This window comes from Perna viridis, chromosome 5 (assembly GCF_037379345.1).
Source record: "Perna viridis isolate PV_CMFRI_1.1 ecotype Kerala chromosome 5, ASM3737934v1, whole genome shotgun sequence".
Lineage (NCBI taxonomy): Eukaryota > Metazoa > Mollusca > Bivalvia > Mytilida > Mytilidae > Perna > Perna viridis.
In genome coordinates, this window is record NC_142449.1 from 2,318,614 (window position 1) to 2,538,641 (window position 220,028).

Sequence of the window (220,028 nt, forward strand, 5' to 3'; positions counted from 1 at the left end):
TCGTTCGTGCTCCACACATCGACTGAACTATTAGTTGTTCCCATGGTATTTTGTATGGCGAACGAATATTTCCCAGTTCTAGAGACGGTGATGACCAGAATATGCCCATGTACATCAACTATCTCTCCGTGCTGTAGTAATGGAATTACTCTATCCTTGTTTACCATGTTGACAACTAGTTCAATCCCGTCCCTGAACAACTTTGTTGAATCAAACGAGGGAAATGAATAGAAAGTAGTCATGATCTTATACTCATCTCTGGTATTGTTAACTATAGTATGACCATTTAAAATAGGAACATCTGAAACAAGATATATTTATATTTATAAAATTGATTTAGTCTCGCATAAACAAAGGCTGCCATAAAATATTAGACGAAATTGGCAGGCAAAATATGTAAAAAAAAATGATGAAAAAGGCACTCCTACAACAGAACATTACCTAGAACTTCCAGTGAGGTTGAAGCTTCGCTGACCTCTGTGCCGTTCGTGTAAGTTACATTATTTCCTACGACACACTTGTACGTTCCAGCATCTTGATAGTTGCAGTTTGACACTACCAGCTGAGACATGATACCATTGTTGTTTCCATCGAGTCCTCGTACCAGAACTTTGCCTAATGAATGAACCCATTTATGAAAGGTTACTTTGGTAGGATTGCCATCAGCTTGACAATGTAAGGTGATAGTCTCTGATTTTCTGCATTCATATTTCTTGGGCAATTTTATCAGCGGTGGGTCTGAAAGGCAATTATTTTGTTTAATGATAATATAATAAATAGAAAAACATAAGACCTTTGTCGCTTTTCTTTTAAAATTTTGTGAGAATCTGTTCAATTATCATTAAATAATCATGTTCTGTCTTTTTGTCCTGACCCATATCTCCCATTGGACAGTAGAGGAAAGCTGTTTTTCTTAATTATATGACAATTATATGACAATTAAGTGGGACATCTTTGATCTTCTAATTTCCTGATACTCTAGCTAGTGAAAGTTTCACCTGTCTTATCATAGAATTTACGACCTAATATGGTTCATTGTTGAAGCTGATCTGCTTACAAGAACAGTGCTTGAACAGGATAGTATTGCTTGTTGGTTATGGCTACAGTGGTTACCATATTGACCTTATTGACTGCTTTGTCAACAGTTTTCATTATAATGACCACAAATGTTCTTCTTTCATCGGACGTATATAATTTCGGCGGGTGCACTCGAGTTAACTGCTGGTTTTAGTGGGATTCGTGCTGCAGACTGGCACAGTGCATGATGGGAGTACATTTTATTTTATTTGTGATGTACATGACCTATTTATGGTCTCGGTTGAGTTTTCCGATTGATTTTCCTTGTTTGATAAGAGAATTTTATAAGTAACAAAAGGACATTAATTAATGCGCTTTATTATTTTCATTCTTGACTTTCCGTTGTTTCTTTATAGAATCAGATCTTTTATTTTTTTGAAATTATCTTCGATTTTCTTTAATATGACGATTACATTATTTGTGTTATGATCAGATACATCATCCATGAACTAGGTGTTAAAGTTGTTTTCTTTGTTAAAATATATTATCAGCACTCCAGATAAGAATGATACAAAATGTAATTTATGGTTGGAAAGCCTAGATATTTTTATTTTTGATATTTTGTTTAAAATGTTATAGTAAACATAAATTAATATGTGGCTTTTCATATAAAACTTGTTCTTATGAGATAAAAATTATACAGAATGAACTGTAAGATTCATAATAAAGGGAGATAACTATGTAAATGACACTAAAATACAAATAAACTGACGGATTTTCAATGTGGATTATCTTAAGAGCAGACGAATTGGAGTGAATGATTATATATTTCATCACAAAGACCTATTAATAACAAAACTAAAAATATGTAGCCTTTTTTTTTTGGAGTTTGTCACAAATTACAGAATTTGTATGATTCTTACAAAGACTACTACATTATAACTTACGCCTTGGATTTAGTCTGATATCAGTCTCGTAGTTTTTGATCCCATCTTTGACTATACAGCTGTAATTATTATACTTGTCGGTAATGTCGACTGTAAACGATAGTTCGTTGTTCATTGCCTTATACTTTTTGTTAGGTATAATGTTCGTTTGGTTCACACTCCATGCGTACGTCGTGTTGATGTCAACGTCTTCAAACTTACAGTGAAGACTGACTTTTTGTCCTACTTTCTGTACATTGGGATTAGTTGTTATAGCCGGATTTGGTTCTGATTCCGAACCTGTCGGTAAAAGATTAAACGGGTTAAAGCATGCCTGACAGATTGAATGGTGCTTGTGATTTTGTCTTTTTCAATGCGAGGTTCCTATATATACGGCAAAAATAAAATGCAATAATAGTGCTGCTTCCAGCTACCAACGGCAGGGAAATTATTTTAATTTTCCAAAATATTTTACATAAAGTAGCCTCAGTTAATTGGAAACAATCTCGACTTTAAGCATGCTTTAACCAAAATGTCCATAAAATGTTTAAGATAGGCACCACACAATAGGGGAGGTATGGTTGCAGAAGTCAGACATATCTTTTGACATAACTTAAAATGTATGTGCCATTCTTAAAAGAATGATGAGACACTGTCGTGATGTATACAATATAACTTCAGAATTAAATATAAAAATATGATTAATTGTTCTTTTCCTCTTTCGTCTACCCCGAACTTGACTTTTTATGACAAAAACAGAGGACGCTTACCCTAACGGTACATCTGGTCCATGCTCCCACTTTTTTGTCCGAGTTGCTCATTCACTTCTGTTATTATTTTGGTTATTTTGTGTTCCTTGTTGTAATTATTTGTTTTCCTTGTCTGGTCTTTGTCCATGGATTGCCTTCTATTGAATTTAACTACAGACATCTATTGCATATAAGTAATTGGTAGTTACCATGATGATCATGTTGTTTTACGACCTTAAATAACCTTACTGGTTTCTCACGGTCGGTGTTGGTGGTTTTTGTAACCAACGTAGATAGCGAAGTCCAGCCTTCAGGATGCCTGAACAAAGAACTCGGTCAGAGTATGTCACTAGCGTTGCGCTGCTTTGGTTATTTTATGTTCTTTGTTTAATGTGTCTGTTTTCTATGTCTGGTTTTTGTCCCTGAATTACATTCTTTTGATTTCCGCTAGTTCCCTTGACTACTCTCTCCCAACCATCTTTGACTTATGTCAACCGAAGAGTGGGTTAGTTACCAATTGTAACAATTCTCTTAATATAGTGCAATTTTTAATTATAAACTTTTCATTGGACATATCGACCACACACATAAAAAGGATGGCAAATGAATAAAGAACAAATTTGAAAACATGCCCTTTAATTTCTAATCAAAGCATGGCCTTTATTTCCTTATGGAATTTTCGCTAGTCGGCTTATCAAGTGCATGGCATTTCATATATCAGTACTAAGATTATTCGTTTTTATATTTTGCTATTTTAGAAACACTTTAGAGGGTAGGAGTAGCGTAACTAGAATTCTAAAAAGGCCGAGCGAACAACGCAAGTCTATTTTTTCGGTAGAATTTGTGAAAATTAATATTCAAGTAAAATTAAGGGGGGCATACACCAGTCATGCCTTTCCTTGAATCCTTGAAAGTAAACGTCTCAGAAAGTGAAAGCAATACGGGCAGACCATGCATGAATACAACAAAGAGTAATCAAGGGAACCAAGGTTATAGCGGTAATCAAAAGAATGTAGAATGTAATCCAGGAGCAAAAACCAGACATGGAAAACAGACATACACAACAAAGAACATAAAGTAACTATAATCATACATACAAAGTAACAAAAGCAAATGAGCAAAGAAAAAAATCATATAATGAAAAAATGCAACTAACCTGTAATTAAATTTATAATATAACATCCAAATAAGACAAACTTTAGTTCAACCATCTTACTTTATTTATGAATATGAAAAAATTCTTAATCCGAAACTAGTTGCACGAGAACGGGGAAGTCCATTTTGTACAGGTAAAAAGTACAGATGACAGGCGTTAATGAGTAAATAGTTCGGTACTATTTAAAAACGAAACAGTGTTTTGTCCTGTTGAATAAGGAAACATTTCTTCTTTTTGCATCAGTTCAATTTTTGTTGTTCATTTGTTCTTTTCAAAGTCCATGCATCCGAAGTCTTTTTGTTGACAGGGCACCCCTGAAAGTAATCGATTTTTTTTTACAAAACAACTAGGATGTTGAAAACATCAATCAACAAATCTGGATTTCTTGGCTATTTTTGTTTTCTTGATCTTTTTTATTAGACCATTCCTTTGCAAAAATGTACAAGGATAGTCAATTGCTCTCTCGGCACATATGTATGCGGTGTCATTCATTGAAGCAATTAAATTAAAATTTGACCTATCAATTGTCACATTTAGTCACTGCATGTTGGCAGTGATTAATATGTCTGCTTTTATTTAAATTGTGTGAGAAGTAATTTTCGCAAATTGTAGAACTGAGCATTGCTTTTGAAGGAAAATGAAATGTGGGGTTATTTTTAAAGATGCTTGTAAATGTAAATACCTGTCCATTGCCATAAGATAAAGCATTAAGATAATCCATTAGGCATATATACTCTAAGTGACCCGGTACAATTTTTAAAAACTTCCTAGGTATTTATAGATTGAGAATTGACCGGTTTGTCAATTAATAATTAGGCCTACTATCTTTACATTGATACATGGTATGCTGCTATATCACAAGTCAATGGAAAGATAAATCAATGTAGTTTTTTTAATAACATACTTTTAAAATTGAAAAGTGGTAAAGTTTTTTGCTATTTTGCATTAATTAGAGGAGGGGTCAAAGATTAATCGATCCCAATACACTTTGACAAGTAATTTCAGTGAAATCGTTTATTGTAGCTATTGGGAACAAGTAACATGTAAAGATCACACGTATAGAATTTCAAAAATCGTACTGAAGTCATCACTACAGAAGTTTTATGGTCGTCATCACGATTTCGTTGATCGTACAGTGTATCCATCTGCACCATGAAAACTGATTTGTTTAACGTGTCGTAGTTTTCCTTTCCTCTTTCGTCTACCCCGTACTTGATTTTTGATGAACAACTCGGCGTGCGTTTCTTGAAAAGCAGAAGACGCTTACCCTACCGGTGCACCTGGTCCATGCTCCCTGCTCCCAGTTTTAGGGGAGTCCGATTTTCTCATTTTATTTGTTAATTTGTATGTATTATTTTATTTACTTTATATTCTTTGTTGTGTTTATCTGTTTTCCATATCTGTTTTTTTTTTTTTTTGTTTCTGGATTACATTCTTTTTTATCTTGTGGCAATTAAAATTTGTCGACCATATTGTCCTTTAGTACATTGGCTGAGATAATTTCCCGGTCAACCCCCATTCATCAACTAAAATATGATTTTCAGGTACCCTTATACCTCTTACTTACGAATGTTTTTGTGGCCAAAAAATAAACTGAAGCATTTTTTTTTTGTATTTTTGGCTACTCTTTATACCTCGTTGATGGAACAAAAATCGATGTTTTAGGTCTTTTGATTCTACGAACCTCTCCATTATACAGAATGAAGTAAACGGATAAATGTATGTTCCAACATGTAGCCCAATATCTCAGCTTTGAAATGAAAAAATGTAGCCCAACCCCGCCGAAAAATCGCTTAAATTGACATATTTTTCAATGTCAAAACCGTCTAGAATATTAATGCTTTAGTAGAAAATGGCTTACTTTGTATTTTCTGTTTAGTATTATCACAATTTATACTTGCTCAACTAAAACGTCTCAAATTTGGTATCACTCGATAGATAATTTAATTTTCTATATAAATATAAACCACGGAAACCTAATTTTCAAAAATATTAAAAATATTACCCCTACCACTAGAAAACTGACCTCACTATCAAACAGAATTATCATTCGCAGCATATTAACACCATAAAACTCATGTTTTAGGCATTCGTAATTAATATAATAATGTTCCCAATATATCTAATCAATTTAGGCGCTTAGATTTTCTTTTTGGGGTAACAGTTATTATAAAATAGGAAAATGGGAATTTTCAGAATTTTAGAATTTCTTCTATATCACCCGGTATTTCCCTTTTTCAGAATACCGTAGTTTAATCAAGCTTTTGTGTGACAGACATATTGAACACATCGGTATTTAAAACACTAGAACACAACTTTTCAATTTGGGTTCATATTGAGGTACTTTTTCCATGGGTGGGGTGACAATTTTTCAACTATTTAGACTTTAGAAAAGTTTAGATATTTATTACTCGGACTAGTTAGAAAGCTTAGACTCTATATAATTGTATTTGAATAACAAAAGCTTGTTTGAAGTATAGTATTTGAAAGAAATTGCCAATTATATGTGAAATTGAAGAAAATATGAAATTCCGGAAATTCCCCTTTCCTTTTTTACGGAAAACTCAATATTGTCACATTGAAACTGAAAAATACAGTAATAAATTCTTCGGGCCTTTGCCATCTTCTTGCCGGATTCACAGGAAATGAATGATTTTCCCACACGATTTTTGGTAAGAGTATCCTATTAACATGGTTCCGTAACCGTCTAGCCCTCCAATTGCAACCAAAACGGGGCATGTTGTTTGATTTGCTCTCGACCCTGATGGAACTGGTAGGTATTCTTGTTCCTCGTCGTCTGACAGTCTTTCTAACATCGTCGATTTCTGTTTGACATATTTATTTCCCTTCCTTCTTGATTTTACTTTCGCTTCCAACTTTTTTCAACTTCTTTTCTCCTCTCATTCGTAATCCTCATCAGAACCTTCAATAACTCTCCTGACGAACAGTGGTATTGCCTCACCTCTCCTCGATCTGCTCGTCTGACCGTGTGTCCTGATGGTCTGGAATTGATGATGGTCGAATTCCATCCTGACTCCGGTCTTTTCTCTCCTGGCCTTCACACTCCATTATACACTTTCTGCGCTCTTTCCTCCACTGACATACTCTATCACTTCCCTCTTACAAGGGAGATAGTGTTGTTTTTATCTACGATAACTTCTTTATACCCTTACAAGATATAGCTGCGGGGTCTGGCATCGGGGGCAAAGGTATAATGGCATTGTCACGGCTAGCTTCTCTGTAATATCGACGCAACGGCCATGAAACCAGTCTAAACAGCGATCACATTCAATCATGAAGCTTCTGTCATCTGGTTGCTGACATATGCAATAAACGGTTTCCATCTGTCTACCCTCTATATCTTCTCCATTTTCCAGCAAAGTCATGTAACCATGACGGAATTGTTCTATCACTGCATTTCTTTAATCTGTCGTGATTCGTTATCACTGTCCTTCGCACCGGTCGTATCTTTCTATCACAAAGCCAGGTCTCCTCCATGGTAGGTCTAATTTATTGGTTCTTCAGTTCAGGTGAGCAGTATCCAACATGTATACATAATCTCCACGTATATATTCAACTTGTTTCATGTTGGTATTGTATTCTCTTTTCATCATTTCTTGACTCGTCTGTAATTGTTGTTTCTCTTAACTGTGTCACATGCTCTTTTTCACAGTCGAACGTCTCTTCTACAATTAGTTTAAAGGCTAAATCTGCTGGTAGATTAATCTCACGTCCAAGGATCATTTTGTTATGCGTCTTGCCAGTGTTTCTCTATATTAACCGATGATCTGAAGGCACATGCCATCGGCGGTAGAAAGTCATCCAAATCTTTCTGCGACTGCTGTTGTCGCTGTCACTTCTGTTGTTTGAGACGGTAAAAGAACAATTTCACACCAATTGGTTAATTGGTCGACCATTACTAAGATGTTTGCGTTCCCGCTAGTTGTTTCCGGTAGTGGCCCTAAAAAATCAAGGGGAACCCTTTCCATCGGTGATCCCGAGTAATATTTGGTCATGGTTGCCTTGTCTTTCCTAGATGGCTACTTTAATCTCTCACAGATGGTATTTGGCCTTTATTCTTTCACCGATTCGTGCTGTACCCTGGTGTCCGGTACAAATCAGGTCATGATTCATTGCTGCAACTTCCGCCATATACTTCTTGGGTACTACTAACCTATGTACGTTCTTTCTAGAGATGTTCCTTAGTACTCCTTCATCATTAAGGTAAAAATATTAACAAAGTACTTTTTTGCAGCTGGACTTGCCAATGCTACCATATCTTCAGGTGAATCTTCCTTTATTTTCAACCAAAACAAGATCAAAACCAAATCTCGGTCTTCTTGTTAAACTTCTACTAAGTTCTTTGAGTTGTAACTAAATATAAAGCTGTCTGATACAATATCATCTTTCAACTGTTCTACTGATTGCCTACGTCGAGTTTCTCTCAGTTCAATTGAGTTGGAACCACTTCCTTAGGTTGTGTCATAGCGTTCTGTCTTCTAGTGGTTACCGACATGCCTCTGGATATTTCTATGTATCTATCAGTGGTTGGCTCTTCTGAATCAGTACTGATGGTTGACATTTGAAATAGAGTATGTAAGGCTTCTGGGTTCCATATTGGTTTTCTTGTTAGATCAAACCTTTCCTCCAACTTTGATATTTCTTCTTCCTCAGATATCGATGACAAGGTGGTGTTACTCCTTCTACGATGATTAAGACGTAGTTCTCGAACAAGTCCCTCCGTTTGCATCGAGTCAACTATCTGCAAGGATGATTTAAGCTGATTAATCAGCATACTATGGAGTGTCTGCAGTGTACCACCAACTTGTATAGATAGGTCATGTACTTGTACCACTACTTCTAGAATCTTTGTCCTCACGACTGTACATTCCTGTTGCATTTCTTGTCTGTAATATCATTTAGCATCCGGATAATTGATGACATTCTGTGCTAGTTGTTGACATATCTTGCACTTCTGAACCGCCATGTCAATTTCATCAGCTTGGCGTTGCAACTTCTCCAACTGTTTTACCAGTTGGTGCCGATCTTTCTAATTCAAAGGCTCAGACAATGTACATGTCTCATAGCCCCTGTACCAAGAGGTATCATACCGTCGATTGCTTTAGAAAAAATTTCCCAACTACAATGAATCTTTGTACGTTGAGTACAACCGGTGCAAGGATATCCTTTGGGGGCGAAATGGATGGAAGGGTACTTCCTGGTTGGTATCGTAGATGCTTGATTCCACTCCTGTGTACAATGTCAATTGTTGACCTTGTACATCTCGGGAATTCATCAGCCATCTCAGAGTGTTGTGGTCTGTTCTCGTCGTGCAGTACTTTCGCTGGGCAGTTCACATTAAAAAACTTCTATATGCTACTACCCGCTCTCGTCCGTTCTGTCCGAAGCACCGGTGTCGATGATAAATTGATCGTCTTTGTTGGGTAGGGTTAGGACTGGCGCTGTTCGTAAGGTATGCCTTAGCTGCTCAAACGCCATTTGCTGGTCGACACCCCATTTCCAGGGCCTTTTTGTCAATTCTGTCAGTGGTGCTGCTATCTTTGACAGATCTTTAATGATAATTCACAAAACCTACGAACTGTTTTACTTGTTTACATTCTTTGATGGTTTCCATTTTTTATCGTCTTGATGAAATCGTCACCAGTGACATTCCATTTGTATCAACTTGACGTCCTAAAAACGTGGTCTTTCTTGCACTTAATTCACACTGGTTTTAACTTTATACCATATATCCAAAATCTGTCAAATACCTGTCGTGGATTGGTTTGACCGTCCCTGTATCTATGGCATGTTCTTTTTGAATTGTGTTTAGAATCTTGGGACTTTTATCCAAACACTCTTGCACTGGAAGTTCTTGCACTTTAGGACTATGTCACCCAATTCTGTGGCACAGCTTGACTATCCAATTACCGCATTTCTTCTGATGGTATGATGACTATTCGTAGTAATCCAAATACATATGGTTGGGTTTTCTGTCTGGTAATAACATCTTGGGATCATCAGTGGCGTTTGGTATGTTGTATTGATTCTTCGATGTATGTATCTAGATTGCTTTCTCTCAACGTGTACCACTAAATTGGCCGGTACGACATTCCTCTTTGGTATGAAAACTTTGGCCACTGATGGAATTTTGTACTCTGCACCATAATACATCACAATACTGTCAGTCCCAATTTGCAGTGTCTTTCTCTTTAGATCGATAACTGCCTGGTGTTTTTTTTTTCAGGAAACCTAAACCTAAAAGCATTTTATCCTCAATACGAGCAATATATACTTCTGCTAGATACAATCTTCAACAGTAGTGGACCATCTATGATCATGTCCATCTGCATACCTCTGCCTGCTGCATACATGAGAGTGTTCCTCAATATGGGATGTTTTTCTTTCAAAGCATTAAAAATTCTATCAGAAATCATAGTTACTTCCGCCGCTGTGTCGATTACTGCTAGAATTGGGCATTGGTTACATTTCACTGGTATTCTCATCATTGATACAACAGATGTTTTCAGAATTGTGAACGTTCTGCCAATACCATTGACTAACTGTAGTCTTGGATCAGTGGTGCCCTCTGGTGTTGTGTCTTCGACTTCCCCGGTCTTATGGGTGGAGTCGGGTGTTACATCATCGTTCAGTTGAACTAAATCCTCCGCTACGGTTGGTCGGGTGTCATCTTTCCCCAGTACCACCTCTTTTTCTTTGTCTGTTTTAGCAGATGTTGGTTTCCCTGGTAATAACAATGCACAGTTCAGCACTATATAAATCAGCTGGTTCGTCTTTGATGACTGTTCCAGCACGTTGATGTTTTGCATTGATGTATATACGATGATTTGATTATTTAATAAGGAACCATCACTGGGTTGCGTTATACTACTTTCATCAAAGGACATTAAGTTGGCATCTTTCTTCCTTTTTTCTTGTTTTTAGGACTCTCTGTGACCCTAGAACACATTGTCATGTCCCCTTGGTGTCCTGGTTCACATACTTGACTTCCAACCCATTGAAGTTCTTTTTGGGTTCTGGAATCATCCTTTCTATTCATCTATTTTGGTCAGATTTTAAAGTTGGACGAACATTTTATTTTCGGATCGGACTAACGTCCCTTTGACAGAATAACATGTTTCAAGGCTTTTCTTGATCTTTTGGATGCACCTGTGATCTACGGGGTCCTCGTCCATCCCGTCTTTGTCTCCTGTCATAGATGGATTTCCTATACCATCTCGCAATGTGTCCATAGCCATCACAGTTAAAGATGTGAATAAATACCACCAAATTTCCGATAGTTTATCAACATTTTAATCAACAAGATCATTCAATCCTCTCTATGAAAGTTCGTATCTTAGAGAAAAAAAAATTACCATCCTACGAACAGTCCCGTTCTAAGTAAAAACTATCGTAGGGAAAGAGAGGAGTACTGGATATGCAGACTAGGTACTGCAATACCTTATCGACGCAATGACAACATCAAAAGTATAGGAAAGAGTAATCAAGGAAACCAAGTTTATAGTGATAATCAAAAGAATGCAATCCAGGGACAAAGACATGGAAAACAGACATACACAACAAAGAACATAAAGTAACTAAAATCATACATACAAAGTAACAAAAGTAAATGAGCAACTCGGACTCCACTTAAAACTGGGAGCATGGACCAAATGCAGCGGTAGGATAAGCGTTCTCTGCTTTTCTAGAAACACCACCGAGTTGCTCGTAAAATGTCAAGTCCGGGGTAGACAAACGAGGAAAGGAAAACTATGAACCGTTGAATAAATCAGTTTCCAAGATGCAGATGAATACACCATAACGATCCACGAGTTCATGATGACGACCATAAAACTTCTGTAGTGATGACTTCAACCTTGTAGCAAAATAACCCTGTTCCAGAAGCCTATTTGTTAGAGTTCTAGCGCGATACAAAAAGTCTGCGTAGTTTCGGCAAGCTCTGGTATAACGTATGAGTTGTGATATGAACACTCCATACGCAGGTGCTGAAGGGATGTTGCCACAGATGAAAGGAAAGTTGACAATTTTGAATGAAAAGTCATCACGTTTGTCGTAAAGTTTGGTCAATAGTTTTCCTTTACCATCGATTTCTAAGTGTAGGTCAAGATATGAGGCTGACTTCACAGTGTCTGTAGTATCCTTTATCTTAAGTTCTTTGGGGTAGATGCGATGTATCAAATCCTCGAAATTAGGATTGTTTAAAGATAATACGTCATCTATATAGCGGAAACCAAGATTAAAGGATCTAGCCAAACAATATTCTTTCTTTCGGATCAGATCAGCTATAAAGTCAGCCTTATAAGAGTGAAGGAATAGGTCAGCCAGTAAAGGAGCACAATTTGTTCCCATTGAAGTGCCGACCGTTTGTTGAAAAACAAGTCCACCACACTGGACAAATATGTTGTCGATTACCAGAATTTTGTAAACATCTTCCTCTGTATATTTGGAAGATGATTTGAAATTATTTCTTACAAAGTATGAGGAATCTCTACCCAGAACTGTATATTTGTATCTAGGTGTACCATCTTTTTGGGAAAAATAACGATGTATAATGTTTTTAAGTCGAGATTTTTTACTGAGTATTGGGAATTGAAGTATACAGTGTTGAAAAATCATAGGTTTTAATGCTATTATATTCAGATAATAGTCTTGAACTCCAAAAGATCTTTCAAAATTTTCAGGATCCACACTGAATTAAAACCACTACGGGAGTAACAAGTGTTGTGGTAGTACTGCAGACCTTTGACAGTTGTGAGTATAGAAGTTAAAGGTTTTGAAAGAGGTTTGGAGGTACATTTTGCAGATCCAGCTATGAAACGTTGTTTGTATGGATTCTTGTGGAGTTTGGGAATCCAGTACATAGACGGTAAATCACAATCATCGACATTGGATGTAAAACATCTGATAATAAATATTGGATGTAAAACATTTTGCAGACAAAAACAATGTTGTTTCGTGCTTTCTCTGCTGGTACGACAACATTTTTTACGTCTACCTCTGATAATAAACATTGGACGTACAACATTCTGCAGACAAAAACAATGTTGTTTCGTGCTTTCTCTGCTGGTACGACAACATTTTCTATGTCTACCTCTGATAATAAACATTGGATGTAAAACATTTTGCAGACAAAAACAATGTTGTTTTGTGCTTTGTCTGCTGGTACGACAACATGCTTGTCATGTATAGTAGACAATTTTTTGCCACATCGGGGTCTTTGAAAACCGATGTAGCCTTGGCATTCATCGGCCTACTTAAAACTTTCATTCGTTTCAAAATTAAAGACCTCACGGCCTTTAACGACTCTGACAGAGAATCAATGTCTTCTTCTTCTAGTTTTATCCATTTTCTTGCATAGTCCTCGACTGCATCTATAAGAACTTTAAAGTTAGAATTCCAATTTATGAAGCGTGGTTCACGGTACTTGGGACCTTTAGAAAGGATATTACGCAGAGATTCGTTTTCGATGATGGTTAAATCTCCCGTAACGACGTGACCAGAAGGACCATATTTGAATGGAGAGTTTTTGCAAGAACTGTCTGGTGGTTTAAATCATAAATCTGTGCTATTCTCTTTTGGTCTCTCTACCAAGGACGATGACTGTGACTCACAGCAGTCAGTATAGAAGTTAAATGTTTTGAAAGAGGTTTGGTGGTACATTTTGCAGATCCAGCTATGTAACGTAGTTTGATTGAATTCTTGTGGAGTTTAGGAATCCAGTACATAGACGGTAAATCACAGTCATCGTCCTTGGTAGAGAGACCAAAAGAGATCGTTCCTCGGTTCATCATTCCCTTATTCGATTGATGTAGACATATCCCGATCTCAAATGACTAAAAGACAAACGAAAAATAAAAGCAGGAAAAAACTAAAACAAATATGAGCAACAGTGATCGTTACTTTGGCAGGATTACCATCAGCTTGACAACGTAAGGTGATAGTCTTTGATTTTCTGCATTCCTACTACTTTGTAATAAACCATGTTTGAATACTAGATGTATGTTATGGACCATTTGATAGAACACAAACACAGAACAAACACACAATAAAGCATATGGATTCTAAATCTTGTGAAATACATATTGTTTTATTTGAAAGTTCGTAAATGATAAAATAAGTAGAAAAAATAAAACACACAATTTAAAATAAAGGACACAGAAACATAAAACATGAAAATATGATAGTGGGTTTCTCCTCATCTCATTTTAACTGTAGGTTTATATATTCTGGCAAATCATTTTCGTTTTCGGGAACCCCTGAAAGCAGATATTTAAATACATGTAATTAGCCATACATTGTTATATGGGTAGGATAACACAAAATCCAATTACATATGCCAATGAAGAAGTATTATGTTAAAATATAATGTATCACCTCAAAAGGTCTACGAAATCAATGTCATATCGACCAATATGGTGTCAGTTCTAACCACGAGGACAGAGTTAAAGACTTTTTTTTGTATTCTATACCTTGCATAACATGGTGACAAATTGTGCACCAATTATTGCGGACCTCTTTCTGGATTGTTACGAAAGAATAGTCAAGGGAACCAAGGTTCTAGTGGAATCAAAAGAAAGTAATCCAGTTACAAAGACCAAAAATGGAAAACAGACATACACAACAAAGAGCATTAAGTAATTAAAATAATACATACGAAGTAAAAAAAGCAAATGAGCAACTTAGACCCCATTAAAACCTGGGAGCATGGACCAGGTGCACTGAAATCAATAATGGTAAACTTAGTACTAAAATTTAAGATAATAGAGATTATATTTAATTCCTTATTGTCAACTATACATTTTAAGATGATGACGTCATATGATGTATTTTTCAACTCATTATCAAATATGCATTTGTAAACGATTAATACGTGCGTTATCTCCAACCCTGTATTTTATGCACTGCGATTTTATGGTAGTATTCTTCACAAAGCACGGAAAGCTCAATACTCACCCAATAAATTGATTTAGCAGTTAAATGTAGTTATGATAGTGTTGTCAAACCGTTAAAGATAGCTTTATTTGGTATTAACATTGATTCGCTTATAGGGTCTTTACATAGAAACTAACACACTATATTTTAAATCAGTTTTCGGCATGACACAAGTTGTGTCATTATTGTATGACTTGTGATGGGCGTGGTTCTCAATCCCGCATGGGAATAATGAATAATTGGGATTGATATTACATCCGATTTATAGTCTCACGTATTGAGTAAATAGCTATTTTGAAAAAAAAAAACATTACTGATTAAACCATTGTGGAAAAACATGGCATCTATCTAAAGTTATGTTTTATATACGATGAGGATATAACTTTATAAACTTTTGTAGGTTTAAACTTGTATGGAGCAGGTATGTCAAAAACAAACCCCGACGCTTTTTGTGCCTGTCCCAAGTCAGAAATTTCTGGCCTCTGTATGTATTCTTTCGTTTCATTCATTTTAATTTTGTGTTGCTGGAGTATATAGGGGAAACTATTTTGCTGTATATGTGTATAATGTTGTTAGGGGACCAGCAGAGACCTGCCCTGTGGTGTGAGGGTTTCCTCGTCTTTCATGAAAACCAAAGGGTGGCCTGGAGCTGACATTAGTGCTGTTGTTCACCATATCCATAATCGTTATATAAATCATTATTTTTGTTCTTAGAAAACAAGCAGACGCTGCCCCAGAGCATGCCCTACAGTGAATTCTAATCTATGCTCCCGGTTCTTACTGGAGTCGGGCTTGATTATTTACTGGATTCGTTTTCAGTGCGTTTAGTTTGTTTTTCTCTGCCTTAGTCGTCTTCTATCTTCTTACTTTCAATTAGTGGTCTTAACTATGAGAAACCTTTATTTCTCTTTGACAAGAAGGTCATTCAGAAGATTCTTTTCTTAAAAATTGGTCTGTAGTATCATTAAGCATATCTAAATCATAAAGAGATACTGATTACTACGTGTTTCTATTACTTCAACTCATTATTTCATTCCAAAAAAAAGACAAAGTATTATATCTGCATTAAATGGGTGTGATCAAATACCTTTTGAAGAATTCATCATAACATACTCCCCACCAACATGTGAACAATTTGCTGCTTTGGACTGGGCATCATCGTATGTGTTGTAGTGATTCTTTACATGCTCGGTGATCTTCTTGTTACTGTTATTTTTGTTAGCAGTAGTTTTCTTCGTTTTACTTTTTTTCTGGGTCTTGTCATTATGTCTTGTCTTTGGTGGACTTTCGATAGAAACTGTGACTTCAGATGCGTTTGCTTTGTTTCTCCTTTCCGGTAATATAGGGGTAGCTGTGACATTGCTATAAGATTCCCCTTCATGTTGCGAGTTAATGCTGTAATGATCAGCACTTGTCGTGTATATGTTATCTTCTGTGATATACTGATCAGATGATGTCAATGTATCGCACCTGTTAAAATTGTGTGGTTAATCAAAGTTCATATTAAGTAACGTTTCTGGTTAAAAAACATTATTAATTTTCATTAGCTAAAAAGATTTAACTAAAAATTTAGCTAAAAGAATTGATTTACCACTAGTATTCTTCGTAAAAATTAATATGGATTAGTAAGGTATTCATATTTTTCGAATATAGTGAATTAGGATTGGTTACTTTATTAATTTTTAAATATGATGATATATGTATAAAACATACCTTGTTCCGTGTCTTGACATCCTAAATCTGAAAAATGCTGAAAAAGTAAAAAGAAAATACCAAACCTGTGCACATTTGAGAGTATAAAATTGCATTCTCCTAAATATGGGACGGTTTTAAACAATCTGCCTGAATAGTGAAGAGGCAAACAAAATGTTCAAACTGGAAACGGCATAAAATTTCCACTAACTTACATTTTGACTTTCTGCTTTCTTTCTCCAGCGTGTCGTATCTATATCTTCTAGATTTAACAGCAACTTCTTCGTAACCTTCTTGCACATGTTGAACATTATTTCTGAAATTTCAATAACTTCACATTATTTGTTCTGTACTCCGGCTTTAAAGACATATACATTTATCAGGATGTCGTTAAGGCCGTCCGTTATACTTTTTATATCCCGAACTCCTCCTACAAACCACTGGTTTGATTTTGAAGAAGTTAGTGTAATATGATGTCTTTGTGAACTTGATATTTTGACTTTTGATCTGAATGAATTTTGGGCTTCCATTATTACTTTACAATTATTACTCCGATGACTGGTAGGCCTACATATTGTGTATCTCGATGAATTCGATAAAGTTGTTAGGGAATGATAATTAAGTAATGCCATTGCCTTTTGGTTTATTATGGTAATTAGAAAATAATTAACTAAAATAATTCAATTTATACAGATTGCACATTTACCTTGGCGTGAATTTCTTCATTTGGTCTGAAAAAAAAGAAGAAAAAAATATATTTACCAAGATGGCGCTTACCCTACCGGTTCTCCTGGTCTATACTCCCAGTTTTAGTAGACTCCGAGTTGCTCATTTGCTTTGTTACTTTGTTTGTATTATTTTAGTTACTTTACGTTCTTTGTTTTGTGTGTTTTCCATGTGTGGTCTTTGTCCCTGAATTACAATCCTTTGATTTCCGCTATAATCTTGGTTCCCTTGACTGTTCTTTAACTATCTGTATTTATCATTCCTTTCTTCCTTCTGAAGTAGTGTTGGCAAGAAATGTAAGTAGATGGAAATAGCAAAGAAGAGGGAAATCGATAGAAATTTAGTCATAGGTAGCCATCTTTTAAAGCTGGACATATCCTTCTGCAGAAAAAAGTGCAATCCTATAAACCAGGTTCTGCGAGACATCCGGCAGGATACTGGAATCTAGTTTGACCACAGACTGACATACCCTGAGATAATTCCAATCAACCAATCGGCCAGATTTAATAGTGTGGTAACCAGGAACAGTCGTTGTCTTTGCATCCGCTTGTCAATAAATATTTCATGGTAATTTTAAAATATACATATAGAAAACCATGTATCAAGTCTCAGTTAAAAGAGCATAGAGGATAAGTGTATGTCACCTTGTTTGTGCTTTATAGAATTGTTGATAATTTTATCATCAATCTCATCATATACAACAGTGCCATCTTCCAGAATACTTTTTACTCTAATTAAAAGAGAAAATAATTAAAGATTACAGTATTGTCAGGATAAATGGTTCCTACTTCATACACGTTCAGTTAATAAAGATAGTTAACATCACGGCAAGTTATAATTAATTATTCCTTGACTAGAACCGTCCGGTCAAGTAAATCTTATCGTGACTTTTCTTTTCACCTAGGGTTTTTGAAAAATATAGCTGTTATGTAGATAAGCTAATTCGGTGATATACGGCTTGTGTCGAGACATTTCTCACTATTTTGACTCACTTAAAAGCAAGTGCACATAGAATATTGATGAAACAGTACAACAAACTTACCGTTGACTTTTCACTTCTGTCCTGTTTTTCTTTTCTTTAATGTCTTTGGTGGTTTCTGTATTATATGTTGAAGAACAAAATAGTGCAATGCATGTAAATTCTTATCTAACATTTTGAGGAAAGCAGATCAATATGGTTAATAGTGGTTACTTGTATTAACTTTCGTTGAAGTACAAAAATAGAAAGGCAAAGTATCACTCATTTATTGCAGTAAAGGGAAATTTTGGCACATTTTCGACATTTGAGTCAATGAAAGTATATCAGAACTTGCGGTGTTGCCATAGATGTCACAGCGGTACGAGTTCGAGTCCCGCGGAGGGAATGACCAAAAATTTGCATCGTTGGGAATTTTTCAGACCTTTCTACACGTTTACGTATCTTCCCTGTATCAATTTGATCCGATGGACCAGTGTAGCGAATAGAGTCGTCACATTCTAAGACGTTATATATAAAATTAAATTACCCGACTTCTTTCCACATCGACGTATAACCATCAAGGCTACAGATAAGACCAGGATACATGCAACTAAACCGATGATAACGACGATTACAACCTGGAGCTCAAACCCAAGAGACATGAAGGAACAATCTGATGACTCACCAACAACACCTGTCAATAAACGAAATAAGTTGTCTTTGCTATACATATATATTCTAAAATGCTTTATTCTATGGATTACTTTTTTATATTTGAGGTGATGTAGTTGCATTTATTAAGTGAGCGTCTCAAATGATGAATTTGAGGAATATTAGTTCATGACTACGCCTTTAATCAGGACCATATGCGCATTTTTATGAGATATTATTTTAAACAAGAGGCTCTCGAAGAGCCTGAATCGCTCAACTGGCAAACCATGCCATATTAACTAAGTAAGTAAATGTATCACGCTCTGTTACAATGTTTGGCAAAACATTGCTGAAAAAAGCATATATTGAAGAATGATACAAGTTAAACTGAGTTCCTAAGGCATTGTAAAATATAGGAAATGCCTTCAAAGTGTATTTAGAACCTCTGGAAAATATTTGGGCAGGGATCTCCTTAAGCCCTGTTGTTCCACCGGATCTGAGGGGGCATTAGCCCAGTATACATTTGCAGAAAAAGTACATAAAATGAAATTAAATCATGACTATACAACATTTTCATCAGAACCATTCAACTCAGGAGACCAGGAAAACTCGTTGGAATCCGAAGAACTGGAGAAAATGGTCGCAAAATTGCAACCTAAAACAAAATTCAATACTGCCAGTCAACTCAAAATACTATATTTATCTTATGAGTAGCTTTCGTCTTCATTATTCTTCTACAGTTGAGGAAAAAATAGCATAAAAAGCATTTTTACTCCTCTATTATATTTTGGTAACGACGGCCATTTGTTTCGACCGATGAAAAAAATTGAACCATCAGTTTGTGCAGAATATCCTTGAAAACAACTTTCGTATATGTTTCAGGGGCCATAACTCCAACATCGGGAGACTAATCTTTTGAAAATTGTGGCATAGGTCCTTCTGATGGTAAGCAATATTACCCACTAATTTCTGCTAATTTCAACGGTTTACAATTAGTATGCAAAAAATATATTTTGTCCCCATAATCTATTTTGGTAACAGTGGCCATATTTTTCGACGTTTAAAAAATTTTAAACGATCAGTTTGTGGAGAATAATCTAGCTAAGTTTCATTTGATTTTGATCAGTAGTTTCAGAGAAGAATTTTGAAATAATATAATCAAAAAAAGCCAAAAAATGTCGAAAAAGGGCGATATCTCCAACATGAGTCAACAGATTTTTCACCAAAATTTGACCACAGATAGATCTCATCATGCTGAACACTTTCACCACGTCAAAATCTGTTAAACCTAAGGGTTTTGGAGATATATGCAAAAAACTGCTGTAAGACCCCTAGGTTCTAATTTTAGTATTGGCGGTCATGTTTTTCGACAGATAATAAATGAAACCATGCAATTTTTGCATGATACCCAAAGAAACTATCATGCTAAGTCCATTCAGTAGTTTCAGAGGAAAAGATGTTTGAAAATTTGTTAACGACGACGACGAAGGATGCCAAGTGATGGCATTAACTCACCTGGCCTACGGTTTCATTGACCATTTTCATTATATATTTTTATTTTTTTTTTTTTTTTGGTTTGTTTGTAATTATGACACATTCATTCTCGGTCTTTCAGACACTCGCGAGGACCAGCCCTATGACTGCATGGTTATATAGGAGTACATAGTGAATATTAGTATACTACTTCCTATGGTCAAGACCATACGTATTCGATCCCAATACCCGTATGTCCAGGAACATATATCAAGAACTACGGCTATTTCACTTTTATGCCCATTGTTATCGTTCGTGCTCCACACATCGACTGTACTATTAGTTGTTCCAATGGTATTTTGTACGATGAACGAATATTTCCCAGTTCTAGAGACGGTGATGACCAGAACATGCCCATGGACATCAACTATCTCTCCGTGCTGTAGTAATGGAACTACTCTATCCTTGTTTACCATGTTGACAACTAGTTCAATCCCGTCCCTTAATAACTGTGTTGAAGTAAACGAGGGAAATGAATAGAAAGTAGTCATGATCTTATACTCATCTCTGGTATTGTTAACTATAGTATGACCATTCAAAATTGGAACATCTGAAACAAGACATAGCCATATTTATAAAATTGATTTAGACACGCATAAACAAAGGCTGCTATTAAATATTAGTTTCTATTTAGCCGAAATTGGCAGGCCAAATATGTACAATATGTTTTGAAAAAAAAATGATAAAAAATGCACTCCTATAACAGGACAATACAGTCAGTCACGGACTCTACACACAGAAGTAAGCTTATGGATTCAGTTATAAAATTAAAACATTGTCATATACTTTAACAACTGTTCATATCACAACTCGTACGTTATGCCAAAGCTTGCCGAAACTGTGCAGACTTTTTGTATCGCGCTAGAATTCTAACAAATAGGCTTCTGGAACAGGCTTATTTGAGACAAGATTGAAGTCATCACTACAGACGTTTTATGGTCGTTATCATGAACTCGTGGATCGTTATGGTGTATCCATCTGCGCCATGATAATTGATTTGTTCGACGTGTCATAGTTTTCCTTTCCTCTTTCGTCTACCCCTGACTTGACTTTTGATAAGCAACTCGGCGGGTGTTTCTAGGAAGCAGAGGACGCTTAACCTACCGGTGTACCTGGTCCACGCTCCCAGTTTTTAGTGAAGTCCGAGTTGCTCTATTGCTTTTGTTACTTTGTATGTATGATTTTAGTTACTTTATATTCTTTGTTGTGTATGTCTGTTTTCCATGTCTGGTCTTTGTCCCTGGATTACATTATTTTGATTTTCGCTAGTCTTGTTTCCCTTTATTACTCCTTAACGACATGAAGGTTCCCCATCTACAGAATCCCGAACATTACCTAGAACTTTCAGCGAGGTTGAAGCCTCGCTGACCTTTGTGCCGTTCGTGTATGTTACATTATTTCCAACGACACACTTGTACATTCCAGCATCTTGATAGTTGCAGTTTGACACTACAAGCTCAGACATGATACCATTGTTGTTTCCATCGAGTTCTTGTACCCGTACATTATTTACTGAATGGACCCATTTCTGGAAGGTTACTTTGGTAGGATTGCCATCAGCTTGACAACGTAAGGTGATAGTCTTTGATTTTCTGCATTCATATGTCCTGCGCAATATTATCAGTGGTGGGTCTGAAAGGCGATTATTTTGCTTAATGATAATACAACAAATAAAAAAACATAAGACCTTTGTTACTTATCTTAAAATTGTGTGTGAATCTGTTCAATTATCATTAAATAATCATGTTCTTTTTTCCTGACCCACATCTCCCACTGGACGGTAGAGTAAAGGTGTTTTTCTTAATTTTATGACAAGTGAGGCTTTTTTTATCTTTTAATTTCCTGGTGCTCTAGCTAGCGCAAGTTTTTTTAATCTGTCTTATTAGAATTTACGACCTCATATGGTTCATTGTTGAAGCTCATCTGTTTACATGAACATTGCCGGAACAGGGTAATAATGCTTGTTGGTTATGGCTACAGTGGATCACATATTGACTTTATTGGCTGTTTTGGCAACAGTTTTCATTATGCCAATCACAGACGTTCTTCCTCTTTCATCGGACGTATATAATTTCGGCGGGTGCACTTGAGTTAACCGCTGGTTTTAGCGAGATTCGCGCTGCAGACTGGCACAGTGCCGAATGGGAATACTTTTATTTCCTTTGTGATGAACATGACTTGTACTTCTTTCGTTGCTTATTTATTAACCCGGTTAGGTTTTTCGATTGATTTTCCTTATTTGATAAGAGCATTGTTTAACTAACGAAAGGACATTAATTAATGTGCTGTGCTATTTTCATTTTTTGATTTCCTGTTGTTTCGCTACAGAAAGTGATCTTTTATTTTTTTATGAAATTATCTTCGATCTTCTTAACTATGTCAGTATTAAAATCAAATATAAATTAATATAACGATTCCATTATTTCTGTTGTGATAAGATACACCTGCCATAATATTGTTGTTATTGTTATTTTCTTTGTTAAAGTATATTAGAAGCACTCCAGATAAGAATGGTGCAAAATGTGAATTATGGTTGGAAAGCCTATATACTTTTATTTTTGATATTTTGTTTAAAATGTTATAATAAACAGAAATTAACCTGTGGCTTTTCATATAAACCTTGTTCTTAGGAGATAAAAATTATATAGTATGTACTGCAAAATTCATAATTAAGGGAGATATCTCTGTAAATGACACTAAAATACAATAGAAACTGTTGGATTTTCAATGTTGATTATCACCTAAGACAGATTGGAGTGAACGATTATACCTTTTATCACAAAAAACTAATAAGCAACTTAATAACAAAAGTAAAAATGTGTAGCCTTTTTTTTGAGTTTGTCACAAATTACAGAATTTGTATGATTCTTACAAAGACTACTACATAATTACTTACGCCGTGGATTTAGTCTGATGTCAGTCTCGTAGTTTTTGGTCCCATCGTTGACTTTACAGCTGTACTTATTATACTTGTCGGTAATGTCGACAGTAAACCATAGTGTATCGTTCTCTACCGTGTACCTGTTATTTTTAATGATCGTTTGGTTCACACTCCATGCGTACGTCGTGTTGACGTCAACTTCTTCAAACTTACAGTGAAGACTGACTTTGTATCCTACTGTCTGTACATTGGGATTAGCTATTATAGCCGGACTTGGTTCTGACCCCGAACCTGTTGGTAAAAGATTAAACGGGTTTAAAGCACGACTTACAGACTAACTGGTGCTTGAGATTTCGTCTTTTTCAATGCGAGGTTCTTATATATACGGTAAAAATAAAATGCAGTAATAGTGCTGCTTCCAGCTACCAACGGGTTTCTCGCGGTCGGTGTTGGTGGGTTTTGTAACCAGCCTATGTAGGTGGCGGAGCCCAGCCTTCATGATACCTGAACAAAGAACTCGGTCAGAGTATGTCACTAGCGGCTGGGCTCCTCATTTGACGCCCTGTCATACTCCTTGACCCAAACGTGGGCCGCCTAAGAGTGTTTCATTTACTTTTGTTACTTTGTATGTATTATTTTGGTTTTTTTTTTTTTTTTTTGTTCTTTGTTGTGAGTGTCTTTTTTCTATGTCTGGCTTTTGTCCCTGAATTACATTCTTTTGAGTTCCGTAAAAGCAATGACTATGATTATAGAAGAAGAAATCATATAATGAAAAAATGCAACGAACCTGTGGTTAAATTTATAACACATCCAAATAAGACGAACTTTACTTCAGCCATCTTACTTTCTTTATGAATATGAAGAAATTCTGAAACCGAAACTAATTAAACCAGAAAGGGGAAGTCTATTTTGTACATGTGAAAAGCAAATAAGTTAATGAGTAAATAGTTCGGTACTATTAAAAAACCGAAACAATGTTCTGTCTTGTTGAATGAGGAAACATTTCTTTTTGCATCAGTTCAATTTTGTTTTTGTTGATTTGTTCTTTTACAAGTCCATGCATCCGAAATCTTTTTGTTAACAGGTGCACATGGCAATAAAACCCCTGAAAGTGGTCGATTTTTTTTTACAAAACAACTATGGTGTTGGAAACATCAATCAACAAATCTGATTTTCTTGACTATCTTTTTCTTGATCGTTTTTATTAGACAACTCCTTTGCAAATTATCTACGATAATATTCATTGAAGCAATTTAATTAAAACTAGACCTATCAGTTGTTACATTTAGTCATTGCATGTTGGCAGTTGTTGATAGGTCTGTTTTTATTTAAACTGTGTTAGAAGTAATTCTCGCAAATTGTAGAACAGAACATTGCTTTTGAAAGGAAAATGAAATGTTGGGTTATTTTTAGAGATGCGTGTAAATATGTGAATACTTGTCTATTGCCATAAGATAAGGCATTAAAATAATCCATTAGCCACATATACCCTAGGTGACCCGGTACATTTTTCAAAAAACTTCCTTGATATCTATAAATTGAGAATTGACCAGTTTGGGTCTACTGCAAAGTATAAAACATTTTGATGCACATGTTTAAGACGTTGAAAAGTCAAAACCAAAATATCAAATTTAATCAGATTCAGATCCAGAATCATTAGACTCTCACTATTGAAAATTTTATACCTTGCAGTAAATGTCAATCACATATATGAAAATAGACGTATTATTAACTAAAAATCATAGTCCCATAAATTCCGCGGGGTCAGTGTTTCCCTATATGGCCCATGTAATAAAAGCTTGACTTATTTAATTATTTATAACTTTCAAACTATCTCTTCGTACGACAAGTTATTGTTTTGGTCTCATGTTATTATACAAACTCTTCGAAAACACAAAAGGTCATCCAGTTAACATAATTTATTTATAAATAAATAGGATCGGACAGCAGGCTATGCCTATTCAAGTCTTCTTTATAGATCAAAGTACAATATATAAAAGAGTAATCAAGGGAACCAATATATCAAACAATGCCATTCATGCAACACATTGTTGAAAACAAAATTAATGAGAAAATAATGAAAACAGGGACATTTTATCTTATAAAAGTAGACAATAATATTTTGGGAAAACAGCCTTTCAATATTTTTTTTTTTTTAATAAATGCTTAAATACTTTGATTATCATAATATTTTAAGGTACTTAATAGCAAAGGGAAAAAATGTAGATTTTTTTTACTAGAATCATAACTGCGTAATTTGATTAAGATAAATTGATAGTAGAAATGTAATCATTCTGAGAAAATCTATCCTGAAATTTGTGAAAGAAGAAAATTGAGAAAAATGTCGGATGAAGAATAAGGCGAAAAATAAATAAACGGAACAAAAATGCTTCATAGAATTGAATTATTCATTGAGTCGACCACCTTTTTCGCCACTTTTCACTGTTACTTCTGATCGCTAACGAAGAATTGAACCAAACAAAATTCTGAAATAGTGCAGATAATAATAGTCAAGCAAATTCTTGACACGATGTCATATTTTTTTTGCATGATTTATTGCTATGTAATAGCAAGTTCGAGTTCAAATGTTCCGGTGTTTTTTTTTTTTTTTTTTTTTTACATAATTAGTTGGTATTGTTCCATGTTTTATGGCCATTTTTATCATCTTAATTTAATGTATCTGTTTCCAATAAATATCCACTATTTCCGTATTTTTCAAGTAATTTACTTCGTGATACTTTTTTGAATTTATTGAATGATATCGCCCATATGTGAATTATTTTTGTTAGAACTCCTCTATGACTCGTCTCGTGTATTATTGTTGCTAGATCTGTACTGGATTGCAATATTACGTATGTTGCTGATGGAGCAGGACATGCTTACCCTCCGTAGTCCGAATTTCCTCTGAACCTACAGGCCTTCTCTTTTTTTATTTGAATGAGTAATCAAGGGAACCAAGGTTATAGCGGTAATCAAAAGAATGTAATCCAGGGACAAAGACCAGACATGGAAAACAGACATACACAACAAAGAACATAAAGTAACTAAAATCATACATACACAGTAACAAAAGTAAATGAGCAACTCGGACTCCACTAAAAACTGGGAGCATGAATATTGATAAAACCCGACTTATCACTATCCAAATAAATAAGAATACAAGGAGGGTTGCAGGGTCAGCTATTTTCTCAGTAAGTGTCATCGGGGAAATAAGAAACTGAATTTTAACCCCGTGCGTTGTTGAAGTAAGTGTAACCCTAGCGCAGTATCCTCGGGAGAAAAAAATATCCGGTAAAAAGTAACTAACCCTTTCCAGTTTGTTTAAATTTTACAAATCATGTGTTTCCGGTTTTGATAGCATCTGCCCGCGCATTCTGACCTTTCTGAAATTGTGTGCACTAATTTTGTATATGTGTCCAAGGTAAAACAAGAACGAGCAATAGTTTCGATAAGCTGTTTCCATTTAGCACAAACTCGTATCACTCATAATAGTTTAAATACACCAAATAGGTTACAACAGGTGTAAAACGCAGTGTTGCACTATTTCCTGTTCTTGGCTTTCCCAAAATGGCGAATGTCAAAATAAGGAATCTGATACTACGTTAAAAAAATTAATGTTACCCGATTAATACGTTTCTCCATAATTCGTACGAGTATCAACTAAGTTAAAACATTCGAGCTTAATTAAACCAACTTAAAGCGTTTTATGTGCTGATGCATACCCCGTAACCATAAATAACTATTCAGTGCATTAAGGTTTTAAGATAGATACACCTAAAATCTGGAAACTTGTCTGTTATTGCAATTTATATTTGACTAAAACTGAACTAGTGGATACTCTTAAAGTAAATGAAGGCCATGATGACAAAATGTACGTGTCAGACCTGTCAATATCTGGATGATTCAATCCAACTCAAATTCGTACCATCATATTTGTACCAGATAATATGGTCGATTCGTTCCAAGTTTTTATTTTGTTTTATTAATGAAAGCTTTGCTGTTGATTGATTCATAAGTTATACTATATTATTACTTTATTTTTTGGTATTTTAATACAGAAATCACCATAAATATTATATAGGAACAACCATATATCTGCCTTAATAAAGCTAAACAACAACAAAAACATAAATATGGGATTATCATTAAATAGACTAAATAATACAGAAACAGAAGCAGCGAATACATATTCATTATTAATACCTTTTGATGCGTTTATCAAATGAGCCAGTCTGAAGGTGGCTTTGGTCCAAGCTGGGTGGTGGAAGCTTGTAACCAATTACCACCATTTAGATAGACTTTGTTTTTTAAAGATATGTTAATAAGTTATGTATAATTACAATTATGCTAATGAAATAAAACTTCCTAAAATAAATCCTTGTTTTTAAATGTTCCTGAGATGATACTGATACTAAACATAGATAAGTAAACTAAACACTTTTCTACACATATACTTGAGATCTAAACCTCTGCTTGTAGAAATTTAAGAAGATTCATTAAAATCAGTAGCAAACTTAAATAACAATACATGACAGTAACATACTGAAACGAATTTCATGTTCAGCCGGTGTAGATTACAAATTTTTACAAAGCCCAGAGTCAACGAATCACATAAAAAGGATTGAAATATATATATAATGATAAAACTTAATAAATAAAATGAAATGAAAGACCTGAAAATTTGTTGAAATGAATTTAATACCTCCTTGGAACGAATTGTCTCCAACACATTGGCATGGAACAAATTGACCTGTCTAGCCTTATTAAATTCATGCTTAGTAATACTTGGGACATATAATTATAGTCTGTATTACATGTCCCTGATAATTCCATATAGTGATACAAATTGTGTAATGGTACTAACTTTCTCAAACCCAAATAGTATTTTGCTAAAATATTCATTGAAATGTATGGATATTTATCTTATTTAATAACACATGTTCCTGCTATCCTTCTACTTAAAATACAGGGAGAAATCACTGACATAGTGGTACACAACTCTTTGAGCGGTATTAACTGTAACCCACAATATTTTTTTATTGAAAGAGATACATGTATTCCCAATTTTTTGGGGTTTTTGATCCTTTAAAATACCTAATGTCACCTGTTTATGTTAAGAAATTCTCTGAACAATACAATCGATCAATCAAACAATCAAATATATTTTGGCAACATCAATCATAAAACTATCTATCTGCAGTATACATTTATCAAATAAGTGTGTATTTTAATACTTTTGCCCTAAAAAATAGCAATTATAAAGAACATGAATATAATTCACATTACACTCTGACTGATAATAAATGATTTCATCTTCCTCATTGTTATGTGCCATCAATTGCAAATGTTTTTTTACGGCTGTTTTTTTTAGGATTTCTCAGAAACATTTTTTTACAGAAATTTGGCAAATTATTCCAATCTGCAGTAGAATTATATAAAAGAATATTCTTGCCATAAATATTTGTGCTTTGAACACAAAGGTTCATATGAGTTGTGCTTCTTGTATTAGTATGATTCAGATGAAAACCTTCTGATAAATAACTAGGAGCATTGCCATGAAAAATATTTAAACAAGAACCAACCTCACAACTTCATTTTGTAATACTTGTTGTTTCTTTGCCATCCCCTTCCCAATACTACTATACCAAGATGAACAGGAATAATCAAAGAAGCACTGTATTAATACAGAGTCATTCTTGATCAACAGGCTAGGGTTTGATCCACAGGCTAGGCTTTGGCATTTCTATAGAAAAATTTAAGTCTTGAGTAAACCTTCTTGACAATGTTTGTAATGATGTAATCACTTGTCTACAGATACACCTACATATTTCACATGATAAGTAGATTTTATGACATGACTGTAACATTTAACACAAAAATCTAATATACATACAGTAAGTTTTATCTTCATATGTGAACCAAACAGCATACATGTACATGTACATTCAGTTTTATTCCTAGATGAAGTGAAAGTTTAGCCAATCGGAACAAGTTTTCAAAATATTCCCTAATTAATGAAATATAATTTTTGAATCTTTATAACTTAATGAAATTCCAAAAACGTCTGCATCCAAACAAGTTTACATTCATTGTCTGTACTAATGGACATGTCATTGACATCAGTTAAAAATAGAAATGGACCTAATATGCTACCAATATACCTTCACACTACACAAAAAGTATAGTCCAAATATAATTCCTATTATATCATTTAATACCTCTTTTATAACCAGTAAATATGTTTCTGGCAATTATTCAGTTTAAAAACATCCTATAATTTCTGCAAATAAAATTGAGATCTAGTCTTCAAATAAATCAGGGATTTGAGGGACTCCTTTTTGGCATTGAAAGATGTTTATTAACAACTTTGCATATAGGAATATAAGTCCTACCGTCCTAGTAGTAATGTGCCAAACAGCATAAATTGTGTTAAGCATGTTCCATTTAACACACTTTTCAGTAAAAATTTCCATCTGGACCCAGGCACTTTGAAAGTGGGTGGTGCTAGCCAGGGTTCCTCAGAAAAAAGGTGGTGCTATAACATTATTTACCATTTCTGTCAATTTTACACATAAGATTGACAAATTTTTCAACAAAAAAGGAGGGATGGCAACCCTCTAGATCGGTCTCATTGATAGTTCACGAATACCGGTAATAAACAGGAAGTGTTGAGGGGTGATTTTAACCAAGTGAATCTGGCAGGAAAATTCAATTTGATAATAAGTGTCTAGTTTTGGAAAATCTTATATTCTGAAGCTGAAATTGGTTTTATTTGATTATAATTGTAGGATAAATACTCTGTTTTTGATTGTATTGTAAATGCAAATTAAACTTTGGACAGGTTTAAAAATTTTGAAAAAAGGTGAAATGGAACAAAATTTCTAAATGTGTGTGAAGATGGATAGTTTTAACTTATAGTAAGGATTGACATTCAGGTTAAATACTTATTTGAAAAAAAAAAACAGTCTAAATAATATTTTTTATCTTTTATTTATTTTATATACTGTCAGGATTTTAAATTTCATCCTTAAATCACCACCTGACAAGGGTGAACAGGGTTATAGATAAGATAACTTAAACTATCTAACTATATTGGTTTTCAAATTATTATGATGTGAAAAATACATATAAATCTATTCACATTCATTTACTGTACACTTTCATTCAAAGTACACATGCATGTATCTTATCTTAAAAAAAAATACTAATATTAAAACTTGTAAGATTGATATGCTATTAATCTTGATTTCAGGCCAAAAATAAATGGTGTAATATCCTTGAACCTGCATCTACATATATAATTTTTGGCAACTATGAACAGAAAATTAATAAATGAGCTCTCTGATAAAAATCCAAGTAAAACCTGATCTTTGCTTAATGTAAAATTGCATCTAAAAATTCAAACTATTTCTGCAAGTCGTAAGCAGAATTGTCTTGTAACAGTACAATCATAAAATAAATGCTCAAATGCTTCTTCTTCTATTTTACAAAAACATCATAAGCTAATATCTTACTATGGTATTTAGTTTAAAATGTCTAAGGACAATGTATCTTTCATTTCTAACTTAGTAATAGGTTTTGCCTTGCTCATTCCATACAGTACATCTTTCTAAAATAACTTTTTTGCACAATGTGATATTTCCCCCAACTTTTACTTCTAAAGACTAAAGACTCTATCACCACCATATTTTCGAAGTTCATATAATAAGTGCTGCCAGATGTCATTTAGATTGAGGAGATACCTCTTTACCAATGTCAGTTTCAAGTATACGTTAAAATAGTCTAAATGAACCGTATTTAACCCTCCCTGCAATGTGTCTCCTATAAGTGTGTTACATTTAACCCTGTCTGTTCGCCTATTCCAAATAAAGTTGAAAAATTATGTATTTAGATTATTCAGATGTAACTTTGATAAGTCTGGTAGTGAAGATAATAAATGAACAAGTTTTGGTAATGCTAGAGTCTTGATCAAAGTAATTTTTCCTAATAAACTAAACTTTCTATGTTGCCAGTTATGAATAATGTATGAATGGGAAATGTATGATTAAATTTTTTGAAATTTTATTCATGCTACAATTTTCAAAAGAATCAAAAAGCTTAGTGTTAACAGCACTTTGATTTATTTTAAATTGTAGGTTATGTCCAACAACTTTTAAAAAGACTTTGTAAAAAATCTCAAGAAATTATATGTGGAAGGCATTTGCCTTAAGTGCTAGCAAATCATATATTATGTTCCCTTTTTAATAAAATGGATTAAAAGTTGTAATTTTATTGGTTAAACAGTTCTTGGTTTCGGCAAAGAATGCTTTGTTTTACCATAACAGAAAGTAAGCTTTTTTTATAATGCCAGAAGTGTTCCGGACATAAGGTTCTTTGAAATGTTTTATTTAGCAGGTGTTTTGAGTACATTTCAAAGCTTCAGTAGATAGAGATGTAACATTTTGAATTGACGGAAGTTTCTCAAGTGATCGATATGAAAAAAATTTAGATGGAATTTCTATATATTTTAGAGTCAGCTTTAGTCGCTTAATAATGTTATTTGCTACCACTACCAGAGTGATGTACTACTATGTTGGTAATAAGTCTTGGTATGTGCCTACCTTAATCATTTTATGGCTATTTTGGCTTAAGCACCATTAAAGGTTAGATTGTTTCCCCATTAACTTAATGTAAAATGTTTTTGAAAAATTAAAAAAAATTTGGCTACCTACATTTGCATTGTACCTACTTTTTATTTTATTTTATTTTATTATTTTTTTTTTTTTGCTGGTTAAAGGAAAGAAGAATTTCTTTTGGGGACTTATTTTAAAAAATACAAAATGTGTAATTGGGAGTTACTCTATCAAACTAATTATTGTCCATTTGCTAACTTTTCCGTCAGAATTATCATGAAGCATCTATTGTAAGAAATATTGGATTAACTATGTTAGCTTTGATGGTTTTTCTTTGCATATCCATTTATTACTGGAAGCTTAATGAAAACACTGACCATATTTTTCACTTTTACTTTTCAGAAGTGATGGCCCTTCTTAGAAACAAAAATTTATTGTTTTGGTATCTGTGATAACCAGGAGACAGATTTAACATTCAAAAATATATTTTTTTCAGTGAATTTAAATGAATACATAAAATGGAACCTTCAGGTGATTCTCAGGGAAGTTCTGAGGCTAATTTCCTACAAAAGCATGATGAACCTAACTTGTTAGAAACTGAAGAAGCTGAAACACGCACTTCAAATTATATAAACCAGACAGACGAAGATGCAGAAACTAATCTGGCTGAAGTTGCAAATGAAAAGTCACAGCCATTACAAACAGTCCCCCCTGGAGATACTCCAGGTTCAAACCAGAAATCTAGAAATGATGACCAAGATGAGCAAGAGTCTGTACAGACAGAAACAAATCTAAACACCCCTCAAAAGAAATCAGATGATGATGATGATATGACAGAAGAGGAAGCCCAAGAGATACTTATGAAAGCTCTTCAGAAAATAGTAGGTTTTATGTAAATTAGATTGTATATATACATGTCATACATTACTACATTTTCACCTAATCCACAGTATTTTAAATACTTTTTTTCTATCCTATATAAGAGTCAAATTTAAGTTAATAATAATATTGCCAGAAAACATATATGTACATTTGAAGTTAAATAATTCAAAATTTAATATCTTTACCACTGTTTATTATCCAAAAGTTCATACATACTTAAACAAAATTTGCAAAAGACTAAAAATTGATATTAAAGCAATTTAAAAAAAACAAATACAAATTATATACAAATCAATATAAGGCCAAGCAAACCTAGATGGTAGATCCAACTTTCAAAAATATATGGGGTGGGTGGGAGTATTTATTTTTTTATTCCTTACCAAATATTTGATAGCCTTATTTTAGCTATTTGAAAAATAGATATGCTCTAAATTCATAGCCAAATCAGTTTCAGAGAAAAACATCATTTTAGTGAAAGAAAGATTTATGTGTTAAAGTATCTCAATACTACAAATTGATGTAAACATAATGATTTTGAAAATCCCATCTCAATTTTTATATTTTTGTTGATTTGAGGGGATGAAAATCTACTTAGTAAGTTTATTTTGTCTAAGGACAGAAGGGTGGGTAAACTTTGTTGTGAACTCTCTCGAAAAAAACGTAACCCGAAAAGAATATAAAATGACTGACAGATTAAAAGTAAAAATTACCCAGTTGTGACCAGTCAAAAACAATGTATATTAGTATGTATTTATAAAGACAATAAGGGGATGTAGTAAAATGGTAATAGAATTATTGATTTTTATAGATAAAAATTTACCAATAAAATTCTCCTTATTTGCTATGACCTAATCAAAATATTGATTATTTCTATTTGAAGATACAGATCCATATTTAACTCGGCTACTATCATCAGAAATTTTTAATAGATAATCTTTTTTCACCTAAGAATGTGGACCCTTTCATTCATACAAAAAACGTTTAATAAATTATCATAAATTTGAAGCATTTAAGACATTTCACAGAAATAGATAATTTTTAAGCACCTAAGTGTTTGTATAAATTTAATTTCTGTGAAATTTGAAGCATTTAAGATATTTCACAGAAACAGATAATTATTAAGCACCTAAATATTTGTATAAATTTTACTTTGAAAAAGCCATACATTATGAACAGGTATAAACAGATTCAGGGGAGGATAGAGAGCTCCTAATACTTGAAAAGTTAGGTTGATTATTTGAAAAAAACTGGATATCCCTTAGGCCAGTAAGCAAGTTCCCCTTTTCAAAATGGTTGTGTCTGCCACTGACAGTGCAGACACATTGATGACCTAAACATTTTTGTGATACATTTGGTTAATGTATAATTTTAATCCTTTTCAGAGTCCAAAGATTGGTAAAAATTTTGTTTTGAGATTTGAAGATCCAAGTACAAAGGAAGTGAAGGAGATCTCCTCTGATAAAGGGAAACTTGTACTCGGTCAAAGTCAATTGAGCAAGAATGGTGCTGGTAAATATTCTGTAATAGAAAAATCTTTAATTTAGGTTACAGACTTTATCTATGACTTGGTTGTTTTAAATATACCTGTCCTTGGACAGCTAAGTAATTGTGATATCACACCATGGACAATGCATTACCAACAAGTGATAAACGAAAGTCATTGTTGTTGTATGATTGTGTCTCATTGTCTTGAAAATATGATAAACTGAAAGCCACATTACCAGGTTTTGTACCTTGTTCTCCCTTAACATGGGAGATGTCAAAGAGTTTCTGCAGTGGTTGATACAAAATGCAATGTACTGGTATTTAAATTTTCTGAAGGAGTCAAGAAACTTGAATATAGAAAAGATCAATTTGTTTTATTTAAGCGAACATCATAGTATTTTCGGGCCACTGTATGTATTGTTTTGTTTTCACTTTCAATTTACTTATATCTTACTGGATTATATAGGACTTTTTCACTGTACCTGTGTATGATGTTTTGGGGCCAGCTGCATCCTGCCCTATGGTGTGAGGGTTTCCTTGTCATTCATTGTAGACCAATGGGTCACCTGGCATCCGTTGTTTTCCAATAGCAATTTTTCAAGTATCTTCTGTTCTGAAAATATTGGGCAGAATTCAATGAAAGTTGGTGTAATTGTTCCTTAAAATAGTCTGCAAAAAATCGCTGTTGGAATATTTGATTTATGAAAAAACATGGTTTCAGTTACTGAAAAAAGAACAAAGGTGTCATACAGCAGTTTTTCAAATATTTGCATATCTCCATAACCATTAGGTTTAGACAAATTCTGTCTTTAAAGTGTTTAACAAGATGCACCAGGTTTAATGTGGAACGTAACTAAAGATAATAGTAATGTACATGTATGCGCTATGTATTTGCTATGAATTACACCTATGATTAATGCAATTTACAATTGTGTTTTAGATGATACAACAAGTGTTAAACTTAAAACAGAACCAACAGATGAAGAAGATAGTGTGGAAAACCATGCTGACCTAGCTGACGATAATACAGATAGGCCGACAAAAAACACTAAATCCACCAATAAGAGGAGAAAAATGAATATCTCCCCTATAAAACGAACACCCAGAACATCCACTATTCTGAAAAATTTGGCAAAGCTAGATGAAAAGCAAAACTCTTTAAGTTCTCCTGTATATCATTGTGAACAGTGCCCATCAAAGTTTGGAATTAGGAGCAACCTAAACAAGCATGTGAGAATGAAACATGGGTTAGGATTAGAAATAGCACATGGTTCAGAAGAAAATGACATCCAGGATGTTGAGGAAAATGAAGAAAGTGAAGAAGAAATTGCTGAAAAGGAAACTCAGAACAGCAACAATTTTGCAGCTTCCACCAACAGTACAGTAATTGTTGAATCTCCAACTGTAACTGAACAGAAAAGGGGTAGAGGTCGCCCCCCAAAGAAAAAAACAGTAGAAAAGTATAGTGTTGTGAAATCAGAAAATACCAATGAAGATACACCAAAGAGAGGAAGGGGTCGTCCAAAAAAATCAAGAACATCTTCTGGTACTGAGATTCCTGCAAAAAGAGCAAAAGTAGATGTATCATACTCAGATGCTGATATTTGTTGTTTCATAACGATCCTCAAAGAAGAAGAGGGTTTTGAATGTAAACTGTGCACCACACAGCTAGCTACTCCTGCCATTGCCAAAGATCACATCATTTCTGATCACTGGAGAAACCTACAACAATGTACCAGAACTTTGGACAAGTTTCCTGATGCAACAAGACCCTGTAAGTGGGACAGTTTTATTTATACCACTGATGATACTGGAGTAGAAGAGATCATGCCTACCGAGATCTTCAGCACACCTGGTAGAGCTGGCAGGAAGAGAACACCAAGCGTTAAACTTTTAGAATCTCAAGCTGCAAGTGTTAGAAAGTATGTCTGTAAGGTTTGTCATAAGAAAGGTGCAAGTAAAACCAACATTCTTCAACATATGAAGAAATTTCACTTAGACCTCATTCCTCCTGAAGATGAAGATACCATAGATGAGGAGGCAGAGGGAGAGGGTAGTATTGAGGGGAGTGATAACAATAATATGGATATTGTTTATGACAGCGATAATGATACTGATTACAGACCTTCCCTTCAAATTGATGATGATGATGATGATGATGATGATGATGTGGAACATTTTTCTGAACCAGAAACGAAATCTGCCAAAAGAGGTAGAAAGCCAAAGATCAAAGCTATAAAAACAGAAGATGATGAGGAGGAGGAGGTGGAAACAACAGAACAAGTTACTGCCAAAATCAAAGCTTTAAATGGAGAGACTCAGGATAAAAATGTTGATGGGGATAACAGTATCAAAGAGGAAGGGTCTGCTACTATAACTGAAACTAAGATTATCAAAGCAGAGAAAAAAACAAAATACATCAACAACCGTGCGAGATCAAGAGTGTACAAGAAGGTCCCTTCGTATTACATTTACTGTGACCATGGAGAAGATGACCTTGAGAAAAAGCCTCCACATGATTTGCCATTCTGTAAATCATGTGACCGTTTCAAATGCCTTACATGTACTCTGACATTTAACAAGAGCTCACATGTCAACAGACACATTCGTATAGTACATCAAAAGGAGAAGAAATATGTATGTGATAAATGTGATGCTAGATTTACTACCAATGAATCTCTTCAATACCATAACAAATGGCATATTGGGGTTAAAGATGTAGAATGTCCACATTGCGAGATGAAATTTCTTGTTACAAAAAATCTAAGAAAGCATATTAGAAAACATCATCCAGGTCTTGAACCAGTCAGAAGAAAGAAAAGCAATGTTTGTGAATTCTGTAAATCTCAGTTTACACGAAAAGAACGATTGGAGTATCACATGTTAGAAAAACACCCTGCTAACAACCCAGATAAAGAATGTAGAATATGTGGACAAAAATTTGAAACTGATGAACAATGTTATGAACACTCCAATGCTCATGCAGACTTAAAGAAAATGCCTGTTGCTAAATGCCCACATTGTCCATTGTATTGTTCTTCTAAGAACAACTTAAAGAGACATGTTGATAGAGTACATTTAAATATTAAGAAATATTTATGTACAACATGTGGGAAACGATTCAAAGGACATGATGCATTTATGTATCACATGAAACGCCATGCAGATCCAGATGGCAGAGATTATGAATGCCACATCTGCAAGAAAAAAATAGCTTCAGAGAAAGGATTGGAAATTCATTTACGTATCCATTCAGGCATTAAACCATATGTTTGTGAGACTTGTGGCCGGGGATTTGCACAAAAAGGCAACATGCTATCCCATCAGGCTGTCCATTTTGATGACCGGCCATTTGAATGCACAGAATGCAAGAAAACATTTAAGAAGAAATTTGATCTATTCAAGCACATGAAACGACACAGGATCAAACAGGTTGTAGAAACAGGTGATTTGTCAGTGTTGAAAGGTGCTGGGAAGATTTATGAATGTCCTTTGTCTGGATGTGGTGGCTTGTTCTGCAGTACATCAGATTTAAGGTTACATGTAAGGAAGCATAATAATGAGAGGCCTTATGAATGTGAAATATGCTTCAAAACTTTTGCTGTTAAAAGTCGATTAGTCCGTCATCTGCGGAATGTTCATCTTTTACAGATACCTGAGTGTGACTTGGAACTTATCAAGAGTGCAGAATATGCTGAGAAAATAGAAATGGCAAGGGAAAATTATGAGGAAAGGAAGAAAAAATATCAGACTGTAGTTATACCTCAACCAAGTGGGGAGCAGATTGAGGTACAGATAATGACTGAGGACACTGAAGGGGTGGAGGATCTTCTGGCATTGTCAAATGCCACTGAATTTGCAATGGAGAAACCTAAACAGGATGAGAAAACAGAGAATGAAAGTGAAAAGCAAGGAGAGGAAATACAACTGAAGATTGAGACTGGTGAGGAAGAGGGGTCAAAGGTACAAATCATTAATGTGCAGGAGGATAGCACAGGACAGGTTCAGATACACACTGATGATGATAATATTGTACTGGATCCTGCCATCATACAAACATTACTGAACAGTGGTCAACAAACTATATATTACTATGTTGACCAGTGATTTATTGTTTATTTAAAGGTTGAGTTCACTGTTCTTAAATTTTAAGAGGGTTTTTGGTTAATTCATGAATTTTATTGTTTAAATTAAAGTTACTGTATTGTTTTATTGTATTTAAAGTGAACAGCTACACAACATGAATATCACACTTAGGATATATACTCATATTGTACATTTGGCATTTTGATCCTTTTGTGTATAAACAGTGTTAAGATACACATACATTAAATACTGATAAATTCTTTAGGGCTATTTATTTGATTTTTTTCTCTGTAAATGTATGGCTTTGTCAGTAATTATATGCTCATGTTTTAAGACTTGTATTATGGTATACAAATCTGTCCACCATGTTAACTTGTTGCAACATAACATTTTTTTAAAACTTTACATAAATTTTCATTATGATGTGACTTTTTTATGGAAATTAATTTTCTGTTGGTGGTTTATTGAACTGTAAAACACTTGAAAAGGGGTGTATTTCCTCTTGTTGCATTTCCTCATAAAACACAAAAGTGTCTCCAACTTTAGTGTGTGCAGTGATGGTCTGAAGATCTATATACTTTTAATCTAGTGAATATCCATATTTTTTTATTTTGAGAATCTAAATATTTCTTAAAAATGGGATATTTTTTTTCACATGTCATGCATGTCTTAAAAAATACCTGATCTGAATTTCTTTAAACTTGATTCATCTGTTTATGATATGGTTTTAAGATCTGTATATCTTTGGTTGAAAATTTGATATTTTTTTAACACTCTCTAAAGGAGTGTTAATTCTCATGTGACTGGAAGTTTCAGTTTATTCATTTTATTTGAAGATATATCTTTTAATCACTATTTAAACCTAACTTATTGTTCACTTACATGTAAGTACTGGTCTTTCTAGAATTCAGACAGAAGGTGATTCATGCATGTCAAAAGCCCATTAAACTCACTTTCATTTCTTGTTCAGAAACAGTGACTGGTCACATAACCAGTCGTATATATTCATTTGGTTGTTGCACTTTTGAGATAAAAATTACATAGATTGTACATACACTTGGCACTTTGAAAGAGTTATCTTCTTGATTTTGTTCATTTTGGTTCATTTTAGTGAGAAATAAATGTATGATTTTCTCAAAAGTATAGATCTGAATGTAGAAACTGTAAGGACAATTGTTATGTAAAAATATTGCATCTATAGATTGAAAAAGCATCATTTTTTTTTCCGATGAATTTTTCTTCAACATGAATCACTTTAATTTGGGCTGTGTCTTAATTTTATATGGACTGGTACTTAACAACTCCACTTATGTGCAGGCGTAAGAAAAAATATTTTTTTATCATGAAATATATCCCAAATATGACCATTTAATATTTTCAAAGTTCAACTTCAATTTTAAATAATTTTATCTAGTTCTAATAATTGATTTGGACTTGTATCACTTGGTGTGCATTTATTGAACACACAAAGCATATTTTTGATCAAGAAGGACTGTGACTGAGATACCACTAAAACCTTAAACAATTATCATGTACAGCATGTTCATTTCTCAAATTTAGCTTTTGACATTACCTTCGCTTTTGAACTTTTACACTAAAAACTGACAAATAACATTTTTCCATGAAGGTGCAATACAATGGACTGCTTGTTTCTGACTACGTTGTTTAATACATGAACATAGAAATAATTTTTATCCTTTCTTTAAAGTGTTTATAATGAATGACACCTGTACAGAAAGGTTTTCTGCTGTACAAAAGAAATCTCTAGTCATATTTCTTTATAGTTATCTCATCATTGGTGTAGTAACCAATAAAGTTAACTGACGACCTTAGATTATAATTTATTTTCTAACCAATTGGTCAATTGCAACATATTTAGTTTTCATTGTGTTTTATTTACTTTGTTTCTACTTGTTCATGTGTATCATGTAAAGCTTTGATGTAAACTCATCTGGTTTTTAAAGCACTGAATTGTTTGTTTCAATGTTAAAGAATAAACTATCAAGAACATATAGTGTATGGACTATTGCATTGACTTTAGATGTTAGTCTGATGTGGATCCGGGATTGAAGGTTGGGGGGGAGATTTTATGCTAAAAAATCCCGAATTTACAGAGGGCACGCCAGGTCCCCACATGAGAGTAAAACTGTAATACATGTAATAAGTTCTGGAATAAGAGTTGATGGGAGACGAATTTATCCTTTTATTCTCTTGCACCAAATGGGTACAAGCTTTTAGGTTAATTTTATTTTTTCAGGTGTAGAATTGATGTTATGAAGGAACGCATATTTATTTCTGCATCCTATTCCGTGGAATGTCACATTTCGGCGACATTCAAATACAGTGGAACCCCCATAAACCGGCCCCTCACAAAACCGGATTCCTCTGATTACCTGAGAAATCGGTGAACCGTGTTACCTGTCACTCTGTGTATTGATTATTGATTGACATATTTTACATGTAAACCATTGCCGCCGGACTATTTACCTTATTACGTAAACATGTCATACAGGTGCAAATCGTAATTAAATGTAATTATCAAACATCAAAACATAATAATTAAAACAAATCGGCTTGTAAAGATAATGATTAAAAGGCAATTTAGCTTGCACACACAATGATCGGCGTGGTTTACCACATGTATATTTTTAATTTGTTTTTAAACCCATGAATATCAAACGGTTTTGTAAAAACAATTTTTCCGACCGCGGTGCATTCTTTTGTCTTATGAGTAAATTAAATTAAATTTATGGTTTCATTTCATTTGGCTATAAATTTTGAGTGTTAATAAATTAAAAACATAACTAAATATTTCGTTTTACTTGCTAGTTCAGTTACTGCTAAAATTATTCATTTCATGTTAAAATGTCTAAACCGCCTGCTAAACGTCGCCGCATTGAACTTACTCTTGAAGACAAAATTAATTTGATAAAAGAGTCTGAAAAGTATCCTAAACCATCTCAGAAATCTTTAAGCGAGAAATTCGGCATAGGCAATTCAACAGTTTCCGATATTCTGAAACGCAAGTCTGAGTATCTTGGCAATTTTGAAAATAATGACAATCTTCAGAAGTTCAGATTTGCAACTAAAAGTAAGCATGACAATTTCACATACGAAATGAAGAGGTCTTATCCACTTGGTCTTATCATACTTCGTACATTTAAACGCTGACACAGATATACAGGTATTTCAAGGTCAGTGACCCCCGATATCGATGTATTTATGGTATTCTATAAATAAACTTGTAAAATAACAACAACATGGATATAAATATTTATTCAATGAAACATACATGTATTACACAAAAAAAAACATTTGAAAAGATAAAATGCACTTCACAAACCGTCAACAAGCTTTAAAAATGAAATGAGGGTATTTTGCAGACATAGATTAATCATAGTTGTATACTTCCGGAACCAGTTTCCCGAGCAACAACGTCAATTTCCGGTATCTCTGAAAACCGGCCGATTTCGCAGTCCCAGTGATGGCCGGTTTACAGAGGTTGCACTGTACTAGTACTCAAAAGTGAAAGACAATTACTAAATAAGAATACGAAATATAAAATCATTGGCTCTGTCAAGACTTAAAGCATTGATCAGGTACATTGGTAAAATACGCGTTCGAATTTTGTCGTAGATTTCTCAGCCATATTCGATGCAACTGAAAAAATTAGTAGTGAACAAGGCAAGTGTAATTTAAAATGAGCACCGTATGGTCCGTGCACGTATTAACTGTAAGTAATACCCTTGTGTACCCCTCGGCATCCATACCTCCTTAGTTTGATCTAGTAAGCGAAAAACGAAGTTCCAAAGAAGAGATTGTGGAAAACCATAAATCTGTGCTATCGTCTTTTGGTCTCTCTACCAAGGACGATGATTATGATTTACCGTCTATGTACTGGATTCCTTAACTTCACAAGAATCCATACAAACAACGTTTCATAGCTGGATCTGCAAAATGTACCACCAAACCTATTTCAAAACTTTTAACTTCTATACTCACAACTGTCAAAGAGGGTCTACAGTCCTACCACAACATTTGTTACTCCCGTAGTGGTATTAATTCAATGTGGATCCTGAAAAATTCGAAAGATCTTTTGGAGACAATCAGTTCAAGACTATTATCTGAATATAATAGCATTAAAACCTATGATTTTTCAACACTGTATACTTCTATTCCCCATACTCAGTTAAAATCCCGACTTAAAAACATTATACATCGTTGTTTTTACAAAAAAGATGTACACCTAGATACAAATATATAGTTCTTGGTAGAGATTCCTCATACTTGGTAAGAAATAATTCCAAATCATCTTCCAAATATACAGAGGAAGATGTTTACAAAATGCTGGAATTTTTAATCGACAACATATTTGTCCAGTGTGGTGGACGTGTTTTTCAACAAACGGTCGGCATTTCAATGGGAACAAATTGTGCTCCTTTACTGGCTGACCTATTCCTTCACTCTTATGAGGCTGACTTTATAACTGATCTGATCAGAAAGAAAGAATATCGTTTGGCTAGATCCTTCAATCTCAGTTTCCGCTATATAGATGACGTATCTTTAAACAATCCTAATTTCGGGGATTTGATACATCGCATCTACCCAAAAGAACTTGAGATAAAGGATACTACAGACACTGTGAAGTCAGCCTCATAATATCTTGACCTACACTTAGAAATCGATGGTAAAGGAAAACTATTGACCAAACTTTACGACAAACGTGATGACTTTTCATTCAGAATTGTTAACTTTCCTTTCATCTGTGGCAACATCCCTTCGGCTCCTGCGTATGGAGTGTTCATATCACAACTCATACGTTATGCCAGAGCTTGCCGAAACTACGCAGACTTTTTGTATCGCGCTAGAACTCTAAAGAAATAGGCTTCTGGAACAGGGTTATGTTGCTACAAGATTGAAGTCATCACTACAGAAGTTTTATGGTCGTCATCATGAACTCGTGGATCGTTATGGTGTATCCATCAGCACCATGAAAACTAGGTCATAGTTTTCCTTTCTTCGTTTGTCTACCCCGGACTTGACTTTTTATGAGCAACTCGGCGAGTGTTTCTAGAAAAGCAGAGGATGCTTACCCTACCGGTCCACCTGGTCCATGCTCCCAGTTTTTAGTGGAGTCCGAGTTGCTCATTTACTTTTGTTACTTTGTATGTATGATTTTAGCTACTTTATGTTCTTTGTTGTGAGTGTCTGTTTTCCATGTCTGGTCTTTGTACCTGGATTACATTCTTTTGATTGCCGCTATAACCTTGGTTCCCTTGATTACTCTTTCTTCAACCAATGCACTAGAAATATCCAAGCGACCGAAAAGTTTTTATCACGGTTAGGTGCATGGCTAAAGTTGGTATGTTTGATGCGTCCAGAATGATTGATGTTTTAAACTCGGACACATTTATGCTAGGTATGCTTCCTTCCAAGTCATCTCGGGTTTCTCCAAGACACGGCCCATCTCTCCAAAGTTGCAGCACTGCACATATTTTCCGAGTTTGATTCATTCAAAGTTATTTAAGTTTTTGTCAAATAGAAGCATTTTGCATGAATTAAGAATAAGATCTAAGGTCAACCATTTCGTTTTAGAAATTCAAGTTTTGAACATGTACCCAATCAATTTTTGCCGGTCAAAACTTGAAGCATCGGTTTTTAATATGGCCGATTACCTGTGACAGAATCACCAAATGGTTACTCCTACAACATAAGAGTTGGAATTTCGTTCCTCCAAATTCCAACCAAGTCAGAAAATAGCTTGCCAGACAACCTCTAGCACTGCTGGAATAACCAAAGGGTATGATGGCATTCTTAGAAGTTTGATATTCAGTTTACAAACAACATACTGATAAATAATAGAGGGACCACCCTTAAAAGCCAACAAATTCGGTTCCTCCAAGTAACACTTAACTTTTTTTCTTTTGCAACATTATGTGAGGGTTTTGATCGATTGGGGTCAAGTAAACTGCACAACCAACATTACACACGATACAGTGGCGAATACGAACCTCCGCTTTTGTTGGGAAATGTTTGTTGATTTTGAGCAAATATAAAAGCCTAAACCCCTTTCCAGAATCTCCAGATTCGCGACTGATGTGTCATGTCATGTCTTCCTGGGGGCTTTTGCATTCAGAGAACTAGCATTTTTTAATATCCGATTCAGCGTGTCAGATGTGTATACAGCACGATCTGTTAGGCACATATCATTTTCTTCTACGACATTCTCTATAGAAGACATTGTTGACAACCATAATTTCGTTTTATTCTCTTTTGGCCTCTACTTAAGACAAAGGTTGCTATCTTCAACCCATGTGTAGGCTTCCAAAGTTCCTTAAAAATCCATGCTAACAACGCATCATAACTGGATCTGCAAAATAAACAATACCAGAACTCTTTCCGAACTATGAACTTCCATACCTACTGCAGCCAAGTCATATACATACCACAACATAGTAGTATCAATTGAGTGTGGATCCTGGATTATCGGAGTATAATAGCATCAAGACCTATATGATTTTTTCTACTCTTTATACTACCATTCCCCTTCCCCATGATCAGTTGAAATTTTGTCTAATATTATACGTCGTTGTAACTTCCTCTAATAAAGATGGAAACCTAGATACAAATAAATACGTAGAACTTGACAGTGACTCTTCATACTTTGAAAAAAAAAAAGATTCCAAATCATGTTCTGAATATAGTATATTCTTGACATTTTTAAATTTTCGATCAACAGTATATGTGTCCATTTTTCAACAAACGTTTCGTCTGTAACCAGACTGTTTCGAGGATTTTTTATATCTCATTTGCTCCAAAGAACTTGAGGTAAGGGGTAATACAGACACTATGAAATCGTGGCGTATTTTTAAGACCGATGGAAGAGGAAAACTCGAGACAAAACTATACGACAAACGCTGTGACCTAGTTTCGCATCGTCAACTCTCCTTTCATCTAAGGCAACATATCACTTCAGCGCCTGTGTATGGAGTTATTTTATCACAACTGATACGTTATGCCAAAGATTGCCGAAACTATCTTGGTGCTTAACCTCTTACAATCGGGCTTTGTAAAGTCATCATTACTAAAATTGTACATGGTCGTCATCATGAACTTGTGGATCGTAAGATGTATCAATCAGCACCATGAGAATTGATCTGTTCACCGGGTCAGGTATAACGGTATTATTCATTTCCCGTAGGTGACAATAGTAAAACTTTTGAAAAATTGACCCCTTTAAAACAGAGAAGGGGCCAGAAACTGACTTTTTCCACTCACATCATCATTTCCCTAACTAAAAATGTGAGCAGTCATAACAATACCGTCTCGTTTCTTTAGTATTTTAAATAAGCAGATGATGTTTGGGGTCAAAGTTCCCCCTTTTCTGCAAAAAAAATCATAATATTTATATGAAATGATTTTACAAAAAATATAATGCATTTTTTAAAAAGTATAATAATATTAGAGTCTGGAATCAGTAAAACATTTTGGGTCCGGGGGTATTTACTTAAGTAGGGTACACATAAGGCCAACCTAAAATAATGAGAAATAGTACCGTTCTACTCAGTCACAGTCATCCTCTTTGGTCTACTCGGACATGAAATTCATGCAACTCGGTGGGTATTTTTAGAAAAGCGAGGGATGTTCAGTCTGCCGGTGCACCGGTGACCTGGTTCATGCTTCTAGTTTTCAGTGGAGTCCTGGTTGCTCATTATCATTGGTTCCTATGTGCATGCTATATTGGTTATTTCATATTCTGTATCCGCTTCATGCATATGTCACCGCAATTTCGAATTTTCAAATTTTACGTTTAGATTTTATATTTAGTTCTCTGATTAGGTCAGCTAAAAATCATGCAAAATGTGATTCATGGCTGAAAAGCTACATATTTTTATTTTTGATATTTTGTTTGAATTGCCATAGTAAACAAAATTAACACTTAGTTTTCCATATAACCCGCTTTCTTGGGAGATAAAATTAAATAGATTGCACTGTAGATGTCAAAATTAAGGGAGATAACTCTGTAAATGACACACAACTACAATTGGATTTTCAATGTTGACTGTCTCATAAGAGCAGGCAGATTGGAATGGATAGTTACACATTTCATAATATAGATCCATAAAAAAACTCAATTACAAAAATAAAAATATGTAGCCTTTTTGGAGGTGTATCACATTTTGTCAGATTTTGCATGATTCTTACAAAGACAGCTGATTAAACAAAAATCTCTTAATTGTACTATGTCAATTGTATTTGGTGTGTAGAACACTACAGATCCATATTTCTTTCATGTATGTGCCCCACAGGTTATACAGTCTTTTGACCTAGAAAATTTACGTTACTGAAACATGAATTCGTCACAGTTCCATACATGTATGCAAATAATAATTTATACTCAAGGTATCCGTCCTTGGCAATATATGGCAAACCAAAGTGGACAAAATGCAATATTTTTTTTAATATTAAAAATGGTTTTTTTTTAATATTAGAAATTGATTTGTTAATATAAGAAATTGAATTGTTAATATAAGAAAATGAATTTCTTATATTAAGAAATCATTTTTTGATATCAAAAAATCATTTTCTAATATTAGAATTTCATTGATTTTTTAATATTAGAAAATGATTTTTTGATACTAAAAATCCATTTCTTAATATAAAAATTCATTTTCCTATATTGAAAATTCATTTTCTAATATGAAAATTCAATTTCTAGTATTAAAAAATCAATTTCTAGTATTAAAAAATCAATTTCTAGTATTAAAAAATCAATTTCTTATATTAAAATTATCCGATATTTTAATATTAAAAATGTTTACAAGCGTCAGACTGATAATAAAATTTTAATTTTCCACATCGTATAATATTAAAAAATGATTTTCTGTAATTGAAAAATATTTTTTTTTAAATAATAGAAAATCATTTTTAATATAAGAAAATGAATTTTTAATATTGAAAATTAAAATTAGATTTCTAATATTAGAAAATGAATTTCTAATATTAAAAATTGGTTTTTTTTTATATTAAACAAAATCGTCAGTTTTTTTTTAATATTAAAAACGTTAGTAGAATATTTTATATTAAAATCATTATTTTCTAATATTAGAAATTGATTTTGTAATATTAAAAAATCGTTCTTCTATTTTTTTAAATTAAAAATTGAATTTCTTATATTTCAAAATTAATTTTTAATATTAGAAATAATTTTTTAATATTAAATGATAGGGCCTTTTGTCCACTTTAGCTTGCCATACAAATGGGCATAGTATAAACAGCATTAAATGCAAGCGGACATGTCTGAGAAAACACATAAAACTCAAATGTGGAAACAGAATGATTTAATGATATTTTTGGGATAAACAAAATTCTGGTCCAAATTTTTAAGGGACTGCGATTTTCTATAAAATATAGAATTAGTGATAATGTCACCATCAATCAAGTTTTGAATAGCGGCGTCCGTAAGCGACAGGCGAGACATGTCTTTATAATAATGAACAGTTTATTTATTATTTATTTTGTTCGATTTAAATGCTTTCGTTGGATCATTGTGTGTAATCACAGGTCTAATATACACCAAGGATCCTAGTCTATGTTTAGATTTATTTTTTACGTGTGCCTTCCATTTCTTACTTACAGATGAATGAATCGTTTCGATTAGATCATCGACCAGTGATTACATTAAAGAATGAACTTGTTTGCCTTCTAATATGTATAATTCCCCCAATTAGTGAAAATTGCCGAACCGCAAATATATCCGGAAATATTGTTAAACCGAACAGTGTCTAAATTTACAATATTCCGAACGTTTCCGGTACTCTCACGATTATTTTTCTCGTTTTCGAAAACATTACATTGGACAATTATTCTAAGGTAGATTCTGATTCTGAAGCAAGTCTGTATTAATAATTAACTATTAATATTAACTATTAACCGGTAATATGATTCATAGGAAGTCGTAGGCTTGAAATGTGTATGGCTGTATCTGAATCCGGTCAGGGAGTAAATCTCGCCATTTTCAAGACAGAAGCAATTCTCGCCAATCTGCTCATCAAAGTTTTACTCCTAAATGAAAATCGTTGTATGGTAGCTTATTTAGATCAAATATCAGCAATATGTTTGAGGTTAGGGCAGAGGAGAGGATGGAAAAATGGAGAACTACCCCTTGATCTGTAATCCAAAAAATAAGGCTGTCGTTGGAGGGTAATTTTTATTTTGCTTGGTTACCTCCCTTTGACTGGCAATGCTCTGACTTGGTGCCATCCTAACGTTGGGGTATTGAGGAACTATCTTCAATCTTTGTCTTTATCAACAGGATAACTCTCATGTACTTCGAGTTCTCTAATGTTTAGTATATTGTCTCCCTTGTAAATCCTCACTTGTATTTGTAGGTGGCGCTAAAAGATTAAAAGGTAAAATACAACAAAAGTTACAAAAAATAAAGTCAGTATAAAATCAAAATATAATGTAATTTAACACAGCCGATAAAATGACTTCTTGTTGTGTTGATTCTACTTGAAGAAGTGTGTCAAAATCCATGAATAGGTTTCCAGTGATGAAGTAGATTTCTTGCAATAATTCTTCCATTTGTTCAATGTATTTCTGACTTTGATGAAAGAAATGCTCCGTATCCTGTGTTACTCCGCAAGTCTAACATTCACTGCTTAAAACGAGTTCCAACCTCTAACGATATAAGAGTAAATTCAGTCATGTCACTCTGGCCTGGTAGAGTATGATATGGGAAAGGCAATCGCTTTAAATGTGAATGAAGCATTTAGTAAGTCTTGTTTGAAAATGCCAAAGGAGTTTTTGAAATGTTTTGTCTAGCAGGTGTTTTTACTACATTTTAAAGCTTCAATTGATAGAGACGTTGAGTTTTGCTTTGACGAAAGTTTCTCAAGTGGTCAATAGGATAAATATTTAGATGAATTGCTTTACCTTTATAAAAACCCTGTGTCAGCATTTGCCTTATAGTTTGAATTCCCCTTGACCTTTCAGCTCTCTTTTACTTGGATATTGGTTGGTTTTCTGCAATGCAAGAAGTTGGATTGTTTGCGATACTGTAGAGTAATTCACTTGAAAGGCTTCTTATGACTTCTGGTAAAAATTATGCGTAGTACTTCTTCATAGACATTTTGTTTGATTATGGATTAATTTTCCAGTATCCTGTAACAATATTCAGGACAAATATTTCATTTTTATACCCCTGTCAAAAAAGTTTTGGGGGTACATAGGAATCACTATGTCAGTTTGTCCTTCCATCCATCTGTTTGTCTGTTCATCTGTCCACATTTCTTGTCAGCAAAAGGGATTTTGATGAAATTTTACAGGAAGATTGGACATCATACATGTACAATGTACATGTATGTAGATGTGCATGAAGGAGTATAGTTACTGTCGGAGCACTCAGAAGGGGTGATATTTACATGTTGAAACCTCAAGAGGGCAACTCATAGAAAACAGCTCTAGGGATTTTTATGAAATTATAAAGGAAGGTTGGGCATCATATGTAGATGTGCTTGGAGGAATATAGTTACTGTTGATGCTCTCCAAAGGGAGGTAATCCAATTAAGGGTTTTTACGTATTAAAACCTCACGAGCCAAACTCCTAATTCACTCAAGGGATGTTAGTGCAATTTGACAGTCAAGTTTGGCTTCACATTTAGATGTTCAAGACGGAATAAAGTTACTGTTGAAAGACTCCAAAGGGAGATAATTGTTCATTTGACTGTTTTTTTTATGCAAAACTGTCATTTTCCAGGATAATTTTTCTCTATTGGTATCCAGTCTATTATCATTAAATGAGTAAATAATTTCATGATTAACATTTAACCATTAAAATGTTCAATACTTAATATGTCTCTGCATGGTCATTTTCAGTATGATTAATTCTTTTTGTTGATGCATGGTGTATTAAATTTTATCCATATTTTTTGTTGAGTTGTTTTTAAATGTCCATATCAGTCTTTTCCGTCTTAATTTTAGACAACAAGCCCCTAACCTTAATCTGGAAAGAATTTTATAAAGGATACACAGCCTTGGAAGCACAATTTCTGCAAGCCCACCTCTATTTTTACTGGCATTGGCTGGTGGACAGGTCCCAATTTCAAAGACAATTATTTTTAATATTTTTAGCATCAACCTTAGGTTTATAGAGATGGGTTTTTAAAAAAATTCTCCATTAATTTACTTTAACATAAGATCAAATAATACAACACATTTTTATCAGTAACACTAAAATAAATACCACTGTTTTTTTTGGGTTTTTTTTCTTTACATGTTTTGTTTTGGTACTGATAACACTTTTACTGAACTGTCATCATAAAATAATTATATGAATAAGAATGGTTAAGAAAAACATTTTTCAACCATTTCACTGAGTAGTGAGGACACATTTTTTCAAAATATCAAACTTCATTTTATCAATTTTATGCAGAAATGTTGAACCACTTTTTGGCTGCATTTATTAACATATTGGTAAAAGTATTATAGCTGTGTTTGAACAATTTAATTCAAGGATTAATTAATCCTGATAACTTTTTGATGATCTTTGGTTTACAGTCTGAATACTGTTCACCACATATAAACTTTTTTTGGGACATTTTTTTATAAAATAAAATCCTGAGTACAATAAGGAATACATCAAGTTGTCATAAAAGTTTATACTGGTAATCATATTATTGATATAAGCAGTGGAAACTATTTAATACTGGTGGGAAGTGTTTTAATGTCAAATAATATCCTCCAGAAAAAGTTTGATGTGATATAATATCCATGGGTCAGTATTCCCCCTTAAATTTGATCACTGGGATAAAATTTCACCCAGATATTATTATGTCTTACAAAACAAGTGTCTAAATTATAAAACCATGCTGGACATATGTACAGTAGGAGGTGAAAATTTCTGGTCCAAATGAGATTTCACTGATTTTTGGGGACCAATGTACTTTGCCTAGATTTGATCTTCCAATAATGCTTCCAGAATTGAATTTTTTTTTTTCATTAAGGCCACAGTTTACCTCCTTTACACAGACCTTTGCAATAGATGGAAAAGAATAAACTTTTTAACTTTGGCATAATATATTGTTATTTGAACTTGAAGGAGAAATAAGTTTGAGTTTTTACATGTTCTCATTATTTTAGATTAACTATGATGGAGGAAGAAGAAGAGTTAAACCTGGACATTTCCAATATATTTAAGTCCATACAAACTGCAGTAAGTACAATTAATGTTTTACATAATCAAGTTACAAAGATTAAATACCAGTAGCCTTGGTCACAATTGAAACATTTTAGTGCCATAAAAATTAAAATGAAAGTACGATAGGATGGATACATGAATGGACAATAACAGTATAATGACATGAAATAATGACAATATCACGAGAATAGGTATTTTGTAGATGTCAGAGAGACAACCCCACCGAGATGAAACAAGACTGTGATTAGGCTTAGAATTCAGGTCAAACACAAGATTGTGCTGATAATTTTTTCTGATTTGTTCCAAACTCTTCCATCGTTTTTATTACTAGTCCAGAGTTCGCAAAAATTGCCAGTCCTGTCAGGTAAAATTTGGGTGGGACCAGCATTTCAACCTTTTGTGTTGGTCCCATGACTGACTGTAGTCAAAAAGATTTTGTAAAGTCTGATTACATGGGACCAGCAAATTTTCAGTGGGACTGACAAAACATTTGCCTTTGTCAGTCCTATGTACGAAAAAAGTTTTCGCAAAATCTGCTAGTCAACATACTGTTATTGTATTTATACTTCATTTCTAATCACTTTTAAAATCAAGTTGAATTTTTATATGACATGGTCATTACTTCTTCACTAGGGGGCCATTGATACTACAATAAACAGGTAGTTCATGCCAAAGTGTTACAGTATATACTGTCTGCTATCATATATCATCAATAGATATACTGTCAATGCATTTTGGTTGTTCAAATAGGACAATTGCAGCATATATAGACAATAACAGTGCACTGACTTGACATAAAACTGATTTACAGATGAGGCTAAGAACCGCTAGAACATGCAAGGCTGTGCCAAGCATTTTCACCAGTTCGAGCTGAATATGTTTTTCAAAAGTTTTTGTCAAGTCAGTGCACTGTTATTGTTTTTTGATTGCAACAAAATATTAGACGAATAATGACATTTTAAGCAGGAAAAACATTAAAAGGATAATTAATAGGAAAGAGTGAATAACCAAAATATGATCATGAGTGCAGAAGAACGCCTTGATTTAACGAGTGTGTGGAACTTGTTCCATGCACAAGTTTAATCTTACTGCGTTCTTTTACACTGGAAACATTCAGTAAATCAATAACATTTATTATTCCAAGCAGACAACATCCATGCAACTTCCAAACATTGTGAAATCACAACAGAAAGTTCTATTCAGTCAGTGACCATATATCACTTGTAAATATACAGTCAATGCATTTGGACTGCTCAAATACAGTGGTTGCAGTATAAAATATTATTTTCTCTTTTGATATGCATATTACTATGTATTTATTTTCTTTGAAGTGTGATGGACTGACAGAAAGGGGTCAGGAGTTTTTACTGGTTGCTGCTGATCCAATTAGTCAGAGTTGTATGAAGATTGGTTCAGAGAAAGGGAGACAATTCCTGGATGTCAACTCTGATGTTGTCATTAACTTCTTCTCATATTGTTTTGGTATTAATTTTTTAAGTTTTTATTAAATGTTATATTATATAAGAGCACTGCATCTTACATAAACCTTGTTCAGAGATTGTGGAGTTATAAGACACAAAAAAGCATTGAATTATAGAAGTAATTTTTGTTTTTTTCTACCACAATCTGACATTGTGGAATTCTGTTCAGTTTATTGTTAAATATCAACTATTGTCCAATCCCTTTGCTCCTTTGCAATAAAATATGTTCAGGTAATTTTTTTTATACTACACTACATTACAATATGGCTAATTGATAATTTGATTGACTATGGTAGGTCAGAACTGTAATTTTGATCCATTCCCTTCACTCATATCTTTATTTCTTCTTTACAGAGATTCAATGAACAGTTTTTTTAAAATAATGGTATAAATCGTAACATTATATTTCATACACAGTGGCAACAGTAATATGCTTAGCATGGTAAAGACAATATAAACATTGTGTTTTTTTTTCAGGAGCTCAAGTGATTGGTGATTTTGGCTCTGAACAACCTGTCATTTCAAATGAAGAACAAAATTTACTGACTCAACAAATAAATACAGATGATAACACACAAGTAAACTTAGAATCTAATGCAGCAATTACCATAGAAGCTGCTCCACAAATGAATTTAGAGAATGCTCACGAAGAAAACACACCCAGTGCAACACAAAACCATTATATCAATGCACACGAAATGAAGCTTGGGGATGCACCAGAAGAAAATCTAGGTATAGGGAAGTCCTCAGATATTGTTATTGTTGACAACCAAATGACAGTTAATATTGCATTATCAAGTCAGTCTGAAGCTAGAAATCACCAGTTAGAAACTGATTCTGTCACCACATCTAATGTAGAGCATGGAGAAAGCCAAAGTATTGAACAACAAAATACTGCAAATAATATAATGAATCCTGAGAGTCCAATGTTTAAGTCATCAGAAAACATCAACAATACCATTCCTATAGCTGGTATTACAGAGAAGTCAATAGTTGTCCCTCCAGAAAACATAAATAATATTCAAGCAACATCACAATTAGATGAAGGGACATTACATGTAGACAGTGGTTTGCTAGAGAGTGAAACTACAGTTAAACTCATGGAAGACTGTACAGATATTATTCATGTGGAAACACAGTTTGATAATGTACTCAATGGAACACAAGATAAAAAAATAATTAATAGAAATGCTCAAGATAATCATTTAAACAAAACAGAATCAAATACATCAGAGATAGTTTGTAACAAACATATCAAAAATAAATCTGCATCACCTAGAAAAACTAAAGGAAATTCGAAAAAGACGAAATTAGTCAATGATTTGACAGAGAGTAAAATATCAACAAGTATTTTTATGAAAAGAGATAGAACAGTAACATCAGGTACAGCTGTGGCTACACCTTCTAAACCTACTTGTTCAGTCTGTAAAGCTTCATTCTCCAGAATACATAGTTTGAAGGGGCACCTGTTAATTAAGCATGGGATGGAAGTGACTTTAGAAGAACTACAGAATGGCAGGCATACTACTCAAACAGAGTCCCGAAACAAATCTATGGTGAAAGGGGAAGGACAATTCAGTACAAGTGTAGATCATGACAATATCTCAGATTTCGATGTTGGTGAAGTCTGTCAATCCGATGAAATTGCTCCTGATTCAGTTACGGAAATCAAAACATTAGAGAAAAGAAAATTATTTGAAAGAGATGATAAGAGAGGAGTTAAGAGGTTGAAAACAGACTCCTGTGAGTCTTTTTTAGATGAAGAAGAGACTCCATCTATTCTGGAGGAAAATCATGATGAAAATGTTCCAAAAGATAAAAATAAAAATGTAAAGAAAACAAATGTTTACTGTGATATTTGTGATAAAGTTTTTCAAAAGGAAATAAACTTAACTATTCACAATATTCGATTTCATCCAAGTAGAATCATGATGCAGTTTGGTGTTGACATGTCAGGAAACTCAGTGCCTATAAAACAGGAACCAGGAGACGAAACTGGTGATGAAGTGGGAGAGGAGCTTGGTTCTTTTGAAGAAACTAGTGTAAAACTTGAGGGCTTTTGTGATTCATCTCAGGAAAATAATGATATTTGTACTTTTAATGGGGTAGCTGACCCTTGGTCTAGACTAAATGAAATCAAACAGAATGAAGAAATACAAAAGTTCATGACACTATCTGAAGTTGAAAATGATAAGATCATTATAAACTGTAACGATTGTGACTATGTGTGTGATGAGTTCCATCAGATGCTAGTACATTTAGCCAAAGATCATACAACAATGTCACCTGATGTTGACTTAATGATTAAATGTTTCTATGGTGTCCAGTTTCCTAATAAGAAATGTGACAAGTGTTCTAAGTCATTTTTATCAGTGACAAGTCTTTGGAACCACATTACGAAGTCCCATCCAGAATGTTTGACTGATAGTAGCAAAAGGAAGCTATTACGTGACATGAAGAGTAAATACAAGGCTGATCGTGTAGATACTAGTTATAAATGTAGTGAATGCAATGAAGTGTTCAACAGTATCAGGGCTTTAGACTGTCACATGAAAGTGCATCCATATTTAGGAAGAAGATATCATTGTCCACAATGCTTACAAGCATTTAGTACTAAACCTAATATGATGAGACATTTTAAACAAATTCATCTAGATGAGAAGAAATTTCAGTGTGATGTTTGTGGTAAGTCGTTCAAACAAAAAGCAACCTTGAAATTCCATCGCACTACACATGAAGTTGAAAAGCCCAGATTATTTGAATGTCACATTTGCAACAAGAAGTTGAGGAAAAAAGAGACACTTCAAATTCATCTTCGTCAGCATGAAGGCATCAAACCATATGTCTGTGAAATCTGTGGCATGGCTTTCTCTCAGAATGGAAACAGAAATAAACACAAACAGTTGATTCACAATGATGTAAGAAGTCTGGAATGTGAGAAATGTGGCAAAACATTTAAACTTGGGGAACATCTAAAACGACACATGAAAATGCACTTGATTAGAGAGGATGAACTACCACCAGGTAAATCATATGCCTGTCCAGTAGAAGGATGTGGAGCTAGATATCTTTCATTTGGCCAGTTAAAATACCATCACATGGCAAAACACACTAACGAACGTCCATTCACCTGTGGAACTTGTGGTAAAGGTTTCATTACCAGAGATAAACTTTCAAGACATGAACAGATACATGATGATGGATCAAATGGGTTTGAATGTGAAACTTGCCCTAAAAAGTTTACAGATAAAGAAAGTCTTGTCATGCATACTAAATACCATGAGGTATGTGAAAATGACCAGTTCCAGGTGACTGATAATTATGACACTGTTATAATTCCTCAGGAAAATGGAGCACCAATCAAAGTACAGCTAGCACACTCTGAACCAATCCCAACAGAGACTGTAGATATAACTGAGGCAGCCAATGAGGACCAGACATACTACATCCGTACCACAGGAGAAGAGGATTCTGTGCAGGTAGATGACAACACTATATTGGTAGATCCTGGTGTGTTAGAATCAGTATTGGGGGCTTCATCAGATGATCAGACTGTATATTATTATGTTACTGGCAGTTGATAAGCGTATTTATGATAGTTGTATATCCATTTTGTTATTTAAGCATTCACGGATGGGTATTGATTAATTTTTTTTTCCCTCTTAATAAATGCTGTTTATGATCATGCATCATAGTGTGAATTGTAATTTATTTTTAAAAAAAAATGGTTCATCTTCACAAAACATGGGATTTTTTAGCTCACTTGTCCAATGGCCATGTGAACTATTGCCATTACTTGCTTCCATCGTCGTTGTCCATCGTCTTGGACAGTTTTTCAAAACTTTTCTCCTCTGACACTACTTGACTAATTGCAACCAAATATGGCAAGCCAAAGTGGACAAAAACGAGTATTTTCTAATATTAAAAAATGATTTTTTAATATTACAAATTCATTTTCTAATATTACAAATTAGATTTCTTTTATCACAAAACACTTTTTTAATATTGCAAAATCATTCTTTGATATTAAAAATTGAATTTCTAATATTAAAAAACTATTTTTGAATATTAGAAATTGATTTTTCTAATATTAGAAAATGGATTTGTCGTATTCAATAACGATTTTTTAATATTAGAAAATCATTTTGTAATATTAAAAAATGTGACTGATTTTCCAATATTACAAATTCAATTTGTAATATAACAAAATGTGTGATATTTTATAATGTTACTAAATCAGGCATTTGTAATATTAGAAAATGGATTTGTAATATCAGGAAATGAATTTGTAATATTAGAAAATAAGTGTTTTCTAATATTAAAAAATAATTTTTCAATATTACAAATTCATTTTCTAATATTACAAATTAGATTTCTTTTATCACAAAACACTTTTTTAATATTGCAATATCATTCTTTGATATTAAAAATTGAATTTCTAATATTAAAAAACTATTTTTGAATATTAGAAATTGATTTTTCTAATATTAGAAAATGGATTTGTCGTATTCAATAACGATTTTTTAATATTAGAAAATCATTTTGTAATATTAAAAAATGTGACTGATTTTCCAATATTACAAATTCAATTTGTAATATAACAAAATGTGTGATATTTTATAATGTTACTAAATCAGGCATTTGTAATATTAGAAAATGGATTTGTAATATCAGGAAATGAATTTGTAATATTAGAAAATAAGTGTTTTCTAATATTAAAAAATAATTTTTCAATATTACAAATTCATTTTCTAATATTACAAATTAGATTTCTAATATCACAAAACACTTTTTGTCCCCTTTCGGCAAATGCCGAAGGGGACTTAGGTTTGCACTCCGTCTGTCCGTCAGTCTGTCTGTCAGTCCATCAATCGCACTTGGTTTTCCGGACTTTTTTTTTGTAATGACTCATCCAATTGATTTCATATTTTGTATATAGTCTTTTCATGACAAGTTACAAGTTAAGTTCGTATGACATTATGGTTGAACAATTTTTACAGAATTTATGGTCCTTGGACATAGAAAATTTCATGAAATTTTATGTTTTTCGAACTTGTTTTTGTAATGCTTCATCCAATTGATTTCATATTTGGTATATAGTCTTATCATGACAAGTTATAAGTTAAGTTGGAATGATGTTACGGTTGAATGATTTTTACAGAAGTTGTGTCCCTTGGACATAGAAAATTTCATAAAATTTTATGTTTTCCAGACTTTTCTTTGTAATGCCTCATCCAATTGATTTCATATTTGTTATCTAGTCTTACCATGACAAGTTACAAATTAAATTTAAATATTATTGCGGCAAAATGGTTTTATGGAACTTATGGCCCTTTGACAAAGAAAATTACGTAAAATTTTATGTTTCATCATTTTGCTGCTGTCATTCTAGAGTTATTTGCCTTTTAATTCATAATAACGAAGTTTTTTTTTCAACTTTCCAGGTGAGTGAAAGAGAATGTCTTTATGCTGCTTTCTGTAATGCAAAAATGTTATTATCTAATGTAAAATGAAGCTCAGGTTTGATTTTGATGGAATTTGCTTTTGCTGTTTAAGAGTTATTTTCTCTTGATTGTTAAAAAATAACACCATCCATTGTTAGTTCACATATATAAAAAAAATCACATAAAGGCAATGAGTTCAAAGGCCGAAAGGGGACACAGTATTGCATCAGCAATACTGTCAGAATGCTTGTTTAATATTAAAAATTCAGTTGAATTTCTAATATTGAAAAACGATTTTTTAATATAAGAAATTGATTTTCTAATATTAGAAAATGGATTTGTCCTATTCAGTTGCGATTTTTTAATATTCGAAAATAATTTTGTAATATTAAAAAATGTGACTGATTTTCTAATATTACAAATTCTATTTGTAATATTACAAAATGTGTGATATTTTATAACATTACTAAATCAGGAATTTGTAATATTAAAAAATCTTTTCTAATATTAAAAAAATGATTTTGTAATATTAAAAATTCATTTTCTAATATTACAAAATATTGATTTTTGTCCACTTTGGCTTTCATAACCAAACTTGGTATGAATGTTCCTTCAAATGGGGTATCTTGCATTAAACTGATGTTGGGATTTTTGATCTGTCAAAAAATATGGCAGCTGTTACAAAAAATAGAACATAGGGGACAGACAGTAGTTTTTCACATATATATATCCAAAACCACAAGGTTTAGCCAAATTTTGACTAACCACTTCTAACGTTTCCATTACTTTACATGTTAAACAAGTAATTTCCAATGTTTCACTGTGAATTCCCAGGACAAATGACACCTTAAAGTTGCATACCATTACAAAGCTTGGAAAATAAGGTTTTCAAAATCACTATGCTAATGGTACAATGTCCGTTGAAATTCTTCACAAAATTTCTTTGATAAAAAATACTGAAAATCAACATTTTTACCCTTTCTGCTAACTGACAGCATGGAGACAAATTACTCGCACGCGTAAGCAATATTCATAAAGACATATACACTTTTGTAGTAAATTGCATATATGATTTTAAAGTATACATTCTCAGCTTATTTTGACCACTTTTAATCAGAATACACACAAATAATGCACTTCCAATGCATAGGTCTAGGTTCAGTGTGTTTTTGGTACTACATAGGGGGTGGCCATTTGATCCGGAGGTGGTTACTGAGACCCAGGCGATGTTGGTGATATTGCCCTTTTTTTTATCTTAAGTCTTTCAAAAATCTTTTCCTCTGACACAACTTGACCAATTGGAACCAAACTTGGTATGAATGATCTTTGGGGTATCCAGCATAGAACTGATGTGGGGATTTTTTATCCAACAAAACAATGCCCCCCCCCCCTCCCCCCCTCCCCCATTACTAAAAATAGAACATAGGGGTTAGACGGTAGTTTTTCACATATATCTCCAAAATGGTAAGGTAAAACCAAATTCTGATAATGGATAAATGTGTTCAGCATAATGAGATCTGTCCTCGTTAAAATTATTTTAATCACTGTGAATTCCCAGGACAATTGACACCTTAAAGTTGCATACCATTGCGAAGCTTGGAAAATAAACCTTTAAAAAACATTGTAATGAAACATTCTAATGGTACGGTGTCAGTAGAAATTCTTCACAAAATTTACTTGAATAAAAAAAAATACTGAAAATCAACATTTTTAACATTTTCTGCTAACTGACAGCATGGAGGCAAATTACTCGCACATGAGAACATTCGTACACTTTCGTAGTAAATTACAAATATGATTTTAAAGTACACATTCTCAGTTTTATGTTGACTACTTTTGATCAGAATACACAAATAATGCACTTACAATGCATATTTCTAGGTTCAGTGTGTTTTGGTACATTTGACCTGGAAGTGGTTAGTGAGACCCGACTTCTTGTTAGAGTTATTGCTCTTTAAAGGAAAAAAATATTTTTTAGCAGTTTTTCAGCCAATACTTGAAAACTATAATAGAATGTAACTTTCAGTTGATTAAATGATCCTTATGATAAGTCCTACCAAAGACTTTTTGAGTCAAAATTGTCGGACAACTCCTTGTTAGAAATATAGCCCTTGAAAGGCAAACATTTAGCCAGGTGAGCAATTCAGGCTCCTCGGAGCCTCTTGTTCCTAGCATCTTGATGTTGATTGTGAAAGTGCATTTCAGTATACAGTATGCAACCTTTTGTGTGCTGAATAGTGATAATAACAAGACAAAGAGGTTTAATAGCCTCTTAAAGTAGTTAACTGAATGATGACAAAAATCTGGCTGGATACCATTGAAAAGAATGACAAAATTAGTCTAAATTTGACTATAGCAAATTAATTACAGGATTCAGAAACAAGACTTTGAAGTCTTTAATTCTCATATCAATCCGTCTCCTGAGTACTCAGTATTTGTAAATAAATCTGTCTAGGTTTAAGACAGAGTGGCATACCTTTAGAGAAAAGCTGGATTTTATTTGTGTGGCCTAAACTGTGTATGAAATATGGCTAATAAGACCAGAAAGGCGCATTTTACATTTACTATCTGTCAAAAATGACAACCGTATAAAGAACTATATCAAGAATGCTTGAATGATGTGCCCATTCTTATCCCACTTGTTCATTGTTCGACCTATGCTGTCATACCCAGGTGCGCCCCATGTTGCATTTTTGATCCCATCTAAATGCGGGTAACCAGGACCTGGTTTGTTTCGGAACCCAATGCTGTGTGATTTTATCCAGACATGGTATGTTTCTTGTTTTCAAAATTATCAAATTTGAACGTAATAATCATTCACTCTAATGATGCTGACTTTTAGCTAAACATCGTTTAGCCAGATCCTTTTATTTCAGTTTCTGCTACATAGATGACGTTTTGTTTTAGTAAGGGGATCTTGTACATCGTATCTACCCCAAATATCTTGAGATAATGGACACAACTGACCTTATGAAGCCAGCCTCATATCTTGACCGATGGAAAAGGACGACAAACGCGATGACTTCTTATTCCGTAATATCAACTTTACTGTCATCTGTGGCAACATCCCTGAAGCACCTTCATATCACAGACTCATAAGTTATGCCAGAGCTTGCCGAAACGACGCGGACTTTGTGTACCGTGTTAGGCTTATGAAACGGGCTTGCGTTGCTACCAGACTCAATTTAAGTCATCGCAACTAAAGTTTTATGGTCGTCATCATGAACTCGTGGATCGTTATGTTGCAATATCAGTACACCATGTCCATAAGTTTTTTTTTTTCGTGGAGTCCGAGTTGCTCATTTACTTTTGATTCTATGTATATGTTATTTTGGTTTTGTTCTTTGTTTGTGTGTCTGTTTTCCCTGCTTTGTTTGTGTGTCTGTTTTCCCTGCTTTGTTTGTGTGTCTGTTTTCCCTGCTTTGTCATTGGAATTCCGCTCGAATCGACATTCTCCATTAAAACGTCAATCACTATTTTTTTTTTTTTTTTTTGGGGGGGGGGTTTGGTAGATGAATATATTATCAGTTAAAATATTGGAATTAAAATTTATTTTAGCGAAAACTATCATGGTACTTATTTGTGTCCGAGAAAATAGCTTATGGTTAAAGGTAAAACGTCACACCACTAAAAATTATAAATCAAATAATTCACGTACATACTAAAAAGCGTCCTTGGTATAGAAATTGGGAACGGATCCAGAGGAATGTAGGGGGTTGGTAATCCCTCATTTATTGGAAAACTTGTCATTTTCATTTGTAAAATTGACAAAAAAAAATGGCAAATAATGCCCTAGCATCACCCCTTTTTAGGCATCCTTCAAAGTGTCTGGATCCGCCCCTGGTATCTAACACTTTTCAATTACAAAATCAATGTTTTATTATCTCGAATTAAAAAAAGTCACTAAGTACAACTATAGCATAAAGCTAAATTTACAAGAAATTGTTATTACATTGTTTATTTTCTACTGATTCTAATTACAATAAGGACAGACATGGTTAATATCATCCCTCAGACAGCGAATATTCTGTCATATAGATTTGGCAAACTTTCGATGAAACATTCTATGACATTCATGGTTTACGGTGAATTCGGAAGATATCCAGTTGAAATATGTATAGAACTTTGGGCTGTTTAATACTGAGCAAAATAGTTACTTCCGTCCTTCTGTACGCAACTATTTTCGAAGCATCTTGCAGCATTGTTATGAAACTTTGTGGGATGTTATATAACCACATGGAGATGTGCATACAATCAGGAATTTAAGTTTGGGCAAATATTGTAGAAATGATAACTGATGGACATGGGCAATTTTCAGCAATATTTTGTCTGATGCGTTATCCCCAACTCCTCCTCAACGACTTTGTGGGATGCAATGTAACCACATAGAGATGTGCATATTGTCAGGAATTTAAGTTTGAGAAGATATTGTAGAATTAGTAACTGATGGACTAAAGCGTTTTTCAGCAATATTTGGTCTGATGCGTTGTCTGCAACTTCTCCTCGATGACTTGCACGATTGTTACGAAATTTAATAGGCTGTTATATTATCATATTGGGATATGCGTATTGTCAGGAATTTATGTTTGAATAACAGTTGTAGAAATTAAAACCGTTTTTCAGCAAAACTTAGTCTGATGCGTTGTCCTCAACTCCTCCTTAAGAACTTGCATGATTGTTATGAAATTCAATGGAGTGTTACATTACCATATGGAGATGTGCATATTGTCAGCAGTTAGTCATATTATTCTGTTGTTGTGTTGTCAAAAAAAAGTACTGATTGCTGATTGGTTGTTATAGAAATGGCAACAAATTGAGTATCAAAAGTAGGTAGTCTATCCACCATAAAAAATATTGTGTCCAATATGAATCGTATGTCCACATCGGTTCCCAAATGTACATGGTTCAACAGGCTGCAGGGGGTATTAGTTCCGTCAGGGGCAATGTCTAGTTTTCTACAGTCTGTCAAATTAGAAATAGGAAGATATCATTTGATATGTGCAATCGATTTTAGTTGAATGTGGTAAATCTTGTAGAACGATTTCCAAGAACAATACCATGGTTATGTGGTTCAATTAAACTCACACTTATAGACCATTTTAAACATCAGTGGTTTCGAATATATACAATCCACCACTTATTAATAGTATAAACTCTTGAAGAGGAATTTAGAGTTTGAACAATATTTTAGAATTCTGGTTAGTGAAAATTATGTTATTTTTGCAGATTTATACGTATTTTTTTTTTTTCATTTACACAAAATTAGAATCCTCTGGGTAGTCAATATTTTTTTTTATTTAGTTTGTTTCATATAGAAATCATATGTGAACCTTTTTGCGTTACATTCATTTTTCATGTTTATTTATTTTTTCAATGTATATTTGAGTGTAGTAAGGGGACACTTGTGCAGCATTCCACAGTTAATAATGCCATGTAATTTTAAGTCAGTAGCAAAAGGGAACAATAATGGTGAAAGGCAACAAATGCACCATAGTATAAAACGTTTTAGTAAATACTTACAGAAATACACTTTTATATGGCATTAAGTAAGCTTTGACAGACCCCCGACAACAAAAGTAATAAAATCCACAGTAACATAACGATGGCAATTCTTCAAAATAAACTAAAAAGTCAAATAACGACACGAAGATACACTACGGAAATATTTTTTGTCTTGGAAATTCTAAATTGATTTTGATGTGTTATTTTGTGCCTTTTGAAATAAGTTACAAAGATACACTAAGTCTAGTGTAGCTGATTTAAAATGGTTTCTGATTTCTTGTTTATACTTAATGAAATGGTTTCTGATTTCTTGTTTATACTTATTGAAATGGTTTCTGATTTCTTGTTATACTTAATGAAATGGTTTCAGATTTCTTGTTTATACTTATTGAAATGGTTTCTGATTTCTTGTTTATACTTATTGAAATGGTTTCTGATTTCTTGTTTATACTTATTGAAATTGTTTCTGATTTCTTGTTATACTTATTGAAATGGTTTCTGATTTCTTGTTTATACTTATTGAAATGGTTTCTGATTTCTTGTTTATACTTATTGAAATTGTTTCTGATTTCTTGTTATACTTATTGAAATGGTTTCTGATTTCTTGTTTATACTTATTGAAATGGTTTCTGATTTCTTGTTTATACTTATTGAAATGGTTTCTGATTTCTTGTTATACTTAATGAAATGGTTTCAGATTTCTTGTTTATACTTATTGAAATGGTTTCTGATTTCTTGTTTATACTTATTGAAATGGTTTCTGATTTCTTGTTTATACTTATTGAAATGGTTTCTGATTTCTTGTTTATACTTATTGAAATTGTTTCTGATTTCTTGTTATACTTATTGAAATGGTTTCTGATTTCTTGTTTATACTTATTGAAATGGTTTCTGATTTCTTGTTTATACTTATTGAAATGGTTTCTGATTTCTTGTTATACTTAATGAAATGGTTTCAGATTTCTTGTTTATACTTATTGAAATGGTTTCTGATTTCTTGTTTATACTTATTGAAATGGTTTCTGATTTCTTGTTTATACTTATTGAAATTGTTTCTGATTTCTTGTTATACTTATTGAAATGGTTTCTGATTTCTTGTTTATACTTATTGAAATGGTTTCTGATTTCTTGTTATACTTAATGAAATGGTTTCTGATTTCTTGTTTATACTTATTGAAATGGTTTCTGATTTCTTGTTTATACTTATTGAAATGGTTTCTGATTTCTTGTTTATACTTATTGAAATGGTTTCTGATTTCTTGTTTATACTTATTGAAATTGTTTCTGATTTCTTGTTATACTTAATGAAATGGTTTCTGATTTCTTGTTTATACTTATTGAAATGGTTTCTGATTTCTTGTTTATACTTATTGAAATGGTTTCTGATTTCTTGTTTATACTTATTGAAATGGTTTCTGATTTCTTGTTTATACTTATTGAAATTGTTTCTGATTTCTTGTTATACTTAATGAAATGGTTTCTGATTTCTTGTTTATACTTATTGAAATGGTTTCTGATTTCTTGTTTATACTTATTGAAATGGTTTCTGATTTCTTGTTATACTTAATGAAATGGTTTCTGATTTCTTGTTTATACTTATTGAAATGGTTTCTAATTTCTTGTTTATACTTATTGAAATGGTTTCTGATTTCTTGTTATACTTAATGAAATGGTTTCTGATTTCTTGTTTATACTTATTGAAATGGTTTCTGATTTCTTGTTTATACTTATTGAAATGGTTTCTGATTTCTTGTTATACTTAATGAAATGGTTTCTGATTTCTTGTTTATACTTATTGAAATGGTTTCTGATTTCTTGTTTATACTTATTGAAATGGTTTCTGATTTCTTGTTATACTTAATGAAATGGTTTCTGATTTCTTGTTTATACTTATTGAAATGGTTTCTGATTTCTTGTTTATACTTATTGAAATGGTTTCTGATTTCTTGTTATACTTAATGAAATGGTTTCTGATTTCTTGTTTATACTTATTGAAATGGTTTCTGATTTCTTGTTATACTTAATGAAATGGTTTCTGATTTCTTGTTTATACTTATTGAAATAGTTTCTGATTTCTTGTTTATACTTATTGAAATGGTTTCTGATTTCTTGTTATACTTAATGAAATGGTTTCTGATTTCTTGTTATACTTAATGAAATGGTTTCTGATTTCTTGTTATACTTAATGAATTGTTCTTTTATGATTAGAATTGCATTCTCCATTTATCTTCACAAACTGCTCAATTGTCTAATGAGAGGTACCTTTTAAAAAGCCTAGGAAAAGTCATGAATGATAAAGTCTGTATGTATGTCAGAGTACAGGCTTCTAGGTATTCATTGGCAAAGAGTTATCAGTAGAGTTTAACATCTAGTTCTTTTGGGACTAAAAGCCATGTTCGTGTGCAGGTGATCTACCAGTATGTTATGCGAGTCAATATGTTCAACTTGACTTTTTATGAGCAACTCGGCGGGTGTTTCTAGAAAAGCAGAGGACGCTTACCCTACCGGTGCACCTGGTCCATGCTCCCAGTTTTAAGTGGAGTCCGAGTTGCTCATTTGCTTTTGTTACTTTGTATGTATGATTTTAGTTACTTTGTGTTCTTTGTTGTGCATGTCTGTTTTCCATGTCTGGTCTTTGTCTCTGGATTACATTCTTTTGATTACAGCTATTACCTTGGTTCTCTTGATTACTATTTCAAAAAGTATGTAGCATATAAATATCAGTGAGACAATATACTTACAGTAGTACCGGTATTTGGTCTGATGCAGATATAAGCATTTTCTGCATCTTCTATTGTAACTCTTAAAAATCTGTCATGGGTGGATTACTGTTTTTTTTCAAGTTTAGAACAGGTATTCGCCTCCAGAAAAAAAAATCAATGTTAAAATTACTAATCATTTAAAGCATATAAATGTAGTATTGGATGATTCAATAGTACTTAAATTTCGATTGGCCGCACAAGACTAAAGATACAGAGTGCAAGCATGGACATTTTGAGTGGTCATAGGCTAACACAGAGCTTCCCGACAGATGTTTTAAATAGGACAGGAAGCTACTACAAACAGTAAACAAAACATTACATTTCCAAAACCTGAGATAATTTGGCAACTTTTTCTGGTTTTTATGATGAATGACTTTTTTCTTTGATTGCTAACTTTCTATTAACACTAGTTTTATTTTCTCATTGACAACAACGCCCTCAGTTGTTAACGTCCCATGATCAAAGAGTAGACTCTATGTAAGGTGTCAAACTGTTAAATGTATTGCCGATTAATGTGATCACCTGTTTTGGTACCGCGCTTTTTTGTAGATACATGAATTTGGATGATTGAAATTAGTAAGATTTTTTTTATCGTATTCTCAACGTTTTCAACTATTTCACTTAGTGTATCGATATTTTGAACAAAGCAGCTATATAAATCTTTGAATTGCTGGTTCCGGTTTCCTTGCTCCATAGACGTGTTTGATTGCGGTAATAACTCCAATCAAGTGAATGTAATAAGTTGATTAATGTGTAAAAGGTGTGATAATTAATGTATTGATTAATGACAAGCTGTTAATTAACTATCCATTGACTACCTATCAAACTGTTACTGTTCATTACAAGTATATGACGAGATCAAAGCTTGCTGATTACAGGTGTGAAATGTGCAATAGAGAAACAAGTGTGATATATCTTCCCTGCGGTGCCAAATATACCGAAAACCTATTTAATTGTTCTTTAGTGAGAATTGTTAAAAAAAAAAACCGGCTAGATTTCTTTAAAAAAAAGGGGGGGCAATATTGTAAGAAAAAAAACCGGCAATATTTATGACACAAAAGTAATAAGGTGATTTGTAAGCTAATTCATTCACAGTATGTTTAAATTAGTAATAGCTCTTTTTATTATAACTGTTTGTGCTATTATTATTCTCTCTGGAAGATGGCCGTAAATTTATGTACAAGCAATACTGTTAATTTTACTTTTGGCTTCTAGCAAGACATATAAAAAAAACACTGGAATGTAATACACCATAATTTTGTGAAGTTGTATGACATTACAAATAGCTGATGTATATAATTAGACCCTTGTAGCGGTGTCAAACAGTAGGGGACAGGACTTGCGGGGACAGGGGATAGTGACCGTTACTCCTGTGATTACGGACACACTATGATACCCACCAGAACCGCAACGGAACTTGTTAACGCCATTGTATGGACACTTGTCACTGGTGTTTGACAAGTCAAAGTTAGATGTTGTATGTTATCTCTACAAGAAATCTGGGGTAGTATACTCGGGGATGTTTGTCGTGTCAGGGTGACAGCAAGATAAATAAAATAAATAATAATTACACTGTTTTAATTAAAGACTTGTAGGACATTTCAATGATCATGTATTAAGGTTATCTTTGTAATATCTTGGACCTATTTGTGTGACATGAATTCTACACGTCCGTTTTAGAAATATAGATATATTTTTTTTTCTACGAATTAAACAGACCTATATAGATATTATTGTGTCAACTCAATATGAGTCATTTGAATTCTATCGGATTTTATTGAGCATCATTCAGGAAAACTACTAAATTTATTTTGAAGACTTAGTCAAAATACGCCTCGAGTACCAAAAAAAAAAGCAAAGCTCAAGTAGAAAACCCACTAATTAAATTTTTAAAAATCATGTTTCTTCTTGCATTGATTAATACGAAAAAGCATAACTGAAATATTTACAGTATTTAAGATACTTTAAATACATATGTACATAGATGAGTGTTTAATGAGTTACGTTTTTATCCACTTGTCCGTTATGTACCGTTATCTGTTTCTCTTATCATCCTTTTCAAGTGTGGTTTAAATCTATAATCGGATAGATTTCCACCGAAAATCAAACAACATCAGCCGCTATTGTATTACAGATGTTTGGATTACGAATAGTCAAAATATTTCACCGCAGCATTATTTCGTTTGTTACAGAGGGCATGAGGTATTATCCCCATATAACTGTCTGCCGATTTATATGGTATTTTATTTATCCGTTGTTGTGTATTCCTTCCTAACAAGACATTGTCTAGTTCAATTTTATCAATCCGCTTTTCTATCCCATTGTAAAATTTTATCCGAATGTCTTAGTATTTCTATATCACGTTCATCAAACAATTGCTATGGACTTCTGCCAATAGTCTTTGGTCCATTTAATTAATATTATTTTTTTTGTGTGTGTTTGTTTTAGCAAGGATTATGTGGTAGTCTACTATAAAAATCCATGGCTTTAGAAATAACAGAAAAGGAAACACATGTTGTTTTGATATCATTATTATTTTATTTTTATTTTATTTCATTTTTATTGTTAATTTTGGTTATTGTTATTGTACAGTTATTATTTACGATAAAAAATGGTAAAATGAGTTTAGTTTGTTATTTCATTCTCGAAACTTGTTTGGTACCATTTCATTTTTGTATCTGTAAACCACTGTTCCACAACGGCTTACCAGAATACTGTTTTTTTTTTAACTTTCGAACTTTTCTGAACTTTTTATCAAGATTTAATGAAGGTCTTTTGCGTAACAATAGCCACCATCGTGTGAAGTATTTACAAGACGAAAGTGTGTCATAAACATTTAGAGATAATGTATTCCAGAGAGTTAATGGACATATGATATGGCACTAAACATATTTGATCGGTAACGGTCAGTTGTTGGTCCATTTTTCACTTACATAAAAATGAGGAGGATAAACGATCGTATTAAATATATAAACCGTTACCTATTGTGCCAGTGTCAAATAAAAGACGAGAACTGGGCATCTCACCACGATGCTGGGTATGACAGCTCATCTAAAATGGGTTAAAGTCACCATTTGGGATGGCTTTAATGCTGATATCGGCTTCTGAATAAAATAACACCTAATTATAATTTTGTTTAATTCTTCGGAAATCAAAAGGCTGCAAATAATTACCACAAATTAAGTGTATTTTCGTAGATTGAAACTTTAGAACAGAAGAATAAATCTTGAATTTTCCTTCTTTACTACTTCGTTTGATTTTTCTTGGTTCCATTTTTAATTGTTTTCTTATGTCCGTCCAACATTATATTCTGTCAGGTACTGTGTTGAATAAAACTATACTAGAAATAATTTGAGGTTTCCTTTCTTGTATAGTTATACACTTTATTGATAACGCTCAGACACATAATATGTGTAACATGAGGTCAAACATATATACAAATTATACATGATAGAAAGAACAGCCACACAGCGCACATATTCAAATAATTGACTGATTTTTCTTATAAAAAGAGCTAGTTTTATATAAACATCAATATGACAGTAGGTAAGTAATTTTGTTAATTTATCCATCTCGGATACTGTACATAATAATTAGGAATAAGTTTGCTCCTGAATTCTATTACTACACTATTTTTGCATTTAAATAAAATATGATATTCATCCCCTATTCCATTCTTACACGAAGTACACAATCTTTTTTGTCTTGGCACATTAAATCATCTTCCACTTTCTATTAGGAGATGTAGATTTGACGTACGTAACTTAGTTATCCAAATTCTGCTAGTTTTTGGAAGTCTTATAGGATATTTTTCAAGTGAAAATTCTATTTTAAATGAACTATAATAAAGTTGCCCTCTTAAAGTATTATTTTTGTCATTAAATCACGTTTGTATAAATTGATCTGGTAAAATTTTAATTACATGATTTAAGTCAAACTGAGCATCTTGATTTAAGAACACACATCTCATGAACACACATCTCATGCCAATTTCATTAAATATACATACATTGAATGATTCATCTATTCGAAGCTCTAGGTACTGTTACACTTTAGTTTATACAAGAAAGAATACAATAAACTGCTTAACTTATTTTCATAAGTAATTTCAATTGCTTTCCGTCATCATATATAATAAACAAACTTGTCCTCCGTTGAATTATTTCGGAGAAAAAAAAGTAAATTACCGCAGCAAAGATTTCGTTGACTTCTTATTTGATTATCCTTCTTTTATTTTATGCTTTTAAATGTCATCATAAATTATTTCAATTTTTAACTTATTAATCCACATTTCATCTCTTAAGCCTAAAAGATTTACAAACTTGCAATTTATCGAAATACCCCTTACCACTTTTAACGAAATCAATACTATTTAACTTCTTTTTAAAATAATCTTTTTATTTATTTTTTTTTTATTTACTTGTCACCTAATTTTTGTCGTTGTTGTTGTTGTTTGTTTGTTTTTGTTTTGTTGATTCTTTTTTTTTTTTGCAAGTAAATCAAGTTACTTACACTATATTTTTGGTTTACTCATAAATATATATTAATGTCGATGCAATAACTTTGTATTTGATATGTTTTTTTCCACTATTGTCATAATCAAAAAGTACAAGAAATGGAAGTGTGAAAGTACCCCGTGGAGAAAAGCAACAGGTATTGAAATCAAACTGACCAATCAGAACGCGAGAAATTCGATGCTATTCATTACATCACAGATATACATTGGGTGGACATTGGTCAGTAGTCATAATGATGACTTAAGTAGGGACTATAAGGGTATAATTATACCATCCGTCAGCTAAGTCAAGTAAAATACATGTACACGACGTGACCGTTAATAAAAGAAAATTGTTAGAGTTTTTAACACTTTTAACTGCTAGAGGACTATGACTATCTGAATACTTTGTTAAAACAAGTTTTACGTATAAGAGATAATGGATTCCTGTGTTTTGATCCCAGAACAGTTTAGTTTAGTATTAACATTGCATCCCAATCCAAAGAACATTTTAGAGATGTCTGTAGCTGTCTGGAGCAATACTTATATTCCAACAGGAACAATTTTCCGTCCAGATGAAGGAGTATTCAAACTAGACAAGATTGAAGTCTTCTCTAAACTTCCACAAACTGATGTAAGTATTATTATCTTACTCTATTTGTAACTGTTCATATTATTGGAATGCGTGTTTCATCACACCTTACTACAAAAACAGTTCTTGATTTTTCCGATCGATTTAAACTGAGCAAGAAAACTGACTACGTCAAGCAGGCCTGTATTTGTAAAATAACTTTTTGAAAAAAATTGACAATTAATATAGTCTTCCTTGGAAAACGGACACATCTAGTATTTATAAGTAGATTAATACACTTTCTTAAACCATTCCAATGCATTTTTAAGTTATAGGTTTCTTTAAATTTCATTAAATTTTGATCATATCTTTATGTATTTTACTGAAATCAAATCTTTTAATACGTATATATTTTTTAATCCAAATTGATATTTGTTGTTTTGTGCGTTTATAATCATTAAAAGATTTATTTTATTTTAAAGTCTATTTCTCTTTCTGTATAATTAAATGCAGCTCTGTCTTAAAACCAGACAGAAGCTGATGATTAGTGATTCATAAATTTCTTAATCCCGAATATTTTTTATTGGAAATCCTTCAGTAAGCATCATAGAAACTGTATTAAAAAATAAAAGTGCAAATTGAAGTCGGTAGTCGGAGGTATTAATACTTAAAATTTGGTTAGATTCTACTACAGAAAAGTACGGGAAAATTTCCAGCCAGAATTTTTATACTATAACCAGACAAAAATATTTCACGACATATAGCAGATCAAAGGAAATGGACATTGGAAGAGTTGTTTTAGAACGTAACAATTGTATTTAAACAGTCTGTTCTGAGATGTGATGAATCAACCTGCCTGGTTTTAGAAAGAACCATACTTAATTCACATTGTGTGTAACATGGCTAAAGATGTATGAAATTCAAATTTTGATTGATATAATTTTCAAACCTTAGAGGAGATCGTCATCCACACCTGATCTCTTTATATATTATTTATTATAACAGATTAATCAGTGATAATCCTAATCACTGAGATTCTCTACCATCCTGCTTAGTAAAAACGCCTAAAGTGAAAAACAAAAGAACTTAACACAATCTTGTTGACACTTCATATCACCTCCCACCACTTTCTAAGATGATAATCCTAAAAACCTATCTAGAAAATGCGAGAAAAAGATTTAAAGCTAAGATGACATCTCAAAAACTCTTTTGTCGTGAAGTGTTTAATAAAGAAATCGTGTAGATCGAGGCTGCAAAGTATGAGTTTCCAGTGTTGACATACTTAAGGATATTAAACACCTTTTAGAACTACTAATTCCAATTATGTTTCGTAGATAGGCGATTCATAAAATACTGCCAGATATTGAAAGACGCATGTGAAAAGATAATTAGCAACTTTTTTTAAAGAAAGTTATTCCATGCAAATAGATATTTTCGAACTCGTTTATTCAGTATTTTTTAGTATGTTTATTTTTTTTCTGCATGATGTTTTTTTTCAGTTTCAGATGGCACGAGACAATATGACATGATCTATTGTTAATTCATTTTTTTATTGTATGTTTTTCGTTTTTCTGTTTATTTTACGTCCACTTAACGTTAATGTGGAGATGTAGCACCTCCTACAAAAACACCAATGAAGCTGTGAACTGATACACTATGGACAATAAAACCATTAAAATTCGGCACGGTCTTTGATGGATTCTTTTATTTAATTATTTGTAAATATAATTCTATGATAAATACTAATACAAGTTGCTAAATCCTAAAGTCAACATAACTTCTGAGTGATAATAGCCGCCGACACTTGAAATGATAGAATTAGTCGCATTTATACTAATAGAAAAGGACAGTAAGTAATAATCGAACCGGTAGCGGAAGGTGTAAAGATCCGCCAGCGGCTCGAAATCCTAAGCGATTATTCAAAGTATACAAAATATATAATGTACAAAAGAAGTACTTAATTACCGACCATAAGATAGTTATTTTGATACCAGAAAAATATTATCAAATCACAGCTTTTGGATTACTACAAAGACGGTTTTATCATAACTTACGAAGTCACTTGGGTCTTTAAACCTTGTGATCAAAAGCTGCATATGTAATTGTATTCGCACCGAAACCTTGTAATATGTGTGATGTTTCTATAATAATATAAACATATCATAATTAATATTTCACGCCTTTTGTCTGTATTTACTTACTTAGATCCTTATGATAATTATTCTGCTGATTATCAAAAAACCGATTCATTGAATATTTCGCCGTCGTAGTTCTGATTCGACTAAGACATTTATATTTTTGCACATTGAAATAAATCTTGTTCGTTAATTGTTCATATCGCTTTAGCTTGTTTTCTAATTTTTCAAGGGTAATATGTGCAAATTTGAAATTTTATCGGTCAGATTCTGATCAAAGCCAGAAAGCCACACGAGACATTAATTAGACCTGTTAATGAACTGCCTGGTAGTCAATTATACAATATCTTCGTGTTGAAACATAAATTTGAAGTCATGTTGAGAGGCGTGAAAGGGGCATGACTCCTCACCTCATTCAAATTAAAAATCTTATATCTTGACTTGTACTTTTGTTGTCTGATTAATGAAATTAGATTTGCATCCTTAAATTTTGTGCGTTTCATTTTTTCGACCAAATGCATCACATACGAAGACAACACATTAACTGCTTTCAGAAATCACATTCTACTAACAGAGAAGATCATTTTTAAAGATAGGAAAATACTCCAGATTCCATGAAAAGAAAGTTTTGCGATGTATTCGAATAATTTCCTGATATTTTCTCCGTGAGTCCCCAGATCGCCTCGATAAAATGATATCGCTAACAATAACAGCTCTTATTACAAGAATAACCAGTTAAGGTTTTGAAGTGTTATCGTCATTAAAGATGTTAAAGATAACTAATCATTAATGATATAAGACTTTACAGGCAGCACGAGCCTGGAATTATTCCTATTTTGATATTTCTAAATCTGCTGGGTCTGGTATTTTAACCGACCTGTAAACTTGGCTGGAGATATTACAGTGTAACGGCCAGATGTCATTCGCGTATAAATATGAGCGAAAGTTTTTAATATAACTTTTCGAGATCGACTAGAAATAGATATGTAGCGAATATTACTAAAATGCTATTCAACCATTCCCGGATGTTAAGAATTGAGAAGTGTTATTAAGGTCTTAGTCTTAAATAATGTACTGAAAGTTGGAGCATATGTAACGTGTATTATGTCTGTACTTAAAAATATGTGGATTGGGAGACAAACGACGATTTAAGTTCGTATAACAATGAAACAAATTGATATCGTTTAAGCTAACCCACCTGAGCAACCTGCTTTAATTACTCTCTTGACAGGGCGCACGTGAATGTGCATTCATCTGTCAATAGCGCGTGGCGAATCGGTGATACCAATGCTGCAGACGATCGCTAAAATGTCATCTGATAACAACAGGAATTGATTAGTATCATCGTACAAATTGACCATTAAAATGAAACATTTGAAATCTGTATCAGTGATGTATTACTTTGACCAGTTTGTTAAAGATATGAGAAAAAAGGGGTTACATGAAAAAAGTATCATTAAAAACATAAAACCTTTAAACGAAAACAAATAAAAGGTATTAAGTAGAGAGCTTTGTTTAATATTACTTGATAACTTATTAGTAAACTTATTAACTTCTTCTTGTAGATAAGGTACAAATTTGGTTGCTATGACGAAATATGTGATGTAGAGGACAGAAAAGTTCGACATTGTAACTGGATTCGTTTCTGCAAGTCATCGGGAAATATAAATGATGTGAATTTTCTAGCTGCAAATGTCCAGGATCAACCCGTATATCAAACAATTCGTCCAATCAAGCCAAATGATGAAATCATCGTCTTCTTCGATCATGTAATAGACGAAACCAAAGCAGACGATACCATCGAAGAAATCGACGTTGTTGGCGTAGCAGATGACTGTCGGGAAACAAGTAACATATTTTTTAACATTAATTTCATATTAAGGAATTTTCTTAATTATAGTCCTGTTTTTATACACTACGCAAGGTCAAACCGGTTAAATTTGGTATAGATAATTTAATATCGTAGATAGAAGTTTTTATTAAACCAATTTACTTTTTGTCAGATTTCATTATAATACATGTTTTATTAGGTCTGAAAGAAGAAAACGAAACATCACCAGTCGTCAGTGGTAATTCATCAACAGAACTTTCAAGAGAAGATGGTTACCGAACCAGCCTTAGTGATATAACGAGCTGTGGCGAGGATCAAGAATATCTGGTATGTAATACAGTCACTGGTATAGAAAATTTCTACAATTTATAATGCTACAGCGAAGTATGTTGCGAAAATCAAAGTTTTTTTCACAATATTATCTGTTCAATAATGTTTTTGTTTATATTGCAGGTGAAATCCGAGTCGACGGAAATACCAAGTTCTAGTCACGAGAGTAGTCTGAACTCCAGCAAAGAATCAACATCTAGCAGGAACAATAGTGCTCTACACAAAACAGATTCCACAGAATCGGACATTACCAGTAGTAGTCCAGACTTCACAGAGAAACCAGTTAGACGTAACAGAGAGAGAACATGGCTGCCATGTGAAGTTTGTGGCAAAAGATTTGACCGTCCGTCACTGTTAAAGAGACATATGCGTACTCATACAGGTGAGATAGATGTGCAATCATACATTTTGGAACATTACAGGAAATTACGTCGTCACTTTTTCCAAAATGTGATTATCGATAATTTCAAAACCTTTTGGAGAATTACCTGCATAGACAGTTTTTAATCTTAGTGTGGCAAAGTAATGTTCAATACATGACACGAGTAAAATTTTATGTTTTAGGTGAGAAGCCGCATGCATGTGATGTTTGTGGTAAAGCATTTTCTACTTCCTCCTCCCTAAACACTCATCGAAGGATACACAGTGGAGAGAAACCTCATCAGTGCAAAGTTTGTGGCAAACGGTTCACAGCTTCCTCCAACCTTTATTACCACAGAATGACACACAACAAAGTAAGTTTTTACTGATCACTTTTACAGTATAGTGGTCAAATCTTTGCAGATCCACACTCTGATGTTTAAAGTAACTACCTAAGGAATGTCCTATTCACTTCATGTATGTCTAAACCCTATTTTATTTCAAATATTTTACACGTGCTTACAAATCAAGACTACTAGTGGTAGTGATAAAGATAACAAAGAAATCTTAATACAGATAGACAAAACAATAAGCCAAGGCCATATGCATTTTCTTAAATAACAATTTAAATCTCATAATACAATGCCATTTTCTTCTTGCAGGAGAAGCCACATAAGTGCAATATGTGTTCCAAGTCTTTCCCGACCCCCGGAGATTTAAGAAGTCACATGTATGTCCACAGTGGATCATGGCCATATAAATGTGAAATCTGTAACCGAGGATTCAGTAAACAGACCAACCTAAAGAACCACCTTTTATTACATACAGGTATATATCTCCATAACAATTATTTGGTTCATAGCCTTTATTATTTTTGAAAGTTCGTATAGAAATCAAATGAAATAATTTAAAAATCAAAATAAATCATGTGTTAAGAGTGCTTATAATATCAATAAAGCTATATATTTGAGTTGCTCGATATTTTACTATTAACCCCTGAAACTCCCAACTTGAAATAGTTCTAAGAATGAAGCTCCATCCATTAGTGGTAGATACATGCGTTCATGGTTATTATTTATTTTCCAGGTGATAAACCACATGAATGTGAAGTTTGTGGAAAGAAGTTTGCTCTGCAGTGTAACTTACGGACGCACATGAAAACGCACGATCGTAAGTATACCTACAAAACTTTATGATATCGTATTTCTCTTTTCAAGGTTTGTTTTATCAAAATGCGTTTTTATTTGTAAAAAAAAATGCCCTTCTTAAACATTATTTTTTTATTCCCTTAGAATAACTATCGTCAAATGAAGGAAAGATTTGATATATGATATATTTCAACTAACTTTGAAAAAAATCTCAGACATTTTGAGTTGATAATTTTTACACTGACATTTTTTAATTACAGATGACAACCAGGATGAATGTTTGAAGTGTGGAAAGACCTATACTGTTAGTGATAAGCAGATGTTCACGGGACGTTGCTCGAACTGTTCCTCATCTGACTTCAGTATCTCCCGTCTAACGGAATCAACACCAAAGTGCTACACCAAGTCTATGACAGAATACCACCGTAATTCAATCTCATCGCCTGGGTTTGATAGCTCTTCACCGTTTCCAGCCCAGACGTTTTTTAGCACCCCTACTCACGTCACTGGCTCCCTGTCTCCAATAACTACTTTGAATCCAATGTTTACCGGTCTTGTCCCGGGCTTGACACCAGTATCATCGCGTGCAAACGAGAAAATGAAATTTTATGGACAATATCTGTTGGATGAACACTCTCAGGGTCGTCAGTTGTGGCCGGGAGTTTCAGCGCATGGTTACTGACAGAATAAAAAGTGATTGTTACAAACATGCATTGTGCTGAACATTTCCAAAGTGCCAAAATTTCGTGTGTAAATGTATTTATTTTTTGCTATTTTTACAGTGCACGAACTACACAATATGTAAATAAGTTTTCTGTATATGTAAACTGTAAGGTTCCATTCATTGTCTACTCTACGTCTTTGTCCTATACCCTCTTTCTGAGGTTAGACCCATTCTCCTTTGTCCTATACCCTCTTTTTGAGGTTAGAAACTTTCTCCTTTTTACCTCTATGGTAATACTACTATTTCTTACGTTTCTTTTTTAACCCAACCATAGAATTATGGTTATTATATTTTTGTAAACTTTGTTAAGTTTATTATGTTTGAAGTATCTTGTATTGTTGATAATAAATATTTGATACTTAAGATCTCTTGTGTAATTACTTAATTTAGGTCCATCATGCATGCTGGGAAACTTATGAACTGTGTATAGGAACCCCAAAATGTTAACAGCAGGGTTTATTTAAAGATGATTTTGGTTTTATTTACGTATTTTAAATCTTGAAATCTGTATGTAGGATATTTCCCCCGTGAGGCTGGAAACACCAATAGATTACAAGTAATCAAAACTTATAATTACATGACATAATGTACAAATTATGATGCAACATTTAACAAAAGACTAGAAATTGAAAAAGTGACACATAATAAGAAAAGAAAAATACCTTATGGTAGATCTTGACAGATCAGTTACAAGTTCCCCAGGCTAGATGTTCTTTAGTATATAAGTAACTTACAAAGGTGATAACACAGGTGTCAATTTCCGGTACTGTCCACCTTTCTGGTAATGCAATGTCATCTGTTCATTCCGTAAAATCAGGAACGTTAGACTGTGAAATTGATGGTTCGAAGAAATTAAAACAAATGGTCACAGATATCTTACATAACTGAGTTTATGAGGGAGATAGTTATGAATTTCATTATCGAATATTATGATCATAAATTAAATTCATTTAAAATAAATTACAAGCGATGGATTTCAACCAATCAGAAATATGCAATTCATCCATTTCTTTAATTCATCATACCGATAATCTTGTCTCAGGCTTGACATAGTGCACCTCGTTAAAATGTCCCTCTAGAACGGCAACCAGCCTCTGGAACAATCTGGTACCAGTTTAACGACTCAACTGGGACAAACATTACTATTTATGCTAGCGATAGACGAACATCATGCTTCGAGAAGGCTTAATGAAGCAGAGCGAAAACGATTGTCAAATGATAGTATTTATTTCTAACTTGACACATATGTTGACATTAACAACATCAAGTATATTTGTAATTAGAGTAAATGGCACATTTATTAAACAACCAACAACAAATGTGGCCGTGACTCAAATATTTCAGTCATAAATCCCACAAATTATGCATCATGTACCCTGATTGAATCGAAGTTTTTTGGTAAATAAAACTTGCATTAAATTACATTTTAATTCCACTGCAATCAGGGTTAGAGAAATAACATTACTTGAAAGGTAAATGAAATTTAAACATGCTTAGAAAGACAAACACATATACTGTAGCAATCAGAAACTAATAAATTTGCATAAAAGAGCAACAAAACACCGTCACAGAAGTGTCGGCACATGAGAATGGACACTAAGCAATTTATACCGCAGAAAAATGGCTAAGTTTTATTTCTGTGTACGGGTTATTTTTGTTATTTAGTGTTTTTTGTTTTTTTGTTTTTTATTTTTTGGGTTTTTTTTTTTGTTTTTTTGTTTTTTGGTGTGTAAGAGTAATCAAGGGAACCAACCTTCCAGCGGAAATCAAAAGAATGTAATCCAGGGACAAAGACCAGACGTAGAAAACAGACACACACAACAATGAACATAAAATTACCAAAATAATACATACAAAGTAGCAAAAGTAAATGAGCAACTCGGGACTCCACTAAAAAACTGGGAGTATGGACCAGGTGCACCGATATGGTAAGCGTACTCTGCTTTTCTAGAAAACCCGCGGAGTTGCTTATAAAAAGTCAAGTAGAAAGAGGAAAACAATGTGGAAATCTGAATAGTATTATAAAATCAGTTATATACTTCTTGAGTTACAAATAGATACAAAATAAAATGGCAAAAATGGCAAAGATAAACATGCTAATATAAAATATAAGAAAACATTTGTCATTTTTTTTCTCCATAATAAGTGGTTTACATCATCAAAATTTATTTAAGTACTGTGCTAAGTTTGAATAATATTACATGTAGTTTCAAACTATTTGAGTTACAGATTGACAAATTCTCTGTTGATGACTACTGTTTTGCCCTATATATTCACTATATTGGTGAGTAAGGATATCCTCTACTTTGTGCTATATCAACTGGTCTGATTTTTTTTTATTTTGACCTCTGATTTAATGATACATCATTAGTGGCTGTGACAAATGAGGGGTTGTCACTGATTGACGAGACACGTGTATATACAGTGAAGCAGGGGGTACGGCACATCACATATCCTAAAGTGGCCTCGGAGGACCACCGGGACACCTCACTCACTGTTAACTATGTCATTGAAAAATAGCCAACTTAATTACTCTGATACATGAACAAGTGACTGAAGCTACATTAATAAGCTAAATGAAAACTCGATAGTTCTTTCTTAAAGCGTTATATACTGAATTACGACAGAAAAGGACATTGGTAAATGCTGAATGATCTTCCAACTTGGTAAAAAGCATCAGGTTTTAATATGTTAATAAAATTAGTTAATTGTGGCATTTTTTTTCAATTTTGTCTATATTATACATCTAAGACTATCTGTCTTCATGTGGTTTGCTATACTATTTTTTATCATCTACTTTTTTGGTTCACCGCTGGTCGACGTTTTTTTTTATATATATTTCATCCTGACGTTTTAGTCTGCATTCTGATACATTATTTGACCAATAATGATCCTTGTCCTGACCTTTTTAATTATGTCCATACTCTTTTTTGAGTTTTTTTTTTTTAACCTCATTAGGGTTAAATGATGTTCTATTATACTTCAGAAAAAATCACTTTAAATACAAAATTGTAATTTTTTTTATTATATTGGTACATGTATATGCACGTACATGTGCATTTTTGTTTTAAACATTATGTTGCAACATTCATACCCAATAATAGCAAATGCCATACAAAAGGTTTGCTCGTTTGTCTACAGAAATTTGTGATTTACACCACAAGTTTCATTAGTAAAGTTCGAAAGTTTAAGTCACCTATAGTAATACTTTAACAATTAGTATGTGGGTGTCAAGGGCAGACAAAAAAATGGAACATTTTCCATAGTGGCGACTTTCAAATCAAATTTCAAAGCGACACTCTGTGATAAATGTTTAAAAGGTACAATTAGATGTGTAATCACAATGCATTTTTGTGATTGTTTAGGAACAATATCCACATCTAAACGTTCTTTACTGCAATTGTGATCGATCGGACAGTAAGAGGGAATCCTATTTAACTCTGTATTGACGGGTTTAATTTTTCAGAACGTCTTATCAATTCAGCCCAGAGCTAAGCAACGCCCTTTTAAATTCCTGAACAGTGGAGAGGGAAGTTAATTTCACTTTTCAAAGGGTCATTAATGTTAACTAGCTTCTTTAACCCATTTTTATCTAATTTGAAAAGTCAAGCGTGAGTTCATTATGTTGAATTACCTTTGAAATGTTTTCAAAGCAAAGAAAACTGTTTAAATCAACTCATCTGTCAGACAACATGCTATTCTGCAGACGTTAGGTCACAGGTCAACTGACGTCGAGCGCGTGCATCCAATTATGTAATTCTATTGGTCGATTGTCAACCGGTTGAATTGGGGGTGATCGTTCAATGGATTGGCATCTGCTACAAGGCTCAAAACAACTTGTTTTGTATTCCGTTTCAAGGGTATCATCTCTTTATGTCGATTGAAACCCATCACAAGACACGTGTCTTCTCTTCAGGTTTGTTTATTGGTACCTTTAACCGTCTTATCCCTTACTGATCAGCATAAAGTTTTATGGATAGATCTAGAGTCTACCATAGTAGAATTTGGTTATTAAGGATCATACAACAACAAAAAGTTTGTGTGAGCAACATTTTTCCCGTTCACTTGCTTAGGGAAATGCCAAAGCAATAACTTTTTAAAATTTCTTTTAGACTTACATAGATGTTCTGTTGTTAGAAAATTCCTTACCAGTATTTTTCTTATTCTCTTTGAAAGCAAGATGATCGTCTATGCTGTTTAAAAGGGAAATAGCAAATGATAACGACTAGACAAAATAAAATAGGTAACAATTAACTTGGAATAACTAAATAACACGCACATGAAAACAAAATAAATAAATGAGCAACCTGGGCTCCAATGAACATTAGGAGCATGGACCAGATGCACCGACAAGGAAGGACTCGTGTTTAAAGAAAATACAAGTTCTTTGTACTAATGTAGAGTTTGGTTGTCAGAAATTATCACCATGTAATTATTGGTTAGTCAATGCCTTTATAAAATGAAATGGTTTGTTGTCGACGAGGTAATCTTCTAGTTCTTTTAACCTTATTTACTATAGTATATGCATATAGAGTATATATGTGTTCATAGTTTGAACATTGAAACCGGTTGATAAAATAAAATTGATAGAAATTGCTGGTTAAGTACAATGTGTATTTAGTAATGCATTCAAACATTATCCTTCAGTTACTAGTACAACATTTCAGGATTATTTTGGTCTATGAAGAAATGAGAAAACCCACATTGAGTGCGCACCACATGCGTTGATATTATTTCGAATAAATCTTAAAAAATATCACAATCTTTACAAATTAATTTCAATTCAAAAGTCAATCTTATGACATCGCAAATACATGGTAAATTCACGTCTATATAAGATAATAAAATTAAAATGTCTACCAACTAAAAGAGACGTTACATCAAAAATTAAACTATAAAAAAAAAAACAACAAAAACAATTAAAAAAGATGGCGAATTGACATATAAACGAATGATTTATCATATATATATCATTTGATAATCAAGAGGTGGATCTAGTTTTCTACAGAATCCAGGGGAGAAGCAGATTCTTATGCAGCCAGGTCTTGCTATATAATTTTTCTCCACTCTTTATGGTAAAAATAATATTAACACGCTTGCTGAAGCTGGCGTGTTAAATATGAATATTTGAAACCACTCTGTCTTAAGAAGACTATAAACTGTTTTAGCATAAAAAAAAATCCAGTCTCAAACAATTCAGTACAGATGTTTATTACTACACACGAACATTCTCACACTTGTTTTTGTTTTGTGGCTCTTTGTCCCATAGCCAATGAAAAATAAAAACTTGCAATATAATATTAATGTTATTCGTAATTCCTCATGATAATAACCATTTCGTAAAAGTATACGTTTGATTCAATCCTATAGAGTAATCGCTGAAGGAACCTTTGATTTGCATTATTTTAATTGTTTGCATTGAATTCCTTAAATTATCAGCCCCACAGAGAATAAACTTAGTTTCTACGTCGGCATTCGATACAGAAAATTCCGCCAGTTGGACCTTTCCAATTAACTTTCGTCAACATATTTCAAACGAATTAACATTTGATATTTTTGAGAAAATCTGTATAATTGATTCCATAAATATCTTCAAAGCACAATATCATTAAAAGATCAAAGACCTATTCAAATTATCAGTAATGGTATAACTTGGCGAATTAAATGCATAACCCCGTTCATTCTGAAAAGAACAGAAGTGTCCTGGCTCACAAGTTCACATCTTCTACAAGAATGACTATTATTGAAAATTAATACATCGTTAACATCTAATCAAACTTTGTAGTGGGCTATGTCCAGCTATTATTACCACTTGATTAAAGTGTCCTTTTGTCACCACCGCCGTTATGTAAGGAACGATCTTCCGGACTGACGAAGGCGTCACCAACTCCATAGGAAATTACGTCAACTGTTTGACTTCAAATCCATTATTGTACTCAATTTAGCGAAAAATAAGAATTATAAAGAGATATTTATAATTGGTAATAGATACGAGATTGATTTTACACGGATTATTTGACCACGCACCTGGGTCTCGAACATAAGATTCGAATAAGCGTAACTCACTAGCCTATCGCAAAAACGGCGTTTTTTATTGTGAGATGACTTACACACACAAAAATGAATGTACCAGACATTTGCATAAATTAAAATTACACTGGTCCCTAGTTTAACAGTAATGCATCTCAGGCGAGAACATTGATCAATAGAACACATATATTTTATTACAGTTTATTTGAAATTAATGTGATAGCGTATACTAGAACAAAGAAGCGAAAGTTCACGGATAGATTGTTTGATTGATTATGGTTAAACGTCCTATGACAGATATTTCGTATACCTCAGGGTGAGAACGATTGACCAATTGAACAGATCAGGCTATATACTAGTCCGACACGCTGGGTGTGTTCATATGAGCAACAGTGTACAGGTAGGCGTGCAACTCTAGTCGGATCGACACATCAGTAAAGCACGGAGCAGCGACTTAAATTTTTAAAAAGTATATTTGGAAAAAAATCTCTTGTTAAATAACACTATAACAATAAAGTTGAAAACGATAACACTTTCCGTATATCCGTTACACCCTTCATTTCGAGCATTATAAAGGACATCGTTGCTTCCAGCAGATTTATCGAGTTGATAATTCGACTGTCTTTGTGGATGTAAACCACTAAAATCCTAAAAAAATCTTTCGTGACACATTTTATTCCAAATACATGTATATAAAAAAAAATCTTTACAAGCTAGAATAGTTAACAAGTCAATATAAAAAATCAATTAACTCAGTTGAACCGCATCTTTGAGTAGCGGTAAGTAACGTAGAAACTAAAGATTTTCATATGTTAAAAATTAACCTTAAATATATGCACTGGATGTCAAGTAAAATATATACTTCCAACTACTTCGACTACTTCTATTGTACGACAACTTCTTCCATTGACTACTATTATTAGCATTGATTATTACTATTACTGCTGGCTACCACTCCAGACTACCACTACAACGTCAGATACTACTACTACTACTACTGGCTACCACCAGAGTGCCACTACAACGTCAGATACTACTACTACTACTACTGGCTACCACTTCAGGCTACTACTACAACGTCAGTTACTACTACTACTACTACTACTGGCTACCACTTCAGGCTACTACTACTACAACAACAACAAATTCCACTACTACTGCTACTACTGGCTACCACTTCAGACTACCACTACAACGTCAGATACTACTACTACTACTACTGGCTACCACTTCAGACTATCACTACAACGTCAGATACTACTACTATTACTGCTGGCTACCACTTCAGGCTACTACTACAACAACAACAGATTCCACTACTACTACTACTGCTGGCTACCACTTCAGGCTACCACTACAACAGCAGATACTACTACCTCTACTACTACTGGCTAGTACTTCAGGCTATTACTACAACAGCAGATACTACCACTACTACTGCTGACTTCTATTGCTACTGACTACTACTACGGACCACTACTGACTGCTTCTATAACAACAACAACAACAACTATACTACTACTACTATTACTGACTACTTCTACAACAACAACTACTACTACTGCTATTACTGACTACCTCTACAACAAAAAACTACTACTATTACTGACTACTTCTACAACAACTACTACTACTATTTCTGACTACTTCTACAACAACAACAACTACTACTATTACTGACTACTTCTACAACAACAACAACTACTACTATTTCTGACTACTTCTACAACAACAACTACTACTATTACTGACTACTTTACAACAACAACTACAATTACTGACTACTTCTACAACAACAACTACTACTATTACTGACTACTTCTACAACAACTACTACTATTACTGCTTACTTCAACAACAACTACTATTACTGACTACTTCGACAACAACTACTATTACTGATTACTTCTACAACAACAACTACTGACTACTTCTACAACAACAACTACTACTATTACTGACTACTTCTACAACAACAACTACTATTACTGATTACTTTTACAACAACAACAACTACTACTATTACTGACTACTTCTACAACAACAACTACTACTACTTCTGACTACTTCTACAACAACTACTACTATTACTGACTACTACTACTTCTACTACAATAACTACTACTACAAGGAGCAATAGTATGTTTTATACAAAGACTTTAGGGTAAATCTGTGAGAATTTCAGGTTGAATCGTTATAGAACTAACGGAAGAGCGAAGTGAGGCAAGGCAATTTTTTTTCGTAGACTTGGTGAAAAATCAAGATTACATGCAAAACAAAAGATCTTTTTCCCTATTTTGTGGGGGCGTTTGCCGTGTCCACCCTCTATGAATCGCGCATTGGCTTACAATAAATCACGCATGTCGGTACGAAGATAATATTGAGAAAAGGATAAGAATAAAAATGATCTTACCCCATTCTAAAAATCAACTGCTTATTTCATATGATCGGTCAACCACTTATTTCATTATCTTGAGATAGCTTCTGTCCAATGCCTTTGATATTTGATATATACTAAACAGGAAGTTGATATTAACCAGAAACCAAAACGTATGCCGATTTCATTTGAATTTGATATGTTGAAGCTGAGGTAATTGAGTCAGAAATTCTGAAGAATAAATACAGAACGGACAAGAAAAAAACCTAAAAATTACCATGACTATTCATGAAAAAAAATGTGGATTAGAAAAATTAAAGGGTGCTTGTATCTGGCCCATAATTCTTGAAGGATTTAAGCCCAAAGACAAAAATAAGGCATTATTGAACATTAAATGACACTCCTCCTCTACAGGGGCTTGACACGCAACCCGGCTAGACTATCATATATCAATATACTTATCGAGCTGCATATTTGATAGTGGCAGCAAGCCCATATGCCTTAACGTTGTGTTGTTTTCAATATCCATGGACACATGCTAAATTACAAATGATCACGTAGGAACAATAAATCAAACTCCATCTAAAGAACTTTCACCTTTTTTGGCATTCCAAGAAGAAGAAGAAGAAGAATGATTCATTTGCAATTTGCGTCCCAAATGGAGCTGAACATCAAACAACAAATTAAATTACATCGAGAGGAAAACGGAAAATTAAAACAAGGTAATAAAAAACAAAAATTAATTTCCCTATTCTACGGGAAACACCAAAATTGACTTATGGCTGGCCAGAAGGTAACTCCTACTTTTAACCATATTTAAAACAATCAAGCATAACCCTTACCGATGTTCTAAAATTTCCTAATTCTTAAGATTCCGTCTCTCATATTTCTAAATGCAGATCCAAAACAAACAAAAAAAACTACTTGCAAAACGTATGATATGTTGATTATTTCACCTCAATTTACCTCTAACTGGCAAAACCTATCTTCCAAATTGACTGTTCTACCGAAAATGTCATTACTGTCGTAGTGGCATTAATCATAGGTGGATACTTAAACAATTTTAAAGGTTTACTTGAAAACCTAGAATTCCGCAGATTTTCGGAAATTAGTATTCTCCAAACTTTTGACTTCTCAACACTTTATACTACGTTACCACATGATAAATTGAAAAATGATCAAGGGAACCAATGTTCTAGCGGAAATCAAAAGAATGTAATTCAGGGACAAAGACCAGACATGGAAAACAGAGACACACAACAAAGAACATCAAGTAACTGAAATAATATATACAAAGTAACAAAAGTAAATGAGCAACTCGGACTCCACTAAAACTGGGTACATGGACCAGGTGCACCGGTAGGGTAAGCGTCCTCTGCTTTTCTAGAAAAACCCACCGAGATGTTCATAAAAAGTCAAGTCCGGGTAGACGAAAGAGGAAAGGAAAACTATGACACGTTGAACAAATCAATTTTCATGGTGCATGATAACGACCATAAAACTTCTGTAGTGATGACTTTAATCTTGTAGCAACATAACCCTGTTCCAGAAGCCTACTTGTAAGAAGTCTAGCGCGATACAAAAAGTCTGCGTAGTTACGGCAAGCTATGGCATAACGTATTCATGAGTTGTGATATGAAAACTCCAAACGCAGTTGCTGGAGGGATGTTGCCACAGATGAAAGGAAAGTTGACAATTCTGAATGAAAAGTAATCAAGTTTGTCGTAAAGTTTGGTCAGTTGTTATCCTTTACCATCGATTTCTAAGTGTATGTCAAGATGTGAGGCTGACTTCACAGTGTCTGTAGTATCCTTTATCTCAAGTTCTTTGGAGTAGATGCGATGTATCAAAACCCCGGAACTAGGATTGTTTAAAGATAATACGTCATCTTTATAGCGTCAACCACATTAAACAAATATGTTGCCGATCAAAATTTCCAGCATTTTGTAAATATCATCTTCTGTATATTTGGAAGATGATTTGGAATAATATTTCACAAAGTATGGGGAATCTCTACCAAGAACTATATAATTGTATCTAGATGTACCATTCTTTTTGGAAAAACAACGATGTATAATGTTTTTAAGACGGGATTTAAATGAGTATGGGGAATAGAAGTATACAGTGTTGATAATCATAGGTTTTAATGCTGCTATATTCTGATAATGATCTTGAACGGGTGGTCTCCAGAAGATCTAACGAAATTTTCGGGATCCACATTGAATTAATACCACTACGGGAGCAACAAGTGTTGTAGTAGGACTGGAGACTCTCTTTGAAAGCTATGAGTATAGAAGTAAAAAGTTCTGAAAATGGTTTGGTGGTGCAATTTGCAGATCCAGCTATGTAACGTTGTTTGTATGGATTCTAAATATCGTTTGAAAAGACTTATTCGTAAATCTTTTACGGTTTCGATAAATTATGTTGTTCTTGATTACGAACATCACAGAAGGGCTAAGTGTGTTACACAGAAAAGCAGGTTTGCGATATGCTTGATTTCCTCATTGATAACATAATTGTTACATTGGAGGAGCTATTTTTCAACAGGCAGTTGACATTCTAATGGGCACTTACTGTGCTCCTCTCCTAACCAATTTGTTTTTATATTCATACGAGACTGAATTTCTTCAGAATCTTGTAAAGAATAAAAATATAAAAAAAATGCTAAATCCTTTAATTTTACATACAGATAAACTGATGATATATTGTTCTTTGGTAAATGGTAGCACTAAGATATGTGATAAAAAAGACGACTTAAATTTCAATATCATAAACTTTCCTTACCTGTGCAGCAATATACCTTCATCTCCTGCATATGGTGTTTGCATGTCACAATTGTTTCGCTGCGCTAGAACAAGTACTAACTACTCTGATTTCCTTCAACACCATAAATATTTGCGTAACAGACTCCTGAATCAGGGGTATGAAGAAATACGTCTCAAAAGGTCTTTTACCAAATTCTTTTTTAGATATCAGTCCTTTGTTGAAAAATACTCAGTTTCTTATATAATGAGTAATGATTTTTGTAAATTGTTCCTTGTACTTATGTGATCGCTTATTTACCGATTATGACACAAAAGTATGCAAATGCTATTTATTCACCACTAGTATATTCATGCCGCAATGGAAGAGGGAGGTTTATGGCAAGCCAAAGTGGACAAAAATGCCTATTTATTAATATTTATAAATATATATAAATATTTATAATTCAATTATAAACATTATATTCTGCTAAATGCCTTAACTATAGAATATATAAATCCAATTTCTATTTTAGCAGTGCTTATCAATATCACCATGTGATTTAATAATAGTATTGTAATAGTAATTAATTACCTAATGAAACTGGAAGATTCCAATATTGCTAGATCTGAGAGGTCTTGTAATCTTTGTAATGTTAACGAACTTGGTGATGAGTTTCATAATTCGTTCAAATGCATTTTTTTCAACACTGCTAGGGGTATATGTTTGCCAAGAAATTGTAATATAATCAAAAATAATATTAAGTTTCATAAACTCATGAATTCATCAGATTTGTTTCTACTTACTGGTATGCCAAATTTTGCATTTTTAAAAAAAATTAAAGCTATTTGATAAATATTGAGCCATTTTGTACATCCAGTCATTACATGTATGTCTCAATACCGAAATTTATTGTGCATTTCTTTGTTGCATTGTAAACAATGGCATACCCAAGGCCAAATCAATGCGGAAGCCTCCCGTAGCTTATTAAAAAGGGGAGGGTTAAGTTGCAAGCATGTAGAAGTCTTGACTTCTTGGAATACACTGTAGCTATGCCAATGTTAAATATGTTTACACTTTTGCCAGTTTATTTGTTTATATGTTAACATGTAGTGGGGATCTATAGGGAAAAATAATGTTTGCACACTTGTCTTCTTCAGCTTATTCGTTTACCTAAAATGGTGGGGAAAAAGCAATGAAAATGAAATTTAAACTTTATCTAGTCTTTATAATTCCCCCCCAAAAAAATATAAAAAAGAGGGAGGAAAAAATGAATCACAGTTCTTTAATATTCGAAGAAAGATAACTCTAATTGTTCATCAACAAAAAATTGGGGGAGGCTTAAAACAACTTTAAATGGCCGTAAGTTGATCTGTATTTTATTATATTTTAAGTATCACCTGGAAACGCAACTTTTCAGAGTGTACTATCACATAACACCTCTTTTTTTCGTGTGGTTGGGTTTTAAAAATCAATCACAGGTTTTCTATAGTGGTATGCGGTATATTTTATTACCTCACCGGGCCAAAGGTCATGTGAGCTATTGCCATCACTTGGCGTCAGTCGTCGTCTGTCGTCATCATTAACAATTTTTCAACTCTTCTCTGACACTTGACCAATTGGAACCAAACTTAGTATGAATGTTATTTGGTATATCATGCACAGAACTGATGTGGGGATTTTTGATCCGTCGAAAAACATGGCCGCCGTTACTAAAAATAGAACATAAGGGTCAGATACTCCAGCAATGCTAGAGGTTGTCTGGCAAGCGATTTTCTGACTTGGTGCCATCCTAGTTGGGGTATGGAGGAACGGAATTCCAACCTCTTACGTTGTAGAAGTAAGGGGTCAGACAGTAGTTTTTCTGATATATCTCCAAAAATGTTAGGTTTGGCCAAATTCTGACCAAATAACAGTGTTCAGCATGACGAGATCTATCAGTGGTCAAATTTTCGTTTTAATCTGTTATTAGCCATATTGGAGTTATTGTCCCTTTTTGACGTTTTTTTTTTCTATTTTTAATGTGATTTCTTTCAAAAATCTCCTCTGACACTACTTAACCAATTGGAACCAAACTTGGTATGAATCAGACAGTAGGTTTTTGCAAATAACTTTTAAACTGTTATGTTTAGCCAAATTCCGTCCACTGCTGAAATGATCCTTATTATAAGGCCAACGAAAGTACCTGGTGGGGGGGCGGGTTCAAAATTGTCAGAGAACTCCTTATCAGAGTTATTGCCCTAGTAAGGTGGAAAATGATGTTCTTTTTTACAGTTTTCAGTCAATATCCTGAGAACTCTTGACAGATAGAATGAAACATTCAATTGCTGAAATGATCCTTACAAGGCCTATAAAGTTTGTGCGAATCAAAGTTGCCAGGCGACTCCTTGTTGTTTTTAGCAGTTTTCAGTAATTATCTTAAAAACTATAATGGTAAATGAAACTTTCAATTGATGAAATGATCCTTATAAGTCCTATCAAAATCTTCTACAGTCAGACATCTCTTTTGTTAAAGTTATTGCCCTTGAAAGGAAAAAAAATTAAGCATCTTGTTTAGATCCTTTTACTTATACTCAAGTTATAGCCAGGAAACCAATTATCTACAGTTACTGGACAACATAGATTATGACCATACCATTATACGCTCGCTATATTTCTGTAGTCACGAAGAAACTGAGCACCATTTTAGATTCAAGTGACTTATGTTTAATATACCAGATAATATTGTTAAGATTATGCTCCATAATAAAGTTTTTATCTGGAGTTAATGGGACAACACTTAATATGACAGCAGAGGCTGAACTCTAGACAGTTTAGACAAGTATGGATACTTCAAATACAAAACATCTCTGAATCTGGACTGTGATTAAATATTCGACAGAGTTAGACTTCTGATACAGAATGAATGTGGTTTTAACAAGTCCTAACTAAATACTATTTACTTATAAAAGGCTTATTTTGACTCGTCATGCCTAAATGAATGGCAATTTCTTTTGTTCAATAAAATTCATACAGATAAATTTAATTATACTCAAGGTATTGTCTGGAAACCAAATATTCATGGACAACATTGTTGTAATATTATACAACCATACATTTTTTAGGGTCATATAAAATCAAAATTTTAATTAATGTACTCCTTTAACTGAAGCTGCATATTTTGTGTTTTCTCCATGAATGTTCCTTTAATCTAAAACTCAAGGAGATCCCCAAGTTCATAATCTAATAACACAGAAACTCAAAGCCAATGGAGATCACCAGCTTACGACCTAATAAAAACGCTGAAACTCAACCTCCATGGAGATCACCAAGCTTACAATCTACTCAACACACTGAAACTCAACCTCCATGGAAATCACCAGCTTACGACCTAATAAACACTGAAACTCAACCTCCATGGAGATCACCAAGCTTACAATCTACTAAACACACTGAAACTCAACCTCCAGGGAGATCACCAAGCTTACAATCTACTTAACACACTGAAACTCAACCTTCATGGAGATCACCAGCTTACGACCTAATAAAAACACTGAAACTCAACCTCCATGGATATCACTAAGCTTACAATCTACTAACCACACTGAAACTCAACTTCCATGGAGATCACCAGCTTACAATCGAATCAACACACTGAAACTCAACCTCCATGGAGATCACCAGCTTACAATCTACTAAACACACTGAAACTCAACCTCCATGGAGATCACCAAGCTTACAATCTAATCAACACATTGAAACTCAACCTCCATGGAGATCACCAGCTTACAATCTACTAAATAAACTGAAACTCAACCTCCATGGAAATCACCAAGCTTACAATCTAATCAACACACTGAAACTCAAGTTGATACTCTTCATGTATTACTTATATATAAAATATGACAAAATAATTTACATAAATATATCTAATAAGATTATGTACAATTAGTTTGAGCATTGTAAGCTATTTTAAGCACTGATTTTTTTGTCTTCTTATAAATGAAATTTACATCATAATGCATTAAGTATGTCACACATATTACAAATCTGTAATGATATAAAAATGTTTACAAATCTTTTAAAAAAATCTGCATCATCTGTACATGTAAAATGAATGCCTACATATATTTATTACAACCTTAAAAATAGGTTAAAATGAAAGGGAAACAACCCAATTCAAAAACAACAAGCACCACTATATAAGAAACAAATAATGCAAAGCCTATATAACCTCTGTAAAAGGATGGAAACAGCCCATCAACAACATGCTTAAGCCAAATTTATACATAGCTGACAACCATGTCATCTGTAAGTCAAACCCAAGTTTTAATTAAAAAAGTTGTCTGTCAATACCATTTTAATACAATTGAGCTGAACAGGGTTAAAGTCAATCATGAATTTTAAAACAGCTCCAATAACAGCAATATATAGGCATGTTCCACTAAAACAGATCACATGGGGGGAGGGGGGACAACACTGGAATAAAAACTTGATCCTCTGAAGAGACTGAATCATTTACCTGGAAAATTTGAAATCTTGTAAACATGTCATTTGATCCAGTGGAACAAATGTAAAACATTTCATTCCTTGCACCCAATGAGCCACCTGAGCCCACAAAAAGTGGATCCTTTGTAGAAAGCATAGAGGTCACAACCCTAGTTTTAAATCATTGCCAACTGTGGTTTCAGAGGAGTTGATTTTTGAAAACTTGTTAGACAGTTAAACAAGCAAAACATCTAATAGGAACAAAAGCAGATTATTGGCAGCACTTCCATACATCATTCTGCCAAGTTTGGTAAAAAATTGGTCAAGAGATTTTCATGTAGAGTAAAATGTGAAAACGTTTACTGACAACAGGCGAAGAACACAAAGTGATGACATAAGCTCACTTGCCAGGAGAGCTATAAAAAAAAGTATGACATAACTTTCAAATTGGTACTATAATCAGAATTAATGCACTGGAAATTTTTGGTACAGATCTCTGATAAAAAGTTATGGCATTATTATGGCACTAAAAAGTAATGACAGTATAACCAATTATCCTTCCAGAAGAAAAAAAAAACCTGCCTGGAAATTTCCAAACCTGTGTCATTGATCCAATCAATAAATGTGATTAGAAGACTGGTCTTCTTTATGAATTTGTTATGGTATTTACTTCAAATGAAGTCCTTAAAACTCTCCAAGGCACTTATTACTGGAATATCCCTAAGAAGCTGCAAAAAAAAACCAAATACAGTGGATTTCGACAATTACTTTGGCAAATACTTGGAAGCAAGCAGAGACTGGACTATATGCGTACATTGTTACTACATAAAATACAATACTAATATAATACAATGTACTGGTACAATTAAAAATTGGATACTAAAAGCAAAACAAGTGTTCACTACATATAAAGCCATATTTAAAACATTAAAATAAAGAACTATTTTATCTATTCCACAATAAAAGTGATTAAACAATGTCATGATAATCTTACACTATTAAATATCTACTGAAAATAGATATCAAAATGCAACAACAAAACAGTTTAACATTCAATTATATTGGAATGATCAGAAAAGTTTTTATGGGGAGCCAAATTTAAAAGTTTCTAGATGTCTTATTCAGTATAATGATTTGACAAGTTATTTAGTTACTGTTGGAAACTCTAATAGTCAAATAGTACCAAAAAATTTGAAATTAAATTCAATGAACCAATAAAATTTTGCTGAGTTTAAAAAAAAAAAGAAAAAAAAAAGAAAAAAAAATTATGAACTTCTTAAACTACAATTACTTTCATAGTATAATCTTAATGGCAATTGACTCTAACCATCATAGTACATGCTTGTAGATATTTTGACATTATGTATAAGAACTTGCTACAAATGGAAAATCAACTGGTTATTTTGTGGAAGCAAATATCTGATGATAAATAAATTATTTTACTAAAACACGAAGTCTCAAAAGAATAAAGAATGATTACAATTAATTTAAAGTCACAAAATGTTGCAGGTGTATACAAGTTAAATAAAATGAAGTTTTCTGCAATTTTGATTTTTGTGGAAAAAAATTGTTTTTCAACATTAGAAAAGACTTGTTTGAACCATGTTGGAACTTGTTCAAATGGAGGTTATCATTTAATTAAACAGATAACTCACTGAACACCATGAATAACAGATGCTTTAAATGTTCAGCACAGATCTCACATGTTAAAAAATCTATTGAATATTAAACAAAAAGGAGTCAGATTTTGTCAGTATGATAGTTATAATCCCAATGACTACCTCCCTCTCACATGTCTGGATGGTTAAATCTTTTTGCAGTTAAATTATTTTTAAAAAGCAAAACTAAGTGATCTTTTTTCGTTACTAGGCAAATGAAAGATAATTCACTGAGTAGAAAGTAAAATATATTGAAAATTATTACAATACATTGTACATGAAATAAACCACAATGGTCACCATAATACATGTCACATGTTCATTAGACCAATAATCTCACTACCAACTTTGAATTTGAAACTTCACTATAAAAGACTAACAAGGTAGAGTAAATTTTGTTCCTTGACTGACCTTTCTGAGAGAGAAAAATAAAGAAACAGATATGTCAGAAAACTAAAATACAAAGATATGCCTTATCAATGTTTAATTAAAATGGTGGCATACCAAAAGTTGGTGGATGTCCATGGCTGCCGAATGGTGGAGCTGTAGAATTCATGTTTTGAGTCATTTGTCTTGTATCAAATCCATGATGGTTGTGTCCTAGAATGCTATTTATACTCATTGCATTTGGTAATGGTGGATGAGATCTGTTGTGAGGGTGAAAAAGTGAGCTCCCTTGATGATGTTGTAGTGAATTAGACTCCATGATCCGATGGTTTTCATGGAATTTAATTGGAGAAAAATTAATTGGTGAATCACTTTGTGAAGTATCTGGAAAAATATTCGGAAAACTAAAGTTTGACATGTGAGGAGTAACTGTTACTCCCCCTGAATGTGGAGTTAATGATGGAGCATTTGACATGCTTGGATGCATACTATTCATTCCAAACCCAGCCTGGAAGTTTAACCCAAGTCCATTTTGACCTCTAGATGGAGGTAATATTGAATTGAAAGGTCCACCAAGTTCTGAATTTTTGTTCATTGATGATGCAGAGTTCGATAATGGCCTTGAACTGTGACTTAAAAAGTTTCCAGAAAATAAATGTCCATCAGTTTGAACATTCCGTGATGGTGGTGATAAAGCCTGTGGTGGAAGTCCTAAGAATGGTGTCATTCTGTTAGGATCAAAATATGGATAAGGCATACTCTCCATTTCATATGAAGGCTGTTTAGTTCTCTTTTGAGATGGTTTTGATTTTTTACTATTACCACTACTGCCACCACCTCCAGAACTTGCAGTCTGGGGTCTCTGTGACTTAGACAATGAAGAAGGTGGTTGAACAGCTTGTGGTGGTGTATGTCGATTTGATACTGGTGGGGTAGGCCCACCTCCAGGTGATGGACCACTCATAGCTCTTGTTGACTGGTTTGAATTTGGTTTAGAGTTGGATGACAAAGCATTGGCAGATTTCCTTCCATCATTACTAGGTGGAGTATGACTTAAAGGCTGAGTACCACCAGAGCTATTATGAGATGAATACGGCATGGAATTAGATTCATAGCGATTATAGTTTTGTGATGATGTTGAGTTATACCCTTGTGACTGTCCAGCTTGAAATGGTGGCTCATACGAACTTCTACCTCCCATGCCTTGTCTGTTGTTCTCTGACATGAGAGGAGGATGATGTAATGGTGGCGTGTTGAGAGGGTTTGGAGGGAAAAATGGCTGCATATTGTTAGAAACTGACCTCTCAACAGTATTCATGTTCCTATTCATATCATGTGATTTAGGAGGCACAGAGTGATTCTGGCTCAGATCTTGAATTTGTTTCTGAGTATTTCTAATTTGATCTGATTGAGATTTGTTCCCTAGTGGAGGGGTAGAAGCTGTAATATTTTGAAATACAGGTGTACGTTCACGAGGAGGTTCTCTTTGAGTCTGTTCACGCATAGAACAACTTTCACTACCACCATAAGGAAAAGGCACATTGTTCTGATTCTGTACTGGAGGTATCCGATCATGATTTGATCTCTGTTGAGATTGAACAGAATTTCGATTCACTTGAGAATTCATACTCCTCGTTAAGTCCATGTCAAAATTTGGAAGATTGATGTTATGATATGGCTTAGACGACCCTGGTGAGTGATGATGGCTTGTCTGTGGATATACAGGGTAAGAACTACTTGGAGTATGTGACGTCTGTGGCTGATGAGCTGATGGTGCATTAGATGATGTTACTGATGTTTTAACTGATGACAATGTAAACGTAAAAGCAGTAGTTGTCACAGTTGTTGATGAACATGTTGACATTATCGGAGACACATTCAAACTATCCATAAATGAACCAGATTGAGCAGATGATGATAAGTTCAGACCAATACTTCCCATACTAGCAAAGTTAAAGCCATCAGGACTGGCCTCATGATATGAGGAATGACTGGCAGTGTATTTTATTGTATTTGGTCGATCATTATATTCACTTCGATTACTCCTAGAATTTGACATACTACCATATGAAACGGGCATACTGGAAGCAGTTGTTTTACTCTGAATAGTGCCTGTCTTTTCATACTTACTTGTAGATGGAGTCACTAAATCATTTCTACTTGACTGTACAAAGTTGTCAGCTGAATAGATAGATTTAGTTTTTGAACTATCACTTGACTTTTTGCTCATATCTGTATTTTGTTTCTCTGTAACACTTACATCATGTGGTTTGTCACTTGGCTTGTTTTGTACTGACAAAGAATCTAATGTATTCTTTGGTGACACACTATTTGTTCTATTCTGAGATGATGTTTGTTTTTCACTGGCACTTATCAAAGATGCAAGATCCTGAGAAGAGGATGATGATGTCACTGACGATGTTGTTGTCACCATAGAAACAGTTGTTGTCATAGAAACAGGTGAAATCACAGAATTTGAAGTAGTTACTATTGTATTGTTTTGGCTTCGAGGTTTTGGAGATACAATATGTGGAGACAAAGAGTTAGTGGAGAATCCAAGAATGCTATTCATAGTATCTATATCAGCAGAATCATTAGAAGTATTGCCAGTTGATATGTCCAGTGGTATAATATCACTTTGTGTTAAAATCTCAGAATCAGATTTCTGATTACTACTTATAAGCTCCTCACTTCCAGCTGTAAAGTTACTAGTAACCTCTAAGTTAGGATAATCCATCCTTTTTTCCAGTAAAAATGAATTGTTTGTTTTATCATTCTTAGACCCAGTTTGAGATTTTTCGGTATTCATTTTAACAGAATCTAAAGTTTTCTCTGGGGAACTAAACTCATTAAGAGGATCTTCTTTTGACTTATCAACATCTAAGTTAATTTGAAGATCATCACTAGCAGGTGATAATAATGAATCATCTATTTTGACCTCCTTTTGTTTTTTCTTTTCACTAGATTTTTTGTTTTTGCTTTCTTTCTTGGACTCACTGTTTTTTGATGCACAGTTTGTTTTAGTACTAGACGTATTACTAGTTGATCCACGCAATGGATGGAATCCAAAAAGGGGAGTAGAAAAGTCTTCAACCATTTGTTCTTCTTCCTCCTCAAAATCATACACAGACTTGGTAATGGCAGGTTTAGAACATGTGTCTTTTTCAGATTCATTAGCAGATTTTGATTTAGTTGGAGTATGTTTTCGTTTTTTGGAAACAGGTTCACTGATGTCTATAGTATCTGACTTAGTCTTTTTAGATTTTGTTTTCCTGGCAGTTGGTGAACCTAAGCCTTCAACCTGATCTAAAACAGATGAAATGTCATTTTCACTAAATGTTATTTCTTCAGGTAAATCTTTTGGTTCAGCAATTTCCTCTTGTTTCCCTTTTTTACCACCAGCAGTTTTTCTATTTTTAGCTTTTGGTGTACTTTCAGTTTCCTTTGATGAGTCTTGATTTAGTTCTGACTTTTTACATTTTCTTCCCTTTTTAGCAACAGGTTCATTCACAACAGGTTCAGACTTTTGTTGATTTTCTATCACATTTGTTTCTTGATTTAACAGATTGGTTACAATGTCACCATCACTTGACATCTTTTCAGACTTTTCTTTCTCAGCCTTGTTTTGATCATCAACTTGTTTAATTTGATCTTCTATGAGTTTAGTTACTTCATCCTGTTGGATATCAGGGACCTTATTTTTAGCTGTTTCAGTCCCTTTCTTAGGGGATCTCTTTGATTCATCATCAGCCTCAGTAGCACTAGTATCTATCTGGAGAGGGTTATCTTCATTAGCAGGGTTATAAAAGTTTCCAGGAGAAATCTCTGATGAAAATATTGACTGAGCAGCCTTAGCTAATATATCAGTTGCATCTTGATCAGCCTTTTGTTTTGGCTTTGATTTGGCTTTACTTGGTGCCTTTTTGACAGGTTCTAAAGGCTGAATATCTACACTAGACTCTTCTGTTACTGGCCCATTCAATGTTGGCTTTGGACAAAGTACTGGCACCTTTTTCTTCTGCTTTCCCTTTGCACTACTAGGGGGTGTCTGTTGTGACCCCTGTGAAACAGGTATTGTTGCAGCAGATGGTGGTTGTTGAGTTTGTACAGTGCCTAAGACTTGCATGGTTGTTGGATCTACTAGAATACTTGTAGGCTGTCCATTACAAACCATGTTGATAAGAATGGGAGCAGTACCAGAGAGAGGTTGTGGAGGGTTTGCTTGGGAGGCTGCAGATGTGGTAGGCTTAGGTACCTGTGCTGTGGTTGATACTTGAGATGAACTTGGTGGGAGTAAGACACCTCCTTGAGATGGTTGTAGGACTGGATTTACTGGGTTTGATATTTGAACAACCTGGTCCATAGATGTATTTACTTTGTTTATACTGGAGTTAGGATCCTGTGAGACAGAATCAACTGTCTTATTCTGATTAGGCAAAACTGACTGAGACACTGAAGATGACATAGTGGAAGACTGGGTTGCTATAGAGATCTGTGACCTTGGAGATGATTGGCTACTGACAGAATTAGTTGTCATTAGCAATCCTATTGACTGCTGTACATCCTGTGCTGCTTGGGGTGGATTCTGTTGAATAATCTACAAAACAATACCAAACAAATAAAAAAAACAATCAGAAGTTTTTTTTATATTAACAGTTCAACTAATAAGTACAATTTGTTTTGTTTCAGTTATATTTTATTATGTATTTTCCTTTTATTATACTGATGTTTCCAGTGTGTTTTTCATCCATAATTTACAAAGATTTGAACATTGTTTCCAATTTTTTCATGACAATGTATGTGAAAGGGTTTTATAACTGGAATTTCAACAAAGTCTAAATCTTTCCTTACATTGGAAGTCCCTTTGTCTAAAAAAATAAAATGTCAATAATATGGTCGTTAATTATGTATTGATTTGCAACGGTTTCCATAATATGCACATGTAGCACAATTTAGTTAAGGTTATAATCATGGCCCAATATCAATATACAATTGGTATACAATTAATATCAATTCTGACAATTGTAATATCATTAAAATTGTTCATATAGTAGTATTTATAAATAACAGTAACATCAATTTTGTGGCTTTAGTTCATCAAAATAACATAACAATGGTGCTACAATTATATGTCATTTAACAAAAAAAATACTGCTGAAAATGGAAAATTGTTTTGTTTTTCTGACACATGTACATCAAGAGAACTATGTCCCCACACAACAAACAACTTTCTATTTTCACATTTATGTTAAATTATGTAATAATAAATGTATTAATCAAATTTTTAGTTGCTTCTTGAGTGTGGACACTGTTTACTTGACAGAAAATGACTAAAAATGTACCGCTTTAACAGATTTGGCCTTTTGATGCAAGAATCTTCAGACATTGTTATGTTTCCTCAGTTGTTATGGATTCAATTCTCAAGTCACAATTAATGTTTTAAACACTTGCACATTAATTTTCAGTTGTATTTCAGGCCTCAAGAACCACTTCTAACGTTTCCATTACTTAACATGTTAAAAAAGTAATTTTCAAAGTTTCACTGTGAATTCCCAGAACAAATGACATCTTAAAGTTGCATACAATGTACAATTGCAAAGATTGGAAAGTAAGGCTTTCAAAATCACTATGCTAATGGTACAAGGATTGTAAAAATTCTCTACAAATTTACTTAAGTAAATAATACAGAAAATCCACAATTTTACCTTTTCTGCTACAAAACTGTAGCATGGAGAAAAATTACTCACAAATGTAAACAATATTCATACACCTTTGCAGTTAACTACAAATATGTTTTTAAAGAGTAATCAAGGGAACCAAGGTTATAGCGGTAATCAAAATTAAAATACACATTCTCAGCTTTATTTTGACTACTTTCGATTAGAATACACACAAATAATGCATAGATCTGGATTTAGTGTCTTTTTGTTACTACACAGAGGGGTGGCCATTTGACCCGGAAATGGTAAGTGAGACCTTAGTCTACATTTTGTAGTTATTGCCCCTTCTCCTATATTAAAGAAAATTGAACATACACATGTACATTAAATTATTCAACCATCAAAAACTTTTGTTTTGTTTGCCAAAAAAAAGCAACAAATTTAACACAAATGCATGTTTACATCAGTGTTCTAGGATTCCTTCTTCCTGTTGCCTGGGGCAAGTGAAATTTGGGTCAGGGAAAGGTAGGTACACTTTCCCGTGGCAAGTTCAAAACTTCATATGCTGTAAGGATTTCTTTTGTTAGGAAAGCAGTCATTGACTGGGGGAAAGTTGATTTTATATGGATTTTTCCCAAGGAAACCTCAATTTCTTTCTGAAAAATCCTAGAACACATATCAGTTTCAGTCTTCAAATTTAGCCACAAGTCTGTTGGTCCTGGCCAGTAAAATCAGCTGCCATTGAACTTAATAAATTTTGCTATTCAGAAGCCTGAAGGGCTTGTAGATTTTTTTTTTTTTTGGTTGGTGCATTTTTTTGACACCAGGGAGTAAAAACTTCAAAGTAGATGCCAATAAATTCCTTGCTTCCAGGTAAAAGAAACCTGCTGATGCACTAACAAAGGCTGAAAAATGATACACCACATTAATATATACATTAGTGATGTGATAGACTTCCCATCAAATTCAGAAATGCACATTCTATTGCTAAACAGAAAAAATCTTTCTGTGATTATAATTTCAATTTAAAACTAAGCCTTGCTGAAGATTTGTATAATAGCAAGTTAGCAACTTTTTTTTCAATATTTAGTAGCCAGTGAAATATAAGTCAGACTTGCCATTTTTGAAACTTTACAAGTCTGAATGGCTTGAGCTTTTTTAAAGTTAAGCATGAAGACTGCAGTTTTTAACTTGTCATTTTTTACTCAAAAGGCAAAGATGAATCCACCTAATGTGGCAATAATAGTTGGTCCAAATAAATCTGCCCTGGCTTTTAAAATTCAGGGATTGGGATTACCTAGCGCCATGCACAAAAGTCGCATTTCCTCTTAGAATGGTGCATTGAGTGACTAATGTGTCGCATCATGTGCATGCATTAAGTTTCCATCATTGATGGTGGAGTGTAGTCCACTACTTGTGACAGTAAAAAAGGCATGAACATGTCTTTTAACAATGTTTTTATTAGCTACACGCGGATGTTTTGATCTCCACATTTTCGAGGGGATTTAAAGACTGGGGAATGAAACAGTACTTTGTTGATTTTTTAGATTACATATTCTTGATCGCTTATGCATTTGAAAGAACGATAAACATTGTTTTAAAGAATAAAAATAATTTGATAATATCAGAAAAGCGAGGACTGGCGTCTGATCTGAAATTGAAAATGTGACCAAAGACTTTTTTAAGCTGGACCCAAAACAGAAAAAACTATCTTTTTCAAAATCTAAAAAAATATTAATGATGGTAATTACCAGAATCAAACTGCTATTGTTGTAGAAACTAACTTGGCAGCTGGACACGATTATGAACCCTTTATTGAAAATATTAATAATGGTTGAGTCATATTATCTGGTCTGAAAGTACCCCAAAAAAAATCCAAAATTTGATTGCAGCCAAACAAAAAAATAGACTCTTTCCTATCAATTGTGATAAACTACTTTAATAGCCAAGTTAGGGTCTGACTAGACTAGACAGTACATTAGCATAAAAACTCAAACAACAGAAGAGAAAAATGTTTTGAAGTGACAATTAGTTGACGTGTTAATTTTTAACTCTGAATAAACATTTGATCTGCAGTGTAAATTAAAGTTTGTTTATTCTACATTTGGCCTTCAATATCTATGTCTAGCTGGCCTTAGCTGCTATTCCAAATCTAGACCCATGTGTTCTATTTGAATGACCCATTGAAATTGAAAATGTCCCATTGAATTGAAGGGTAAGGGGCCATAGACCCATTGGCCAAATTTTAATCCCAATCACTGAAAATTTGTGCATCTTTTTATCAATTGTGTGATCAATTTCAGGTGAAATGGACACTGGTATAAAGGGTAGAACCAAAGGAGCTGTGCTATTTTCAAATTTCAAACTAAGATCTGCAGAACTTAATTTCTTTGCAAAAACAGTTTTTCTTATACTTATCAAGTTCATCATCAGTCTTTGCAATGTAAATTTCTGACAACAAGCCAGAGTTAAAAATTTTTTAATGAACAGCAATCACGGGCATGTTAGCCAAATTCTGCATGCCCATCAGCATTTTTAACAGCCACAGCTGTTGGGCTGGTGTCAATATCGAAGACTGCATCATATCTAAATACTATGGAAATTGAATTTCAGCATATACGTGTACATGTAATTTCTCTATGAAAGCATAAAAAAACTAACGCAAATGTGTATATGACTAATAAACTGAATCAGCAAACCAATACCTAGAACACTTCAGGGTTTCCCTTGCCTTTAAAGCATCTTAAAGTCCATCCTTACATTTTTCACTTTAAAGCTATACCTTATATTTTTACAAGTTTCGAACCATTCAATAACTGTAAATATAACAAACCTGCATTGGAGCTGAGGCAACAGGCTGAGGTTGAGGAGGTCTCCATTGGTTTGTTGTAATAAGCTGATTTTGTTGTGATATCATTTGTGGGTTGGTGACAACTGGAACTATCTGACCATTAGGCAGGATTAAGGCTTGTGGTAACTGGCTCTGGTTGGCCATATTATTGACAGGTATAAGGTTACCTGCTTGACTGACTGGTAATATTAGACCTTGTTGGTTCATTGTGGCATTAATTTGTCCTGGAATAATTTGCTGATTCATTTGAAATTGCTGTTGAATCAAACCACCAGCAATGTTTACTTGATTTTGAGGACCAAGTCCTGCCAACTGACCCTGTAAGGCCAAGTTTATTTGTTGTTGTTGGTTTAGTTGTTGCTGATTCAGCTGTTGTTGATTTAATTGTTGTTGTTGATTAAGTTGTTGTTGTTGATTAAGTTGCTGTTGTTGTTGAGGATTTAGACCTTGGTCCATGGGTTGTTCAGGTTTAGGCACCACTTTACTTTGCAACATAGCCGTTGGATCTAGGGGCACATTAGCTATACAGGGAATACCTTGTTCATTAATAAACATGATCTGCTGCTGTGGTTGCATGACAGGATTTGGAAAGCCTGCCTGGCCAGGAAACACATTTCCTGGAAAAGTCTGTTGTCCATTCACAAATGGCATTAATCCAGAATTATTATGAACCATTTGCCCAGTTGCCATGATAGGGTTGTTTGTACTAATGGACTGTGTTGTAACTGTAGTAACAGAACTGCTTTGAGTAACATTGCTAGCAGACACTGAATGGCTAGTCACAACAGCTGTGGAGCCACTAACAAGATTTTGTGATGCTACAGAAGCTAATGTCTGCAATGCTGATGCAGCATGATCATTGGATTGAGTGGCCAAATCCTCAATAGTACTTGCTTGAGAACTACTGCCAGGAGTTATTCCTGACTCCTGCATTGCTCCTTGCAATAAATCAGCACTATTTTGTTCCTTGTCGCTTGAAGGTCCGACATTTGGTCCTTGACCTGGCAAATTACCCTGACCTTGCACAAATGGTTGTGGAAATCCAGCAGGATTTTGAATCACCATTTGATTATTCAACATTTGCATTGGATTCATAATCATGTTTTGGTTGTTTATTTGCATAATATTGGAGGCTGACATTTCCTCTTGCTGTTTCCTTGCATTTTCTAATTGTACACTTATAGTATTACGTTTTCTATTCTTGCCAGATTTCTTGTCTAGATCATGATTATTTATATTGATACTGGATAAGACTGGGCTCGCTGTTTTTTGTGCCCATACTCCTGGAGTCATATCTGTCGACAAACCTGCCAAAAGAAAAAAAAAACACCTATATAAATAAACCATATACCCAGAAAAATTTTGTATATATTGACGTTTGACTACAACATATCAATAGTTTTAATTAAAACATTTTAAAATTTGGGGAACTAAGAAGATAATTTTGTTCAGGAAAGTGAAGTCCACTTTTTCATCGAAGAAAAAAAATGACTGAAAACCTAAACCATTATTAGACATTTGTCTAGGGTTCTGAATTGTCATATCAAAGGTGATACATGCATGCCAAAAATTCACTCTTACTTATACTTTAGAAACAGGTAGAGACCATTTATTAGTCTTACTTCAGAAACAGAGACTACATTACATGTCTCACTTCAAATACAATTACAGACCATATCACCAGTGATAAGTTGTCAATACTAATCATAACTCTTATTATCATAATGCTTGTACTAACCATTACTTCTGATAATATCTACAAATCTATCTTTTTCCAACTTGGTCTTTTCAAGTTCTGTCTTAAGTTTTTGAATTTCTTGTCCTACAGAAACATTAAAATACATAAATGTACATAGAACAGGGATATAACATTAAACATGTAAATTAGCACATGTCAACTGTATAGACTGTAAGATGAAACAACATACTGACATTTTTTTTAAACCACTGCTGTAGTAAGTCATCACTTTACATAGAGAAATGAGATAGTTGGTGACGACACACAGCATGGCTGTCTGAAGCTAAATCATATTCTTTAAGATACAAAATTGATAATCTCTATCTATTCGAGGTGCAAGTCAACTAGAATCCTCATCTTTCTTTTTTTGACCCTAGTTCTAAGTATATTTAAATTAGTGAAATGTGTAGATTTATGGGTAACATTTGGAGAGGTGGTTCACTTTCAGTATGCCATACATTAATGTTCTGTTCCATGGTGAGTGAAAAGTGTGTGATCCATCAAAACTTGGTCAGTTTGCAGGTTTGATCTAAATATTTTAAATAGCTTTTACAACCAGCAAATAGAGATCAATCTTTCTTAGCTTATGCTATAGTTTAGAAACCAGAAAGATGTCTATCAGACTTTAAACCCTTTTCTGCCTAAAAATCCTGAGCAGTTCAGGTAATAACCCCTTAAGTCAATACCATTGTGAGTCCTACAGTAAATTTAATGAAATGCTAGTTATTGGTCACTGATTCCTAAATGGTTAGGACCAAAACCCCTAAAATCAATACCAACATTCCTTATGTGGTATGGTACATGCCAAAAATTAGTTCAGTCTTTTAAAGATAAATAAGTAAAGTGTATAAAATATATATGTCATAGAATTAAAACCTATGATTTGAAATTATAAGACCTATGAGATAAAGTACTCAGGGCAAAAAGTAAAATTAAGTTTGTTTCCCCACCTTCCCATAAAAATTGGCCCTACCATTTTCTGACAAGATTTTTTTTTTCAAGGAACAATTTTCATTTCTTTGTTTATGGTTTTTACAGAATCATATGAACTTTGGAGAAAAATTATTTTCTTTGGGTATAGGGAAAAGAAATTTATTTTAAGTGTAGCCCAAATAATCTGTTCATTCAATGACATACTTAGTATGTCCTCACTCATATCTGTAGCTGTCTGGGCCTGGGCTTTTAACTCAGTGATGTATTCCCATGCCTTTTCCACTATTTCTAAAGTACTCTGAAATATAAAATTTATAAATAAAAAAATCACATGTAATAGTATCAAAGTTATCGCACCAAAGCCAAGTACAATGTATACACAGACAATAATACATGTATGTATGATGATCACAGAGGTAACGGCATCATACCATCTGATAATTAATATTAAATTCTGCATCAATTTCAAGTCCTAATGGACACAATTCAATATTCTAATGAAAGATTATCGTAAAGGCATTCATAACACCCCCTGCTATTGTCTATCCACTTTATATCATTTATTATAATTTTTTTTTCATTAAAAGTAGGAAACAATTTTTCCTACTGGGTTTTTGGTATTTCAGGACAATGCATTGGATTTTGATATGGCATTAAAATTTGCACTTTAAAACTGAATAATGAGTTGACTGAATGGTTCTTGAAACTGTTCTTTAGAACACATATTACATTTTTCAAATATATAACATTGCTAAATTGTTGATTACATACTGATGAACATAGCTGTTACTAATGATCATGTACAGTAGCTTAATGACAATACATGTAAAAAGGGTGACAAAGGTGAAATCAAACTTCTATTCTCAATTATATATGTACTGAGATGACTTTTTGACAAGTCTTTCCGGTTTTTGGTCTCCTGTTAAAGTTCTTTTCATGATCTTGGGTCAGTGTGTTTTGTGTGAGTTAAATGCAAACCCTAACTATACATCAGTTCAATAATGAATTTCCCTAAAACCAGTACAGAATGGTCTTGTTCTGTTTCATTTACAAATAAAGATTTTAAAGGAAAAATACTTTATTTTATAATTTGTCCTTGTTAAAATTTTTAACAAATATGATACAATACAATACTTTCATTAAACCAACCAATTGAAACAAAATAGTTTTTGTAATTTCTGTACACCATTTTTCACATGTTAATGAGTCAAATCTTAACATAACAGGGTTCACGAAACTGGGCAATTCGGGCGAAATAGTCGCCCTGGAATTGCTCACTCCACCTTCAGATGACACCAAAAGTGAAGTGAAGTCACCCTCTCATTTTCAGACATCGCCCATCATCGGGACTGTACTCTGTCTTTTAGTGGTATTTTGACCAGAGTTATCTTTCTTCTGATAACAATTCAAACGAAAATGGCGCCCGTTCGAGAAAATAAATTGTGAAATTTTTGTTTAATCTATCACATTATCGGTTACAAACAAGTATTTTAATCAGCTTTTTGTTTCAAATGTTTAAGACAGGATATGGAATGAACATTCTTCACTTCGGCTTACGATAATTCATGTTATACAATTCACATTTCATTACGAAATATGCAAATTAGTCGTGCAGGTTCTTTGGACTAAAGTTAAATTTATCTCAATTGATAATTCGGTAGAAAACCCAAAGGGTTTCTTTTGATCTTCATGTTTCATAACAGAAAATTTAATTCTCCATTTCGACAGAACATTTCTTAAGCTTGAGATGAATTCGTACCGACCGCTACAATATGTGTCAATAAAGTTACAGTCTTGATTTGTCAGTAATAAATTTTTAACATGATTATTGATACTCTTGGTCAACTTATATCAAGAGACTGGATATTTTGAACAAAAAATCATTATGGATGAAATGGGATCAGAGGAAAAAAAATAAAATCAATAGGACAATACAATACAAGAAGCCTTGCTTTGCTCAATCATATACTAATTATGCTGTAATAAATTTGGTAAGGGGTAGAGGTATAGATTAGAAATTCAATTTCATGAATATAGGATCCAGTCAATCATTCAGTCAGCAGGCTAATTTCATTTTATCCAAAATATTTATTACTTACATGTACATATGTTGCTTAAAGAAAAAGTAACATTTATCTCAATAAAAGAAAATGAATATATGAAAATGCTTGCTTATATTGTGTGCAAGCAAGTAACATATGATATAACACATATGATTTTAAAAAGCATAGTAAATGATGCATGTATGCATCCACTTCTCTCTGTTCATCCCCACTTCTCCCTTGTGTCTCTCTAAAAGAGAAGTCACTTCTCCCTGTTTTTCTCAAGTAACTTGAGCCCTGCATAATAATGTATATGTATGATTTGTTCTGTAAAGGTAAAGGTCCTTAAATTTTACAATATTCTAATAGGAGTAAGGACACAAGTAATCATATATACTAACTCTGCCCATCCTTTCTTTATTACTATCAGTATTGTTATCAGTCGGAGGAGGAAGTAGTTCTCCAATTTTATTGATCCAGAATCTGATCCTGTCCTTTCTTTTCTTCTCTATAGAGTTATGATTCATCCTCTTTCTGGCTCTCTCACTATAAAAACAATATTAGAAAATATTCTTACGTTTTAAATAGAAAAATTTAAAAAATACATAACACTCAAAACACAAAAAAAAGCACTCAGAAGAAGTGAAAAAGTTATCTGTACCATAGTAAAATATTCTGCTTTCCAAAGGATAAATGTGACAAATGTTTCCATATGTTTTGAAAATACCAGAAAAATATGTTTATGACCACCATGAAAAACATGTTTATGACTGACAAATTAATTCATGAAAAACAATCAAATAAAAAATCATAGGTTATATGTTTTCAACTGAATTTTGAAAACATATGATTTCATTTACTTGTAATAGCACAAAAACATATATATTTTTTACCATTCCAGTCTTACACATGTGTTTCCACATGTTGCAATTTTTCCTGTCAATTTGAATTAGATATTATTTATTGGAAGTAAATGTGAATATAATAAAATCAAAAAAAGAAATGTTAAAATCAAGAATGCAATATCAGGATTTGCAAAAGCAGAAATCCATGAAACCATGTGAACTGAAGATTCTACTCCATCACACTAGCATTCAACAAACAAGGTTAAAACCTTAATATGATGAATCAGTGTTCTAGGAGTACACTTTCCAGTCACCCTAGGCAAGTACAATTTTGGTGAAGGAAACTTATTTATATGCTCCACTTTCCCATTAACAAGTTTAAATTTTTTAAAGGATTTGTTACGTTAGAAAAGAAAACTTCAAATGTCGGAAAATTAATCAAACACTGATGAAACATTATTGTTTATTAGTATTTATTAATTTTTCTGTTAACCAGGCTAGTTTCGTGGTCAAATGGAACCTCAAACCCATTGTAACACCTTAATCTTTGCTTACTAGAAAATACCTGAATTTTTTGGTTGAAAACATTGTATTTTCTGTATGAAGTAACTTCCTATTTTTACAAATTTCTAATACTGTACCACAGCTAATCACTTGTATTTCTAAATAACATACTTTGGATCTTCTTCTGGCTGTACATTATAAAGTAGTTGTCCTTGCTCCTCTGTTCCACCATTCATACTAATAATAACATTCTCACTACCTGTGTATCACATAATGAACATCAAAAACATTTTATGATAAAATTATTATTGGTAATCATAACATGTAAAATCTATTCCAGCAAACTTTTATGTGGAGGTATAACGTAAGGTTAGATTGACTAACCACTTCTAATGATTCCATTACTTTACACTTAACATATACAATAATTTTCAGTTTCACTGTGAATTCCCAGGACAAATGACATCTTAAAGTTGCATGCCATTGTGAAGTTTGGAAAGGAATTCTTCACAAAATTTAGTTGAATAAATAGTACTGAAAATCCACATTTTTACCTTTTCTGCTAACTGACAGCATGGAGGCAAATTACTCACACATGAAAACAATATTCATACACTTTTGTAGTAAATTACAAATATGATTTTAAAGTACACATTCTCAGCTTTATGTTGATTACTTTTGATCAGAATACACAAAAATAATGCACTTCCAATGCGTAGATCTAGGTTCAGTGTGTTTTTGGTATTACATAAGGGGTGGCCATTTGACCCGAAAGTGGTTGGTGAGACCTAACAAAGCTTACTTTATGGAAAGTATAACAGTATATAAAAAGATCATGATAATGGAAACAGGGAATGTTTATAAGAGACTACTCTACAAAACTGTAAAAAGCAGTCAAAGGCAGTCCATGGGCCTTCAACTATGAGAAATTTCCAATATGCAGGGTCTTATGTACTATTACAACTGTTAAACAATAAAGGATTCAGTTAAAAAATCAGAGTGGTCAATATTCAGAGTACCATGTGTATGTTTATTTAGTATGGAATGTACACTGCATTACTCTTATCTTATTATCAATTATTTGACAAATGCAACAGGTAAATTAAAGACTGAAGTCTTCAATCATCAAATATTCTATACAACTACTTTTGGCTTGCTTTCAACATCCGAAATGGCACGAATACCATATGCTCTAAAACCAAGTTACTTTTGCTAGAATCTTGGTTCCCTTGATATGACTACTCTTTCGTAACCATGATGACCCAGGGCCTAAGCTAGAGGAAGAAATGAGCAAAAACTTCTCTGTTTGTGCTCACTTCTCCCATTTGCATTTGACAGATAGAGTTTTTGTAATAAATTACAAAGACAGAAATGTCAGTATCGATATTTTTCAAACATAATTTCCTTAAACTTCTCCTTGCCATCAATATCTAGATAAGGCCCAGATGACCTGAATGTTTTTCAATCAAAACAACTGGTTACCAGGAAGGATGGGTAATGTTTTTGTTCCACAAGTTTCTCTCAAATTTTTAGATTACTTAACTGCTTTTACTACAATAAGTTTGGAAATACAACCTGAAAATGTTTAGTATGACCCTTGCCTTGTTGTGTAAAGTGAGCTGTAAAAAAAAAATTGCACATTAAAGTGAATGGAACCCTGGAGCCCCCTTTTTCCAAACCCAGCTTGAACCCAACAAAGTCTCTAGATCTGCCCCTAGTTTAGTCAGGTGCACTGATATATTGAATTTAACAGCCCAATACAACTGTTTTAAACTGATAATTTACAAATAATTATTTTCTATTTCATTTGTTACCAGTTATGTGTAAATTACAATTACACTGTAGCTCATTATTCATATAACTGTGTGTTTAAACAAAATAATCTAATTGGATCTTAGCCAGTGACCAGACTCACTGACGTTGTACATTCCCTGGTGGTACCATTCGTCGTGAGGTACGATATTGGGTTCCTGTCTGCAAAGTTCGCTTTATGCAATAACGCAACACTTTGTAGATGTTGATATAAGCGTTAGTTTGTATTGGTTTAACTTTTAAAAAAAAGCTTAATAATAGCTTGTCTATTGAAAGTTTCTTGAGCATGAATCAAACTGCACCAAGGGACCACATATGACCTAACTACGTTGGTAAAATGTATTTGTAACAAATATTAAGCTGACTACATCTTAATGGGAATATGTTCAGTAAATCTAGCATGATCTCTGTAAATTCATCAATCAGCACTGGGTAATTTTGATGACAGACAGCAACCAGTTTTGTTTATCAGGTCATGTCACCTTTTGTTGATGTTTACAAAATGAGAAGCCATGGCACATTATCTGACATCTTACCACTATGATCTGTCATGTCAGGACTTTAGCATTGTGACTCTGTATGTCGCTTGCTATTTTACTTAATATTTCAACACATATCAACCCATTTTTGTGCAATTACAATACATAAGAAGCCATTTCATTTTGGAAGCCGCCATTTTCAGTCATGACGTCATCCATATGCAGATCAGCCTCTTTCTGACAAGGGATTGCCCTCCATTCATGGAATTTCCTCATAGGATAACTCGTCACATTTACAACTCGGTCCCTAAATTTAAATCTCGACATGTATCGTCTAAGGTCCCATGATGAAGCTGTAGAAATAATTTTGTCGGAAACATGTCCTAACTATGATCATATATACGAAAACAATACTAGTAAGTTAACATTAAAATGAAAATGAGGAAATTGCGCTAATAATTATATAGCAACTTAATTTCAACTGGGACTACAGTAAACAGTTAGTACTATTGTAATATCCAATACAGTATCTTCCCCCAGGAAAAAAATTGATATCAAATTTAATCCGGGGATATTTTATAATAGTTAAATGATTTCCTTGCTTATTAAATTTTTCCATATTATACCTTCTGATGATTAAACATACATGCAGGTATCTGAAAGGATTTTCTTTATGGATACTATAAATAAAAAGTGGGGATTGGTTTTATGTGGAGTAAAAAGAATTAGTGTTATAGGTGTTAACAATTCAGATAGTTTTTGATGTGACATGTTATCCTGGATGCTTTAGATATGAATTAGTATCCAGGATATTTTTAGATATTTAATTTTCATCCCAGGATCCTGGATGTTTTTTCATGGGCTGCCTATAACACAAAGTTTTTCATACAGATATTATTCAGTTAATAAATATCACTGGCAAACCCTTTTTATTGGAAAATTTACAGGGTCTTATCTTGAATGAAAAATGAGCAATAACGTCCTTGTTTATGCTCATTTCTCCCATTTGTCTTTGACAGGGAGAAGTTTTTGCAGTAGATTACATAGACAAAATGTCAATATTGTTATTTTTCAAAAAGAATGTAATAAAACTTCTCCTTGTCATCGATGTCTAGATTAGGCCTTGATATTTGTCATTTTTGTGTCTAAAATTGACCCAAAAAAATGGCAAATAATGTCATAAACCCCCTTTTGGAGGAACCCCGGCTAGCACTCCCCTTTTCAAAGTGTCTGGGTCCGCCTCAGAAAACTACTCATTTTATGGTTACATGATTTTAAAGTATGGATTCTGTTCATTCTATGTGAACTGTACTTAGGTTATTTTTAATGGTGTAGTATGAAATAATATCCTGTGTACAATTATGAATTCTGTTCACTCTATGTGAACTATTTTCAGGATATTATTTAATACTCTAGTATGAAATACTGTCCTGTGTCCAATTAGGAATATCTCTAGTTTTTTTTAATAATAAATTATAGTAGATATCCATCCTGATTCAAGTAGTGGAAACAATTTGATAGGTGTGGGAAATTTTTCATAGGGAAATTATATCCTCTGGAAAAAAATGTCATCCGGATAGTATTTTGTCTTACACCATTAATTCCAGTTTTCAGATAGTATCATACCCCGTATCATACCCTTCATTTTTTTCATGTACACTAGGTATCTTTATTATTAATAACCCCCACCCAGATTAACCTCCACAAGGAAAGCATTACCATATTATTAAACACAACTGAACAAGAAAGCATTAAGTATAAAAAAAATATATAATAAAAATGGCTGAATGATATGAAATAACAAATAACAAGATGGAGTAAACTGAAATTTAATTTGAGTGATGAAAAATGTACTTTCATTATCTGGTAATCAGTCGACCTCTGCAGAAGTTGCACGAGTTATAAATGATTTAAATTTACACAAACGACGCTGGAGTAAATCACAACCAGTGTTGCATGACAAAACGTACCAAATAGTTCATCATCTGTCATTTGTCGCTAAATGCAATAGTGTTAATTCTTGTTAATCACTGCCATGAAAATGGTTCTGTTTAATCACACGGCACAAAGGGGTGTGTTAGTAAGGATCACAGAATAGTGTTCAACATTTCTCGTTAATTGTAGTGACTTTTTGCGCGCGCATAACAGCAGGTAGATGATCAATTTAATTTCAGATAGCAATATGTATGAAACTTTAGAATAGCTCATGCACATAGTCACTAGGTACGAGAAAGCAAGCTAAAGAGTATCTTTTTATATTTAATTGGGTATTGATAATGCTAACCAAAAAAACGACAGTAAACGTTTCAAAACCGGTGGTAACCATATTTCAAGGTGGATTTATACATGCACTTTCCTAGTGAACTCTCTTTAAATATCAGTTAAAATAAAGGCGGGCTTCTGACCAATAAAACTAGAGACAGGGTGACACTCGATCAAAGGTGGATACAAGGGGATCCGAGGCCACCCCTTCATGCTCGAAAAGTTCATATAGAAAAATAATATGAAATCACTGGTACGCCTAACCCCCTTTAGGTCAATCAGCAAGCCATCCTTTTCGGAATTTCTGAATCCTCCAGTCATCTTTTTAGTACCTCATTAAAGTATCTGTTAATTCATGAATAGGGCTTAAGTATCTCTAAAACCTTTTACATAAACAAACCATTAAAAGTAAACTAACAAATAAGTTATAAAGCCAAAATTGATAACACAAATATAAAACATGCTCTCCTTCACCGTCGTCGTCGTAATAATAATGATAATAATGATAATTATAATAATAATAATAATCATCATCATTATCCATCAGAACAACCGTGATTTGTGTGTGTTGCAGTACTAGTTCAGTGAACCAAAAGACTATGTAGGGACATGGTCGTTGTTATAGTGACCGCTAGTTTATACATCATTCTATCTATCTATCTCTGCCCTTTACGCCACTGGCATGTAGGGCAGCAACGAAGTTCCTCCACTCTTGTCCATCATTGGCAAGTTTCTGTAATGTGCCCCAAGTCTTCTTATGTTCTTTGACTTCTGCTTCAATGGTGCGTCTCCAGGTGATCTTTGGGCGTCCTCTCCTGCGTTTTCCCTCAGGTGTCCAGAATAGGGCTGTTTTTGTGTTGTCTTTTGAGTCTTTTCGCAGGGCATGTCCTAACCACTTCCATCTTCGTTTCATAATGATGGTGGCCATGTCTTCTTGTTGGCATCTATTAAGGAGGTCCTGATTACTAATCTTAAGAGGCCAAAATATTCTTAGGATCCTCCTCAGACTCCTGGTGTGAAAGGTTGAGAATTTGTGTTGGTCTAACTCTGTTATCCTCCAGCACTCTGACCCATAAAGCATAGGCAAGACGCAACTGTTATACAGTTTTAGTTTGGTGCGGATAGTGTACTGTCCTGATCTCCAGACAGGTTGCAAGCTATTAAATGCTCCTCTTGCTTTTGAGTCTAAGGTGGGTGTCGCTCTCCGCACCTCCAACAGTTGTAACTATACTACCGAGGTATGTGAATTTATTGGTAAAAGGTAGACATTGTTCGTGCAGTTTGATAGGTGTTGGTGTGTTTACATTAAACATCATAACCTCGGTTTTCTTTTTGTTGATGTTTAGCCCAATTTGTCCTGCAAAATTCTGAAGTTTCTTGGTCTTTTCTTGTATGTGTTGGTGGGTGTGAGAAAGCAAAGCTATGTCATCGGCAAAGTCTAGATCTTCCAAGATGGAGAAGGTATTCCATCTGATGCCTCTTGGTGTATCTTTCGTTGTTTGTCGCATCATCCAATCAATGGCTATGATGAAAAGTGTCGATGACATAACACAGCCTTGACGGACTCCAGTTTTTACATCGAAATACGTGTCGCTGTTGTTTCCGACTCTGCATCTTAAGTTCGTGTAGAAACTTTTGATGACTTCTATAAGTTGTTGTGGTATTCCGTATGATCTAATTATTTTCCATAAACTTTTTCTATGTATGCTATCAAAAGCTTTTTCAAAATCTATAAAGTTAATATAGAGTTGTCTCTGCCATTCAGTGCTCTGCTCAATAATATTGCGTAGCGTGAAAATTTGGTCGATGCAGCCTCTACCTGGTCTAAATCCAGCTTGTTCTTTTCTCAATAGTTCATCTACAGATCTTGCAATTCTTTTGATGACAGCTTTGGCTAGTATCTTACTTGGGATAGAAATCAAAGTAATACCTCGCCAGTTATTACAATCATTTAATGACCCTTTCTTTGGTAATTTTATGATGGTTCCTTTGTTCAACTCATCTGGTACTTTGGTCTTATTCCAGATATCTTGGAAGATGGAATGGAGAATTTTTGCGGATAGGTATGGATCGTTTTTAAAGAGTTCTGCATTGAGATTATCACTACCTGGTGCTTTGCCACTTTTCAGACTTTTGATTGCTGTTATGATTTCAGATATTTCTGGTGGTTCTGTATCTGTGTCAAGCTCTACTTCTGCATCTTTAATTTCCGGTTCTTGAGAAGGTGGTGGCCTGTTAAGTAACTCTTCAAAATGTTCTGTCCACCTTTTTTCTTGAGCGCTTTCTGAGGTTAATATGTTACCCTGTTTGTCTTTGACAGGTAAATTTGGAGATGATCTATTCTTCCCACATATAGTTCTTGTAATTTTGTATAATTTACTCTGTTCTCCTTTCTCTGCTGCTTCTGCATTATTTGCTAGCTCTTCCATAAAATTCCGTTTGTCTGTTCGAACTAGTTTCTTAACTTCTTTTTGTATTGAGCTGTATTCTTGTTGGAGTCTTTCTTTTAGCCGAGGTGATGTGGTCTTATCTCTTTATATATCATTGTCACTAATAAATGAGCGTAAATTCTAAGCAGATTTTGTTTTTGTCAAGGAAGGCTATTTATACCCTGAACTTGACTTAGAGATCGTCGGCAAGTGGGACTCAACCGGAAGTGGATATTGCCACATGGAACTGCCTATATATTCCGCGGTCTGTTCTCTTTACCCTCCCCTTTTCCACCTCGCAAATTTACTTTAGTATATCGCTCCGCCGCCGATCAATATGTGATGCTTTATTTTTCGTAAGAGATGGAAGTATTATGACATCAAAGCTTATGTAATATTTGTTGAATTGCAATATTTATATGATTTTGTGCTTATCTTAAACTGTTTGAATTTTGTCTTAGCGAGCAGGACTATTTTTTCTAATTGACCTGACACAGGTGAAACACGGTACCTCCAATAACCGAAAACAATATAGCGTCGGAAGGACAAGTGACTAATTTCAAGTTACTGACGCCATACTGATTATTACAGACTTTCGTTAGGTATCTAGAAAGTGCTGGAATACTAATAAAAACTTATTTGTAAGTGTATTTAAATAACACAGCGAGCAATTATACCACAAAAACGTGTTTTATTGAGGTTTTCGGTTAACACCGAGGTTTTTGGTTATTCGAGCAATTCACAAGAAGATGTCGGAAGGTTTTTAATGACGGATTTTGTTTACCAGCAATGTACTCTTTGAGTTGTTAGTATATTGTTAATGTCTACCTTTACAAGATGGGTCCTGTAGGTTTGAAAGTGTTAATTGTTTGTTTATTTGCCATTGAAACGCCTGACTACATGTAGCTCTTACAGGGCGTTGAAATAATAAGAGTATGTGGTTGTTCTAACACTGTTTAATCAAGATGCATATCAAGATGAAATTCCCTCGCATGAGGTGCAAATGACTCATCAAATATCAAAACTACATGTAGCTACTTCGCATCTCTGACAAATGTATGTCTACCACTGACAACTTCAAGTCAACACAACCTTCTACAAACTCTAAGATAAGAAATATATGGCTACCGACTAAAAAGAACTCACTAACCTATACAACGGAAATTTCCCTCCAAAACTCAACTACATAAGGGCATCCCTCCTTTTTATGGGAAAATTATTATTTTCATGTGTAAAATTGACAAAAATGGCAAACAATGTTCTAGCACCCCCTTTTTCTGAGGAACCCAAGCTGCCACCCCTCATTTTCAAAGTGTGGATCCGCTTTTGCCAGATGGGTCCTGAAGGTTTGAGAAAGTGTTCTAGTATTTGTAAATTACAGGTATTTTTGTGAACAATTTTGATAAAAAATATTTTTACATATGCTAAGGGTTTTCAAATTGTTCTATATTGTATACACATTGTACTTTTACATACATGTAAATCCTATATATATCATGTGTGTTTGATTTGATCCCAGAAATTTAAAATGCAAGCAATGTTAACATGAATAAACATACAAATGTACATGTAGCAAACAATATGAAGTATTTAAAATATAGAAAATAAAAAATTGAATCATGGAATTATTAAATTAATATGATTTCGAAAGCAGAAACATAAACAATGTCTGTTTCAAAGGTAAGAATGAAAGGCAATGTAATTAAAATTAGATCTTAATTGCTCCCCCTTTTTTCTATGTCACATGAAGTCATGCAACAAAGGAAAAAGGGGGAGCAATTAAAATCTAATCTGAATTAGACTGGGATGAAATGAAGCCATGTGGCATATTTATCACGTTCAGTAGTTGATATATCAAAAAGAGGGATATCTAGTAAAAATTACGTATTTATATGTAGCCAAACAAGCTTTTAGAGTATAGAGTCCCCGCCTATGACATTACTGCTGAAAATTTTCCTAAATAAGTTAAAAACGATTTGATTACATTTTTATTGTATTAGAAATTGCCCCATGCTCAAATTTTCAATCATTATCATTGTGGCTAACCTGTGATTTAAATACCCTTTATCACACCCCTAGACTTATATTGCATACCCATAATCACAAGCCTATACCTATTTTATGTACCCCTAGACCTATATTGCATACTGTACAAATGTGTATCACACCTGTAGACCTATATGGCATACTGTATATCACACCCTTAGACCTACATGTATATCGCATACCCTATATCACACCACTGGACTATATCGCACCTTCAGTCATACATAATATGCACATCATATACTGCATATCACTCCCCTGGACATGCACATATATGGCATACCCTATATCACACCCCTAGACCTGTATGGCATACCATATACCACACCCTTAGACCTACCGGGTATATGGCATACCATATATTACGCCCCTAGATCTATATGGCATACCATATACCACACCCTTAGACCTATATGGCATACCCTATATTGCATCTCTGGACATAAATTGCATTCCCTATATCACACCCCTAGACCTATATTGCATACCTTATATCACACCCTACACAGAACATACTTGAAGTATAATTAAAATATATATTTTGATGAACATGACATGCCAAAATCTGTATCTGATGAGGTATCAATCCTCGACCTATATCACCCCGCGACCATTAGCCCTAAGTGGGTTGACATAAAAGTCTTGCGTTGATACCGCAGGTGATACAGATTTTGGCATGTAATATTCAGTATGGAATGTACATGTGTATTATATCCATATACATGTAAGTCATAATTGATTATCAATATGGTTCTTTTTTAGTGCATTGTCAAGATATACATTTAGAATGCAGATCTTAAAGTTAGATACAGGATTTTCATGACACATGAAGGACACAGTCAATTAGTTTAGAAATTCTAAGTCCATGAAAGTGGATTGAAAATATGATGGATATCAAGGCACCCAAAAGTAGGCCTTTCCTAAGAGCTGATTTTTTAGGAACATTCATACATGTACAATGTATTAGGTAAGTGAAGGTATACATAAGTTTGTTCATATACTTCAAATGTACACAATGATTTAAAATTTTCAGAACTGGTAATAGGTCTACTGTAAACATTGCCAGTGTAGAACAGTTGTCATATGTCTTAGCAAAGTTTGCAGTTTACATTTGTAAGTCTGTGAACAAGAAATTTATACTGAAAACTTAAAAAATACATGTGCATGTACTCTAACTATGGTTACTGGCATATGCAGTATAGTATTAATTAAAGATTTTATACATGAAACTATGATATTTGTAATATAATAATACATGTATCAAATTTGTTATTTACTTTACAGTGTGACATTAATTGCTCGTAAATAAATCAACATACAGGGATGGATCCAAATATTTTGAAATGGGGGGTCCAGACATCATTATAAATCATCAGGTAACTAGAAACCATACATGGGAGAAGCCCTAAAGCAATATCAGTAGTAAACATTCCAATTTTTGTATTTAGAAGTTTTGTCTATTACATGAAATGGCTTTAATTTATTGTTTTAAACTCACCACTTCAAACCACTTTAATGATTTTCCTGGTTATGAGGGGATGTTGTTTTAACAATGACCACCTGTCAGTCAGGTGAAAAGTAACCTATTCTACTCTTACTTATGTTACCTGTTATTAACAGTTAGTGAAACAAAGATGTGCTCATGAAGTGCACTGTACTACATTTTTGTAAAGTTTGTTATGTTTTACTTAAGATAAATTTGAATTATTTTAGAGAAAGATGTGTTTATTTTTTCTTAATTAAGACAGCTGATAGAGATATTTTAAGAATAACATTTCAGAGCACTAAAATATGATATATATTTATTTATTAACTGTTTATAATGTAGGACAGAAATTATAATGCTACAGAAATACTGTTTGCAAAATTTCAATCAACCAGTACTGACTAGGTGGCTTATAAACAGTAAAAACCTGGGACAATGATAACCATGCAACCTCAATTTTTGCCTGATTTTGCACACGACTATATATACATGTAAGAATATTTCTCATCAAGAGGAGGTTTCTGTACTTCCATATGATGTGGCTAAAATACATTTATATTTTCATGCATTTACATATTGCAACATTTTGCAATTATCAAAGGCATTGTTATCATCTTTTCCTTGATTTCTTTTCAGTTGTAATCCCTTTTAAAGTTTCCATAGATGTAGCGAGAAGAAAGCAAAAGCAAAAACTATTTTTGTGCTGTGACACTATGTAGGCATGAAACAAAGTTCATGATTCTCAATGCTGGTACATGTCAACATCTCTTAATAAAAACTACAAATATGAAGTCTGATTTCGTAGCACTTATTTGTTGGCAAAACATAAGAGTTAATTGTATTTTAATATAATAAAAACCAGTGAAACATTCATGCAGAAAAAAAGTAGGAAAGATGGATTTATATTCAAAGTGCATTTTTATAAAGAAAGACAAAATATTTCCTGTATTCATTACATCTCTTCATCCTTGACTTTCCATCTTGATTGGAATATTAAATTGCTAATATATATGAGGTACAACCAAAGTTTTTTTTAGTTTAAAGATTTTTAAACTGCATAGTAGTTTTGATAACAAGAGTTTGTATCCTTGTTTGAATTGAAAAATTCTAGAGAAAGGTAATTATTTATTGTAAAAAAGTGTATAGTTTGACATTTGGGCCTAACCTAGACAACAATAAGGCAAGCTTTAGTAAATTCTGTTTGAAAACTAACAATATTGACATACTTGTTCATTTAATCTATTACAAATCACTGTCAAAGAGAGCACAAACAAGGAGAAGTTTTTTTTTTTTTTTTTTCATTTTTCCCTCTAGATTAGGTCCTTGGTCATACTAGCTCCCTGGATTCATTTCTACTTCATGCATCTCCAACCTGAAATTTCAAAGTGTGGATTTTTTCTTACTTTGAAAATCCATATAATATTGATAGTCAGTGATTCACAGTGGAGATCATATTTTTGAAGAAATGCTGGTATAGATGTAAAGTGTCAAGAATTTTGAGGACATAAAAGTAAACAGCCAGAAATACAAAAAAAAATATAAAAGAAAAGATCCATAAATGCATTAAAAAAATTCATTTCTTTAAACAGATGGTTCTCTTTAAAATGAGTAAGTTTTTTATCGTTTTTTTAGCTTACAATTTGGTTTCATGAATTTTTAGGAGGTCTTCCTCGACTCAGTGCCTCAGCACTTTGATTAACTGATATTCTATCCAAAGTTTTTACAAAAGTTCTAACTATTTTTTTTTCTTTTGACGCATAATTTCAAATGTATTTTCATTTTATGGTTTTCTTTTAATTGTCGTGAACATAGATTTCAAAATAAGAATTGATACACAATTCAAACATTCTTTTGACAAACGCCTTTCGTATATTCAGAGCTGACCGACACGAATCCAAAGAAACTTTTAATTTCAAACAATTCAGAAATAAACAACCGCCAAATATACGACTCGAAGCTGTACACTAGTTTCATAACTCTTACGCCGTGCTCAAACAGGAGTGAAGGGTTTAATAAACAGTTAACTCAATGTAATTATTAATCTGTAATTCAAAAGACTAAAACATGTAATGTGCGCACATAATATGTAAATCATGTAATGTGCACACGTTAGAAAGTGTCGCTAAAGAATAGATAGCCGAAAAAGTACAGGTATTCGCATGGTTGATTTAAAAAAAATTAATAATAGTGGAAGTTGTTAACGTCGTCAACACAGAGACGAATTAAATGTCTGAAGTTCTAGTTCTTGACAGCATTTCTATTGATTGATTCAAAGGAACTGAATGGCGTATCAACAAAATACTGCTAATATATATGTGTGTTCTGACATAGGATCTGTTTAGGTGATGTGGTAAGGTTCTTTAAAATATTAATTTGTTTTATAGTTATTTTCTTAGTATGTATGTAAAATAACAAAGAAAATAAAAGTGTGTAAAATAGAACAGTACACCAACACTCTACACAACGGCGTTAACCCGGTGTATCGGTTATTTAACTTCATGACGATCACATCACCCAGGTTGAATACGTGAATCAATGTCAACCTGTGTACAATATTGAAGTTATCAGATAAAAACAAAAACGTTTAATAAGGAAGTAATTCAAATGATGATGTTGTGAAGTCGGTAAGCTTGTGTTTCTTTCTTGACTATGTGTTCGATCGCCGATTTGCATAATTTGCCATTTGACGGGAAGATAAGCCATATATATATATATAAAGGTCTGAAAAATTCCCAATGATGTTAGAACTGTCAAATTTGCGACAGTTCTAACATCGTCGGGAATTTTTCAGACCTTTCGAAACGTTTACAGATCTTCCCTGTATCAATTTGATCCGATGGAGCAGTGTAGCGAATAGAGGCGTCACATTCTGATATATATAGGTCATTCCTTCTCGTAGGATTAATCTAGGGCTGTAACTTAGTACACGATGTATGGTAGTACGGGACAGTTCATTTAGGTGTTATTATGTAGGACGAAGAGGAATGATCCGGCCACCGAAAGCTATATTTTTATAGCATAGCTGGCCGAGTGGTCTAGGGCGCTGGACTTAGTGCAGGCGGTATTGCCATAGATGTCACAGTGGTACAAGTTCGAGTCCCGCGGAGGGAACGACCAAAAATTTGCATCGCAAATTTGACAGTTCTAACATCGTTGGGAATTTTTCAGACCTTTCTATAAGTTTACTTTATCTTCCCTGTATCAATTTGATCCGATGGAGCAGTGTAGCGAATAGAGTCGTCACATTTTGAGACGTTTATATATATATATATGCTTTATGTCCTATTAAAAAAACTTGTCATGATATTTATGTTGCAAATTTTTAGGTTTTTATTTGGTAATGAGATAGTTTATGTCTTGATAGGTATTTATAGTAAAAATGTCACCATTTTGAAGAATTTCTTTGTTTTATGGTAGGTAATAGGTATTATGCCTGAATTATGAACCATTTTATAAACTAACGTGCCTTATCTTCCGATGATGCAGGTTTATACTAATAAATGTGACCGAAGAGGAATATCGTAAATGTGACATTATATAGCATATGAATTATGAACAGTGCTTAAATATTGAGAAACCATTTAATCATGAAAGCAAAATGTTCAGAACTCTACTAACTGTCCAAATATAATTGTCAATGAGAGTAGATACTATATAATTTGCATTAAACTAGAAAAGCCGTCCCAATAGACCCTTTTGTGGTAAGTTGGTGAGCATGCCCAATACACACTTCCGCGAGGTAGAGCTTGGGTAGAACAAAAGAATTTTCCTCGCGGAAGTGTATATTGAGCATGTTCTCCGCATGCTCATCGACTATCCCATCGTTAGCACAAAAGGGTCTATTTAACTATACGAAATATAGCTTTAACATTAGAAACCTTTTCCAGTTTAAAACCTATGAAAACCAAGAGTTGTCCAGTTCAGAGAATATAATGGTCCAACATAGAAACAAACTCAAAGCATCTTTTATAATTATTTCCTTTAATTCACGAATAGAGTCGAGAAAAAATGCCTATCGTTATAGCAATGATCTACGCCAGCATCTAATTTGAACAGAAATACCTGCTCTAGTTGATCTGTTCTGTCTTATGAAATGTTTATTGACGTTTTATGAATCTTGCATGCTAGAAGATTTATATAAGCTTTAAAAAAATGTGATATTCCTAAGCAGTTATATCTTAATCGTTTGTAAACTGAAACAATTACTCTATCCTCAAACAAAGTTCTGCATATTTGGGAATCAATCTGCCTATCAGTCTGTCTGTCCGTTCTTTCATTTGATCACATATCTTGTAAGTGCAAATTTTATAAATCCTTTGGATTTTTAAAATAACATTTTAAAGGCATGTAAGGCGTCAAATGTAAATGTGCAGGAATAAAGATAATCTTGTGTCTGTAAAGGGGGGTTATTAAGGGCTTTTACATGAAGTAAATCCTTTGGAAACAAGTGTATTATTTTTGTGAGCTTTTATAATTCTATGTTTATATATTTTCAGACTGATACTGAAGGCATGGACGTTGTACTTAACTATGCCGATGAGTATGTGTTGACTCCATACGTCTATCCTACATCTTGGCTAGAAGAAAATCCAATCCGACAGATCATTAGCCTACTTCTGATCACTAATCTGGGAGGATATGCCTTGTACTTCATATTTGCTGCTCTCAGCTACCAATTTATATTTGACAAACGATTGATGAAACACCCGCTTATATTAGAGGTAATTTGACTAGTGCTTTGCTCTTGTAATTGTTTGTTGAAGAAATTCTTATAAGTCTTTTGAATTGTATCAGTTAACAATTACAGAAATGCCAATCTATAGAAGAACGACTTTTTTGGAGGCTGATTCACAGAATTGAAGGAGGGGTTCTTAACTAAATTTTGCTCAGTTTTACCAAAATTTTGCACGAAATTAACAAAATTTTCACACCACCGAACTCGCCACTGACCTTTTATTAAAAAATGAACATCGAGATACTTAAAAAATATATATTGCCAATCGGAATTAGACGAAATAGTACAATTCGAGTTAACTTAATAATGCCAGGGTTGAATGCTTCATTAATATTGGTAGATTTAAATTTTTTAAGTTTTCGTGTGTCATTATGAAGAAATGTCTCTTTTTTCTTGTAGAAAAAATATACAGATTAGCTATATGGCAATCACGAGTTTAAATACGACAAACCCAAGTAAATATGGCAAAACCTCCAAAAATGTATACCTATCAATATACTATAGTAAGTACCAACAGGACAGATATGGTTAAGTTTATCTACATTGATATCTTTCAGAACCAGGTCCGAAAAGAGATTCTGTACACATGTCAATCGGTTCCAATCATGAGTTTGCCTACCATCAGTATTTTCTTCTTAGAGGTCAGAGGTTACAGCAAACTCTATGACAATGTGAGCGATACTAGATTAGGTAAATACAATCCTTACTTTTTTCTGGTATTTACAAAGCATCAACCTTTTCTCTGTATAAGTATAAAAATGTTTGTCTCAAAAAAGCTATGCAAGTTGTACACAATTATGTGAGGATAGTGGCAAATCCTGTAAATTTAATTACTGCATGTCATCTATATAATCTAAGCAGTTTACATGTGTTCCTGTCTGACCGTGTATCAGTTCAAAGTTTCATTGTTTATTGGGCTTTTTTCTCTGAAATCCGATTTAAGACATGTGATTCAGAAATTCCTAAAATCGGAAGACCATGTTAACTTGCATTTTTTTTGCAGCCTGAAATTCTAGGCTCCCTTGCAATTTATAAATTTCAATTCCCATATTTTTTTTCAGATCCACTTATTTTAGGTTTAGGATCAAAATATTTTATGTCACCGTAAGCCAGGGATTTTCTCTACTGTTTCTGAACATTACACAAAATATAGTCCATAGATATATATAATATCTTTTATATCTTTCAGTATACATTTCAAAATCAGTAAATAGGTTTCACGCAATTATTCAGATTTTAATAATTTAATATTATTGCAACAAATGAAATTATTACTCTAGTCTCCGAATCATGTGAAGATTTGAGGGATTTAGCCTTTGAAGAATTTGTCAAGAAACATTCATTGTGTTAAGCATGTTCATTTAACAAGCTTATTTGTCAAATTCTTCGCCATTTCATGAAGTTTTACCAAGTAAAATTGGCGGAAAAATTCAAATAAATAAAAAAGTGTTTGTTTTGGAAAATCTTAAGAACATCTAGAATTTAATTATTTTCATATGCTGAAATTGGTTTTATGTGAGCATAATTACAGTGTAGGAATAAATACTCTTTTAAAATAGTTTTGAATGTAACTGCAAATCAATTTTTTTTTGGCAGGTTTAAAATTTGTGAAAAAAGGTGAACTGAAACAAAATTTATAAGTGTGAGCGAAGTTTGACACTGTTGACTGTTGATCTGTGGATAATATCTTTGAAATTTGAAATTAGTATTCAGATTAATCATTTGAGAAAAAAAAACAATTCTAAATTATATGGGAAATATAAATTTATTATTATTGTTTTTGTGTACATCACATAATCTTTGAAATTGACTGTTTTTCCTATTTTCACAAGGATCAAACGCCTAACAGCTCTTTGATTTTCATTTATATTAGTTTCAAAGACACTACACCAGAATTTTTTTTAGTGCTTAAATTTATTTTATATTTTGGTGTAGGTTGGTTCGGGATTCTGTTCAGTGTTGTTACATTCATACTATTTACGGATATGTTGATTTACTGGATACACCGAGGTCTCCACCATAAACTGATTTATAAATATATTCATAAACCTCATCATAAGTGGAAAGTACCGACGCCGTTTGCCAGTCATGCGTTTCACCCTATCGATGGGTTCCTACAGAGCTGCCCCTATCATATATACCCCTTTCTCTTCCCACTTCACAAGTTTACATACTTGGCTTTATTTGTGTTTGTGAACATTTGGACAGTCTCAATTCACGATGGTGATTATCGTGTACCAGACGCAATCAAACCAATGGTTAATGGCTCCGCTCACCATACGGATCACCATCTGTTCTACAACTTTAATTATGGACAGTTTTTTACACTATGGGACAGAATTGGGAAGACATTTAGATATCCAAGTGCATTTGAAGGAAATGGACCGATGAAAGAAGTCATGAAAGCTGTGAACAATGAAGATATTGGTAAAAATACCAAAAAACCGAAAACTCAGTAGAACATTGTCAAATTATGTTCACAATTTAATTTATTGTCAAGTTGTGCATTGTCAAGTTATGTTCACAAATTAATTTATTGTCAAGTTGTCTGTTTTACTCATGTTCTTGTTAAATCAGTATTTTGATATTGTATGATTAAAATATTTTTTGTGCAATTATTAAATTCAAAATATGGGCATGACTCAGCAATGATGTATTAGGTATTATATATTAGTAACTGAGAATCTCAGATAATTATATGACAAAGAGAGGTTAATTGTAGTTCCTGTTTATTGCTGACCTTTGTAACCTGTGTCCATGAAAGAGCTTGTCTAAGTGAGTGCTAACAACGCTAACAATGAGGAGATATGGTACATCGTATTTATATTTATTCCAATTTGTAGATATCTTCTATTTTTATAAGTTGTCTGATAAAATTTATGAGATATCTTATATACTTTATAAGATATCTTATAACCGAATTTTATAAAGTATAATATAGTATATTAAAATCTATAAGATATCTCAAAAACATTGGTGTTGAAATGGAAAATGGGTGGGACACAATGATAATAAGGTCGATAAATTTTGATTGCCATAAGTTAAAGGGAGGGATGGGCAGGGTCTGGCAATTTAGCTTCATGTGGCAGAGCGCAAAGGTTCATACTCCTATCGAATACCATAGCAGGGTTCTTTAACGTGCGAGGAACGTGGCATCTTGCCCAACACGGTGCACCACTATGATTTGCGGTCAGGTTTTCCGTATTATAGCCTGATAACCCCAGCATGTAACACACCAGGGTTACACCATTCCACCACCTTGGGCACACATCCCAGTTACTTTGTGGGCAGAGCGCCTAGCGACCGGTTAGGTTTCTGAGCACTATGCAGTCGCCTTTTACGACAAGCTTAGCGCTGCTGCAGGCCTATTCTTTTAACATCCGGACCTGCACGGGATTATTTATATAACGACATATTTAATATACTTTCTAATATATCCCATATGTTTTATAAGATATCTTATACACTAGACATTATATAAGATATCTTATAAAAATAGAAGATTGTAAGATATCTACAAATTCGATCTGTCAATGCTGTTTACCCGAGGGACAAAAGAAAAGTCACTTTGAACCAATTCTAGAAATTATTACTGACGATAATACAATAAATGTTCTTCAAACACATTTGATATGCGACTGCAAATTCAAGAAAAAAATATACAAGTATGTACACTATTTCTCAGCTCGACACATCTCTCAATTTGGATTTTAATTAGATATTTATCACAGCATATTAGTTCTTACCATGAATAAATATGGAAAAGTGGTGATATTCTACACAACTTTACAGACACATTTTGAACAAACATGAAAACTAATAAATTTACCAAGATAAATAACAAGAAATACACATGTATGAGGGTAGTGTTTTAATAGGTGCAAGGCATAATACAGATTAAATACATCATATGCCAGACTCGTATTATGTTAAAATTGAATTATTTCCCTTTGCATCAAAATAACTTTTTTCGTTTAGTGGTCTCAGTATCGTATTAATTTTCCCATAGACTTCTATAGTGAAGTGCATATTTTTAGGATTTTTAAAAAAAATATGTAAATTGATTCAATAAAACTTTCACTTATGTAGCATTTCTAAGGACATGTGAAAAAATAATTTCCCGCAAAGAAAATAGGGTGAGTCCACGAAGATCGGACAGAAAAGTAGTCTCAAACTATAAATAGCCATTTTCCCTACTTTCACTTTCGTTTTGCACTCACCAAACCAACCTTTTCAGTGGAACATTTTTATGATATTATGTTAGATTTTCTTTTAAAAAAGTTATACATCTTACAGTGTGATGTTTGCTTTATTTTATAAGTCATTGTTCATATCTTCTGACAAAATATTAGTTTGTAGAGAGGCAAAAAGAAAATGCACTATATTTTTATAGCATCTATGTTTTGACGTACACCTGCTCAGGGATATGCAATACGATACTGGTACCTAGTTACTAGTATATGAATTTCGTTGTCAAAAATAATGTAGACTTTAATATAGAACCTCGTTTATTACAGAAAGTTATTAAACGTCAATAGATACCGATAAGTCAGAACCAAGCTGACGCTACTTAAAAAAAAACCTATTAAACTTAAATTTTTATTTCAAAGCAAGTTTTAATCTCCAATTACTTATTGGATGGGGATATCCCCCCCCCCTCACAAAATAAAAAAAAAACAACAAAAGCAAACAAAACAAAACAGAAATCAATCACAACTTTTGTTCTGGTGAGGTAAAATTCATTTCAGATCGACGTCGCACGGTGATCAAGTGTCCACGAAAACTGCACCAAACCACAAGGGCTTGCTCCCACTATCAAATATGCTGCCCCACTAGTATATAACCTAGAAAAAGGTGATCTCAGTATTGGGGGTGCCTCGCTTCAATCACAGGGGCCTGCTCCCACTATCAAATATGCAGCCCCACTAGTAGGTTATACTAGTGGGGCTGCATATTTGATACTGGGAGCTATTTTCAGAACCCTGTTGTGGTATTCAATAGGAGTAGGAACCTTTGCGCTCCGCCACATGTGGCTGAATTGCCCGACCCTATCCATCCCTCCCTTTTTCTTGTGGCAATCAAAATTTGTCGACCCTATTATCCTTGTGTCCCATCCTTTTTTCATTTCATCATCATCATCATCATCATTTCATATTCATTTTATCATCCCTTTCATGTTCATCGCCTGAATATTGCTGAAGTATTACTGCTCGGGCGTTAAACCCCAACAATCAATCAATCATTGAAAACACGTGGTTGGATTTACCCGAAACTTTGCATGGTTGTTTGTAACAATTATCGGAAGATCAATTTTTTGGTGAATTTTCTATTTTTCTTACTAAAAGTTATTGTATGTTAACGTCTTTCGTAAAATGCTTGGCGATGCGCAGCTAGATAAGACTGCAGAGTATAAACCCAAAACAGCTGTTACATGCATGGAAGCATTGCGTAACCACACCTACCGGTGCACTAGTCCATGTTCTGTTTTAAGTTGAGTACAGGTTGCTCGTTTACTTTCATTTCTTTGTAGGTGTTCTTTTTGTGCGTCTATTTTCCTTGTATAGTCGTTATCCTTTGATTATATTCTTTGGATTACCGTTCGAGTCCCGGTTCCTTTTAAATCAACCCTACATCAACTATGGTTGATACGATTTCATAGCGATTTAAGTTGTATAGGTTTTATAAAATGCTTTCCTTTAGCCCCTTTTATAAGAAGCAAGTGAAACTCCGATTATCAAAAACAAAACAAAACCTTCCTTAAGTGGAATGAAACCCCAATGCACAATTTCGTATAGAGGATCCAAGTAATTAAATATTAGTCTTTGTAAGAATCATGCAAAGTCTGAAAATGTAATAAACACCAAAAAAGCCTACACATTTTTTATTTTTGTAATCAATTGTGTACGAGTGTCATTTACAAACTTATCTCCGTTAATTCTACAGTACTATATAATTTTTTATCTCATAAGAACACGGGTTATATGATTCACCCAATGACAATTTCTGTTAACTATGGCAATTATATAATAAAATAACAAAAATGAAAATATATCGGCTTTTCACCCATGATTTTTAACTGAAGTACTACTTTAAAATTAGGTGGATCTGGTTTTGAGTCCCCTAATGTCTGAATGATTCCCTAAAATCAACCCAATCTTTCCTTTTATGACTTGGCACTTGCGTAATTTTATTTGATAAATTAATTGCTTGTTTCTAGCCCTTAATTCCACAAAAAATCTATTACAACCTACTTTTGTGGTTTGGAACCTTGTTTAAAGTTGTTGAACGAAACCAAGTGTCTATGGACGATAACAGCGTCATACCATCATATGACCAGAATAATTTGCACTGGTATGGAAAGGACGTCTTTTTTGCTTTACTCATTATATCCCGGGAACATCGAGCTTCTCACTTTATGGATTTGTTAGTCATGATCTCAAGATCTATTTGTAAGTTAAAAGCTGCCAGGTGACTGTCTATGATTATTAAGACAGTCAGTAGATTCTGTTGGAGTTAGCTGAATCCCCCCAATAGATCTACTGAGCGTCTAGTTGTAATACTTTACGGGATCTTGTAACATTTTTGTAAGATTTTGCTCATCTATATTGTGGGGAAAATAAATTAATCTTTGTATCAACCTATATTTCTTCGTAGTTTTTTGGAAATCATAGAGGTAACTAGGTAAAATCTATTTTTGTCTTGGTGTCCAGGTCAAATGTATACACTGGCCGGTGTAGTGATTGAACTTTTCAGGTCAAATTGTTTGGAAGTGCAGTTAGTGTGCGTTGTTTCGCTGATAAAGCTTTATTAGTCTCAACCTCATTCTGTAACTATTGTTATCATTAGTGGACTGACTTTCCTTATATGGTCATTTGCATTTTGTTCATCCGAATATTTTCATCAATGGTGAATGTATCTTCGTTTGTATATTGCTGCTACAGTCATTTGGATGAATGGTTTAATCCAATCACGAGTGGTCAGCACAACGCAAAATCGTACAAATACTTCTCTATGAAAATTAATTTTTTGTTTGTTATGATTTATTCTAGGTGGGGACATACCAAAGTCAGATATATATTATACCCTCAACTTTAAGCAACAGGAATGTCGTTCCATTCTTCCATTATCCAGAGGAGCGCCCATTTCTTATCCATAACTGCTACACCACTGAATGCAATTCAATTAGTTTTATCTTTAATATGTTCCTATTGTAAACCTCCTACTGTAGATTTTGATTCAATTCACAAAGTAAAACATGAACTTAGTGAATGAAATAAACTTCAATACATACTCCAATTTTGATCTGAATCAAGTTGGAGGTTAAAAGGTCGATAATATCAAATGAGGAAGGGGTGATTTTAAGTTATGGAGCAGTGCTCTCAGTTTTTCTAGTTTAAATTGAAGATATGTGTGTTAACTAACAGGTCTAGACATGTTATCAGTCTCATTTTTTTTTATTGTATGTAACATATTGAGATATCCATTACCATACACTTTTACTCAAATTGTCATTTAGAAACCAGAAAAATATCTCTCTTAACAACCCCTACCCTGCCATGAAAAAAGTCAATCCCATTCTCTATACACTTAAAAGTCAAGCTATTGTGCCCAAACAAAATATTTAAGACAGATAATGACAAAAACACATTTAACTATACCACTGAAAGTATTAGTGGTACCAAAACTTTAGGTTAACATAAAGCCTAAGTCTAAACATTCAACTAGAATATGAAGAAAGTTAACAAATCATCTTGAGATTGGGAAGTCTTACCATAATGATAAATACAAACCATATTTACAGTGACATTTAATGATCAGTGATTATTTTTTTACATTATTAATGACATTTGCTATTTTCAACAATAACAATTATGCAGTTATCTCCCCTTTTGGCATTTCATGCACAAAATATTAAAAAACTATTTCAATGACTTAGTACTCACATTTTGTCATCGAACTATAAAAACTGGTTAAATAAAATACTGACGAGAGTTAGCCAATGCATACAAACCACAAAATGGTTGTACTGTATCCAGTTATATTATAAACAATGAACCTTTCAGCTCATATCATCAATTTCTGTGATCAAGATAACCTTTTTATCTAAATCAAATGAACCTTAAACTGCAAAAATAAGACTGACAGAAAGAAAATAGAATATAAAAACGTCCTGCATTGTTTTTGTTTACCTCCTTTTAGTTAATGAAATTTTGATCCATAAAAAGTGAATATATGGACTTTACTTTGGGCAAATAAAATGTACTGAATGTTCTTATCTGACAGTGAGAAGAGCACATTCTTTAAAAAAAAAAACAATAATCAAAAATACAAACCAATAAAATCCAATATGTAAATTACAATTAGGCTGAAAACAAAACAAACCTGAATGAAAGACTTTAGAAAAATCATATATGATTAATTTACACAAAAAACCTTTAAAGTGACAGATATAAGAAAGGTCAACACTGTTTGCCTTTTACATAATCAATAGAACCTTAATTACTATTCATATAATACATATTGATAAGAAGTTGATCAACATACCATAAGGAGTCAACTGTGACAACACATAAGTCATCAATTAAATCATAGAAATACACTAGAGAAACTGATGGCTAATAATAAAATGTCCATTCCTTCCATTTTTTTTGGGTTTATATCTCAAGCAAGTTAGTTATAAATAGTTTGGATAGCTTAATGGTAAATTGATAATATCATTACTCAATTATCTTGCATAAGTAGCTTAAAGTAATACATAAATGAAAAATAAGTTAGCAGCATAAAAACCTAGCATGTCACTGTGACCATTGAACATTAGTCATATTGTCTTCTGATTACCATTTTATGTTTATTCAAGATTATAGAAAAAAATGTCCAGAAGTTGGTGGAATGCCAATAACATGCCCTATTTGTCAAATGAAATTTTACATGATCTAAAGCCAAAATGATCGTCTCTACCATTGAAGAACACATTTTTTTAGCACGACAACAAACTTCAATCTTTTTTTTTCAAACAATGAACTTGAATACTATCAACAATATTTTCTCTAGTAATTTCTTAAGATATGATAAAGAATATGCTGTCTGATTGAAACAGAACAAAGAGACCCTGAGAAAGTAAACAAGACCTACAAATATTGATGTATTTTAAAAGTTTTCCCTTAAAATTAACTGTCTTCATGAAGGAAGCAGATAAAATATCTAAAACAAGAAAGAAGACAATAAAATCATCTCTCAGCGATCATTCAATAAATAACATTGACATACTTAAAACAATCTACATGTATACTCAGTTGAATGCTCCCAAAAGGCGTCTTACACCATCAAGGGAAATAACTCATGTCATAGAAGTATATTTACAAGATAAACTCTCATACAGACTAACAACAATACACAAATGTTTTCACCATGACATTATCTGCAACATATGATCATACAGCTTCAGTAGTTAACCAATACAGTTGTAATTTAATTAATTAACTAATTAAATGTGTTATTCTGGCAAGACATAAAGTGAAAATACTGCACTCTGATCTGAAACCTCACCACTTTCCCAAACTGCCAAGTTCAAATGAAATCACGAATTAACTAGAAACACTGTGACCTTGCTGACAAAAAAATAACCCCCCCCCCAATTCAAGTACACCTTGTTCATGTTAAACCCATAAATTTATAATCTAAAACTACAGAAGTAGGATGTTCATGCATACCTGCATATGATAAGGCCAAATAAAAATATTTGTGTGGTTCCAGTCACCTCTTTGAAGAAAATAGGACCAGAAAAATATTTTCACTTTTTTTTTTCAACAACTTGCGAGGTCAGCTTGAAATGTTGCTTAATCCTTACAAAGAAAGCCTAAGTGTTCAATGAAAATATTGATAACAACTGATCACTAAACAATAATAACAAACAGGCAGTGAATTTCAGTTGTCTCCTGCCCACCACTACAAGTGCCCAACCTATGTTGTATAATATTGTGAAATCTGAATCGGATCCAGAGAAGTCAGAAAACAAAAAACTGAATTACCAGAAATGGGTAGGGTTGGTTGGTTTATTGCTTTTATTTTGGCAAAAAAAAAAAGTTACAGAATGGTAGTAAAAACTAGGGTCCGCCAGGCTACTGGAACTACACATACTTTTTTATTTGGGCTATCTTACTTGCCTATACAATTTCTTCAAATTTCATTGAGTGTTAAGGAGTTATAAAAAGGATGATTCACATATACAAAACATTCTTTGTAGGGATATAACTATTGAAATGATTATTAGATGGTTATTCATGTTGAAGTAAGAGCTTGCATAGACTTGAAAGTGTTAGGTTAAAATACAGAACTTAACATTGCTTGCTTTGCATAGTCATGATGAATCTATAGAAGTGTACTTTAAATTGAAATCCATGTAAGCCCTAGAACTAACAATTTGAAAGTGACTGTAATCAAACATAACAGAATATATAAAACTATCAGTTGTCTTCTATGTTTCCCGGATTTCAAAATGTTTGTATATAAATGATGCATTTGAAGCCAGATTGATTGTACAACTACTACTGAACATAAGACCACATTGCTACTCTTGACTCTTGGACAGCACAAGCTTACAGGTTCACACAAATAATGGGGTGTGGTGAACCTATATGGTGAAAGAACTAACATTGCTGCACGTCCTAACAACAACTTAACTATCATTAAAAATAATTCAGTCCGATCTCTCCAGCAAATAAGTTGTCTCTAATAGACTTGTCCTGCGCTACATTCATTGACATGTTCAACCAAGTCCATCAATTAGATCTTTCATTCAATTGTTCTGCAACACAATACAAAACACATGTATGCACATTGATTTGCAGTGAACGAATCCCTCAGAAAGCGCATTTGAACACAAGTTTCCAAACAAAGCTTGGCTCTTTCATAATTAATTTAAATCCTAACATGAAATATCTATCAATGACTTGCAACAGGACTTTGTTGTACACAAACTCCTACCATAGGAGAGTCATCTCCCCTTTCTGCAGCTGTCCGTACATGTTGATTATTTGTTTCATGACCTGTCAGGCTAGAATTAGCACTAGAAGATAATGAGAAAGGGAAACCCCCTGCTGTCCAAGCTTGTTGAGGATATTGTCCAAATTGTGCTGGATATCCAGGCACATGCATATTAACTGATGGTAACTGTGACGAGTCAATTGATGCCGCAGGATTTTGTCTGAAGTCCACTGGGTATGCACCAGGGATATATCCTTCAGTGTATGAAATTGTTTGTTCTGGAACTGTTCGTGGGACATGAGACGAGGGAGCTCCAGAGAGTGGAGGAGGGGACAGTCTACTCGTCTGATGGTGATGTGATATATGTCTGCCACTCTGATCCCTTTGTTCACTCCAGCTAGCTTGTTGATAGTTTGGAGGCTGTGATCTTGACTGTCCTGAAAGTGGACTTTCACATTCCATTGTGGTATATTGCACGCCATGACCATGGTGAGCAGAATGTGAATGCACATGTAAATGTGAACGATGTTGATGTGTAGGGTCGGACCTAGCTCTACCACTGGCACTGGAACTCACTGTAATGATTAAATGATTTATAATAAATACAATTTACAACAAAAACACTGAAACAAGTTTTAAATACTTAAAACTGTGATCACTGTCCTGGGAAAACTTCTTTTTTCAGAAACTATGAGCCACAGTAGAGTAATGAGATTTTCTTTGTTGTTAGATCTAAGGACATGTGTACTATCTGATTATCATATATTGTTTTTAAGAGCTGGAATCTGGATAAAATCAACATAAAGCTTGTGACATGTTACTTGATCTAATGTTTCAGATTACGACAACATAATTATAATCTCACTCTTTAATCATCTTGATGTATGACATGTTTTATCAACTAGTGCATTCATCAAATATCCAACATCTGTTCTGGTAATGACAATGTTATGAACTATGTGTAAAATATAACGAGTCTTATTCAACATGCAATATATTACTGCCCAAAATAAATTATATGTACTGTGACCTCATATAATCCTACAATTGCAATCTGGTCCAAACATATTCTTAAAGAGAAATGAAAAATAAAAAATAAAGATGCAAAGTGCAAGACAGATACCACAGATAAGTTCCTTCCCATGAGTCTACTTATACAGCTTTCTACCTTACACTATGAATCATTGCAAGTTTTGATAAGTTCCTAATTATAGTACACTAATATAAGTGTTTCAGATTTAAATAGTTTAAAGTAAGATCAAGTAAATGCGGCTTGACAGCCACATGACTTCCAACTAACATCTAAATCTCTCATCTATAGGCTAGTTTAACATGTTTGTATCTACACCAGGTATCCAATTAGACAAGAAAATGAAAATATGAATGTGATGAAATTTAACAAAACAATTGAATTGTCAGTGATTGAGTAATTTTATGAAGTCTGTGTAAGAGAATGATAGATGTTATTTACTGAACATATAGTTAGAAAAAGAACATGATAAGGAAAGAGACAAAAGCTCTCTAGTGCTGAGATAGCCTGTTACAATTACAGATGACAGAATCTGACAAAGGGTGGAAAGTCTCAGGTCTGTAAGCATATTTCCTTTTCTTGGTTTGTCAATCAATCATTATGGAGTAAAAAGTAAATTCTACATCACATTCAATTGTTCAGTAAATTGGTCTAAATTCTTAAACTCAAATTACACCTAACAAGAATGAAGCAAGTCTGAACAAATATAATATTACTTGTGGGAGATAAAATACTTTAGACCTGAGACAAGAGCCAGAACAATGAACATAGTCTCACCCTGACTATACCTGTAGGACTAGAGACACCCTGTTGTTCTATCGCAGGACTGTTTGATGCAGAGTTTGGTGTGTTTGTACTCTCATCAGTTGTCTTCTTAAAAAAATTATGCTGCAGTGAATAGTATGGAGTTATCCGTGTTTTAGGATCATATTCTAACATTCTTAAAATGAGATCTTTGAATTTCAAATAGTCTGCCACAGTGTGGCCTGGTTCTCCAGCCCTTCGTCCACCAGGGCCTCCAGAATCAGCACCAATAATATCATGTAGTTTTCTTGTTCCAGGATGCTTGTACTGTAATAAAAAGAAATACATTTTGTGAAAATTTCACAACACTACTTGAATTCATAATTTGGTAATTACTCCTTCACTTTGTACATTGATATATTAATTTTTTTGCTGTATTGTTTTCTATATTTCAAGTTTAGGTTTCTTAAAAATGGATTCTATGGTCTGAAGTGTATAAAAATATCTTGTCTAGTAATAAGTTGTGCCTACATAAGGTCTATTCAAGGAAAAAGTGTATGGGAGTGTTGGACAGTACATTTTTCTGTAACCCACCACCAATAGAATTAAAATTAAATGTTTATAACAAAGTATTACAATGTATGTGTAGAAATACCCCCATCCATACAATTTTTAAAAGATGCTGTCCAACACCCCTATGCATTTTGTCCTGGAATAGCCTTAAGGCCATACAAAAAAAATGCCTAGATTCTCAGGCCACTTTCTAAAAAAACTGATGCAGAAGGGAGACTTTTTTTTTCTTTTTTTTTTTCCAGCAAGCTTTCTTTTTTGTTGAGAAATTTCATTGAAAATTGAACAATTCTGTAAACATACAGGATCTTGGTAAGTTAAATGAAATACTCCATGGCATTAAACTTTACTGAAATATGAGATGTGGCAAGAAATAACAGCCATCTCTCTGCCACGAGACATATTTTGTTTTTAATGATCAATGTTAAACAACAGCCTCATTCGCATCGTATTACTTACCTTTCTGTCAAGCGCACAGACAAATCTGTTAACTAATTAAAAGTTGATTCCGGACTGGATGTGAAATTTCCAGATTTTACCGTAATAAAAACTGCAGATGCAGGAGGGTTTTTAGAGATGTGGCAGTGCCTGAGAACCTAACATATTTTTTTTAGCCTAATGCATTATCAAAAATACAATATAATATGGGTATTACATTTTTTAAAACTTTCCTTTTTCAAGATTTTATAGGTTTTTTTATATCTTCATTCCCCTATTTGTCTCTCTCCCAATCATAAATTTAAAAAGTAACGTAAGTTAAATGACAAATTCTAAATGAAGCAACACTTTAATATTTTTTTTTCAAAAGAGGTCTTGCCATTAAATACCTTTTTGCCATCCTTGGGTTTTTTACAAACATATGTACCATCTGGTTGTACATCAAAGTATTTCCTTGCTTTTGGGGCTTGGTCAAGGATATTTTTTGGTGGCATACCCAGCACCTCAACAATTTTCATCATTTGGTCGAACTAAAAAAGCAAAAAAAAAACAGACATCAGATCTGCATTTATTTTATAATTTTGACTGCAATAAATGCAGTATATATCTGCTCATAATAATCTTGAACTATGTGATGATCTTGGCTTCCTATTCACTCTCAATCATTATTTGAAATTCAAAGTGAAAATCAGTATCTAAAAACTCTTCTGTAATAAATGTAATTTCAGATTCATTGTATGATTGAAGTTGTTAGATATGATTAAAAATCCTACATGACAGATAAATTGCAATAAAACAGCTATAACATGAATATGACATTTCATTTTACCATCCTGTTACTGGTACAAATCAAATACGTCACACTTAGTTGTACTCGTCATTGTTTTAAGATACTTTGAATTGTCTCCCTTTGAACATACCTCATTAGAGCCGGCAAATAATGGTTCTCCTGTGTGCATCTCTACCAGTATACAGCCTAGTGACCACATGTCAATGGCTAAGTCATAAGGAATGCCTAACAGAACTTCTGGAGAGCGGTAGAAACGACTTTGAATATACTGATATATCTATGAATAAAAACATGCCAAATTTATTTAACTATAAATTTTTTCTTACAAAATAACAACTCAACTTGTAGATTTTTAGATGGAGATAAACTGGAGAATGGTATTTGAAATATAAATAAAAATAAAATTCATTGCTAATTTATGCATTGCTATCTGTGTACATCAAATTTGTGTTCTAGTTATCAATGCTGCAATAATGTAATTCAGAAGTTGGTATTTAATCATATATTATGTATTCATAACAACACATAACATTATTGAATTTCAGGTCAACTTGTATTTTGCCAAACTGAAAATAGTCTTCTAATCTTTGTACCACTGAACTCGTTCAACCATAATTTTCAAGGTAAATTGCTGTTTAATTTTGTTCATCTCTTCTTTTCCTATATCCTGAAGAACTCAAATATAGACTTACCCTTTGACCTAACTGACAAGAACTTCCAAAATCCACTATCTTGATTGCACTACGTTTAGGATTACATAGCAGTATATTCTCTGGTTTCAAGTCACAGTGAATAATATTCAGTTCTGGTGTTGCTAAAAATAGCAACGCGGTACACAGTTGTTGAGCAAATTTGCGAGTCAAATTCAATGAAACACCACGAAAGTTTGTGTTCCGCAACAAATCATACAAATTATAAGAAAGTAATTCAAACACTAAACACAAATGATTCCTAAACATAAAGTGTCTCTTCAATTTCACTGAAAAAAAAAACAAAAACAAAACATGTTAGCATAAACAATATAAAGGTTAAAAAATATTGTTGGGGTTAAAACTAACTGTTTGGTTTATTGTTGTTGTTTTCTTCAGACGTTGAACTAATTTCACATTATCATTTTTACTTGAATCATCACATCTACTCTTATGGTTAATTTCATATATTGTCCTTCTTTACATAAAGACAGAGACGAGATTTACTGTTTATATCTGTACTGATGACACCATTCTTATTCTCAACCATAAGCAGCATTTATATTGTTGATACAATTTCATTAGGTCTGATAGATGTACCAGAACATAATTTCATTAGGTACATACAAGTTTTTTTCTTGATGATTTTTAGATCTATCTGTCTTTGATAATAGTCATGACTCTACCTTGAATATTAAAAGATTTTTTTTCATATACTAATGTTCTTCAGGAATCAGAAATCAAATACAAGGAATTTAAGAAGGTAATACTGGTTTATTTATTCTAAAATGCTCATGAGCATTTTTCCTTTTTTCAGCCAATCTTCTTCACTATGATAACACACATGAAGAGGAACGCTAAGATTTTCCTCCCATCACTAGATACACTAGGACAGAATTACTGTGTAAGTGTACAACAATTTCATCAAAATTCATGCCTACTTTTTCAGCATAGGCATATACATTCCTACCAATATAATGGCATACACATTCTTACCTATATAATACTTGTTTTCCTTATCATGTTTATTCATTAATTCTAATAACTTGACCTCTATCTGTGCCTGGTTGAGAAATGGTTTTTTGTTCTTGATGATTTTGATGGCTACCTGTTCTTGGTCTCCATGGTCATATGCTTTCACTACCTGTAATTAAGAGTTACAAATCACTGAATTATTGTTGAGCATACAATATATCATTATTACCTTTTCAATGTTTCGGTTCAAGTTAATAATACTTTATATTGGTTCCTTTATTTATCAAGAGTATGCCCCAAATATATAAATTTAACCAAGTTAATACCTTATCATAAAGTATCACTTTCATTAAAAAATAAAAACTTCATATTCACAATCAAACAGATTATTTGTCAATATAAGCTTGTTTTAATACTCCACTTAAAGAAGCTGCCAATCAAATCTAATGTGCTGATAAAACAGTCTCTAAAGACCCCTGTGATGTTGATCAGTAGTCTGTAGTCGCTAATGGTTCATAATTTCTTGCAAAAAATGTATTTTTACTCTGGCTTATGTATTTTTCAGTTAGTGAAAAAAATGTCTGAATTTAGACACTGGAGAATTCTGTAACTAGCAATAAGGATTCAACCAATCTTATTGAAATAAGTAGTCATGAGAACATTTTCATCAAATAAAACAAAATTTTTATACTTTGTACGAATGCACCATCATGAGATTATATTAATTACTGGCTGAATGAAATTAACTCGTTAATAAATAAAACTGAATAGTTAACTTGTTAAGAGATAATAGATATCTTACTACAAGTGTGGAAAAGTGAACTTCTCTTCAGCTAAAAAGTATTATTACTTTGCTTGTGGAATCAATTATTGTTACTCTTTTATTTTTCATAAAATGCACTACATCAGCTAAAAATCAATAACAAAACTTGTCCAATGAATCTGAGTTAATCAATTTCTTCTAGCAAATTCAAGCTTCACGAAAGAACAATTCAAGGGTATAAACTGATCTAAGATCACAAAATAACATCATTATTTTTCACATCTATATGTCCAAATAAAGTACAAAAGCAAGTATATGGTTCTACCATTTGGTCAGGGTTAGTTTTCCCAAATTGAATAATTAGGAATAAAAATGCATTATTCAATACTATTTACAGTATATCTTCCATTTTGGAATAAAATCATTATATTACCATCCAAAAATTGAGGGTGGCAAATATGCCCCTCCACCTCTGTCAGAATCTGAAGGCTACATTTTATTATGTACAGGTTTCAACATACTAAAGCAATTTGTTGTTAAGGTTTTCTGTTTTCGTTTTCAATTTTACAATAATGTAATTCTTACTCACAAACACAACCTATACAATGTGAATTTCAATTATGTATCGTTTGTCAATGATGTCCTAATTTTGTTTGAAAGTTTTATGATGAAGAAATTATACATGTATCATTACAAAGTTCAATCATAAGTTTTTATCTATATTTTCACATCATAAAATCACACTAGCAGTACCTGTCCAAAGGAACCTTTGCCTATCAGAGAATCAATCTCATATCTGTCCATCCACTTCTCTCCAGGGTTGACAATATAATCATGGTTGACATCATCATATCCTTCATTAAAAATGCATTTAGAGTGTACATTGACCTTGCCCTTCTTTGTACTACTTTCATCACCATGACCTTGTGCTCGTCTTTTCTTTTTTGCATAGTAAACCTGTGAATCAAAAGTAGAAATTTCAACATTCCAATTCTGATGATATTACAATATGTAAATACATGTATAAAATAAGGCAGTTCTGTACTTGTTCTTCATTGTATAATGTAATCAAGATCATTTCTAATCATAGTCTAGTTTTTCCCCCTTACTCTGCCAAAGATTCCAACAGTATCTGTCTCCTGATCATTTAGCTGTTTACAATGTTATCAACTATTCAATATTAACAATTAGAACATTTGGCAGTATGACAACTATCTAGAAGATTGTTATAAGGAATAGTCCTCCTAGGACTACAGTATTTCTACTAAAAACTTCCTTTTTTTAATTTACAATAATCCTAATATAGAAAGTACCATTAATATGATATGCAGGAACAAATTAATCAAATCACATAAAAACCCTTCTTTTCCTGTCTAAACATGTGCAAGCTTGCATAGTTCCATCAAAATAAATAATTGCTTCGATATTGTAAAAAAAAACAAACAAAAAAAACTGACTCCTAAAACTATAAAATCCAACTCCACAGGAATTCAAAAACTATTACATAATCATGCATTCTTTTATTAGCTTTCCTCTTATTCTCAAGGTTCCCAAACGACCAATAATTAATAATGGAAGGGTAAGTTTATTGTTCATTTTACTAAAAGAGACTTATCCCTTACAAAGATACAGACAGTATCCCAAAACAGATTAAATGCTGCTTTAAAAGATTTAATTCTTAGTTGGTCAATTTCAAAAGATTTAATAGAATAAATGAAGCTGTAACCATTTAGACAACCCAAGAATCAGACCCCATCAAATTGGGATATTTATCCATTTTCAGAAAATCTTTTATGTGTAGTCTGGTTTCTATGGAAACACATTCCAACAGCAGACAATATTGATCTGAGCAGAGGCACCTCACTCAATAAAGCATTCTAGGATAAGTTTCCTAACATTTTGGGTTATGTTTCAAAAGCAATAATTGCCTTACATGCATGATACTCTGGAGTCAAATCAAATGGAAAGATTCAGAACAATTACAGTAAAGGACTTGAGAAGAGCATACATGTATTTTATGACTTCTGCATTTTCTTTGAACACTGTAATGCTGATCTATAGTCAATTCACATTCAAAGGGGAAAGACTGATACAATTGTTAAATCTGCCCAAAGGTAATATAGTGAAATACATTTACTGTATCAAAAACATGAAATGTTAAACAGGTTGAACTTCTTTTTTTACATTATGTTTTATCTGCTAAATCAAGGACATAGAAGGAGTATTATTACTTTTCATCAACATGAGATTCAATTAAGGTAACCAATGATATTTTTAATGTTTCTGTTCTACCATTCAATTCTTCCTTTATTCTTTATGGAGTGTAACACTAATATGTACAGTATCATAACAATGGCTTACTTCATTTATGTGTTTATATGTCTTGATGAGGTCTACACTGAGTTTCCGAAGAGGGGCAGCACCAGCATCACGGAAGGTCATTGGAATTCTGTTCTGCATGGCTGCTACTTCCTGTTGTTGTTGTAAAGCATCAGCCATGATTTCTATGTGGTCAGCTGCTCCGGCTAGCCGCCGATAAACCATTCCTGTGTCATGACGAACCTTGGACAACTGACCTGCAATATTAATGTTTTAAGTACATCTCATCATCATATACATATTTTACTTATTCATACCCTATTTTCCCTTCTACTTTTCAGCCATCAAAAAAATCTATATAATATTCAAGTGCTTGCTTGACCAATGTTACTGATAGATAATACAGGACAAAATGTGTTATCCGCATGCTCTGTTTATGCAAGACATTACTATTTCTTACAAGTATATAGAAAGAATATCATAAAAGTTCCCATTGACACACATTCAGTGTTTGTTGTTGTTTCGTTTTCATAGCGTTTATTAACAGTGTTATTAATAACACACTGTATGACACATGATGGAGGATCACAATAATAATGTTTTAGTTGTGGTAATGCTATTTTAAGAATATGAGAAACATAATCCTTCTCAGGGATGATTATACAAGGTCAACAAACAAAAGGGAAATTGGTAAAATCAGAAGTAAATATACTGTAAAAAAAAATAATAAATAACTGTAATGGTAAATCCGGATTTGAAAAAATAGCATAATTCCACTAAAAAGCTAAAAACATCATGTCTACCATCTTCAACATTGACAGTTCTTTACATACATTGTAAAAACAAAATGAAGGAGTCACTACTGTAAAAAAATGACAACATGTTGTACTGTAAGAAAGAATCCATATTCAATCAGCTTCTGCCCCAGAAACAGGTGATACATGTACATTTGGTAGATAAATATACATGTAACTTGTCAGTTTCTTAGGCTGTATCTCTATATGAGCTGTATTGTCACAGACATGTTACACCTTTGTCTCTTGTATGGGAGAATAAATATTTCCAAGACAAATTTCAATTAAAAATACTGGTACACTCTTAATACATGTACATTTGAGCATATAGAATATGCTAGCTTTTCTATAAGAAGTTCGCATTATGTCAATATTTGTACATTATTATTTTGATCTCTTCTGACAAGAAATCAACAAATATTCAATTCAATAAATATAGAATAATTTTATTATACTTATGAGCAAAAATTGATTGTGAACTTTACCAATCATTTAGAAAGAAAATAGGACATTAGATAACTCCAAATACAGGAGGGCTTAACAAGACCATTACAACAAGTCAGTCTCACCTCAATGATCAGGCAATGAATGAGATACACCTGTACAGAACTAATTAAAATTTCACAAGATTTATCCTTGTTTTACATTTGGTACAACTGTACTAAAATTCTGTCATTTTCAACAATTTTCTTACCTTAACAGATTTGAAAATGTATCAGTTTTATAGAAATTCACCTTATCCAGGTAGAACTCTCAGGTAAGAAAGCATGATCTAACATGTACACAGTCTTCCCTCATTTTTCCCTACTTAGTATTTAAATGTTTCTGAACTAAATATCAACTTAGCAAATAAATCAAGAAAAATCACAGCTGTTATAAAATAACTTATTAATTTTAAAGTAGTCAGAATTTTGTGATCACCAATATAACCAAACTACAACAATAAAAACAAAACAATGCATTATGGGTTTGCAAGTTGAACAGGTTCAAATCTGAATTAAATGATTTACAGGTAAAGGTAAAAGGTCAATCTAATCAATTATGTATCAATTTAATGATTTTTTATCTTCATACAATTTCAGGTTAGTGCATGTTGAGATGAAAATAATATAAATAGAAAGAGCTTTTTTTAAGATATCATCCAAGACCTGACATGCATTTTATGTTAATATCCAATGCACTTACTCATTTTATTTTTAAATAGAGTAGCATCAATAAAAAACAATCACATGGCTATTTTCTTAATTGCACAAGTTCATTTTTGAACACAATTTTATTGAAGTTCTCTTTTTAGGAAAAAAAATCATACATAAAATTTCCAACCAATTATGAGAAACAAATAAAAAAATTAAGCAGGCAGTGATTGGGATCTGAGGGGCCATGTGTCTTTTACCACATACTCCCTGAAAATGTCCCATTAAAATCAGATTTTTTTTACGAAGAATGTTCAAGAACCTCATTGAAATTCTTAAGATTATTCAAAATGGCCCTTTCTCAAATTTTTAATCCCAATCACTGAGCAGGTGACATTCATCATGCAGTATTTGGCTTGCGGTCAAGGTTCAAAATATCATGAAAGTCTTTGTTAAAGTTTTTTTTTTCATTCCTAGAAGATTTTCTTAAATCAATTTTTACACTGCATGTACATATACATATATATGTAATGTAAACCACACAGTATATGCATACTACATGTAAAAATTCTTGGAAATAAACAAAAGTCTACTAGTAAGTGACAAGCTGTAATATAAAATATTATATATTCTGTTTCATCTTTTACAATATCCTTTAACAATATCATGTTTCAAAAGAAATCACTGATAATAGATACATGTTAATACTAAAGACAGATGTGAATTGTATATAATGTATTAGAATAGAAAGGAAGGAATGTTGTATACATATATTATTTATAGGTAAAATTATTCATGCTTTGGTAAGTAACTATTGGTTCATCTAAGATAACAGTCTACTGTGATTGGTCTGTGATTAAACCTACATATCTATGAATATACATAGACTTTTATTGTTACCAACTTATATTCTCACACCTATTATATCCTCATTCATAAATTCAGGTGAGAAGAAAGGATTAAAGCTGTGGATATAAATAGCTACCATCAATGGTTTCTACTTAACCTCTTCACATGCCCACAATGTTGCCAACTTTAATGTGATTTTTATTACTTAAACAAATGTTCTTAAGAAACAAAATGTAGAAGGCTTTCTACCAACTTGTTTTTGCTGCTGAAAATGTTTTGGTGATAAATTTCATTTGACAAATACTAAAAGACTTACATGTAGAACATATTAACTCTGCTAATTAACTACTTTCCAAAACATTAAGTTATTTACAAAAAAATAAGGGCCAAACCAAATTTCTAGTAGCACTGACTACTACATCCAAAGTTAGAATATTTCATGATGGCATACATTTAGCCACACTGATTATCTTCATAAATAATAGATTACTGAACTCAACATTCAATATTGTACAGACTTTCAGCAAGGAACTAACACGTTCATCTTATTATGCACCTTTTCATTTTTTTCATTTCACAAGTAATACAAAATGTACATGTACAGGCCCAGGTATATCATTGAAACTAGCCTAAAAATATTCATTATTCCTATCTAATTTTCTGGAAAGAACCCCAATATCTGTAGCTTTGCATATTTGTCACCCCAATATAGCCTTTAACAGCTGACATTAGTTTTCCTTCATAGTCAAATTATTGAATCTTTAAAGCTCCTCGTAAGTTTTCTTCATTTGCTCAATTTTTAAGCCTTGTACAGACCTAGAAAATCATCAGGGTTCAAACTTTTAGACATGATTTTACAAAGCCAATTAATAAGCTGAAATTGGCTAACTGGAAGTTTAATATTCTGCACATGAGTACATGAATGTACCAAAAATGGTTGAAATTGCTTCATGTACAGGCATTAAAATTCAGTTGTCAGATTTCATATTGGATGAGAGATATATATATTTACATTCCATAATTTCATTTAAAAATACATGAAAATTTAAAGCTGTCAATGTAGGATGTTTCAAGTGAACATTTAATACTTAAAATCAGAATCTGATATAATTATGAAACTCAAGTGTGTGTAAGCAGTCTAAGATTAGAATAAATAACTAAGCAGATGACAAATTGTCATGCATCTCTTATTAACTTTCCATATAAAACAAGCAGATCTGTCACAACAAAATTTTGTACAATGAAATGAAGCTCATAGTAATCTATTATTTCTTTAAAATTGGAGTAATATGTGATATTCCAACAGTAATTTCACTTTAATTTGCAATGATACCTATGTGTATTGTGAAATCATTTAACATATGGTATACATGTATTAAGCTTTGCTAAATGCATTACTACATACATGATTGCTGGCCATTAGAAGATGAGCCTCTGTAACATTTATATGTAAATCAAGCTATGTTAAACCTTTTTCATTCAGTCGTAAGTTGATCATCATTTTAAGCACATTAATGTACATGTAAAAGAAACTGTTTCAAACAGAGATGTGGTCGGTCAGTTTAACCTAATTATTTACATTAGTATTGGACTACTCATCTTTTGGTGATTCTATACTCATCACATGAGTACAGAGTTCCTAAGTAATAACTGTGTAATGAGTGTTATGTTTATGAGGGTGTTGAGCTGTATTCTGGTTTCTTTATGACATACATTAGAAATCCAGCATACAAGGCAAAGAAACTTATAAATAAATGTTGAACTACAATAATCACATCCAATATAGTACAATATTTGTATACAAAAGATTATAAGAGGAAGTTTCAAATGGTCTGAGGAAACAATAAGATAAAGGAAATGTGCAATAAAGACTTCCTGTAATCTTTTGACTAATTGTATTTATTGAAGAAGTAATATAATTTCTTAGCTTTTAACTTACTTTGATTTCCTTTATTATTTGGATAAATATTTAGTCCATAACACACCATATTTTCTCAATATCACAACTTAATTGTCCATTTTCCTTCAAGTTCAGCCATGTTGTTATCAGCTGTTTTTGTTTACATCACATGATCACTACAGAGCATTTAAAAGCTTACCAGCCAATCAGATGAGAGGTTACAGTCATTGAACCAAGTGTTGCCAGGCATGGTGGCTATTAATAGTAACACCTACATGAAATTCTTCTGTCACATGACAAGTGAATAAGTGGGAAATTCAAACTTACATGATTGTTTCTGACTTTATACCAAAACAATGTATGCTTATAGCTTATTTTTTATTGATAAGTATTATTGATTTCTGAATATGGAAATGATCACCTTTTCATCATGCTCTTGTCAATGATTTGTTTCAACTAAAAAAAATCCTTCACTACTGAATTCCAGGCTATTCTTCAACAGTTGAAAACAGTCTACCACCAATTAAACAAAATAATTGTTAAACTTAATTTACTCAATGGCCACACATTTATACACCCCTTATTTATTTTTTTACAATGTATACTAGTGCCAAAACAGAAATAGAGCTACAACAACCTTGTCATGAATGATTTGGATCATTGAGAAGTTTGGGTGAATTTTGATATTCTTTCCTATAGAAGAAAAAACCTCAAGAGTCCCTTTGTGATTTAGAACAATTTCAGGTGAGGACATCTTTTACTTAAACTAATCAAAACCATTTACTTAAAATTTAACTTATATTTTTGATAGGAAAGAAAAAAACTCATACATCACCCCAGTCTAGTTACAATTTTATATTTTGTTAGGCTACCTTTTCTGAATTTTGTGGCTGTCTTAACTTACACATATTTTAAATTCTTAAGATATTGGACTCATGAAATTGCACAGGCCTTGTCTTAGCCTGCCTTTTTTGTGCTACAGAAACCTGAACAAAAAACTGTGTTCAAGATGCAAGAAAAATTTATAGCCACAGCACACAGAAAATTAATCAACTGAAAATGCCTGATCACTATCTCACCAATAGTACAATCCACACAACTAGGCACTGTAATGTAAACCAAAGTTGTATATGTAAATAAAAAACTAGTAGACTATTAACTAAGACTGAGGTCTGACCCACAACTAGTTAAATTCGTAATTGGTAATAGTTAATTACTATAAAATCATTTTGTGCAACAAAAATAGCAGTCACTTGGAAATGACAAAAGAGATATTTATAAAACATATATAAGAGAATATGTATTGTGTATATGTTCAGAGACAACAACCCTACCATGATATATATATGAGCCAAAGGCCACCCATTGGAATGACGAGGAAACCCTAATACCACAGGACAGGCTGCAAATCTACACTTGTATTAAACCTGACCTTCATTTTATCACATAAAACACCACATCCAAGCCAAAAAAGAATCTTCCTAATACTTTTCAATTCATTGCAATGACAAAGTGAATCTGGTTAAAAATTAGTTTTATCTTTCTTGTGTACTTCTCAAAAGAATATTTTTGTCCCCTAAAATCAAGCCATACAATAAGAAGCTCAACATTTTTTAGATAAACTTTTCTAAGACAAGATTACATGTTATCTAGTTCTGTCACCTCCATTTCCTGGTCAACATTCCACAAATTCTACAAATAAGTAAGAAATCTGGCCTAAAATATACCTGGTTCCACCTAAGTAAACAACAAACCACTTTCCATATTTAATGGGTTTAATTTGACAAATAATGTGTCAACCAAATTTTTCCCTAGAGAAAGTAATTCTAGTATTGAGACCTTTTAATTCTTCATATTGAAATAAGCCTGTTTGACAAGCCTCTACAGAATATCAAGCATCAACAGATGAATACACCTCAGTCAATAGACAGACAGTGTATTATGGTGTACTATCTGACTTCATAGCATCCCTTCAAAACTATGCATGGTATGTAACCAGTCATTCTTCACAGCTGGTACATGAATCAGCTGACTGGGGCTCATTGAGGGGGTACTGTTTGTTTACTTTTCCCTGAGGGTTATAATGACTTCAGAATATTGTGTTTTACATGTCATAATGGGAGTTACCAGTCCTGTTAATTATTAATGACAACTTGTACTTGAATAGCCTAAATGCCTTCAAGGGGTCCACCTTTTCTCTAATCAGCCAAATTAGATTAAATAATTAGATTAATCTCATCCAAATACATTATTATCATGTAAGGTACCTAAACAATTTCTAAACCAATGTGCTCATGTATTGTTATATATATGAAAAGATATAAAAATTACCTAATATCAATACATAAAATGATTTACTAACATATACATACAAATGTATTTCAAACCATTCAGTTGACATATTTCTAGGGCCATACTTGTACACATTACATGTACAAGTACCTTGAAGCTAGCAGATTTCATAATAAATTTCATGTTAACCAAGGCAAATTCTTTCAATCTGAAATCAGTTTGAGGATATGGCAAACCACTTGTCAAAAATATTCCTCAGTTACCACAAAGGAGATGTACATGTAATATACTAACGTTTAAGTCGCATGGCTTGTAACTGATATTCTTGTTCCTGCCTAAGCCAGTGTCCACGGTTTAACCGATCATCCATGGCACTATCCATCACCAATAATTTATTTTCCCCACTTTCTTCGTGAACCATTAGAATCCACTTGCATTGAACAATCACCCAACTAGTTTGTTGTCAGTTCAGACATACAATATTTTTGTATATAATTATGTAAATGTTACAAACATACCAGACTCCTTTCATTTAGGTCATAAACATAAAAATATGGTTCACAAAACAACTGAATCGATACTTAACACAAGTCAAAAGGAATATTGCACAATCCAAATATCATAAACTTTGTAAAATATCAACAAGATAAAAAAACACACTATTGCAAGAGTCCCAGGCCTTTATTTAAAATCCATTATAGAGGAAGTAAGGCCACCCTGTGTTGATGTGAACTCAGATGACCTCCCATGTAGACAGTCAAATTATTCACATCCTTAATGAGCCCTTTATCCACAAGGAAATAATCCATTATAGGCAGTGCTACTAAAATGGTCACTCAAGGTGCTAATTTGAGGACAGTTTAGGATACTTTATGTCCATGTAAAATTTACAATAAGCACCTGACAACACAGTGACAGAGAAGCCATAATTGGATCAAAGATGATATGTGCCTGAGGTTACTGACTATTATCAACCAATCAGAATTCTCCTAACATCCATTATCTGGATGTAAAATGCTGTCTGGTCAATATGTAATGAGAAGTCTAGAAGAGATTACACTGAGGCTCCTGTGGGGACACTAAAAGTAATATAATTGAAAGATGAAGGATAACATTCATTTATATTATTTTTATGAAAGTAAAGGTAATGGTAATATACTGATTTATAATTCATGTTTCATTGATTTAAAGATCTATAGTAAATTTCCAGAATATCTATAGGAAATTGTAAAGCTTTACTTACTGAATGAATGAACAAGATTTGAGATCAAAACAAAAGCATGTGCAAAAGATGAAATTAAGATGATATTTGACAAATATATTGTTCAACAATAGTGTATGAAAGTTAAAAAATCAAATCAGTCAAAGTAAGATAATATCTGCCGATATTTTTGTGTGGAACCAAACTTAAAAGAACGATCCCTTACAAATCATTCAACACATCAAGGTAAAATCCAATGTTCCATTTCTAAAAAAATTGAAATGCAGTCCTTTCCTTCAAAATTCACAATGATTCTAAATTCTTAATTTAGCAGAACCAATCACACAGCAGTCTTTGCCATAAACATATCTGACAAAAAGCCTGAGCTCAAAAAATTTAATGAACTTACATGTACATAGTAATTATTGGCTTGTTAGCCAAATTTTGTAACCCCACCATCATTTTTCACAGCCATGGCAATCAGGCTGGTAGTCAATTACGAAGACTGCACAGTCTTTGAATGTGTGGCATAAGATTCTCCGGTGGTTTCAAATTCAGAAGAATTTTTACAAGGCATGCACACTTTTTAATTTTAATTGACAGCTGGGCTAAAGCACATGATGCACACTTTTAGGGGGGTTAATTATAATTCAGAAAATACAACTCGAAAAAAATTAAAGTTTTGTTTTTGACTGCAAAAACATGTCTCCCCCCCTCCTGCAAATTGTTCAGAGCAGAAATGAAAGCTATGCAGGTAAAGAGATGTATTTATATATATAAATAAATTTTTTAATGGAACTGACAAGGTAATTAATGAGGATTTTTGGCAAATTTCTAAGTTCAAAGGGACATAACTCCTGCAAAATTGGGATAAAAATTTCCTGGCTATATGCACAACTACATAACTTGGTAAGATGTTCTTGCTACATAACTAGTTTCATAAAATTAGGTTTAGTAGTTTCAGAGGAGTTGCACTGACAAGGTAATTTATGAGGATTCTAGGCAAATTTCTAAGTTCAAAGGGGCATTCCTCCTACAAAATTTGGGGGATTACAATTTTCTGGTAAAGTGCAAAACTAGATATGATGTTCTTGCTACATACTAAGTTTCATAATATTAGATTTAGTAGTTTCAGAGGAGTTGCACTGACAAGGTGATTTATGAGGATTCTTGGCAAATTTCAAAGTTCAAAGGGCATAACTCCTACAAAAATTGGGGATCAAAGTTTCCTGATAATATGCAAAACTAAATATAATGTTCTTGCTACATACCAAGTTTCATAAAATTTGGTACAGTAGTTTCAGAGGAGTTGCGCTGAGAACGTAATTTATGAGGATTCTTGGCAAATTTCTAAGTTCAAAGGGGCATAACTCCCATCCCCCAAAAAAGTAAATAAAAAATGCGAAGAATTTGGCACTATCATAACAAATGGTCTGTTTTCAATGATTATTCAAGGAATAAATTTTCTTGGCCATTTCCGCCTTTCTTTATGTGTAGAACTTCATAATACAGAAACGTAAAATTTGACATCTATACAAATTAGAAGGGAGCTTACTTCAATAGATATGAACAATTCACCAAAGTGTTTTTGAATCATTGTGCGGAGTGTTGACTACAGACGGATGGACGATCAACGGTATACCAGAATACATCCTGTCTTAGATGGGCATATAAAAAATACTGAGATGACCTTTTGGGACTTGACCACCTTTGGCCCATTATAGATCTGAAATATGATTGACAAGCACAGGTAAGGATTTTCAAAATTAAACCGGAAAGATGATATTTTAGGGTGTGGGTCTATTTTGTATCCCTTTAACTCCAAAATGATCATACAAAAGTCTACCCTGTTAACATAATTTAAAACAGAATTTCAAAAGGAAAACATCGACTTCTGAATGATCAAAATCAGATTAACAATGAACTTTTTCTATCAAAATTCCAATAACATCATTTCCCCCTTTCAGCCCTTTATTATACCCCACTTTAAACTTGAAAAGTGGGGGTTTATAGTGTTAGATGGGGGTGCCTGTCCGTCATTCTGTCCTTATAAATATTACCGTCATTCCATCCTTACAAATATTTTTGTCCCTGACTTCTAGGCTTCTACTGGGGAGAATTATTAGATATGGCTTAGGCAAGATGACTTTTACCATGAAGCCATCGAGGACATTCACTCAACCTTCAACACTTCAAAGGTTACAAGTACAGTGCAGAATAAGACATACTATGACTGATCATCGACATAGTGGTATACCACTCTTACAGTGGCAGTAAATACCTTTTTAGTCTCTGAATATATTTTCATATCTTTTCGGTATTAAATGGGGTAGGGCTTACCACCTTTACAAAAGAAAGTAATTTGTACAACAAAAAAGCTCTCTGATATCACAATTTTGAAATTTTCAAGTAATTGTATTCTATTCCTTTGTCTACATTGTGTTTGCAGAACTTCTTTGTCTCTCGTCTTCATATTTACAATGTAGTCTTTAAATTCTGATGTCTCTAAATTGTCCTTTCTGTTTCGATGTTTCAAGAATTTTTAATCTTTTTTTTTTAGTAATGTATGAATTGATCTAACAATAATAAATATGCACCACAGGCTTCACATTTTTCATTTTGTAGAAATTTTCATAAAGTGCCAACTGTATGGTCATGTAGAAAACTATCACCGTTCATAGAATAATCTGTTAGCCACCACCTACTGTATGGAATTCACTAAAAAGGTTTCCTCCTTAGAAATGTGGTTCTACACAGAAAGAAAACTGGTGGATACATCACTGACTTCTGGTGCAGTGGCACATAAAATTCCTGCTTGCTGTAATGTTTTATTTGCTTTTCAGGGTTTTCATAATTTTGTCCCTGCACAAATTTTGATAACACTCCATGGGAATGATATGAAACTTGATAAAAAAATAAAACAGTGTGTAAGACTGTACGCTTGGTTGCACTTTTTGTTTGATGATATGTCTTAGTTACTTTTAAGGTTTTAAAAATTTTTTAGCCCAAATCTTTGAAATTCTTCATGGAAATGATCTGAAATTTGGCATGTACATGTAGCTTCAAATTTATTGGTTGTACTGTGTGTATACTTGTTTTCACTCATTGACTTACTATTTGCTGTACTTTTTTTATGCTTTTTCAAGCACAAAAATTTGTCAGTGTTTTACCCAGAAATTTGTGAAAGCTTGATATTATATGCATTTTGAGAGCAGTTGGTCTCTTGTAACTAAGCTTAAGGTCTACTCAATTACAGCTACTGATGGACTGTATCACTTAAATACAACGAGAGCTAATAATATTGGGAGATTTTGATTATACCCCATTAAGGAAAGTGACCTGATCTTGAACAAGTATATTGCAAACCAGTACAGTTATCTCCCTTAATTTGTAACATTTCTGTAAAATTTTCATACTGTCATTTCATTTCCAGAAATATATCATAACTGTGATTAAACAAAACATGTCAGTGTATACAACCTTGAAAGGTTAGACTTGGTATTACTGGCATATAGATACAACTATAATGTCAACATTGCTAATATGCTAACATGTCTGAACAGCTTTCATGATGAAATGAAAATTATGTTTCTGTCTCGTAAGAGCTATTAGTTAGCACGAAGCGTGTGTCATTGAAGTCAACAACATGATAATACTTTGAAATTCGTGAATTTTCAAAACACTTTATTCATTTGAAGAAGTGTTTAACATAAACATGTTGTCACGTCAATACTTTCGTCTAAGTGTCAAGACACGTTTTCAACGTTATTTATGTTTTTTTACATTCCATATATCAATATGTTCATACTTACAAGGAAACTATACACCCATCTACCCAAACCCCATTTAGATTCACCGTCAATCTAGCAGAGATTATAGTTTGGTCGCAAACACAGACAGTCTAATCTCGGCCCCTTCATGAACCAGGCAACGTGAAATGGCGCGCAAACAAATTTTAAATTAGAATGGGGATGTCATCTTCAAAATTACGTTCAAAATATATTTAACAGATTTAAGGAATTGTAGGTATCATTTTGGGATAGAAATTTATTTATTTAAATTAATTAATTAATAATCCGACTGGACATTTTCGTATTTTCAAAATGGCGACTCTTCTGCATTTTGCCAGAATATAAATCTCCGATCTTGGAGCACACGTAATAGAGTGAAGTTCAATTGAATTATAAGGGTGTTGTCACTGATACAAAATAAAATTAAACAGTATCCACATTCCTCGATGATTTTTAATTTCTTTTAAGATCCGAAGTAACTTTTTTTATTTCTTAGAAAGGTCAATCATTCAGGGACTTTATGATCACACTCGCCTGATCAACCAAGGAGTCACTGAGGCAGCACATACAAGAATTTGGGTTATATATATGCGCAACTAAAAACGTGGAAAGTTTCCTCTTAAAACATAGAAAAAAATAAGAACATATCCGATATAACCAAAACTGTTTTAAGATTTCTTGAAATGATAATAATATGTAGCTACTAGTCCCCTACACCACACTCATTATAATGGCGTTTTTCATGGTAACCAAGATTCGGGCGGTAATCGAAGAGTGTATTCCAAGGATATAGATATAGACAGGAAAAACACAATTGAGAACAACCAGAATAACACGTAGGAAGAAACAAAAGTAAATGAGCGACTCGTGCCACTATAAATTGGGATCATAAACCAGGTGCACCAGTAGGGTAATCGTTCTTTGCTTTTCCAGAAGCACTAGCCGAGTTGCTTAAGATATCAAGTTCGTAGTAGAGGAAAGAGGAAAAGATATGACACGGTGAAAAAAATCGGTGCTCGTGTTGGAGGAGTAACGAAGGGAACCAAGGTTATAGCGGCAATCAAAAGAATGCAATCCAGGAACAAAGACCAGACACGGAAAACAGACACACAACAAAGAACATAAAGCAACCAAAATCACCCATACAAAGCAACAAAGGCAAATGAGCAACTCGGACTCCACTAAAAACTGGTAGCATGGACCAGGTGCACCGGCAGGGTAAGCGTCGTGGTGCAAATGGATACTGTAATCATAACGATGATGATTTAACGGTGTTACAGAAAAGCAAGTACGTTGGCTTTATTAAAAGTCGGCATGAGAATATAGAAGCATGAGCAGTCGATCGGTTTCTAGAGCTCTTCGACCGACAGAAATATGTTAACAAACGTAAAATATAGGCATATATGAATAGAATTGTCATATGCAAATCTACTTAAATATTTTTTTTTGTTAGTTTTGAAAAAGAGATTACCAAAAGGCTCATATCCCGAATTCCAGGCTTCAAACATTTAGTGTCCATGTGGCAAGCGCCTCCCTGCGCACTGAATGACGGAAGAATGGAGAACAGACACGTGCACAGAGCTAAGTGTACTTATGCAGCACACATGATCATCAATAGAATCACACTTTTGCAAGCACAAAGAACAAAAGCACACAAATACATGCAAACAAAAAAACAAACAAACAAACAAAAAACAAAAAACAAAAACAAAAAAAAAAAAACAAGAGCAACAACAACAACACAGAATTACAAGCACAAGCAGCACATATAATTATAAACATAAAAATTACCCAATTGTAATTACTGCAAGCAGCGTATTTAAACAAATTTAATGTAGCAAGCACATATCAGCAAATACGCGTACAGGTCTAGCTACCGGGCTGCATACGTAAGTCAACATGACTACATCGACAATTTTGGGAAAAGACCATGTGGATATGAATTTTTTTATGAATTCCTTGCCTCTTTTGGCAGTGAATTCCAGTATTCTTGCCTGGTAGCTAAAGCTATTCTTTATCCAAAGGGACTTGCTATCAAATATGCAGTTCACTGGTATTTACTAGTAGTGATGCATATTTTGTAGTAGGAGCAAGCCCCTGTGTTTTTACCGTACTGTGTTGTCCTTGGTCTTGTGACATAAGCTGTGAGCATATAATTAAAGTTTAAAAGATAAAATATTATGAAGGTACTGGGGCTGGACTTGTTCAAGTAGAATTTTGTAGGTTTCCAGGGGAGGATCCAGACGCTTTGAAAAGGAGGGCTGTCAGTCGGGGGTTCCTCAGAAAGGGAGTGATGGTATTTATCATTTTTTGGTCAATTATACACATGAAAATGACAAACTTTCCAATAAAAATTAGGAGTGATAACTCCATGCACCCTCCCCTAGATCTGCCACTGGTTTCTTATGCCACGCTTCTCAATTAATCTATTTTTAACCGACAACATATTTGCCCAATGTGATGGACGCGGTTTTAAACAAACAGTCGTCATTCCATTGGGAACAAATTGTGTTCCTCTACTTCCTGAACTATTCCTACACTCATATGAGGCTGACTGTATAGCTGATCTAATCTGGAAGAAAGAATATCGTTTAGCTAGATCATTTAATCTCAGTTTCCGCTATATAGATGACATATTATCTTTAAACAATCCTAATTTTTGGGATTTGATTCATCGCATCTACCCAAAAGACCTTGAGAAAAAGGATACTACAGACACTGTGAAGTCAGCCTCGTATCTAGACCTACACTTAGAAATCGACGGTAAAGGAAAACTATTGACCAAACTTTACGACAAGCGTGATGACTTTTCATTCAGAAACTTTCCTTTCATCTGTGGAAAACATTTCTTCAGCACCTGTGTATGGAGTGTTCATATCACAACTCATACGTTATGCCAGAGCTTGCCGAAACTACTCAGACTTTTTGTATCGCACTAGAATTCTAACAAATAGGCTTCTGGAACAGGGTTATGTTGCTACAAGATTGAAGTCATCACTACAGAAATTTTATGGTTGTCATCATGAGTTCATGGATCGTTACGGTGTATCCATCGGCGCCGTGAAAATGATTTGTTCAACGTGTCATAGTTTTCCTTTCCTCGTTTGTCTACCCCGGACTTGACTTTTTATGAGCAACTCGGCGGGTGTTTCTAGAAAAGCAGAGGACGCTTACCCTACCGGTGCACCTGGTCCATGCTCCAGTTTTTAGTGGAGTCCGAGTTGCTCATTTGCTTTTGTTACTTTGTGTGAATTATTTTGGTTACTTAATGTTCTTTGATGTGTATGTCTGTTTTCCATGTCTGGTCTTTGTCCCTGGATTACATTCTTTTAATTACCGCTAGAACCTTGGTTCCCTTGATTACTCTTTCAATGTAAAATGTACTACAAATTACAATAATATTATTTGCGGCTTTGTCAACAAGAATAGGGACTTTATATTATTATATAGTAGTCCCTGGCAGGAACAAAAACAAATTCTTTCGATTTGTGTTATTCGGGAAATACGGCTTGCATGAGGTCTCACTAACCACTTCTAACGTTTCCATTACTTTACATGTTAAAAAAGTAATTTTCAAAGTCTCACTGTGAATTCCCAGGACAAATGACATCTTAAAGCTGCATACCGTTGCGAAGCTTGGAAAATAAGGCTTCCAAAATCATTATGCTAATGGTACGATCATAGTAGAAATTCTTCACAAAATTTACTTGAATAAATAATACTGAAAATCCACATTTTTACCTGTTCTGCTAACTGACAGCATGGAGGCAAATTACTCACACATGTAAACAATATTCATACACTTTTGTAGTTAATTACATATATGATTTTAAAGTACACATTCTCAGCTTTATTTTGACTACTTTTAATCATAATACACACAAATAATGCACTTACAATGCATATGTCTAGGTTCAGTGTGTTTTTGGTACTACATAGGGGGGGGGAGGGGGGGGGTGGTGGCCATTTGACCCGGAAGTGGTTAGTGAGACCTGAATTACACGGAAATACTTCTGAATTATCTTTCTTACCCCGCTGAAGTTAAAAAAAAAAAAACTTAAAATTCCGGAAATGTAATCGGGCTTTTATTTCCAGTTTATCTTTCTTGTTTTGATTGGATACGAAGTTTGCCAATTTTCTTAAATATGCAGATATGAAATTCGATAAAGCAGATTGTTTGCATCCGATCTACAATGGAGTATTGGATAATACACCAGAGTTACAATCATCAACTATTCGGATATTTTTTAACTCATCACTCTCTGGTATAAATTTCACATTTTCAAATGATCATAGTCACGGAGCACATAAATTCATAATGCTTACGGTATTCATAATTATCATGACAGGTCGTTTCGGTCACACTACCACCTCGACAATAGTCACTTTGACTATAGTTATCTCCTCCATACATTTTTAAAAATTGCATACAGTTATAAATGTCTGTTTAAATTTGTATAGATTTGTTATTTTGTATTTTATTTAGTAAAATAATGGTGGATGACTCTTGTTAACTTAGAAAATTAATAAAATTGATCGAAAAGATGTTTTATAAGTAGAAGAAAAGATGAAAAAACATTTGACAGGTAGATTAGTCACCATTCATGTCTGATGAATGTAAACAAATTAATACTTAATTGATAAAAAAAACTTGAATAATTACTCAAGCTGAAAGGATGGGAAGATCAGAAAATTGTTATTACTAATTAGAATTAATTTTTTGAAGTTTCCTTAAAGGAACATAAAAGCAGAGACATAATGTCTGATGAAAGGGATCCCAAAATGCTAAACAAAAAAAAACAAACTTTTTTTATAATTTTATTAAATTTGTAGTATCTAGTATGTAAAGATATTAATCATTGTACATGTAGGTAATTTGATTATGCAGCCTTTTAGTTACCATGCCACATGAAATTACCTGTTTATTCAGTTATAATCAAATCATATAAATATCTAATATACTAGAAACTATCATTTTTTAACATTTAAATACTTGTTTGCCTACTTTTAATTATACCAATTATCAATCAGCTATGTAAACAAAAAAAATAAGTCAAAGGGTTCACTGACCATTTCCATTTGTAGGTATTGGACAGACAGATATTGTATTCTCATAAACCATAAATACAATGGTACAGAGACATGACATAATAATAGTTAAAAAAACAAACAAACAAAAAACAAGACAAGACTAGACACACTTACACATTCCCAATTTATTTCACACACTCACCCATTCACACTCCAGGAAAACATTTACTTCTTAAGAAGGTTAAAAGATAAGGCTAGAGAAAAATCTGTTTTTGTGATATATTTTATAAATCAGCATAGTTTTTCCAAGCTTGTTCTATTTTGGGAACGAATAATTTGTTGGTATTTTAAGATATTAGGTTGTGTCAACAGGCTTTTATTAATTAGTTTGTTTCTTTTTCCACTGAAAAAGGGGCACTCCATTATGAAACAAAATTCGTCTCTAATTTTAGAGTTGTTACATTTATTACAGATTCGTTCACCTCTTTTGATCCCGTTCCATTGCTCTGTTTCGATTGGCAATTTGTGATTTGTTGTTCTGAACGTGCAAAGAGTGAATAAATCCTTGTCTTCATGAATTGTTTAATAATTTTCAAATTTGAACTCTATTTTAAATAACCTATAATTTACCTCTTTAGGGGAATTTCGGATCATAGCATGCCACTCTTGAATAAATTTGTCTTTCAATTTTATTTTTTAATGCAGCTATTAACCAATCAGTATTACAAACTGCTTGGTATAATCATATATATGAGTAACCAGTATTGTGCACTGTTTTCTTTACATGTTTGAACCAGGAAAACTGATTATTGTTTTCCATATATAATTTGAATAAGACGACGTTGAAAATATGTGAAAGTTTTTCTTGTTTTCTATTTAATAAACGCACCCAAAAAAATAATCATTCTTATTTTGATATCAATATTTATTGGCATTATGCATATCAGACATGTATGTTTCTTCATAGATAAAAGATTTTTTTATAGTGTAATTTTAACTTTTATTTTGTTTATATGTCAGAAGGTCTTATATACTACAAGGAATAGTTTATGGTTCTACCAGCATTGTTATGTCCATTGCTACATTTTTCTGTTGGTATTATTTCGCTGCAAGTCATTCTTTGATTTGCAGTTTGTATAATTATGTAGTTCGTGTATTTCCCTTCGAATGGCTAGATTTAAGGCAAAACAACATTTTTACTCTTATAAAACTTTTTTACCACAAAATAAGCATGTTGATAATGATTGATATAAAAATGATGAATCAAATGCAGCTTTTTTTTTCAAATTTAAAAATTACTCAATTGAAAACCATGGCCGAGATGGACTACGGTTGAATAGTACTGTGGCCAAAATGTTCTATGGCTGAGATGACCAGCAAGCATTATTCAAATAGAGATTGTTCAACCAGCGAGAAAAGACACTGCATTTCTTCAGACACTGAATCCCAGAAGGGATTATTCTTTGTGATGTCATCAGTTATCGATCTGTGACTTGGTTTGGTTGGCAAATATTCCATAATTTACCCAGAGACATTCTTTTTAAATCAACATAACTTTTTCACTTTTTAAGATAATTGAAACATTCTTTTGGTTCCATAAACTGCAAGTAAAAGTCTCATTATCTGTGGAAATTTCAGACAAATAGTCAGTGATTAGGATAATATCATTCTGTGTAAGAATCAGGCAATAGGACCAGGGTGGCACATCATAATTCTCAATTTGGTCTTTTTTGCCTCAGATATATTCAATACATCTAGAAAATTACTGAAAAGCTATTTAAATTTATCCTGAAGCATCTGTGACATACATATTTTTTTACTGCTTATTTAGGGGAAAAGTACACATTTTGCCTGATTCTTAGACAGAGAAGTACTTAGATATCACTACAAATTTATTTTTCAAGTGACAGATTAATAAGTTACGGAGACAAAAATGTATAAAAAAAAAAAAAAAACAAAAAAAAACATGAATTATTTCATCTATTCAAACATTTTTCAGACCCAAAATATGATATAAGAGTAATCAAGGGAACCAAGGTTATAGCGGTAATCAAAAGAATGTAATCCAGGGACAAAGACCAGACATGGAAAACAGACATACACAACAAATAACATAAAGTAACTAAAATCATACATACAAAGTAACAAAAGTAAATGAGCAACTCGGACTTCACTAAAAACTGGGAGCATGGACCAGGTGCACTGGTAGGGTAAGCGTCCTCTGCTTTTCTAGAAACACCCGCCGAGTTGCTCATAAAAAGTCAAGTCCGGGGTAGACAAACGAGGAAAGGAAAACTATGACCCGTTGAATAAATCAGTTTTCATGGTGCTGATGGATACACCATAATGATCCACGAGTTCATGATGACGACCATAAAACTTCTGCAGTGATGACTTCAATCTTGTAGCAACATAACCCTGTTCCAGAAGCCTATTTGTTAGAGTTCTAGCACGATACAAAAAGTCTGCTTTGTTTCGGCAAGCTCTGGCATAACGTATGAGTTGTGATATGAACACTCCATACGCAGGAGCCAAAGGGATGTTGCCACAGATGAAAGGAAAATTGACAATTCTGAATGAAAAGTCATCACGTTTGTCGTAAACTTTGGTCAATAGTTTTCCTTTACCATCGATTTCTAAGTGTAGGTCAAGATATGAGGACTTCACAGTGTCTGTAGTATCTTTTATCTCAAATTCTTTTGGGTAGATGCGATGTATCAAATCCCCGAAATTAGGATTGTTTAAAGATAACACGTCATCTATATAGCGGAAACTGAGATTGAAGGATCTAGCCAAACAATACTCTTTCTTTCTGATCAGATCAGCTATAAAGTCAGCCTCATAAGAGTGAAGGAATAGGTCAGCTAGTAAAGGAGCACAATTTGTTCCCATTGGAATGCCGACCGTTTGTTGAAAAACACGTCCACCACACTGGACAAATATGTTGTCGATTAAAAATTCCAGCATTTTGTAAACATCTTCCTCTGTATATTTGGAAGATGATTTGGAATTATTTCTTACAAAGTATGAGGAATCTCTACCAAGAACTATATATTTGTATCTAGGTGTACCATCTTTTTTTGAAAAACAAATATGTATAATGTTTTTAAATCGGGATTTTAACTGAGTATGGGGAATAGAAGTATACAGTGTTGAAAAATCATAGGTTTTAATGCTATTATATTCAGATAATAGTCTTGAACTGATTGTCTCCAAAAGATCTTTTGAATTTTTCTGGATCCACATTGAATTAATACCACTACGGGAGTAACAAGTGTTGTGGTAGGACTGTAGACCCTCTTTGACAGTTGTGAGTATAGAAGTTAAAAGTTTTGAAAGAGGTTTGGTGGTACATTTTGCAGATCCAGCTATGAAACGTTGTTTGTATGGATTCTTGTGAAGTTTAGGAATCCAGTACATAGACGGTAAATCACAATCATTGTCCTTGGTAGAGAGACCAAAAGAGGATAGCACAGATTTATGGTTTTCCACAATCTTTTCTTTTGAAAGAGTGGTAGCAGTGTAGGTCTTATCACTGCTATTATTTTCTACGTCTACCTCTGATAATAAACATTGGATATAAAACATTTTGCAGACAAAAACAGTGTTGTTTTGGGCTTTGTCTGCAGGTACGACAACATATTTGTCATGTATAGTAGACAATGTTTTTGCTACATCGGGGTCTTTGAAAACTGATGTAGCCTTGGCACTCATTGACCTACTTAAAACTTTCATTCGTTTCAAAATCACGGCCTTCAACCACTCTGACAGAGAATCAATGTCTTCTTGTTCTCGTTTTATCCATTTTCTTGCATAGAAAATATTAAAATATTAATATATGAAGTTATTAGGTTTTGAAAATTGGGATTGTTAATTATGTACCATATTTTGTTGTTTATTTGTCAACTAATTTGACATTTAATGAGATGCAAAATTAGAGAATATAACTTAATAAATTGGTGAATATCTTTTATGGATGAGTGTCAGTATTAATCCTTCAGAAAAATTCTGCATAAAAGGGTCATATGGAATACCACCAAAATGTTACACAGCTATCATAATTACATTACTTTGCTCCCGAGACATATCAATACTTTCTCAAACACTTCCTATGATGTTCTGAGACATGTCAATGCTTTCTCAAACATTCCCTATGATGTACTGAGACACGTCAATGCATTCTCAAACATCCCTCTATGTTGTCCTTAGACATATCAATGCTTTCCTTAACAATTGCTGTGATGTCCTGAGACATGTCAATGCTTTCTCAAACATTTTCTGTGATGTCCTGAGACATGTCAATGCTTTTGTAAACATTCCCTCTGATGTCCTGGGACATATCAATGCTTTCCCTAACAAGCCTTATGATGTCCTGAGACATATCAATGCTTTCCCGAACATGCCTTATGATGTCCTGAGACATATCAATGCTTTCCCAAACATGCCTTATGATGTCCTGGGACATATCAATGCTTTCGTAAATATTCCCTATGATGTCCTGAGACATATCAATGCTTTCCCAAACATGCCTTATGATGTCCTGAGACATATCAATGCTTTCGTAAACATTCCCTATGATGTCCTGCTTTCAGGGTAATGTAAACTTTATGATGCCTGAAATTCAGTGGATTCTACTACTAAATTGCATAGGAACTCAGAATACAAATTAATGTTCTATCTTCATGTAAAATTAACTCCTATTAATTAAATAAATATCTTCAAAAATTTATTCAAAAATGTAGTTATTACATAAGTAAAATAACAATACATACTTAGTGTCATTCTAGCTGTATGTTTTTATAAGAAATTTGTTTTAACAGCACTAGTACTGAGACATGCATTTCATTTTACATGAGAAAATAATTAATCTCATTCAAATACAATTTACATTAAAAACATTTACAGATGTTTCAATTTTTTATGACCTGTTCAAAATCTATTGACATTCCTTATAATTAGATATCTAATGGATTACAGTCCTAATATTAATGGTCGGTTCTTAATCAAATTGTTATTTTTCTTGAAATAATTTGAATCACAGAGTGCAAACCTATCAACATTAATGACATCACAGTACCAATCCAGGCTATACAAAATAACCTGATTTGCTAAAAGAGAACAAGCCATTCAGAAAGCTTGTTACAAATGAATTTAAATTATTGTAATGTATTCACTTGAAATAACATTTTCTGTTAATTTCTTTTCTCAGACAAATAAGCTTAGCAATTAGCAGGAATCCACTATTATAAGATAGGTTATTGTTCATTTATCTACCATTTTACATAACCTTTAGAAGCGATTTAGTTTTTTATACAACCACAAAAAATTGGAATTTGTATAATGGTAAGGTGCTGACACTTGTTTTTTTTTTCATGGTATAACTTGAACATTAGCCATTTGATCTTTATAAAATTTTCTAACAAAGGAAGGTTGGTATTGAATTTTTGGGGGCTATGGTCCCAATCATGTTGTAAATATGGGTCAAATTTAAGGGGCCATAAACAAGCATTTCATAGAATTTAACTACATATAGAACTGAAATAAAAGAATAGGAATGTCTATGATATTGTTCCACAATATTCTATACCACAATGGTCAGAATGGTTTTGATTTTAGGTGTCTTGAACATTTAAGAAATTAGGGGCCAAAAATAGGGGACCAGAAACAAACATTTTCCTTTTATCCAGGCAATAACTTGACTATTGGTGAATGGATCTCTTTGAAATTGTATTACTAGGTGCCATATCACTAAAGGTTGGAATTGATTTTGGCGTTTAAGACTTGAAACTTTCTTTGGGGAATTCGGGGCCAAAAAGGGGTAGAAACAAGCATTTTTTTATGTCCACACAATAACTTGATTAAAGTGAATGGATCTCTTTGAAATTGTATTACAAGGTGTTATATCACAAAAGGAAAACTAGGATTGATTTAAGTTGTTGCAAGTTGAGCCAGGCAAGACTAAGGTGCTACCAGGGGACCGGAAAAAAGTATTTTTTGACAAGTATGATTTGGATCACTTTAAAACTGTACCACAAGGTACAATACCCCCAAATGAAGGTTGGGATTGAATTTGGAAGTTTCCACTGGAACCATTTAGGAATAAAGGGGCAAAAAAGTGACTACTTGTGTTCTTGTCAAATTCTTATCCCTAGTTAATTATCTAATCGTAATCAAAATTCAAGTTTTAATGGTGTATTCATACTTGCCTTAACTGTTCAGGGGTTGACCTCTGCAGTCATATCAAGCTGTGCCCTGTAAAGCATTTTATTCAGAATTTAAACAATCCAGCAGGACTACACAGGAAGAATCACATGTTTTCATATGTTTAAAAATTAATTAAACATTTGGAAACATATTTTAGGACATAGAAATATGGAAATATTTATTTTTGTGCATTTTAAAACACATTTAATTATACATTATCTAAAATGAAACATACTCAATTCATATATGAAGTCCTAAGGAAAGTTATCATTTGATTTTATACTTACATATATTTCATTGATTAAAATTTTTGTCCTGAATGTTTAGTTTTCATATGTATTTTTTCTTGCATGGTTCTGCAAACACAGTACATTTTTTAGGTATTTTTCAATCCTTATGGAGAACATATGTTAATTTTTTTCTGTTTACTAGTAGTATAAAGCTGCAATTTACTCTTTTAATTTGAATCCAGGATTTTTTTCCTTTATACAAGGAAAGGTTAATACCAGATTGTGAAGCAATTGCATACCTTCTTTTTCAATTTTTTTTTACTTCAGATATGGCTACAGAAAAAAATTATCTCATCAAGAACTGTGTGCCAAGATTAAGGAAACATTTTCTAGAAAGAGAATTGGACTTCCAGGTGTTTATGCATTATAGAGTTTTTGTGTTGGAATATTTAAATAATATACATGAAACAGGAATGCCCCTGTTTAAGTTATTTATGTGACTGTGCTTTCATTAGATCCAAAAAAAAAAGAAATTTACCCTTCATGTAAAGCATAAGGTGAAGTACTCATAAGAGAAGTGTAAAAGGTCTTTTTTAAAGACATTTAAAGATTTTCCAAAAGAAAAAATCAAGATTACACAAGGAGTATCTCTAATTTTTTAACAGTTTAAACAAATTTCATGTTTTGTGGCAGTTTACACTTATAAAGTGTTAAGCAGTTTATTGGAACTATAAACTAGCCCAAAACATGTAATTTCATATTACCTGTTATATATTAGAAACTCTCCTTATAGTTTAATTTCTGATGATTTCAAAATCTGTTCATTATCAAAACATTATTTACATAAACAAAATGTGAAATTTGTTAATTATCGGTATCTGTATTTATTCTGTAATATGTATTACCAATTAACTGTTTTTCTTCATTTGCCAATTGATGTAGTATACCATGTAAACAGTTATTGACATTTTGTGCTGTTGTGTTGTAGGTTGTATCTTGGGATGAGACAGATAAATTTTCTGTAGACTCAGCTGTACAGGAAATTGAATTTTGTAAGAAGTCATCACGTGGACCATACTTTGTTGTATGTAATTTTAGAAATTGGTGCAAATATTGGGTCTTGATTCACCAGTAATTACATTCAGTTCCAAATTTTAAGTGTCTTCAATATGTGCATTTTCATTTTAGAAATCACAAAAAAACTTTGTTTAGCTAATTTTAGACATGCAAAAATTTCAAATCTACAGTAAGGATTTCTTGTCACTGACTTGGCTGACCCTGAGTTTGATGATTATTACCTTTCTCCCTGTGTATATCATTTTGCTGAGATATACTGTAAAACCAGTATCACACAACCTGGTCTTGCCATATCTACTGGTACTAGGGAATATCATGGAAGTGTTTTAGTTCTTTAACACTTCAAAAAAAAAAATAGTTAAAATATAATAGAATTGTCCATGGCATTGTCGTCTGCATAATGGTATCACCATGTCATCGTCCTTGTCCGTGGCATTGTCGTCCATATAATGGTATCACCATGAAAACTGTATATTTAACTTTACATTTGAGATTAAAATAATTTATCTATCCTTAATTAATTTGAAAACTATCTGCTCACATACCCTGATTTTACTAAGCTTACAGGAAACCATGATTATCATAGTAATTATTATAATGATAATAAAATCTTCATTTCTAGAGGGCTACACAGTTAGTGTACAAACTAATTTATAACTACTTAACATACAATTAAACAAAAGCTGCTTTGACAATACCAAAGCTCTTTAAAGTAATATATAATACAGGAAATAAAAAAAAAAATAGAAAATGGTGTAAATATCAACAGTTTTCTCTTTAATAATACACATGTACTCTATTCAGAAGTTTCAAGGTGCTTCTTTATTGTGATAATGAATTAGTAGTGGCTTGATAAGATAAATGGGTATATTAGTGTATTGGTCAATTATTTTATTTTAATTTTTTTTGTGTATGGGGGGGGGGGGGAGATGTGACCCCTTTGACCCTTTATAACTCAAAAAACCTTTTTTGTATGTATTGATATTAAAAAAATTTTCAGAATGTATTTTATTCACAGGTAGTATGTACACTGAGCTAAACATGACATTTTTTGTTAACTAAAAAACTGAATAATCTTTCTTTTCCTGTATCAATCAATTCACATCCAGATAACTTATGCTTACTTAGATTGATGTATGGTAAGAGGGAGATAATTAAACATAGTCCTATCATGGAAGTATAATGTCTAGATATTATACTTCCATAGTCCTATACAGTAAAGGAAAGTTTGTGTTAAAATGTGAAGTTTAGCACAACTCAAGTCCCCAAATGTTATATGAACTGTGATGAAACTTGAGTTCATTGAAGGGGTAGATTCACTATTGTTGGTGGGGTACCAATTTTCATGGTTTTTGTGTTTTTGTGGGATGGCCAAACCACAAAATTTGGTTCCCAGTGGAAAGAAGATACCCATTTTTGTATATACTGAAAACCTCAAAACCATGAATTCAGGAATCTACAAACTTGTGTAGCTTCCTTAATCTACGAAAATTGGTATCCATAAATTGAAGATCAATGGATATTTTTTTTTGGGGGGGGTGGTCTTATTGAACATTGCTTTAGTAACCCTTAGTCAAGCAAACATATTCATTTCAATTATCAAGACAAGTTAAAAGGGAACAGGTAAGATGTCTTGCATTGATAGCACAGCTCATATAAAGATAAAAGAAGAAGGAAAAGACGTCATGTACTGATAGCACAGCTCGTATAAAGACAAACTAAAAAGGAACAAACGAATATTTATTCATGAAAAATTTTGGGTTCCCTGATGGTATGTTTCCTTTCATTTTCTGTTACAGATTTTCCTTGGTGATAAGTATGGCTCAAGCTTCTTACCAAAGCACATTGATGCCACTGAATACAGAAAATTATACCGTATAGCAGAGAAGTTTGAGTATGACACTTTCCTTTTGAGCCAATGGTACAAGCGAGATGACAATATTGAACCAGCAGTATATTATCTTCAACCAATCACTGAAGTTCTAACAAATTATATCAGTAATGATCAGCAGAAAAAAACACTCAAAGTAATGGAATCATTTTTTATTTTATTTAATGCTGTGTTTCTCAGCATTTTACAATTATAATTTCTTTCCATGAATTTTTTAACCCCTTAGAAAACATGAATTGTTGGCTTCAAAAAATATATTTTGCAGTATATAGAATTGATGATTTATAAAACATTCTTGCCTCTAGCTGCAAGAAATTTTTCCTAATTGGTATCATAATCATCCACTTGATTAATCATTTTTTTAAAATGATTGTGAAAAAACATGAATGCCATCTTCTATATATACAGGACCAGAAGGAATGGTTAAAAGTGAAAGAGAAATTGACCAAATGTCTACAGACTGCAGCCAATATTGCTTTTCAAGAGGGGAAAATCACTGAGAAAGAGCATTTAAAGTATTTTTATTCAGGTAAAATTACTGTGCTAGACAGGGGAGATAACTCCAATGTCTAAGCTTAGGTCTCACTAACCATTTCTAACATTTCCATTACTTTACATGTTAAATAAGTAATTTTCAAAGTTTCACTGTGAATTCCCAGGACAAATTACATCTTAAAGTTGCATACTATTGCAAAGCTGGGAAAATAAGGCTTTCAAAATCATTATGCTAATGGTACAATGATTGTAGAAATTCTTCACAAAATTTACTTGAATGAATAATACGGACAATTCACATTTTTACCTTTTCTGCCAACTGACAGCATGGAGGCAAATTACTCACACATGTAAACAATATTCATAAACTTTTGTAGTAAATTACATATATGGTTTTAAAGTACACATTCTCAGCTTTATTTTGACAACTTTTGATCAGAATGCACACAAATGATGCACTTACAATGCATAGGTCTAGGTTCAGTGTGTTTTTGGTACTACATACGGGGTGGCCATTTGACCCGGAAGTGGTTAGTGAGACCTTATGTAGGGTAGCTGTTTCTAAATTTTCTATTACTTCATATTCTTGAACAAGCAGGACAAATAATTTTTGGAAGGTACTACCAGTAACCATTGCAAAGCTTTCAAATTAAGACTTTAAAGCCATTACATTAATGGTTTGATGCAGTATTAGTTCATCTGTTAGAGCCAGAATGAAATGAATTTATAAGCCTGCTTACTGACTTCTTGTCTATTTCTGCTTGGACAATTGATGTGATATTGTAATAGATTTTTCTTTATTTGATAAACCTATTATTAAGTCATTGAACTGAATTGAATATTTTGTTTGCTGACAGAAACAGAGGCGGAAGCTATTTGTGGAATCATAGAGAGCAAAGTATTCAAGAACAGAGTCCTGGCATACTTTAGAACATTTGAGAATGTTAATTTTGGAGATGCTAACACAAGTACGTTAATTAATTAAGGTAGAATATACCAATTACAAAGGAGCTTCTTTTTGTCAACTTGCAAATTTATATGTATTTTTAATGTGCAAATATCATTGTAAAATATCTTGAAACTACCGGTATTCTAAGAGAAGTTTTGACATTAAATGTATGCATTTTTTTTAAAGCCTCTTTTAAAGAGGGAGGTAATTGACAGGAAATATCCTATAGAAATGATATGAGAATAAAGTTCTTTGAAAATACAAATAGAAGTCAGATAAGTATTCCTTTTACAAAATTTTAGAAATTCTATCGACCAATTTTGAATAGTTGGAAAAATTTCCCATATAATTCAAATAAAATCATGTACCGGTATATAAAAAGTCACCAAGATTGAGGCTCAATTTTCTCGAAATCAAGTTTCATGACCTTTGTTTTTTTGTTTCATGGGACTTTGCCATTTTCTCTATATGGAATGATATAGAACATTTTGGTCACAAAAATCTTCTTTTTTTATCTTTTATTTATTTTATATATTGTCAGGATTTTAAATTTCATCCTTAAATCACCACCTGACAAGGGTGAACAGGGTTATAGATAAGATAACTTAAACTGTCTAACTATATTGGTTTTCAAATTATTATGATGTGAAAAATACATGAATATATATAAATCTATTCACATTCATTTACTGTACACTTTCATACACTTTTTCATTCAATGTACACATGCATGTACCTTATCTTAAAAAAACTACTAATATGTTTGCTCACCAAGTTCATTAGCATAAAAAAAGGTGTCATTGAAACATAGTGTGTAAGGGAGCCAACAATTTTTCATGAGCAAATACTTTATTATTCTTTTTTTTTGCAATACAAAACTCATAAGATAGGTATGCTTTTAATCTTTATTTCAAGCCAACAATATTTGGTGTAATATCCTTGAACCTGCATCTACATATATAATTTTTGGCAACTATGAACAGAAAATTAATAAATCAGCCCTCTGATAAAAATTCAAGTAAAACCTGATCTTTGCTTAATATAAAATTGCATCTGAAAATTTAACTATTTCTGCAAGTTGTAACCAGATTGTCACGTAAAAGTACAATCATGATATAAATGCTCAATTATAATTCTTCTTCTGTTTTACAAGAACAGCAAAAGCTAGTATCTTTTTGCTTTATCTTATGCAAGAATGTGTTGGTAGGAATAATACCGGTACTATGCAATAATTTGTACTGGAAATACATCAAATATGTATTTTCATAGCATGGTTTTAAAACAATAAAGTGCCTTTTAAAATTAGGCATTTCTGAATTTAAATTTGCTTCCCATTTAAAAATTTCTCATTAGGATGTGCAAAAATATTATTTCTTTTTGTTCACAGAAATCTTTTCTAAAAAAGTGTCAACATATTGACTTCATTAAAGTGTTCCTTAGAGAAGTCCTTTATATATTTGGAAATTCCTGACAATAACTTATATTATAATAAAAAGTTGTTTACATTCAACACTTGTTTAATTTGTTGAAATCACACAAAGGTACCACAATAATTATCAAAAATGTCTTTTACATATTGTGCACAAGCGTTCTTCCATTTCACATAGACTGAAAAATATGGCAATGGTACAAAGTTTAAAATGTCTAAGGACAATATATCTTTCATTTCTAACTTAGTAATAGGTTTTGCCTTGCTCATTCCATACAGTACATCTTTCTAAAATAATGCATTAATAATAAAATTTTCTATGTTCATATCATAATAAGTGCTGCCAGATGTCATCTTGATTGAGGAGATACCTCTGTTCTGTTCGCCCATTCCAAATAAAGTTTTAAAATTGTATTTAGATTATTCAGCTGTAATTTTGATAAGTTTGATAGTGAAATTGATAAATAAACAAGTTTTGGTAATGCTAGAGTCTAGATCACAGTAATTTTTCCTAATAAACTCAACTTCCTGTGTTGCCAGCTTTTTTAAAACTGCTGAAACTTCTTTTATTTTTTTACATAGTTAATATCTATCATAGAATAAAGATCTAAAGAGAAAACAATTCCTAGGAGCTTAAAATTTTCATGAGACCTTCTTAGTTTTAACTCAGGACAAAGTATATTATCTGATTTTTTTGCATTTCCAATGCAAACAGCTCTGGTCTTGATGGGTTAATTTTGAGTCCAGAAAGAATGAAAAAAGAATCAAAGCGGGCAAGAGTTTTTTCAAAGGATTCTTCACTACCATCCAATGTAAGAAAGGTATCAACTGTGTGTTGGCTTAGAAATGATATTTTTTTTTAAATTTTGATTCCTTTAGTAATTGAATTTGACTAGCTTAAGAGATAATAATTCTACTCCAATAAATAAGGAGACAATGGGTTTCCCCATCTACATCTTCTCTCAAGATTGAGGACATTAGATAAATGCCTATTATTAATCATACAACTTTAATAAGGTAGAAAGTCTCAAAACATCTGTTGATTGAAGGTCCAAAATTAAAACTCTCTAATGCTCTTTTTCAAAAAATGCTACCTTATTGAATCAAAAGCTTTTTTCAAAATCAACTAATAGAAGTAAATCCTTTTTATCAAGAACTTCTAAATAATGCATCAAGTCATATACATGTAATAATTCTCCCCTATAAATCTTTCCTTTTTTGGGTATCACTTATAATGGAAGGTAAAACTTTTTTTAATGTATTAGCTATAACTGCTGAGACTATCTTTGTATTTAAAAGGTCTAGTTACTAATAAATCTGCCTTTTTGCAGACATGTGATTGCGCTCTGATACTGAAAATCAGAGAATTTTCCACTCTCATATCCAAATGACAAAGAATACGAAATACAAATGGGCCAAGATTTTTCAAAAAAAATTTATAAAAATCAGCAGTGAATCCATTGGAGCCTTGGCTCTTACCATTGATCATATTCCTTAAGGCAAAAGAACATTCTTCAGTTCACGAATTACCCTCACAAATGTCATGTTGATCTTTTGTAAGTTTCACATTATGTGTAAAAAAAGATTGGGCTTAACGATCTGTTTTTCTCTCTGAATATAAGTTTTGATAAAAAAATTGCTGCTGTGAATTAATCTAAAATTGATCAGATATGTGGTCACCATAGTTATCTATCATATCAACTATTGGTTTTTTTTTAATAAAGTTCATTTTTCTCCAAATTACAAAAAATATTTAGAACATTTTCCCCCATTTTCATACCAGTATGCCTTTGATCTAAGAAGTAGTCCCTCTATTTTTTATCTCTAACATTTTCTATGTCTAACTTTTTAATATTAACAGTGATTGTGTAGAGTCACTTGGGGATGAGTTCATATTCTATACCATTTTCCAACTGACTTATAACCTCCTTTTCTTCTCTAGCTCTTTTAATACTATAAGATACTATAGACAAAGATCTAATTTTCATCTTCAGGTTTTCAAAAAAAAATTGATCATTACATGTGAACTCTACATGAAATAAATAATCAATGTCACCTGATTGATAAAATTCAGATTCTGAGTCTCTAATATATGATTTAACCTTTTCTATATATACACCATCTCTAAGGAGTTGAGAGTTGAATTTCCAGTAACCCTTCCCACGTTTCCCAATTTTAGCGGAAAATGAGTAAACAATGGCTGAATGATCAGTTTTGTAACCAGGTAATATTTTAGTATTAAACATCAATGTAAATAAGTCCTCACTCACTGAAAAATAATCTGATCTACTCTGTTTTAAAGGAGAGTTTAGTCTCCATGTAGGATTACAAATGTGCCAAGGATCTACTAGTTTTAAAGTTTCAATGATTTCTTCTTTTTTTGTGAGTTTGGGTTATTATTATGCATAATATTGTATGTATCAAAATCAATATGTTGTACAATCCCCACCCAGGAGTATACCTAATCCCCGCCCAGGAGTATACCTAATCCCCGCCCAGGAGTATACCCAGTCCCCGCCCAGGAGTATACCCAATCCCCACCCAGGAGTATACCTAATCCCCGCCCAGGAGTATACCCAGTCCCCGCCCAGGAGTATACCCAATCCCCACGCAGGAGTATACTTAATCCCCACCCAGGAGTGTACTATTATTTGAAAAACAAATAATATTTGTAATAAATTATGAAACAGTAGAGGCTCATAAGTATTAAATCCATATACACATGCAAGTGTCATTTTTTGTTCATATAATAATAAATCATAAACGATATAACAACCACTGTTATCAATTTTTGATTCATAAATCTTAAAGTCTAGCCCTTTCTTGAAAAGTACACACACCTTAGCACATTTATTGTTGAAATGAATACAAGTACCTCCCCATTCATCTTCCCAAATCTTTTTCACATCTTTACTACTATGAGTTTCTTGCAAATATATTATTGATGCTCTTTTGTTTTTTAACCAATCAAAAATATCATACTCTTTTTTCTTACTAGATGATAACCCCTCACATTCATAGATAGAATAGTAATCTCACTATTATTTTGACTCATTAAGTTATATGATCTAAAGACTCACAGATTAATAATTGAATCAGCATATAAAAAAGTACATAGTATGACTTACAAACACTTATTCCACTAACACACAAAATTAAGATAATGCTTGTAAATTACAACAATTCACGTCATACATATTGTAACAGATTGGCAATGTCGTTTATAGTTATCTCCTTTGATAAACTTTAAAATAGATTCAAAGTTTTGAAACACTAACCTGATAAATAAATATAAACATATAAAAAAACCAAGATGCCTTAAAGTTATCATGAAATACATGAGATCAAATAGTGCTATAGAATACACAAATAGGAAATAATATGCATTCTTACTTTGCAGCCAATTCTCATTGATTATGGAAAAAGTTTCAGCTTTGACAAATTTATGATTTAGACATTTTCCTCTTAATTTCTCTTCTATATTGTCAAATATGATGACAATGTGTGTAACCTCATATTTGATTTAAAATTCTAAAATATGTGTACAGCTGGTTATCTTTGAGAAAAAAGTAGTGAAATCCAAAAAATATGGAGTTTGTTCTACCTGAAACACAAATCATTGAAAACATTTTTCTATGCACTTTTTCCAAATAAAAACTATATGATTAAAAGGCAATTATTGCAAAATTTAGGAAATTGCCATATACATCACACCATTTTCACAGTTATTTCAAATCTTTTTGTCTATATAATCATAGATTGTGTCTATTTTTCTATATTTGCAGAAGTCTATACAGATATCATAGAGGACACATGTAGACTTGATTCAGAACGGAAAGAACTGGGTGAGAGACTGAAGTATGGGAAAATAGAAAAACTGGTCCCAGCTGATGTAATGAGAAGGTACACATTGTATTGGCTACCAGTTGGTGTAGATCCCAAATGTCAGGACCATAAAGAATACTTAGAAGATCTTGGCCACCATTTTGAAGAAAGCATCATAAAAATGGTGAAAAAAACTTACAGAAATAATCCTGAGAATTCAAAAGATAATTTGTATGAAGAGGTCTTATACCACTTACACTTTGCTAAAGAGAAACTAGAATGCTTTTGTGACAGAAATGAATTACTAGAAAGTATAAGAGACAAATTGATTTGTTGCTATGATGACCAAGTTGTAGCAAGAGATAAAAATGAAGTCGAAAGATCAAACCAGGATGAGACCTTGGAAAATTGGACAAGGGATAATAATGATGAGAAGCTTCTGAATTCTAAAATTACAGTAATGCAGAAGTTGACCTTTTATAAGGAGAAAGGAGTTAGATACATTAATGGTGACACTGACTGTTGTACTGATAGAGACCTGAAAATTCTACCAGTACCCTCCAATGATGAATTCTGCCAGCCTGTAGTATTGTATGGAGAATCTGGTTCTGGGAAGAGCTCTTTGATGGCAAAAGTTGTTGATGCAACTAAAACATGGTTCCCAGAATGCATTACTGTTGTGAGGTTTGTTGGTGTGACAGTAGGCTCATGTTTGTTGAGAGATCTCATCATTAGTATTATCACACAGATCTGTAGAGTCACTGATAAAACAGTTCCATCTTTTGAAGACTTAGGTCAGGATATAATGTCCTTAACTGACCTTTTCAAGTCACATTTACACAGTATTTGTAGTTCACAGAGATGGTTTGTAATTGTTGATGCAGTTGATCAATTAACTGATGATGACAAAGCACATCTGATGAAATGGTTGCCTAGTAAACTACCAGTAAATGTTCATCTCATTGTTTCAATGTCATCAAAACCACATGGATGCCTGATGAACACAAGGAGCAGAGGAATATCTGAAGGACAATTTATAGACATAGGATACCTTGATGAAACTACAGCTGACAAAATTATTACCAGAATAAGTCACTGCTATAACCGTAGAGTTGTTCCACCACAGAGACATCAACTATTAAAGCTGTTTGCTAACTGCCAGAAGCCTTTATACCTAAAGATTTTAACAGACCAAGCATTACAGTGGAGATCTACGAAAGACGTCACGGAGTTCACAGTAAAACCAAGCATTCAATCTGCTATCAAAGTCTTCTTTGAAGATCTAGAAAAGAAACATGGAGTAGTTCTAGTAGAGAAATATTTTGGTAAGAAATTTATTGGTACATGTTCATAAGACATACCATTTAAAAAAACAGATTAAGAAATTTAACTTTACGACTTCTGACAATTGGTTCTGGCTTTTTGTATGCATCTGTCATAGTATATTATTGATTGTAAAAGTGCTTTTTAAAAACTCTTTAACATAGAAGACTTTTCACATAGTGTGGTTGAACTAAAATTTATTTTTTGGTCATATTACCAATAAAACATGCTTCATATTTTTCATAGAAAATCACCCATATGTTTTGTCCTATTCATATGTGATTTTTTTTAGCATTTTCACAAAAGTTCTTCAGTAATGATCATTTAACAAAATGAAAATATATATCAATACTTTGTTCTGTAGGATATTTAATGGCATCTAGAGAAGGTTTGAGTTGGACTGAGATAGAGGATATTTTGTCGTTGGATGACAAGACTGTACTTGCCACTAGCCAATATCAGTTACCTACAGATATTCATCATGTTAGAGTGGAATCATTAGCTCTTTCGAAGCTCATCATTCAGACTTCACCGTATATGATTTTACATAAATCTAGTGAGAAACAAGTTTTGAAGTGGCGACATAGACAGTTTGCTGAGGTTTGTAAAATTTCTTCTAAATTTCTGCAGTAATAGTAAAACCCCTAAATCTGCTAAAATAGGTTTTTTTTTTAATTGCAAAGCTATCCACCAATATAGTTGTGTATGCTAATTTTAGGGTAGGGTATACATTATGTAAGCAAGTTTCAGTGTTGGTATATATTGCAGGGTGCCAGGAGAAGATACCTGTATAACAAAGAGGTGCACATGCTCTACCAAACTTTAGTGGACTACTTTAGAGGAACTTGGTCCAATACATGGAAACCTTTAGAGATTATTCTTCCATCCAAGAGAGTAGTAACATATCCCTCCACTAATCGGGCTGTACCCTATCAGCCACTGTACTATACAGACTCTGTTTGTAACCAAAGAAAACTGATAGAGCTGCCATTCCAACTCATCAAAGCAAAACAGTTTAAGGACTTCAGTAATGATATTGCTTGCCATTTTGAATGGCTGTTTGCTAAATGCATGTTTGTATCTGTATCCAGTGTGATCCGGGATTTAAGACTTGCTTTGACAGAGATGGATGAAGAAGTTGTTGAAACTGATGTGTTGAGGACTGTGGACATTGTGATGACTGTTATATCAAAAGGGTTTGAGGACATAAGTAAAGACACAACACATTTGGCTGTTCAGGTACTGGTTGTTATAGTTCACCATTATTCTGATCTCAAGTATGTTTCATTCATTTTTTTAATGACTGAACCTTGTAAGCAGAGAGTTAATAGGTAATATGAAGAAGAATAGTTCAAGAAAACAATGCCATGAAAGTATTGCACTTCACAGGTTTTGCCTTAGTGTAAGGATTTGTTTTATCATAACACATTTCAATCAACAAAGCCCCAGTGATAACTTACCAAGCTCCCATATCTTCCATTATAGATTTTAGGACAGTTGGGTCCATCCTACAAAGGCTACAGTGGACTGGAGAAGTTGGTAAGGGAGACAGGAGAATGGGCAGATAACCACACCACACCTACACTGATACCACTAACTAAAACCACTCCTAATAGTTACTGTTGGGGTGTGATACAAACTGAAATCAATACATCAGAAGGTAAAGTACATCAGGGGAGATAATTCTAGATCTTGATTATCATTAATATTAATGTACTGACAATTGTTATTATTAGTGTCATCAAAAGGTTTTGCATTCAAATTTATTGTTCTTACTGGCCTGATATTAACGTTATCAGGCGACTGCACACTTATGTAAACAATATAGTCAATTTCAGTACTTTGTCAAATTGATTATGACCTCACCTACCATATATTAATTTGTGCAAAATTGATATTTGTATATATAGAATCTTAGATAGCTAAGTTTAACAGAATTATTTCAGATTTTAAGCAGAACATGCACCTCGATGAAAGAAGAAACTGTTTGTTGGTTTTAGACCCCAGTATGAATAGTATTTCTACCTTTGATATAACAAGTCAAGGGTCTGTAGTAGTGGTTGAGAAACCAAAGAGACCCTTTACTACATCTATACAGTGCTATGATGACTTGAAGTAGGTTAAAATGTTACAGATTAACTTACCATGGTTGGATAAAAAATTACATTAATGGAGAGGTTGCACATGACACACATGCTGACAGTTATGTTTTTCAGCTGCAAACGATCATATTCTCGGCATGAAGATTTTGGATCCCATATTTGTACAGTTTGTTCAGGAACAAGTTGCACATTGGATATCATATTATACAGAGTTTTTTTACAGAACATTGGATGTTATTTTTTGTTTGTATGGGAATGGTTGCACAGTCTACTTAACAGCCCAAAACATGAGACTATAGGTACTGTTCTTACGTGTATATAGATATTTTTATAATACAATAATTCTTTCAATAATTATATTAAGAAAGTGTTGGTACACCTGTGTATTCTTAACTTCTAGACTCAACATTTTGACGAACTAAGTACTCAATAATGGATATGGAGCACTTTTTTCTTTTCTCTTTAACCTTTTTACCTTTGTACATTGTACTGTACAAACATTACACTTTGTACATTGTACTGTACAAACATTACAAAATACACATGAAAGATTAAACTTGAATCACTACATGTATCTTCTACTAGTATTTATTTATTTTGGCAGCTAGAGACCATTTACAATTTTTTTACCTGAATTGTTTTCCCTAATTAGCTGTATTTGTAAGAAATTCTAAAATAATGTGCTTCAAAGCTCTTTAAACCACAGCCATTGTAAAAAAAAGTGATAAACATTTGATCAACATTTTGTGCAACTCATAGGCTGCATATATTAAAAAATATGAAGAAGCAAGACTGCAAGTCCTGTTAGAATTGAAATTAATCACGGAAACTCCATTGTATCATTGTTTTACCATGGGCTGGCCATTTATGTTGTAATTTAACCCCTTGCTGGTACGAGAACACAATTAATTCCCCTTGGTTTTCGAATATAGTTCCAACTTTGGTAGTTTGTACCTTCCACATTTTTTCATATTTTTACTGGAAACTTATTTGCTGAAGTTTTGCCTCTAATTGGTAGAAAATAGGTTAAAATTACTTGGGATTTTTTTTCATTAATCAATTCTGACTAAAAGTTGTGATTTGGTTCAGTGGAAGAAGGTTAAAATTTAGGACTTTTAACTCAGTTCATTTGTCATGTTTACCCCATCTCCGAATTATATGTATTAATTTCAGAAAATGATGGTAAAATTTTCTACAATTGATATATAAAATCCTGTTTGTACATATCTTTAGGCCAGAGAAGTTTTATTCAGTTTGCGCTGGTGGAATTTTTTTAATCTGCTCAAATGTGTATATTGAAATGCACTTGAAAATTAATTGCGGTCTATCACTCTGGGTAAAACAATGCGACATTAATGGCCAGCCTGTGGTACAATAATGATAAAACAGAGTTTCTGTGATTTATTTCTAAATCAACTGAAATATCTAGTAGACTATGTTTTAACTTCCAAACAAAATTTAGTTTTGGCTATTTTCACATTTAGGTGCACTTTGGGCCATGCATGCACAATAAGACATATAAAAGAAAGAAATCTTAGGTAAAATAAGAGGGAAATCAACATCAATTTTTGTAAAGAAAGCATGTAACAAATAATTAATTTATTATTATTTGAATCAATCTGTTTATCTCAGATTGGTTTCATTATGCTATGTATATGGATTCTTTGAAATCTTTTAATTACTTTTCTTCCCCAAAAACAGAAAGTTACAGTGCTTTGTTTAAGAGTTATATTAAAGAGCAAGAATTTTGTGTATTTTTTAGCTGTTCAACTAATAATGTTTCATTGATGAGCAATGTTTGGAATCTTTAAACATGATATATGAATTGATTATGTTACAGTATGATTGTACTGTTTTGTAGGTTAGCAGTTTTAGGTTTTGACAATGGTGAAGGTAGACATGACTGTCTGGTGCGATGTGACAATTTTTCCCCAGTTGTTCTTCCTGAAGAATCTCAGTGTATTACTATTTCTGACAAATATGTCATATTCTCAAATGGTATGAGGTATTTCTTCATTGACATATCTGATATACTTTTTATATTTCTGTCTAATATTTGAATACATAAGAGAAAGAACACATTTATAATGCCTGATGAAGAGCTTTAATTTAACAATTAAAGTACTATTTTCCATTCAGAAGAATGCTATTTGAAAAAAAGGCTTTTGGCAACAACAACAAATATTATGCTACCACTTTTAAAAGGAGCCTATAATGCAATCAGTTTGTCTGTTTGTTATTAACTTCTACTGAACAGAATAATTATACAATTAATACAAAGCTTTGATGTGGTATTGTTAAAGGTATTTTTCTGTTTTCAGAACTGTAACCCACTTTCCTGGTTGATAAAATTGAAAGGCTTCATACAATTATTAAGTTGAACATACTGTAAATCGGGTTAATTTTCGTGTGGTGCTTATTTTGGTATATTTTAACGGTTTGTCTAAAAAAAGCCAAAATAAATTCCCAAAATCTTAACTCTGGGCTTAAGTGCTTAGTGCAGCACTTATCATCCACCAAAATTAAAAATGCCAAAATTTTCCATATACCTTTATTCTTCAAAGTTGCCACATTTTACACCCCCAAAGTAACCTCCATATAGTAAATATTGAATTAACTTTCAGTTTTCACTTTGCAAAATCATTTTTTATTTAGTTTACAGCTTTGACTTGATGCATTGGAGATTTTCTTTTATTTTCAAATTTTCATCCATCTTACAGTTTCCTGGCTTGTTTATAGCTTTCTCCCTATTTTATAGCTATAACATGACATTAGATTCTATAAGTAGTACTGAGTTCTAACACTACAAAATACTAGTAAAGAATCAAAAGACTGGAAAAGTCATATTGTTGTTGATATGTAGCCAAAACACTGTTTTATCTTAGTTGATTGATAAGTCTTCTTTGAAAGTAACTATATTTTATTACTTTTAAGTATGTGTTTTTTATTATTATTTGCAACATCCAAGAACATCTTTCAGTTTTGTCTTTCAGACAATAAAATTATTGTGTGTACTTCTGGTGAGAACTTATCTACCATGTTATTGGTGTATACAGTAAAACTGGATGAAGATGACAGAATTCAACATCTTGTAATCTCCCCTGATAAACAGTACCTACTGGCTTTCAACAAAGGAGGCATTTATGTCCTAGATAACATACCAAAACTGAAACTTCACCACAAAGTGAAGGTACAAACTGGCTCAGTGACACAGTATAATCATGAATCACTGGTCCATGTCCTGGAAAATAACCTTTTATTTTATAGAGGGTTCAAACCTGACGATGAAAAGAATGTTCATGTAGTGGACCTGTTCAGCAGAGAAGAAAAGTATATTATAAACTTCTCAGAAGAATATTCTCCTACAGTATTCTCTGTCCATCCGTCCAGAAAGTATATTGGTATAGGTTACAGTTGTAAAGATATGGATCCTGGGAGTACGACCAACTCCTGGTACATGTATGATACTAGAGATGGACTGAAGTTGTCCAAGTCTCCAGAAGAAGTCTGCAACCATGGTATCAGCCATCTCAAACTATTTGGATCAGATCTCATTTTTGCAATAGATTCCCCCATGTTCACTGCCTCAAATAATATCACTATTTTTTATGGGGGAAATGTAGATAACCCCTTGTCTGTCATGCTGCCATTCAAATGCCTTACTGGACACTCACAGCAGATAACTCAGCTGATCATCAGCAAAGATGATTCTACCTTATACACTGGAGCCTACGATAGTTCAGTTAGAATTTGGAGGCTTGGTAGAGTAATCAAAGATTTCTACCACAACCACCTTTCTTCTACACAATTAAAGAAAGATGACATCATTAAGAATTACAGGGAACAGATATCTACACCACCATTTACTATAGGGTTAAGGATTAGCAGGTATGTCATTTTATATCTCACTCAAAAAGTCTGATGTTTGCATGCCTGTTCCCCTTCTATTTGGCAGTTTTAGCATATATTACATGTTTACCTGTGTTGCCAAAGGCAGAGGCAGGTCTAGGAGTTAGGTGATTCCATCCATCTTCCTGTCCTTTTCTCAGTAACACAATAAGGTATCAGCTTGTCATCACAACTCCTCTAAAACTACCCAACACAATTTTATAAAACTTGGTATGTAGAAAGAACACCATATATAGTTGTGCAAATTTTCAGAACAATTTGTTGTATAAAATTTATGGGATTATGCCCCTTTGAAATTAGAAATTTAACGTTAATCACCATGTATCAGCTTATCATCACAATTCCTGTAAAACTACCCTATAGAATTTTCACAAAACTTGGTATGTAGCAAGAACACTATATGTAGTTATGCATATTAACAAGACATTTTGATTCACTAATTTTTATGGGAATTATGTATCTAGTAGTTCCATATATTTGTTCGTAACAATTTTTTTCGTACGCATTTTCTTTAGCAACTATAAATTATAGCTGTAGTGCGATGTAGTTTCAGACATAAATTGGTCTAGCTTGTTTGTTTCAAGAAACTAATCTGAGAACAACATAGCCAAATCTCTGAAAACTTTAACACAATAATGTGGACCATAAAATACAAGATAAGGTTCATTAAAGTGTACTTTGCAACTATCGTTCAAGAGTTTCTCTTTAATAATTTGAAAATTCAGCCAATTTATGATCACCAGGGCCTGGTTTCATAAAAAATTCAGATTTTCCTCAGATCCTTCTTTAACTAAAATTTCTACCAATCAAATCCTTCCTCAACTAAAATTTCAACCAATTATATGACTTGAAATTGTAGATTTGATAAAAAAAAAAACAAAAAAAAAAACAAAGGATTTGCATAGGAAAGTCTTAATTTGAGATTTCTATGAAACTCAACTCAGTTCAGCTTTCTCTAGTTGTTCTTTTAAGTCCTACTTCCATGTAGCAATCAATACTTTATGTTACATTACCAACGCTTTGTGTTCCATTAGCAACCAACATTTCCTGCTACTAAATTAACTTATGCATTGTGCCCATGGAACAGAAAAATGTTCCTTATAAAAGAAGTGGACAGGTTTTAAGAAACCAGTTTGCATGGTCATGTATGATACATTGTATCTGGTTTACTGTAAACAAAATTATTTTCACAAGTTTTTTTTTTTTTTTTGTTCTTATTTCACAAGCAAGAAATAATCTTGAAAATAAATTGCTGCAAATAGGAATAATAACTGTTAAATAGTGTGAGCTGTGGAAATAAATAGTGACGAAAATAAATTGATATCCTGAAAGACAGAGATAAGTTGATTTAATGTATATCATTTTTAAGATTTATTTTATCAAGTATAAGTTTTTGTAAGGATCAGGCAAAATGGGAACAATCAGAAACTTGCATGTCAAAAACCTACCGATCTGACAATATTTCACCCAAGGATACTTTCTTTATTTGAAAATACCATTATTTGTTCTCTGTATTACTGGATTTGCTTAGACATTTTTCAATTTAGAAAAATTAGTTTTTTTGACAGAGTTGTCTGCCCTTGAAATGTTCATTTTCAGTGCATTTCAATGAAATTATAACTCAATTTACCAGAGTGATATGGAAAATCTTGTTTTTCTACTTGATTCTGATGGTTCAAAAAGTCAAAAAATCTTTCAAAATGGTGGGGTTTTTTTTCACACCATGTTTCACCTACTGCCTGATTCTTGTGGAGATTTTAGCAGTTTTGACCTTTGCCTGCACAGATCTTTTTTCCATTAAAATATGGGAAGACTTTGTGCACTGCTTCCTTACTTTATGGTATTTATATTTACAGGGACTGTAAGTTAGTGTATCTTGGTAAATCCGATGGACAGTTTCTGGTAAAAGATATTGTCACAGGGAACACTGTACACCAGCAACAGATGGATCAAAAAATGAAGTTCATGTTGATTAGAAAGACTGGAGGGGACATTATACTAATAGATTCTGCTGATGTTATCACCGTTCTGGATGTAAATACATGTATGTTTGTCCATACTAAAGCTTATCATTATAAGTATGTTACCTAGTGAAAAATAAGCACACTACTTGATGATTTACAGTATCAAGTACCATGCATTTCTTGAATAAGTTGATGCTAGTATTTTTGTAAATCTTTTATATGAAAAGTATGGAAATATTCATTTCAATTCTAGTTTTTATTTGTAGAATTGATTTCTACCTTCATCAACCATGTTCTTTCTGTGATTGCTGGCATTTTGGTAAGAGGGGCAAATCCAGGATTTTATGAAGGGAGACATAATTACAAGAATTAGTATAAAAGGAAACCAGATTATGAAATATTAGATGAATGAATATGATTAATTGCCATATTCAATATAATATTTATAAGATTTCGATAGCTTTTTGTTTTTATTTTTTCTTTGAAAAATGGGGACGTATATCCATTACGCCTTCACCGAGGCCCACCACGGGGTTAACATATATGAGAGGAAAACTTCATTTGCATACATGTCGAGTCTCACCCTTTACCGAGAGAGCCATGCTTTCAAGAACTATATCATGTTCTCACACTCACTATCTTTGCTGTGGAGCTAATTCAATTTTTTTCAGATTTTTTTCCTCCCAAAAATAAAAAATTAATGTTTTCCCTGTTGGAATCAGAGGTCATTCCAGCTTGTTCCAATTGTTGGAACCTGAATCAGAGGTCATTCCAGCTTGTTCCAATTGTTGGAACCTGAATCAGAGGTCATTCCAGCTTGTTCCAAATGTTGGATCCTGAATCAGAGATCATTCCAGCTTGTTACAAATGTTGGATCCTGAATCAGAGGTCATTCCAGCTTGTTCCAAATGTTATTTCACAACTGTTTTATAACAACTGGAAACTGGATGTGTAAGAGACAGTCCAATAATGTTTTCCTCAATTTTCTTCTTAACAACTATGAACCACCTGTAAGTTTTCTTGTGGCACTGCATGGTAAAATCTTCTTGAACTCAGGGATGAACATGAATCTATAGCTTCTGGGTGGAGGCTCTGCCTCCAGGCCTCCCATCTTAGTTCAAGGGTCTGAAGACCCCTGACAGCTCTGCTTTTGTCATAATAGTAAGTTGAGTTAGGGCACCGATACTTTGAATTCTCCAAGGTTGAGTTCTACATTCTTCATTATAATAAATTTCCTGCTAGGAGTACTGAACCCTGCCTTTTATATATATTAGTTCACTACACAGAGCTTCCTGGTGTTAATAATTCTACTCTCAGGAATATGACTAATAATCTAGACAAGTCCAGGGTGAATCAAGGATTTCAGGGTAGGCATAAAAAAGAACTGAATGCCAAATAAAGGGATTACTTGGAGTAAAATTTGAGAAAAAACCAAGTTTTCATGCCCCAAAAAAAAGGTTTTTTTCTTGTATTTTGTTTTTTTTGTGGGGGGGGCATCCAGTGTATGCATATGAAGTCATATAACATAATTTATTAAGTGCTTATTAGTTCAGCAGAGGAAATGGAAAAATAACTGTTCTTCACTTTTACATTATTTAAAAAGTTTTGAAATTGAGATGATTTATATATTTCAGATAAGGCTAGAAGAAAGCTGAAAATAGGTTTTGAAGTGACTTGTGCTGCTGAAGCGAACGGCACACTAGTGGTCTGTAGACAAGAGAATATCAACCACAAGCCCTCAAGAGGCAAAGTATTTAATATCAGGAATGGTAGGTTTATAAACTGCTTAAAAATAGGAGCTTTATGTCATTTTTTTTTGTATAAATGTCATTAGATTATTGAAATCTCCTTATGAATATAGAGATTATCTTTTCATTTATATGAAATTTTTAATTTTTAATAGAATAACTCTGTTCTGCAGGATTATTTAGTACTTTTACTGTGTATTGAAAACAATCTGGATGTTTTTTTATATTTTATTTCCCTATTTTATCCAGTGAGGCAATGTTAACCATAAATTTTAAATTTATAAATATAGCCCATTGTAAATGGAAACTGGATCACTTTTTATACGACCACAAAAAAATTGCAGTTGGATAATGCCATCATGTCATCATTGTTGTCCAACGTCCATAGACAATTTGGTTTCTAGACAATAACTTCAGAGGTAGTATATGGACCTTTATGACCCACAGGGTGCCATACCACAAATTTAGGATGGCTGGGATTTATTTTTGTGGTTTACACTAGAACTGTTCAGGAAACTGTTCAGGAATTAGGGGCGAAAAGGGGACCAGAAACAAGTTTTTTCATCATATCCAGACAATAACTTGATGTAGTGAATAGAACTCTGTAAAAATGTACTGCAAGGTGCCATACTACGAAAGGAAGACTGGGATTTGTTTTGGGGGTTGTGACTTAAATTGTGTAGGAATTAGCGACCATAAAGGGGCAGGAAACAAGCAACTTGACTATAAGTGAATGGATTTCCACATGGTGCCATGCCACAAAAGGAGGACTGGCATTGATTTAGGGGGTTATTATTTGAAATGCTTAGGAATTAGGGTAAAACATTGGTCAGAAACAAGCATTTTCATGATATCTCAACAATAAAATTGACTAGAAATAAATGGATCTTCCTGAATTTGCAGGGTTTCTTCTTCTGCAGTTGTATCGGCCAGCATCAATGAAGCAGCAGCACAGACCTTCCAAAATGTGAAAACTAAAATAAACTGTGAAAAAAAATCATCAATAGTTTAGTGCTTAATTTTGAATGGTTGCAAACAGCAGTTACTTTAACGAAGGCAAATTCCTGGGCATGGTTTATGATACAGTTGTTATTTTACTTGATGGTTTTACTTGTAGGTACTTTAATTAAAGAGTTTGAGAAGTTTGGATCTCTCAACCAAGTCACTCTCACTTCCACTGGAACTAAGGTCAGTTCAAAATTCTATATAATCATCTAGATAATAGTCAACAATCTTACGGGGTGATGGATCGTTAAAAACCATGCGAAACATAACAATAAAGTAAATAAACGTCTAAATATGTTTAACATCACCAGAAGATGGTAAAATTTGAATATTTCGGATAACTGATATCCTTCCTCAGCATAAAACTATATATATAAACACACACACACACACACACACACACAGGTGTAGGGCCATTAAGGTATGAATATTGCCTTAAAATATCAACTTTGTTGTAAGTTGTAATAATATGAAAATCATTCATAACATAGTAAAATATAGAGATAAATAATATTTTGTGGCATTAGTTCATTGTGATGACGTCATAATGGTGTCACAATTTTATTTCATTTAACAAAAACTGCTGAGCATTGTGAACTTTGTTGTTTTTTGGAACATAATTACTGTAAACCAAGAAATTTTCGATCGATACAAACTCTTGCAGTTTTCGCGAGCCTGTGAAAATCGTGAAAGTTTATATCTGCAAACAAGTCAGGGAAAATGGATTGATCAGGTTGGGTGTCTTTTGTACAATTTTTCCATCGAATGTTCAACTTCCAGTTGATCAAATACAGTTATCTTTCAAGTTTGATTTTAATTTTCGTCTTAATACCTGAAAAAACATAAGATAGGTATATAAAATATTTATTTTTAATTCACAATAAAATAATGTTTTGTAGCATTAAAATCATTCACCCATATATATCAATAGGCAGTTGACAAGACAACGTCAATAACGTTAACTATACAATAAATAGCGGTTCCCCATCATATAGGAGGGATATCCATAGGAAGACCTGACAAGACAAAGAAAGATAACTCATTTTTATTTGTATTTTATTTGCCAAGATAGTTGTAGATCGGCTTATATTAATTTTCAGTGATGTCAATATCGCAAAAATTAGTATCTTTGAATCAGTCCATGGACTAAAATTTGCAAAAGTTTACTAACGCAAATATTAGTTAGTTTACAGTACATCCAGAAAACTGTGTCCTACCCAAGAAGCGGCTTTATGTTTTCACATATGGTAAACTATGTAATATTGAATTTATTCACTATATATGAAGTTGTTTCTTGTGTGTGAACACCTTTTCCTTGCCAAAAATGATACCCGAAAGTGACCAAAAAGTACAAAATTTAACAGAATATCTGAATATTGATTCTACAATCAATTTTTCTGGCCTATCAATGCAAGAATTTATCAGAAGTAGTTATGTTTTCTCATTTGAGATGGATTCAAGTCTCCAAATTCAAATTTAAATCATTCAACACCTTATGATTAATTTTTAGTTGTATTTTAGGCCAATAAGACCCTTTATCGTCCCTTCTGCTTTATTAGATTTATTAAGTCCCCTATAATCCTTACCAGCTTTGTAGTAGGAAACTTATGAGGGTTTGTACTTCTCCGTTCACCTGTTTATCACACATTGTTTCTGGACTTTCTTAATGCTAGCAAACATTTCAGATTTTTTTGCTATGTGTTTTTTTTTACATGTTCCAAACCAAGTTATATTTGCTTTCACTTCAATGACAATTCACAAAATAAAAGGCATTTAACTTTTGTAGAAAACTCCCCCTTTCAAGAATTCCTTTCTGATTATTTCTACATATTGGACAAAAGACAATATTTATTTGCCCAAACACATTTACATTAAATGGTTATGGCACGAATTATAAGCATGCTTAAGTATAATAACATACATATCAGTATATGTACTACCATTATGACCATAAGGTGACAGTGGTAAGTATATGATACTTTGATAGTGACTTAGACCATAAAAAAAAGCATGTGTTCAATGTCAATTAGATCTGAGATTCCAGCATTCATTCATGAATTTAATTGCTAATTTTAGTACACCAGTAGAATTGCTAGTAAGTATGTAGGACAAGTCTTTTATTGTTAATTTAATTGGGTTTTGATAAAGAATATTTGTACATTATTTTTCATTTGTCTTGATAAGTAGGGATGTATAGTGAGTGTACATCAGAAAGAAATTATGTTCATCTTCAATGTCACCACTATTACATTACAGACAAATACAATTTAAATTCTTCCAATATTCTGGTATCTGCCCTTTCTAAACCCAATGCACGTGCACTAATTTGAAATCTATTGATTACAGATCTTTCTATCTTAGATTTGCATATATCATGAGTATATGGGGTTGTTTTTTAGGAGATAGGAATTTTACAGAACAATGATAGTTTTTACATGCAGCAAGTGAACCATTCATAATTTGTTTAGATGATTTTTGTATGTGAAGGAAAACAGTTCAAGATTCTACTTAAATTATGTCTTCCCTCCACTTTGGTGGGGAGACATATGGTGTTTTTGGCTTGTCAGTGTGTCTATGGGTCCATCACAAACTTTGTCAGCACAACTCCTCTGAAACTACTGAACAGAATTTTATTAAACTTGGTATGTAGCAAGAACATAAAATGTTGTTGTGCATATACCAGGAAATTTTGAACTTAGAAATTTGCCAAAAATCCTCTGAAATTACCTTGTCAGCATAAGTCCTCTGAAACTGTTAGACCAAATTTTATGAAACGTTAATGTAGCAAGAACGTCATATGGAGTTGTGCATATTACCAGGAAATTTTTATTCCCAAATTTTTGTAGGAGTTATGCCCATTTGAACTTAGGAATTTGTTAGAAATCTTCATAATTACTGTGTCATTTCAAATTCTCTCAAACTACTGAACCAGTCAGCACAACTTCTCCGCCTCTCAACAGATTTTTATGAAGCTGTTCTGTGGACATGGTGGATACTGCATGTGGATCCAGTTTAGGGGATGGGGGGATATGTGTTTGCAGACAAAAACAGACTTAATTTTTTTATGTAGTATAAAATTTCAAATATTTTTTAAATGATTATATGTGTTTGCAGATGTTGAGTAGTTTTTATTTGGTAGCATAGCTAGTTATGTTACAGATAAAGTGTTTTATGTTTTCCAACAAAAAAGTAGAAAAAATGCTTGATAGTGCTATTAACATTATGTGCTGCTGAGATCAATACTTTTTTCCAAATAATTATAAAATTAATTTCATGTTCTAACATTAAGCTTTTAAAAGTTCTGTGTATTTTTCCTTTAAGATTGTGACAGATTTGAAAGGTTTTCCTATGATTATTCCTGTGCAGAAAGAGAGTAAGAATGACGAATACTACCTGAAAATAGCTTTAGAAAGCCAAGATAATACTCCAAGCAGAAGTTGTGCAGTTGGCATTAGGTCAGATGATAAATATGCCTTCTCAGCTGCAACTGATGGGTCACTGAGGGTTATCACTATGTCAGGAGAATTTATTATGAAGTGTGAAACCAAGTCAACTATTACAACAGCAATGTTTTCTCCTGATGGTAAATACATCATCTCTGCTGGTCTCAACACTATATATGGATGGTCAGTAAACCAAGGAGTTCTTAGCTTCAAACTGAGGAATCATGAAGATGTGGTACAGGATATCAAGTTCAACCATTCTGGTCGTTATATGTTGTCCTACGCCAGAGATAACAAGTTGATACTCTGGGATATATTAAGAAGGAGATCATTGGCTTCTTTTGTGTCACATGATTCTGTTTCCTTGATAGATCTGTCCGATGATGCCAAACATGTGGCATTCTGCTCAAAGGTTGTGTCAGATGTTGCGTTTCTAAGGTTGAACAAAATCCTGACAAGTATGGTTGAAGGGAAGCGTCGTTTACCAATAACACCTTCTATGGTTGATGCTCAAGCCATGGCATTGTCTTTCTCCAGCCAGAAAATGAAACAAAGGGAGGCTACTAGAATTGGATGCCAAGTCATGTGATTATATTCAACCAAACATTTGAAATCAAGAGATATTTATACATAGCTAAAAAAACGAATAGGTGTGTTATATTTATTTAATATCAAGCACTAAAATATATTTTTAATGAATCAATGAATGTGATTCAATATATACATTGTAGATAGCAGTGAAGTGTTGATGAAATTTTGAAATTTCACAAGTGATATAAATTCTGTATTTCTTTATTATTATTTTTAAAAGGGGCAATTTTTTGTTGTTTTTTTATAATTTTTTCTTGATATCATTTCTAAAAAAAAATTCATATACACTACTAAACCAATTGGAACCAAACTTGGTATGAGTATTCCTTAAGCACTGACCAATATTATCTGGAGGGGGCTAGGATTTGATGGTGGAAAAGATTTTTTTGTGCAATTGCAAAATTTTTATTTATATTTCAACAGCAACTTAAATCAGTATTTTAATTTGAAAAAATCTGCCTTGTTAAGTATGGGGTAAAATATAGAATCATTGTTTTCATTTTTTCAATGAATGAGTAAAAAATTTTTCTCCAGAATTTGGTTTATTTATTTCTTTTTCAAAAATATCCCAGGCCCTCCTTTTTCCTGATGCTTAAGGGTATCATGCCAAAATTGATGATGAGATTTTTAAGACATTGTCAAATACGACCGCTGTTACTAAAAAATTACTAAAAATTGAGCAGGGATATGAACAAGTTTATTGCAAGCATCTCTTAAGCCATTAGGTTTAGACAAATTCTGACATCAGTATAAGTGTTCAGCAAGATGAAATCTACCCATGATCATTAAATTATAAGGACATTTTGTTGACCCGTGCTGTAGATATTACCTTTTTGACTTTTGTTTTGCTATTTCATGTAATTATTTATAAAATCTACTATAAAACATTGAACTTTGTAAATATATTTATGAGGGTATTGTGCACAGAACTAATCTTAGGATTTTTTATCCATTGACAAACATGGCTACCATTACTAAAATATTGACAGTAGGGGTCAAACAGCAGTTATTTACAAATATTTAATATCCAAATATTCAGCATGTAATGTAACCATGGAAATATTTCATAAAAAATCTGTTGACCCCAATCAGTACTACTCAGCCATTTCTGCTACCCTAAAAAAAATTTTGTGCGACAAGAAAGGCTTAGGATTCTGATTCCTATTGACCCTTGTTGGAGTTGTTGCCCTTTTTGACATTTTTTTTTGCTTTTATGTTATCATCATGATCAACTCCTCAGAAACCTGACGTGATAATATTTTAAAACTTTCTAGGGATGTTGAACTCAATGCTCTTTACTCATGATCCAATTTTTGTGTTGCCTTAATGACTTAGAAACAAAGGCACTTGGAACTAGGATTTTTTTTATCTTAAATAGCAAGCAGTCATGTCAGAGAACACACATAATAACTCAAATCTGGAAACAAGATGATTTAATGATATTTTTTAGATCCCCCCCCAAAAAAAAATCCAGGTCCCAAGCGCCTGTGTTACGCATGTAGCTGGAATGATATGAGTAAAAAGTCTTCTTAATTTATTGAACTTTTTATACCAAATGATTGAGTCTGGCTCTTTAGAGCCTCTAATTAAGAATTGCCTACAATGGTTTTGACTTAAATTTTTTATTGTTTGCCTTTCTTGTTTTCCACTTGATTTTTTTTGCATTCACATAAAATTTTGTATACTAATTCTTCATCATGACACATGGTTGCCTCAGGCAATTAGCACTTTCAGCTCTGTGTATTTTTTTTTTTTCTTAAATCAGGAGTTCAAATTTACTTTCAATAGTGAAAGATCCTGGATTTGTTTTTTTATTTGCATCAGAAAGGTTCGCCAGAAGAAAGTGAAAAGTTCTTAGAGTAAATGTTAAGTATGGTAGGACCAGGACCCAAGTAAATGAAATTTTAATGGTCCTGCATCAGAAATTGAGGGTCTCAGACCTTGGACCAGAATTAATTTGAACTCCTGTAAATTGTGCAGCTTTCCTCACTAATAATGACAATGTAATAGGGTCACAATCATTGGTTATTTTTTATCAAATATTTGTTATTTTATTTCAGATGTTCTCTTTAATGAGTGGAATTTTTTATTTGTTTTACTAGATGTTAACAGGGGCTTTGTTTTGGTATACATATGGGTTTTGATTTGTTCTAACTTTATATTTTTTTCACTAAAGTCTTTCATCCATTTCTGCTGTGTATTTAGAACAGGTTCACTTAAAAATCATACAGTTAAAGAAAATAGGGCAATAATCTCTACTTTCTAAACAACCTCAATCAAAACCTTGCATAAGTGTTATGATAAATTCATCATTCAGAATTTATCTCAAATAAGGAAAGTAAAGACATTAATCAAAGCATTTTAATTTAGTTCAATGGACAGTTCTTTTCCACCATTTTTTTTTTTTTACTAAAGGCTACTATATGTCATCTCAACTAACATTACCTCCTTTATTTCTTTAAATTGTTTTCAAATCACATATTGAACATATTTGATGAAGTAACATTTAGAAAACTGACTATTATGTGTATTTATTACTTGCCTGATTCTTAACTTAAGTTGTACATAAGAACTGAAGTATGAATTTATATGGGATTTCTTAAGGTATTATAACAAGTCGACTTTTCCATAAGTTCTGTTTTATTACTTTGTCTGACATAAATAAATGCATATTTGATAACTTGACTCTCTTTTCTTTTAAAAATTAAATGCTTTGCATGGCACAGCTTGATAAGACCAGAGGTTGAACCCTTAAGTTAGGCTAAGTGTAGCTTGATAAAATTACAATTAAAAAATATTGACCCAGGATAAGACTTTGACCCCAATCAATCCTTGTCTCCCTTTGGACGCTTGACACTTCATGATACAATTACTAAGAAATCTGGTCTTAAGACTACATGTATTTTAAATTACATGTATTTATTAACAACACATAATAGAATTGTCATATTTATTTTCTAGTAATAAATATCTGACAACATTTCAAATGTCACACAGCGGTTTAGAGATGTCTATACAATGTTTAATGTTTACGTGAATCTTCGCCATGGATGGTCCAAGCACCAGGGATGTAATAACCAATCAAATTTCCTTTACCAATTATTTCACCAACAAAAAATAGGAAAACTATCTCAAGACAGATTATGGCATTTATCAGTGACTCCTGAAAATAAAGTATTAATTTTTAAGCAAGGTACAGATATAACATTTCTCTAATTTTTAATTAATTTTCAATCTTTTTGACTGTTGTGAGAAAATTTCTGCCATGACACAGATGCCAAATGAAGCCTAATTTTTTGTTATGAAAAATAAAAAGAAACAAAATCTACAACATTAGCTCGTTGATCATGTAATTTCTCTAGATGTGAGAAATTTCCATAATCTACTTGCTATGGTTGTTGATTCTATTACTTTATTTATAATGCATGTGTAGTTATTCAACCTGAACAAAATACCCTGAATATGGAAATAACTCCCCTCCTTGTGTGTGATTAGCAAATGTTAATACATGGAAAATGCCATCATCTAGAAACGAGAAGTGGAACATCTTAGGACATGATCACTTTCTATCCTTAACCCTCATCAAGTAGACCTTTAAAAATATTTGATAATTTCAGAGTCATGCTTTTTACATGTACTTTGCATCAATAATTAAAGAATTTTTCAAATTCATACAATTAAGTTAGAAGGTAGGTGTATTAAGTCTTCATATATTTATGCAATTAGAAATATCTGAAGTGACAAACCTTTACTGTCAGTTGAAGAAACCTCTTAGTTGTGACTCCTTTGACTATATTGTTAATTCCTTCTTGAACCTGACCAAATTCAGATAAGGTTGGTGGTCTCATTTCAACCTTTGCATATTTCCAGAAGGTTTGTAGTCTAGGTCTACTGTATGTTACTGCAGCTGAAAATTAGAAGATGAAAAAACTATTCATTTAGAATGTTCTCTTACTTCTACCATGTACATGACATGGAGATTCCCATTCTAGTATGAGTGGTATTAATTCTGTTTTCACACATCATGTATTAAGGCAACCATTTGATTTTCAGGAATCTTATTTTTCTGATTTAAATCACTGCCAAAAGGTTAGCTATGATACATGTACATCCACTGCCCTTTGCAAGAAAAAATGTAAGTCAGCAGAAAAAGATGCATGAAATCAACAATCAACTATCCAAAGTAGGAAATATGATTAAATCACTTAATAAAATATTGGAATCATTTCAATAAAGTCAAAAATAAATGAAATTGTAATGTACCTAGATTCTATCCTTATAATTTACTAATAGTAGAGAGAAGGGCCCCATCTCTGATGGAGGATCAAATTTTTAATGTAGATCAAATTGTTAATTTTTTTTTTCAGTTTTTAGTGGAGTCCAAGTTGCTCATTTGCTTTTGTTACTTTGTATGTATGATTTTAGTTACTTTATGTTCTTTATTGTGTATGTCTGTTTTCCATGTCTGGTCTGTGTCCCTGGATTACATTCTTTTGATTACCGCTATAACCTTGGTTCCCTTGATTACTCCTTAAAGAAGGATATTTTTTTTACATAAAAAAGTGGAGATAATCTGATCTTGCAAACTACACAATTCTGTCTAACCTTGAAAATAAAATTGAGTAACCTCCAGTTTACAGAATAATCTATTCTTAAGAATTGTATGAAATCTAAAGGGAACAAGACCAACAACTCACTAGTGATACCAAGTTTTCCATCAGGATATGAAGAAAATTCATGATTTTTCGGCAAACTGGAAGTTGTTGTCACATGAGTGCAAAAACATCCCCTACAGGAAGCTTAGGACAACATATCAGCAACCTCTGATTAATAGTAGTAAAAAAATGTGATGAAATTTTGTATATGACCACTGTACAAGGAAAATTAAAAATTTTTCAGCAAATAGTACGTTAATGTTATACAAGTACGAAAACAAAATACAACTATACATTTCTAACCATTTAGCCTTTATTCAAAGGACTTTGATCACCACTGAATAACATCAAAAGCTTTTTGATTAGGCAAAAAAACAAGAGGCTCCCAGGAGCCTGAATCACTCACCTAGTTAAAGTTTGTCTTTCAAGGACAATAAATTTAGTAAGTAGTTGTCCAACAATTTTGACTCGAAAGACTTTGGTAGGACTTACCATAAGGATCATTTCAGCAATTAAGTTTCTTTATACCTATCAAAGTTGTCAAGATATTGGCTAAAAACTGTAAAAAAAAAAAACCATCATTTTTCCCCTTTCCAGGGTAATAACTCTTACAAGGATTTGTCTGACAACTTATATCACTGAAGACTTTCGAGGTCCTAATAATAAGGGTCATTTCAGCTATTGAAAGAATTTCGCTAAACCAAACGGTTTTGGAGATACAGTGAAACATCTCCAAACCAGACCCTCAGAAAACCGGTCTTCCCTTCAAACGGGCCATTTTCAAAAGTCCCGGCTGATATACCTTAAAACCTGTGTGTTTTGTCTTCAATAGACTGGCCACCCCTTAAAACTGCACATCGGCCAGTTTTTCACAGTTTTAGCTACATCTTTTAATTAAGAACCTCTCAATTCCGCCCGCCCGGTTATTGTTCACCTGTAATAAATGTGTCAACAAAACTGTAAATGATTAAGTAATATTACATAATTAATAATTCATTCACTGACCAGTTTGCATTTCATCAGTGGACAGATGATAATTGAAGGGGACAGTAGTTTAAACAACAAGTATTATTCCAGACATTACATTTTGGCTGTTAATTGGTGTGTACACATGTCAAGCAACCGGGGTCATTTAATAGTATGATCTTTACGATCTATTAACTGCCAATTAATGTGACCTGTACCCAAGCCAAAACAACATAGGGGTGAAATTATTAGACTTTGTTGATGGGTAATTTAGGAAAACAATACAAATAATTAATTACTATCAATAGCCCTCTGATCTTTAATACACATTCTTTCAAAACTGTAAACATTATTTTGTCAGCAGTACCGTTTGTAAAATCAAATCATTAACAAATGATGCAAGCTTTGAAATGTAATAAAAGGCCAAAATTTTTGAATTGGCATTAAATTTGTCTCGACCAACAAACCGACAAGGTGTAGGGTTATAGTATACATTAATGGAAACAGCTCTCAGAATGCATTGCTATTTTTCACAAAACTGGCCACCCCATAAACCAGCCATTTTTTCTTGTCCCAGTGGTGGCCGCTTTGGAGAAGTTTCACTGTATATGTGAAAAACTACTGCCTGACCCCTATGTTCTATTTTTAGTTATACCAACCATGATTTTCAAGGAATCAAATATCCCCGTATCAATTCTATACAGGATATGGTATTTCTTCAAAGACCATTCATATCAAGTTTGGTTCCAAATGGTCACGTAGTGTCAGAAAAGAAGATGTTCGAAAGAAATAAGATTAAAAATAGCAAAAGAAACATCCAAAAAGGGCAATAACTCCAACATGGCTTCATGGATTACAACGAAAATTGGACTACAGATAGATCTTATCATGCTGAACACTTTTATTTGGCTAAACCTAACGGTTTTGGAGATATATGTGAAAAACTACTGTCTGACCCCTATGTTCTATTTTTAGTAATGGCAGCCATGTTTTTTGACACATCAAAAAAATCCCCACATCCATTCTAAGCAAGATACCCCAAGGAATATTCATGCCAAGTTGGGTCCAATTGGTCATGAAGTGTCAGAGGAGAAGAGTTATGAAAAATTGTTAATGATGACGATGACAGATGTCAAGTGATAGCTCACATGGCCTTCGTGAAGTGCAAAAAATATGTCTGTAAATCTTAGATTTTGAGGGAGGGTTATTCATAAGAATTTTACTTTCTATTTTCTTATTTATATTTTGGCCAAAAACATGTGTTTTCCTGACATTGGAAGAAGACACACAACAAGAGAACAACATGGCAGTATAAACAAAAGTCAGCCATTATATTATCAATTCAAAGTATTTTAGCAAGGAATAAACATTGTTTCTGGGATTTTATATGTTCCTTGGTTAGGAAAATTAATTTCTTTATATTTAAAATGCTTTGGTATTCAACCTACATTCAACTTTGCATTTATAAATAGCCAGGTGTATTTGGCCATGATGGAATTTACTTCGACTCGAACTTGATTTGCTCTCTACAACTTTCTTCATCTGGTAGACACTTCCCTTAATAGCTAATTATGAATCCTATCTGCAATGGCATAGTTATCTTCAGATTGGCTTCAGTCATAAATTTGTCATAATCAATTAGTTTATATAACTTGAGTCAGTAATTGATGGATTTCTGAGGCATAAAATAATTGTAAGCGAATACTGGTAAAAGTGAATAATGGCAGACGACAATTCAATGATACTGATTTTTAAACCATAGTGGCCCATCACAGCATATGGTGCACCCTGGATCTGTATGATTTTGGCTAAACCTTATGGTTTCAGAGATACAATGTATATACAAAAAAAATTCTGTCTGACCCCTATTTCCCATTTTTAATAATGGCAGCCATGTTTTTCCACAAATTAAAAATGCCCACATCAGTTCTATGCTGACTACCTTAAGGAACATTGGCACCAAGCTTGGTTCTACTTGGTTTTGGAGTGTCACGGAGGAAGCTTTTTTAAAGTAATAACATTAAAAATAACCAAAAAAACTTTGAAAAAGCGCAATAACTCAAACATAGTTTAGCAATTTAGTTTAGTTTACATGAAAATTTTACCACAGATAGATCTAGTCATATCAAACAATTTAACCCTTTGTTAGAAGTTTTCTAAACGGTTTAACCTAACCAAAAAAAAAAAAAGTATAGTCTTATTTCCTGCTACCAGCAACAAAAAAATTGGGCAGGTACTACGGTAGGGAAATTATTTTATATTTCAAAACACATTTTACAGTTACTGGAGAAACAATCTAGACTTCAAAAGTGCTTAAGCCCGAATTATTTGTCCTACAGGTTTTGGAAATACATGTGAAAAACTTCTGTCTAACCCGTAAGTTCTTTTTTCAGTAAGGGTGGCTATGTTTTCTGACGGATAAAAAATTCAAACATCTGTTCTATGCAGAATACCCTGGGGTACATTCATACCAAGTTTACATAGTAGTAACTGTAACTGGTCCAGTCATTTCAAAGGATAAGAGTAAATTGTTAACCAGGAACATGACAATGGACACCAAGTGATGGCAATTAACTCACGTTAACAACAACCCTCCTGACCGGAAATGCCAGAAGTCATTGGAGTTGATCTTTTAGCAGACCAAGGAGGAAAGAGATTCCAAATGGTATCTCCCCAGTGAATGGGCGGGATTTCACAATAAGGGTGGCGTTTCTGATCATAGTTGTTGTTGATTTTGTTTGGAAGAGCCCAATTTCTTCAAATATGACTGATTCTGTTACTTAACATCATGAATGTATGGTTCAACAAGAGTTTCTCGGTTACACATAAATGCCAAGTGGTCATTTGGTGAAAGACTTCGAGTGTTTTTGCCAATCATGTGTTTGAAAATTGGTGGGACAATTCTTATTTCTACTATCTCCCACTCATATACCACAGAGACCCCCATATTAGTATATCTTGCGTTTTATCACTTGTACAAATCACCGTGGTCAAGGAGTAGTTTTCGCTGGCAAGTAATTATCACTAACCATGTTCTTATCCTCTCCTGTAGACATGAAACAAGTTCATGCCCAAACTTTAAGTCAAGAAAAAAAAGTCTTCTGATTGCTGATATTTTGCCCTATCATACAACGATTTCCACTGAGGAATAACATTTTGGTGAGCTGATTGGCGAGAATTGCTTCTGACCTCTGTCTTGGGAGATGTACTCCCTTCATCCCTTTTGGGGTTAGTACTCCTGTATCATATACTCTCTGACCAATAGTCAATACTTGTGTCATGGGGTTTCGAAGCGTCATTTAAATAATTTACTCTTAATGTGTAATACTAGTGTATAGTTTAATACACATTCTCTTTCAATGAATACAAAATTTTCAAACACAGATTTTTCAGCTGACCTTTGGCTGCATTTGGAAGAGTAACGGTCAATCTCGTTAACATTTTCGCCATGGTGCCCTTGAAATGTTGGCCCTGGATCTGAGGGAATCGCCAAAGTGTTTTATCAGAGATAAAAGTCCTTTTTATTTTTCAAGCGTGTGATTGATATTGCATTTCCACAATATCACACTCGTCACAGATGTTGGATGTCACAAGGATTTTTATAGTAATATTTATATTTTTTACATTTAAGCCCGTAAGTGTCAAATATTCATACAGCGACTTTAAAAAAAAAATCCGTTACACTATTTTTACAGTACAGAATGTATGGCATGGGGTCCAAACGTTTGAATATAAATTCTGTGCAAAATTTCGGTAATAATTATGCTCGCCTTGGACCCCCTTTATAGTTTACTTGACCTAAAGGCCATGTGAGCTATGGCCATCACGTTGTCCGTCCGTTAATATTTTTTTCAAAATTCTTCTCCTATGACTCTATACTTATCCAATCTAGAATCAAACTTTGTATAAATGTTCCTTAGGGTGTTCTGTATAGAACTGATGTGGGGATTTTTGATCCGTGTTGACTGAAAAACATGACCGCTGATACTAAAAATAGAACATAGGGTCAGAAAAAGTTTTTCGCATTTATCTCCAAAACCTTTAGGTTAAGGCAAATTCTGATCCGGATGACAATGATCGGCATGGACCCTGTTTTGCATGGATTATAGTCGAGTAGCAATTTTTCGGACCAGTTTGACAAATGATGAAGAACATTATTTAATTTATATTATATGTTCTAAGCATTGTTTGAAGAACAAAAAAATGGAATAGGTATTGTCGACAAAAAGCATTGAAAGACTCGTATTATCAACAAGATCATTAATATATATTGGAAATAACAGGTCCCAAAACTGACCCATGAGGGACACCCGCATTTAAGGAACCTGCATCGGAGAGGTAGCCTTTGATCATGACTCTTTGTTTACAATCTGATATATACTTGTAAATCAACCCATTTTTGAGATACAATTATGTAAATGTTTGAAGATTACTCTTCCCACGACCTTACCTAAGCATCTCAACAGAGAAATAGGTCTATAGTTTGAAGGGTTTGATTTATCACCTTTTTGGAAAGGGGACAACATTAGCAGATTTCCATAGAGATGGATGTATCTATGATTTCTTAATGAATGATTGAAGATTGTGCATAAAAGGATTACAGACTGTACTTGCAGTATTTGTTAGCATATGATGACTTAAAGAAATACAACCTACAGCTTTCCCAATTCGTAAAGTTTGTAAAATGTCTTTAATTTCAATACAAAATATAGTTTCAATATCACTAAAAGATATACTTTCAATATCAACTTTAATCTGTTCGCCTGTCAATATCTGGAGGAGTCTTGTTGGATTTAGGAATATCAGTTATAGAACAGAAAAAAAAATCACTTGAAATGTTAGTCTTATCTCCTGCATATGGTGTTTATATTTCGCAATTGATTCGCTACGCTAGAGCAAGTACTAACTACTCTGATTTCCTTGAACGCCATAAATATCTCTGTAACAGACTCCTGAATAATGGGTTTGAGGAAATTCGTCTTAAAAGGTCTCTTACAAAATTCTTTTTTAGATATCAGTCATCGGTTGTAAATACTGCTTCTTCTCAATGAGTAATGATATGTAAGAGTAATCAAGGGAAGAACCATGATTCTAGCGGAAATCAAAAGAATGTAATCCACTGACAAACATAACAAAGAACATAAAGTAACTAAAATAATACACACAAAGTAACCATAAAGTAAATGAGCAACTCGGACTCCACTAAAACCTGGGAGCATGGACCTGGTACACCGATGGGGTAAGCGTCCTCTGCTTTTCAAGAAACTCCAGCCGAGTTGCTCATAAAAAGTCAAGTCCAGGGTAGACGAGAGAGGAAAGGAAAACTATGACACGTTGAACAAATCAGTTTTCATGGTGCAGATGGATACACCGTAACGATCCACAAATTCATGATGACGACCATAAATCGTCTGTAGTGATGACCTCAATCTTGTAGCAACATAATCCTGTTTCAGAAGCCTAATTGTAAGAAGTCTAGCGCGATACAAAAAGTATGTGTAGTTACGGCAAGCTCTGGCATAACGTATGAGTTGTAAAATGCTCTTTGTGCTGATGCCACCGCCGATTTACCGATTATGACAACAGCATGCAAATGTTATTTAATCACCACTGGTATAGTCACGTCACGCCGCAATGGAAGAGGGATGTTTAACGCGCTGTAAAACCTAAATTTAACTCACCATTTCGTGCCTGTTCCAAGTCAGGATCATTGCGGTACCAGCAGCTCCTGTGGTGTAATATCTATTTTTCCGGATTTATTTTAGACTTGAGTATGAATCGGATTAGTCGGTTCGGTAATTTTGTTGTTACCCTTATTATTTTTTTTTTTTTTTTGCGTTTTTGTCGTCAAACTCGAGTTCTCCATTACGAGTATTGATCAAAGGCGGTAAATTTGGCGATAGTGTGCATACTTTAACAAGTTTTGGGGGGTTTTGACAATTTTTATCGGCGTTTATGAAAAATTTGATTGAAATTTAATTAAACATTAACGTTTACGTTTCGTGAAACGTGAGGCAAGTCCGAAATCGGAGTATTTTGAAATTTTGGCGGGAAAATCAAACAGCAACTTTCCCTTGGTCTTGTAATTCCAAAATTTAGACTCAGCATGTAATTTTCACTCAAGAAACCAAATTTCATCCAAATTGGAGCATTTTCAAATTTTGGTGGGAAAATTTGTTGCCATGGTAACGGCGGACTTTCGAATCTTCTTGAAATGTTAAAATTTAAACTCAACATGTCATTCTCACTAATACCAAATTTCTTCCAAATCGGAGCCAATCGGACCTCTCAGACTTTCTACTTACACAAGTCAAATGAAAAAAGTTATTCCGATGCAGTCGGTATAGTTTCGCTTTTTTACCCTCTGACCTTAAAGACGCTCTTCCATGTGTTATTTCCTGAATGAAATGTAGAAAATTATAAGCAAAACGAACAAATTTTATTTTACTGCGTCGGCTATCTTTTTTTCAAGATAGTACTTGTTTTTTTAGTGCAACGGAAATATCCGAGTAGTTCCAATTGAATCGGAGCATGTTTAAAATTTTGGCGGGAATATCGGTCGCCATTGCAACGGGCAACACATCGTTTCTGTTTTGTTTTTGTTTTTTTTTTATTGTTTTTTGGTTTATTTTTTGTATGATCTTATTTAACATATGAAGCTGTACCACTCTACCAAATCTGAGATATAACAATGTCCTATATTTTGACCTTTTTTCTTAATTTGTTAGCTATTTTAAAATTACAGCCCTTTTCGGAGTTTTGAAAACTTTAGGTACAAACTCAGATGGTACCGGACATGTGAGCACGTAAGAGGCCTGAGAATCTCTCCGCAAAAAAAAAATCATTGATAGGAAGACGGAAGATTACGGGAAAAATAATAATAAAGGGAGTAAAAACAAATAAGTCACCGGCACTTGGTGGTCGGTACTAAGGGAGTATGTAGAGTCTCATACGCTAGATATGTTTATCGAGACGATAACATTTCAGCTGGGGAGTATGTGGACAAGCTGATTTTTGTCACTTTAATTTTTCTAATTACATTTCATTCATATTTCACATTTTTCATTCTAGGAGATTTGTCTCTTTTTTTTGTCTGTTCCCGGACTTAACTTTTTATGAGCAACTCGGCGGGTGTTTCTAGAAAAGTAGAGGACGCTTACCCTAACGGTGCACCTGGTCGATGCTCCAGTTTTTAGTGGAGTCCGAGTTGCTCATTTGCTTTTGTTACTTCGTATGCATGATTTTAGTTACTTTATGTTATTTGTTGTGTATGTCTGTTTTCCATGTCTGGTCTTTGTTTCTGGACTACATTCTTTCGATTACCGCTATAACCAACTTGGTTCCCTTGATTACTCCTTCACAAGTCTGAGTACTCCAGCAATGTTGAGGTTGTCTGGCGAGCTATTTTCTGGATTGGCGCTACTCCGACAAGAAAAGGTCAGACGAGTTTTGTCACATTAAAATTAAGAATTTGTTGAAATACATCGATTTATGAAATCGAAATGCCTAGAATGGTTTTTACAGTATAAATATGCTAGACAGTTACATTTTCTTCATATTGAAGTATTTTTTTAAAGTTTCCTCCTTAATGGATATGAAATTGTGATAGACAAACTACCGTATGTACGTACTATATCATAAAAAAGCTTATTTTAATTATAGTATTTTAACCAATTGACAATAACTATTGAAATATACGAAAATTTGAAATCCTGGGGAATCCCCTTCTTACGATTGTATAACAAAAGAAACACCAAAACGAAAAAAATTAAAGTGTCCAAATTGAGTACTCCTACAACGTAAGAGGTTGGAATTCCGTTCCTCTATACGCCATATTGCAAAGCGCTCGTTCCGACGTTCTTTGAAATCGGCAGAACTATAGTAAAATATTTACTATTTAAAACCGTTTATACAGTTTCTTTACCCTAACACGTAAGGAGGCGACCAAAGTGAAGAAAAACAAATAACTACCTGATGAAAAAAATCCAGCAATCCTGGAAATCCTTTGTAAAAGCAGTTTAAATGAACTGAACATTTTGTTTTCAGCATTTTGAATGGGTACAACCGGTTAGTAAAATTGCAGATTTTAATTTGCGAAACGAAACTATTAAATTAACAAATGATGTTCGTTTTGGTTAATAAAATTGCAGATTTTAATTTGCGAAACGAGATTATTAAATTAACAAATGATGTTAGTTTTGTCAAAAATATATTACATTCCGTAAAATTAGTGACCTAGTTCAAAATGGCTGATTTTTCCATTTAAAATGTTTTCCAGATATTTTACATAAAATTAGGATTTTGATATCTTGATTCCCGGAAGGTCAATCTTCTATTATGTAAATGAGTAATCAATGGAATCCAAAATTCTAGCGGACATCAAAAGAATGTAATCCAGGGACAAAGACCAGATATGGAAATTAGACAAACACAACAAAGAACATAAAGTAGCTAAAATAATACAATGAATATACAAAGTGACAAAAGTAAATGAGCAACTCGAACTCCACTAAAACTGGCAGCATGGACCTGGTGGACCAATACGGTAAGCGTCCTCTGCCCTTCTGGAAACACCTGCCGAGTTGTTCATAAAAAGTCAAGTCCGGGGTAAACGAAAGAGGAAAGGAAAACTATGATACATGAACAAATCAATTTTCATGGTGTAGATGGATACACCATAACGGAACTAAGTTTTAAAGAATGTTTTTATTTTTTAAACATTTTAACTAATAACCTAGTTTAGTCAGTTTACACTTTTTATATTGTATGCGTTAACTGTCGCAAATCATGTTATTTCGGGTAACCTGTTCGGAAATTAGGATCATTCCCTATATTTTCACTTTTAATGGATGACAGTCCAATAGTAGTAATTGATTCGTTATCAAAATATTATTTTCTTTTGGTTTATTTGAATAACAGAGTGCGGACCAAACGACGTTAATGACGTCATAATACCAATCAAGATTATACAAAATAACCTTGTTTGCTCAAAGAGAACCAACCAATCAGAAAGGTTGTTACAAATCAAATTTAATTTAATTTAAAAGTGTGTCTGGACGGCATTCTATTTAAAAAAAATAATCATAAAATTAAAAAGTAATTTAAGAAACTTATGTTCCGTGACTTTTTTCAGTAACCTATCGTTTCTCGTCATTCACTATCGATAAGTGTGTATTTATTATGAAGTCAAGCACAAGATGTTGACCGTGGCATTTATCATAGATAAGTTTCTGTGAATAAAACACAATACAAAACTTCTAACCGGTTTATTCTGGTAAGAACATGCCAAATATGACTGATTTGTCCACTTCGTATCAGGAATAAATAAAAGATTTGACATAAAAAAAAATGCAAGTATCAATAACCATTTGGCTAGCAACGTGATACTTAATGACATTAATTGTATTGGCTGTCAAAGAAACATCATAAAACAGTTTTTTGACATTTATTTTTAGACGTTCATGTTTGATGTGCCTCTTCGGGTCCGAATCGCAAGAACAATACAATAAACGATGATAATGACTCAGGAGATGGACATATTTATGGATGTGTACAGGCGGCAATAATGATATCACTGTTTCCGGTTCTCTAAAAAAAACAAATATAATTAAATAGATTAGCAAGAAAATTGATACTGTTCCTGTACATTATATTTACAATACTGATGCTAAGAATATAATTAAACAATCACGAACGCATCAGTCTGGGTGGAATTATTTTTGGCCTTAGAAAATTTTAAAGACAAACAAAGAACAATAATATCGTTTTGATCTTTATCCAAAGACATTCGCAGATAATGTAAACAGTATATCCTTTTCATACGACCTGGTGAATATCCAAAATATCATGGTGCATTTACGAACGGCAATCTAGTAGTGATGAAATGCATTTAGAAGTAATGCGACCGAATACAATGGCAATTAATTTGTTTTTAGAAAAACTAGAGTAAATCAGTAAACTTTTTTTCCTGAGTTCTATGAAGATTTAAATCTGATATAATATTGTCATATATTGATACTACAATACTGTCAACAAAATTAAAATAAATTTCAAAAAGGCCACATGGATGCCCATGTGCTACGATTGGAACAATATCGATGGAAATTAGAAAGGGTAATAAAATAATGAGTAAAATTTCCAATATGTGTACTCATTGTCAGCTACTTAAGTGATCTAATTATGTAAGTTGATTTAAAAAAAGGTTAAAAGAAAATACTGTAATAGATAAACTAACCTTGCTAGTTGTTTTTTATCGGTTCAGGTATCTGGCCATGGCCAAAGCTTTGGCATCCTTCAAGCAGCATCCTATTCCCATGGGACTACATTTCAAAAGACCAGGAAATTTATAATTTTTAATCGATTGAGCGTCACATAAAAGAGGCATTGATCTACACGGTACTGCTTTAACACTTTCCGTCATTCTGCACAATGTGTAAGGATTATTTAATAGTTTGCCAAAACCTCCCATTATACCACCCATACCAGCCCTTGATCCACCAAGCATTGACATCATGGCTAGTGGCATCTGGGCATCTGAAACCACAAACATAAATGTAATAATACGGTAAAAATAGTGTAACCTGCGTCTGTTTGACCTGTTATGGTTAACGAAAGATTTTGTCAATTACTGACAAGTGTTTTATTTATATAGATATTTTTTTCTTTTAGTTCATATAAGGAAAAAAACGATTTACTTACAATTCTTACAATTAGTATAAACTACACCATGAAAGACGACGAGTTACAGAGAAGCTCGCAATTTCAATGGAGTCTTTTTTATCCGTGTAGTTTTTTTTTTTTTTTTCATGACATATCTTTTGTACAAAAAAGCAAGTTTATGCTTATCGTAAAAATATAAAACAAATGATAAAATAAAACTTACAAGCACATCCAATTATAACAGCGAAAAGAATTAATGCCTTAGTCCTCATCTTGAATTGCTCTGTCCCGGAAAACTGTAGTGAGCCGCCTGTTGACCCGAATGGTTTGTCAACTATTTCCCGCTTGCTTTATAAGGCTCATCGATGCGTGAGAGAAGGTGACAATAAAATATTATATTTCTGGCAAAAATCACTTGACATTTTAATGGAGAATGGACAGATTTTATGTCAGTGTTATTTTGGATGTAATCATGATATAAGTAGATCTCTCTGAATTAACTGTTCAATTCATAGGAATCATTGGTTGCATGTGGATAAAGGCAATTGTAGAAAATTTATATTTTGAAATTATAATATTATGGGGAAAAATTCAAATGAATAAACTCCTATTTTTTTTGTTAGATGTTTAGTTAAAATTTGTGCTTGTTTTATTTTTGTTTATATATGTACGGTAAAAAGTGGATTTAAATGTGCGCTGGCAGACATTCAGTCGTAAAAGACCAGAAGCGACGTACAGAAATTCGTTTGGGCTTTAAAATTGCTCACTCCCGACCTTCCTTTAATTTGTTAAGATTACTCAAACTTCTTGTGGTTTTGTATTCATGACAGTGTGCAAATCTCAGATTGTTGAATCATGTCTATAAAAATTTACACATTTTACATGTGAACAAGTGATTGCACGGCGTGATAATTGCACATAAAACTAATCCTTTTTGTCATAATATAATAAACAACACAAAGCACCTATTTGATGTATGGCATGTCGTGTTTGTACATACATGATATTTCGATGAAAATTATTGAAACTGACAAAAACATGAAATAGATTAGCTTGAGCTCATGTGGACTTCTTTATTTTTAGCATGTATACGTGATTATCTGATTTATACGACACCAGGGACTTTCACTTTTTATAAATTTTGATAAATTTTATCTTGTGTTTTAGGACTTAAATACAAGACAACAAAATAACATTCTTGTTTGAATGAAAGTCACAAAAGGTCGATCTATTCTCCATTTCGCGGACTTATGAATAGCAAAATATAACGGAATGGTGGTTTCTGTATCGTAAATTCTCGATAGGATCTGCATTTCATTGCAATGAAATTTAATGGAAATCGACAATGTGTTTAAGACATATTGAAAGTTGTTAAAAAAAGAGAATCGGGGTATCGTTTTGCTTTTTCCCGATACATTCGCAAATCAAATCAAATGTCACGGAGATTTTTTTTTTCAATAGATGACGTCATAAGGTAGCTTTGCCTGACATTGTTAAGCCGTCATAGTGGGCACCCTTGTCTGACAGAGATGGAAACTGATAGTAAAACTCTCGACCTCGTTTATCTTGTCAGTAATTACAAGTGTTATGACACTTTTAAGAACAATAGTTCTATTTAAAGCATTTGATTGGATATTCGTACCTATCAATACACGGTAATTACACATATGACAGTAATGTTTCCAATAGTTACATCAGAGACAATTTATCACACGATCGTGTTTGTACAGTCAACTCATAGGGAAATATGTTGACGATTAGAAAATGAAGGTTAAGATGGAAGTATCTATTTAACTTCCGATGACATTGGGTACAGAATAGTACAGGGATGTCATAATTTTGAATATGATGCATGATTAGTCAGAATAACGTTTGGATATTTATTTTGGTAGGAAAAAGATCTTGATTTTTAACATCTCTAATAGATCAAAGAAATGTCTTTAATCCAAAATACATTTTAGTGAAAATGAGCTGGAAAGGTGGTTTACAGAGATGTTTATCTGATCCTAGTGTAACAAGTTTTGCATAACTAAAGTTCGTACTATGAACCAAATTCTTTATGGCTGAACATATTTTTTTCTACTAACTCAGCTGCTTGTAAGAAAAAAATTACTATGTTTTAGTAAAAGTATTTTTTTTCTCCGGGTCACTGAAAGGTCACGTGTAACTTTATGAAATATATAGTTAGAATGGCAAGTAATACAGCCGTGATTTCGTCACTCGTGATGTGTGAATTAAGAAGTCGTACTAAATGGTCTAAATGCGTGTCAATTTTGTAATCATACGAACTCAAACATTCTTCTGCATACATCTAGTACGAAAGCCCGCTGAGCTGATTTTCGTAGATTTAAAAAAAAAATGCATTATTACCCGATACTTATGCGTTATAACGCGAAACATGCGCAAAATTACATAATACTTTTGCAAAATATTTATAACAGGACACGATAAAACCACGTATTCATGATTGAAGGACTGGTGAGAAAATCGATGGAGATAGAAACTTTTTTCTTCAACTGTCTTCCGTAGAAATATACGTAGCAGTGAGTTTCCTCGCTGTCATTGTGGTCATAAATAAACTTTTTCTTCGAAACTTAAAATATTTTTAATGGATAACAAACAAGAACCTATCTAGCGGCTGCTATTTTCTTATACCACAGCTTCATGGTGATCGCTATATAATCACGGGGAGGGTGACAGCTAGATAATGTGTATGTCTCAGTCTGCTAAATAAAATTTGTTACCTAGCACTATCGGCTTGAGAAACAAAAACATGTTTTTGTCATTTCTTTTGTTGATATTATCTATTCATTTTGTTGGCATTTTTTTGTGGGGGTGGGGGAGACAGATTCCCAGTGTTTTTGCTTTTGTAAATTAAGTAAGGGTGTTTTAATCCATAATTTTATGTCTGTTCTCGCATTAATACATCAATAAAACGAATGAATACTTTTCTGTTATCGTTAGTATTTTAGGGGTCGTTACTTCTTACACCATTGATGATTGTTGCTCCCATATTCTTTTTGTGTGTGTTGTCTTTTATTGTAACAAAACGTAAATACTTGTTATATTAAAAAAACAAAACATTTCTAACTTTCTCCAGTTCGACCTCAAACACAAAAAGGAAAACTGGGCTTTCGTAAAAGTACTTGACAAATTTATAAATCTCTTCGGTTCGTAAAACAAGAAAACTTTAGGCTAAAAACCACTAATTCCACTTCCCATAGGCTTCTATGCTAATTTCACAATATTCAATGGCTTCTCGGGACTTTACCTTAACTTTAACCTGCAGATGACTATATATCAGCATGATTCTACATATGTCAGCTCACAATCCTCAGAATGGCATGCGGGGTTAGCAGACTTGCAGTGCAGTACTGGTCACCGGAAGTGAAGGGTCTATAAATAGCATGGGAAATCCCAGTGTTTTCACAAGATAGGGGTACATTTAAAAATCATTATGGAGATTAGGCTTCACATCACAAGAAGCAAAATGCACCTATAAAATGTACAGAAATGTTTTTCCTTTCAGAAACTGTTTAAATTTTTTAAATGAAATGAGAACTTTTTTCACAGCACTATGAGGAACAGGGGTAATTTCTGCGTAGGACTATTTTTGCGTACGTTCCAAATGCTCATTGGTTGAATTGGTGGTCTGTAACCTTTACTAGCGACTTCTTGCACTCTTTATTTCGCATATGATTTACGTAATTATATATTACTGCTCCACGTGCTGCTGATAGGTGCCATGTTTACCGTCATGGCTTCGTAGTTTTAGCTTTTATACGAAATCAAAATGTACCTGTTAAACATCATACACATGTGTTCTACGTATGTTTTTTTTGCTTGTATGAGTACGGGAAGCTTAAAAGATGATCGGTTAGCATTGAACACTACCCAGTAGCAAGCCAAAATCCGTGGCATAAAATATTTGACGATTGTCGACTTCGACGACTGCAGTCTTTGATTTTGTTGTTGTTGTTTTGCCTGAAATAACGTTGACAAAGATTTTGACCGAGACTTGCACTAACTTGAAAAAAAACCAAACTTTTTACTAAATTGATCTAAACTGTATAACTTTCTAAATATATATATATTTCTAACTTTACAAGTGTGGACACAGACTGGTATTGCCCGAGGGGCAAGTATGGACACTGGCTGGTATTGCCCGAAGAGCAGTTTTGAAAATGTATACGTTTTGTCTTGATTGTATTTGCATTGGTTAGAAAACGCCTCCACTTATTGATATCAATAATTGAATTATGCACATGTTTATAAATATCTATAACATATGTTAATAAATTTCTACTGATATCAATAAATGGGGAAACAATTTCACATTGGCTTGCCATGACCATAAGACAAGTCATATACATATTACAATACTTCTTTCTTGAATATGTACTTGGATGGATGTGTTGAACTTGCTAAGTTATATTAAGGATTGACCATTTCACTTTATGTCGATTAGTGTGGTAAAATTTATTGATCTAATTCTGGACTCTCAGTTGTTTTTTTTATATAGATTACAGAAACCAACAGTGTGGTATCTGTCAGTCACATGGAAAAAGGATAGTTCTGTACTGAATGTTTTAAGCACCATAACTCTGAAAGAAAGCTGCATAGTTGTTGTAGATCACATGAAGTTGAATTTTGATTGCATTTACACAGGATGAGAATTTCACCAGAATCAATGTGGCCCTTTTTTTGGTTCTCATTTGATTCAAATCAATCTGAACTTTCCTTTGGAGAAAAAGAATTTTACCAGAATCGAAAGTGGCTCTTTTTGAGTTCCATGTAATATACTTCAATTATATAAAATGCTTGCTTTTTACCTTAATTCCCTAATGGTTGAGGCCATACCTCCCAAAATCAATACCAACCTTCCTTTTGGATTTGAAAACTTGACCAACCAACTAATACTCGTATAATAGTAATTATCACATGAAAAAGTGTCTATGGTCATGCATTGACAACAGGGAGGACAGTGTCAAATCATTATATGACTGAAATTCGTTCTAAGTCCAATAAAAACACTATAAATCAAATTTTGTTAAAATTGTTGGAAGAGTAATCAAGGGAACAAAGATTCTAGCGGAAATCAAAAGAATGTAATCCAGAGACAACGACCAGACATGGAAAACAGACAAATACAACAAAGAACATAAAGTAATTAAAATAGTACATACAAAGTAACAAAAGTAAATGAGCAACTTAGACTCCACTTAAAACTGGGGGCATGGTCAAGGTGCACCGGTAGGGTAAGCGTCCTCTGCTTTTCTAGAAACACCCGCCGAGTTGCTCATAAAAAGTCAAGTCCTGTGTAGACGAACGATGAAAGGAAAACTATATGTTACGTTGAACAAATCAGTTTTCATGGTGCAGATATCGACCATACAAAATTTTAGAATGGTGATCGGAAACATAGCATTATTTTTTCGGCCTTCGACATGAAATTACGTGATAATGCATTTGATGAATGAACGTGGTCATACGACAACTAATTTCTCCGAACACACTATTACGCACTTTCACGGGTATGGGACTGTGTAAACACTTCGATGCTTTACACCGCCCGTAAGAGATCCGAAATGAAAGCCAAGGGTGTTTAGAAACCCCTCAGTCCGTCATGTATTACCAATACCACATATGAGTGCAAACCGGGTCCAACTGTATTGAGTATACATGTTAGCACGAAAACGATAATTAAACCAAGTAAAGGAAAAGTCAGCTGATGGTCAGCGTCACTCATATCGTGAAATTGATTGGCTTACAGTGTTACGAAAGACTTTTGAGGATTTTAGCAGTTTATATCCATTAAGACAGTCAAATTATCTGCAAGAAACCACAATGTCCTAGCTTTATAATACACGAAATGAAGGGTGTAACAGATATACGAAGTGCTATCTTTTTCAACTTTATTGTTGTAGTGTTATTTAAAAAAAAAATAATAAACTGATATAAATTGCTTTAACTTGAAAAAAAAATACTATATTGTGTTCAAGTTCAAGAAATAATGAAAAAAATGATTCGAGATCACTAGATTGTAAAATTTGTCATTTTCATGTGTAAAATTGACAAAAAATATCAAGTTATGTCCTAGGACCCCGCTTTTTTAGGAACCCCGGCTAGCACCCCTTCTTTTCGAAGTGTCTAGGTCCGCCCCTGAATAAATGAGGCGACTATGGAAGCCCTTACATCATAGGCCGCCTTTGTATAGTATTTAATTTTGGTTTATTAGAATGTTAAAATTTCTTTCCTTTTTTTCAGTCATACAAGATAAAAATATAAATAGCATCCTAGTCCGTCCAGAAATCAGCTGATGCATGTGTTCTTAATTGATGTCGGGTCAAAATCGTGACAGCTAAATATAAAAACAACTCCTCTATTATTTTGTCGTGTTTACAGTTAATTATGATAGAAGTAAAATCGTCAAGTGAAAAAAGAAAAATGTCTCACTTTCCGCCGGGATTCAGCAGGTCAGTAACCCTTGTTCACGACAACTTCCCTACAAAAGATGCATTTCTTAACTGAACACATTCTTTATTGGTTAAACATTTCATTTCAGAAAACAATTAAAATTGATTACAGGTCAACACTGAAATAACTCAAACTTTTTAATTAAAGAAAAGGACTGATTTACAGATTTTTAGCTCTTACTTTATAAGGAAAACTTCGCCAGAACAAAACTATACTTCTAATTAACGACAAACAGAAATGGTACAAAGTTTACACCATTTTCGGTCCCGTGATATAATGAAGAAGAAAATAATAGCTTACCGGCTTAAGATTTTTTTTTGTAATATAAAACGTTGAGCAACTACGAAGTCCTATTTTAGGACTTGAATCATATGACATCTCTATGTAAATTTCAATGAGTTCTTTTTAAAGCAAAGTTTGAACCCCAACCGTACCTAAAGAGAGGAAACGAATGTAGACCATTGAAAAATATAAAAAAAAATATTCTTGATGCTTCCGTGGCCAATATTTCCTTCAGAGAAATATGTCCAAAAAAATGATCCAAGATATTTTGCTAATTTTGTGGCTTCATTTTCACTTCTTTTTCTGCACGATGCACGAACTACAAAAACAAGTTTTTATTCAGTAATATCTAGCACACTCACGACTAAGGCTGCAACCATGTGATTTTCTTGGGGAAGGAGGGTAGGTATAGATTTTTCTGAGAAAATCTCTTTTTCTTTTCTGTTTTCGTCTTTTGTGAATTGCATTTTTTCACATTACTGAAGACAAATTCATAGCATCCCACAGAAAATCAAATGGTTTCTACCGAGATTTGTAATATTCGTATTTATTTGACTACGATTACTTTTAGAACCGAATTCGACGTGGAGAGCACTCCTGTACTTGATTCAATGGTGTTGACTTTTCAGGTTATTAAGTTTACTTGTTAATGAGATAAATGCAAAAACAATGCAGATATCTACTTCTTATATCCCTGAACAAGTGATTTGACTCCTTATATAGTTATGACATTCATCAAGATTTTAACCATGGGTAAAGACAAGCTATATTTCTTTTAACTATTGTAATAAAAATGTTTTGTGGAGCGCAGCTTAATACGCCCACAGAGGTTGAACTCTGAACAGATGGGGCAAATATGGACACAAAATTCAAGCTTGATACAACTCTGAATTTGTGATTAAATGTTTGACATCAATATATATAAACAATTCACCAAGGTTTTTATTAAAATTGCTGAAAGGGTTTTTGAGTTATACCTGTAGTCCAAAAACATATAAAATCATCCCAAATATGTACTAATAAAGTCCCATAACTCAAAACGAAAAAATAGAAATTTCTAAAAGATTGATAGGGCAGCTCACATCAATAGAAGGAAACAATTCACCAAAATGCCACAAAAAAAAATTGGCAGCATTTGATTGTACCAAGTGTGGATGACAGGCAGACACCGGTGTACCATAATACTTCCTGTTTAGACAGACGGGCATATAAAAAACACTGACTCTTGTTGGTAACAAACAAAAGCAGAGTAAAAGTGCTTGAGTTCAGCACATTGTAAAAGCCTTTAGGTTCTTTAAAAATACTTCAAAATTTACTTCAGACACTGATATATTAAATTCTGTAAACTAATGATGGTCAGTTGAAATAAAAAAAATCTCATCTGGGTTTTAATTTTTGCAAAAAATCTAACTGACTTAACTCACAATTACAGAGGCTTCAGGTCATGAGTTTGATCCATAAAATTGTCAATAATTCTACTAAAATGCCATTTCAATAATTTTTTGGCATTCTACTATCCGTCGCCATACAAAAAGAAAAAAAGAAAAGAACAGCGTCACAATGTCCCAAATATGTACTAATAAAGTCCCATAACTCAAAACGAAAAAATAGAAATTTCTAAAAGATTGATAGGGCAGCTCACATCAATAGAAGGAAACAATTCACCAAAATGCCACAAAAAAAATTGGCAGCATTTGATTGTACCAAGTGTGGATGACAGGCAGACACCGGTGTACCATAATACTTCCTGTTTAGACAGACGGGCATATAAAAAACACTGACTCTTGTTGGTAACAAACAAAAGCAGAGTAAAAGTGCTTGAGTTCAGCACATTGTAAAAGCCTTTAGGTTCTTTAAAAATACTTCAAAATTTACTTCAGACACTGATATATTAAATTCTGTAAACTAATGATGGTCAGTTGAAATAAAAAAAATCTCATCTGGGTTTTAATTTTTGCAAAAAATCTAACTGACTTAACTCACAATTACAGAGGCTTCAGGTCATGAGTTTGATCCATAAAATTGTCAATAATTCTACTAAAATGCCATTTCAATAATTTTTTGGCATTCTACTATCCGTCGCCATACAAAAAGAAAAAAAGAAAAGAACAGCGTCCCAATGTCCCCCGCGAAATTTTCTAAGTCCAAGGGCTGTAACTTCTGTAAAATCATTCAACCATATCTGTAGTCGAACTTAATCTGTAACTTCTCCAAGTAAGACTACATACAAAAGATTAAATCAATTGATAAAAGCATTACAAAAAAGTGTTGAAAACTGTAAATTCACTGAAATGCCAAGGGTCGTAACTTCCGTAAAAACCATTCAATCGTTACCAAAGTCGAACTTAATCTGTAACTCTTAACAATAAGGCTACATACCAAAACTTACTTATTTGGTAGGAGCATTACAAAAAAAAGTGTGGAAAACGCGGGCGGACGGATACCCAGCATTTCTATGTCCCCTCGCGACGCGTTGCTGGGGACAAAAAGGCAATGGATAGTAAAATGCAAAGAAATCATTAAATGGCATCTTAGAATTACTGGGTATTGACAATTTTATGGATCAAAATCATGCCCTCAAGCCTCTGTGCTCACAATAATTAAAACTCAAATTATTTTTTACATTATAGTTAAGGGATATTTCTCGATACCACAAAACTGAAAAATCCATTTTTATTTAAATTATGTATTTGCAATAACTAATGCAGACATTGATTCTTATATTTACAGAAAACCTG

At 33.1% G+C, this 220,028-nt stretch overlaps 11 protein-coding genes across 23 annotated transcripts in view; 4 read left to right on the top strand and 7 right to left on the bottom strand.

Moving 5' to 3' along the window:
* The window catches only part of LOC148615586 (uncharacterized), a 21,532-nt gene extending 17,413 nt beyond the window's left edge, over positions 1–4,119 (bottom strand). Inside the window, exons 1-4 of the mRNA XM_088581963.1 lie at positions 3,849–4,119; positions 1,965–2,243; positions 442–738; positions 1–301 (exon numbers count right to left, since the gene is read on the bottom strand). The exon at positions 1–301 is cut by the window's left edge and continues 17 nt beyond it. Of these exons, the coding sequence (XP_088438089.1) occupies positions 1–301; positions 442–738; positions 1,965–2,243; positions 3,849–3,903 (932 nt within the window). The 5' untranslated portion in view covers positions 3,904–4,119. The remainder of the gene's footprint in view (positions 302–441; positions 739–1,964; positions 2,244–3,848) is intronic.
* Positions 4,120–13,942: 9,823 nt separating this feature from the next.
* LOC148615587 (uncharacterized) lies at positions 13,943–24,902 on the bottom strand. The gene is made up of 12 exons (XM_088581964.1): positions 24,030–24,902; positions 23,258–23,533; positions 21,697–21,993; positions 20,594–20,911; positions 18,725–18,871; positions 18,262–18,316; positions 17,864–17,949; positions 17,200–17,224; positions 16,709–16,809; positions 16,515–16,551; positions 15,889–16,271; positions 13,943–14,125 (listed from the first exon to the last, which is right to left on the bottom strand). Exons 1-12 carry the CDS (start codon positions 24,079–24,081, stop codon positions 14,070–14,072), a joined length of 1,833 nt encoding a protein of 610 aa, XP_088438090.1. The 5' UTR covers positions 24,082–24,902; the 3' UTR covers positions 13,943–14,069.
* Positions 24,903–26,583: 1,681 nt separating this feature from the next.
* LOC148615588 (uncharacterized) lies at positions 26,584–78,654 on the top strand. The gene is made up of 17 exons (XM_088581676.1): positions 26,584–26,663; positions 32,351–32,735; positions 34,119–34,245; positions 35,162–38,324; positions 39,212–39,225; positions 48,039–48,180; positions 51,451–51,523; positions 52,840–52,990; positions 53,467–56,567; positions 71,698–71,826; positions 75,464–75,746; positions 75,929–76,056; positions 76,183–76,441; positions 76,624–76,793; positions 77,082–77,247; positions 77,506–77,589; positions 77,828–78,654. The coding sequence occupies exons 2-17, from the start codon at positions 32,373–32,375 to the stop codon at positions 78,247–78,249; spliced, it is 8,775 nt and encodes a 2,924-aa protein (XP_088437802.1). The 5' UTR covers positions 26,584–26,663; positions 32,351–32,372; the 3' UTR covers positions 78,250–78,654.
* Positions 78,655–95,796: 17,142 nt separating this feature from the next.
* Positions 95,797–113,039, bottom strand: LOC148615589 (uncharacterized). Its single transcript, XM_088581965.1, has 7 exons — positions 112,874–113,039; positions 110,697–110,784; positions 109,578–109,722; positions 107,339–107,432; positions 106,202–106,285; positions 104,446–105,770; positions 95,797–100,549 (listed from the first exon to the last, which is right to left on the bottom strand). The coding sequence occupies exons 1-7, from the start codon at positions 112,887–112,889 to the stop codon at positions 96,053–96,055; spliced, it is 6,249 nt and encodes a 2,082-aa protein (XP_088438091.1). The 5' UTR covers positions 112,890–113,039; the 3' UTR covers positions 95,797–96,052.
* A 2,691-nt stretch (positions 113,040–115,730) lies between these two features.
* Positions 115,731–116,159, bottom strand: LOC148615590 (uncharacterized). Its single transcript, XM_088581678.1, has one exon. It carries the CDS (start codon positions 116,157–116,159, stop codon positions 115,731–115,733), a length of 429 nt encoding a protein of 142 aa, XP_088437804.1.
* A 1,914-nt stretch (positions 116,160–118,073) lies between these two features.
* Positions 118,074–128,423, top strand: LOC148615591 (lathosterol oxidase-like). 3 transcript variants are annotated; one of them, XM_088581983.1, is made up of 4 exons: positions 118,074–118,148; positions 125,536–125,760; positions 126,332–126,464; positions 127,710–128,423. In XM_088581983.1, the coding sequence occupies exons 2-4, from the start codon at positions 125,551–125,553 to the stop codon at positions 128,231–128,233; spliced, it is 867 nt and encodes a 288-aa protein (XP_088438109.1). In that variant the 5' UTR covers positions 118,074–118,148; positions 125,536–125,550; the 3' UTR covers positions 128,234–128,423. The 3 variants fall into 3 exon arrangements, with proteins under 3 accessions (XP_088438109.1, XP_088438107.1, XP_088438108.1); XM_088581981.1 differs by lacking the exon at positions 118,074–118,148 and adding an exon at positions 123,111–123,389; XM_088581982.1 differs by lacking the exon at positions 118,074–118,148 and adding an exon at positions 123,500–123,663.
* A 5,145-nt stretch (positions 128,424–133,568) lies between these two features.
* LOC148615592 (dual specificity tyrosine-phosphorylation-regulated kinase 1A-like) lies at positions 133,569–157,207 on the bottom strand. Of its 4 annotated transcripts, none has more exons than XM_088581977.1 (9): positions 157,057–157,207; positions 145,118–145,332; positions 143,510–143,713; positions 142,015–142,162; positions 141,022–141,308; positions 140,460–140,606; positions 139,929–140,069; positions 138,576–138,858; positions 133,569–137,332 (listed from the first exon to the last, which is right to left on the bottom strand). In XM_088581977.1, exons 2-9 carry the CDS (start codon positions 145,298–145,300, stop codon positions 136,716–136,718), a joined length of 2,010 nt encoding a protein of 669 aa, XP_088438103.1. In that variant the 5' UTR covers positions 145,301–145,332; positions 157,057–157,207; the 3' UTR covers positions 133,569–136,715. The 4 variants fall into 4 exon arrangements, with proteins under 4 accessions (XP_088438103.1, XP_088438101.1, XP_088438102.1 ...); XM_088581975.1 differs by lacking the exon at positions 157,057–157,207 and adding an exon at positions 152,338–152,963; XM_088581976.1 differs by lacking the exon at positions 157,057–157,207 and adding an exon at positions 149,791–151,719.
* On the top strand, positions 153,036–183,589 carry LOC148615593 (NACHT and WD repeat domain-containing protein 2-like). Of its 8 annotated transcripts, XM_088581971.1 has the most exons (15): positions 153,310–154,994; positions 155,347–155,517; positions 155,870–156,064; positions 158,489–158,622; positions 168,828–168,913; positions 169,489–169,584; positions 171,377–171,604; positions 171,877–171,997; positions 172,821–172,931; positions 178,127–179,491; positions 179,854–180,089; positions 180,258–180,728; positions 180,975–181,149; positions 181,706–181,890; positions 183,453–183,589. In XM_088581971.1, exons 4-14 carry the CDS (start codon positions 158,553–158,555, stop codon positions 181,888–181,890), a joined length of 3,144 nt encoding a protein of 1,047 aa, XP_088438097.1. In that variant the 5' UTR covers positions 153,310–154,994; positions 155,347–155,517; positions 155,870–156,064; positions 158,489–158,552; the 3' UTR covers positions 183,453–183,589. The 8 variants fall into 8 exon arrangements, with proteins under 8 accessions (XP_088438093.1, XP_088438098.1, XP_088438099.1 ...); XM_088581967.1 differs by lacking the exons at positions 153,310–154,994; positions 155,347–155,517; positions 155,870–156,064 and adding an exon at positions 153,036–153,128 and having other exon boundaries at positions 158,489–161,300; XM_088581972.1 differs by lacking the exons at positions 153,310–154,994; positions 155,347–155,517; positions 155,870–156,064 and adding an exon at positions 153,036–153,128.
* LOC148615594 (uncharacterized) lies at positions 182,444–196,931 on the top strand. The gene is made up of 7 exons (XM_088581679.1): positions 182,444–182,463; positions 183,453–183,589; positions 184,585–185,479; positions 187,357–187,544; positions 189,099–189,233; positions 190,330–190,400; positions 193,539–196,931. The coding sequence occupies exons 1-7, from the start codon at positions 182,444–182,446 to the stop codon at positions 194,247–194,249; spliced, it is 2,157 nt and encodes a 718-aa protein (XP_088437805.1). The 3' UTR covers positions 194,250–196,931.
* Positions 196,932–197,187: 256 nt separating this feature from the next.
* Positions 197,188–203,431, bottom strand: LOC148615595 (ATP synthase F(0) complex subunit g, mitochondrial-like). Its single transcript, XM_088581984.1, has 3 exons — positions 203,271–203,431; positions 197,998–198,158; positions 197,188–197,414 (listed from the first exon to the last, which is right to left on the bottom strand). Exons 1-3 carry the CDS (start codon positions 203,320–203,322, stop codon positions 197,274–197,276), a joined length of 354 nt encoding a protein of 117 aa, XP_088438110.1. The 5' UTR covers positions 203,323–203,431; the 3' UTR covers positions 197,188–197,273.
* Positions 203,432–209,154: 5,723 nt separating this feature from the next.
* Positions 209,155–210,861, bottom strand: LOC148615596 (uncharacterized). The gene is made up of 3 exons (XM_088581554.1): positions 210,755–210,861; positions 210,107–210,405; positions 209,155–209,460 (listed from the first exon to the last, which is right to left on the bottom strand). Exons 1-2 carry the CDS (start codon positions 210,801–210,803, stop codon positions 210,122–210,124), a joined length of 333 nt encoding a protein of 110 aa, XP_088437680.1. The 5' UTR covers positions 210,804–210,861; the 3' UTR covers positions 209,155–209,460; positions 210,107–210,121.
* Between the last annotated feature and the right edge of the window lie 9,167 nt (positions 210,862–220,028).

Bases quoted from the DNA above. Each gene is read 5' to 3' on its own strand.
- LOC148615595 (XM_088581984.1), bottom strand. From the start codon at position 203,322: ATGGCGAAAATGTTAACGAGATTGACCGTTACTCTTCCAAATGCAGCC. The intron at 198,159-203,270 runs GTCAGCTGAAAA...TCTAATTTTCAG, and splicing joins TCTTCCAAATGCAGCCAAAG to CTGCAGTAACATACAGTAGA. The intron at 197,415-197,997 runs GTTTGTCACTTC...CTTTATTTTCAG, and splicing joins TTCTTCAACTGACAGTAAAG to GAGTCACTGATAAATGCCAT.
- LOC148615588 (XM_088581676.1), top strand. From the start codon at position 32,373: ATGGAACCTTCAGGTGATTCTCAGGGAAGTTCTGAGGCTAATTTCCTA. The intron at 51,524-52,839 runs GTAAGTACAATT...TTTTCTTTGAAG, and splicing joins TTAAGTCCATACAAACTGCA to TGTGATGGACTGACAGAAAG. The intron at 77,590-77,827 runs GTAAGTATACCT...TTTTAATTACAG, and splicing joins GCACATGAAAACGCACGATC to ATGACAACCAGGATGAATGT.
- LOC148615592 (XM_088581975.1), bottom strand. From the start codon at position 152,464: ATGGTTCACGAAGAAAGTGGGGAAAATAAATTATTGGTGATGGATAGT. The intron at 142,163-143,509 runs GTACTGCTAGTG...TCTTAATTACAG, and splicing joins GCAAAGGTTCCTTTGGACAG to GTAGTGAAAGCATATGACCA. The intron at 137,333-138,575 runs GTATAGTCAGGG...TAATCATTACAG, and splicing joins GGGTGTCTCTAGTCCTACAG to TGAGTTCCAGTGCCAGTGGT.
- LOC148615589 (XM_088581965.1), bottom strand. The intron at 107,433-109,577 runs GTTAGTATATAT...TTTATATTTCAG, and splicing joins ATAAAGAAAGGATGGGCAGA to AGTACTTTAGAAATAGTGGA. The intron at 106,286-107,338 runs GTATGTCATTGA...ATGTTTCTGTAG, and splicing joins TATGAGTGAGGACATACTAA to GACAAGAAATTCAAAAACTT.
- LOC148615590 (XM_088581678.1), bottom strand. From the start codon at position 116,159: ATGCTTTATGGGTCAGAGTGCTGGAGGATAACAGAGTTAGACCAACAC.
- LOC148615591 (XM_088581983.1), top strand. From the start codon at position 125,551: ATGGACGTTGTACTTAACTATGCCGATGAGTATGTGTTGACTCCATAC. The intron at 125,761-126,331 runs GTAATTTGACTA...GATATCTTTCAG, and splicing joins AACACCCGCTTATATTAGAG to AACCAGGTCCGAAAAGAGAT. The intron at 126,465-127,709 runs GTAAATACAATC...ATTTTGGTGTAG, and splicing joins TGTGAGCGATACTAGATTAG to GTTGGTTCGGGATTCTGTTC.
- LOC148615596 (XM_088581554.1), bottom strand. From the start codon at position 210,803: ATGAGGACTAAGGCATTAATTCTTTTCGCTGTTATAATTGGATGTGCT. The intron at 210,406-210,754 runs GTAAGTTTTATT...TTGTGGTTTCAG, and splicing joins TGTTATAATTGGATGTGCTT to ATGCCCAGATGCCACTAGCC.
- LOC148615587 (XM_088581964.1), bottom strand. From the start codon at position 24,081: ATGGCTGAAGTAAAGTTCGTCTTATTTGGATGTGTTATAAATTTAACC. The intron at 16,810-17,199 runs GTAAATGTGCAA...TTGAAATTTCAG, and splicing joins ATGAAGAAATTCACGCCAAG to AAATAATGTTCAACATGTGC. The intron at 14,126-15,888 runs GTATTTGATCAC...ATCTGCTTTCAG, and splicing joins TATGATGAATTCTTCAAAAG to GGGTTCCCGAAAACGAAAAT.
- LOC148615594 (XM_088581679.1), top strand. From the start codon at position 182,444: ATGGGCTGGCCATTTATGTT. The intron at 185,480-187,356 runs GTATGTCATTTT...TTATATTTACAG, and splicing joins ATAGGGTTAAGGATTAGCAG to GGACTGTAAGTTAGTGTATC. The intron at 190,401-193,538 runs GTCAGTTCAAAA...TTTTCCTTTAAG, and splicing joins TCACTTCCACTGGAACTAAG to ATTGTGACAGATTTGAAAGG.
- LOC148615593 (XM_088581967.1), top strand. From the start codon at position 161,189: ATGAAATTCGATAAAGCAGATTGTTTGCATCCGATCTACAATGGAGTA. The intron at 168,914-169,488 runs GTGTTTATGCAT...GTTGTGTTGTAG, and splicing joins AAAGAGAATTGGACTTCCAG to GTTGTATCTTGGGATGAGAC. The intron at 172,932-178,126 runs GTACGTTAATTA...CTATATTTGCAG, and splicing joins TTTTGGAGATGCTAACACAA to AAGTCTATACAGATATCATA.